Genomic DNA, 225863 nt, shown 5'->3' with positions numbered 1-225863 from the left:
CAGGGAGACGCTTGCAAAAAACAAAAAAAAATCTTGATCGAGATCCCCTTGCAGAAGGAAAATTGTACTTTGACTCATTTTCATTGTGCTGAAGGGTTGGATGTGTGTTATCAAATGAAAGGACTGAACCAATATGTTGAAATTAGGAAAGTTTAAGAATATAGTGACATCTTACACTTCTTTTTTTTATTATTATTATTTTAATATTTTGCCAATGAGAAAATTTTAAAATTTCTAAGTTTAGAGATTTCTGAAATTTTCTTTAGATTGTTTATTTGTGACGATATTGTCAATAAACTTGTTCTTTAAGCACCTGTGACCTTTCCAGATGTTTGTTTGAGCAGCTTTAGTGCCACTCCTGCAGAGACCTGCAGAGGGATTTTTGAGGTATGGATCCATTTCTGTCTCTGCAATTGATTTTAGAGGCTAATAAAAATTGAAATAATGCTTCAATCTTAATCCTAAATGTGTACCCTGCATTTAAAGACACCGGGCTTGGAGCAGCCTGGGACAGTGGGAGTGTCCCTGCCATGGCAGGGGTGGGATGGCTTTAGGATTGTCCCCAACCATCCTGTGACTGATCTGTTTGCATACAGGATAGAGCGTTCTACTTCTTGAAGGAAACATGAATTTAAACCCCACAAAGCCAGCAGCAGGTGCTGGTAGTGTTTGTGGGGGGTTTCCAATTAAAAACTTACATGGGACCTGAATATAAAGTGAAATGGAGTTTATTTTTTCAGAGTACAAGGTCAAAGTCAACATTTAATTCTGCCTTTGATATTTTAAAAATTAGTTTTAAAAGTATTTCCTTATGGTATCTAAGGTTCTCTGTCAGCTTGAATTTTTAAGCCTCAGGGAATACTTGAAAGCTTGCCCTAGGGAGAGCTGTCTAATACAGCATGGATTTGGGGTTTTAGAGACTGGATTTGGGCTTAGAAAACTCTAAGTTTGAGTTGAATGAATGGAACAGAAGCTGCTGGATTTTGGGGTTAATTCTGCTGAGAGACCAAGCAAGGGCATTGCTCCCAGAGGGAGAGGTTTGCTGTAGGACAAATAAATCTGGAATCCTTTATCCTGGAATCCTTGTGTGTCCCAAATGGAGCTCGGGACACAAAGCCATGGACTGTCCTTGCCTGCAGCTGCCTGAGGCAGCACAGAGCTTTGGGATTATTGCTGCTTTTTGCATTGCTGACCAACCCCAGGACTGATTGGGATTTCTTCTGAAAATCCTTTTAGATCTACTGTGGATGCCCACAAAGTGAATTTTTTTTAAATACAAAAATTGTGTTCTGGAGGTTTCCAAGGCTGGGGCACCTCTGCAACACCAAGTATTGTTTTTAAAGATTTCAGCAGGAAGTACTCCTAGCTGGAAGAGTCAATTGGAATTGTGTTCCAGCTGATGCCTGGCCTGGGGAATGCAGGAAATGGGCTAAAAAAATAATCTGCATCAGCCTGCGAGTTGTTTTGTGCTGTCCTTTGCTCGAGCTGCATCACAACTGTCTTGGGCCTGGTGCAAAAGAATCAAGCTTTTATTTTTAGCTTCTTTGTTAATTGTATGTGAGGGGAAAAAATAGAATCTTAGTTCTGTGAGTTTTCTGTTGCAATAGTTAAGTGGCACACAATAATTTATTAAAAATAAATAATTTTTTTTCTAGAATGGATGTCTTCTATTGACTGCAACTGTACAGAACACCCTCCTGCACTCCTTTGGCATTTTTCATGCGTGCAGAGCACTTCTAGGAAGAGTTTAAAGGTTATTTGTGTGTCTGGGATGGAGAGAGGGATTCCCTGGTGATGGAGAGAGGGATCCCGGGGATGGAGAGAGGGATTCCCTGGGATGGAGAGAGGGATTCCCTGGGGATGGAGAGAGGGATTCCCTGGGGATGGAGAGAGGGATTCCCGGTGATGGACGTGTCCCGGTGCTGCTGGAGCTCAGGGCTCTGTTGGGTACAACATTTCGTGTGCCAAGGGCAGGAAGGGCCGGGAACAGGGACAGGGACACGGACAGGAATCAGAACAGGGACAGGGGCAGAGACAGGGACAGGGACAGGGACAGGGACAAGGACAGGAATCAGGACAGGGACAGGGACAGGGACAGGAATCAGGACAGGGACAGGGACAGGGACAGGAATCAGGACAGGGACAGGAATCAGGACGGGGACAGGGACAGGAATCAGGACGGGGACAGGGGCAGGAATCAGGACAGGCACAGGGACAGGGACAGGGACAGGAATCAGGACGGGGACAGGGGCAGGAATCAGGACAGGCACAGGGACAGGGACAGGGACAGGAATCAGGGCAGGAATCAGGGCAGGAATCAGGACAGGGACAGGGACAGGGACAGGAATCAGGGCAGGGACAAGGACAGGAATCAGGACAGGGACAGGACAGGGACAGGGACAGGAATCAGGACAGGGACAGGGACAAGGACAGGAATCAGGACAGGACAGGGACAGGGACAGGACACGCTGCCGGCAGAGGCCGCCTCGGGAACGCGGGATGTGCTGAGACATCACAGGAGCTGCCACAGCAAAGCTGTCACAGATCCCTGCCCTTAAAACAAACCCCAGATCGGGAAACCTTCCACATGACAGAAACCAGGCATGCCTTTATAATTTTAAATCTAAGCCCTGTAAAGTTCACAAAGTTTCCTCTCCAACTTCCACCCTGATTTCAATGAGAACTGAGCCGTCCCTGCGTTAATTCCGCGGCTCCAGGAGATGGAGCTTTAGAACAGACAAACATTCACAGTGGGAAAACAGGCAGAGATGCTCCAGGAGCAGCAGCCTGACAGATGGGAGGTGCAAAAGTTTCTTTGCTTTTTTCCCTGTCCTGGTTTGGAAAGATGTTAAGGAGATGCTTTGTTCTCCATCAGCTGAATGAGGGTTTATGTGGGACAGACGCTCCTGCCTGTGCTTGGCGTCACTTATCTCGCTGCAATCTCAGCAAGGAGTGACAGTCCTGTCACAGGGGCCTCTCTCAGGCAGTTTCCACACCTGGGACCTTGCCTTTGGCTGTTCTGCTCCTGGGGAGTCCCCACAAATCAGCCCCTGGTCAGGGAATGCTGCACTCCTCAGTTTATTCCAGGAGTGATTTGTGGAAATTCCCTTACAATTTGGGGAGCAGGAGTTTGGCACATTGTTTTCCTTGACAAGGTGGCTGGGCTGGAGGGTGGTGCCCAAACCTGCTTTTTAATTTGTTTTCCTGGGCCAAAGAGACAACTTTGGCTCTTCTCTTAGACAAGGGATATACTGAAATAATAATTCAGTTATTATTAGGCTTTTCTCTCTCTGTAATTGCATAATTTAGAACAAAATTCACTTTAAACAGCAAAATAAATGCTTCATATTCCTGTTCTATTGGTTCTATTGGACTCTCAGAACAGATCTGTGTATCTCAGAGCTTTACCAGCTTCTTTCTACTCCTGGACTTTTGATTATTTATTCTTGACAGGAATACAGAATTAAGCCTGACATTAAAAGTGGCTTTTAAAACTTTCTCTTCCTTGCAAGTTGCTTTAAATGGAGTTCCAAATCTTGGCACATTTCAAGACTTGTGATTTCTTCCATAAGTCACAGAGAGAATGTTTTATACAACTGCATTTGTTGCAGTTGGTGGAATTTTATGTTGGAGTCTGATGCTTTGAGAGCATTTATGTGATGGGGAACTTGTCAGTTGTGGCTGCACAGCCTCCCTTTGACTGGCTGGTTGTTAAAGCACCACCCCAGAGCCAGTGGTTGCACTCTGGACAGACTTGTGCACATCTGGTGCTTTTTAAGCTTGTGGGAAGATTGGACAGCCTTTTTATTTCTTTTTTTTCCCTTTTTTTTCTTCTTTTTTCTTTGAATCAGCATTGTTTAAACTAAGACAATCTCTGTAGAAGTGTAACAAGAAAACTATAATGCAGGAGAAAGGTAAAAAAGAGTAAAGGATAAACTGGAGAAGGGTGAGAAAAGGTAGAGAAAACAGTCAGTGGCAGAGTGGGAATCCAGACCTTTTACTTGTGAGTATGGGAAGCAAAACCTCCTGGAGCTCAAAGCACGAAATTCTGTTTAACATTACCCTGTCCTTAGCCATCAGCTGGCTGTTCAAAGGATCTCAGTGTCTGTGTGGTGTTTGCTAATCTAAATCTACTGCAAATGGATGGAGGAGCTGGTTAACTTCTTGTGTGAAAGGTTATTCTGTAGCTGAAATTGCTTTAGGTGGCTCAGCTGCATTTTGTCAATAAAATGTGCCATCAATGGAGGAATTGGCAGTAAAGTTGCTCCTGTGAGCTTGTAAATGGGAAGCACATTTGAAGGGCAGCAACAGAGTGTTTGGGAGATGTAGCTGGCAATTGCATCATCACAAAGTCTGCCTTTTACTGGATTTTAGCATTTCAGTGTTTAATTGCAATGGGCTGATATGATTTATAGCCTGGACATGACCCTCTCATCCCTTTTGGTGGCTGTAAAGTGCACTGTGTGATGGGTAGCGTGGGACTCAGCCTGACCTGTATTTCAGATCATTCCTGAGGAATCCCTGACCCCCAGCCCTGGGCCTTGGCATCTGTGGAGTTGTGCCAACCCCAAAAGAAGTTCCCAGGAGTTATGGGATCACCCCTGCTAATACTAATACATATTCCCAACCCTCATTTCCCAGTCATCACCACCCCTCCCAGTCTCCAGAATGTTCTCATTTCCCCACTGGACCCCACCTTCCCTCACCCACCTCTGCACCATTTCCCCTATACCCACTGGACCCCAACCCAACTCCACCCCATTCCCTGCTCCCTTTTATACCCTGCACCTCCTTAAATCTTTGTCCTTGACCCCTGACCCCTGCAGAGACACAGTCAGTGTTTGGATTTTTGGGCCTCATCCCACATTTGTTTTCACTGTTATTAAAGTATTTTATGTTGCTAGTTGTGCTCATTGCACTGCTCTTCTTTTATTTTTTGCCACTGTTGCCCTAATATCAGAGGAACCCTAAAAAGTGTTGTCAGGGACCACCCTCCCCTGGCAGTAGGAGTTCAGTGAAGGGCAGAGAGAGAGCATTCCCAATGTATTTATGGATGTGCTGGGGCTACACATCTCTGTACAGCACAGTGCAGGTGAGTGGTGGTTGTGGTACATGCCATCAAGTCCTTTTTAATCTGAGGCACTGAGATGGGAGGAAAGGTCTTGCCAGGCAGTGAGCTCCTCATACATTCAGTAAGTTTAAGTGTTGGTTTTTGTCTCCAGCATGACCACATGGGCCAGGTTGTTCCTTAGTGCAGCTCCTCCTCCTGAAAAAACAATTAATCTTGATAATAATGCTGGAGGCTGATGCCTTCTGCTTTTTCCTTTATTTTAAGAGTGAGAAATGGTCTTGACAATTAGACACTGGGAATCGAGTGCCCTTCTTGGTTCTGGTGCAGACTTTCTGTGTGACCTGGGATGAATTAATTTATCTCATTTGTCCACTTCTGCTTGTTGTATTTATTTAGGCTGTATTGACTGGCACCCACAGGCTTTTGCTGCACACTGTGGTTAATGCAGTGAGACCTGAGCTTTGTTAGGGTCCTCAGATGTTGGGGCAGAACTTGTTTGTAACTTTACTTGTTTGTAAAGGACTTTGCCCAAAAGTCTTTAGAGAGCAACAAGCTCTGGTGTGTGTGGAGGGAAGTGGTAAAATGTGGAATCTTCCAGCTGATGTGATCAGCTCTATTGCAGTGTCTGCTGCAATCCATGAGGGCAGCAAAGGTGCCCTGCCTGTATTTGGAACCTTGAAATCACATCCCATACGAATTCTTCAGCAGTGTTTAGGAAATGATGTCATAAGCTGACAGGAACATGCAGTCTGCTGGAGCTGGGCTGTGTGAAACCCTGCAATGAGTCAGTGCAGCACTGAGTGTGTGCCTTGTGAAAAACAGCTCAGGGTCACCCCTGGACACTTCAGTTCTGCAGAAGGAGCTGTGGCCCCCATCCCACAGGGTCGGTCTGCACAAACACAAGGGGTTTTTTGACAAACACAAGTGGTTTTTTGGAGCTTGTTACCATTCCAAGGCAAGTTGAGAAATGAGCTGAGCTGCTGCCCAGGGCACAGGGCTGAGATGTGTTTTCTGTGGGAGCACAGATGTGCCCAGGCTTTGTTGTGACTGTGGTTCTGTGAATCACTTCTCCCTGCTGTCACACAGTGCTGGGAAGGGCTGGCTTTGATAAAAATGGAAATACTTGTCTGTGGGTGGAGAGGCACCTCTGGCTTTGTCTGTTCTGCTGTTCTCTGTCCTGAGCAGATACTCTGGGACAGAAGATTTGTTGATTTAGCCTTTTTTCAGCATTAGCTCTTCATTGAAGAGCCCTGACCACTGGAGATGCTCTGGGATGTGTCATCCCAGCAAGGTGGTTGTGCTCAGTTTGGCATTTTGGAGAGTGCTGTCCTGCCTGATGATAAAAGGACAGGATTGTGGAGCAGCTGTGTTACCTCACTGCAGGGAGGGGAGCAAGGCCTGGGTTTGTGAAAACTGCTGGGGGATCAAGTGTCTCATACCAAGCAACCTAAAATAAAAATGTGTATCCAGAGCAGGGAACTAATTCAAGAAATATGGAAATAACTAAAACAAATCCTAATTATAACTTTCCACAAACCTCAGGAAATAAACAGGTTTGTTCTTTGCAGCATATATATGTATATTTTTTGTTGTTGTTGTACAAGCATTCCATGATTTTTCTTGTTACAGCTGAGTGTAGGCTTAAGGAGCAATACAATTCATATATTCAGTTTATATTCATGAAGCACCTAGCAGCCTCAGCCAGAGATCAGGGCTCTTTCAAATGAGATATTGTGCAGGTTTCTAAAAGAACAGTGAAAAGCCCTTCTACCACACTCTGCAATTTATCAGTTTCCTACAGCTTAAGACCCAGGCGGCTTCTGAGGGTGCGTGTTCAGTGGAGGCTTAAATCAAATATGAGTGATGTTGTGGAGGAATATCAATTGAAAAACTACTTTGATGTCAGCAGTTTTGACCAATGTGGGATCGTTTTCGGCTCTTGCACAAAAGCAGCAGCTGGTTTGGGTCTGTGCTTGGGAAAGAGAATGGGCTCAGCTCAGTGAAGGTGGGAGGGGAACATTTACTCACTCACAGGGCAGGCTGCTTCGGAAGCATTGGGAGGGGTGGGCAGGCTCTCCCAAAATCCACAGGATACCAGGAGTGCTGATAAAATTGGTGTAGAAGAATTGGTGTGTTAGCTGCAGGTGAAGCACTAATTGTCTGCTGGGGGAGTGTCTTGGGGAGCCAAACACTGAACTAGGCTGACTCTGGTGGGCCCTTGGACTTTAACTTCTGGGCTGATGGTGTTTTGTCTCATTAGACAAAATAAAACTGGAATTTATAAAGAAGATCCAGAGTCCAGGGTGAAGATCCTTGCAGCTCACAGCCAGTGAAAAATAACTCTTGCAGCACCCACAGAAGTAGAATTCCTTGATATCAGGGCAATATATCTTGTTTTTGGTTAGTGAGCTATTCCAGGCTGGGCTGTGCACACCTCTGGCTGTGTGTCCAAGCCAATATTCCTGTGCCTGGCTCACCCTGGCCTGGCCAGGCAGAGCTGGGTGGGGACCAGGAGGCAGCACCTGGACACAGGAGGAGTGTCTGGAGTCTCACTGCCCCTAAGGGACAAGACAAGGAATTTGATCCAGGTCCCTCATGCCCTGTAACAGTGCCCTCCTGACCAGCACTTTGTATGTTCTTCGTGTTTTCCTCCCCCAGAAAATCACATCCAAGATTCTTCGTGGTCCTGAAAGAGCTTTATCAGCCAGCTATGCAGACAGGCTTGGTGGTTTTCTTCTGGCCTGGGGAGAGACTTAGAAATATGAAATTTGATACTGTGGTGCTCAGGAAATAGATTTTTTTTTTTCTTCTGTTGCTCTCTTAATTATAAAACCTAGAGAAATGTATATTTTGGTATAAATATTACTAACGTTGGCAGTAATAGAAGGTGAACCTGGCAAATGTATCTATCAAGCCATTGCACAAAGTAATCATTTATGAACATAGCTCTATTAATTTGTTTAGTCAGATGCAGAGAAGCAATAAAAGTGATTGACTAAAAACAATTAAAACAGTAAAAGTAAATTGTTGTGTGCATTAAAACCTGCTGAGCCTGTCAGATGAAAATTGTAGGTTTAAATGTGAAAATTAAAGCTATTGATTTTAGCTAGTGTGTATGTTGCTACAGAGTCCTAATTTGTTCTAGTTTCCTTAGCTAAAAGTTGCTGAGACAAGAATAAAGATAATCCTAAAACTCATTCCCAAAAAGGCATAAGCTTTCAAAAAGACATATATGATAAATATTTGTCTTGTCTTGGGAAGGTGGGGGTGTTTTTTTGGAAGACTTTATCCTAACTGTCAGTATCTTGACACTGCAGGAATAAATATAAATATTTACCAACAATGGTAACTTATTGTACTTCAAAGAAGGTGAGGAATGAGACAGACATGAGAGAAAATGCAGCAGTGGTACAGAGTAGATTAGAGGGCTTCTTGCTTAATTTATGTGTGTGGCTTTATTGTCATTTTATTTTTATGCCTATCAGTAAATCTTGTGTTCGCTGAACTATTATTTTTTAGCATGCAATTATAGATGGTAGCACCAAGAGAGGGCTGTATCTGGACAGGTATTAAGGGATAGTGGCTGGGATCCAGCCTGTGCCCAGGACTTCAAACAAGCATTAAAGGTGTTTAGCAATAGGTCACTGTATTATTTCCTCTTACTGTTTCTTTAGATCTCTTTATCTATCGTCCCTCTAGACTGTACAGTGTGTTATTTGATAGTTAACTTCCTGATCAATAGACAGAGGTTCTTTAAGTCTTGCTTTGAGAAGTGTAAAGAAGCTTTTCCAACAGCCCTGTTTTTCCCTCTTTAGGAAGCAGACTGAGAATTTCTGTGACCTACAAACACTGAATCTATCTAGACTAAAGCGAGAGATGGGGAAAGTTTGAATTTTTCTGCGTGCTTGAGCAGCCCAGAGTTCACAGGCTGTGTTTGTCTCAGTAGGGGATTTTTAAAATGAAAAATTCAGATACTGGGGCTGATTCATCTGAGCACTGTGGCTCACCATGAATTCCTGTGAGCCTGCTCCCCCAGATGAACCCTTCTCACCATGTCCTTGCAGCAGATAGCACAGTGCAGGGTACAAGGAACTTGCAGCTGAAATAAAGGGGCCAGGAGAGCAGCTCCTCTGTAAGGCCTTTATCAGAAAATCAGCGTGAGTGGGGAGCTGCCACTGCTCCCAATGGCCAAGCCAGAGCAGGAGGAGTGCAGGTTTGTCTTCTCAGGCAGAGATGGGGATCCCATCCTCAGCGAGAATCCTACAAAACTGAATTTTGGCTCTTAGTCCAGGGCCCGATGTTGGGAGGGTGCTCTGTGTCATGGCGACAGAATCAAAGCAGCTCAGGATGATAAATTCATGCTCTTCACTGTTTTCCCAACTTGGGGACACTATCCTCAGTTCCAGATGTCATTTGGGCTGGTTGTTTTAAGGGGTTTTTAACCCCGAATAGTGTCCCAGTGTCCTTTGCGCCCCTTTCATTTGCATACGGATCAATGACGTCACCCTCCTCACAGGCACCATCTCAGGGCAGCAGCAGCATTATCCCATGGAAGGGAAAGGGCACAGAGGTGACACAACTGGAGACTGAAACAGAATGGGGCCAATAATTTAACATTAACAATCAACATTAATTAGGAATCAGAACAGGGTAAAGCTTGGAAATTTAACATTTACAATTAATATGAAAACTGAACAGACTTGTTCCTAACAGCAGCCACCACACAGCTCACTGAAGTGTCTCTTTAAACTTGTCAGAATGCCCATTTCTGTCAGCACACAGTGGGGCAGCACCTCAGGGCTGGTGTCACTGAAATGCCGTGGAGGGAGAAGGGAAATCTCTGATTCTCAGGGAGTTTGGGGGTTTTTGAGCAGCAGCTCTGGGCTGGCTCACAATGGGTGTTTGCAAGGGTTTGTGCCAAGCACAGCTGCTGCCCTGTGCAGGGACAGAGTCACCGCAGGGACAACTGCAGCCAGATGTCCCCTGGCCAGGCTGGCAGGGTCCCCACATGGGGCAGCCACAGGGAAACTGCCCAAAGGTGTCACCTTGGGCTCTGCTTCAGCAAAGCTCAGGAGCATCTGCTGAGATGCTTTGCTGAATCAAGTTCCAGCAAAGAAACTTGTCAGGAGTGTTTTACCTCTACCCATGCACCTGTCAGGGTGATCTTAATCCTTCCAGAAACTTCTGTGGGAAGTGTGTTTCCTGGTTTCTCAGTTTGATAGGTTTGTTGTGCATTTCAGTTGTAGCTATACCATTTTTTTTTCTACTTCTGGCTTTTAGATTGATACTCTTTTCCTAGAAAATAACAAGAAACTTTTGTTAAAAACGACATTAAACTTTTGTGTCACATTGATGCAACAGCCATGATGTGTCATTGAATGTTTATAATGTTTTATGCATCTGTATCATCTCTATCATGACCTCTGCCTCTGAAGAATTTTCATCTGAAGCAGAGACTGTGAGGAAGAAGAGGAGCAATGAAAATTAAGCTAAAGCCATTTTCTGGTGTTATTTTAAATTCTTGGTAGTAGTTCAAGTGATGACTGGTAAATGTGTTCAAATGTAAAGGCGAAACAAACCATCCCCATGAGCTGAGTGGGTCTTCACTGCTCACCCAGCAACTCACAGCTTACTCCTAAAGTAGTTTTACCTGATTTTCCATTAAATAATGGAATGCACTGCTCAGGCAGTGAGCCTGGTAGACAGTGAGATAAATGTGTGGCCACAGATGGACAATAGCTTTCCCCAGTATGCTAAAACAACAAAGTGAGATACTTAAATTTTATGGCCTTACATATGTAGTTGTTGTCCTGACTGTGCATTTTCATATAAATAATAATTTATTCACACCAATTTTATTTTCAGCAGTCCTAAAATTCAATGTGTTTTATGTTTAGCATTATCACAGGAGGAAACTATTCCCTTGAGGGCAGGAAACTTAGTGAATTTTCACATAAGCACCACAGCAGCATTTCCATCCTTGTGCAGACTGCAGCATTCAGCAATTCCAACCCTCCTGGGAACTGTAGTGTGGCACCTTTATAGCAAATAATTGGAGTGGTTGTGCTCCTGTGTGTCTTACTGGCAATGTCCTGCTGAGCATTTGAGGCAAAGCAGGTGTGGTTTTGAGTCTGGTTTAAGAGTAAGAGTGTTCCTTTTCCTGTTTGTAAGGATGGGACTTGATCAGGATGAATCCCTTGAAGGGAAGGTTTGTTTAAAAAGCAGATGGAGCTCACCTGCCTGTTTGCACAGGGATGGGATGTGTGGAGCTCCTGCTCCAGCTTCTGTGAGTGCCCCAGCCCAGGGTGGGAAAAGGAACATGAATGTGAACTTCTGAAACTCTCCCAAAGGGGAATGGCCCCGTTATAACACTGATTTTTCCCTCGATGGCTTGCTGGAGGCTAAAGATGCACCTCCAGTGGGATGTTAGGATTATTTTGACTCTCTACATGAACCATGGACTGTTCTTTAGGAAGCACACAGCAATTAAGAATAAATACTCATTTCTGCACTGGCTGTATCTCCACAGCTTTGGTGACATCAATTCTGACATGAATCCAGCTTGGTACTGAACTTGTGGAGATGATGAGGTTTTGAGGGACCAAATTTTGTTTTTCTAAACATTGCAGAAATTCTTGTCTGGAATTGTGACTCCTAGTATTGAAGCTGAGATGCAGTTAGGGGTGCTTGCAGTCCTGAGTCACTTTTCTCTCCAGAAAATTACTTAATTGGAGGTTTAGCTCCCAGTGTGTAACCCCTGCCACATTCAGCCTTTATATTGTGGTGAGATGAGCACAAACTTCTTGTAGAATTTACTCTATTCTTAAGACTCTTAATGCATCACAATGCTTTAAAATGTCAAGTTGAAATACAGCTTAGTAATTATATTTTTAGTCAGGATTGAATAACCTGTTACTTTAGATATTGCAGAAACTCAGTTTAAGTTTTTTTCCCCCCATGTATTGATAATACAAAATTCAACTTTGTTGCAGAACATTAATACATAACTTTCCCTGCAGCTTTAAATGCAAACTGTATTTAATATATATGCAAATGACCTTTTTAATGGAAGTAAAATTTCACATAAATTGATAATTAGCAGTTCAGCTTCAGCTGTGTAATGTGCATTATGACATTAAAGTGCTAAACAGATCTGATTTTTAAAAAAACTCAATGTGAACTATGGCTTTTGGCAGCACATTATGAAGCAGTGCAATGAAGAAATAGTTCTGAATGTATAGGCCTAGTCATCCTAAAAAAGTTTTTTTTATGATCATTTGAGTGGGTTCTAAAAGCAAAGTTTTCTGAGGTCCTAAAACTCTGAAGTTTTCTGTTCAAGTCTTTTGGGATATATGGAAGGTTTTTACATGATTACTTCTAATTTGCCTGTTAAAATCTAACATGAAAGCAGAATGCCATTTTTACTTGTCAGGGTGCCCTGTAATACTTGAATTCATTGGGCTGCAGGTGGGGATAACAAAAGGTATTAGAGAGGTATTAAAAAGGTAAAATCTGCTCAGGGGATGTTGGTTCCTCCACCTCTCTTAGCCTGGAGGTCCCAAACTTGTTTGTGTTCCTCAGGTGGAAACTCTGGATTAACTGTGGCACAAACTGAGGGCTTGGGAGAGGTTTTAGGTAAAGCCCTGCCCAGCAATTCCTTCTGGCTCAGCCAGTGCTCCCTCCCCTGCTTCTTCCAAAAAAGATCTGATTTTCTAAGTGTTGCTCCCCTGGATATCAAAGGGGAGAATAAACCAGGAGTGTTGGTGTGGAACTGCCTTCCCCAGGACCAGAGCTCTTTGTCCCACTGTTCTGTGCTCAAATCCAGCAGCTGAAGTGTGAGCTGCTCCTCAGCTGGGGTGTGAATCATGAGAAACACAAAGCTGTTCTGCTGAGTGCTGTGCTCTACATCACTGCCCTTGGAACCTCTTGTTTGGTCATCTTGACACTCTGAGCAGAAGCTTTCTGCACATCTGCCTCCTTTTGGAGACAGAGTTCCTGTCCTCCAGGAAAAATGAGACCACTCCATCGGGCTGAATTGAGGGGCTTGGTGGAAACCTTACTTAATCATAGCTTTGGGCATCATTTCAAACAAAATATAAATCAGGCCAGATCTGTTTGAGCTAAAGCTCCAATCTGCCAAGAAGATTTGCAGACTTGAGGAAATGCAGTCCAATTTTTACATCTTACACTGAAACCCAAACTTGCTACGATTTGATCACCTTTACAGAAACTCTGTACAGCTCCAACGAGACACCTTTTTTCAAACACTTCATTTAAACTTTATGCCATAAGAAGATGTGAATTCCCACTTTATCCAGCTCTGTGAGCTAAAAAAATGACTGTGGCTGTTGTGTTTGGAAATGTATGTGCACTTCCAGGAGGGGTTTGCAGAGGAACAGAATTTGTTTCACTGTGTGGCTGGGGGAAGAAAACACTTGTGAAGTGTTCCAGTCCTAATTTAACATGTGCTGCAGTGGGTTACTGCAGCACTGCCAAGAGAGGAAATAGAACAAGATGTGATGTGGAGCAAGATAGCATTTCCAGAAATGAAGAGCTGCTGTGAAGAGGTTGCTGGTGGGTTGTGGTTCTCCAGTGGAGTAAGAAGTGAGGAAATGAAATTCATGTTTTACATGAAATGCTGCTACAGAGAATGGAGATGCAGAATAAATCCAGAGCCTCCTGTGGACTTCACAAACTCCAGGATTTCACCTGGCCTCCCTGAGGACCCTGTGATGAATCCCTGTAGTCCTCTGAAGGGCTGAGGCAGAGATGTGTGCCCTGCTTCTGGGGGTTTGAGGTCCTGGCTTGACAGTTCAGGCACAGCTATGCTGGCTTGCAGTGGCTCCTGGTTCCAGTTTAGCTCCCTGGCTGTGCTGGATTTAATAAAGTTTGTTTAATGCAGGCACTCAATTCCCATCCTGCTTTTCTGCCTTGCTCTAACTTGCTAAGGAGTTTGCTCAACCATTTTACAAGAAAAGCTCAAATATGGAAAGGCAGTCATTGTCAAACACCACCTCTCTGGTTTTGGCTAGCTGATTATTTTACTTCTTTCTGTACTCCTTAGAAAAGACTGGAAAAAGAATTATTTTACAGACCTCTTTAACTTTTTTCCCAGTTCTAAGAATGCTTGAGATTAGCCAATAGAGGTTTGTTCTTCAAACTACACTATGTGTTATAAATGAGCTTTTATTTTTAAATATTTTTGCAGCAATAAGCTGGGGGTGAAAAAAGTGCCTTTGTTTGCCTAATGATGTTGGCTTTATGGATCCATAGAACATCAGTGCCTTAATTACTACAAATGGATAATAAACACTTTCCTGGATATGAGAATGGGAGAGACACAGTGTGACTGTCATTAGGAACAATTGGATTTTCTCGTGATAAGTTGGTAAAAAATGTAAATACTACAAATAACTGCCTGAGGGCTTGTTCAGATAACAGTGCCAGAAACCAGGCAGCAAAACTGGGTTTCACAGAAATTGCTTCCTCTGTTGGAGCTGAATACAGAACAAGCTGGATGCACATTCTCACACAAGCTGTGATGTTTTTCAGTTTCTTTGTGACCATTTTGCAATAAGATACCTGGTACAGTTTCCCTGAATTACTGAAAAGACCTGAATATTGTCAAAGGAGTGGTTGGGATCCATTTTTTTTGGCAAAACCTTCTCAGGGCTGTTAAAATCACTGCCCTGCCCATGGATTCTCTATGAATATATGAGAAATTTCCACCTTGCTGGAGCCCCTGGGAGCTGCCAGAACACACAGGGCAGAGGGTTGGGTTTGGGTTTGGGTTTGGGACTGCTGGCTCTGACAGGTGCTGATGGGAGCACTGGACAGGCTGGTCCTGGTGTCCAAGGGACATTTTGGAGGGAGCTGCCATGAATTGAGGAGGGGGAAGCACAAGATAAATCAGCTGTGCCATCCTTCATGGGGAGGTTTTATGATGTATTCTTCCCTGCCTGGGACTCCCATCATACCTATCCCTTAAAATGAGGGCTGGTGAATAATGGCTTGGGCAGCAATAAATACATAATGCAATGCCACCTTTGAACCTTGTAGCTTGTGTGTAGGTCAAAGATTATTTGGGTTGGAGCCATGATTTATGCGCTCAGTCTCTTGATATTTTTTAGACCATCTTTGCTTGTCTGCTGGTATGACTTTAATTATTTAATTGCTCTATTTTAGGGGGCCTCTCTGATCCTTCTGATACTGCTGCAAAGTACACTTTTTATTTTCCTGAATATGAAATAACTTAAACTTTGTGTTCAGTGTACAAGAATTTGGTGTTTGTGAAGACAGGTGTATTCAAAAAAATGTCAGTAAGTGCATCCATGCAAGTGTCTATGTTCAAGTTTAACAATTTGTTAAAAAAAAAAACTTGATTTATTACTAGTGCCAGGCTTAGCAATTGTCTGTCTCTGAGCAAATAATGTAAACTTCCTAATTGTTGCAGAACAGTAATTACACCAAGACATCTCGACAGCTTCTGTATTAATTAATCTCTCAGTGGTAGATTTGAAATTTATCTGATGAATGATGACTTGATCTCAAAGATCCAAGATTAATGTTGATGTTAAAAGTGCATCAATCAACCCTTAAGCAGAACTTGACAAAATAATGTGATAGAGATGTTTCCCTGTCTCTCCTGGTCCTGTTTCTTTGCTGTACCTGAGGTCTGGGCTTACCTGGCTTTCTGATGACATGAAAGCAAATACTGACATTTAGCTCCACTCCACTGTTCTTGCTGTTCAACTTTGCTGCAGATGAGTGGAACTTGCTCTCAGTCCTGCAGAGAAAAGCAGAAATCTTTCTGTTTTCACACAAAGCTCTCTCTCATCCCCATCCTTTCAGGCTGAGCTGCTGCCCCTGGTGATGTGTGAGCACCTTGTGTTCCCACCTTCCATTCAGGATGGGCTGTGCTCCTTTCCTGGTCATTCCCTGGGCTCTGATGTTTGAAGTTTGCTGTTCTGGGGAGCAGTGGGTGCTCTTGACTCACCTGGGATCCTGTAGGATCCCTCAGTGTGCAGCTTTCCCTCCGTGCCTTGTGCTCTATTTGGCAAACTCGCTTTGTTCTCCCTGAGCATGTTGGAGGTAATTTTTCTCCTGGAAGAGGTTTATGGTGTCTGTGCTCAATCAGTGATGCAGCAGCCAAGGAATCACTGCATTCCTCAATACTGGCACCCCCTGGGTGCTTTGTCAGCTGGGGAATGACTGATGTGATCCTTTCCCTCCTTTCCAGGCTGAGCCCACCCGTGTGTGCCTTTCCACCCGTGTGGTTGTGGTGTTACAGGAATCTCAGGCTGTGTCTCAGGAGGCTTTTCCGTGGCTCTTGGCAGTCTGTGGGCTGGAGGAGGATGCTGGCTGTGGGAGGGATGGTGCAGTGTGTGCAGCCTGAGTGCTCCAAGGGCTGCAGCCACATCATATCCTCTGTGCCAACTCGTTTTTTAAATCTGCTGCCTCTAAAACACCAAAAGATTTCAAAACTACACTGTTCTCTGCTGTCACTGATATTCTAATCCACTATTAGCTATACTAATAAATTTTCACTTTGTGTTTCAGTTTTAATGATCTGGATAATCCCATTAACTGTCCAAGAGCTCGAGCACAGCCCATCACAAAAAAACCTCAGGACTGCAGCACTCAAATGTAAGTGGTCCTGAACATACACAGTTAACAATCAAGTGTAATTGCAAGGAATAGTGCTTGGAATAGATGACTGCACTCCAGCCCCAGGGCATTGTGGCAGATGCAACATAAGGTTTAATAAACTAGGTCCCTGTTGCCACTATTACTATATAAGAGTAATAATAGCAGTGAGAGTGAAAACATCCATCAAAAGCTGACAAATCTGACACAGATTATACATATGCACATGCACAGACTGAAGATGCCATTTAAATCTGATGGAACTGCTAATAAAAAATCGTTAATGGTCTTAATGAAACATCATTTTGTGCTTATTACTCCTTTCACGTGAGGTTATTTTTGTGGAAACAATAATTTCAGTGTTGGAAAAGGTGTTTGTAATTACAAAAGTAAAGAGCAATATGTTGCCTGATAAATCATAGACACAATAACTCTGTTCAGGGAGCACCTTGTAGTTAAAGCTTAAAGTCAAAACTAGAAGCATGGTGAATATACACACTTATTTTTAGCACAGAGGCTGTGTCTTTCTTGTTGTGTATTCCACCAGGAAACCCTGCTAGACAAATGACTCTTATTTCAGTTTGTGGGTGGCCTCACTGCAGATGTGCTTTTCTAAGAACCAGAAAAAGAACATGAGTGTGATTACAACGAATTTGTGTGTGGGTAGGTTTCTTTATTTTTAAACAAAGAATGTCCCAAAAGAAGTAGCAAGGAGAACATTCTTTGAGCTGATCCAGGTCTTGCTGTGGTGGTGCCATGAGTGCCCCACTCAGGGGGCTGGAGCTGGCAGTGGCTCCTCCAGGGTACAGCTCTGACAGGGTTGAGGCAGGTGACAGCTTTGGCAGTACCTGATGGGCCAGCTCATCCTTCCTCCCCCTCTGGAGTGAAGTTCTGAGATCCACTGGTAAAAACCAGTGTGAGTGGATTGGGGGGAAACTGTTCATATAACTCCATTTTTATGGCAAGACTCGTGTCCTATTGAAATAAGAGCAAGCTGCATGTCACACATGAACCTAAATAAAAGAAAGTGTAAATAAAATAAAGGTCTGGGGTTCAGCTGTGTGCATGCAGCCCTTTTCCATCTGTGTTTGCTCCTCACTTGCACTGCACACACATCTTTGGAGTTCAGCTTCCAGATCAATGCTTCTGCCTTGCATTTCAAAGTGTGAGGTGAATTTCAAAGTGCAAACCCTGAGAGCTGCTCAGGAGCTGTGTGCCCTCCCCAGGGCTGGAAGCAGCTGGAGCTCCTTGCAGGGAATGCTGTGCTGCCAGCTTGGGGTGTGCAGATAAATCACTGCCCAGGGAACAGCAGCTACCTTGGATGCTCTGGGGCTGTGCAGGAAGGGAGGGACTCTCTCCCAGCAGGCAGAGTCTCAGATCCACTAGAAATCCTGTTATCCCTGCTCTGTGGTTTGGTTAAGTCATTTCTCTCAGACTGTCAGACATGCTGGCAGTCACACACCTGCATGCTTAGGGACTTCCACTTGTGTGACCCACCAGTTCAGAGCAGTTCTGAACATCTCCTGTGATGGCACTGGGACATCCAGGGAATCTGGGTACCACTGTGCTTGTGCTCATCAAACTCAGGGGAAGCTGAGATCCTGATCTGTGCAGTTGGGCTTTCTTTGGAGCCTGTTGCTGAAAAAATGCTCTTATTTTCAAGCAAACATCCTGTTTGCATTCAAATGCAAGTGCTAACAATTGTGTGAACCTGTTGCAGGTGCTGAAATGTGGCACCTGCTGCAGGGGGTTAATAACACCAGTAAAAGAAAACATAGCCATGAGGCTTGCTTAATATGACCTCAGAGGCTGGGTTTGCTCCTCTGGAAATGTATGCTAATGAGAAAGCTTTTCAATAAATCCCCATTGTTCTACTGCATGAAACGTGTGACTATTGGAGCATTTAGTTTTTGGCTTTCCAAATTAATAACTTGCAGTGTGACAATGTTGTACATCCCTGTGGGGAGAGGTAAACAGGGATAGAGACACTCTCAAGTCTTGTTTTTGGGTACAACTCGTGTTCTAGGAGCTTTTGGAAGCCTGGGTTTGTCTTTGAGTCTGTTCTGTGCTCACCCAGCCCAAGGAACTATGTGGAAATGTTTATTAATTGTTATTGCTATTGAAAAAAAAATAATAATGGTAGCACCTGAATTATACAAAGGTGCTTCCCAATTCAGGAAGGTGATGTATAGGCCACAGCAGAGATCATGTGTGTTGAAGTTAATATTCCTTAAGTGTGTTCTTTGTGTATCTTATTAGACTTATTCGTGGCCAATGACCAATAAAAACACCACTGGATTTTGCTGGGCTTTTTTTTCCCCCAAATGTGTGATATATTCACATTTTCCAAAGAGGAGGGGTTTGTTTGCATTGCATGGTTGTGCTGCAAGAGCTAATATATTAAACATTTTCCCAAAGGATATCAGTGGTCTTTAATTAACTTTTTTCCCACAGGCCTATAATACAGCATTATACAATATTTGGTCAGTACCCTGCTCTCCCACTCCTGGGTAGGGCTTATTGGCTCTCATTTCCTGGGGGAGCATTATGAGTGCAGACAGGAAGAATGCATCAAATGAAAAGTTAATTGTGTTTAAGCTGTGGGTGAGAGGGAAACAGGCTTGAGACTTCTATGCTATTGTGCCCCTACAATGAGAAAAGCTAAATATGCAATTTCCTAGGCCACTAACCCAGGAAAACAGGGGAAAATTAGCTCAATCACAGAAAGGACAAACTATAAAACATGCAGGCAGCTCCAGTGTGAAAGCTGGTGGCAGGATGGTGGAGGTAAGGACAAGCCAGCATTCATGGGGATCACTTCCTGAGCAAGGATAAAATCCTTTCTGCTCCCCAAGGCTGCTCTGCTCCGTGCTCTTACCCAGACCCTGCAAAAGCAACAGCAAGGGCTGCAACAGAGGAGCTCATCCCATAAATCAAGACAGAGTATTTGATGCCAGGCTGTGGCAGGGTCATGCCCAAGCCCTGCTGGCAGAGGTTTTTTAGGGGGAAGCCAAATGGGGCACATCTGAGCTGGGGTTTTTGGCACTTGGAGCAGCTCCGAGCGCTCCATCCCCAGCTCTCGCCTTCCTCCTGCAAAATCTGTTTTGTGCAAGGACATCAGCTCCCAGGGGGGTGATAACATGAGAAATAGCAGCTGTTTCAGAGCAGGATTTCCAATATCCTCCTCACTGGAGATGTCCCTATTGCTTATAAGACATTTTCATTGGAAAAGCTCCAACTGTCAGCAGCAATTTACCCGGCGAGGGTCTGTTATTTTCTGCTCTAATCTGGTTAATGGGGCTTTGTGGAAGCAGGTCCTCAGATGTTTGCTTGATCACTGCTCCCAGGGAGACAGTTCTAGATTTTCATGATTTTGGGGGTTTAAGGTTTTTGTATGAACTGGAATTTGGTGAAAATTGCTGAATCAAAAAGGTGCTTCTGCCTTAGTTCTGTGCCAAAGCACCTGAGTCTTACCTAGCACTGGAATTTCAGCTTTAATCCAGATTTCTTTGGAACTACTTGACTGTAGTTTACTCAAAAATTCATGAAACAGAGGATTGTCTTGCTTGTGACTTCAGCAAAAATTGGTTGTGTTAGTTTAGAATTTATCACAAACTGTGCCTGGTCCTATTTCAGGTTTGAACAGCAGATGCCAACTCCAAAGTTTTGTTAACTTCTGGTGAATGGACATCGGAGGAGATGGGGGAAGGCAGACAAAAACACCACTGTGATGATTCTCTTGGAATTTGATTTGGATATTTTCAGTCTTTAGAGTGCACAGACCAACATTCATTGAGTGAGAGCAGCTCAGGACCCTTCCCAACAGCGAGCATGTGTGTTCTTGTAAATCAAAATTAACTGGTGTGCTGGGATCTAATGTGCCAACTGCACATGGCAAGTGACAACACCACTGTGGCTTTATTGCTTGGATGCCTGTACCCTCTAGGGATCTTAATTAAGGTTTCATTGTGCTGTTCATCCACTTAATTAAAAAAAATCAGTTCGGTCTAGCGTCCTGATTCTGCAAATACCTGCATGTTCTTACCTTTATAATGAGTGATTTTGCCGGAAATATTCATAAAATTCCTAACATTTCAATATAATGATGAACCAAGCAGGTTGAATACTTGCATGTGCCCCAAGGTGGGTGATATCAGGCCAACACTGATGATAATGTTTTAAGAAAGGTGAATTATTAGTAAATATGTGCTCAGCTGTCACAGCACAACCAGAGGAGCTGCACCCCCTGCTCCACGTTCATATCCAGGTGCAGCAATCACTTTGGATTTTCCTCCCAATGTGATGTGACAGACTGGGACTGACACTGAAAGTGATCATTGCCCAGGAATCTTGATTGGCAACCCAGGGAAAGAAAAGTAGTTTTCTGAAAGAAGCCTTTTTTTGGTGATTTTGGAAATTTTTTTGGGATTTTTGAGGTATTTTGGGAAATTGAGCACGGGTCTCTCTGAATTTTTAGAGGGATTTTAAGGAAGATTTTGGAGGAATTTGGGAGAGATTTTAAGGGGATTTATTTTAGAATTGAAGGAAGATTTCTTGGGGGAATTTTGGATTTTTTAGGGGATTTAAAGGAGGTTTAAGGGGGATTTCTTGTGGATTTTGTGGGATTTTTTGGGGTTTAAAGGAGATTTAAGTTTTTTTTGGGGGGGTTATGGGAAGTTTTTTGGGATTTAAAAGTGATTTACAGGGGATTTTGGGGATTTTCTGGGGGATTTAAAGGAGGTGTATGGGGGATTTTTGGGTGGATTTGTGGAATGGTTTGGGATTTAAGGGAGGAATCGAGGGATTTTGGGGGGATTTTGAAGGGATTGAAGTGAGGATTCAGGAGGGATTTTTAGGGAGTTTTGGGGGATTTAAAGGAGATTTAAGAGGGATTTGGGGGGATTTAAGGGAGGAATTGGGGACTTTTGGGAATTTTTGGGGTAGTTAAAGGAGGTTTCAGGAGGGATTTTTTTTGGGATTTTTTGGTGGTTTTTGGGGAATTTAAAGGGAGATTTTTTGTGGATTTGTGGGATTTTTCTAGATTTAAAAGAGATTTAAGGGGGATTTTTTTGGGGATGTTTTTGGATGGATTTTTGGATTTTTTGGGGGTCTCTCCTGCATCGGTGTGGGAGGAGTATTTAGCTTTTAATAGAAAGGAATTCCTACATACATCAGATTTTTTTTCAGAATATGGAAATTAGGTGCTAAAATGCATTAAATCCTGTTTTTATTCAGATTGCAGGCACACAGATGCTGCTCTGCCTGACTTTAGCTGTTATGTCCATAATACCAAAACAAGATGATTGGATTGAGGCTGTTTGTACAGAACCCATTTAAATTAATTTAGAAACGGTGGTTTGCATTGAGATGGACAAAGTTAATAGTTTTCTTGGATATTTGTTGTCTGATGGGCCTTTCTCTGCTGTTGGGCATTATGCAAACTCCCATTTTAAACAATTTCTTTGCATGTTGTTTTTCCCTGTAGCCTAAACAAGAACATAAAACTGCTGCTACTCTTCTAATCCTGGTGACAACACATTATGAAAAATATCTCCTGATCTCAGACATCATTAACTGTGATTAAAACAACTGGCAGTGTTTGATGAGCAGCTATAAAGGGGTGTGTTTAACTGCCTTCTCAACCTTTTGTTCTAACAGGACATTAGATCAAATTCAGTGTCAGTGCAACTTAAATAAGCAGCTTCAGGTAGGATGAAATGAGGATGATCACAGCTTGCATTTATTTATGGAGAGAGCTTGGAAGACATCATAGCAATCTTTATTTGAAGTTTGAACAGGATTTTTTTCTTCTGTGGACAAAGGAGCTGCCTTTGAGATGAGCTTGGTTCTGTGTGGATGATGGGAAAAATTCTCATCATTGATTTGTGACAATCTAACTCAGGGTGCTGAGGAGTCAAAGTTTGGCCTGATGGGGAAATGCAGGATGAATTCTGGATTTATGTGGTCAGGGCTGCATCTTTCTACCAGCTGGAGGCTGTGAGTGCTGCAGAAGCTCCTCCTGAAGGAGCTTTAGTTAAATCTAAGTTGAGTTAAATCTCACCTCACTGCCCAGGCTGTGCAGAAAACATTCAGCAGAGCCAGGTCACCATTTGGTTTCATGCATGTCAGATTATCTGTGAAGTAAAACTGACAGATGAAGTTGGTGTGAGTGCTTTAACGAGTCACCTGTTTCTTTCTTTGTTTTGGTGGCAGTGTCAGGGTAAAGGCACAGAGCAGGGTTTGGGCTGATGTCCCAGCCTGAAGCAGGTTCTTTGTCATGGAATCTTGGCCAAATTCCACAGCACCTTTGCTCCAGCTGTTCACTGGGGCAAATCCACCTGTAAGCAAGGCAGGTTTGCTGATCAGCCTTGAACATTTTGCAGAGGTCGACAGAAAACCCCCAATTAATTATTTAGGATGCTCTTTCTTTACTGGGAGCTGTGTGAGAGAGCACCCAGTCCTTGCAGAGTGCTTGATACCTGCTGCCAGCTCTGTTCAGACCCATCACAAGGTGAAGGTTCATCCTGTGGAACAAACCCTGGAGGTCTCTGCTGCTCCTGTGCCTGCCTGGAGCTAAATCTGCCTCTGGAGATTGCAGGGCAGTGCTACAGCCTGTCCCTTCTGCCACTGATGCTTCAACAGTGACAATTCTGAAACAACAGAGACCTGCACCCATTTTGTACCAGTTTGGAACTTGTCAGGACTAAGTTCTAAAGTTAAGACCAACCTGAAAATAATCATAGGTGAGGAGAGAGAATCTGTGCTCTGCTAGGAGCCTTTGAGCACTGAACTTGCTGAAATCGTGCAGGGCTGTTATCAGAGCATATAGGAGTTTGTATGTGAGTCTATATATGGATTTCCCCAAGATCTTGAATCTTGAGGAGAATTTAAAGCATCTGAATCTTTCATTATCTTAGCTCTGGTAAAATATGAAGGCTTTTTATGCTGTGGCACAATAGTATTTTATTATAATTTATTTTTCAGCAGGCCCCAAGAAGCAGAGGAATTGCTTTCAAGCAGTCTAATTTATGGTCTAATATTTGTATGGGACTGATTCACAACTAATTAGGTATCTGTGCTTGTATTGAATTTCCTTTTAAAGAGCAATAACTTAAGTCTACAGAAAATGCTGTGGTATTTCACCCATTCCAAAGTCTGAAAGTGTTTGTTGTTTCAAAGTAAACAATGGATGACACTTATCTCCCTGCATGTTAAACAATGAAAAAACCTCTTTTTGGATTCAGGACACAGGTTCACTATTTTAACTGTCAATGGGATTAACACCAACTGGATTATTTGTGTCTCTTTGAGAAGTCAAACACTCTAGAAAAAGTGAGTTTGGAATTTCCTAAATCTTGTCCTGGGAGTTGTTTTGTGCACAAGTGTGAATTTGCAGAAAATTATCAGAATTTCAGAACTGAGCCCCCTCACCACAGGGAGCTGTTTGGGGATGTTGGACAATTGCTGGTGTTCTTTGGTTTGTGTTAATATTTGTTTTTATGAATATCTGGATACTTACATATTGTTAACTTTTATAGGGAACCTTAAGGGTGTGTCTGTGTATAATTATGTAACCCTGTTTGGAATTCTCTTACCCAAACTGGATGTAGTTGCTATTCTGAACATTTCAGCTTCTCCTTGAGCACTGAAACTTCGGGTACAGTTACATAAATCAGCCAATAAACTCTTTGCCTTCAAGAATTAGTTGGAGAGGTTGTAGACTTGTGGAAACCTCTTATATATTGAAATCCCCTCAAAACAACAAAATTCCTTCTTTCTGGAAGCTGGAGGGAGCTGGTGCTCACTCAGTGGATAGCTGATTTTTTCCTCACACTTATTTTAAAATTACACAACTGCTACACTTGGGTCGTGAATTACCAGAGCAAATAATATTCTGCAACCAGCTGGAGTTACAATAATATAAAATGTCCCTCTGAACACCTGTTTGAATGATTGCAATGGTTTAGAAGCCCGTGGAGAATTTCCTAGGCCATTCTGTGCAGTCACTGGCTGGGGCAGTGCCTGAGATTCTGCAGCCACTGCTGCTGTGAGCGATGTGTGAGGAAGCTGGAATGTGAAATTCCCAGCTCTCTGTGGAGCTGTCTCAGGGGAAGCAAAGAGAACTTGGTGCTTTTTCTCCTGTAAAGACAGAAATGAATAGGAAAATGTTGCTTTGCATCTGTGAGATGTTTAAACCCCACACTGTGGTGTGATTTGGGCTCATGGAGTTGGAAGAGATTGGTCTTGATAGGCACTTGCCCAGCAATTATGACATTTGGTTATTAAGTGAAAGATCCCAATCAAATCCTTGCTCCAATTCCTATTTATCACGAGTTTTTTAGAAAGCAGAGCTGAGGAGGGAGAAATGCTTCAGCTTGGAGTGGGACATAAAGTCCCACTGGTGTTGAGGAGATTTGGGCTCAGTGGAGTCACACTGTACCTGTCTGCAGGAATGTCATTGGTGGGGTAAAGCAGAAAATTATCTTTTTGCAGCCATGGAGAGTGGGGCTGTGTCCTGAGAGGGGTATGCACCTTTCACTTGGTTTAATCTCCTTTTGGCAGAGTTCAGCTGTAGGAATGAAGCCAATGCCATTAAGCATCCCAGAATTGTATTTATTACATAATCATCTGACTCTGCAGTGACTTCAGAGCTCTTCTTACCTACAAACTTTATTTCATCACTGAGGATTCTCTGAGGTGAAGAACACTGTTGTGTTCTCTGCAAAAATCTGATCTGAAGGCTGGGGGAGTGTCTGAGTGCACCCCTCTGTTATTTTGGCTGGGATCACTGTGGGATTGCTGTCATGACTCCCCTGTGACAGTCCCTGATCAGCACAAAGGATGTGCCCCAGAATTTGGGCTGAGGTTACAGTGAGAATCCTCCTGGCTGTATCAGTCTTGGCAGCTGGAAGTGTTTAAATGTTTAATATCCTTTAATATCCTTTCACCTTAAATCAGAATTAGAGCCAGGGCTATTTCACTATTATTTTTATTATTTGTACCTTTATTCCCCTAGAAACTGATGGAAATGAATTCTGTGCAGAGCAAAGTTTAATTCAACAAAAATTTCTGTATCAGTCTTTGTGAAAGCCGCCTGAAAACATTTCTGTTGGACTAAGGCTTGGAGTTTGTGATTTGTTTTACTTTTACAGCCCCTTATGCCTAGCTGTGATCACATTTTCATCCAGTATTTTATGTAGTTTTGTTCTCCTAACTCAAAAAATAAACCCAAAAAAAAAAAAAAGTTATTCTTAGTATTCAAATTATTCCTCATTGCTAACCAGACTTCTTACATAATGTTTCCTTTCTTTGAGTGTGATGAAAAAATGATGATTTTTTTAAAAGTTCTAGCTTATTCTTGAGTAAATAATTTGATTTTGCAAAATTGCCATGATTCTAGAGAGATTCTTCTTGCTGAACATAGAGCAGCTCAGCAAGATTCAGCAGGACTGTTTAACGAGGGGTGAAGACAATACAAATGCAAATCCAGGGAACAGTTGCTTTTTCACAGTTGGTAGGCTGTGTTGCAGGTGCATTTTCTTAATGAAGGTTAATTTGTCTCATATTTTAACCTGACAATACTTGGCATTGTTAGTATATGGGCTTACTTAAAGAGGAAAAGGGGAGTTTTTCTTAGGTAAGATTGGGTATTTGATTTCAAGTGTGCTGAATATTAGCTGGAGTTATTCAGAAAAGTCCAGCTAGATTTTTTATGAGAGCAGGGGCCTTTTGATTGTTTTGACAGATTGGCACAAGGCCAAAATCAGCTCTTTTCCTTGGATATAAATCCTGAAAGGCTGAGATAAAATGGAATAGATTGGTGCTGATCAAGATTTACTGAGGGAGAACCAGAGGCAGGCTTGAGTACCACAGCAAGTAATAAAAAGGCCTTGGACACCTCCTGTCACATTAAACCCAGACTAAAAGCCACTGGCCTGCCTCAGGTTGGTCAAAATCACCTTATAAAGTTTACTGTGAAACTGTAAAAAAAAAAAAGAAAAATTACCCTGGGCATAGGCAGAAGAAAAAGCTTTTCTGCAGTTGCTTATTAAGCATCATGTGTAAATTATCCATTGTTATCCTACTGTACCTCAAAGCCTTTTAAATCTCTCATGCCTCTTGTATCGACTTGTTTTCGTCCAATATGAGCTCTCATGAATGCTGGATGCTGAAGGACTGCCTTGGAAATCAATTCCAGCTTCTGAAATATTACCTCTATGCCAGTGACTTCTGCTTCAGGGAATCTAGCTCAATATCCTATCTCACACCCATATAGATGACTCCTTCAGCTTTCTTATTTCTGGAACATGCAAAGGGATATTTCTGCTATTGTAAAGTAAATAACACCAGAAATCAATGTGTGGGAAGGGTCTGTGGTATCTCTGGCAATGGTCAAAGGAATTTGGAGTTTTTCCCCTCTCACTTGAGATGTGATCCCAGTGGATAATAACTGGCAGCACCATTTCCCTGATATTTACACAATAAACCAATGGCTTTAGTTTGGCCCTTGATAGATTCTCATGGAAGAAAAAGCAGCATAATCTGGTATCTGAGTTGAAAGTCTCAGTGAGATGTTGCATCCACTGGCATTTTCATCTTGCTGCTCTTTCACAGATACAGAATTGGTAAAAGGATTTCTGTATTGAAAAGATGCTTATCTTATTCAACTGCTGAGTTCACTTTAGCAGTAGGTTTTAATAATAAATTGCCTGACAGTAGAATAAAGTCAGATTAGAATCCTAGGGGATCCTGTGGAGGGGAAGTTTGCTGCATGTTCCTCTTGGTGAGGTGCAGTATTTTATCCTTTAGAGCAGGATAATATTGTGGAATATAGAAAAATTTGGATGTTTGCCAAGGGTTGTGCTTAATTCATGTGACAGGTTTCTATTTCTTTTTTATACTTCTCAGAAGCACTTTTGAAAGTGATCTCTTAGTTGTAGCAAGAGTTTGGTTTGAGCAGTAGCTTTGGCATTTATGGCTGCATCTGCACTGTGTGTGTGTTCCATCAGTGGGAACTACAGCCAGCCTTACTCGAGGAATTCTTTGGAGAAGATGATGTTTAAATGTTTAATTAACAACCCAAAGCCTCAGTTATGCAGGAAGAACCAAGACAGTTCCTTGGCAGAGTCAGAGCTTCTAGGAAAATTGAGGATAAAGGGAGTTCTGATCAGCTGCAGGGATTAAGGTAAAGGAAGCAATTTAACAAGGTGAGATTTCAAAAATGTAGGTATTTCAGAGCCTCTGTTTTAAAAAGAAATTCCTCCTTCCAGAGTTAGAGCTTCTCTCTCACATCACAGACTCAGCTCCTGCAGCATCCTCAGGGCCACACAAACTGAAGATTTAAAACATTTTAAGACAGTGGAGTGTGAAGCTGACTTGCTTTGCAGCAGCAATTACTGATCAATCCAAATTTAACTTAAAAAGCACAATAAAGCAGAGCAGCCAGAGAGCAGCAGTGTTTCCAGGGAGTTCAGAGCAGCGATGCAGCTCTGCTGTGCAGGCACCAGTGCAGAGCTGTGCTCAGGAGGGGACACAGGGGTGACCCAAGGGTGGCCTCAGAGGGCACAGCAGCCTGGCTGGACACACAGGAAGGATGTTCACACCAGGAATCTGCAGTTTCTGCACTCCCAGGTGCTGTGCTAGGTTAATTTATTTCTGTCTACTCAGGGCAGTGATAGACACAAATCTCACTTCTGACCAAAACCAAATAAAATCATTAGTCCCCTGCAGCTGGGGTGCTGACTGTACTTTAAAGAAGCATTTCCATCAAGAGTGGAGCTTTAAAATCAGCTCAGGATGAGCTCCTGAGCAGAATGGGGCTGGATTTCCAAATCAGCTACAAATGTTCCTAATTTTAAATAATTGTGTAACAAATGGGGTGGTCCTTTAGGTCCTGAGAAAAGAGGTTTGTTTCCTTTTCCCTTTACTTTGCAGGTGGAAAATTTCACTTTGATGCACCATATCTGTGCTTCTGAAAGGTGAGCTTTTATTGAATCATATTTTACAGGCATAAATAATTGTTGGTGCTGTTCACAATCATAATGATTCATGTAACACATTAAGCTACAAACTTGCCTTTTATTTTGATTAAATTTCTAATAAACTTACTGGTGAATAGTAATTACTATTTTAGTACTAAATTCCAGAGCATATCTGAGATGTGGATAATAGAATTTATTCCAGACTAGACTGCTCCACTGCTCATAAACTGTTTTATTTTGGTAAAATTCAGAGTCAATGTTCCTCATTAAGCAAAGTTGCTGCTTTTCAGAGTGTGATGCTCTGCATTTTCACACCTTGCAGAAGGACAGCTCTGACACTGCTTCACCTCCTTGAATTAAAGGCTGTAAATCTCCTGGATGACACAACATAAAATCTGCATGCATCACCTAATCCCTCCTGTTCTGACTGATAAAAGAGCAGGGTCGCTGGTGGGCAGTAAATTAGGATGCAGCACAAAAGTTTTACCTGGAGGTGCTAAATCATTTAACTCTATCAGGCTTGTAGGACTGTCTTTGTTAATAAATGCAGGGAGGATTATCTGCATTGGGGTGGGGAAGAACTCAGGGAAGGTCAGCACCTGCTGAGTGTAAATAATGACCTCTGCAACCCTCGTGGATTACTTTTGTTATTTTGGTGATTACAGAGTTTTTTATCAGGATGTTGGTGAAGAGCTGGGCAGCACTGCACACCTTGAACAACAATGTAGTGCAGCAAAGAAGGGCTGGCTTCACTGGGGGCAGGGAAGCAGGGTCTTCTTTAGATTTCCTAAATATACAACAGAAATCACTGAGCTGTTTCAATACTGCACCCATACATCTGAGCCTTTGTGATGAAGCTTATTCTGGACATGATGTCCCCTGGTTTATATATATTAAAAATTAATCTTCCCTAACTCTGGTTGCTGAAATATGCAGAAATATGCTGGTGCCTCTGTTATACGCAGTGTCCCAAGCCCAATCCCTGAGCTCTGTAGCTGCAAATTCACAGGTGGCTGTACATGCAACACAATGTTAAAGTAGATTTTGTGTAGAATTCTCTCTGCTTTAGAATGGAGCTGTGGGAGCTGCCCTTGCAGTTGCAGGGAAATGCTGCAGCAGCAGGCTGCTCCCTGCTGAGCCCAGGCTGCAGGAGGGGAAGGAAAGCAGGTGGTGAGCGTGCTGTGACTGCGAGGATTTAGGCAAAAGATGGATTATGTATTTCATTGAAATTTAAGCTCTTCCTGTCTTCTTTCATAAGCTGGAAAGATCAGATGGATCCTAAAACAAAAATCTTGAAGCGTACAGCTGAAAAGTCTCTGCTTCAGATCACCAGTGTGCTTTGGTGTTTTACAAAGGACTTTGTTAAAACCAGAAATTCAGCTTTAGGGGTGCTGAGGAGGAAATGTGTTCTTTGTAAAGCAAGTGAGTGTGCACAGAGGTTTGTTTGTTAAAGATGCAGTGTTTTGGGATGCAATTAGACCACAGCAATTGTGGAGGAGTAACCCAAGCATTTTCCAAAATCTGATAGAGATTGCCCTGTGCAGAATGAAAGAGCTGTTCTGCATGCTGGCACTCTGTGATTGGGAGAAACTGCACTCATTTTTGGTTTTCAAGCCTCTGAGTTTCCCTCTGCTGGCTGAGTTAATTTAGGCCTTGATTATCAAAGCAGCTCATGGTGCTGACCTAACTCTACTCCTGCTGAAGTTGGAGGGGTTGGGGTGAGAACAAAGCCAGGTGAGTTTTGGAAACACTGCTGGGCTCTGAGTGCCTCTACCCAGCCTGGGAAAGGGAAACTGCTCTGGGAGAGGCAGGAAACTTGGAAATTCTTTGGGTAAAGTGTTAGAGAGCAGCACTGCTGAGAAGTGATGCAGGCTCTCTTTAGCCAGCACAGCACAGAAAATATTCCTGCTTATTCCCTTGTTGGTGTGCATTGGAGTTCCCAAGTTCATTTTTGTGAGTTATTTTAATTGACTCTGGGAGCAGGGGAGTAAACATTACCACTCTGATTTGTTTACTTGCTGAAACAAAGGTGGACAGAAACTGGAAAATCTGGGCTTCATCCCAGGTGTTGCCTCTTCCAGGCCCCAGAAAGATGTGAATAACCAGCCTGGGAATGCAGAATGAAGCTCTGGACAGCAGCATTGCAGTGCAGTGCAGAGTCCCAGCTCTGTGGGGTTTGTGAGTGGTTTGGGGTGAGGAATCAGGCAGCCAGTGCCTTCTGAGATTTCTTTGTTGTGCAAAGGGACAGAAAAAGTGAATTAAGTGAATTTCTTCCCCTGCATCTCAGTGAGGGTGAGAGATGCTGGAACTCTGCCTGGGAGGTGTCAGGGATGGAGCAGAAGGGTCATCCCATGGGAGCTGCGGCTTGGGCCACGTCCAAACAGCCTCAGTGAGACAAACAGTGTCAGAAGCATGGCTGGGGTTCTTGTGCACAAATCTTAACTTAATTTGGGGTTGGCAACAGTGTCCCAGCAGGAGGGTTTCACTTGGGATCAGCAGGAAAGGCTCAGATTGCTTTGGGGGCATCTTGCTGCAGAGGAAGTTAAAAACTGTCTGTCAACAGAGCTGCTTGGGAAAATCAGAGAAAGTGGAATTTTATATATTCAAAGCAGTGTGTTTGTTTCAATTCTTTCAGGGATTTCTGCTACCCATTCTTAAAACAAGAAAGTAATACAATTTTGAAATTAGGAATAATCAATATTTCCTTGCAAGTGTACCAGTGTAGAAGGGGAATGTGAGAATTAGAAGGAAAGCAAAATTACTTCAGGATCCCACACCATACCTTTCCCTTCTGAGTCTCCTTTTTCTGTTTGTTTTGAGATGGGAGATGCCTCATATCTATTGTGGAACGAGGGGAAAGAAATGATCACCTCCAAAATAATCAGGCAGTGCCTGGTCAGGCTGATCCTGTCACTTTGAGTTGCTGTCACTGCTGAAAAACCGAAGCAGTGGAAGAGCTGAGGCTGTCCCTGGCAGATGGGTTTGGCTGTGGCACCCAGCTGGATCCTGGCCCTTCCTCCCCTCCCACTGCCCAGCCAAGACAGGGATTTTTCCAGCAGTTTTGTGGCCCCAGAGCTTTGCTTTGCTTTCTGGTTTGGGTAGGTTTGGTGCTGTAGCTGTGCTCTGTGCCTCGTGGCATCATTACAGTGAAAAACCTGTCAGCATTTCCAGGAGAAGCTGTTAATTCCAGGCACTTAAAACTCGGCAGTAAAAGTTGCTTCAAGCAGGAATACAAAATACAAGTGCTTAGTAGTGGTGTTAATATTTATGCCCAATCTTTCAGAACAGTAGTTTAACAAAAGGAGATTTCAGCTTAACTCTCTGACTGCACTTCAGAAGGTGGATTTCCCTGCTGGCCATATGGGCTCCAGGGATGTTTTACACTGGGGATGACAATTTGCCTGCAGGGGACAATCATTCCTGAGGCAGCCAAGAATCCAAAATTATGGGTGCCAGCAGCAGCAACCAAAAATTTGGTGTTAAAACTCCTTCCAGCACCAGACGATGTCCCCTTGTGGCTGAGTGAGGATCCTTTGGGAAAAAAACCCCAAACCACCAACACATGCTGCATAGAATAAATCCCTTGCTATTCCTTTTTTAACTCCAGTGAGAGTTTGGCTGAGACTTCCAACACATTTGCTTTATTTGGGAGTTTGCCAAAGGTTTCTGTACTTATTCTTTAGTTTGCATCACATTTTCTAAGTTGTAATGCTGATTGGGTGTCTTTTCATGTCAAAGCTGTAGTATTTTATACCTTAAAAAAAGAAAATCTGGGGTTTTTTTTAAATCTCTTGCCATTTTGAAGCAAATGGCAGCAGTCAATCTCTGAGACTGAGTTTGCTGGGCAGAATCTCAGCTGCTCTCCAGCACAGCCACTGAGGTTTAACCCAGCAAAGGAGCTCTGTGGGAGATGCCTTCTCCATCCAAGAGTCTTACAGGCATGAGGGATCTTTCCAGCTCAACCATTATTTCAAATTAATAGCAGCAGCAGCTCCTGAATTGCAAACACAGAAGGATTTGGGTGAGGATGTTCAGTTATTTCTCACAGGGGCTCTATGGTCAAAGCTGTGACTATGGTCCAGAGAAAGCTCATGAATGGTGTTCCTGACCCATTCCCAGCCAGAATTCCAGAACCAAGGATGCTCTGGGTTTCTCTTGGACTGCCTGGGCACTAACACTGTGACCTGCTTTGTCTGGACCCTCTGGGTGAGTCCTGGCTCTGATTTTCCATCCCAGCTTCCAGCTCTGCAGATAATATTTGGGATAACCTCAGAACCACGCAGGAATGTGGGTTTGCAGTCTCATCTCTTGTGTTAGAGAAACCCCAGGGGTGTGCTCTGGTGTTGGTGGCATCACCTGAACAAAGGCTTGTGGGGTGTTTGGGATTTTGGAGCTTGATCTTCCAGCTACATGGCCTCTACCAAAATTTGGGCTGGAAAAATATCCTGCAAGCCTTCAATGTTTTCCTGAATTGCTTGGCACACCCTTTTCTTTTCACCCTTTCCATGCAGAAAATCTTGCTCTTGCTGACAGGCCTGGTAACTGCCTTATGTAGAATGAAAGTTTTCAGTATTCTTTGTATTTATAGCGTGCAGCCTTCCCCAAGGAAGGTTAAGAGGACAGAAAAATTCATGGTGCTGGCAGTAAGAGCCCACCCCAGCAATGTGGCTGGGGGTTTGGGGCATGTTTTCTGCTGCCCTGATATGGAGGTGTCAGGGGTGCTGGCCTGTATCTAAGGCTGTGAATGTTAATTTTATTTTTTCCCTTTTTTCTGGTCGCTATTAATTTTAAACTTTTCTTGGCGCTTGCAGCAATAAAAAAGGATAAAATCATGAGGTTTTCTTCTGCTCCTGAACTGTGACTTAAAAGAGACTCAAATGGGACTTGGGCTTATTCTGCTGTCAGAGACAGCTGGAACTCTTACAAATACATGTGAGCATTGGAACATCTCTGCCTTGGGGCTGCAGGCATCATCTGTCCCTGATGAACTCCACACAGAACATGTGCATTGGGGATGAATGGAGACAAATATCTAGAAATCATCATATAAAAATGAAGCCCTTGTGACTGTGGCCAGCTTTGTGGGTTTTCCTGCACCCTCTGATGTGCAGCAGCTGGAGGATGAGCCCTCAGTGCTGAGTGTGACCTGAGTGTGCAGAGGGCTCTGCTGTGCCCTGGGCTGCCCACACCATTCCCTCCTCACCTCTCTGTGCTCCAGGACATGAGGGGCACGAGATTCAGCTCCTGTGCTGTGATGATTCATCTAAAACTTGTCCTGACTTTGGCAGATCAGCCCTGAGCACCCAGGGGGAGCAGGGACACGTTTGCTGCTCTTGTGCATCCCAGGGTTCCAAAGGCTAAGAAATATGTGTGTGCAGGGCTGGAAGATGAGCTCAGCAGTATGTAAGTGCCAGACAAATTTCCACAGCCTTTGATTTAATCACTGGAGCATTGACAGGAGGGTTTAGCTGTGTTATTTGGGTCCTAGGCTGGAACAGGTATTGTCATGTTAATGACAGCAAGCTCTGCCCTGGCTCACAGTCTGAACAGCCAAGAAATAACAGTTCCTTGCTTGACCCAGACTGCTCATGAAATTGGGCTTGCTGGAACAGGAAAAGCTGTGTTCAGCCTTTGGGAGAGCCCTGCAGTGCTCAGGGCTTGCCACATGAGCCCAGCCTGACCTGCAGAGGAGGCACAGTGATAAATGCTGATGCTGCCCTCACAAGCTACAGGTTCCACCACTGTTGTGCTGTTAATCCCACACCACTGTATTCAGTTCAGCCCTGTAAATAAATATTTGTTATATAATTGTGTAGTGTTGATGAATGGGAGCAGCTTGAGCTGGGCCAAGTTTCCCTGCCCATGATGAAATGATCCTCAAGGTTCCTTCCAGCCCAAGCCATTCTGTGATTTTGCTGCCAAAGTTTTCAGGAGACCTTTAGCCAAGATGCTGCTCCATTATGTCATGGGAAGGAAGATTCCTCCAGTCCATTCCTCTTTCTGAAGTGAGATTTCCATTCTGTTCTGTATAAATAAGTGTGGAAATGCTCATCCTTTTTTTCTGATATTAGGACAAAGGGGATTTATATGTGAAATAAATCTTTGTAAATCTTTGCAAGGGTGCCTAAATTATTTATGGGGGTTTTAGTTTGGTTTGCATGCCATATTGCTCTCTTGTGTTAAACACTTTATTCACCACCCAGCTTTTCACATTAATCACTGCAGGATGTGCTCAGTTATCCCTGCTCAAGAGCCATCTATTACATTCCAGTGGCCACAGCCAAATGGTCTAATTTTTCTGTTGGTTGTTCTATCCAATGCTTCATAAACTCATGGCTGTTATTACAGTAGCAGAGATGTTTTGTTAGATCACATTGATGCATTTGGTATTTTCATGACTTTGTCATTTTCTTCTCTCCTTTTGTGGAAGAAATCATGACTGAAATGGGGGCTTGTTCAGTGAGCTTTGTTCAGCAGGTCCTGTCCTGAGTTTCTTTGTCTCTTTATGTGTAAATAAACCCCTGGTATTTCAGCTTGGGCTGTTTCCCAAACCAGGTGATGACTGCTTTTTTTGGGAGCATGTCCAAAACCTACAGACATTGCAACCTTTTCTCATTTTGATTGGGAAAAAAAAAAATTAACCTTGACAGACTCATGTCTTTTATGGTGTTCTTGGCACAGGGTGGGAGACTGATGCAGGTGACCTCAGCTGGCTGGGACGAGCTGCATCAGAACTGGCCCCAGTCCCTAAATGTGCCCTCTGCCACTGTGCCATTGAAATGTTCAGTGTCTGTGCAGCAGTCTGGCTCAGAATCTGCAAATGCCTTGTCTGATATTTAGGGAAGTCCTTCTGTGGCTCTGTCAGTGCTGTGACATCTCCCTTTGCTTCATTGCAAACAATAAATGCTGCATTAATTTGTGTGTGCACACACAGCAGGGCTTTGTGCTGGTGGATCTGAATGTGAACTCCTGGAGGTGATTCCCAGGATGGAGGTGGGAAATGATCAGGTTTTGGAGTTGTACTTTCCTCTTGGAGGCTGTTTTGGTGTTTCCTTGGGAAGTTGAATTCCTTATCCCTGTGAATCTGAGCCATGGGAGCTTGGGGATGGCGCAGCCTTGTCCTGGTGCTTGTCCTCACTGCAGCTCAGAGCTGAGGTAGCAAAGCTCCTGTCACATCAGTGCAGGGCCAGTCTGACAGCCACAAACACAAACCAAACAACTTTGGTGGCAGTAGCCAAAATGATGCATTAAAAATACATGAGCACAGATGGCTGTAGAGTAAGAAAATCACAGCTGCTTGCTCTTAGGATTCTTAGGAACATGTTTTAAGCTAAGGTGCCTGAACCACCTAAAAACAAGGGAGGAGGAGGCCAGGAAACCTCCTGCCTTTAGGAGAAAAGCCCAACAGGAGCCTTGTTCTGCTGTAATTCATGGGGGTGTTGCTCTAATCTGTAAAGCACGGCCATGTGTTCACATCCCAAAGGGACATAATTATTTCATGGTAACAGCTCTCCCCAGAGTGGCCTTACTGGTATTTTAAAAAGCAATTATTGTGGAGAAAACCTATATTTTTAGTGCTGACAGTTTTAAGAATATCGAACAGTAGTTGCAGATGAGATAGTGATTCACAGAGATTAATGCAGCTCCTCAGAATTCCCTCCTCCCAAGCCAGAGGAGCCAGGGGGAAAGAAAGAATTCTTTACATAAACAACTGTAAAAGTGTAGAACTTTGAGCACATACAAACACCAGCAGTTGTCAGGTCCAAATGGAAATAATTCATATTTTTTGTTAAATAGGCCAGACTGTGGAGTTCTCTGTTCCAAATCTCTGCACTGGTGCCTGCTCAGGTTTTCCCAGGTGCTCTGGCAGGGCAGTGAGCAGAGTGTGAGTGACATTTGCTTTGGAGGGAGGGATGGTGCTCAAAGCCTGAATGTTGTGGGAGGTGAGCCTGCCACTTTCTAAACAGCCCACAAACCATTGCAGTGCTGGAGTTTGCTCTGTACAGCCACAAACCATTGCAGTGTTGGAGTTTGCTTTGTACAGCCCACAAACCATTGCAGTGTTGGAGTTTTTTGTACAGCCCACAAACCATTGCAGTGTTGGAGTTTTTTGTACAGCCCACAAACCATTGCAGTGTTGGAGTTTGCTCTGTACAGCCACAAACCATTGCAGTGTTGGAGTTTGTACAACCCACAAACCATTGCAGTGTTGGAGTTTTTGTACAGCCCACAAACCTTTGCATCATTGGAGTTTGCTTTGTTCATCCCCTTGTGCAGATCCCCATCCTCAGGTGATCACAATCCTCACATAGAACTGGTTCAGCTCCTGCTGTGATGTTGCAGGAGAGTTTTACTCTGACAGCCTTTCAAAAGCACATTTCAGAGCCCAGAATTCATCATTTTCTAAAGGTTCCAGTGCAAGGACGTGTTTGCACATTCCCTGAGGTTGTTCTGTGTTAATTCTTCAGTGATGCACCTTTCTGCAGTTCCCATAAGGACTGTGAGTGAGTGGGACTCTCTTTGCCTGGGCACTCTCCACATTTCCTCTCTCCCAAAGCAGCTGGGATATCAAAGCACACGGTGAGCTTGGCTGGCTGGAGTCTCTCTAAAGGAGTCCTGAGCCCTGGATATCTTTCACCACTGAATTTCCCTTCAGTTCTGGGGGAGGTGGAACACAGGGTGGTGCAGCAATTGTTTTTGTTTGTTTTTAATAACAAGCTTTAAGGCAATAACAGGCAGGCAGTGTCAGCCTGATGTATTCTGCTTTGATTCCAGGCATTACACAAGGGACCAGACTATTTTCACATCTCCCCCTAGAGCTCTTTAGCAACAACAGCAGCAATAATAACATCCAGGTTATTAAAAAAAGAAAAGAAAGGAGAAAGCATCAGCCAGTTCCCTTAAGGAGCAGCACAAAGCCATGGTGAAGGTGCACAGGACTGGGCAGCTTTGCTCCCAGGGTAAGAACAGTGCACATAAATAACAATTTCCAGCAGTGTTGCACTTTGAGCAATTCTGATGTTCAGAAGAAAATAACCTTCCTTTCAGTAAAGGAAATATGAGTCTTTTCACAAAAAAAATGTTGCCTTTTCAACCTTTGCCTGTGTAGGAAAATGAAATAATTTTTTCTAATCTGTTTAGAACAAGCATTGAGAGAAGCTGGGGGATTGCAGTGAGTCAGGCTAATGCCCAGGGAAAAGCAATGAGTTCTGTGCTGGGGGCACCTGAACTGAGGGGCTTGGGGCAAGGGAATGGCAACAGAGGGAAGGGCTGATGGCTTTTTAATGGCAGGAGGGTCAGGGCTGGCAGGGGGATTGATGAAGGGCTGTGTGATGTGCTGTGTGCAGCATGGGGCAGTGCCAGGTCTGTGCTTTAGGAGCACAGTGTCTGTCCCAGGAGGTGGCACAGACTCACCTCTGCCCTGGCTGAGTCTCAGACTTGCCATCTTCTACAGCTTCAGCGAAGTCTTTCCTTTCTCTGTCCTTTTTTAATCTAAAATGATTAAAAAGAGAAGCTCTAGGCTCTTCTGTGCCAGAACTCTCAAGAGGATGCAATTCTGGATTTCCTGTGTGGATTTCAGGTGTGTTTGATGCCAGAGAGAGGAGCTGTGAGAGGGGGAGCAGTGCTGGAGGGGAGAATTGTGCAAATGTTTGGTATGAACATTTCATCAGAGCAGGAACAGCAGAAATGAAACCTTTTTTATCTGCTTGGAGGAGGTTGGTAGCATTGCAGAAATGCTCAGAGCCTGTGACCTTATTTTTTCCATTCAGAACCATCTGTGGGGAAAAACAGAATCCCAGAGCCAGGTGGGAAAACAATGCCTTGGATGGAGCCAGGTGCAGAGCCATTGTCTTCCAGGCTGAGGCAGACATGGAAGAGTCTTCTAAAAGTTTTGAGCCATCATCTGCATCCCTGATGCCATTATGGGCAGAAGATTTCTTCTGCATCAGTAATCATCAGGATTAATTACATTAATTGCAGAGTTTTTGCATTGGTGTGGCTGGGCTGAGTGTCCTGAGGATCTTTGAGGCAATAGTTGTTGAGGAGTTAAAAGAAATCCTGTTTTGCAGTGCAGGGTGGTGATGGCCCTGTCAGCTGAGAGTTATGCTAATGGAGAGGGCCCAAGAACAAATGGGAGATGTGCACATTAGTGAGCACACTCCTTGTTAATTAGTGCTTTAACATGTGCATTGTGCTGTGATTCAAAGGCCCTGAAACATCTCTGACTGCATTTGCACTGCAAGGCATTCTGCCTTCTATGAAAATGTTTCAGGAATTCAGGTTCATCTAAAGGAGACAATTTTTCAGATTGAGAGGAGCAAAAAAAAAAAGAATTCTCTTTGTTTCTTTCTTGGTTTAACCTTCTCCTTGTTCTTCAAAACAAGTCATTAATCAATGACAATAGAAACTGCTACTCTTAGGGCTATCAATGTTTATAGCTTTGGGTTTAATAGCAAGGACATAAATATATACTTTTCATTACATTTTTGCTGTTATTTGCTCATCATCCACAGTGTCAGATATTATCATAACTCTTTGGTTGAAGCTATTAAAGTTATGGTTTGTAGCTCACACTGGCATGAAGCAGACAGAGAGCCATAAAAGCAAAAAAAAAAAAAAACAAACAAAAAACAACCTTCACAGACTGAGATCAGCTATTAGGAAGAACTGGTCATTTTGTCTCTGTTCACATAACAGCAGCTCCAGTCTTGGTAGATAATCCCTTCCCCGTGCAGATTTGGGATGGACCAACACTTCTGAGCAGAGAAAATCTGTTCATGTGCTGAGCAAAAGCAGCACCTGGAACAGGAATTGGAGCAGAATGCAGAAATGCAGCTGGCCATGGTGGTGCCCACCCAGCTCTGACAGTAAAGATCCCCTGGGTCACACAGTTAGGAGGGCAGTGGAATTGTTCTCCAATGGAAGATCTTCACAGAGAAGCTTTTTCCTTCTCTATTTTGAATTTGGCAAATTCCCCCTGTGGGGGGAGCTTCTCCTCTGCCCTGGGTGCCCTCTCTCCTGTCAATTCTTTGGCCTCTTCCCAGGTGAGTGGGTAGGAAGACAATGAGCTGATGGAACCAGCTCATCACTGAAAATGGCCAACAAACAAACAAAGCCTTGGTTGAGACTTGTCAGGGTAGCAGTGATTGAGATGGTGACCTCATGGGTATAAATCATTCATCTTCTGGTACAGGATGTCTGGCTTCCTTCAGTTTGAAATAACCAGCAAGACATTCCAGATGGAATTCTGGTCTGGTTTGAGCTGTGCTGGTTCTTGTAGTGCTGCCAGGTCCTGACAGATCCTCGTTCAGAGGGCTCACCAAAACCCCTCTGGTGAGTTTTGAGCTAACTTCTGAGGGCTCCCAAGCATTTCACACTCTGTATTAGTTTCAAATTCTGTTTACACACTGTATTTCAGAATATAAATTTACAAAGAGTATCAATGCTTTTTCATATCTCCCCCTTCAGAACCAGTCAGCTGTTGGCAGAGACTTGTGCTGGGTTTTCCCAGCTTTCTGCAAATAATCCAGGCTTATCCTTAAATAGCCTAATTCTATGTCAGAGAATTTTAGGATTTATTTCATCCTCTAATATTTCATGTGACTACAAATAAAACATCCTTAAAAAAAAGTCTTTATACAAATCTAATTGTATTTCTCTCCAAATCATCATCAGCAGCACATTTAGCAGCTTCAGAACAAGTTTGCTTTCTATTTCCAGTAAGGTGTTATTTTTGTAAGCTGCTAAATGCTTGCAGTAACTCACAGAGATGAACAAGGAGTGATGGCATTTCCCATCTCCCTTTCCTCACCTGAACCAGCAGCTTTGGACTGTCTGGCTGTGGGATCCTTTTGTGTTTGTCCCATTTGTCACCCTGGTGTGATGACTCAGCCCTGGGACAAACCCCAAATCCATGAAGCCCAGAGTTTTGTCTCTGACCAAGCCATTTAGGAGATGCTTCTGGAACCATCTACAAAAGTGCTGGGCTGGCCCTCATGAGCTCTGGCAAATAATAGTTTGACATAAGAGGAGATCTGTGTGAGTGAGGGCTTTGTGTCAGTGTCTAAGCAAGCATTTTTTGGTCATTGTGGATGCCTTGGGGAAATGATACTTTTCTAGTTTTCATATTCTCTGCTGCTTAGTGTGTAACTCTGAAACTTCATGTTAGGTGTCAGTAAGTTCTTTTCACAGGATAATTAGAGAAAACAATTCCTTTCTAGCTGGAGAATCAAGGACAACTGGTACCCAAAAAGCAGAAACAAGAGTGAGGGAAAGGGGGCAAAGCCAGGGGGGTGAGACTTCACAGCCTGGGGCTGTGGTTGGATAATTACCTGAAGATGTAGATGAACCAAAACTTATAAAAGTGTAAAACTCGTGCCCAGGATCATCTGGGATTTGAGTTGGATGCAGCCCTGGCCAGGCTCTTGCCCTGCCCAAGGTGCATCCTTTCAATAAATACCTATTGGATCCTTTCAATCAATACCTGTTTTATCCTTTCAATCAATACCTGTTTTATTCCCTTTGCAAACATGACCAGAGCTCTGCTGTCTTGCTGATGCCAGCTGCAGATCCTGTGCTCAATGCTGGTGCTCTCTCAGCTGCTCACCTCCTGTCCTGAATTCCTCTCCACAGCTCAGCCCTGAGGATTTGCCCTTCTGGGTGACACCTCCCACAGGACAAACTCCAGGCTGGCCCAAGGAAGGTTCACACCCCAAAATCCAGGGCCAGTGAAAGCCTTGCAGTCCCTGCTCCTTGCCAGGTTCTCTTCTCCCTGTGGGTGCTCATTTCTAATCCCCTTTAGCCCTACATTGTGGGCATGAATTGTTTGGAGCAGTCCTTCTGTCTCTGCAGAGAGGGACAGGGTGCCTCTCCCTGGCAATAGAACATTCCTTTTACTTGCCACAACCATTTATGTCTGAAGACCTCAGGGACATGAGCTCTGCCTGGTGTCTGTCTCCAAAGAGAACAGACTTAGCCTCCATGGAAAAGTGCAGCCTCTGTCTGTGAGTGCTGTTGGAATGAAAATTGATAATTTGATCCAAATAGATTAAAAAAGAAGTAAGTTGTACTTTTTCAGATGAGTGATGTGCTTGTTCTCTGAGCTTGTAATTCTGTGTTCCTCTTTTTTTTTAACTAATGGTTGTTTGGTTGTTGTTACCTGAACTGATCAGCCAGAAAAGTGGGAGAGGGGGAGAGATGTCTGAGGGATTGCTGGCAGAATTTCAGGGGAATATTCTGAGTTTTTGCTGGGGTCTATTGCTGCTCTTTGTGGGATGGCACAGTCAGAAGTAGGTCCCTCCTCCAGCTCTGGAGAAGATGGAAACCTGAACTGCATTGTTAAGGCACCCTTGCTGCCTCAGATGTTGGTGATGACTCGAGGTTTAGGGCTGTGCTGGGAATACACAATCCCTTTGGCAGACACTTGTTATTTAGCAGAATTGCTGCATTTTGGGCTTGTGTGCCCCTGCTGATGGCACTAATCTCCATGTTAGGAGACAAAGTACCAGCTGTGCCTGGCCCTGTTTGTGCTACTTTAGCCACATGGATGTTCACCCATTTAATCTGGAAATATTTCTCCACGCTCATCAACAGCCACATGCAGGCAAATGAAATTGCCACATTTATTCTGACTTAGTTTTGAAAACGACAGATGCTGCATTACTGTAAAACAGGGTGAGAGGGTTTGCTAGCTTTGGTTTTGTTCCTTTCTTGTGAGTGTTTGATATGTGAGCTATTAATGCTGGTGAGTGAAGCTGCTTTTCTTCAAGGTTGGCTCCTTCTCTCAGAGCATCTCCACTGCAGGACTGGTGTCGTTTATGCTCACATAAAGGACTTAGAAACTGCCCTGGGACTCAGGAAGGAGAAGAGTTGGCACATGTGGGACTTACAAGCACAGACAGATGTGTTATGTGGTAGTTATTACTTTTTCTTAATAATGTGACTTTTTCCCCAGCCTGAATAATTCAAAGGATGCTGTTGTGCACATGCCTGAAGGAGCAGAACCTTCTGCATCCTCTGGCTGTGTGGGGTGTGTGCTGCTCCCAGGGCAGGGACTTTAAGGGGGAAAATATAAAACCATCTCCCAGATCTGATGAACGAAGTGTGAGCCTGGCACAGCTGCTTCTCTTCTCACACCTGACCACTTTTAGGGCTGTGCTGAAACCATTTTGCAGGGTGAGGTTAGAGCCTTGATCCCATTGCTGAACCAGCTGTGCTTGGGTCAGCAGAGGGGACAGGGACTGGGGACAGGACCCCAAGGACTGTCCCACTTGCCAAGGGCCACTCAGGGCACCTGCCCAAAACCTGAGCCTCTGCCTGCATTTAGGGAAGCTCGCACTGGGGAACAGAAATGAAAAGCCAAGCCAGAGCAGGACCTGAAGGACATGCTGTAGTGGCTGGCAGAAACTGCTTGTGGAGGAGAGAGAGCCTGTGTTGAAAATCTTAAACCCCTTTCAGTGTCTGGTTCACTGCCCCTTTGGGATTTGCCTTGAAGCTGCATCCTGTAGCACCTTGTTTGTTTATTCTGTGTTTGGCAATCCTTCCTAATGCCATATTTGAGTGGTGAATGGGGCCAGGGCATCTCCAGAGGTCCCTCCCAGCCTCAATTGCTCTGTAATGCAGAGGTGCAGGGATGCCTGCAAAGACTCCTGGAAAGAAAAAATGAATTAGAACCTCTCAGCCTCATTGGAAAACACTGACACAGCTCTGTAGTTGTAGGTGTGGAATGGGTCAGTCTTTCCTCACTAGAGACAGTTTCTCATGACTTTGGAATGGAAATACTGAAAAAGGCTCATCAGTTTATTACCAAACAACCATGCAGTGCCTGAGTTCAGTTTGTGAGTTCAAATACAGCAGAGCAGAGAGCTGTTTCTGGAATAGCTTTGTAAGGTTGCTTTTGTGTTTTGTTACATTCTGCACCTGTGTTTGCCAGATCTTACGGTGTAAACTAGTTGTATTTTTGTGGAGATTATTTGGATGTGACCTTACTGCCTTTATTTTGGGCTGATCCCTCGAGCCCTGAGGGATAAAAATGTTGGGTGCTTACACTGAACTGGAGCAAAACAGCAAATTTGATAAACCTTGGGTGCCTTCAATTTGCAGCCTTTTGATTTACTTTTATTAAACAGTTATAGCTGGATTTGCCTTTTGGGGAGCCTTTGTTGATGGCATTCAAAGCTAACAAAGCCCAGCTAAGCTGGAGGATGGATTATGGAAAATCAAAGCTAGCTCTCCTAATGGGGACAATGGAGCCTTGCCATGACACCTGGGAGGCCCACACTCCAATATGATAAAGTATTTTCTTTGAGGGAAGGTCACCAAAAGTTCACTTTTACAGAGGCGTTCTTATTCCCACTAATGGGGCTCCCCATAGCAGGGTCCTGCCGTTGCTTCACATAAAAAGGATGGATTGTCAAAGAAATTACCTTGAAAGCTCCTCCCTGGCAAACTGATTTGAAAGGACAGCCCAAGTGTTGTGTCCTGGCCAGAGGAGCAGTCCGTGCCCCAGCCACACAAGCTGTGGTGCCTCTGCTCTTGTGCAGTTTGGGATTTGTCAGAGGCAAGTGCCATTCTTTAGGCTTGGGCTTTATAATAGAATCTCCTGCCTGGCTTCCAGAGCAAGCCATTTAATCTTTTCATGCTGTGGAAATGAAGACATTGTCAGTCCTTTGGGGATATTATGTGCTTCTCATATCGTGGGTGAGATGGACTGAGTCCTTTTTTGGTCCTGAAGAACCAAACACAAAATCAAAACACATAAGCAGAGCCAGACTTGGCGCCTGTTCCGTGTGTTCCGTGTGTAATTTCCTGCACGTGTAATCGATCCCCAGTCATAGCTGGGCCCACACCCAGCTCTGGGAGACTGTGGGGATTATTCTCTCTGATCCCTTTCTGGCTTAGCTGGCTCAGTTTTCCCAGAAGGGGGAGAGAGATGGGAGTAGGGTGCAAGAAGTGTGACCTCGAGCCAACATCATCTGCTGGGAGAATTAGGAATGGGCTGCTTGGGCTTGCTTTAACTTGATCATTCTTAGAGGTGATTGAAGAAGGCTTTGGGAAAATGTAGTTATCTTTTTAAAATTACTTCTGTTTTGCATAGAAGGGGGAAATGATATCAGCCCAGATGTTTATTTGGGCACTAGCTCCACTGATTTGGCTCCACTGATTTATTTTTTATACTATTGGCATTATACTTTTATAAATTAAAACCCTAATTGGAGCATTGTTGCCAAGTCATTATTAATTGATTTGATTAAATCTCCTCTAAGAAACATTCTGTGTCAGAAGATGACAGGTTTTCATAGCAAACTGCTAGAACCTAGTTCTCATTTTGATCACTAAAAAGCATTGCAATTATGCACTTAGATCCATGATGCTGATGTACAAATTTAGGTAAAAGAAATCAGGTAAAGTTTTAATTCCCAGCACTCAAAACCGGCAGATCAACTCCAGTAGAAGAGACATGTGGCTTTTAATTCAATTTTGGGTTTTGTTCTCTACCTAGTTCTCAGAGTAGGCAATTCCATTGGTTATGCTGTAGCAATGAGGAAGTTTCCAGTGTTTTGGGGTATTTTAGGATTCCAACAAGAAGCTTTAGACCCAAGAACACTGAGCAGTGCTTGCTGACTGTGAGCCCAGTTCAGGGTCAGTCCTGCAGGGAATAATTCATCCTGCAGCATGAGCTGGGCACAGATCCCCTGGAGCAGGACACAGGTTGGGGTGGCAGTGTTTCAGCAGGGCTGCAGGATGGTTTTTTACAGCAGTGACCATTAGAAGGCCTGTGGGAGGTGTGGTGGGCAGCAGGAAATGCAGTTGTGCTGTGATGGGCTGTCCCTTCAGATCCTTCAGGGTACAGTGCAGGGTAATTAACTGTGTGAGTTAATAGAGTGTTTTAAATCCTCGGGGGCTGCTTGGAGCCGTTCAGCTCACATCAGTGAGCTTTGTGACAGGCTGGGCAGCGAAGCCCTGATGCTTCAGCATGAAATCAGCCCAGCTATCCTTTACATGTCAGCCCTTGTATTTTATAATGTTAAATACATACCAGAGTCTCCACCACCCTCAGCTGCTCCAGTGGCCAGCCCTGTGTTTCTGCAGGGCTAATCTGTAGGTGAGATCTCCCCACAGAAACCCCTGAATCTGGTGCTGCTTTGCGCCATGGCAGACACCTGGAGAGAGCAGGGAGGTGAATTCTGCACGTTTGCGTTCAGAGAACACATCTCCACACAAACCCCTTATTGCTGAGGTGCTGCATTCGTGCAGAAACCACCACTCTCACACTGTGAGCTCACAGAGCTGCTCTCATGAAACCCCAAGCTGAATCTTTGCTGTTTTGTCACATCAAACAATTTAAATCCAATAAAACCAAGGGCCTTGGGATGGAGGTACAGCATCTGCTGTGTCAGTCACTGTCTCACTTCTGGTTTTTGAGTTTTCTAATTAGTTTATGTTCCAATAAATCCTTAATACAAAAACTGCTTTAAAACAATTGAAAATAAAACAAAGAGAGGAATTTAAATTGCTTATGGCTTGCTTTGTATGGCTTCCAGGCATTTGAGCAATTTTGCTAACAAGTATCCGGTAACCTATTTCCAAAGGCCACTAGCAGATAATTATATTTGGTTAATTTACATACTTTCAGTTTATAATCCTAATTAGTTCTCCAACCAGTAGTCCCTAGGCAATATGTAGTCTTACCTCATTTTATTTGCCATCCCTACTGTGCAAGTTCTCTTAATTTACAAAAAAATGCTGTTAGGTTTGGTTCAGGGCTTTCCCATTTCAGTGCACATCTAAACCGGGCGATTCCATGCCGCTTTAAACCCTGTTTGCAAATAAGTATTTTACATTTTTATAGATTTTTTACATCTGGGAGACACAGTGCAGCTCAGGGAGGCTGACCCCAGTTTGACACAGAGCCTGTTTGCATTGCAGAGAACCAGCCAAATTCTGCACCAACCTGTATCCAGGCTGTCCCCTTGTCCCCCTGGTGGGATGGAGCTGTCAGGGGATGGGGACTGAGGTGTTGCCATGGCAGGAGCAGGGACAGCCTGTGGAGCAGCAGGAATGTGCAAGGGCTGTGGGAGAATCTCCAGGAGCAGATTGTGGTTAAACCTCTCAGCTTGGCAATTCCTCCTTCCCTCTTTGTGTATTTAGGATCTCTCCCTGCATACTTATTATTCTGGGATCATTTTTGTACCCAAGCTTGAGATTATGCACAATCAAGTGGCTGAGGAAGAAGCTGATGTTTTATACTTCCAGGTTTAAAAGAACTTAAAAAAACACTTGGAATGAGCATCCCCAGTGGAAGGAGACATCTCAGTGCTGATCCCTGCAGGACTCTGAGTATCTGGGGCTGGAGTTGTGTCCAACAAGGACCATCCCTCCACGTTGTCCCACAGAAGTGTGGCTGATTGGATGTTGGGTTTGTTGGGTGTTGGGTTTTGGGTACAACCTGGAGTAACCCAGGGGACAAAACCTCTGCTGCTGCCTGGAGATTTCTCATATGAGGTGTCCTTTAGATAACAGCACAATTTCCAGCACTGGGGTATGCACTACAATGTCATTTTTAGAAAAACTGTTGGATGAAATATTTCCTCTTAGGTATCCAAAGCTGCTTTTAGTTGGATTCATTGCTCTGTGATGTCAGGTTTGGATTAACGTTATGGTAATTTCCAGTGTTTCCTTGCAAAGCAATAAAAAGACCCCAAATCTCCCTTTTCAACACCTCATTAAGTACTTTGATAGGGCAATGAGAAGTGGGATGACAACTGAAAAAGGATAAGGAAAATCTGCAGTTTGCAAAGCTTTTGTTCAGCTTTCCAGGATAACTGATGGATTCTGTGAACTGATGCTAATTAATAAATCCTAGTCTGAAAGGAGAGAGGTGATTTTTTACTGTCCAAGATAACAAGTGTTTAGTGAGGAAAAATTCAAAGGTGTGTGAGTAATTCTTGGCCAATAATTTTATTTCAGCATCTTAATGAATGTAAATTTTATACTGTGGATGCTTTGTTGTAATTCCTGCATATCACACTGAATTCCCAAACACATTCCTGCTGCTACCCAAGGCACAAAATGCTCAGCACTGATGTCACTGGTGCCCAAAGCAACCCTGTGAGGTTATTCCAAAGGAGTCTGTTTTTATGAGGTGCAGCTTGATAATAATTATTCCTCATGAGAACGTTTCAAATCTTGAACAATCTTGAAATCATAACATTTAATCTCTAATATTCCCAGGCAGACTAAAGGTGGCTTAGCTGTCTGTTCATGCCTGGTTTAAGGATTTTTATTCCACACTAATCCCAGCCCTACATCTGAGGGTGAGGAGAGGAAGTGTTTTGGTGGCTCTCACACCTGAACAGAACATGAACTCAGGGTGAAGCAGGTTTGAGCAGAGATGGCAAATGTCTCTCACTGAAAGCAGTGTGTGAAAATTGGTTTTTCCCACTGTACCACTGGTGATGGTAACACACCAGGTGAAATCCCAGCTGTGACAAAGTCAATAGAGAAACCTTTCACAGACTACAGGAGGAGCTGTTCTTTATCCTGAAGGAAAACACAATTTGAAGATAAATTTGCAGAGGCTTATTGACAAGAGTGCCAGATTACACAGGCTGAAGGGGCATTTCCAGGTACATAGAAGTTCACTGTGGAGTGTGGCAGACACATTCTGTGGAATTCAGTGCTAGTCCACAGAGGGAGCAGAAAAAACCTGGATAAATCTGTTGTTTACTTCTCCATGACAGAGAAAATAGGCACAAGAAGCTGTTAATCTCTCCCTTTCCAACTTTGCACTTCTATCACTAAGATTGCAAATTTTGCTCATTTGAGTTACGACAGAAAAGTCTAGAACAAAAACTTAGAAGGCTTGGGAGCAAGTTTTCAAGGCAAAAGGGAAAGGGGATGGAGAATCTGGGAAGTATTCATAATGAGTCTACATCAATTAATCCAGCAGAATATTCCAATTTATATCTGAATTCTTAATCAGAAATAGAAAACAAAAGAAGGAATGTGATACTCACTGACACCTCTGTTATTTTTTTCACCATCTCCTTTAATTTGTATATTTATTTGCTTTAGTTTTTAAATACTTTAGTTTATATATTGTCTGTCTACATATTTTAATGCAAACCCCCACTGAAGGCTGTAGGTCGAGTTTATACACCACAAAGCAAAGCAGGAGAGCAGAGGCTCTATTTCTTTCTCACAAGAGAGCAGAGGCTCTATTTCTTTCTCACAAGTCACCTCAAATACCATGTGAGTGAAGATAAGCATTGTTTGATTTTACTCTTGATATTCCTTGTGCTTTTCCCTGGCCTCTTCCCCCAAGAAAACCTCCATCCAAATTCCCCCCAAAGTCAGGATGCCAATTTTTCCCTCGGGTTTGGCTCCAGTGGCTGTTCAGGCATTTCTGCAGCACAGGAGCTACACTCCATAAAATTGTATTCTAAGTGGTGAAACCAGAAGGGAATAAAAAGAATTTAAAGTAGTTGAAATATAAAACAATAATTTATTTTACTTCATTTTACTTGTTAACGTTTGTAGCTAATGATGATTTCATGAAACTGCTTTTATAATTCAATACATTCAAATCTATAAAGCAAACAGTTACTACCATGGGCTTTCAAATTCCACAAACTGTCTTATATAAACAAATTAGCTGTACATGCACGTTTCTTCAATAGGTTGCAACATTTGCAAACATGCTTTAAAATCCTTTAAAGCTGCATAATAGTGTACTTTGCCTCAGGCTTTTCAGATGAAACCTCTATACTTTCTTCAGAAACCTTAAAGAGAAAAATGCTTAAATGTTGAGCATAACTCTAAAAACTGCTGTTTGATAAATGTTAAATATTACAAGAGAATGATTCTAATTCTGAGTTTAAACCTTGAGCTAAGTATTGATAAACAGCACTCTGTGCAGAAGTGAACAACAGCAAAATAATATCACAAAATATGGTTTCACCAAAAAAAAAAAATACATATGTGCAGTTGCTCTTGTGGGTTTCTTGCATTTTTTTTTATGTAAAGAAAAGCATGGGTACCTTTTAATATGAATATAGTTTAAGCAAATTACCTGTGTAAGTATGGTTAATACATTTCTGATATTTAAACACTTCATGTAAAAGGTAACAAGTAAAAAAGTACAATCAGTATTCCAAAAAGCACTGCTAATATTGCCTTTGAAGGAGATGGGCAAGCTTCCTCTCCACTGCAGAATGGAGATCCTGGCACCCACGGCTGTAGAGTTCAGTATTTGAACTATAAACTCGGTGACTGTATCTTATATACAAAAATCTTGCCACATTGAACGAGGCATTGATTCCTACCCCACTGGTAGTGTTTTATGTACATAATTTAGCACTGGGGATTGATTATACAGTAGTCACTGACAGGAAGGAATTGTACACCCGCGTGCCGTCCGGCGACTTTGTTCCATGGGTTAGCAGTTCCTGGATTGTCATCCAATTGTCAAATATTTTTTTATTTCTCTTCTTCATCATTTTTTTGTGGCTCAGTTCAATGATGTTCATCTCCTTCTTCTCCTCCGCGCCTTGCTGCTCCTTTAAGCACTCTAACCTGCTCTGCATCATGAACTCCCTCCGCCTCCTCTGCTCCTTGGCTTTCACCAAGTGCTGCTTCCTCTCCTCCTTGCTCCAGTACCGGCCCATCTTCATCTCACTGATGGCATCATCATCCGTGGTCATCCCGCTGCGCTCCTCCTTGATCTTGATGGCGCGTTCCCTCAGCAGCCTGTCCCTCACCGGCCTCTTGGTGATGTAGCGCGTCCCGTCGCTCCTCACCTTGACCTTCCACTCCATCCTGGGCTCGCTCTGGCCCGAGGCCAAGTCCTTGCACATGCTCACCAGGCTCATCTGGCTCTGCGCGTATTCCACGGCGGATTTCTGCTGGATCAGCTGCATGTAGCTCTGGTAGTGCTGGGCGTGGGCAGGGATGTGAGCGTGTTTGTACGGAGAGTGGTGGTAGGGGGACACGTAGGAGCCCGCGGCTTTCTGCCCATGAGTGGGGCTCTTGCTGCCATCGCTGCCTTTTCTCTCCTTGCTCTCCAGCTGCTTGCCAAGGTCAGAATCTTTAGTGGAGGCGTGGCATTTACCAGCGCTGGATTCATGGCTCTCTGAGCCGGCGAACAAATTCTTTTGGGAGACATTATACGCCACTGCCCCCTCGTTACCTTGGCAGTTAATGCCTTCTGCAGTTCTGCGCAGGGAATTGTCAGGGGACATCTCCAGCGTGAGCGGAGTGCTCCGGCAGCTCTCGCCCGTGTTGTAGGCGCTCGAGCTGTCCTTGTCGGACTTCTCGGGCAGCTCGGTGATGTCCGACAGCTCGTGCCTGCGGGCGTCAATGCTGGTGTTGTAGTTTCGGAAGCCGCTGTTGTGCAGCATCCAGGGCTCCCGGTACTGCTCCTTCAGCTGCTGCATTTTGTGCGCTCTCACGATGTTCAGGCACTCCAGCTCGATGTTGCGCAGCTCCTCGTTGAGCATCTCCAGCTCTCTGTCGACGCTCTCTTGGTCGCTTTTGCTCATCTCCAGGCTGCTGTTATGGTAATACAGACTGTAGGGGTTGGCAGACTTCACCTGGCACTTCAGCTCCAGCAGCTCCCGGAACCGCTCGCACTCGTCCACGGGGATGCCGAGGAAGTCGACGTCGGTGCAGTCAGCTGAGATGAAGGACTCGTTGCTGAACTGCATGTCCCCACTTCCCAGGGTGTCGTGGCTGTAGGTCAGCTGCTTCTGGCTCCCCAGAGTGTTGGAGGAGGTGGTGTGATCGTCCCCATTGTTCTCCTGCTCGGAGCTCTCGTCGTTGCGAGTGCTGTCGTCCGTGCGCCCCACGCCACTGTCCTTCTCGTGCTGGTTGGACAGAATCGTGGCTGTGTCCGTGGTGCCTCCATCCTCCTCGTGCTTCTTCTAACAACGGAAACAGGACACAAAGAAAAATTATTGCATGCACATGAAATATTTCAAGATGTTTATTTTTAAGTAGTTCTCCTAATCCGTCACTTTTTACACTTTCTGTGTGTTATATGGAAAGAATATTATTAAGAACTCAGAGAAAAGGTGACCAAGCCCACAGCATGCTGTGGATGTCCTTTTAAGAAGAACCTGAGGTCTGAGTTCCACCTATGCAGCAACAGTGGTAGAAGTCACATTTTCAAATGTTTCCTCTCCCACTCAGGTGCACAGTGATATCCAGTTCTCCTGCAGTGCCAAAGTGAGAGCTTGTCTCCTCACAACATGGGGATGCCACACAGGATGCAGAGCTTTAGAAAACTTTAGAAAAAAAATCTAGGCAAAAATTGAGAAACTGCTCTAGTCACAGCAGAATGATGGAGAATATCAGCCTGTATCTGTGGCCCTGCATAAAATTTGTAATGTAAAAAGTTTTTCTTTGCCTTTTTCCCCTTATATACATCTTACTGAGTTGTCCGTTTGGGTTCCCAGGTTTTGGGAGGCTGTGTGTGCACATCAAGTAGGAGATTCTGTAGATCAGCTCTCTGCCTGCTCTATCCACCTTATACCCAGTACTTCTCTCAGTGACCACAGTGACAGGGGATTTCCAAGAATTGTGCTGTAAGGGGCAAAGCACAAAAAGTACTATTTCAAAATATCTTGGTCACTGAGATGAAGTTGTGGACAGTCATGTAATACCTTGATTTTACAGAAAGTCCTTTTGCCTTGATCTCAGTGTCACTTGAGACACCAAGTGTATTCAGCCAAGCTCAATATTGAATATTGAGTGCAGTGGGAAGTTTGACAGCCCTGCACACCAGAAGGGCAGTACCTGCTGAAGCATGCTGGCAGTAAATTGCATTGCCTGGTGGTGCTGTTCCTCTAACATGTCCATGTGCAAGTCATCCAGAAAATCGTTTCTGTCATCATCCATCCATCCTTCATCCAGCTGTGTGAAAAGGGAGGGGAAAAAACAAACCAATCGTTGTCAAAAGAATGAAGACTGACATAAATTACGGCTTTCCTTTGTGGACAGTGGTTGGGAAATCTCAGGAGATTCTTTTCTGTGACAGTGCTGCGTGACTTGGGAAGGAGCCTGTCCCTGTGCTAAGTGTGGTATTGACTGTGCTACCTCCTCCCACAGCTGCCTCCATCTGCAACAGCAGGATTTTATCTTCAACAGCCCTCTACATATGAAAAAAATCAGTCTTTTGATCCATGGAAATACTAGAAAGAGTTGGGGCAGTTTTGGTTCGTGCACAACTTGATCAGGATGCATAAAAACACCCCAGAGCCCAAAGCTCAAACACCCCTCTTGTGAGACAGCATCAAACTCCAGAAGGAAAATCTGGCTGGGGTCTATAGGACATTTTTACTCCCATTCCCAATTATCCCCACGGGAAAGATCAGAAATATCCAGGCTAAGAGGACAGTGATGATGCTGACCCCGAGCCTCCAGGTGCACCAGGGCTGCTCTCCCAGCACCAGGAGCAGACAGATCAAACAATGCTGCTCCCGGCTGTTTGTTCAACACCTTTGTTGTGCTAATCCCTGCTCTACAAAGGGATCTGGTTCAACCTTTTATTACAGCTGAGGAGGCTTCTTGACAGTATTCAAGTACTTTAAGAGATGGTGTATGGAGGGCTAAATAATAGGTGTTTTAATGAATGAATAATCAATAGCTATAGGAATTAGACTTCAGCATGTTCTTCAAAACTGTGGCTCAAAACCATTCATAACACCTTGCACTGATGTTTGTAATAGCATTGCAGCACATATAAATCACCAGATGTCCTAGAAATTGAATTTTAATATAAAATATATATGTAAGTACCACGACTGCTGAATCCCATTATTTTAGACCATATATACATGCAGTCAAAGTGTGTAATACGGTTTTAGGTAGATCTGGTAGATTTAGGTTAAACCATTTGAAAGAACTGCTCTCTACAAAGCAGCAACTGTTTTAATTAAGGCTCAAGTGAGGGTTTTTTGTTGCTACCATACCTGAATTTCTGGTCTTGCCACAAGTAAGGAGATATTCTTGCTCTCCTCACTGGAGAGAAGTGCCACAGCTTCCTCTCGGTTCTGCACCTCGATGCCATTGATCTGTAGAGACACAAGAGCACCATGAAGGGTTTCCTCAGGGACACCTGGATGCTGCTGTGCATGGAAAAGCTTGGCTGGATGGATCCACACACACATCCCTTTGTGCAGAGAAGTGCAGCAAGTGTGCTGCTTTGGACATGATGCTGGTCCATCCCCTGCATGGCACATGCAGAGCCCTGTTACGAGGGCAGGGGTGGAATTGTGGGGTTTAGGACCCTTAAAACACTTCCCAAGTGTAAGAGACTGTAGGAGGTGATGGTGGACTGGATGGTTGGGACAGACAGAGAGATCTCTAAAGCCAGGTCTGGGAAACTGTGTTTATTGCAAAGGGTGTGGGTGAAAGGGCCCTGCCTGGAGCTGCAGCCACAGCTCAGAGCAGGGCAGGGAGAGAGTGGGGGGTAAGAGAAAGAGGTAAGAGGGTGGTAAAAGAGGGAAGTAAGAGGTAAGAGAACTAAGAGCTAAGAGCGCGAGTTTTCCATTACAATACAATAAATCTTCTTCTGTGTTGAATATTCTAATTTCCACTAACCAATCTAATACAAGATACAAATCCTATAGCATTTACATACAACCTATAAGAATCATTACATTACCATACTGTGTTACACTTTAAACCTTAAAACTTCTCTTTGGACCCCTTCTGCCAAGCTAGCAGGGTCTTCTCTGACCTTTGGACCTGCTCTCAGCAGAAGGAATTGTTCAGTCAAGGGGGGATTACTTTCCAATGGCCATCCTATTGTCTTCTAGTTATTTAGTAACTAAGGATTGGTATCTGAAAGATGGCTTTTATTTCAATCTCGCTTATGGTTTCCACATTCTCATATTCTATGGAAATCATATTTATAAGGTTTTCCTGATTCACCCTTCCCAACACCCAAGGTACCTGGATAATGCGATCCCCTTCTCGCAGCCGCCCGTCCTTGGCAGCGATGCTGTTGGGATCAATCTGCAAAACAAGACAGCTCTGGGTGCTCTGCAGGCTGGGGAGCTCAGATTTACTCCCCCTTATCTCCTGAGTGCTGCCTTTTAATGGAAGGTTTTAGATTTAATTATGAGTTTCTTTCCCCAAACTGGTGCAATTAATTTGAAATGGCTCTGCATAGTGAAAAAATGTTGCTGTGTAAAGTGCTGCTTTTTTTTTTCATGGAAAGGGACAAAGAGAGACAAATGTGCCTCAGATGTTTGCAAATAAAAGTGTGTGGGGTTTTCTTATGATTTATATTGTTTCAGGAATAATCAAGAATAAAAATTAAAGGGGGAATATATGAAAATACTCTGAAGGCATCATCTGAAATAGAACATTGTTAATATAATGAAATTTGACTTCAGTGGGAGCAGGACTGCACTCAGTTTGGAGAAAAGGAAAATAATTAGATTTCTTCCAATTACTGCATTTTGGCTGTTTATCCAACATGGTACAAACAGAGGATGAATGTCTTAACTGCCCAACAATGCAGCTGAAAAGACAAATGGTATCTTCTGGAAAGCAGCTCAATCTTACCTCACTCACATAAATACCCATGTCATCTTCATCATCCGTTCTGTAACAGACAGTGAGGCCAAGCTTGTCCTGGCTGTTCACTCTGTGTAAATCCACTTCCTGAGGTTTAAAAAAAAAAAAAAAAAAAGGGCAAATACATTGTCAGTGAGACACCAGTGACTGATGGAAGCAATTTTTCAAATGCAATGAAAATATTTTGCTTAAGTGATATAGTGGATGTCTTTTCATTTCACTTGTAGACGAGGTTAACTGACTGAGCAGAACGTGATTATATGCAGACAATCAATACCTGGGACATTTTTGACCCTTCAATCAATAGGAAGTCATTTTGAAAATAGACCTTTTATTGATCTTAAGGAAGAAAAATTACCTATATTTCATGTAGTGGTAAGACTTCAAAGGCTAAAATACTTATAAAGTATGATTTCAATATTTGTCACAGCTGATACATATTTCCTAATAAACAGGGTAATTCTCTGGCTTTTCAGAAAAAACTATAATACTCTATTACTTTAAATTGTGTAATTTTCATGAAGTCATCTAATAAATTTCTCAAAAGTGTGACTGAAGATCAATATATTGTCAGCAAAGCATTCAATATTGGTATTGGTAATAGAAACATAATAAGCATTTCAGTATTTTGCAAGTGCTTGGTTTCAGCAGGTCATGGTGGTCTTGTTAATCTCAGAGACATTTAACCCATCTTAAAAATGTATGTTCTTCCTCTGTGCTTTTTTTTTTTCCATGAGGAATTCCTGAGGTTTTTTTTTTTTTCTTGGTGGGAAGGGTTGTAAAATCCATGGAGATACCCCCAGGCTGTGGGATGTTCCTGGCTGGTGACCACCCCTGTGGCATCTTTCAGTCCTGCCCTTTTTGCTGCTGAGGGATGTCCCGGGGGTTTAAGGTGTTTAAACAACTTATTGTGACTGCTGTGCTGCTCCTGAGGATGCTGGATGGGCAGGAAGGATTTTGCTGCACAGACAGAGGTGTGAAAACACCTGGAGTTATTTTTTTACAGAGGTGTGGGCAAGGTCCTGCTCCTCCTCAGACCAGGCAGATCTGGGAAAGAGGAAAAGAGGGACCCAGTGGGGTCCAAGGGCTGTCCCTTGGATCTGTGCTTGGACCTGCCACTCCAGAGGAAAAGTCCTGATAACACAGCTCCTTCCTGCTGACATCTCTGCTGCTGTGCCATTTGGAAGGGGCAAGACAATAAAACAAGCTGATATGAATAATTTATTGGTGTGTCTAGCTGACAGCTGCCAAGATCAGCAATCTCATGTTATTTACTTGTCAACATGTGTAATTTCTTTTTTTTTCCCCCCTAAAGAAGCGTAGCTGTAAATGTCAGTGACATTTCAGCTGGTATTTAAGTGGTTTCAATCAATAGTATCCATGGTGAACTGCTGTGCTTTTCCCCCCCTCTTTTGTTACTTAAAGGTTTGAACACAATGTTTAATAGCAGGGTTTTCTTCAGATTTCTAAAGCTTTGGGGCTTTCTAGAGAGGAGATGGGGATTCTTCAGAAGAAAGATGAGACAAAGTGGATTCAGGTCTGATCTCAGCTGATCCTGCATTTACCCTTGGAGTGAACTGGGGGTGAGGTGGGGATTTGTGGATTGAGCCTAATTCCAGCCCAGAATGATATTCCCATATTCCCTTCATGCTTTAACAAAAAAAAGTTTCATTATCTTCAGGAATGCTTTTATATACTTTGTTGATTTGAAAACGTGCCAGGAAATTAGTGCTGTGGCTCATTCTACTGCTTGCCACACTGGTAGTGAAAAAAACTATATATAATATTTAAAAAAAGCCCACAAAACCAAACAGAACTATATGGTGGCTTTGGCCATTTTTTAAATAGATCTTGTGAAACTACAAACTCTTGGAAGTGGAAGGGAAGAAAGGGAGCAAGTTGTTATTTTCATTCTTATTTACCACATGTTTTGTCTAACAATAGGTGTTTTTTCCAACAGTGTATAACTATAAAGGGTCTAATAATTAAAAATAAAGTATGAGTTTATATTTAAATAAACCCATTTAATATAACATCTGAGACATCACCTGTGATATACTGGAAGGTAACAAATCATGTGATAAATTAAATAATATATGTTTTGAAAGGAAAAGAGCTATCTGTTGTTTAAAAACACACTCAGAAATAAGGCAGAAAAAATGCTAGAGTAGAAAAAAAATTTATAGAGCAGGTGTTTAGAACCTGAATTTTTATGAGTAATTAGTTGACAGACTTACTCTTGGGTACAATCCCTCTAGTCCTTGGTAGGAAGAGAGAAAGTGAGTTTGATGCTACCCAAATATGATAATTTTATGAACTTAAACATAGGAACAGCTGCTTTCTAAGGGTCTTTGTCTCAGTAAAGTTTTAATATAATCATAAAGGTTTGAAATATTTGAGAGATAAAAGTGTGCAATTCCAGTTGGAGTTGAAGAATCAACACCAGAGTCTTCAAAGTAAAGGTTATTTTTCATATTCAGAGGCAAGTCTGTGTAATGCAGAAATACATGAAAGAGGAAAATGAAAAACTGGCACCTGCAAGTACAGGTATTATGGCAGCTTGAGTAACTGGAATTAATTAAACAGAGGAAAATTAATATGGACCTGGAGAACTTTAAAGGTGTAAATCCCCGTGTTTGCAATGCCACAGGATTTGCCATATTTTCCAGTTCTGTCTCAGGGGCTGCATTCCTGGGCAGTGGAAGGGACACTCTGAGGTTGTTCCACACCTGCTCTGCATGCACAGAAAGCAGCAGGCAGGCAGAGGTGCTGCCACAAAGTGTGGGAGTGTTGGGGCTGGGTTAATACCAGAAATGTGAAAATCCCAGCTCTGAGAATTTTTACACTTGCAGATAATTCAAATCTGCTTCTTCAGATCAGGTAAAAGTGACATTTTGAGAGATGTTCAAAGGAGGATTTGGATGCTTTTTCAAAATAGTCTGTGCAAGAGAAGTGTCTGAAAGATTATTGGCTCCTCATCAAATGCAGAGCCAAGGAGGGCTCACAGAGCTGGTTGCTGAAATCCATCTGGCATTTGCAGCAAGACAAGAAGAAATGAACATGCCCTGTGACATTATACCTGCAACCACTCATCATAATGAATTAGGAGCAAGTGATAATAGTAAATTAACCTCTATAAGCTCAGAAGATCCTTCATTTGCAGAGGATTATTGAATTATTGTACTGCTGATTTAGAATTATGGCCTGCCTTCAAATTTATAAAAATCAGTCCTTTCTCTAACAAGACAGAAATGAGCAGTAGAGATCTGAAATGACAGCCACGAGTAAAAATAGTTCAGTCACTCAGAAAGGCTCATCACAGCTTGCATGGTGCTGCTCTGTCCTTCTCCCTCTCTCTGTAAGGTGTGGTGGGTTTTCTTCTCTGCTGACCTCTGCCAGACCTGACCAGCAGGGTCCCCTTTTTTTGCTCTTCTATTAAAAGGTTTCACACCAAAAAGAATGTCAGGGAAATAAATATAAAGGACTATTTCCTTTGATGCTGCATCAGGCCCTCTCACTGCTCTTTGGCAACTGACCCTGCTACAGCAGGAGGGAAAATCTTGTTCATGCTTTCTTGAACCTAAGAAAGTAATCTTTACATTTGTATTTTCATATCATAGTGCTTTTCAACACAGGTAAATGGAATAAAAAATCCCACCCCTTTCCTTTTCAAAGGAGAAAATGCTATCAACCAAATTTTCTTTCCAAAATTCTGTGCTCTAGAGAAGCAGAAATCTACCTGGAGGTTTCTGTGGCAGCCCAGCTCTGTGATGGGAACTCTGTCACACCACAGAGGCTGGAGCAGCTTCAGTCCCCAGTGGTGCTGGGGAAGGCTGAAGAAGTGTTTCTCACCCTGCTGAGAAGAGGTTTGGGATGCCTCAGTGAGATATCCTGGAGGATGCCCAGGCTGAGTGCCAGGCAGATGGGCAGAGCTCCATAATTCTCACACAGCACAAGGTGCTGAGGCCAGGCTGGAAAGCCCCAGAGAGCAGAGGGAGAACTTTCAGTGAGCCATGTGAAACATTTCACCACTCCTGTGTTTGCTCCAAACAAAGAACATACAAATATTTGTGTTAGAAAGTACAGCTGTGAAGCTTTTCAAACCTTTACATATTCAATCAGTGCCTGAAGCAGCCCAGCCTGGGCTGCAGCTCTTTGTATTCTGAGACACAGCAATGCCTTGAGAAGCTCCTGATCAGTGCAGCTCCCTGCAGAGCTGGAGTTTTCATAGGGAAGAAATATATTCACATAAAAGATGCTTTGAAATGCTTTGCAAACCAGGATGGAATAAAAATTGCAGAGTGGCTGTGATGGAGCCTTCCAATTCACATGTTCAGAGAGTTGCCTCTCGCCTCCCTTGCAAACATTGCAGAAGCAAAAGAAAAGTTTCAACCAAAGCAGCAAAGGGGAGAGCTCAAAACCCTGGTATTCAGCTTTTACTCATGGTTTCCTAAAAGCAGTGGAGTATTGATTTCAGATCTTGAAGCACATTTTTTGTGGTCAGTGTGTTCATCTCTGGCTGATCAGCTGTTGTGGTTTCATGCTGGGAGCACTGGGAGCTGTGCACTGGGTGGGCCAAAAGGTCTTTGAACGAATTTGGTGTCCTCCTCCAGGCTTTTGACAAGAATGCTTCATTTCTGTCCAAGACTGAGTGAGAGTATCAGAGGGAAATTTCTCAGCAGTAGCAAACATTTCATGTAATTTTCATTTCCAAGCTTCACTGACTCCCAACTAACCATTCAGCTGAGTTCAGTTCTTTTCTTAGGAAGAAAGACCTACATAAAAGTTGCATATTGGGAAGGGTGAAGACAGAAAGTCAAATGGGAGGGAACAGGCCCCTTTTTGATGTAGAATGTTCTCCTTTGTAATGTGAGAAAGTTCCACTGAGTGAGCCCTCGCTTGGGCTGTGTCTGACAGCTGGACAGACTTGTTTGAATAAACATATTAATGCATAACACTGCTGGGGAATCCTGGAGTGACATTATTCTTCCTTTATGAGCCTGAAATGACTTCTAGCTGGGCCTCCGTGAAGAATGAATGCACTTTTAATTTAGAATAAAATAGGAGTGCACAATTTAATTCCTCTTTTACTTGTGGCATGGAAACTTCAAAAGAAAAGGAATGGTATTTATTTATTTTTGTAGCAGAGAATATATGGCAGTTACCTCTGAGTCATCAATTTTAAGACAAATGTTGAGATAAAACCGAGAATACAATTTTGGCACCTCAGCATTACTGCCAGCATAAATTCCTTCCTATGGATATTTACATTGGAGGTTTGTTGCAAACTTGGCTGTTCCACCTTTTTTGTCTTGTTTGCTTGTTACAAATCACTAACCAGTCAGTTATAGACCATAAAAGTTTAGATCAGGAGCTTCTGATTTAAATTCAAAGCACATTTTATAGACATAGAAACCCAGAAGGCTGACTTGATGGCTTTCTTACTTTCAACATTCCTGCTGCAGTCAATGAAACAGTGCCTTTGTGGTCTTTTAAAACATATCTATCAAAAGGCAAACAAAAAAGCAACCAGCCAGTTGAGTCCCTGTTAGCACTTTGACCTTACCATTGATCATAGTCTTTACAATTGGAACAGGAATCTTTAGTGGTTTTTAAGAAATACTATTAGGCTACAGAGACTTTCCTAATGTTCATCTGCCTGTGTTACTGAGCTGATCACCTTTGGCCATCAAGTACTATATCAATGTCAAAATTATTAATGTTGTGGTTTAAGGCATATTAAGGTTTGGCTACTGGAGTGTGTGTGTTTAAACTGTGTTCAGCTCAACTGGTTGACCTTCTAATGGAAGCAGTGTAATTTATCCACAATATTAGATTTCCTAAAAAGTAGATTTTGGAAAGATACTGGTAGAAAACACTGATTTGTCCTACATTTTCCTTTGAGACTGAAATCTAGATTGTATTTGTTTTTATTAAAGAGAAAAGAAAAAAAGGTTCTTGTTTGAAAAGTAAGGCCTTGAAGGCTGCTAAGTAGCATTTGTTTTACTGGCACTTTGATTTTATCCTGCCTTTGATTTACGTTTGTATACAGAGATGAATTGCTACCAGATCTGCAGAATTTGAGAACAGCTTGCAAACTTTTTATGGGGTTTTAGTCCTTGATCCTGCAAACACTTTTATAGAAGGAAACAACCTGGTGCTCACAGAACGACTGAACTCTGCTCCCACTGAAGCTGTTGATAAATCTGCAGTGATTTCAGCAGAGCTGCAGGCAGGTCAGCACTGCTTGCTGTGACAAATAGGTGTTAGCAGGACCAGCATCTAAGAAACCAGAAGTGCAAGCCAGCTAAGGATATAAAATATTCTCTTACTGATCATCCTGGATGGATCTGCTGGGTAAGACATTGCTAGAACTATTGGGATACTTTGCTATTTATTCCAAATTATTAAAAACACTTCACTGTGTCAGTACTGCTTAAGTATCTTGAAGAACCCCACAATTTCTGTGCTGCACCTTGAATGGTTGGGAGCAGGTTATTGAAATTAGGAATGAGAAAACTCACAATGAACTTCTGGTGGGATATACAAGCACTAAAACCAAATGTGATTTTTAAAGATTTGGCAGGGAAAAGGGCTTGCATACCTTCATGACTGGTTGAACTTTTATTATCTGTAATTTCATATGTATACATATGTCACTTAAGTAATGAAAAAGGGAGGAACAGCTCAGTATAGTGGCAAATCTATCCTGGCCTTGTCTTGTAAACTTAACACACTTCAAAATTATATGATCAAGAACATCTGTTTCTCAGCCAGGATATATTTAAGGGAAACTCACACATTTTTACTGTGGTTATGTGGAACAGGCCCTGCCACTCAGCAGAGCCTTTCAGATTTTCAGAAAGCCTAAATCAGCACACTTACACAGAATTTAATTAAAGGAATCAATGACTTCATTATTTATGTTAATTTGTTAGCTGAAGATCAGCAGTTCCTAGCTCTCAGTTCAATGGAGTGAAAAAGTATCAACAACTAGTGAACAATGTTATCACAAATATCTACTTTGAAAAATCTTTTCTCTTTTTACAATTCAAAGACCTTGAGGTGCACATGGAAATGAAAGAGTTACTCAGATTAAATACCTCTAACTCCAACTCATCCCGGTCCATTTCTTGGTGAATTCCTCCCATGTAGTCATTTGGGTCATAGTATTCATGCACGGATGGATGGCTGGAAAAAAAAAAAAAAGTATTTTTTAGGACAGCACTCAGGACTTCAGTGGAACTTGTTAATGCATTCCAAGCTTGTAGGGAGATGATGGACTAACCCCCACATCGAGGAGCTGCATGTGGCTAATTCTATAAGCTACACCACTTAGCCCAGTAAGTGTTTTAAATGAAAATTCCATGTATTGTAGGAGGACAGCCTGCTGCTTTTTACTGCTTCAGCTCTCCCACACTTCCACTGCCTTTACTCTGGAAGTTGTAAGCAGTGTAATGCTCTTGTGAACACTGTTTTCTGTGCTGGATTGTTTTATCTGCAGTGAAAGTAAACTCCCTTTAATTCTCTCTTAACTAGATACATGTCTGAGGCTATTTCTGTAACAGCATCTGCTAATTGGCTTGGGTAGTCAAGTTGTGAGAGGCAGACGAGATAAATCTGAATGGAATTGGGAGAAGTGAGAGGAAAAACCAGGAAAAAACGACTCTGCTTTCAGGTGCTGGGTGACAGCACACCCAGAGAGCTGAGTATGAGAAGGGCTGTGAGGGAATCAACACCTCCAGCTCAGAGCAAGGGCACTGATGATCAGCAGCTGGGATCTGTCCAGTGGCTCAGGAATAATAGGAAGTTGATAGGGCTGGAATTATGCAGGAATAATGCAGTTGGAATAAGGCAGTTGGAATAATGCAGGCACATTGCAACCTAAATTATAGAATGATAAAATCATGGAACAGTTTGGGGTGGAAGGCAGCTCAAGGAGAATCGTCTTCCACTGGACCAGGCTGCTCCAACCTGGCCTTGGACACCTCCAGGGATGGAGCAGCCACAGCTTCTCTGGGCTACCTGTGCCAGAACCTCACCGCTCTCACAGGGAACAATTTTTTCCTAAATGATTAATCAAGAATTAATCTTTGCCATTTTCTAACGTAACAGGTTTTGCAGTTGGCAAGTCAGAGGCACTGCAAGCCCCCACTGCAGATGAGGCTGGGAGGTGCAGTGTTGAGCCCCTAGGAACAATCACATCCTCTGCACAGGCTCCAAGCCCTGCTGTTTGTTCACTGCAAACTCAAAGCTCCAGCCTTTTGTCCAGTATTTCCACTAAATCCTGCTGCTGTGCTTGAATTTTCAGTGGGCTGGGAATAGGTGGCTGTGCTGGAATACTTAAATATCAGCAGAGAGAGTCGTGAGAGGAGCAGGCACACACAGAGGGAAAGGTCCTGGCTCAATAAAGGTGCAGCCTGCAGCCAGACCCCATCTCCCAGCAGGGATGTCTGGAGAGCTGCACTGGGAGCCTGGGTGCACCCCCACCATGGGCAGGGTCACCTCAACACCAAGAATTGCTGTGGCTGGAGCAGATCAGCACACAGAGCAGCTGGGAGGGTCAGGATCCATCCCTGGCATCCTTGGCAGCCCCTGCTCCCCGTGGAGATGCGTGGCAGGATGGCAGGCAATCTGCAGGGGCTCCCTGGGGAGCTGTTCTGCTCTCCAGCAGCCTGTGAGGGCGAGTGTGTGCCCAGGAGATAATTGCCATTTGTATTTGTAAGTACAAAAGCATCAAATTACCATTAACAATAATTAAAATTTGATTCTAAAACATCCATGACAACACTGGTAAGTAATTTTAGTCCCAGAAAATAACTTATTTGAGCAACAGCGCTGCAGGGTTATAATAAAGTAATTAATACACTGGAACAGAATGGAGCAGCTCTTAGCATTACACAATTTATGGCAGCCATAAAAAATAAAGTTAAAACATAAGCAACCCAAAGAGGCAGTGAGAGGAATTACAAAATGCAATAACTTTATCCATCAAATGCCAGCAAAAAAAATGAGCTTTATGAGGCCATGTTGTGACTCAGTGGCATTAGTCATGTGAGTAATGTCTCGCTAATGTGTAGGAAAAATGAAAATGCTGTGAGTTATGGCTCAGTGGTGGACGGATCCTGGGAGCACAGGTTCACCAGCAAGTGAGGTGAGGTCGGGAACTCCTCCTAACACAGTGCTGGAACCCTGGAAACTGAGAATTTTGGACTTTGTGTGCTAACAGGCACTGACCCCCTAGAAAACACTGCTTTGGACCTGAGACCGTGGAAAAGGCTTCCAAAATTAAATAATAAAACTGGAATCACGAATGTGTAGTTTGAATAGAAGTGTGAAATATCACATAGTGGAAAAGTTAAACTTTAAGGATTTAGAATACAGTAATATATATAAAGCAAGATAAAAGTTTAAGGCAGAAATTTGTCTTTCTTCTTCACCTTCTTCATGGATTTGGGTAATTTTGTGTGATCAGATAAAAAGTCCACATTGCAACCCACAAATAATTGGTTAGTTGTTAACTTGAAAATAGAAATAATTTAAGTAGCTTTTCTTAATTAAACAGTTGACCCTTAAAAGACCTTGTAAAAAAATAAAAGTCAAAATTTTTTAGCTTGTTAGCTTGTAAAATTTACAGTTTACAGAATTAATAAACATCTAAGTCTGAACAAGAAATACCACCTTGCACATTTAATCCCAGCCCTAGCAAAAAGAAAATAAAACACAATAACATATACATAAATAAATAATAAATAAAATAAATAATTATATTATTAATTAAATAATTATGTATATAATTAAATATATTAAATTAAATATAATATATAAATATAGTATATCTATAATTATACATAATTATAGATATAATTATGTATAATCTAATAGATATATATCTATACTATATATAATAGATGCATAATATAGATATTATACATAATATATAATATCTACTATATATAATAGATAATAGATTTATATATGTTATATAATATATAGATATTATATAATTATATAAAATGTAATTATAATATATAAAAATATATATCTATTATGCATACTTATTTATACATATCTATTATTTGTACATAATTATAGATATAATTACATTATATATAATCGATGTATAATATAGATGCATAATATAGATATTATACATAATATGTAATATCTATTATATATAATAGATAATGTATGTATTATATATCTAATCTAATCTAATATATAGATATTATATAGTGATATAGAATATATAGATATCATATAATATATATTATATAAATATAATATATAATTCTAGATAATTAAATAATTGTAATTAATTATAATTATAATTAATTATAATTACAATATAATAATATTATTTATATTATTTTATATTAAATTATAAATACTAAAAAAAACACATGAAGGGGTGACTCTGCAGTGCACAGGTTTCTGGGGTGACAAAAGCATTGCTTACTCCTCGGGCAGCAGGTAGGGCTGGAGGCCGGGCACGGGCGGGGCGGGCGATCCCAGCTTGCTGAGGGCCATGATGTGCTCGAAGGTGATGTCGGTCTGGGTGCCCACATCCACCAGCTGGGGCTCCTGGGCGCTGGGGAAAGCCTTGGGCCGCGGGGCTCTCCTCAGCACCTGCACCACGATGGGCTCCTTGGCCGTCTTGAACGCTTCCACCGCCTGCTCGTGCGTGGCTTTGGATAAATCCTTCCCATTGACCTGTGGGGACAAAGCAGCAAACTATCAGGGACCCAGCCATCCCAGTGATGCCTTCAGGTTTAGCTTTCATATTTCCCAGATTCTGCACTGCATTGGTGACTCTGAACTCCACACAAAGTGTTCCAGGCTCTCTCCCAGCTCAGGCACACACAACAATCCTTTCCCAGCCCAGAACCAAGGACACTCTGCAGCTCCAACCCCAAAAAGTGCAAACAGGGAATGGAGGAGAGAATCTGGGAGGGTGGGACTGCAGAGCCTGGAGCTGGGAAGGGACAATGAACCCCAAAATGGGAATGGAACAGAACTGATAAAAGTGTGAAAACTCCTGACCCGTTATCCATCTTGGGTCGCTCTTGGGTGCAGCCACATCCAGGCTCTGGCACTGCCCAAGGTGAATCCTGTGAAGGCTTTTAATAAATCCCTGCTTTATTCCTTTAAGTCTGCCCAGCCCCTGTTCCAGGTCAGCCTCCTCAGACATCACCAAGACGTGAGCAGCCAGTGCCAGGAATGATCCCTGCCACCTTGTGCATCTCTCATTTTGCCTTTTCTCTCGAGCAACTTTACAAATCCTCTGCTCTGTTTTTATTTTGATAGATTTTGCTGGGCTTGCTCTTTGAGGTGAAGAACAAACCAGCACCCCATTTATTTCTTGTAGATTAGAAATCCCTCATCCTTTGTTCAAACACAAGTTATTGATTTTCCTGTAGTTTTTCTAGTTTTGGTTTGCTTTTTAGACTCTTCACCTTTTTGCTGAACAAAACCAAACCCACAAAACTATGTGTTTGTGTCTGATAAACAATTTTTGAGATGAAACATGATGGTAGCACTCAGTCACTGCAATAAAAAACTCAATTTTAGAGAAGTGGATAGAAATAACATGAGACATGGCAGGCCATGGAACTGGGGGGCTGAGAAGAGAATTCCCACACTGCACTAAGTGCACACTGTTTAGTCACATTAAAGTAATGGGGGCACCTAAACAAGAACATTACTCAGCACAATAACTGAATTTAGCCCATGCTTAACATATTGCCCAGGGCAAAAAGCTGGCTGATATAAAGAGGGTTAACCTGAGTGCAGAAAAGATTGAAAAGGCTAAATTTCTGCTGAATTACCTCGTACAACTAACATTTTTCCCTGCTGTCATCCTGGGTTTTCCTTAGAGAGGTGATGACACCTGGATTTTTGTGTAGCCAGCTGAGAGGGGAAGGTGTTAGAATGGCATTTACATCACACAAAACTTGCACTGCACACGAGTGCTCCCAGTAATGCACAGCATGTAAAGTTTGGCCTGGTCAAATTAAATATCATTAACTCACCCAATTGAGCAGATTACTTTAAAACAGTTTGTACAGCTGTAAAATTAGGTTCAGCATAATGTTTTCTCTGGAAAAAAGGAAGTGCTGATTATGGTTTGAGTTTTATTATTTGCTGCAAATTAAATGTTGCACATTTTACTGTGTGCATCTTAATTTTCTTTTTTTTTTTGGTACAACCAAACCCAACAAGCAATCACAATAAAAGAATCTAAATTGCAGTGTAGAATGTTTTTCAGAAATGTGCTTAGAATAACTTTTGAGCAGGAGACTATTTATGAAGATCCTTTCTCCATCTTTATAGTAAGACCTGGTAAAACCCTGCAAAGGCCAGATTTCCAGTTCTTTCCCTAATGCTGTAATGATGCTGGATTACAGACAGTTTAGCACAGCCCTGCATTTTAATTTAGGCTCCTTAGGACACTTTTATTTCTGAAAATCCATGGGCTGGCATCCTCTTTGTGCTGTCCTATGCAATTGTTACATAAATAATCATAACTTCAAGGACAGGTTGATGTCATGCAGGGAACAGGCAGTAGTAGCTGGACTGTGTCATAAATTGTTACTACAAATAATTCCAAGCAGTTTCCTGACTATGTTGTCTGCAAGCTGATAATGCCATGGAAAAAAAAAGGTGCTGCACAATCAGGAAGAAGAACATGGAACCAGATTTTAAAACTGGGGTGATGAGCCAGCTAAATTTGAATCTAAACCCTCTCCTGCTGCAGAGGGACCTGGGGTAGGAAAGGTTTGTGGCTTTCTGGTACTCATCTTTCAGTTGGTAAATTGATAACTCTACAGGCAGAACTGTATCTGATGTGTATGCAGTTTTAAATTAAGGGTTTGATAAGATGGCAATGATTACAGTGAAATGAAGGCATAAGTCACTGCACTGCTGTTGTTATGAGTTTCTTAACCCATCTCAAAGATGTGGTTGGGGATTATGTCTTTAAAAGTCCATATTTCTATGAACTGTGGCAGCACCAACATCATGTCAGGCAAACCATACTCTGGACAGTGATGTCCACATGATGAATGGTTTTGGGGTCAGTCTGGTTCCTGAACCCCAGCTGAGTGGAATCCTTTTAGCTCTGCAGGCTCCTGCTCTCATCAGCAGCCTTGGCCACTGGGGTGGATGCTGATCTGAGACATGGCCAGAACTGCCCTAACAAACACAAAAACATGCTTAAAAGAGCTTTACAGCAGGGAATTCCATTTCTGAATCTGGTTCCTAGAAAACCTGCAGTAAATGCCATGATGTGTGGTAAATACTGAGCAGTGAATAGTTGGTAATTACTTTTATTTTAAGCATTTCCCATCTCAGCACACCAATAATATCATTTTCCACTAAAGGGAAATGAGGAATGGCAGTGCTAAATATTTGGATAATAAAAAGCAGTAATTCCCAAGTCTGTTTATGCATAACAGAGATAAATTGCTTTTTAGTCTAGAAAGTAGCAGGTATTGGTATTTTATTTTTAGTAGCACAAAAATGATGCAGAAGAGAAATATACTGGGGTGATCTCAGTGGCCTGGTTTCTGGAGTCTGTGTAGTCTGTACTTGTGGCTAATCCTGAGTCTAGCAAATAGGTGAGACTAATATGCTTAGTTTCTATCTGGAAAATTTGCTACAATTCATGAATAATTTTTTCCAGTGCTTAAAAGCCAAGAAATACATAATATATAAATTAAATAAATACATCTGTACAGCTTTGCTGTTAAAAAAAAAAAAGGGGGCTTTATATTCCTAGACTTTATTCCTAATGCTGCTGAATTGTTCTCAGCAATTTTTTCCCTTATAAACAGTTACATCTGAAATAACACAGGAAAAAAAAAATAAAAATCCATGCACATGAATGCTTCAGAAGACTGCCAAAAACGACAAATATGCATAATTTCTGAGGAACACACCATGTGACAGAGACAATGGGATCCTTCATGGCACAAAAGATGGATAAATTAACTTGTCTGAAAGGGTGAAATGCTTAGCTTTTTTGGACCTTCTTAACATTGGAAATACACTGAATATGGAGAAAGCTGCAGATAAAGTGCAGAGACTGGAGTTAAACTGAGCTGAATGGACTTGGGTGAAATTTGTGGTGCAGCCAGATAGTGGATTTAGCCTCAGCACAAGGCAGGGACATAAATAATCTCTATTAGGACCAGACAGTAAATAAGGAAAGGATGCTTGATTTTTTTTTTTTTTTAATAGAACCCATGCAATAATTATGAAATAGAATAGCATTTCCAGTATTTTATTTTATAGTATGTACTGTATGTTCTTCTGCACTAAAAAGGCTGGAGAGACGAGCAAGAAATCTATAGAGGCAGCAAGAAATCTATAGATAAAGATGGCATAATCCTGTTTGGGAGGTCTGTGTCTCCTGGCAGTTTTAATACTTGGAATGAAAATAAAATAGTCTTGAGCTTGATTTGATGCTCACTGGAGTCAAGGGGTGTTTTGCTTTTGCAGTGCCTCAGCTCAGGCTCTGACTGAGAGAGGACATGAACAGCAAATCAAGAAGTTATGAAGCTGAGTGTGCCACCAGCACTCCATGGCCAAACTGAGAGAATGGAAAGGAAAATGCTGCCATGGTCAATTAAGGTAGAAGTGATGGATTTGTAATTGAGAAAAAGAGAGATGGTGCCTGAAGGCAGAAAAGGGGAAGCCATGGCACAAATCCAAACGGGTGATCCCATCAAACAAACAGAAGGAAATGATGTCTTCAACTCTCATTTTGATCATGGAGCTCATTAATTCCTATACCCAGCAAGTAAATGGTCAGAAAAATAAACAGGAATTAATGAAAAGAAGAATGGAAAAGAAATCTAAGATACTGTATCTAGCCCCAAATGGAAGCAGCAGAACTTTGCTTGAGGAATCCTAAACATCAGGTGGAATTGTTGAGGAACATCCCAGGACAGCTTAGGAGGAGTGAAGGCAGCAAATATGTGGGTGTAGTTTGAGATCTGACTCCTAAGAGCCCTGAAAAAGGCTAGAAACATTTGAGTGTTATCTTGGAGATAAAAGGGTAAAAACAGGCAGTAGGATTTGGGGGGTGTAGGGTTGGTAAGAACCAAGCATTTCCTGAGTCTGCTTTCAAATCTCTCTCAGTTGGTAGCTACATATTAAGCAGAAAAAACAAATAAATCAGTAATGATTTGTGATCAGTGATGTTCTCAACAAGGAGAAAAGGGAAAAAAACCCTAAACAACAGAAAAAACCCTCCTATCTCTTTGGGTTTGTGAAGAATTTGCTCTGCCTCAATGGAAATGACTTTCCATACAATTTTGCAGTGCTGTGAGTGTGTAAGGGATTGGATATACAGTATTTGGCATCCCTCCTGTTGAAATCTTCTGTTAGATCCAGATATGTCACAGTGAAACACCTTTTGCAAGGACAGATTTTCTCACGTTTTTATATTTATATATGTGCTTCTACTTTAACAATTATTCTACAGAGAGGTCTGGGATCCTCCAGCGATTCCTGAGCCAAGTGCCACTGTTTAGATGCTAATTTCCTGAGGTCAGAATTGGCACAGGATCCTTCCAGCCTCCCCACTGTGAGGACAAGGCTGCACCTCCTGTGCAAGGCAACAAGAATTTGGAGCCAAGGATGGGATGACAGAATTGTTCTCTGTTACTAGAAAACACATTCTTATTTTTGTTTGAGGTATGAGGTGGGATGGTACAGGGTTGTGCTGTTACATAAATGTCATTTTATCAATAGCTGCTGTTTAATTATTGAGCAAGGTAAGTGATTTACATGCTTTATTTCTCTGGGTGGGAAGAGAAGCCTAATTAATTGCCACTCCTTAATGGCAGACATCAATTAGAGGCTTTCAGGTGTATCAAAATATGTCACTTGTTTACAAGTGGACAAAATTTCCTCCTGGTTGCCACCAATTTTGATTTTCTTTTCCTTTTGCAATATACAGATGAAGTGACTTTAGGCACTGGTGGAAGGAGGTGCTGGAAGGTCGAGAAAGCCACAAAATCCCTGTGCAGAACAGTTTAATTATAATTATTTTGTGCTTTATTTTTGCAGCAACAGCGTGTAAAGTTGTTTTCTGGATGTTGGGAGCACACAGCAGAAACCAGACAGGTTTCAGTAAAAGAAAATTATTATTTTCCATTAATTTGGACTGATTTCTGTGGGTTTAATGCCATGAATGATAAACATTTGTATGCATTGTACAGCTTGTTGGCTCTTCTATGCCTCATAAATGTCACAGAGAAAAAAAAAACTTTTTTTGCCTAAGAATGAGTAAGCAGCTTTTCTTCGTAGAAATTCATGCAAATCCTTGGGAAGTGCACCATAAAAATGCTAGTTCTGTTAGACTACAGACGTCTGTGCTCCATTTAAAATGCTCTTTATGGTCTGATTCACTTCTTTAGCAAGTTCTTAAGGAGTCTGCATACTAAGAAAAAGCAGCACAACTGTAAAGATTTTTATAGAAGCAAGAGCAGCAAAAAGCCTATTTTATAACTCCCCTTTTCCTCAAGAATTGGAGAAAAAAGGTTCAAAATACAGGTTAATTCTTCTTGCAGCTCCATCTAATCCCTCTTTTATTTCCCTCACATGTACAGTCTCCCTCTTTTTGAAAACCCCAGAATTATATTGTTTAGTAATAGACTGTTTCCATATGTGTGCATTTCCCCTCTGCCTTGTGAGCCATCCATGACAAAACAGTTCAGACCAAGGAAAAATTCTTTTCCTTAAGAGCACAGAATACATTTGTTCTCCAAACCGTTAACTTGCAAATGGAAAACCTTGGGAGAAAGGCCCTGGAAATAAAGGAATTTTTATTTGGCCAGTAATTAGCACATTTAGGTATTTCCAAGGCAGGGCCAGGACTGTCTGCAGCATACTAAGATGCTCTTGGTTGGGTTCTCAGGCTCTGCTCCTGTGGATCACTACTCAAAATAAAACCACAGGGAATTTTATCATTTGCTTCAATGAAAACACAGAGCAGTGCTGGGGCTTCTGAGACTCTTGGACTTTCACTAGAAGCAAAGTTTACTTGGAGCTCTTTTATTCCTTAAATATGCATGAACCATATTAAATGACTTTATATCAGGGCAGAAATGATTTTCCTTATTTTTTAAGCAATCTTTTGTGTGTCTTTTAATGGTTTAATAACCCAGGTCCATCTAGAACACAGCCAGAAGTTTACAGGGCTCCCCTTTTAACGCCTCTCTGCCATTTCTGCAGCGTGACCCAGAGGGGGCCAATCAATGGGACCTCTGAGGGAGGTACAAACGAGCCATAAATAACCATGAATTACTAATGACTGGGATTCAGCAAGTGTAATTACCCGTTTTCTCACATCCTCTGCTTTGTCCACCTCTAGCACGTGGCACCTCCAGTGTGGCTCCTTGGGAAATGCTCCTGCCCTTCCCACATGTGCTTTTCCCAAGAGGCCAAACCTTGGGATGTCTATGTGTTCATCTAGTACAGTAAATGACAGATTTTTATGAATGATAACTTCCATAAAATAGAAAAAGTGTATTCTGTATTTATGTTCAAAATAACACACAGTGAGAGTGAACAGCATGAAAAAATTAAAGCCCTTTTAGTTGAGGGTGCAATGTTATGCGGATTCAAGCTGAATTTGAGTAGCATAAGAAACAATTCTTGTACTGAATCAGACCAAAGGTCCCTGAAGAGCAGCACCTCTCTCACAGAAAAAGGGAATGGTCAAAGACTTGGAGGGAGCTCTCCCCTGCCATGGCCTTCCAGCACTCACATTTTGTAAGGCAATATTTATCACCATACCTCAAAATCAGAGCAGTACAGGTTTCTGGTGCACAGACCAGCACTCCAAATAATACTGATATAATGTTAGCAGCATATCAGACTGTGCAAGCACAGAAAAAGGCAGTGCTGCCTCTGGAGAGCTGCTCCAGGCAAACAGACAAAAGGAATCTCGTACAGACGCGAAGATGAAACACAGAACGAGTGAGTGATCTGCCTGAGGTCACAGGAGGGCACAGCACAACTGATCCCAGCTCCCTGGCACTGCTTAAGATCATTCTAATTGCCAGCATCCTGATTGTTTGTAGCTTTTAAGTCCATCTTCCCACTCCCTCCCTGGTGATGCAGGACAGGGACAGCAATTGTGGACAGTCCTGAACAGCCAGTGCTGCTCTTGGGAGCCCCTGACAGACCCCAGTGGGATTCTCAGTGAGGGGCCTTGCTGCTTCAGGAGCTTTGTCACCTGTCACCTTTGTCACCTTTCCACAAGCAGAGCTAAATTGGATGAAGAAGATGAACCTCAGAATGGTTCACGTAGGCAGGAGTGCCACCACCAGCTCTCTCCATGCTGCCTTGTCCTCATAGTGAGCTCTCACAGTGAGACATGGATAAAAACATCTTCATTTTCCTTTGCTTTTGGCTAAACCCCATGGCAGTTACACAGGGTCAGACACAAGAGCTTCTGCTGAACACTGAAACACCCTGGCCAAATTTAAAATTCCTTATCAGTTGTGACCTTCCAACATACGAATGACTCCCTTCTCTAAAATGATGTTCAGTTTCCACTTTGCAGGAATGCACAGAGTATTGGTTTGAAGTTGCAAAAAACCCTCTTGTTGCACTTCTGATTGTAGTTTTTGTTACTGTTTGGGATAATTTTGATATATTAATGCCCAGCTCCTATGCCAGCATGTCCAATCACCTCTGTGTCCTACCCAGGATTATCCCTGTATGGACACAAGGAAGAAAACAGTGCCCTGATTCTGACCATTTGTGTTTTGGATGGTGACATCTGGCCTTTTGCCAAAAAATATTCCAGATTAGTAGAAACTTCTTCTTCAATTGTCACTGCTTAAATTAGTGAGTTTTGTAATATGTAATGTTTATGTATATTTGATATTATTTATTCTGCTCCTCTCCTGTCAAATCCCTGACTTGTGACCAAGTTCCAGGGGGTCACTTGGATCTGCTCCCCTCTGCCCACCAAATCTCTGCAAGGACCAACCCCAGTGCTCATGTAACTGCAGAGTTGTCCTGTCCCAATGAAAATGAAGCCTGACCTTTTGTTCCATTATTAATGAACACAGCAAAACACATTTACTGAACCTGCACTTTTTCATTACTCCATATGCTTCCTTTTTTCCCAGCCCATGTCTGACATGTGACAGTAAAGCACAGAGTGATTGTCCCTGGTGCCTTCTCCCTTGTGACTTCTTGCCACCTGCTTCATAGCATTAAACAGATGTGTAAGTGTAAAGCATCACAAAACTCATCCCTTCAATCATTCATCATTAAAAAAAAAAAATCCTAATAAATCCATGCTATGGCTGAGCATTTTATCTGCCCACTGTAAAGATGAAAGGCACTGTAGATTTTAGGCAGATTATGCAGCAGTGAGATATTTCTTGTGCAAAGTAGGTCAGATTATGCATTTATATCACAGGTGACCATTAGGCATTTGTTTATTTCATATCAGCTCTTGTTTATGTTCCTTTAATGGCCAAAATATTCCTGTAACTTTACAATAAAGAATATCTGCCAGAGAAATCCTAACAGAGGCATTGCATTATTCATCATCAAGTGAAGAGGAAAATTTCAATTGCCAGTTTCTGGTAAATGTCTAATTAGGAAAGGGGACTTGTGAGCCACAGACAGGCGCCACGATCATTAAAGGGCAGTTTTCTGAAGATTATGAGTCTCCAGTCTGTCAAGCAGAGTTTTTCTACAGCTGAACTAATTCTGCAGTAGAAAACCCTGTCTAGAACAAAGCTTTTGGAATTAACATCTTGTTTAAGCAAACACATGCCTACTTTGAAGTAAGTGTGATAGGTTCACAACTGTTATTGAGGTCAAGTTTAATGGTAGTGAAGTGACAGAATCGAACTTCAGCACTAGTTTTAATTTCAGCTGCAGCACGGGCTGCACATACAGAGCACTTGAAGCCATACACTGTATTTCAAATAGTGCAGTTCCCTATAATTGGCACCACCACTTTGGTCTTAACATGGAAAACTACTGAAATGTAGAGCAACTAATTCTCTGGCTGCCCAATTAAATTTGAGGGTGTGAAAAGCATATGTACAGAGGCAATTATTTCTGTTTTCCAAATCTTACAGTTTTGATTAGGTTTTTTTTTTTTTTTTTGAGCTGAATGTTTATTTTGGCAAGCTTCACTTTGGCCCTGCTTTAGGATAACATCACTGCTCAGTAGGTTTAAGTCTAGTTAGACTGTTTCCTTGAATTAGGCTTTCTTACTGATTGATTACTTTGGTCTCATTTTCTCAAGTCTGAGCATGCAAATGGAATTCTGATGGCAAAGGGACCTGCACTGGTGATTAGCTCAGTGCAGCAGGTTTGTGTGGGAGCTCTGCTGCAGAGCAGTGCCCTGCAAGCTGCCAATGGAAAACAGAGTTGGCTTGTTCCTCATCACTGCTGACCCCTCATTAGCACAGAATTTGTATCTGACCTCGGTGCTTACATAACCTTGGCCACAGAGCATCTCAGCCTGCTCTAAAACACAACTCCAGCTTGTTCACCATTGTTTTTCACCAACACTGCCATTTTTCCATGGCTCAGGGACGTGCCAGGCCAGGAGCATGTGAGGGATGCTTTCAAGTTTCCGACACGCTGAAAGATCATGGCAACAACTGTTTATTTATATATGAACTTTAGTATTTGTGAGGGGTGCCAGCTCAACAATCACGGAGCAGAATCTTCTGACCTCAGCTCAGCTGAGCCAAGGGCAGTGGCAACATGAGCTTGTATCCTGCCAGCCTGTCCTGACCCTGGAGGGACAGCCTGGAGGAAGGGGCTGGGCTCCCTGCTCCGTTTTCTCAGAGTTTCTCAGCTGCAAGTTCCAGTTTTGCTGGGCTGTTCTTATGGCATCTTCCCACTGTGGGCACCGAGTGAGCTCCATCACCTTAAATCCCAGGGAACAGTTCTGAGCATTGCCCATGCACGTTCAGAGTTCTGTCTGTGATTTAAAATTCTATATTGACATCCTCAGAAATTCTTCCAGTGGAAGGTGTCCCTGCCCATGGCAGTGGGATTGGAATTACAGGATCTTTAAGTTCCCTTCCATTCTTAAGTTCATAAGTTCACCATTCTGTGATGCTGTGAGGATTCTATAAAACACTGTGTCCATGTAGGAAATTATTTCACTGTGTGTTTATCTCCCATACTGTGGCAATGTGTGCTTAGTGTTAAACAGGTACTGAAAAAGTTCCTTAAGCTGCAGGCATAAACTTTTTTTAGTCTGTTTTGCATGCTCAAAAGCTCTATCTCAGACGACTCATTCTTCTGTAAGTTTCCTCCAATGGAGTTTACTTTTTGGTCCCTCAGGAGTTTTCATACAAAGAGAAAAGCCCTTATTTCTGTTATTGTTTATGTAGGAGTTGATATTGAGAAAAGCACACCAGAAACCAGGTGTTAAACACCCTCCCAATTTTCTAGTTTTCTTTCTTCCCCCTTCTCCTTCCATTTTCACGACTTTTAGTATCTTCTGAAGAAGATTTCCATTTAACCAGACACCCAAAAAATCTAACAGTGTGTATCACTTCATTTAAGATGCTGTATTCAGCACGGGGATCCATCTAAGGTGGGATGTGCACCCCATTGCTGCCACCACCAGTGGTGACACTGCTCTGCATCAAGGCTCCAAGCTGCCACAGTCCCCTTTGTATTTGCAGCACAAAGCATTGATATGCACAGCTACAAGGACTCTAATGAGGAGGTGTCTTAATTTGGTTTTTATTATGTGATTAAAGGTACAATAAGGTAAGTGCTCAACAAGAGGGAAGACCATTGTTCTGCATCATTAAGCTCACAGTGGCCCAAAAAGAAATTGTAGGCAATGTGCCAAAGCCCTTAATGAAGAGGATCTCTTTGAATTATCTATGGATGAGGAAGGGATAAAGCCTGAGCCCTGGTATATTTGATCCTCTTTGTGCTCACTGTTAGAGGACTTACAGAGCCAGCCGTACCGGACCTTCTGGAATTGTAATTCATGGAAGCATTAATTTCCCAGCCACACTAAAGCTCTTGGCCTAATAGAGAAAGTGCAGTTATGTACTATTATTAATTCCTTCAAGTGTTTTCTGAATTCCTACATCTTGGAGTCATGAACTTTTAGAAAATAAAGCTAAGGAGATTTATTTGTAACGATGCTCAATGTTCCCTAAAATCAAGTTATGCAAATTTTGCCCAACTCAGATTTCTTAAATAGCCATGTCTTCTTTTCACATAATATTAGGGTTATAAGGATGACACAAAAAACCACTGTAAGAGACATTTCCCTACTGTTGGCAGATTTTGAAACTTTTATCTTCTACATTCTGTAATTTTAAATGGCAGTGATCCTTCATCTTCCTCACCATTAAATTTTAAGTGATTGCTCTTGTGTGTAGGTTACATGAGGACGTATTTTTATAGTTGTAGTGACATATAATTATCTGGATGTGCTCCATAAGCTATAGAATTCCCTCCCTCCTATCTTGCGAAAGAGCGAAATCAAAGCAGACCCCTGTTGAAATAATTTTGCACAGTTATTTATATTCTAGAATAATCAGGGATTATAGTCTTAAATAATTCAGGTTTTACTGTTAGAAATCCCAGTTTTACAGGATTACATGCACCTTTCACTTCTGTGGGAACTCAGGGCATTCCAACAGTGCTTCCCAAAAGACTTTCATACCTAATGAGGAGCACTGGGCACTCACACGTTGCTGCAGCACTTTGCAGGTTGACAAAATTCTAGAACCAAACTCCTGCCAGGGATCTGCACCTGCAGCCAGCACTGGATAGTTCACTCATCTCAGATATCAGCAGGAACTGTTCCTGGGACTCATTTCAGGACATGTATTTAAAGAATGCTGTCCTGCATCTGTTGGGAGATGTCAGCAAGTTGCAAAGATTCTCTGCCACCTTCCCTTCACGACAAAAATTGAGCAAGCTTCCTGAGCAATCACAGCATTTGTGATCGGGTGCTGTCTCAGTCTGTCCTGGTTGTTGCACTCCTGAATGTGACTCACTGACAGTCCCCAAGCCCAGACTGCCCAAAAACTTGGCAGGATAAGGAATTATTCCCACAGCCACCGCTGTATCTGAGCAGAGCATTCACACAAAGCACACCTGGCCCCAGGTGCGCTGCTGCAGGCAGCATCTGCAGCCGCTCCTCAGTTCAGAGCACCGTCCGAAAATCTGATTACCTCCCTCTCAAATTCCTCCCCCCATCACATGCAAGCAGCTCAGCAAGTGGAAGTATGCTGGTATAAATAGAAATGACAGTCAACATGTCTTTCTATTTGCTCCCACAGGTTTTTTTTTTCATTCTGCAAAGCGTCAGCGTCCTTTGGGTGAGCGAGCGAGAATTAGATCACAACTACGTGGTTAAAATTTAATCACTTCCCTACCAGCATAACACACAGACCCCATCTTTTATTCACTTTGTTGTCAGTGACATCAGTGTCTGGGATCAGCTGCAGGTGGGAAGGCAGCAGGACACGGGATTGCTGAGCAATTCCCTCTGCCGGCAGCACGGAGCAGCGCTGGGAATGTCACCCAGCAATTGTCACCGATCCCAAACCACCTCAGGAATGGCAAGGGGAAAAGTACAGCTCGAAGGATTGGGGTAGTGTCTGTCCATCCAGAGCTTTGTACAGACAACCCAATCCATCTTTCCAGTACTGACTAGGAGTGTACATGCCTGTGAGTATTTCCAGAGAGAATACATCCTGAAACACTTGGCCATCACTTCCCACTGCCTCAGCCCAAACTGTACTGTAGATGTGACAGAGTAAGAATTTCAGAGGCACACAGAAGGAAAAGCAGAAGCAAGAAATAAAATCCTTGTAATAGAGGTTGATGTGTTAATACACTCACAGAAAACTTCTCGGAAGGTTCCTATGAGTAATTTGATCTGTAGGGCAGTAGTTTTAATTGCTGTCAGATCTGTTTGTTGGCCGGTATTTTTACACATCAAGGTGCAACACCTACAGCAACTAGGTACAAACTCTCAGTGACAGGCACAGACCAGACTGAGCACCAGTGAACACACTGCACACAAACAAGTACAAAACCTTCCTTGTGCATCTTTCCCCACTTGTGCAAGGAGTGTGTGACCAAGCCACGATCCTTGACAAGAAATTTAACCTAATATATGTGGGATAAATGAACACAGTCTTATTTTGTGATGAAAGTTTTGTGAAGTTTGATGTCTGATAGCTACATTTATATATCTGATGTTCTGCACATGCGAATGGGAAGATACAGGCTAAAATCACAATCATTATCACAGAGATTTCAAACAAGGCAAACCCACTTTTCATTTCCATTTCTTGCCATCCCATCTTCCCAGCCCTTAACAGCAGCCACAACCTAAAAGAAACGAAATCCAATTCTTTACCTGACAAACTTCATACAGCAACTTGTACTGCTCCTCTGGCTTCTGCAGCGTGCACAGACTGCATCCCATGTTCAGGCTCCAGCGGCAGAAGGGCTCTCTCTGATTGCCCCGAGCAGCCAGAGCTCTGCCTGTGGCCGGCACACATCCAGGTGTGGTGTGAGCCCAGGTGAGGTGCGAGCCCCGGAGCTGTGCTGTGCTGTGCTGTGCTGTGCCCGGCTCGGAGCGCTCCTGCTCTGCCTCTCCCGGAGCCCAGCCCGGCTATATACCGCCACTCATGCATATTAACCACCCTCATTGACTATTCATAACAGGCACTGATACACAGGCTGGAATTGCCAGCTATGACAGCTGAAATTTCTCTAATTAACAGGCAAGTGCTTCAGTAGCAGGCGTAATAAAGGACACTAACAATTTTGTAAAGCATTTTGTAGCAATTACAAATAAACACGACTGCGTTTTACTACGGTCCCTCAGGATAATTCTTCCCACATTTCAGCGGGCTGGGAGCAGGGTTTGAACGTAAGGCACAATGGGATGAATGTCATGGTACAGAACTCAGCCGTGGTGGAGTTGAATATGCTCAGCAGCGTTTATTTCCCTCCTGGACTGTGGGGCTATTTGAGAGCCTCAGTTTTACAGCAGCAGCTGACTGAACTGGGTGTTTAACAAGCATAACAGAGAAAGGCATCTCTGTCCCTGAAAGCATCCACAGCCTTAGGAGCTGGCTGCAAAGCAAAGATATAAGTGAATGTATGTGGGTTCAGGGGAAAAAACAACAACAAAAAAGAGCATCTTGTGTTAATATTGATTAGCTTTAGATTAATACATATTCCAAGTGAAAAATAGCCATTTATGTGACCGACTCCCATTGTGTATTTGAGTGGTGTAAATGACAGCTTCACATATTATCTGTGATATTAAAAATATAAACTTTATGAGATTATAAAAACACGTACAATAAAATCAGTGTGGCATTTACGAGTGCTCAGCATTCGAGTGCATAGATCTGCATTAAACCTGTGCCACAGATGTGAAGGGTAAGACAGCAGTGAACTGCCCAATGAGCTAGAAAAGTACTCGTAACTCACAGGCTTTATGGATATTTTCCAGTCTGTGAGAAGCACTACCCAGTGTTGGGAGGCTGGATTGACTGCAATTTCCCCAGTTGTTTAAGCATTCAGAAGGGGGTGCATTTTTATAACCTCACTGCAACTCATTCTGCCATAAAGAAGAGAAGGTGACAGAGCAGGCAGGAGGGAGACCAAGGGTGCCAATCCCACAGGCACTGCCTGGACAGATGGATGGATCCTGAGCCCTGCTTATCTAACAGGTTCTGTTTGTCAGTGAGTTTCTGTGCATCACAAGGGAAATGTTGTGCAAGGACCATCTTTTCTGTCCAAACTCTACACAGGTGCTTGCTGTAGGGATCTTGTAGAGTACTCAGCTCTCGCTGCAATGGCACTGACTCATGGTTTGCATTAAAATGTTCAGTTACTGCAATGCAGCTCATGCTTTAGTACAACTTTAGTAAACACAGACTGACAAGAAGGGGTCCCTTGACTCTGAGGCTTTATTTTGGTAATAAAATTTGCCTGCCTACAGAAAGAAACAAAGAACAGAAAGAAAGGAGACCTCGTTTCAGTGGTGTCCAGCAACAGGACAAGGGACAATGGGCACAAATTGAAACACAGGAAGTTCTGTCTGAATATGAGAAAAAAACTTCTTTATTGTGAGGATGGCAGAGTCCTGGAACAGCTGTCCAGAGAGTCTGTGAGTCTCCTTCTCTGGGGTTATTCAAACCCACCTGGACAGCATCCTGTGCCACCTGGGCTGGATGGCCCTGCTGTAGCAGAGGGGATGGACTGGATCATCTCCAGGGGTCCTTTCTAATCCCACCTGAGACTGAAACCCCTGCCAAACACCCAAAAGCAAGGAGGAGCTTTATCCCTGAGCTGTGGCTGTGCTGCTTCCCTGTTGAGAGAGCTGCTGCCATGGTGGCACAAGTTGCAAGGCTGGAGCAAGGCAGAGGCAGCCTGGATGTTTCTGCTGCCCTCAAAGAATGATTCAGGCTGTCCCTGGTCAGATATGCCACTCACATACTACAGCTTTTCCAAAGCTGTGGACTTTGAACAACTGGAAAATTCTTGCATGAGGGGACTAGTGTTCCCTAAAAGCAGAAAGAGATGATGACGATAAGTGAATTAAATAAAAAAACCTCAGACTCTATGGAAATCGTAAAAAAGTTTATGGCTTTGATTAGATAATTTTTTGGTTATGTAATTTGATTAAGCAACTTAAGGTAAAGCTTCCAAAAACGTTGTCTGTGATTTTGGTTTTCTTCTTAAATGCAATTAAGTTTCTTCTCAAATACTAGATGCCATTTAAATAAATGTTGGTGTTCTGTTCAGGTGGCTGAGGTCAGTCAGGAATTTTTTTTTTTTAGGAGTAGCACGCAGCTGGATCTGCTTAGAAATAAAGCAGAAACATGCGGGATATTTAATTTCCAGTTTCAACGGAAACACACCTATTTGTTATTTCCCTATAGCAACGTGATAGACTGCAGGAGATAATGTTTCATCTGATTCAGAGAGATAATCCCTAAGTCAGGCCAGAAGAATGAGCCCAGCAGAAGATTTGTTTTGATGTGTGAGCGGAGGGTCCCATAAATGTGATGTTTGGGATTCTCCAGCAGCAAAGAGCTCACCCTGGTAAATGAGCTGCTCCTGGAGCCAGGCCAGGGCCCATCTCACTGGAGATGTTTCCATTATTGAAATAGAACTTGTATCTCCCCTGTTCATCTCATAGGCAAAATTGGCAGCACTGCCTCGGGTCAATATAGACTGATTTATACAGCACTTTGCCAAACTTTAAACATTTGGGCTGTAAACTCGTCCTGGGCTTTGCCCAGTGCTGATTTCTGCCTTTAATGGTACACTCGAGCTGAAGCTTCAGTCATTTCCAAGAGTAAGATTACAGGGAGGAAAAAAAAAGTTTGCCCATGTTCTGAAATTCTGGATGCTTTCTTTGAGAGGGTTTTAGTATCAACATAACTCGAAACAAGAATTTGAAGTTTGGCACCAGGGTGGTTTGCGTTGTCCCTGTGAAATCTGCTAAATTTGGTCAGCTCCTCCTAAGCTGTTGCAATTTGTGTGTTCTATGCACAAAGTTGGTACAAGCTTCCAGTTTAGTTCCTGTGAGACTCTAAAGGAGTTCAGTGAGTGATGGCAGGTCTGAGGAGGCCAGCTCCATTTCCTAGGGGACACCAAGAACAAAGGGATGCTCTGTGCTGGACCCATCCAGGCAGGGAGAGCCACACGAGCTGCTGGGATGGGCTGGATGTTAATTCTGTGACTGGATGTTAATTATGTGACTTGTTTGACCATATTGACCAATACTGATATTGACCAATATCAACATATTGACCAAGGAAGCCTGGTACCTTCCAGGAACCCTCACCTGCTGTACCTGGGGCAGGTAAATCCAGGCTTCCCTGGGCTGTGTCCAGAGCAGGCAGCTCGTTGTGGGACCTGTCACCATGCTAACAACGTGCCATGTGTGGTCTCGCCAGGGCCACAGATAATGAGCTTAACCAAATGGGCGCAGTGGAGGGTTTACATCACGTGTAATGGGAATGTTAGAGTGGTCCCAGCTGAATCTGAGCAATCCAGGCTGAATGGGAAGTCAGCGAGCCAGCTGACTGGGAACAATAGGAAATAGCCTTTGAATACACAAGGTGCCAGCAAGAGCTTTCATTAGCATTTATCTAGATTACTCACTCCCTGACTGCCTGCGTGTGACCCGGCTGCAAAATCCCCTCCGCCACAATACCTGGCTCCGACTGTCAGACATTTGCTTTTGTGTCCAAAAGCTAATTCCCAGGGAACAGGAGAAGGTGGGAAGCAGCCAGACTGCCACCACAAAGGGGAGGGTGCTGCTCTTGTCCCTGGACAGACAAGGAGGCAATGATGGTTTTGCTTTTTGCAAAAAAAACCCCAACAGTGTCTTAGTTTCAATTTGCAATCTCTCAGCTTGCAAGTCCAAACCCAACATAAATTTTGCCGTTTAAATGTTTGATTTATTCCCTGGCTAAGCCTGCCAGGAGCTGGCAGGTAAGGGGAATCCACGGGAGACTGATGCACTTCAGGTGTCCTGCCTGTCTGCACAGGATGGTGAATCAGAATAAAGAGGGAAATGAAGCACTGATGAGGGACCTGCACCCTGGAGGGGATCATTATTAGGGAACTCAAAGGCTAAAAAGCACTCTCTGCCAGCTTTTCAAGGGTAGGGGCTGGCGCTGCCAAGGGTTGGCTCTTGGACAGCAGTTCCCACCAGCAAGAATAAACTCGTGTCCTTTGTGTGAGGAGCAGATGGCACACAGCTCCTGCACAGAGCTGGCCACACACCAAACCCAGCTCGGGCTGGGAGCTCCTAATGCTGCCTGTGATATCCGCGATGGCTTGGCATTGTTTATTTTGTTTCTTTAAATGCAAGTTGGCTTTCCTATTCTGCAGTAACTATTTAACATTGTATTTCTGTACATATACTTAGCGAGTTCTGTTTAAACAAGTGATTCCTTTTTAAGCAGTGTGGTTAGGGAAGCGTTTGCTTAATATATCAATACTTTAATTACTTTTCGTGTTTTTACAAATATTTAAGACTTGTGAGAAACAAAAGCTAGGAAAAAGAACAGCTGTGACTTTATAAATAATTCTTGCTTTGGTGTGTTAAATAAACAGAAGTCATGGACTGTACAGATTATGGTTACCCAGTGTGGTGTCAAAGAGAACTGTGTTACACAACCATACTTCAAAGTTAAGTATCTGGGATTTTTCAAAGTGTGAGAAGGTGTTTTTTAATTATAACCATTGGGTTAGCCTTAAAGCTCGAGTGCCTCTGTTGGGAATGTGCTCAGACTGAGCTCCATTTCCCTGTGTTTATTTGAAAATGTTCAATAATACAACCCACTGATAGCTGTGAAGCACTGGGTTCTTAATAATACATGTAATTAGTGTGGATCTAATTTTAAAATACCCTTCTGAAAAGTTCTTTGTTGAATATGTGAAAGCAAACCAGGATTTTCAATGGCATCGTGCAGGCACAATAATTAAATACATACTCTAAATATAACAGCAAAAAGATCTCAATTCTGGTGGGGTTTTTTTGCATGTGGGCATAGCAATCTGCCTATGCATTGGAAGCTTCAAGACTGAGCCAAAATATTTAAACTAAAACATACCACAAGAGAGGATGTGAAAGCAAATGTAAAACTTTGGCTTTATTCCCATCAGTTAATGCTGAAGTCTTGAGATCCTTATTTGCTCCACTTAGCATCTCTGAAAGAGTTCCAACCCTCAGAAGTAACTGAAATGAAATGATACTTATTGTTAAACTGCTGAAGGAACTGTTGTGCCCTTGAAGCTCTCTAAAAGTCCGATATCTCTGTAATTTATGCCCCTTGGGGAAGGCAGTGATGCCTCAGGGGCATCCCAGCACCATCCCTGTGAGCACTGCAGGGCCAGCAGACACAGCACTATTGGGTTAATTCACTCTTCCATGAAGCAGAACGATGAGGTCAGAATGGGGTAAATAACTGTTTAATATGCCACTGAGACCTTGGGAAGGGGAGAACCAGGAGAGCTGACCTGGGGACCAAGGAACTCCTCCTCCCCTGGGCTGCTGATTACGGCAGTGCCAAGAGGTCTTGGCCAAAGCTGAAGACAAAAGGTGATCCCTGAACCTGAGGATGTTGCAGCTGGATTTACAGTGATGACACTGGGATGGAAGCAGGGTTTGAGAATGAACTCATCAGAAAGGGAATGCTCTTTCACCTAAGCATAACCAGCTCCAAAATCACCATCTGCCAGTTGTGACACTCCCAGCCTAGCAAAGCCCAGCTGAGGGAAGGAGCTGGAGGCAGATCACACTCCTCATCCTTTAGCTCAAATCCCTCATCCCTTTTCCATTCAGGACACAATGGGAGCAGCCACCGCGAAGCACAAAACCAAAAGTACGGAAGGCTGGCAAGGAAATGAGAAAATCTGATTATAGGCTGGATTTGTGTTCTAAAAGCTTCTTCCCTGTTAGCTGAAACCTCAGCTTCCTCTCAAAAAAGCATCTTTGATTTCCTGGTTTTGATGCTGCAACAGCCAAACTAATCTCTGTAATTTTTTACGGGTTATTTAACCGGACAGCTTCTATTTAAGAAGAATGACAAATTTAAGCTTGCACAAATTGTCACTTTTTACATGGTGAAAGTGCTGTGGTTATTGTTAGCAGCTACGAGAATATACAATAGCAAATTAGGAAGATTTAAAGGAAGAAAGTGGATAATGAAAGCACAGGAGTGTGAGTCAAATGTTAGTTCTACACTTGTGTTTATAAGGTTCACATGCTCTCAAATATGAAATTACTTACAGTGCATCAATCCCCATTTTGATTTTGCTGTGAAATATCACTTTAGAGAGACAGTATTGGTAAGCACAGGCTGCTCTGAGTGATGGTTATTTCAAAATAAGAACATTTTCTGTAAAAGTGATAATACACTTTTAATAATCTCAGAGCACGCCAAATGATTGGGTGAGCTTGAATGCTGCATAAAAACTATTGACATAGTACTTCATCTTTAAAACTGATAGACACGTGCCCCAAAAGCTAATAAAGTTCATTCTAAAGTAGTATATCATAGCCTGTGATAGCTTTGGCTCCTGATCATATAACTGTAGCCCAGGGACAAAGAAAATTGAAGTGATTTAGAAAGGTACCCAGTAGGATATATCTGATATTAGGCAGTTTGCTGAAGCAAAACAGTAAAGTCAGAGAGATACAAAGGTGTAAAATCCATTTGGCTGTGTCCAAGTGCTTCTACTCTCTGACCTTAATGTCTCCAGATGAACTCCCCTTAGGGTCAGCTGAATAATGCTTAATAACCTATGGCCAGAAACTGCCAAGGCGTGCTAAGGATCACAGCCTTCCCTTCTGTGTTTTAGCTACTGTATTCATATCAAGAATTTTAAGCCATTTCTACTTGAAAAGATATTATCTTTCATTTCTCAGGTTTTACTGCTCCACACTTAATCTGAAACAGAGCAAAACAGGAATGCCATCTACGGTTCATTAGGTTTTATATTAACCACCCGATGAAAAGAATATGTGGGAATATGAAGCATTAATGGTAAATGGCAGAATGAAAGGACTTGCTTATGTGTTTGCCTTTGTTTTCATTTCCAGGTTCAGGTGGACAATGAGGGGTTTGATTGCTCATTCTCAGCTAGAGCTCCTGAGCAGGGAAGACCCAGGAGACGAGCAGACCTTCAATGAGACGGGATCCGAGTCTTTTAGGAACAAAGGAAATGGAAGTGTTCCTTTCTGTCTTTGAAGCTGGGAAAGATGTGTTTGCACTGAAGGAGATTGGCATTAGCTCCAGAGCTGGTGTGTGTGATTAATTCCACTGTGGGCTCTCCGAGGGGACAGCAGGGACTCTGCTGGGGACGTGAGGCAGCAGCAGGGTCTGTGCTGCTGCAAAAGTACAGCAAAAGCAGAGCAGGTGTGTGGGGTAGGAGGAGGGGACAGGGAAATGGGGATTCTGGCTGGGTGCAGTCCAGAGCCAGGCTGTGTCTGTGCTGGGAGCTCACCTGTACTCTCCCAGCACCACCAAAGCTGAAACTGTGGGAGGATACAAAGCTGGCTCAGGTCCTAGCCAGTGCAGATTTCCATTGTTTAGAGACACACCAACAGTGCATAACAATATTTGCTTCCCATTTATCCTCTTTGCAGTGTAATCTCACCATGGAATTGCAGTGATGCTGGTTCATGTCTCATTTCATTGTAAAATCAATCCTCTTGCAAAAACATTGATTGGATAAAAGACACTAAGTATTAATGCCTTCTCTGACACAAGAAGGACACTTCTCATGCTTAACTTGGCTCATCTTGAACAAGAAATTCTGGTTCAATGAGGAAAGTCATAGAAGCATTTAGGCTGGAAAAGATCCTTGAAGTCATCAAGTCAGCATTAATCCCTGTTGGAGGGCACATAATTCCCAATTTTGTTCCTTCTCCAGGTCACATCACCTGGCTTTATCTTCAGTGTCAATGGAAGAGATTTCCACCTGTTATTAGCACTGTATTTCTGGGCAGCCCTGTGAATCAATGTTTACCTTAATGAAAAACATAAATTACCCACATTGGCTCTTGTATTGGCCAACTGCATGGAGTTATCCCTCAGCTGTACCTCCTCTGCCATCTCTTCCTTTAAAATACACATTCTGATAAGCACTATTGATCAGGCAGTATTGAAATGAATGCACAGATATAAATATTTGATAAAAGGCAAAGCAGACAGGGAATCATAACCCAGAAGTGATCATTCCTATCAGAAGATGCATTCACCCACTGATCTTATCATTTCCAGTGAAGCCCAGAGCTGCTGATTTTCCCTGATCCACAATCTGCATTCCAGTTTTCCTGCAGACTGATTTCCCTGCATTTCTCTGCAGAAACAGACCAATGCCCTCAATAAGAATTTTACAGACAGAATGGAAGTTAGAATACAAATATTAATTAATGACATTGTCTACTAACAGAGTAAGGGGCTGTGTTTCTTTCAAAGTCGTATTATGTGTCTAGAATTTTCATCCTGCAGCATGAACCCATGATGCAGAACATGAAAATTTGTGTGATTAATGATGACAGAAAATTCAGACTGTTCTGGACACAAATGTACTGGACTGCACATACATATCCAGAGGCACAATCACACTGTGCTGGGGGGAAGATTTCTGGATTTCTGAGAAACACACCTACGAAAACATTAATGAACCCCAGATGATGGGGCTGCCTACTTAAAACACTACACTGGTTGCCAGTATGATGATCAACACGATTTTCTGTGCTATTTAATTTTTTTTCTGTTTCTTGGCTGTAGTTAGAAGGTCATAAACTGCCAGGCATGTATTCCCTAAGTCTTTGAAATTCAAGTTGCTCTCTGCTTTCTTTGAGTTTCATGTTCTTAGTGGAGGAGAGAAATCACAATAATTACAGCTTAAAATAGTCTCATTTCATGGTGTGGCTAACAAGTGAAACTACAAGTAATGATGTAATCTAACATGTCAAAAAAGAAAATGAAAAGAGGAGACAGAAGGCAGGACAGAGCCAAGGGATGCGATGTGCCATGTCATCTCCTAATTAACTAACTGATCCTTTAAACTGTCAAAATCAGCCAGCAACTCCATGGCCCAGTGTCTTATTAATATTCATACTGGGCCATGAGAAGCTCTGATTCCAGTCCCAGTGGTTATAGTTAAACAGTAAAAAAAAAAAAAAAAAAAAAAAAAAAAAACAAAAAACCCAGGGCTGCAGGAACATCACAGTGAGAGGGAAATGAAGGCACCACCCTGCTCCCCAGCCCTCTGCAGGGGAACCCTTTGCACATTGATTTCTGGATTACTAGTGAGGTCACATATTAAAAAAAATAATTATTTTTCCTCTTTCCACATTGTTAATCATATTAAGCTCCACGTTGTCAAAGGAAAGAAAGATGCATGGAATGTTTTGCAATGTAAGCCCATTTTTAATTTTGCCCACACCAAAGGAATATGCAGTTAATAAACCTCGGTTGTTTGGAGGAATGGGGACATTCATTTGGCCGTGTAGGATGCAATTCAGGATTGTTTTTGCAGAAATCTGGGGCCCACAAGAAAAATAATCTTCCATAATCTTCTTATAATGCAATTATTCTCTTACATTTCAGCCTGCCAGTCTCTTCCTACTCCCACTAAGCAGTTTCCTGAACCTTGAAGTCTAAGGGAGCAGCTGACATTTGGTTTCTCCATTCATTTTCTGTTTAATTCTTCATGGCAGGACAATGCTTTAAAAACAAAAAATAATAAAAATCCTCTCTGCTCTGAATTACATGGACTATTTTGGGGCCCATCCTGTCACAGACAGGGATGTGCCTGTGTGCAGTAGGAGATGGGGATGAGGAGGTAGTTCAGCACCTTCTGAAGTCAAAAGGAGTTTTGACATCAGCCTTTTACAATTAATTTCAAGCCCAGGCTATTTTGAGGGCAGTTAATCCCGTTTTATACTTGCCATTTCTGGCTGTGCATGGCATAGTAGAAAGCAATATATTATATAGCCCTTTATAGCAGCATGATCAGTAAAGGAGTAGCTGAGCCATAAATCACATGCTGTACCTCTCAATGAAAAATAATCCAATTCATGGAATCTCATTAATTGATATCCTTTATTTAATTGATACACTAAAGGAAAAATATCTTGGTTTACCCCCTGTCTCTTCTGTTCTTTTCCCTGCCCTTGCCAGTTTCCTCTGATATAATTTTTTGCAGTTTGACACAGCACTTAGAGGAAATAAAAGCCATATTTCCCACCTGCAGAGCCTGTGTGGGTCCCTGTTCCCAGGAGCCAGCTGGGTGAGGAGTGGCATTCCCTGGGAATTGCCCTCCTGATGCTGTGGGCTGGCCCAGCCCCTCCTGCATCCCACCAGGAGCATCCCAGCAGAGGGATTTTGGGTTCTCACCACAAAGCCCTCTCAGCCCTGGGTCACAGCAGGCAGTTTTTGGTGCTTTTCCCTGGTTTTCCACTGGTGGTGGAGCCTGGCTGTGCCCCTGGAGCAGTGTCAGAGTATTCTGGAATAGACACCAGAACCGGTGCTGTGCAGTTCTTGTCTTCTTCCCTGGACATAAACACACAAAGCCTGGGGCAAGATCTGCATCAAAACATCCACACTGTGCCTACAGAGAGCTGGGGTTTGTCTGGGAGCCACTCAGTGCTTTCTCACCCCCCAAAAAAATTTATCTTCAAGCAAAGCTATCAACCCAAATATTTAACATCACATATTTAACTCTGTTGTTTAAGCCCTATTATGGATGAAAGGCAGGCTCCATTAAAGAAAAAAAATAAAATTAAATACTCCAAAGTGTCTATCAGCTGGGTTAACATCAGGCACTGAACTGCCAGACCACAAATCTTGAATATGTTGACGCTAAATGTCTACGAGGAGCATATGTTATGGATCAAAGAACACACTGATTAATCCAGCAGAGACAAAAGTCTGTCACTTTGGTCATGGTGCCATGGTACCACAGAAGACAGGACTAAGGAAGCACATGAATAGAAAACAAATGCCAATGAAAGAAAGAAAGGAGAGAAAAGGAGGTTATGATATAAAATAACAGTCACACGCTTTCACCCATGGATGAGGCTTCTTAATGCATTTCCTGTTTTTTAAAAAATAAAGTTCTCAAGGTTTTGGGACAGATATGAATTTCTGTCTGTTGCCCTGCCATCATTTTATTAATGTAATTTATATTGATTCAAGCAGTCCCTAATTTTTCTTGTGGAAGTTGTCTGCATGAGGCTGTCTGTTTACATGGGTGCATCATGAGGGAACAGGAGCCTGGAATCCCAGCAGTGCATTCCGAGCTAGGCTGTTTTTCTCCAGCACTTTGTTGGTTTATTTTGCATTTCTGCCACGTTTAGCAGAGCAGTGTCTTGTCCACATGTAGTTTTACTGCAGCCCTTCAGCTGAGGTGCTAAAGTAGAACACACTCTTCTTAAAATCTACTTGAAAGCAGAGGAAGAGTTCTTCTTTTTCAGTATTTTAAAGTATTTCTCCATTCAGTATCACAGACATGAGCACATCCCTGTATCTGGTATGTATTCCTTAAAGAATGCTTCAGAAAACCTTTCCCGTAATTTACAAAGGGACACTTACTTCAAACATTTCCCCTTTAGTTCTGGTATTTGTTTGAAAGTGTTTCAAACATTTGCTTTCTCTGCATTAATTTCTTCCTCACTGTAGCATTTAGTTTTTAATTAGAAAGGGGGGGAAACCAACTTAGGAAAATGAGACTTTCCTAAATTCAAGTTTTAATACTGAAAATATTCCTCGTGTAGGAGCTAGCAAATCCCATGGTCTGTGAGTTTACAACTGCTTATAAACTGGGGGATCTGCACACAGATTACATTTGGGGCCACCTGATTTTGTGGCAAGAATGGGATTCCCAGCACCCTTTTAGCTCCCAGAAGAGTCTGTGCTTGAGCTCTGCTGCAGGGCTCCCAGTCCTGCTGTCACTCAGTGCTGTTTGAATCCCCTTCATTCTGACAAGGTGGCCACCTCCATCATCACAATATCCTGTCCACACACGTGCAGTTGGCTAAATTAATGTATAATGCATGGACCAGGTTTCTCAAAAGTAGTCTGTGAGGGGGTATATTAACTATACATGTTTTGTCAATTTTCCATCTCATTTGGGTGCAGATAAGTTATCAGTAATCTCAGACAAGAGATATTTGTGTGTGAGCAGCTGTGCATATTTTATGTTGGCAATAGCTGCTTACACCATGGTACCTAGGAAGCATGTCAGGAGCTTCAATTTTACCTGATTTTATTGCACACTGATGCCATGGGTTTTCTGAAGGAATAACCACAGCTGTGTCCAGGAGATTCCTTTAACAAGCCACTGCTTGTTCTATTTGTCCTCAGCTTGCTTTTCTGCATAATTTAAAAGGCAGCTGTCACAGCTACCTGCTGTCCTGCCTGAAACCTGGACAGTGTTAAATAAACCTGACATTTGTACAGTGCTGAAGAAACCCCACACTGAGCCCAGCCCTCTCCATGAGCCTCCCTGATCCCATTCCCAGCAGCCAGGCTGGGATACATGGAAAAACAACAGCAACAACTCATCACATCACATTGCACTGCCAGAATGAGCAGCCTTCCCTCAGAGAAAGAGTTAAAGTTAATTGCATGGTAAAGACCATGAGATCAGAATCCTGGGACTCAGGAACTGATTTATGCACTGCAAATGTGTATATCCTTTGCAGAAAAGGCCATTTCCTGTTTAAAAATGTAAAAATACTTGATTAAACTCTGCGGTTCCCAAACCAAACACATTACACTCTTCAGTCCATTAAAACTCTGCGAGCCCGTTACTTATCGTGCTGTGATGGATTGATTGTATTTAATCTCTCCTCCTTCTGAAGTTGTTTTCATTTCCTGCAGCCCTGTGCCCTCCCAGCACCAACACACCAGCAGTGCATTCACTGGCCGCCAACAGAGCTGATTATAAAATTCTATTGTCACTTGCACAATGTTTATATGAAAACAGCCACATTTTATGAGTCATTATTATTATTGTTATTATTGTCACAAATCCAGATGGAAGCTGGAGCAGGATGGCAATAAGGACACCTGAGCACTGGAAATTCTTATCTTCTACCATTAAATTAAGTCAGTGTCAGAAGGTCTGATACATTTGAACAATGCTGCACTATATTACTCTACAAAAAACACTTTTAGCTGAAGCTGAGCAGAGTAAACATGTTTTTTAAAAGAAAAAAAAAAAAAAAGGTGGATCTTGACCTTTCCTCTAACTGTCCAATAACAGTTTGCTATTTACCAAAAAACAAAGGTAAATACTATTAGCAGAGCAAGCTTCCCTGCTGTATTAGAAATACTCAGGGGCACCAGTGCAGTCAGACCTTTTCTTCCTCACACCTACTCAGGGACTTCTTGTACAGCTGAGACTCCCTTAGAAGTGTTAATCAGGCTGGTTCAAGCAATTTATGAAATAGAAACTCTCACCAAGTTGGAGCACAGTGCAAAGCCCTGGTGTGCAATATTGGTGTCATAGATAATTAATTTCCTTAAAGATCAAGTTCAGGAATCTTTTTCTGTGGAGTTTCTGAGTCATTGCTCATTTCATGGTTTAGGGCTCTGTTTATCCTGAGATTGGTGAACACATACAAGCTTCTTAAAGCTGTTTTCCAGGTCTGTGCTTCTAAATGATTTCCTTTCTCTCTCCTACTCACACATTTAAAAATATGAAGTGTAACAGCAAAAAAAAAGCTAAACTGCAGTATTCATAAGTTCATCTCATCTCAAAAGAATGGAATAATTTTTCAAAAATAGTGTGTGTTGTTGAAAGTGTGAAATACAGATAAATTATACTGTAGACAATTTTGTATTGAGAAGGGAAACTACCTGCTTGGTGTTTGTTTTCACTTAAAGAGTTCTCAGTAGTGTCTGTCCACTCTAATTTTCCTCAAACCCCCTTGTGTACGAATTCTATTGTGAACTTTTTCTAACAAACTTGGGCAAATGTGATGGAGAGTTACAGGCTGCATAATTCATGGAACACTAAGGTTGGTGGTGCTTTTTCATTTCTCTTAAGCACAGAGATCTAGCTGAAACTCAGGGTTTGCATTAGTGCCTTTTCAATTCAGTGTGGTGATGAGGAGGCAGAATTAATGGGATGGCTTCTGAATCATTGCATGCAATCTGAATGTGTGGCTCACACATCAAGAACAGTAGTAAAGAAGAAGGGAAGAATTACTGTTCTTCCAACAAACACATGGCTTCTGAGTGGTGGGAGGCAAGAATTGCTGTTACAAAATATAATGCAGCCAGAAAATTCCAAAAGGTGGCATGTTGGGATTTTTAAATGCCTAACATCAATTTAATTCAAAATGATGCCCCAATGGAAATGGGATTATTTTATCTGCTAACTTATCTCCAGGAATCTAAAAAGCTTTGGCTCATCAGTCAGGTACAGTTAACATTACACCTTTCAGTTCTTCAGTAAGTAATTTTTCAGATCAGTCTGACTATGTGGCTTTTAAAGCTGACCATTTGCTGGAGAAAGTGAAACAACAGGAAGAAATGGTGTGAATTTTTTCCTGCTGCTGTGGACATAGCCTTTTGGTTGCTCTGGTAATTACTTGGATCAGACCACAGGACTTGTGTGATTAGCCTGCAAACTTTGCTCTGAGCTGGAAGAGAAAAGATTAATCTTTTTAATCTTTCCAAGTGTCACAGCACACCCTGGCATTGTGCTCTTGGTCAGGGGGGTAATTTCTTAAGTTGCATGTTTGGGGTTAAAGTCTTGCTCTTGAGTTGCAATATGTGACTGGGGTTTAAGTAACTGTTATGTGTGATTAAGAGTAATTCTGAGCAATTAAAGAAAACAGTTCATTTGTGGCAGGTGGCAGAAAGCTAAAGAAGATAATTACTCTTTTTAGCCATCTGTGTTAAGTGCCATTAGCAGAATTAAACCGGGATTCGCCACTTTGAAATTTGAGGCAAAGTTCTTCTCCCTTAACTACATAATATAATATTGTCTGAAGTCTAATTACAAAAAAAGAGAGTAATTTCACCCTGCTTGCCATGAGGTGCCTATTTGTTAATTTTGTTAAAAATGTTGGCACTCCCAGCTATGATAAATTGGACAACTGCTTGTACTAAATGTCTTTGAATTACGTGTTGGTTCTGGAAAGCTGTTCAACTTTGAGTGAGTTTATCCTGAAAAGCCCTGATCTGCAGCAATAAACTTCTGCTGAAAAGAAGAATCATTTCTACCCTCCTGTCAGGTGTACTCTGAAATTCCCCAGTGCCCTTCCCAGGCCTGCTGAGGATCTGAGCACTCCCAGGCTCAGGCAGTGAGCAGTTCCAGGAGCATGTGCTGAGATGTGGAAAATCCACATCACCCAAGCAAAAAAGCAGGGGAGACCTTTCCTGGAGGAATGAACACACAGTGCAGGAATCCCTGCCTGCTGTCAGCTCTGGAAGCCTGCAGGGAGTGCAAACCAATCCCTTCTCTCTCCAGCTGTGTGATGATAGCACCAAGCCCTGCTGGAAATGGAAAGTACAATTCTGGAAAAGCAGTCATCTCTGAAAGTCTGGAATTTTTTCCAATTTCTCTGTTTTCTGGTGATTATAAGGAGGCTGAGTTTCATGACTATAGGACCTGGCTCATGTTTTACCTTCTGGTATTTACCAGTTGTGTCTGCTCTGTACTTTCGCTATGGATATCAGGATTCTGGTAAAATTCATGTCACGCTGTAACCACACACAGACACTGTCTCACTCACTGTATTAAGGCTACTCTGAAAAAACTGCAAATTTTTCCAAATACTAATGGAGCTTTTGATTATAGAAGTACTTGAGCTTGGGATTTTTTTACAGTAAACTTTAATCATCAGTAGGAGTTTTCATGTTCACAAGATGATCCCAGCTAATTAATGAATCTTTCTTACTGATTAATACCAGCTATATTTCATTTTAAAATGGGTGGATTAGGTTAAGGGAATTTTATCAGACTTTAATGACTGTAATGACCAATTATAAATTTAAGGGTGTATTAGGATTTCTCTCTTGTGTGAAACACTTTACAATAGCATTTTTTTCATAACCTGAAGCTGTGTTTATTGGCAGTACTTGTGTAATTAGACTTTAGCAAGGACAGGAGCAGGACACCTACAGGGACACTAAACAGGGCTGGGTTCAGAAGGTGCTGCTCTCTAAAGGCAGCACAGGACAAGGATCTGAGATGGTCATTAAATAAGGAAGAGGTTCACAGCCCAAACCTCAGTGATGTGACAGACATATAAGAAATGAAGGACTGAGGATGGGAGCCCCAAAATCTCATTTATCTCCTCAGAGCACTAAGAGAAAGCATCAGGGCTTTCTGATGCTTTTGGAGCAGCATCTCCAGCTCCACCACAGATTTTGATCTTTTCCATTTTCAGCATTTTCCATTTTTGTATCTTCTTGATACGAAGACAGTTCTGGGTGATTTGTGTTGGCAAACTTGGATCAACAAAGCTGCTTTTTGTTGTCGAGAAATACTACATTTGTCTTAGCATAACATTAAAATGGAAATGTAAATACAGACACTCAGAGTCATCCCAGATTCCTTCAGACATCCATGCACCTGCCAGGTGGGATGCAGGGCTCAGAGGACCTGCAGTATCCTGAGGTCAACCCTGACATTCCACAGTGCCTAAAATGCCCCTGAACTTGGATGTTGAGGCAGCAAAATCCCAGTTCTGGCACGGTGTGAATGCTCCTGCCAAGCTGATCAGGCTGTTGGAACAGGCTGAGTTGTAGCTACATCCAGAAGAATCAAATAGACATTTACACAGATTAGATGTTATTCTGTGTAAGGTTTCTCACTCTGTTTATTGTGCTTTGGTCTGTAAGTCATTGCACTGTTCCTTTAGCTGGTGAGATGTCTTTGAAATAAAAACAATGTTTGCTATGGAGGCAATATAAGCATGTTGAATTCTAATGAGTAGGTTTATGTTAAATATACAGGACAGTTATTCAAATCTCCTCTGTGAACCAGACATTCTGGGAGTGATGTTGCTAAGCCAGCTCTGCTGTGGAGCTGTGTCCTTCCCAGATACTTCTCCCTTCATTATTTCCTTCCTGAGCTGTGTTCTGGGACCCGTACAAAAGAAAGGAGTGGGAGGCAGAGATTGTGCAGGAGAACAAAAGCCCTTCAAATAACTCTTTTAGACACTTTTCACACTTTAATTGAATAAATTGTACAGAAAATCCTATGTCTGTGGTATACAACTCCCCAGGTGCTCTCAGCTACCATATCCACAGCTGCTTATATTCAAACTAGGTAATTTAATACACTTTTATCTGTATGTATTGTACAGTGTCTTTTAAAATCAAATGGCTGTGAATTTTGACTTGGAACAAAGCAAACACCCTGTGAAGGGACACTGCCTCCCTGCTTGGATGCTGCTGTTCATCTCTGGGTGTCTGAGCACAGTTAAAAAAAGCCCTTTATGCTGATGTATCAACTCTGTTTTCAACCACTGTGTAATGTCACTAACATGACATCCATGCACAAAAAATGTATGGCTCATGGCAGTTGGCAAATCAGCTCCTGCCTGGTGCTCCCCAAGGGGAGGGATTCATGCATGAGGCTGCCAAAAGAAGGGTCATGATTCAGTTTGGCAGGAGCATAGCCTGGACACATTTTCCTTTAATTGCTCCTTGTCATGTGAGATGTGGTCCTGGGTGACACCGTGGCTAGAGCAATACAGAAAATAAATGCTCACTATCTCATCCATGCCAGAATCTCTAAATGCTCTGCTTATTTTGCCAGTGATCGTTAAAGAAAAAATAATTAGTGTTTCATTTTCTCCCACCTTTTTCCCCCCCACATTTCTGAATGATGCAGGAGTCAACCTAAAGGAATGGCAGTGCATTAAACCATTTTTCTGGCTGATGTCTAATCTTAGAGTCAAACTGCTCCTGCCTCACTTTGTAACTTCATCAGCACAGGGAAAAGAGGCTAAAGCTACTTCTGAAGTGTCCCTGTAAATGCTGATGGCCAGGGATGTCCTACAGGTCCTTCACAGTGGGGAGAGCTGTAATTGTCAGCTCCACGTCCCTCCCCTGAAGAGCTGCTCTCTGGTGAAGGCAGGGAAAGAAATGTGAACAAGATTTTACAAATTTGGCATATGGCAGAGCAACTGCAGAGGCTGGAAGTGGCTCAGCAGCTACAAACTACAGGGAAGAACATAATTCTGAACATAATGAGACTCCTGTGCACCTGGGCACCCTGCACACCAGGCTGGGTTTATTGGAGGTGCACTTTGAGAACTGCCTCTGCTCCAGAGTGAATTTGCTGGAGATGAGGAGCATCCCAGGGAGGGATGGGAATGGTTTTTGTTGTATTAACACGACTGAGATCCATTCCCATTGTGCCTCCAGGAGGCAATCCTATGGTTTGTATATTATTGCAGTCTTAAGTCCCTTTACTGGGCTCAGGTCTCACAAGATGGCAAAAACTGAGCATGAAGGACTGCAGAGATTCCACTGTCATCACAGAACCCCTGGGTACAGAAGTGTCCTGGCCTGTTTGATGTGTCCCCTGACACAGGGCTGAGCTCTGCCAGGGAGCACTGGGGCAGCTGGAGAAGCTCCAGCCCAGGGCAGAACTTGTGCCAGCAGAGGGGACACATCAGACAGAGCACGAGCAGTGACCCAAAAAGTCATCCAGAAGAGCCAGACCACCCTGGCTGTCTGGCTGATCCTTTACAGGCACCAGGAGAAAGGTCTTTGTCTCACTTGTCCCCAGTAAGCTCCTTGTGCAATCATCATCAGGAGTGTCAAGTGTTTGAAGGAGTCTGCCATTTAATTGTATGAAAGCAAAGGTTTAACCACAAAAGCTGCCAGGCACTCCCAGAATTATCATTTATCAGCCAAACACAATGTCCTCGGGTTATGTATTCATCAAATGGTTATTGATTTAAGCTTTGGGCATTTTACAAGATTAGAAATTATTACTTGTGATTTAAATAGTGTTTAGAGGACAGAAATCAAATATAAACCAGTGTGTTTATAAAATGACAGGCTTTTATAAAATTGCACAACAGAAATATTGTACAACAGTAGCCTCTTTCCAGTGCTTTGAAACTAAAGAATGGTCTCCATACACAATTAGCCAAGTATTAAAAATACAGGGGGCTCATTTTTCATGTCAAGGGTGCTCTTCCCCGTGATTCTGTTCAGAGTATTAGAGAATATCAGGTACTCTGAAAATCTCTGGAATTAATGTGGGAACACAGAAACATGAAAGGCTTCTTCTGCTTCTTCCTCTTTTGTTCTAGCAGTCTAATTAGTGAGAAACACCTGAAAAATGACAAAACTCCTTTGGTTTTCATTTGAAATGCAGACAGCAGGGATGGGTTGGGCATTTGGACTATCCTGGAACTGGTGGCTGGTGTCCTGGAGAGGTGCTGCTCACCCCCACACAGCAGCCATGGTATCACAGAAATGCTCCTTGGCACTGGCAAGCTCTGTCCAGGATGCAGATCTAAATAAATATTTACCTACTGAGCTGTGTCTCTGAAACAGCTTCATCAAATGAGTCCTGGCCTGGACGTGGAGCTGAGCTTTGGGCAGGGCTCAGCCAGGACAGGTGCTGAGGATGGACCCAACCAGCCCAGAGGGCAGCCTGGGCACATTCCCCTCTGCAATCCCTGCCTCCCAGCCCTTCTGGAAGCTCACTGAAGGCCGTGTTTATATGCACAAAAATTACTATTATTTAATGTTTTCCCTTGGCTTTGTAGGCTTGGCCTGGCCAAGTGTGAGTTTGTTTACAGGTGAAAGGTGTTTTAAGTGGAGGGCATTCCTCACAGCAATTTCTCTGTGTCTAAGGGCCCAGGGCAGGGGGTAGACATTTAGTTAAAGAATCTTTAGACTGCCTTAACCAGGCCTTTGGGACCTCCCTAGTGACCAGCCTATAGCATGGCCTTCTGTAGCATTTCTCTGTGCTATTTCCTTTAATTGACTAACCTCAACTCTGGCTGTTCAAAATCACTTTAACCCAAACATGCCCCTGGTCTGAAGCGCCTAATGACCTTCCCCTGGCCCTAAACACATATGCTGAGACAATGCAAACATCATTTGGAAGATGAGTAAATTCAATAACCCAATTACCACTGCACCAAAATACCATTTATCAAAGCCTGGCCACAGCAGTTCAGATCTTTAGCTCTCCTTGTTTCAATAGCCCAGCATTTGGGTGAAAGTAACTAATCGATTTAGGAATGATTAAATAGAAATTTGTAACACTTGGCATTATTAAACCTTCAATCTTCATTACAACTGCTTAACAATTACATCATGGGCTGTGTAAAATACATTAACAGTAGCTGGAAACAATCTCCTCATAAATAAAGACAGCAAAGGTATTAGACTAGCATTCAATAGGAAGTCTAATAAAAATACATATATTGTGGCATTATTAGTAGGTTGTAAATTGTGAAGTTTGGAGGCACTTCAAGACAGAAAAATTTTAAAAGCCCAATGAGAATCCCCCAGCTGGTATCTAACATTGAACTCATTTATTTTAAAGGTCTAATTTAGTGGCAGAGCCAGCAGCCTGAGGGCTAGAGCTGAACAACAGGTCACCCTCCATCCTCTTCAAGTGGGAGAACACTTCTTTGAGACAGCCCAAATCCCAGACTCTCTCATGGGCTCCTCACTCTCATCCTTTGCCTGAAGTTCAGTGAGTTTCTACTTCCACCTGCTCCTTTATACACGCAGGAGAGAGTCCCCTTTTCCTCTTTCAGTACCAAAACATTCAATGTTTTATATAATTTCAAAGTTTTAAAAATAATTTCTAAAGTCCTTTAAAATTCTTTTACTGAATTTTCCTACCATCTTTGTCAAAGCCTGACCTTCCCACGAACATCCAAACTGAGCAAACCATTTACTCATGTTGGAAGCTTCACTTACTGCTAAAAGAAATCACCCCATTAAAAAAAAAAAAATCACCCAGGCTAGCTATTACACAGATGCATTTGGTCTGTGGATCACTAATCTAAAATATATGTTTATGCCCTAACACTTGGATGCTAATACAGCAGATCTCACAGTGAAATATCTGCCTCATTGAAATTCAGTATTTACATTAACGTTTGTGTGTACTGAATTAGCCCTAGACCAGCTCCTTCCATAATCTGACAGACACATTATTCCAGTAAAATGTTTGGATTTAGAATATGTCTAAAGATTATTTAGAAAAAAAATACAGCATATTTTGAACAGTTAAAGTGAAGTTTGGTATGAATTGTTACTAAATGCATCTCAGCCATCAATGTGAAATACATAAAGCACTTTTCCCAGGCAGAGCAACGTGTGTTCCACGGATGTTTAGTGCACAACAGGGCTGTTATTAAACTTCCACAAATCTGATTTTGGGAAGTTCTGCTCCTCTTACCAGCCAGTTCTGATAATCAGCAGTGAAGTCACACATGTTAACTGTAACAATATTAAACCATGGATTGATTGTGGGCTGGGAACTGGGAAAGGTGTTTTATCTCAAGGCTACTGGTCCGATTTATCCCAGGTCAGCTGGAATTTGCTCCAGCTGAGTGAGCATCACTGTCCCATGGGAAGCAGCTGGGTGGGCCTGCATCAGGGTCTGGGGAATCTCATTAAAATCCTACAGCAATCCTTAAAACACAGCCAGGATGCTAAAAAATAAAGTATTAGCCTATTGCTCCAAATCAACAGGCTTGTGAGTTTTATTGAAGTAATGGGGGAGGAAGTTTGTTTTGTTTCTGGCTCTCATATCCCACAGTGTTTCTCTAAAAACAGAGCTTGCCCTTAAAAGGCAAGGAAAGCTGATGACACTGCTCCAGAGGGATGAAGCACATTTCCACACCCACAGCTTTAAAAGCCAAGTCCCAAAGTGTGTGAAGTCAACAGAAGGATTTCTGCAGGCTTCAAACGCCTTCACATCGAGCTCTGGGGAGCACACGTGTCCCCTGGGAACCTGAAGAAAGTATCAGAGACTCGAAATTCAGATGCTTCCAGTTAAGTTTGTTTTATGACCACACCACACTGCATCAGAGATTATCTCTGTGACTGATGGAAATGTAATTTGTGTAGGGCAGGGCCAACATCAGCAGTGCCCCAGCCCAGGCAGATCATGTCCCATCTCAAACCCTGGTGTGACAGTCTGTTTTCATTATTTTTCAAAATAAGATCTTTACCAGAAAATGTAAAATATGCCTTAACTTTGGATAGCCTAATGAGGTGTATTTGCATTAACTCCTCAGGCTTGAATATAAATTTAGGATTCTGTTGGTGGTCTGAACTAATTCCCACATCACTGTCTGTAGTCCAGAGGTTTTGAATCCTGTTGATGCAAACAGGTATTTCCAGGCTAATTATCTAAGACTGATCCTGTATTCCACGTACAAATAAACTATTTAGGTCATACACCTGTGCTTTGCATCCACCTCTGTACATGAGGCTTGTGTCTGAAGTTCTGAATCTTTATTTTGACCAAAATATTTAGCAGATGTTATAAACCCGAGAATATCACAGCATCAGTAATTCAGGTATTGAAAACAGGCAATGAGGAGCAGACAGCTCCTTTTAAATGAAGACTGCAAAGGTGCTGCAGCCAGGAGTGAAGAATTAAAGCTGAGCCCAGTCCCAAAGCCTGTGACAATGTGTGTTATTTAACCTCTGACTGAAAATTCTCTAACAAGAACGTGTCCAAGTCTGTCTACTTGGACTTCTCCTTCAGTCCCAGGCTGTCTGAAGCTTGGACAGACAGCTGAGCTTGGTTAGGAGTGACAATGACTGGGCACCTTTTCAAATGTTTAACTTTGCTGAGCTTTGTTTAGCTTTTGCAGACAGCTTTAAGAGCCGCTACTGACGTACATCCCGCCAAGCCCTGCGCTCTGAGCCGTGGGGTAATGGGCAGCAGATGGGGGAAATCCTGCACCCAGCATGGCCAGGGGGTTATCAGCTCACAGGACACGCTCCTTCCTGCCTCCTTGCAAGAAGAACACTTTGAAATGGCTCCCAAAACAGCCACATGTCCCTGAGGTATGGCTGTAAGGAACAACTGCCCCAGGGTGAAGACCTCAGCCTTGGGGATACTGGGAACAGCAGAACTCAAACACAGCAAAGATGTTTGAGTTCAGTTCTCTACACTTCCCCCTGGTAGTTCTGTTTTTGTTTATTTGTGGAGAAATAAAGAGTATAATGGGGAACAGTAAAGCTAATCGAAAACATTTCAGCTGGGTGTGTTTGAGTTGGCAGCACAATAATAACTGTAATAATCTCACAGCAGCACTGGGTGTCTCAGAGAACGAATCCAGCCTTCACTCATAAATGTCCAAGTGTTTATGGAGGAGGATAAATCCATTCCCTGAGTTCACCAGCTGCTACTGAGCAAGCTATCACCGTTGTGTTTGAGATTTTCTGTAGGTGTTGCTGGGGAGCTGTGCCTCGTCAGACACCTCAATCATCCAGGCTGCAAACACCACCCAGGTGTCACCTGAATAGCTGACACTGCTTCTGTTTGGTGAAAAACTGCACAGCCTCTGGTGTCAGCCTGGTGTCTGGGAGATGCTGGCACAGATATGCTGATTGTGTTGTCACCAAGTGTCACCTCAGTGCTGAGCCTGCTCTGTACTGCTGGGATTCTCTGGACTGAGAGGGATGGGTGAGGATACAGCAGGTGGTGGAGGAACAGACCCATTGCCATGGGATACCCCAGTCAGTTCAACAGTCAAATCAACAAACTGATAAGAACAGGGGAGAATTAATGGCTTTTCCTTGAATTTCAGCCCCTCCTGTTTCTCCCTTCTGAATGTGTAAGGTTGGGTCTCTAAAGCAACCACAGAGAAAAGAGCATCAATCTCAGTGTCCATCTCATTTGTTACAGCCTAAATACCGATTGTTCTTACAGAACATACAGCTCAAATGCACTTTTTCATTCATGCTTAGAGTTCTGAGGACTTCATCTGAAGTTGCAACTAAATAAAGAAAATCCCAGAGTAATCAGGTGAATTTTTCAGAGAGCAATTTCAGTTCTCAAATGTAATTTTTCTGTTGGTATCTTTGGCATTCTCAAACAAACTCATATTTCTAAAGCTGAATTACAACCTATGAAAAATGCAGTTACTGATGAGGTAACTCCATACTTGTATTGATGCAAATGATACCATTCCAACACAATAATCAAATGAGTTTCTCATAAACTCTCCTGTAATCCAATAAAGTAACAGTCTTTGTTATAAAACCTTTATCAATCTCAATCTGTAATATTTGCATACATATCACAGGGCATGAAAGGGACCTGGAACAACTGACAAGCAAGCTGAGATAAATGACAAATAACCATCATTATGGCAAAAAAAAAGCAAAAGACAGCATTATGTAGAAACTTTATCAAGTAATTAATGATCTATCTGGGAATAATTATATGTGACTCACCACTCCCATTTTCTTAAGTGAATTTAAAAGCTATTAAATATCCCCTCAACAATAACCAGCATGTGAGACGCAGCTTTGCCTCTTTTGTCCACAAAATTTTATCTTAATCAGGGAATGTGGAGGGGCTTGAGGAAGAGCAGGGGGGTGGATACAGCTGTCAGGTGCTGAGGGATGTTGGAAGGACAAGGCTGAGAAGGGATGGAGATGCAGAACCTGGGGTGTTATCAGTGGGATGTGTGGGGTGAACTCGTGAGTGCATCTCGTTATGGCTGTGCAATGCAGTGAAGGCTGTCACAAACACTCTGGAGTTTTTATTTCTGGAGTGCAAAGCCAGGCTGGCAACAGGATGTTCCCTGGTCAGGGATCCCAGAGAGCACAAAGCTCTGAGAGGGATTTAAGTGCAGAAAATGTTTCATGCACAAGTACTGTGTGCTCCCCTGAAAGGCTCAGTGCCACACTGTGATGCTTCTTGTTAGGGGAATAAACACAAGTGATGATGAGTGTGACCATGAGGATCTCAGCTGGGCTGGATCAAACCCAGTGAGGGTCACTGGATCAGCAGGAGAAATACAAAATGCATTTTCAGCCCTTTTCCTGTGCCAAAGGTTAAGGTGTTACTCAAGGCTGGGGACAGTGTGGCTTTGAGGACAGCACTGCACAGAGGTTTCTTACTGAGTACCCTAAAGACTCTGAGATTATTGTGGAAGTTATTTGCTGCATTATTTTAAAAATAAAGCATTTAAACTACTTTTATTGCCATCATGGGGATTAGGGGTGGAAGGAGCCTCCCCACCAGACTGAACTGCTCAGGGTGGGTGACTCAAGCAAGGAGCATTTTGCTTTTGCAGCTTGGCTTAGGTAGAAGGGAGGTGCTGAAATGCTTGGAGTGGTGATGACTTTGTGAAAAAAAAAAAAAAAAAAAAAAGAAAATTAAAGGCTCTGGAGATTTTAAAATGACACGAAAAAATTGAAACATTTCTATTGGATCAAATTTTGTACCAAGTCCTGTATCAGTTCTACTTCTTCACCATGTTTTAGGATATTATTTAACCCTTATTTTAAGATTTTATCCCATTTATCTACCTAGACTGTAAACTTTCTGGGCAAAGTCTGTGTTGATAAAGGTATGCAGAAAAGAGTCTGTGCTTCTGCTGCATTCTCTCCTCATGCACAAAGAATGCAGCAGAACTCACATGCACAGACACCAAAGTTTTGTTCCTCATCAAACAAAACTCCCTCTTACAGTATGCAGCTGTTTCAGTTCATGATTACAGCTGGCTTTTCTTCTAAAGCTAAAATTTGCCTAAAAATTCTACAGAAATTTCACTTCTGAGTCTACTTTAATGCATTTCACATACAAGCTAAATATCCCAGAAAAAAAAAAAAAATCATCATAACATCAGCAACCTTTAAATCCCATTTCAAAAGACACAGCCTTTGCCATTAAATATTTTTCTTTTCACCAACAAAACGATATTATGCAAACTTGGTAAGGCTATGAGATAGTTTATTGTCATTATTGGTGTTCTGTATGAGTGCTAACGACCTTGCATAAAGCAGACATAAATTATTTTCACATATCATCCCTCGAGTAGCTTTATGGAAATGCACAGAGTGATTGTGTACCCAGCTCTTCAATTAAATGCCAGAGAAAAAGTGACTTTGGTATGGTTTTGCCATTTGATTTCATGGGATGATCCCATTCCCCAAAGTGACAGTAACCTACTTTTATGCTAAAGGGCAGTGGTTTGAAGGACCATATCAAAAATCTGTGCCTATTGTAACCAGCATTTAATTTCAAGTCAATTAAACTGCAATCGGACTGGGGAGACACATATTTTAAATATTCAAATGCAAGCATTCAAAGACAGTGTTTTCATCTGAAAGGAAGAAAAAGGAATATGTATTTCTTGTGTAAAATTTTAAATTCTGTATCAAACCACAGGCCGTGTTCATGTCGAACTTTTCAAAGCACACAGGATGTGTACGAGAGATGGGAAATAGATGTTTAAAAATGTGAGTTGGCTTGATGTGGACAAACTGCCAGGAATGTGGAACACACACACCTACTCAGTTCTGCAGTTATTCCCAAGCCAATGCACATAATGAGACAAAGACAGCTCTACACAGGCACTCTGCATGCTACAATTAAAACAGATATATCTGAAAATGTGTCTCTTTGTGGAGGGATCAGGTTTTGCTGCAAGTTTTTGATCCAGATGTGAAATTTGGAGCTGGAGCATTCCCAGCTGCCATCCTGGCTTTGACCATTTGCTGTCCTCTCACTTGAGTGCTTGATTTAAAACTGGCTTCAGCAGCACACCTGATGTTCCCAGAGAAGCCTTCTGGAACTAACCTGCTGTGCTTAAAGGATTCTCAAACAGCTCCATGAAATGCAGCACAATGGAGGAACATGTGTGTATCCTGTTTGTGTAACTTCAGCTTCCCCAGGTGCTCCTGGACTAAATTCTCCCATCCTCAGCAGTTTTTCTCAAAAAAAACCCAAAACCCCAAAAAAACCAAAAACCCAAACCCCCAGATATTCTACACTGAGTAATAAATATGTAACAACTTGATATATATTGCTTCAATTTTTTTATATCTCAGGATCAATATGAAACATGAGAAAATGAGTTGCATTTTTTGTTTGCAACAGATTTTTTTTTTTGTGCACTAGGCAACATATCCTGGCATCTGCTCACAGGAAAGTTGGTTTTCCTCAAAGAACTCTTTTGTCCTCTTAGTTTGAAGGAGAGCAGCCTGCTTCTGGGAAATAACACCTGAGCTGACAAAAAGGATTTTGCAAGCAGCTTGTGAGCTTCACTAGCTCAAGCCGCTGCTTGTGACAAGGTGGAATTAAAGCCAGTGCTCCTCCAGGCCTGGGACTTGGGGCATGGATGGACTCCAAGCAGGGCAGCACTTCCTTCCAACCCCATTTCCCTTTTCCAGAAGACAGACACACCATGTGTGGATTGGAGCAATTCCCCAATCCTGCCAACCTTGGCCAAGGTTTCCACTCCAGCCTGACACAATGGTCCCCTGTGTTCCCTGTGCCAGCCAAGAAATGCACGCTGAATTGCATCATAAGGAAAATAAAACCGGGATTATTTAATTTGACATCGATTTCTCCTGAATTCATGGCTTAGCAAAGGCACAGTGGCTGAGCACCTCCTCCAAGCCTGGGCTTTTTCTGTGTGTGAGGAATAAAATCACAAGCTTGGAAGAGTTTCCCCCTTTCTTGTTGCCCAGCACACAGGGAAAATGTGGGGAATTGTTATCTTTGGCCTCCGTATGACGCTGTGAAAGTGATGCATATAAAATACGTGTTGACAGGAAGCTGAAGTGCCCTGCTCTTTTCTTTTTGATCATCTCCACTTTAAATAGCTGGGACTCTATGTAATTCTTCCTTTCCATCTAATTTGCAGGTTGAAGAAGTGAAAACAACTGTTTCCAAAGATAAACTCGAGGAATTAAATTTAAATTGTTCTTTAGTTCCTTGCTCCTATGCTGGCAAATTAATTCATAAATGGAAATATTAATACTTATGATGAAAATACATCCTATAATTGCCCTGCTTAATAGATAAAGAACCATGAGAAAGCCAAAGCAAAAAAATGAATTAAAGAAAATTAGTGTTTTCATTTTGGGCACGAAGTTTTGAGTTGCAAATGAAGATAAGAAAATGAACCACATTTCCTGTTTATGTTACTGAGATTCTCATTAAGGTGTCTCCTCTTTGACCTATGTTGTTATGAGAAAGAAGCTAAGGCAAGCAAGCTTATCCTAATGAGAGGCAAGAATATCCCTGCTTTTTCACAATTAGAATAAATGTACTGGGGAGCCAGATGGGGCCTTTAAAATTTTCCACAATTATATGCCTGCAGCAGATAATGGCAAAGACCTCAGTGGCTGTGTTAAGGCAACACTTAAATGAACAGAATAGCAAATTTTTGGTTTTTAGCTTCGTTTTTTCCTCCTTTTGTTGTGTTTTGATGTTTGGTGAGTTCTGGGGAAGAGAGAAGAGGGGGGAAAGAGGTGATTTACTGGAATGTTTTCATTTCAAATGATAAATTTCGTACAGCATAACTAGAAACAGCTTTTAGCTTGATAAAAGGCGAGCTGAATGAATTGCCAAAAAAAGAGGCAAGCCTACGGTGGCTTTCATAAGCATCAAGTAATTCTGTCATTTTTATCTAACTAAAACACCAGTGTCCTTGGTACTTCCACCACCTTCAGTGTTGTTTCTCTGCTTAAAATCCCCCTGCTCTCCTCATGTGTCTGTCTGCCACAGCAGCCCCTCCAACCCCATCATTCCTGGGTTTCACATCTCTGTGCTGAGAGCCTTTTGCCTGCCTGTGGTTCTGTGCTTCTGCCTCTTGCTCATTTAATAATACCCTTTTTTCTTCAGAATGCATTTTCCTGGGTTGGTTTAGCTGTGATGTTTCTAAATATTGTAGGATAGAGTGACAACAGGAGTCAGAGATGTGCTCAAATAGATTGTTGTGGTTCAGTGGTTTCAGAGGGACCTGTGAGACACTGGTAATCTCCAAAAATCAGACCCCTCATGACACCAGAAATTGGATGTTACCCATGAAGTGAACAGAGAGACTGACTGAGCATTGTTTAATTGTGCTGTTTAATGTAGTTCAAACGTTTATTTCCAAACCCTCCACTTGCCCTTTTCTTGGCAAGAACAGCAGTGAATTTGAGTGAGTTTGGGTGACCATGAGGAGGAGAAAACTCCACACAGAGACTCTGTCTCAATACAAGTACAGTGCAAGGTAGTGAAAAGCTGCCTCAAAATTTAAACCCAATTGTGCTTCACTTGATTTAAATCTGAAGATAATCAGGAAGCAAGTAACCAATTCCCTCCAGTATCCAGACCATGGGTTTATTTAACTGCACTGACTGCTGAAAACAGTCATTCAGGAAAGAGTATTTTGGCACCATAAACAAAGTCCAATTATTTCATCTTTACCGTGGCACTCAACAAAATTACCAATAAATAAAACAACTGGCGAGGCTTTAAGATCCATGAGAGCATCCAGCAGTGCGACAAACAAAACAATCGAGTTACAACTGTTATAAAGTGGGTAATAGACACAGTGGGCCCAATTTTCCCAACTTTACAATAATTTGAAAAGCCCTGCAGAGCTCTTTTCACTTGTTCATCTTACTTCCTTCACTGAGGCTCATAATTAATTTAAACCGTGCAATTCACGAACAGTTGTTCCATTGTATTGTCAACTTTGTGGAGTTTTAAAATTGTAGGAGCACTTATTGGAAATAATGATGGAAAAACTGAAATTGTGGTTGCATCTACCTTGGCCTCTTGCATTGAATTAGCGTTGCTCAAGGTCTGTCTGCTCTGCACTTGGGGCATTGAACTGGGGCAGTTTTCCACTTTCCAGCTTTTTTTACTGCTGGGGCAGGAGCTGCTGGATGAGCACAGAGCCCAGCTGGAGCTCAGCCTGTGTGACACTCAGGATCAGCTCACAGAAATCCCCTTCTTGGCAACTTACCTGTGTGACTGCACCCCTGTACCAACCAAATTCTGGCCAAAAAAGAAATGAGAGCACACTGGCTTTCCATGAAGTTACTGCAAAGAAATGATCACAGAATGTCCCGAATTGAAGGGCTCCTAAAGATTGTCCAGTTTCAACTTCTCTGCCATGGACAGGGACACCTTTTACAAACTCAGGTTGCTCCAAACCCTGTCCAGCCTGGCCTTTGACACTTCCAGGGATGGGTCAGCCACAGCTTCTCCAGGCAACCTGTGTCAGCACCTCATCACCCTCACAATAAGGGATTTTTTCCTAAAATCTATTCTAACCCTGCCCTCTGGCAGTGTGAAACCATTCCCCTTGTCCTGTCACTCCAGGCTCTTGTCCACAGTGTCTCTCCATGTTTCTTACAGGCTCCCTTCAGGCATTGGAACAGACAATTGGGTCACCCCAAAGCTTCTCCAGGCTGAACAAACCTGACACAGCCACAGCCCCTCTTGCCTGCACCCTGTCCTGTGACACTGACTGTGCCAGCCTCACCTGCAATTGGCACAGAAATAGGATTTTTCCTTCTTCTACAAAGGGATGCACTCAAATACATCTCCCTGTGTTGGGCCTGAATGTGGAGAAGATCTGTTTGCACAAAGCCCAGAGCAATCACTCAATAAATATCTAAACTTCCAAAGGCTGGCTGTGATCCCAGGGCAGTGGAGATGCAAGGATTAGAGCAGACTGCCAGCCCCTCTCAGGGACAGGGAAACTGGGCTGGATGGCAGCTCACAGACAAGGAGTTATTGACAGTCAGCTGATGAATGGTCACTCATTAAGCTGTGGGAATATTATTGCTTGCAATGCTCTGTCCATACAGGTAATCAATTTTCTAAGTGAATGAAACTGCATTAGGGTCGCTTTAATTTCCAATGAGAATGTCGACACAAGCACTTAGTGAAGTTTGACTAATCTATTTAAAACAAACTTAGATTTGTTTCTCTCAGTAGCTGTAGGGAGGCAACCCTTGGACAGGATCAACACAGCTCCTTCAGGATTAACATGCCAAGGAATTCTGCCATTCCTCATTTCTCAAAGTGTTTCAGATACAGCTTCAAGCACCTTCCCTTCAAGTTGATGTTGAAGATTTATTTCAAATCCAAAGGGACAGCAGACTTACTCTGTCTTCATGGTAAATGTTTTATTTTTTTCATTAGAGGGTTAGATGGAAACAACAGGAAAGTGAAATTTAAAAAAAAAAAGAAAAAGAAGGTTTAATAAAAACCAATAGTTGTCATATCAGGTAATGCACAGGAAATGTGGGAAAAGCAAAGCATTAGCACAGCGTGCCACACAGAAGAAATCTCACACTGAGCCCAGAGAATTGAAAAGACATTCTCATCTCCTTGAAGCTGATGGGAATTTTGCCACTGAAGTGGAGACAGGCTCACACCCACACTGTCTAAGGGGATGCCTTGGTGCTGAGCACAGCGTGGCAGCCACCCCAGACAAACAGCAGCCTGCTGTACCACCACAGCTGCTGACTCAGTCCAAAACCTGTTCTTAGCCCAGTGACTGAGTTTTTGGCATGGCTTTGTACCTCTTGTTTTATTTGCTGCAGCCTCATGTGGGGATGGCACAAAGCTCAGAGAGAGAATCTGCTAGCAAACATGAAATGGAGATCACAGGATCCAAGAATAGCCAGGACACTGAACAGTGGCAGGATGAGGGGATTGGAAGTAAATACTAAAGGAAATAAAGATTTATTTCCTGTCCTGACATATTCAGAGCAAAATCAAATTATTAAACTTTACTTCATCCCATGAAAAGATTAAAATTTTTGAAATGCATCTCCTGTGTTCAAAACATTTTGTATATATATAAAAAATAATTTTTCTTTATTAGTTTCTTTCTATGGAAGTAATTTTGCCACTGCCCTGGATGTTCTGGTAGGCAGAAAACCTGGTCAGGGATAATAAAACCTTTATTGTACTGACTGTTAAGGGAGCCTCAAAACATGATGTGGCCACTGTCCTATTTCTGACTTCTGCCTCAAGTTACCTGTCCTGTTGGTTTAACATGGATTTATCTTACAAAAGTGTCAGATTATTTTAACTACTAACCAGCCTCCAAGGAGTAATTACAGCAACAAAAGAAGCAATCACCTGGACACAACTGGGTATCTCTTATCTCTTAGTGGTCACCCCAATGGCCCAAACAAACCACAGCAAAGTCTGATTAGTTCTGAGCACTGATGGCTCAGCTCACAATAAAGCCTTTAACCCTCAACAACAGACCTGGTGCACCACAGTGAAGAATTCTTCATACTTGTTCAAGAAATTCATGCACCTATGAATAGCTGAGTACAAAAGCTCAGAGTTTTGAAGTGATTCTCTGCCAGTTACAGATTTTCTGCAATCAGGAGGGCACTGTGCTGTATGCACTCAAGGAGTCGAGCCCTGGGCACAGGAAGGATTCCTGGGAGGAATCCCTTTGCAAAGGAGCTGCAGTGTGAAACTCTGTGAGTGCCTTCCCCTGGTTTTCTCCAGAGCTGTCTCCATGGAATCCATTTCAGCAACCTTGTCATGGCTCAGTGTGAGACAGGCCAAGAGGTGAAGGATGGTGAACCTCTTCTGTCCAGTGGGATTGTACAAAGAGTATTCAAATGATCTCATCAGCCAGCAATCCTACTTCCAAAGATCCTTTCAGATGCCCAGGAAAGACAATTCCTGTTAGCCTGGCATAATTTCTGATTTTTTTTTTTTCTTAAAAAGAACTGTGCACAGTTGGCTGCAAGTTTTTCCTGCTTATCTGGGAGTAAATACCATAAATTTGGGCCTCAGCAATGTTTTTATTTCTATTAATGTTTCTTTTGATTATTACTCACATGAGAAGAGATCTCTAATTCTAGAAAATAGCTTCAGTGGATTTCATACCGTGCAGGAAATCAGCTTGTACCCAACCCAGGGAGGGAGGGTGATACTATGGGGAGCCAGATATTATGGAAGGGGAAAAAAAATTGCTTTTTAAGTATTCCAGCTCCATTTCCTTCTTGCTGTTTTGGATGCTGAAGAGCCATCCATCTCTGCATGTCTGCAGCCAGAGCTCATCCCTTTCCCAGGGAAGCCAATGCCATTGATTAGAGGAGAAGTGCCTAGTTAGCCACCTATCCATTCTGGAGAAGGGAGACACTGCCCATGTGTTACATCCTGATCTGCAGGGTTACAAACAGGCCCTGCTTTGCCTGGAATTGATGGAATTAATGGTTACAGACACATCGATCCCATGGCAGACAGGTCCCACTCCCCACAGCCAGACACATAAAAGAGAAAAATGGAGATGAGAATCCTTCACTCTGCCAAGTGAGTGTTCTGTCTGTGAGCTGCTCAGCATCTCTCCAGAATTTCTGTCTGCATCCAGGCCTGGCATGGGGAGCTCAGATCTGCAATGTCCCAGCTCACAACAGCCCAGCCTCAACATCCCAGCCTTTACAAGGCTCACTGTGATTACAACAAAGCCGTGTTTTAATCACAAAGAATGTCACCTTCATGTTAAAACCATCCAGAGTTTTCAGTGGATGTGGTTCAGCAGGGTCCTCTGAGGCTGAAGTGTGCCCATGGTATTATCATTGTTTTATACTGAATGAAGAGAGAAACTAATTCACTGTCCTTTTGTACTGGGGATAGAATAATGCATGTGATTTTCCACTTTGAAAAGATATTTAATAATCCCATTTAATGTTGAGTTAAACATTTCATTGTTTGCCATGACTAATCCACAGATTTGAAGGGAAAATTCCACTTTAAAGTGTAATGGAGCTTCTCTGCTCCTTCACTTTTGAATTAGTACTAACACAATTTTAAAAATAAGTACCAATTTGTGGAGATATTTTGCAGCACGTGTCCTAACACACTTATCCTAAGTGCAGTTAAATAGAGGGTGCTTTGGATAACAAATGCAAATTCGGTCAGACTGGTAAAACCAGTGCAATCTTCACACAGAGAAACCTTCTAATTAAATGAATAAACTTATTCTGAAAGATGTTCAATGAAGGATGCAGAATAGGATTATTCTACTCCATCAAGCACCCTTTTGATGTTTAATGAAACTACAACACCAGGTAAATTATGGGTTTGTGTTCACTGCACACTTTTTAATGAGATTATAAAGAAAAATCCAATATATTACAAGTGGGTTAAATATATTTTTATATGTCTGTCTGGAGAGGCAACCTCCAGAATGATCATTTAGAAATATACAGCTGACTACTGGAATATATTGAAAGAAACACACTGTTATTAAAACACAGAAACCACAGAACTATTTTCAATCTGTCATGGCCAGTGGATACAGCATAAAAATATGTAAATATTTATGGGTGCACAGTAATGACCTATAATAACAAATTCCATTACAGTATTTTTAAAGAAATACAACTGCCGTAGCCATTTTTCATATTTCCATATTTATTTTTTTTTAAACACTGTAGGTGTTAGGATTAAGGGGAAGGAGGCACTGAAGCATCAGGGGCCATGTGCCACGCTGCACTGGGTTACAGCCCTGTTAACATTTCCAAGGAAATGAGCCTTATTATTCAAATACTTCAATTATACGAGCTCTCTGCCAATTTGAAGCAATTGAAAATGTCACACCTCAGCGCAGGAGGGTGAGACTGGCACAGAATGGTTTCTGTGTAACCAGCCCTGCTGCTTGGTGACAGCAGGGACCTGTGACTCCCTGTGACTGCCAGGGGCACAGCCAGGCTGTGGCTGCTCCCACCTGGGATGTCCCAAACCAGGGATGCTCTGCTGTGTCTCACCTGTCACCAGAGCAGCTCCCAAGGCCACCAAAACCCTCTGAGCTTCCTTTGAGAGGTTTCTATGATCTCCTGAGCACAAGTTACACTGGCCTGTTGTCCAGAGTGGGTCAGCACCCACCTTAGCTTTAAACCAAACATTTCATCAGCTGTCACTGTGCCCAGAGGAGGAGCCCAGCCCAGGCAGTGTGGGTGGGAGCAGGACCCATTTCTCTGGCAGCTCCTGCAAGCCAGGCACTCAGCCTGCAAGACAGAGCCTTTAAATCCTGGCCAAATGGCTAAATCACTCCTCCTCCGCTTGTCAGAGCTTGCTTTTGTGGAAAGGCAACTTGTCTGGATGCACATCTCAGCAGTCTGAATGGGACACAAACTAATTGGAAACTCCAGTGCAGATGAACTGCTGTCACCCCTGCTCTGCCAGCTGGGCAGCTCTGCACCAGCAATCAAAGGAGGGCAGCTGGAAAAGGAGGATTTGAACATCACAGAATTCATCTTGCACTTTCTCCTGCCATTATGGTGTTTGATGGCTCCAGATTGCTGGGAGCTGTGACTGGAGACAGACAAATGGACATTCTCAGGCACACACTTGTGAAATTTGGAGAAGAAAAACAGATAGCCAGGTGACATAAATTGAGTTCCTCTATTCAGCAGTTACAATTTTGATAAAGCTTTTTCTTTTACTCAGAGACTTTGAGTTGTTGATCACACCAGTTCCAATGCTAAAAGCATCTTCATACAATAAAACTTGTACCTCAGGGAAAAGAATGAGACTCTTTTTCACCAAATCAACAGGAAAATTGTGGTCACCAGGCTTGGAAATAATGGGAAAGAATATTCTTTTTTTCTAAAAATAACAAGGTTATGCTTCAGCCTCACTCACTGCTCACCCTATGGACTTGCTGCTGTCTCTGCACAAAACAGGTCTTGAGCCTCAGCTCATGCAAAGAACTATTGGACAAAGGAATGTGAAACACTGGAATAATATCAGAAAACACAAAACTGCCAGTAATTTTAATTTTAATAATGAAATGGAAGCCCCTCACTCTGACTCGTTGTTCAGAACTGATACAGAGTTGTGGCTGTTGTTCCACCCCAGGAACAGGGATTGTGTCCATCCCTCCCTCCTGTCCTTCCCAGTCCCCTCCAAGTGCTGCCACATGTCCCATTGTGTCCCCCTCTCCAGAGGGCAGGTGCTGGCAGGCACAGAGGCATTATGTGAACAGCTGGAGGTGCTCATGGCTTAGGCCACCACAGCTAAACCTGCCAAGCCTCATCACTCAGAGCTCTCAGTTCACACATTCAGCTCCAGTTTGGGAACCTGAGCATCACCAAATTGCTGCTTTAAATACAATGAACCAGCCTGGGTGAGATCGATTAAAGAAGAATGCAAGTAACAACCAGAACATCTGAGTGCTTCAATAAAAACCACTCTGTTAACACAATTTAGGGAAAATACAGGATGCCTAAACTTTGCACGTAATTTAATAATATCCTTCAGGATAAAGAAAAAGAAAAAAGATGTTATCTGCTCTCTTGATAAGTGCTTCAAACTCACAGAGATCTGATCTTCATCTGGTTTAACTCAGAGAGACTTCACTTAAAGTCAGAGGAGCCACAAAAGTCAACAGCAGATGAAGAGCTGGCCCTGGTTTGCTATTCACTAATCTTCAGGGAAATAGTAAGATTATGGACAGAATACTTTCTTTCTCCAAGATAAGGAAATATAATATACCTCTTATCTACCCTCCAATTCAATCTGGAAAGTCTTTCCTTTTTTCCAAGCTCTCTGTAGAATTTCTGTTCCACAAGCACAGCCCTTCCAAGTTTATTGGCATTTTTAATGTGTTAAAGCTGTGGCTCCACTTTTGGCCACAGCTCTTTCTGAGTCCTCTAAAAAAAAAATTCAAAACCTGTTCTTTTTCTGCTACTTCTACTTTTCAGAGAAATTTCTTCCATTTTTTGGGGACGGAAATATTTTCTCCAGTTACATCCCCTGAGCCTCTCATGCTCCAGGTTCACTCAGTGCAGTGCAGGGACAGGGCAAACCGTGTGTGTGAGCTGAGATTTTAGCATTGTTTGCTCCATGGCAATTCTCATCCCCATCTCACCTCATCTATGGCATAAAAACAAACTGGATTCCAGATAAATTCAGGAACCGAGCGCGTCCTTCCCGTGTTCCTGGGGCTGTGGTGCCACCTAGTGAGTTAGTTACAGTACTCTGTGCTCCATTTTTGCACAAAAACCAAATTTATTTTTAAATATAATACTAAATAAATATACTGCTGTCCTCTGGCAAAATTCCATAAACAGAGCAATCAAATCAAATAACATTTTTTCCCCAAACACTGCCCTGAAGCATTGCATTCCCAAGGCTCTGGGGCTGCACATGATTTAACATTCCACTGAAATTATAAAACTTGAATCTTTGATAAAGTCATTCCAAGCAGAAACAAAGGTGCTTTAGTTGTGGCACCCGGCTTGTAGACTAAACACATCACTTGTATAATCTGTCTTAAAAAGCTGTTTGCACTATTTGCCACACTCGCAAAGGGAAGTGTAAGGCCCTGTTACCTGCCCCAGTATTTTCTTGAAATCTGAAGTCCTGCAGAGCTTCTTTGCAGCACCAAAACCACCAGGAAAAGTGGCTCAGTTTGAAGCCAACAGCTTCAAATTGGAATTTTTCCATTTTACCCTTCCTCTACCTCCAGCTGAGACACAGGATTTCTTTCTTTAGGTCTTCACCTCCTTCAGGTGAGCTCACTCTGAGCCACAAGTGGGGCCATGGAGGGGACCCCAGGACACCCCCAAGAGAGCCCCAAAGAGTTTTTAGGGTCACAAGGGAGCCCCAAAGAGTTTTTAGGGTCACTCTGCAGCCCTGACCACCCCTCCCAGCCTGGCAGCTCCATGTCCAGCTCCTGGTCAGCCTGACCCCTCTCCACTGCACAGAAATGAAAAACCAGCATTCAACTTGTCCTGTTTGATCCTGGGTATCATCAGTGTCCAGCTCAAACAGTTCAGAAGAGTCAGTGAAATTACCCAGGTTTTGTTCAAAGCTCCATCACTGTGCCACCTTTGTCTTAAGACTCCCATAAAAAATACCAAGATTAAAAATGTTTTCTTTTGTCTTAGGTGTTTCACCTCACCTCTACTATTGCTGCTTTTTATGATACTGTAAAAATCAGCCCAGACCTGCAAACCAGCTCTCCTGTGTGGTGGTGTGACAGCTTCCACCCCAGAGATTGCAAATCCCAAATCTGATCCAAAATCAGTTAATGACATCTCCTCACCCATCTCAGAGGGGTCTGGAGCAGGCCTGACACCAAAGATGTTGTCTATTAAGTTAAATTCTGTTTTGGATGACATTTTGGAACTGTTGGCATAGTTCATATTTCAGTTTCCATTGTCTGCAAACAGATGAATTTAATATTTTACAACAGTTTTACGTAGGGATTGGAAATCTGATTTAAATTATTCCTACTGATGCTTTACTTCATTGAAGGAAATTGGTATTAAATTGTTGGATATATTTATGTGCCCACATTTGTTACTACTTTAGTCTGTCTGAAGTACCTGCAACCTCCAGTACTTCATTCTCACCATTAATTAAAACTTTTCCAAGCTTAACACACCCAGGAAGGAGGATTGGGGAGCAAGTGTTGTGTAACAGATGAACTCATATAAAATCTAAATGTGATTTAATTAGTTGATAATGGATCATTAATTACAAAACTAGTGAAATGAAACACATTGTTGTGGAAACACATAATGGAACTATTGAGAAAGAATAGATTTGTTTTTACTAAGTACTTGTCTGCTAAGAAAACCACCTGTGCAAATAACCAGCTCAAATCAGATGACAAGCAGATTTTTTATTGCTCAAGAAAGATTTGGGTTTCCACGACAACGCACCCAGGTCAAAACAGCAAATTATATATTCTTCTGCAATAAACATCTCATTTACTCTAAAAGGTTTAATGTCCAGCTTTATAATGTGTCTAAAATATATTTATTAGCTAGCAATTATTTAATACAGCAGCTTCTGCCCAGAAATGGCTGTCCAGTGACTGGGGATTCAGCTCCAAGTGTATGGGATCTATCCTAAGCCTTCTGGCATTTTAAACAAATGCTGTAATGCTGTTTGGCTCAGAGTAACCTACTGTGAGCTCTGGGGAAAGCTAAGCAAACAGTTTAAATGTTACACAAAAATTTTTATTTAATTGAATTCAAGCATTTATGAAATTATATTAAATTAGGTCATATTCATAGGTTATCCAGTATTTAACATTTTCACCAGTAATTGCCTATCCATCTAATTTAAAATTTAATGACATTATTTAAGAAAAAGGTTTTCTTGATCTGAGGGCAAATATGCTTTATTTATAGGCCCTTTCTCAGACGGAGAATGGAAAGTACAAATGCGTTACTCATTAAGGCCACGCTTTACGTGGCTGCAGGACTGAACCAAAAACTGCTGCAGTCAGCACAGGGGGAGAGAGGTGCTCTCACTGCCAGCCTTCTGAATCACAAAAACCATGAGTAAATCTCCCAGATAATGAGGGGTTCCATCCACCAGGGCTGCCTGGAAGGGGCTCTGAACTCAAACCCTGGGACCTGAATTGTACCTCAGCCAGGGAAACAAAAAGCAGGGGACAGGACACAGGTGGAGCCCACCTTGCTTCAGGTGTGACTCTGTGCCTTGGAAATGCTGTTCTAGAAAATGCTCTCCTTCTCAGAAAACTCCTCTGGGGGGAGGAGGAGGAGGAGGGGAAGGAGAAGGAGAAGGAGACGGAGAAGAGAAGAAGAAGAAGGAGAAAGAAGGAGAAGAGAAGGAGAAGGAGAAGGAGAAGAAGGAGAAGGAGAAGGAGAAGGAGAAGGAGAAGGAGAAGGAGAAGGAGAAGGAGAAGGAGAAGGAGACAGAAGGAGAAGGAGAAGGAGAAGGAGAAGGAGAAGGAGAAGGAGAAGGAGAAGGAGAAGGAGAAGGAGAAGGAGAAGGAGAAGGAGAAGGAGAAGGAGAAGGAGAAGGAGAAGGAGAAGCCTCTTCAGTTTCCAGTAAATGTTTCCAGGTCTGTTTTAGCCTGGCTTTGCAGGAAATGCAGCTTGTACAAATGTGCTCTCATCTCCCTGCAGTAACTCCTGAAGTTTTTGGCATGGGAAGCCTGGGAGCTGCCTCATCTGTCCTGAGAGCTCAGGGACTCTCAGAACATTTTTCTCTGGGAAATCCACAGCAAGTCTGAGTGCTGCCCAGTGGATGGGTCACAGAGATACGGGGCTGAGGCTCGTGTGGGAGAGGGAAACAAAGGAAAATCCTCGAGGAAAAATGGTTTAATTTATAGAGAAATGGCTCAATTAGCATTTCTGGGCACAGAACAACTTCTTTTCTCCCATGGGATCAGCCCAGGCTACATGGCTGATCACACCTCCTTCTACCTGGAGTGATCACAGTGACAATATTGAATCCTTAACCAGACACCACTTCTTGAGAGCATTTCTTCCATGAAGATTTTCTCCTTTTTTTGTTCTGGGCTGTGAGGGGCATCTGCAGGGCCAGCTGATCTCTGGTGGCACTTCCTTGTGCCAAGTGACACAGGGGCTTTTCCTGCATGGTCCAAGCTGGATCTGAGGATGGGGGAGCTGAAAGGAGAATTGCAGCAGCAGCAGCAGGAAAAGAAGGGACTGGACTCCAGCCACAGCCCTGAGAGCCTGGGCTGGGCTGGAGCAATGTGAAGGTGCTTAACAGGGTTTTATGGTCACTGTGGAAAATAAAGTGCAATAATCACCTTTGAGTCTGGGATTCAAAGGTAGATTGTTGTGTTGTGAGTGAAAATAGGCAGCTGGATCAAACACCTTTTAATGCATGAATTTTTTTGGAAAAGACTCTCTGAAGATAGCCTGGGTCAGCTCTGTTCCTTTGTCCTAAACTTTCAACTGAAAGAAAGACTTTTTCTTGTTTCAGTAAGAGTACATAAATACAAGTCACACCCCTCCAGAGGCGTCTTTAGAACAAAACCTGAATATAAAATTTGTGATAAAAGAAGAAGTTTGCTTTACATAATTCTACTCCCATTATCCAGAACTCCCAAGTGGATAAAGAATAACAAAGTAAAGCTTAAAAGGTGAGACTGAGAAAGAAGCAGTGAAAAACAAGGGCTGGTGGGACTTAGGAAAACCCCAGCATGTTCAAACACCAGACAGGCTGCTCCCCATCCTCAGAGCACATCCTTCAATCTGAGCAGCCCTTGCACCAGTGAATGGGAAGTGTGCAAGGAGTTTATGGGATTAGCCATGCCCTGCCCTACCTCTGCCCCCACCTATAGAAACATTGCACAAACCAGTGCAGGGAGCATTTCCTCACCCCCTGATATTTGATTAACATCTGTAGCCAATGTGTTAATTAACTACTCCAAATTGGATTCTATGAGCGCTGACATGCAAATCATCAGAAGAACCAAAACATTTCTATGCATGTCAGCTTCCAGGGCTGGACACAAACTCTGGGGACAGTGATGTGGCCCAAACATTTCTATGCATGTCAGCTTCCAGGGCTGGACACAAACTCTGGGGACAGTGATGTGGCTCTTTCCACGTGCCTGGGTTTGGTCTGGATGTAGCTGGGCAGTTTGTGTCACTCTCCCCATGCAGGGACCAGCCAGGCACTAGATGGCTCCCGAGTGACAGGCTTGGCTTGTTTAGAAATCAAACTTTCTAATGATACCTTCCCTTGCTGCTTAGAAATTTGTCCAAAATCTCTGTTCCCTTCTCTTTACAGGAGGTTTTTGCGATTCAGCTTTGCCTTTCCAGGCACTGTGGAGTTTGGGATGTATATGTATATATAAAAAAAAAAAACAGGGTTGCACTGGGCTTGTGGCAGTCTGGGACTGCCCTCCCATGTGGACACAGCAGGAAGGATTCCCTGATTCCACCCAAACACCCACGAGGACCTGCAGAACTGGGTTAGCTCAGCTTAGCTGGCACCACTGCCTTCCCTGGGCTGCTCATGCCCCTCCAGAAGTGATTTTCATGTTACTTTTCCTGGAAAAGCACTTCTGGTCCTTCTGAGGATGTGACAGCACTCTCACCCTTTCCCCAGGCAAACAGCTACCGTCAAAATCATCTTCCCAAAAGAAATGGGCTTTGTAAACAGCAGAATGCTCTTGGAATCTTCTCCCTGTTGTGATGTGGTGACCACACAGGAGAACAACTGCTCCCAGCAGCACAGCCCCGAGTCCCACAGAAAATCTGCACTCTGAGAGCTCCAGCAGCCTTTCTGCAGTAAACAGAACCAAACAGAAACCTAATTTCCTCCCTGAGAAGAGGCAGAGGAACACACTTTCTAAACATGGCACGCACTGACGGTCCCAAGGTAAAGCTTTCCACATGGGATTGTGTCATGGAAAAGCAGGTCAGCTTGCCTTCCCTGGATTTGTGTTCAGTGCCTTGCACACAGACACTGGCAATGTGGAAATGCTGGGGAGTCCAAGCTCAGCAAGTCAGTAAAGTTGTCTGAAATTCTAACACTGAAGTTTCTGGCCCATTTAAAGGTGGCTGAGTGACAAGGGCTGGCCCTGGGAGCTTTTCGTGGGTGTTACCCCAGTGCCCATTCTCCACTCCTGTTGGGTTTCTCCTGAAGGAAAGGTGCCAGGGTGGGCAGAGGGGTCCCAGGGCTGGCAGCAGGACTGCAGGACACTGCCAGGAGCTGTTCTGCTCACCTCTGCTCTCAGGAATTATCTTCTGTAATTCCACATTTGTCTGGGCAAGGAGAAATGTATCACTGCAGTCTCCTGCAAGAACAATCATCACTACAATTCTTTCTGGATGTGTGAAAAGTCTAATTAAGGTCACCTTAACAGCCTTGAAACCTTTGCTGAGATGGGACCTACTGGGCAGTGCAGTGAGCCCAGCTGGATGTTCAGAAAGAACAAACCCAAACTCAGAGTATTACCAGCCAACACTGGGGAACTGCCATCAACACACAGTGGAGGCACAATGTAGAAAATATCAATTCCTATTGAGTTCCTCACTTTCCCATTCCCTGTCAGTGAAACAGTTCACAGAACTCCAGCAGAGAATTGGAATAAAGAACTTAACCAGGCAGCTCCTTGTGCATATTAAATAGATTCCCTGAGTCCATCTTCCACATTAGATAAGGCAATGCCAACGTTTAAAAATTCTTAACCATTTGCATTTTGAGGCATGAGACAGAGTGAAATGTTGCTGTGCTGCACATTAAACTTATAAAAGCATGGCTCAGTATCCCATCACACACCAGCAGCCTTCCAAACTCAGACAGGAAACACCTGGACCTCTGTGGTCAAACATCACTGGGAGTGCACTGTACATTTTGGAACAGATCATTTCGATTTGTTAATAAATATTCATCTCATTGCAGTAAAACACTGTGTGTCCCCTGCTATAAACATTGGTGGAGCTAAATTAAATATGTGCAAGGTTAGTCATCTTGACTTTTTTTTCTTCATAAAAAAAAAAAGAACGCTTGACTTCCTCTCCAAGAACATCTAAAGTTTTAAAACCTTTAAACCCCTGAAGTTAATTCTATGGGATATATAATTTAAATATCTCCATTTCTGTTACATTTATTCTTTGTTAACACATTCTCCCTTCTTCTCTAAAAGGCTCATTATAAAGCTCCCTAAAATGAAGCCTTTGTTTCCTTTCCTGGGAAAAGCCTTGCACTTGGCAAACAGAGCCCTGTGGGCTCACACAGGAGTTCACTGTCATTCCCCTCATGGTCTCACTTTGAAAAAACAAATCTAGAGATGTCCCTAATTATGTGAGAGCCAAAGGGCAAAATTCAAATTGTGTACAAATCCTCAGACCTTTCCTCAAGAAACTGCACAAAATCCGTGTCTCTACTTTTGCTGCGTTACGTTTGAGGTAAAGGGCTCCAGCATCATACCTGAATTGAGATTTGCCCAATTTTAGGATTAATCATTTAATTGTTGCAAACCAGCCCTGCACTGAATGAAGCCCTGAACTTTCTGCTGCTGAAAGAGGCAGAACAGATGATCCAGGTTGGACTTGGCTCCAAATCATAACACAGATTTGTTAAAGGTCACGATAAACAAATCTTGCTTCCATATCCTTATACGTCAGGCTGATTCTTTATAGATCCTTTGCACAGATTTGGGGATTCTTTCTGTGTTTCTCTTGCCTAACTATCTTTTTTTTTAAAACTTTCTTGCTAATACTGAATTTCCATGTCTTAACAGCTTGCATTGTTTAGGTTTAACATAAGCATTCACCAATTTTCTACTAAAATATATTGCCTGTGGAAAATTAATATATTTTTCTGTCTTTTCTCAAAGCATTTTAATACTCAGGAAAACAAGATATCATAAATCTAAGGAAAGAAAAGCTGCTTTCAATTCAGCAGAAAAAAATAAAAGGCAAAGTCTGTTGTGCATGTGTGTCAACAGCTTTCAAAGCTTTGAGTGAAGCACAAAAAGCAATCAGAAAAATCCTACTGCTCATACAAAAAATATTTCCCTTGGTGAGAACTCCACCAGCACTGAGGCAGCCTTAAAACTTGGCTTATTGTGCCTGTCTGTAGCTCCACAAAGAAGACTACTTGTTTCTATTTTCTGAACGTGTTGAAAACCAGAACATGGCAGCTGTAATTCTGCTGCAGAGCTCCCCCAAACAAACAGCAAAACAACCCTGGCCACCTGTTTTGAGCAGACTTCAGCTGTGGAAAATGCCTCTCCAAAGGGAAAGTGGTGGGGAATATTTATGAGACCCTAAAAGCAAGTGGGTTCTTGCTGGGATTTTTCTATACACTGTGTTATTTATTAAATATCTGTTGCTCTGACCCCTGTGCCCTAGGGACGTTTATTTGTGCAGTCATCACTGCTGGGAAGAGCAGTATTTCTGTGCAGGGGGATGCAGGATGCAGGCAGAGCTGAGATTGCAGCCTCAGTTGTTATTGCTGTCCTTTGGGGACAGGAGGAGAAGGAGGATGGACCTTCTGCAGACCTTCTCTGGATCTTTTCTAGACCTTCTCTGGATCTTCTCTAGACCTTCTCCAGACCTTCTCCAGACCTTCTCCAGACCTGTCCCTGGCTGCTGGCTCCTCAGAGGGACCTGCCAGGCTGGGTGATGGTGAGAGGCACAGGATGCTGAGCCAGGAGCAGCTCCCATCCCTGAGCACCAGCTCTCAGGTGTGTGAGCCTGGCCCAGGCAGCCAGTGCAGCTTTGCCTCTAGAGGGAATGTAAAATCTGGATTTTGCATTTACAGGGGCACTGCTCACAGACTCCTGCTCCCTTTGAGCTGCCCTGTGGAGCATTCCCTGACCCTACAGCAGTCCCCATGTCCAGCAATGAGATAAGGAAATGCAAATAGCACATCTGCTCTGCAAATTGTCTCTGAAACCTCCTCTTTTCTCCTAGCAGTGATTTTTTTTTTTAAACTGTACCTTCACAGAGCTACGGATAAATAATGGCACAACCCCCTGCCCTCCATCCATTGCCTGAGGGTATCCATGGAGCTGCTCCTCCCAACTCCCTCCCAGCTATTGCCACACTCAATTTCCTGTCTTCTGTTGACACAAATAAGCTTGCAAAATTGCAGACATTCTGGAAGGCCATTGTGTTCCACAGATATTGGTATTTCCACAAGCATTCAGGCAGTCTGGGATTTACAGGGCACAGAAAACTGCGTGAGACGCCCAAAGTGTTCAAATAAATAAATAAATTCTGACCACGAGTGGTTCAAGAGCTTGGAAAGGCCCATGTACAGCATTCTCTGGAAGTTTGCAAAGTTCTGCTTAGCAGCATTGCCTACAAAGCAGGAGGGATGAGTAACAAACTCAGATACTCAGATACTCAGCTAAAGATGGACAGAGAAAGGTGGAAGAGCTTCCTCAGTGGCTGAGCTGCTCTTCCCTAAGCCATCTAAACAGAAGCAATTTTTATGTAATAAAGAGATCATGGATCATCTGACACAAAGACTGTTTCAGCTGAGTGGTAGCTAAGCAAGGCATCCAGTAGCTTGATTTGTTTTTTTGGCTGAGCACAGCCAGTGTGCTGGAAATGAAAAGGAGGGATGGGAGAAGATTAGCTCATCCACCTTGAACAGATTTCATAATCTCTCTTTTTTCTTTTTTTCTCCCTAACTAGCAAAGAAGGAGAAGCTCAGCCCAGCATCATTCCCTGGAATGTCCCCACTGCTGGATATTCTCATGTTTCTCATCTGCTGCTGGAGCTGCTGCCAGGCTCGGAGGTGACTTCACCACAGACATTCATGTGGAGACCAAACGCTTTCCCTGCAACCTTCAAAACATTCCTGGTCCTGCTGGGTATCTAGAGACCTTTCATTTCAGAATTTATTCCAGCTGGGCTGCAGAGCTGGGCTGGGATTTCCTTGCCCCATTCTCTGAGGCTGAGGGAGAGCTCAGCCTGTCTCCTGTCTCATGAATGCCTTGTTTGTACGGGTGGTTTTGCCACCAGCCTCGGCACCATGAACACTCTCACTGTTACTGTTTAACTACAGTAAATCAGTTAAAGACTAACTGTGGTGTTCCGGAGAAATATTTTATTTCATGCAACAAGACTGGCCTACAGTCATGGATCTGACTCCCAGACTGGAAAGACTATAAAGAACAATGATTCTGAATTTCTGTCCGTGACTTAAACACACAGAGTAAGGAAGAGAAGGACTTTGTGCCTCAGAGAGCTCACACGTGAATGCATCTGCCTTTGCAGGTAGAGAAAATAGTCTGCTAAAAAATCTAAATCTAGTCTAAAAAATCAGCAAATAGGAATTTTAAATGAAACATTTCATTGTGCATTTCTCTAGCAAAGTAAAGAGCTAAAAGCAGACATTATTGTGGTAACTCCTGAGTGAGCAGTGCAGACAGGGCACTGTTTGGATGTTAGGATAAATGCCTTTCCAAGAAACTCTCCACATTCTAAACTGCAGCATTTCATTTTTCCAGGAGATTCTCAAGTGTGACCGTGTGGATTTTCAGTGGCAGAAATACCCTGCTCACAGCTGATGTTTTGTTTTTCTCCCCAAGCCAAGTCAGGAGAAAACACATAAATATTCTTCCAAGCAGGTCACTTATTTCCCAGCTGACATGAATTTTGCCTTCCCCTATTTTCACTCTCTTTTCCCTACAAACAGTCCATATTGCAATAGGGAAAACAGTTTATATGAGAACACTGGCCTGACAGAGCTTAAACTCTCCTAGAAAATCTTGAATAAAAACCTGTGTGGGACTCCTCATTGGAGATTGGAGAATTTTTATTTAATGTGAAACTGTTAGGGAAGGATTTAACTAAACTGAAGTTTAGTTTGAAAACTGGAGTTTGGCACCAATTAACTCTGGGTTTTGTTTGTTTTCATGGAGACTTTTCCATGCAGAGAAACCCTTAAACTCTGCATCATTTTGGGATCCAAGGCTTCCTGCAATCAGACTGCCCAGCTTTAGGATGCAGAGAGGATGGTAAGTCTGTTTTGCATTATTCACCATCTGAATAGGAACTAATCCCACCAGAACATGCAGCCATAAAGCAGTGAGGGATGAAAATCAACCCAACTGATAGGTAGGATGTCAGAGAAAAAGGAAAAGCCTTGATGCAAAAATACTGGAGAAAATGAGTTTTAAATCCCTGTATGAACAGAACAAACTTCTGACATCTGGGGCATGATTTAATACTCCACCAGGTGCTGCTGCATTTTGTGTTTGCAGAAAAGCATATGACAATCTTGTATGGGATTTTTGCTTTAATTAGCAGTGTGTGAAAACAGCATTAAGGAGGTGATCACAGTAAGTCTGGAGCTTTGCTCTGATTAACAAATTAGCCAGTTCTAAACAGATCAAGTAACAGTCAGAAAAGCTGATGACCCTTGAAAGCAGGCTTAAACTTTCATTGGGCCACTTATTACAGACCACTTGCTTTGGATGCAAACCATATCAGGTGTGCCCCCTTGGACCAGAAAATCTCTTTATTAAAAAATGAAAGCACCCTCGGTTTTCACTGGATGCTTTGAAGTAACAGCAGTTATTCCAAATAAGAAGGATTTTCAGGAACCAAAGAGCCTGTATTTAAAAAGAGATTGCTTACACTGGCATACTCCAATTTAATTAACTCAGATTTATAAGAAGAAAGTCTGTGTTAGTTGCATTTGTAATAGGAAATTAAAAAAATTAAAAGGAGTTTGTAATGAAATGGAACTTGTAGAAAGGGAAACAGTATTTTAAAAGCTGGCATATCAGAAATATGATGTTGTTGAATGCTGAAGAATTCCTTTTTCTTGTTGGGGGAGACCCTTTGCAAATTTTTTGCCAAATGCTGGATGACTCTAAAGTGACATTCACAGGAGCATTTTCCTGGACTCCAACAGGTGCTGAGCTGGGCAGACACATTGAATAATGAAGCTTTTTACTTTTATCTCTGTGGTTTCTCAAATTTTAAAATACTAAATCCTTCAGCTTCTCCTCACTCTTTGGAGGTGCTATTAGTCAGGAAGAGAAATGATTTCTGTGCTGGAGTAACTCAGTGTAGCTGAGGACCTGTCTGCAGGATTTCCTTGCTCAAAGATAATGTTCCACACACATTTAAACAGGAACAAATTAGGAGGGCTCTCACAGACTGGGTCAATGCATTGCCTCACAGTTCAGCATTAATAAAGCATCTAACAAACCATTTCAATGGTTCTATTTGTGGAAAATTCTATTTGTGAATAATTCACTTTTGGCACAGAGTGAGACTAGGACAGCAAACGACAGCGTGTTCTGAGTTTACAGCAGTCACAGAGTAAATTATCTGTTCATTAATTATATCATTGATTACAGATTCCCTGTGGGAATGGCATTCCTCCTCTGAAGCTACACCATCATTTGCTGTAGCATTAAGTCATGAGTGGTTTCACCATTAACGTGCAGCTCATAATTGCTGCTGGGAGAAAATGTAGGTCCTGACCTTGCAGGTACTTCTGCATGAGTAACTTTATAAACAAATGTAGTGCACAAAGAGCTCCTCTGGACAAGCAGAATGCCTTTCTCCAGGAATTAGAGAGTGGTGTGTCAGTAAATATCTCTACTAGGGGAGGGTGACATGTGACAGAGGCCCCAGATTAAAGCTGGAAGCACATCCAGAGTTCATCTCTGTGGGACACCCATTGCAGAATGCACCCTGTGATGGGCAACCAGCTCGGGGCCATCTGACTTCATTCAGGGCTATATTTATTCAGAGCCCAGAACATATTTTCTCAATCTCCAGGTTTTAATCTGCTACAGGATTTCAGTTCCAAAGTATGATCTAGTCTAGCTTGGGAATTTTCATGTGGAGGCTGTTCGTGCATCTGGTTTGATTTGTTTCTAATCAACCACTGTGGACTTTTAAAATGTATTCCCTTGGAAAGTTTAGCTGATATTTTCAAGGAAAACAATAAAGCAAATTCAGCTTTGACATGCACATTTTTTTTGCTTACACAACAAAAACTTTTGCTTTCAAGTCTATGGTGTTCCAGAGACGCTGGGGAACAGAACTATTTTTTCATGCCAAAGTATGCATTTCTGTTGTAAGTAGATTATTTAAAGAAACCTGTCCTGTTAAATGAAAACCCTCAGCATTTCAGTTCATAAATGAACATTGCCAGTATAAAATAAAAATATCAGAATATTCAATAACAACAAAAAATTGCAGATCTTTGTATTTTTATCAGCTGCTGAAATTACCTGTGGGGAATCTTAATTTTCTGGGAGTCAGATCCATGCCCCTATATTCACTACATTCAAGACCCAAGCAGGCAGTGGGGAGCAGGTTTCCAAACCCAGCTCTTATACCTCATCCTAAATTTGTGTCCCTGTGGTGGGCTCTGATTTTCTGCTGCCTTCTCCTTGTGTTTTCACTTGGCTCCAGCATCAGCCCCTTGGTCTCCTGCTCTGTGTCATGTCCCAGTTCCCAGTTTGGCCTGGGTATTTATCTTTCTCCTGGTTGCCCTCCAGCCTCAGTTGACTGCTGTAATTAATGGCTTTGATAGCTGCCTTATTTCATCCCTACCACTTTTGGATCACTAAAATATGGAATATTTACCCACTTCCCTACCCCTGGTGGATGCCTGGCTCAGTGGAACTGCCACCCTTTCCACACAAAATATGGAATTACTAGGGAGCTTTCCAAAACAAGACTTTTTCACAGCACCCTTTTATTTATTCTATGTTTGAGATTTGTTATCCTGGGCACCTTTTCAGATCATTTTTAAGTTACTCACAGTTTACCAGCTTTATCCAGGAGGTTGAAATTATCCACACTGGATATCTGCTTCACATTTAGTTTTGTGGAAAAAACTTCAAGAAGGAAAAAAAAAATAAAAAAGAGGCTCATCTGTTTTTGAGAATGAATATAGGGGAAAATATGCTGGTTTGCACACAGGGAGTATTAGCACATCAGGCTGGCAGTGGCAAATTGTGCCTGCACAAGCAGGGAGTGGAGATTTAAATATGAGGTGCTGTGCCATGGGAAAGGAATGAAAGGGACACAGAGAATCATTAAGGTTGGAAAAGACCATGATGGGAGAGTTTTGGGGGGAATATGGCCTGCTTTTTAAAACACTCAAGTTTTGCTGCTGATGACTGAAAATGAGATTTTTGCAGGTGGCCACAAGCTGGACACTGCCCATTGTGTCCATGCCCAGCGTGAGGCCACCCCAGAGCCTCACAATACAGTCCTGCCCCTTCTCTGAGCATTCAGACTTGTGATGTAACTCTAAACACTCCAAGAAATCCCATCTAGGGCTCACAACACGCCAAATTCCCTGTCACCCACCACAGAATCATTTCTTTCCCCCTGCGTTTCAGGTTTGTACCTCTTAACATCTTGCTGTGCAGTTGGGGGGATTAATTAATGTTTGGGAAAGCACCACAAAGGGGGAGAACTGTGGCAAAATTAGCAATTCTGTCCTTGCAGCACTGTGTCAGGGAGTCAGTCATGTGAAACAGCCTCTGAACAATTTGGGGAACACAAAAGTCCTGCAAAGCTGCTCGGGGCTGGGAAGGGAGCTTGGGGGGACAGAGTGTGATCACAGGAATAAAGGAAAGGACACAGAGCTGCTCTGGCCCTTGGGCCTTTCCCATTTAACACTTTAACAATCTTTTAATGCAGTTTGGGCGTGTAAAGGAGCACATGGAGCAGCTTCTTGCTGTTTGCTTTAGGAATTCCAGGCTGCCCAGCTGCTGCAGCCCCGCACACACAATAACCCCTGACAAATTGCTCTGGCTGCTAATCAAGGTGGCAAGGGCCAAGGTCAGAGTTCAGCTCTTTCTGATGTCAAGGGCTTTCCCTGGAGCCCATGTGATGCAGGGCTGCTCTTTAATGCCAGCTCCATTAAGGGCTGCAGCGTTCACGCTCCGCTGGAAGCTGCTGGGACATTTGCTGACACCAGGGGCTGGGTTGAGGCTCCTGGTGGTTAATCCCTCCACCAGCCCATGGGCTGCTTTCATGAGCTGCACTGGCAAGATTAAAGCTGCCTGATTTTCTTTTCCCCCCTGAAGTTCACGAGAAACTGCCAGTGTAATTGTAAAAGCTTTCAAGAGTGCCCAAAAACGCATCTGAAAGAGAAAACAGGTCTGGGGAGGATGTGGAGAGTGAGTGTCCTGGTTTTCAGACCAGCTTTGAGTGGTTATTTAACACATGTTATTCAAAACACTAGGAAAATATAGATTATATCTCTATTATAGTTAGGGAGAAAAGGCAAGTCTGATACTCAAAGGTTTTCTTCTCCACAGCCAAGTTTTTATGTTCTGTAAAGAAAGCTGGCATGCCTAAACAGATTATAGGGAATATCTGACACTTTTATTATTGCCTTTTCAGGAACAAGCTAATATTCAGCATGAAACAACACTTTGTCCTTCAAACTTTAAAAAGCTGAGTGTTAAGTGTGACATTTATAATTCTCACCTCAGCAGTGAAAGTCCTGCTGACACGTGTGAAAAGGTGAAATCAGAGGAGCTGGAAGGCAGAGTGTCAGGCTGGGTCTGGCTCTTTGGAATGTTCAGGTGCTTATCTCTTTTTACTGGATTGAAAAGAAGTTGGGTGCCTAACGTGGGGATCTGGGTTTCATTAGGCAGTAGGATCTTCACTGGGGGCTGTGGAGCTCAGGTTTGCATCATCCCACGTTTATTTTTGGCTCTAAAATGGGATTTGGCTGTGGCTCTGAGATTATTCCTTCTCCTGTGAAAAGAACCCCAAGGTTTTCTGTGCTGTCTTCTCCTCTGTGGCTGCATTCCACATGAACTGAGGGTTTTCTGCTTTAAACATGTCATTTTGGATAATGGTTTGTCCGTGCAGATAAACATGTTCCTTGTGTCACCATTTCTTATGAACCAAGAACCAACACAAGTAATTCTCATACTTCAATTCTCTAGATAATCCAAACTCTTTTTCCTCCTAAACTTGAAGCTAAAAGCAAGCCCAGGAAAAACAAGTTGTTGTGCTTTTCATTCTCTGAAATCCTCTCTGTTTCTAATTTCTTCACTCTGTGGAAGAGGGTACAGAATAAGTGCAGCACAAATCAAGATTTGTGACTAATCTGTTTAAATTCAAAATAATGCTCTCTATACTTTCTAGCTGATGTTTCTTTGTCCTCACACAGTGCCTCTTGCTGTGGGGGGCACTGGGAATGCCTTTGGAATCTGCATCCCAGACTGCTGCTGCTGTTTTGGTGGGAGCTGGGAAATTTTACAACTTGCTTTTTCATCCTTATTTGTAAATGGTCCAGAGAAATCAGCCAACTTCTTACCCACACGTTGGCCATTCTTCTGAAAGTGTGAAAGCATGACAGCATTTTTTCCATCTTAGTAGAAAATGCCTTTGTCAATGTAAATATTTGTGGATGAAACTCCCTCCTCATTTTCTACACTAGCAGCTTTTTTCTTCTTCAAAGGGCAACTTGAAGTATTTATAACTTGAGCTGATTACAAATAGCTCATTATTTTAGTTCTTGGAAATTTTCTCACTACCAGTCAACTGCTTTTACCACTTTTTACTCCTCTACTACACTTATTAATGGTATAAACAACTAGGAATGAAGAATTCATAGATATGCAGAGCAGATTAATGCAATTAGAGGACAAATGCTACTTTTCATACATACATCCCTAATAGATTCTTCTAACACAATCATATGGGAAGGCAATCTGATCCACATCTTGCCTGTTCAAAACTGTTTATGGTACATGATTAGTCTTCAGTAAGACAAAAATGTGAATTTATATTTTCTTTTGCACCCAGTCAAGGCTACAAGTAAATATTATATCACTTCAGAAGAATTCAGTATATAATAAAGCCAATCAAAAATCCGGCCAATTGACTGGGAGAATAAATATCATCCACAACTCCACAGATCTTTAATTGGAATAGAACATGAATCATTGTGCTGGGTTGATCCTGGATGGATGCAGAGCTGCTGCACCACTGCTGGGCAGGAAGAGGAAAGAAAGGAAGGGTTTGTGGAGGGGATAAGGGCAGGGAGATCCACCAGTGACTGTCACAGGCAGAACAGACTCATTTATTACCAATCATATCAGAGAAGGACAGTGAGAATTCAAAACTAAACCTTAAGACACCTTCCCCTGCTCCAGCACATGTCTTTCCAGGGATGCAGCTTCTCCCCTTCTCAGATTTGTCATCCCAGAGGTGCCACCACTGTTGCTGATGGGCTGAGCCTGGCACTGGGTCTCTGGGCATGGGAGAAGCTTCTGGCAGCTTCTCAGAGCTACCAAAACCTGCCCAAAACCCCAATGCAGTGCTCAAGCAGCTTTAAACAACCAAGTCATGTGGGACATGAGAAATATCTCTAAGTTTAGTTATAACAAAAAGGCAAACATGAACAGCAAATGGAATTGTAGGGCACATCTCCTGGTGTTCTTTTTCCACTAAGCACAAAAAGCAGTGCTTTATATTAGCTAAAAACCCAACCTATCATTTTTTTAACTGACCATATTTTTTCCAGCGCACTCATGAGCTGATGACAGCTGCTCAAGGCTTTCCCATAAATGACATTCCTCAGCATTTTACTAACACAGGCCTGAGCTGCTCCAGTATTTCATCTGCATGAATTAATCTCTGTGAATTAATGTTATGGCTGTGCTGTACTCATTTACCATTACTTACATGCACATATATTCCATGACTACTTGTAAAGGAATAAGGCTCACATTTTCTACATAAATACATACTCTTTATGTCTCTCCTGACTTGCTCTCATTAGCTCTGCACTAAATGATGTTAGACATGAGTCTGAGTTAGTGTTGGCTCTGGAATGCAGCACTTACACGTGGCTGACTGGCTCCTTTGCTAAGGTTTATAGTGTAGTTTTGTAGTTCATAATGCAGCCAATCTTTACAATGTAACACCCTGCTAATAAAAGTAAAATTGTTATGTAAGGCCACTGCTAAATAATGAAACCACTACTATGTTTAATTTACCTATTAATTTCTGTGTGGCAGTAAATGCTGTTATAGAGTTTGTTATTAATGTGAGTAACCTCAGGATTGCTGCCAATGCTTCAAACATAAAATTTCTGTAAAGATGTTGAAAACAAATGATACAATGCTCTGCAACTTAGTCCTTATTCCAAAACCAGGGGCAGGCTCCCAGTGATTCAAGGAGAGTCCCAGTAACATTATGGAGTGCTCTGGAATGGAGAAAAGGGGAGAGGATGCTGAGCCCACCTGCTAAATCATCTCAGGTGTTTCTTCCAGGGATTCCAGCACAGTTTTAGTGCCAGCTGTTCCTGGATTGACTCAGTTAAGGGATTCATGTGCACCTTCTGAGCAGAATCAGGGAATGATGGAATAGTTGGGGTTGGGAGGGATGTTAAAGGTGCTGTTCATCATCAGGGCCTCATCCAACCTGGCCTTGAACACTTGCAGGGATGGGGCAGCCACAAACACCTGAGTGTGCAGGAAATACAAGGAATTCTCACGACTGGGATGGTTTATTTTCAAACTTCCACTTATTTCCATTAAGGACAGTGTAGAACCTCCAAAAGAGATGCCAAGAGCCAGCCCCACTGAACACAAGCTGCAGTGACAGGCTGGGGACAGCCCCCTCCAAATCCAGACCCACGGATCACACCAACAAACAGCTCTTTGTTATAGCTAAAACCTAGCTGTAAAACTTCACCTAACTGTAAAATACAATTATTATCTACCTTCATAATGAAGGAACTCTGAAATAAAACTCCATAAATAACTAAAAGAAAACACAGCAGCTTTAACAAAGTTCTGCCTCAACAAATCTTCACTGTGACCTCAGGATTCAATTTTAACAAGTTGGTTTTAATCCTGTTAGTTTAAGATCAAAGGAAAAGATTCATTGGCAGGGTTAAATGAAGCAACATTGAAGGATTTGGAAAAATAAGGCCAATACCCACACCAGTCCTTCTGTCCTAATTAAGTTTATATTTTTTCTAAGTATTGCTGGCAGGAATTAATACTCAGAGACCTAAGCCAAAGTAGCTCACTTTAACCCCAGGACATTTTTTCACTTACTCTGACTGCAGTTCAAGTTTTCCATTTTGAAGTATTTAGCTTAATTTCCTACTTGAGAAAGTGAAGCTCTTCTCAGCAACTCTTCAAGTAACAACTATTTTCCTTTTATATGACTGAGTCCACACTGCTGGGCCTGACATTAACCTGTTCTGGTTTTTCTGAACAGTTCCCTCTGGTAGAGGTGCTGACCAAACCATAGTGCAACTTCCTCCTCAAAAGAGAATATTTCTTTCTTTTCCTCTATCAGCTGCTTTACCAGTGTGAAAAAAGGTGAGAAAATTAATCCTAAATATTAATGATTTTTGTAGTTATGGGCAAGTAAATTCTGACATGCAACAATACACATTTACTGCTCAAAAATGAGCCCATGGTGGTCCAGTGGAACTTGTGCCCACTCTGAACATCTGGCACCACTCAGAACATCTGGCACCTGGAGGCAGGTGGGCTCTGACAGTTCAGATTGTCTCCAGCTGAAAACATTTGGGCTACTGGAGCTGGTAAAAGCTCAGAGCTTTGCACAGAGAAATTAATTCCTGAAAATACTCCCTGAGAATGGGTCACCTGTGACTTTGCCTTGTTCTAGAGACATTCTGAGGAGGAGGGGGAGGTTGGAGGGCAACCAGTCTGCACTCAACCTACATGGAGAGCAGAAACAGTCAGATTTAGAGACCTCTGAAAGAGAAGTGAACATATAAAACTCCCACCTCTAATAATTTTATTTATTCTCTAGTCTTTCCAGCTTCACACTGCCTGTCCCTAAAAAAACCATCATTTGGGGTCCCAAGACAAACACTTCAGTGCAAGTTAAGTACTTGTTACATCCCCATCCTGTTTCTCCTTTTGTCTGTACAAAAGCTTTCATTAACTTTCACTGATCTCATTCTATACTGTGGTCTGGATAAATACTGTAGGAGTTGCAATTTTGGCTGCCTCTTTGATCTCCGTAAGATGAAGGATAATTTCCATTTTGAAGTGGTTTTGCTTGGCTTTTCTACAGCCTAGCACATGGTGTAAGATTGTCCTGAGACAAAATGGAGAGGCTGAGAGGTGGTGGTAAAATCTCCAGAGTTGTAATGTCAGTTCTTTGTGCTCCTCCTGGAAACCAGGAGACCAACAGTTAACTCAGGCCATCCATTTCTGCATCTGAGTGTGTACATGTCATGCACAAACTTAATTAAAACCAATTGTAACTGCTGAAGTGTAACATTACTGAGCATAACATGTATTTTGTCATGACTTCAAAATGAAAATGTGCCTTTTGACTTGTTATGGAAATCCTGCTTGCCAGACATTTCTAAATAAAGCCCAGGAGACTGGATTTACATCTTCCCTCTCTTAACCCTTCTCTTAATCACTTCCCTCTAATTCCACTTTTTTTTTTTCTTTCTTCAATGTGTGTGGCTTGAGCAAAGCCTCTTCTCTGTAATTGTCTTCTAAATTGGCAAAAGGACAGTGCAGGGTGTGACCCTCCTCCAGTTTTTGTGCACAGTTGTGTCCTCCCAGGCCCCATTCTCCTAGGAGCTCTCCCACATCTCTGTTAAGTAGCCAAGATTAGACAAAGCAGTCAGATTCCTGTTACACATCTGTGCCTTCCTGCAGCAATTGGAGCCATAAAATGAGTTGTCATCGTGGTATTTGATAATCTCCTGAGCCAGAGGTACTGTGTGTTCACATCTGGGACGGAGTGGGTTCCCTCTTTTATGTGCAGAGGATGGTGCATCTCACTTGCACAAAAGTGGCAGGAGATGCAGCCAAGGGTTTCAGAGAAAACGAAGGGAAATGTTTCTTTTCGTCAGGGATTCATGTTGAGCTGTTTCCTTTACTGTGTATTTTCCAGCCAGTGCTCAGCTTTCCCTGAGTGAGGGTTCTCTCAGCTCCTAGTGAGCACTGAAAATGCTTTTCTTGCCTTGGGACTGCACAGGCACATCCCATTCCCTGCTCACTGCCCCTGAGCTCGGGATGAGCTGCCCAGGGTCTCACCCCAGGCAGTGCAGGCTTGCACAGCAGTCAATACTGTGTTCTGGAGGACCAATTTTAGAGAGAAAACATACATTGTGTGTTAGTCTAACATTATTGCTTTTGCCTTAATTCTCTTCTGTTTGCTAAACCCAATGTTTTCAGCACCTGATGCTCAGCAGTGAGCTGACAGCTTCTGGCGTGCTCTGGTTTTTTAATGACTCCCATCCCCTGGCACACACTGCTCCTTTAATAAGTACCAGCCACAGGCACACATACCAGGGATGTAAAACAGTTTTATTAAATTAAGCAGAGGCACAAACTATCACAATTATTTTCTTACTAATAATGGGAAATGTTAGCATTTATTTACACTCCACTGAGCTCAAACCGAATACGTGATTGGCTGTTTTGCAACACCTCCCGTATGAGTTTTGATGGGTTTGTAGGATTGGGTTTTCTTACCAGACACATATTTCCCAGCATTCTGACTGTTCCTGAGGCACTGTCCTAAGGAGATGCAGCAGCAGTTTCACAGCCCTGGCTCAGCCCCAGCCCTGCCCTGGGTGAGGTGTTGGTGTCACCTCCATGTCCCCAGCAGGGGTGGGTTCACCTCGGTACAAACCCAGCACTGCTGTGGCATCAAGCTGCTCCATCACCTGCACTGTGCCCAATTCCCTCTCCTGAGAATCCAATTTATCACCTCAGTGACTGAAATTGTGTGAGCAGAAGGGAGCCAGCACGAGCTGTGCCCTGTGGCTGATCCCAACTGCTTGGCACTGTTCTCTGACCCTCCAACAAAAACCCATCACTTATCCCCAGAGTTTCTCTGGAGAATCTTTTGTTCCTCTTCTGCAAGCATCAGCCAAGGGGCAGGAGATGGATTTCACTGCTGTTTAACTAGGTGAGGTTTACTGGAGTGGTTTAGTCCCACACTAACACAACCCCACTGATGGCTGCCTTAGGTGTGTGCAATGTGTAAATCTCTAGAGGTGACCTAAAAGTGAATCTAAATGATGATGAAAGATTTATCTTGGCTATTAAATTTTCTTCATGGCATCTCAAGTTATGCATCCTGTCTTCAGGATGCATAACTTGGTTTTATTTCTGTTCTTTGAAAGAAGTTTACAGGAAAAGGAAAAATGGATTTTTATCCACTATTCATTGCACACTGGAATAAAAACTCAATCTGCTTTACATGGAAATTTTTGCTACTGCATACTTTTTCCACCAGAAGAAGCTCTTCAAAAGAACTAGATAGGAAAATATTCTTTCTACCTAAATAGTTATTATATTATGCTAAATAACAATAGTGCGTTATGTGAAACACATCTTGTAATATTTAGAAACTGCTATTGTTAAAAAAAGAGCATTCACAAAAATTTGATCTTCCAAGTGGTGTATTTTGGTACTATGAGTAGGGGCTGGTAAAACTGAGGTTACTTGAAACCCGCAAATAAGGCACTTTTGAACAGTTTCTTCTATCTGCAAATATGAGTGTTTTGGAATTATCTCTGACCAATCATCCTACCAACAGCCATACCTAATTCCTCCCTTTATTCCTCCTTTTCTCCTTGTAAGACTTCTGAAGAACCAAGCAGAAATGGGGTAAGCACAGGAGCCAGCAGATCTCCCAGTGCCACTGACAAAACAATTTTCACGCTCAGGTATCACCGCAGTGAGGGTGTTATAAAATCTGCCCTGAGCTCTCAGTGGCACAGCCCCACACCTCCCTGCTGTGAACAGCACTTGGCTCTGAACCTCCTGCTGTCCCTGTGGATGCTGCTGCTCTGGGGAATGTGGGATACAAATCTGTGAAACACTTTGCTACCTCCTGCTGCATTTTTTTTTTCTATAGTTCAGTGTGTTTCTTTCGGGTAACGTGATATCAGGCTAGTATCACTATCATGCTATTATCTCCAACAAACTGCCCTCACTGAAGTCATAAAACACAAGATTTATCTGTAGGCACTTGCACAATCTCAGTATTGTATCAGCATTTTATAGGGTGTATCTGGAAGTTCCTCTGATTTCTCAGATGTCTTTAATTTTCTACAGTATGTAGGTAAGATTAAATGCAAATCTTGGCAAACAAACCTCTGGCATCGCAACAACAGAGAGATACGGATTTTTTTTTCCCTTTATTATAGAAAAACTTGGAAAATGCAGGTTTATTTTCTCCCTAAACTCTTGCAGACCTACTCTTACATATTTATGTACTGGAAATTGCAGTTCTGTGGTGAGAGCAGCCTGGTTCTCCCGAAGGATGGGGCATTGCCATGAGTGCACACACAGCCCCAGGTGTGCCCCAGCACCTCCTGCAGCTGATTTGCCCCCAGAGGGAATGGGAAAAGGAGCAGAAATGGGTTCCTGCGTTCACATGGCTGGTGTGAGCTCAGGGAAAGGCTGGGGTGAATTCCCAGCTGGAGTCAGTCCCACAGCCCTTGATGTCAGCGGATCTGCGCGCAAGAATTGCAAACTTGAGCATATTTGGATCACACGCTGCTTCTTTATGGCTCCATAGATGTGACAGATTTCCTGTTGAGTCCCAGCTGCTCTCACTTTCCCGTTCCACAGAGCAGATCCCCAGCGAGGGTAAAACCATGGAGGATGGGCCAAACCACGGGTTTGAGCAACAGCTGAACTGCCTGGAAGCTGTGCAAAAACCAGCAAAGATTCCAGCCTTGGAAATGTCTGGAATGAGCTGCAGTGCCTGGACGGCCGGAGGAGGCTGTGGACTGTGATTTATGTTTGCTTCCAGGTGCATGTACATTTTCCATCCCCCATATAGACTCGAGCTCTGTGCTACAGCCACAAGAGATTAAAATTCCTGCGTGTTTTCTGGAGCTCCCAGCCCCGCTGAGAAAGGAGCATGGGAAGCACTGATTGTTTGGTGCTTACAGGGATCCTTCACAGATACATTTATTTTCTTAGCATTTCGTATTAGCATGAATTAAAATATTCCATTTGGGCGAGATGTTATTTTAGCTAATTTCCTGCAGGCTCTGCTCAGCCATTCCTCGGTGAATGGTGAATAACTCTTCAGTGGAGCCCAGCACTTCCAGCCCCTGCTGCTTAGAATAGCTCCCTGCTCCTCAAGTATTAATTGTGTCTGGTTATGTTTAAATGTCATTAAAATATGCAGCAAGTGATCTACGGGGATTCATATTTCTCCCAAAAAATCCAGCCTGCACCTTAACTTCCCGCTGCAGGAATCTGGGATGGGTTTTTCCCGCTGTGCCTGTTGCAAACATCTGCCACTTCTGAACACTGAATAGAGCCCTTGCAATCCCCATTTTAACATTGTAACCCAATGCTTTTAAGAGAGAATATTGCTATTTTATTCATAAGCTGTTTCAAGAAAGGAAAGGGGGAGCAGAGGCGAGGAAGGAAGCCAAGAGAGCTTTGAGTTGCTTTCTGTTTTCAAGTGTCTTGGGGAGCGCTGTGCCAAGAAAAACAGAGTCCAGAGCAGTGAGCAGCGGGGAGATCCTGTTACAGCAGCCCAGCACCTCGGGAGACGGGGCTGCCTCCGGCCAGGAGAAGGAAAGAGGGGAGGAACAGGGACCTGGCTGCCTCTGCACCCCAAAATCTGCCTTTTTGGGGTGGGGGTGTCAATGACAGGGAGCCCGTTCTTCCCCTGATGGCAGCTCAGTTCATGTGGGCAACACAAGCAAAATGTGGAGCAGAGCTTTCAGATTGTAGGGAAAGGGCTCGTTATTATCAGAATAGTAAGCTAAAGGAGGAAAAGTGTAAGTGAACTTCCACATGGGACTGCAAACTGCTACACAGCTGGTGTGGCCAGCTCTGGGGTTTAGGGCTTCACCAGTGAGCTCACAAAAAGGGAAGGAAAAGAAAAACACCTTCCCCTCAGCACAGATGTGTATTTTCTCTGGGTATATTTGTTAGTCTTGTATGAGAAAATGAGTATTTTTGTCTAGTTTGGGTACAGATTGTGGAAAATTGCTTAGGACAAGCCAGCCACTCACTCACCCTATACATTTGTGCAGGGAGTTTGGACAAGCCTACAAAACTCCTATTTATCCCCCTTTTAAAAAGAAAGCAGGGCTGCAAGTCCTTCCAGGCAGGCAGAGAGGGAATGGGAAAAATGCAGAGCACATACCAGTGAGCCCAGAGATGGAGTCTGCTCAGGGCCAGACTGTCCCCCATTTACACAGTCTGAGTCTTTCAGAGGGATACAAAACACAAGTTAAATTAAAAAGCAAACTTGTGGAGCTGTTACAGGCAGTGGCAGCAGTGCCCTGTGCTGTCACTGAGAGGGGCAGAGCTGGTGAGCCCAAGGAGCCAGGCCAGACCCCGTGTGTTCCTGAAGGATCATTATTTTAGAGGGGTCAGGGCTGGAGCAGGTGGTGTGTGAACTTTCCCAGGGGGCAGTGACCTGCAGCAACCCTGCTATTCCTGTCCCTCGTGGCTCCAAGGGCAGCTGCCACTGCTGGTGACAAGGACTGCACAGGCTGGGATGGCACAGGACACCTGTGCTGTGTAAAACAGAGAGAACGTGGAAAGCAAAGCTGTGCTGCTTCTTGACAGCAAAGATGTGGCACTCCAGGGTCTTAAAGAACAACAAACTCCCTCCAGATTTAGACTGGGACAGCCTGGGCCTGGGACCCCAAATTCCCCTGCCTGATGAACAAAAGGTCTTTGTGCTACCCTGGGGAAACAGGGGCTGCTGAGAGCACTCAGAGGCTTTGATGGCCCTGGCCAACCTCACCACAGGAGCAGAATCCCCTTAACTAAGCTATGGGCTTTATTCCTTTCCTAAACCATGTTGGGGCTGTCCTGTTCCCTGTCCCTTCTCCTTGGTGTTTGAATTTCTTGGCCATGGTGCTGCCTCACTGGACATCACCAGCTTTTGGGAGGACATCTTCTTATTGCTGCCCTGCTTTATCAGCTGTGGCTTTCTTTTTAATGGGGTGTTTTACATTGATGTCAAAGCTGCATTTTAGTCGTAGCAGATCAAGATTTGCTCTCTGTTGCTGGGGTTTGGCACTTTGTTTGTTGGTTGTGTCCTAATGAGCCTCTTTGCTAAGGAAGACAAGGAATGGGCCCCAAAATTACCTGGGACAGGTTGTGTTCCATGGTGGGTGGATGGGCTCGTTGCAGTGGTGCAGTTCCAGGTCCACAGTTAAATCCTGATCCATTGCAATCTCTTAGAAATGAGGATTTCTCCTGCCAGGGGAGGCTACACCAGCCCTTTCACATCCTTTGCATGGGGGGACTCTGAGCTCTTGGCAAAACTTGGGGCAGTTCAGGCTTGCTCTGATTTGTGCCCACAGTCCCAAACTGCCAGAGATTACTGGGGAAGAATGAGGGATAATTTGCTTTAGGTATTTCCATGAGGTTTCAGTCTATGAACTGCCCCTCTGAAGCTGCTCAAGCCATCCTCTTCCTCCCTTCCACTTGAACAAGGGGAACCATTATGTGGCCCTGGCCACTGGTTTACAGATGAAGCACTTTGTGGATGATAAAATCACTGACAGCACTGCTGAATGCTCCCCAGAGCATTGAACCAGTGCTGTCTGAACTCACAAGGCTCTTTATTGTGGTTTCCCTGCCATGAAATTGTTGGATGTCATTGCTTATTTCTGAACACAGCCAAAATAGCCAGTGCAACTTGAACGTATTTTGTGAAAATGACTTAGCTTACAACTAATCCTTTAAATCTATATGGAGACAGGAGAATCCAGTGGTTGGAGCACTGAAATAAGATCCAATAAACTGGTTTCTAGCATTGCATTCTGCCCCTTGCATCACCCGCCCCACCAATAGATCTCCATCTGTAAAAACACAGCCAGCATCACTCAGCCACCTTTCTACATGGCTGGGATGTTCTGATGAAAAGAGATCTCAACATGTGAAAGACATTAATGAAACTGCAGAGAGAGCAAAAGGCATCAGCCAATATCCAGCCAGGAGCACATTAACTGTAGTTGCTCACTGCTGGCCCTCTCACAGAGTACTTTCCAAGACAAGTTACAAAACACTGCAAGCAAGCAGTCCAGAAACCTAAATCTGAACTCTGATTATCAAGGGAGAGTCAATTATTTGGGATTACAGAAGTTAATGCACTTCAGGATTGATTAAGTGAAAGACTGTTCTGAACAAAACCCCTGTAATTAAAAATATATGTATTTTAAAGGAGCTTTTCTTACTCTGAAAGCCTTGTATACAGTAGTGGGAGGAAAGCTTATGTTATATATATGTGTGTGTGTACATACACTACCCAGATTCTGCTATCAATTACAGATACAAATCTGGAACAACTCCAGTGCTATTTGCATGGACCTAAATTAGAACAGACTGTGGTTTGTTAACGAGGTGTGTTCAGTGCTGTTTGCTGCTCTGTGAAGGCAGAGCCTTGTGGAAATCAGCTTTTCATATTCACTGCTGCTATCAGTGCTGGAGGGATCTCTGCTCTATAGCACTGAGTGCAGTTGTAGCACATCCACTTCCCAGAATTTAAAATTATCACCTATGAAAACTCAGTGATTGCTTGAATATGATGTGATGGCAAATATTTTGTGTGTATGAACATCACTTGCTGGTCAGTCTCAATACTTTTATCAATTTTATTCTAATGGAACCAAGTGTATTGGATTATTCATCCTCTTCCTTAGCCAACATTTGAGGTATTGATTGTTTTCCAAGGTAAAACTTTGCATTATGCTGGGTTTGTCTCTGAATGACTGTGTAGGTTTTAGCTCAAATATGGCTCAATAAGGTAAATGGAGAGATATGCAATTGGAAACCTGTGTTTTCACAATCCTAATTACTGAACCAAGAAATACTAAGCACTGATAGATGTCTGCACAAGAGGGTGTGACACACATAAGATAATTAATTTCTTTAAAAAAAATAATATCAGTGCTGCTTCTACTTTAATTCCTTGCAGGCAGCCACTGCCAGCTGGGTTTGCTACATTCAGATGGCACTTCACAGACCACAAAAATACAGTTTGTGACCAAATTACAGTGTAGTAACGTTAAGATTATGCAGCCATTTAGGTCAGGAAACATAAAATAACATGTTATAAATAACTCATTATATCAGCTCCTAGAGGTGAGGAGAAAGGCAGTAATAAAGGATTTAAGCATTACTCATTTTTCATTTTATTTGTGCTGTAAAAATCTATCAAATTTTCAACTATTTTCTTGAAAACATGGAAAGACAGGGTGGGTTAAGCTCTTCCACTGGTGTGGAAAGGGAGCTGCATTTCACCCATCCCATGATGAAACAAATTTCTCCAGTTCTTAAAACTCAAGTTCAGAACAACCTTGATCAGTACCAAAATGAGAACAGGGAGTTGACAAAGCGTGTCCAGCTCAATAAACACAATTCCATTTTCCAACAGGCCAGCCTTGGGTGGCTTCAACAGTGCAAGGAAAATTTACTGACATGGCAAAGAAGGGTGAGTTGGGTTTGTCAGAGCACACACAACACAAATGCACTCCCAACACACTGAGGTGACTTCTAAAGTGTCTTTTCAGAGCATTTTTATTCAAGCCTTAAGCTGCAATCATTTTTAAATAACGAGTTCCCTGCAGATAAACGACAGCTGATTCACAAGTAACATCACAAACTCATCCTCCAGCATACTCAGCTCTTTGGCCCATTTCTGAAAGGAAACATTCTGCTGGTTTAAAGAAAGCAGCTGGTTTGTGTTTATAAAATTTGCATTATCTTTACTTGGAAGTGGATCATCAGCCTTGGGTTAGAAATGTGGAAATGTTTCACTGGCCCTGTGTCCCAATTTATCCTGGATTTCCACCAGCAGAGGTGAATGCTGAGAGCAGGACTTCAGAAAAGTTACAGGGTGTAGCTCTCAAACACCAACTATGGTAGAAGTGTTCAAATCATCCTAATGATTACAGGATGAAAGGATTAGCTTTAGCTATTCACTTTTCATTTTGCTGTTAATTTTTTTCCCTTCTTTTTTACATTTTTAACTTTACAAACTTCTGCTAATAGGGTGCCCTTCCTTTCTTTATTCCTACTATGAAGTAATGAATCAAGTCCTAATTGCCATTAAGTCAAAACTAAAACAAAGGCAACATAAAAACCTTTCATAAAATAAATAACCAAAAATCAGGAAATCAATAGTTAAAATCTGCAAAGATAGATTTGTATATCACTGTTGTATCAATATGAGTGTGGTCTGCTCTCCTGGACCAGGGACTGAGGGGTTTTTTTTGTACAAACACAGACAAGAGACACCAGAAACAAAAATCTGGATCTGTGTTTTTTTGCAATGACAAACATGTTTTAGTCACCATCAACACCAGGCAGCCAAAATATGGTTTATGACAGCTGAAGGTTTTGCTGATGCAAATTGTGTTTACATGCCTCAAAATCAGCAATAATAACAGCTGCAGGGGAGTTTGTTCAGCCACCAGGAGGGTGGAAGGGGTGGCAAGAGCCAGGATGAAGGCTCAGTACCTTGGGCAGTTAAGGACAGAGAAGCTGAAATGTCATTTCTTGCTGCTCTGGGATCTCTCCTGGCACACTGAAGCAGCTTCCCAGGATACTGAGCTGTACCCTGGCTGAAATTTGCTCTTAGAGCTGCTAACTCCTTTTGTTTAACACCACCACCAATTGCTCATGACCCACACAGAGCCCAGTCCAAGCCCAGCCAGACAGATGACAGCCTGGCCATTTACATCCACAGGAGCTGGACAAAAGCCATAACTTTAATTTCTGAAAGCATTCTGGCTGTGTGTCCTGACTGAGTCAAATGGAATGTTCTTACAGCAACAAATGCCCTTAAATATTTCAGCACAATTGGATTACAATTATTTTGGTGTGCTTAGCCCTGGAGACACTCATGTATCCATAACAGAGCTGAGTGCAATAAGATCCCACAATAGCAAGGAGTTTTTCTCAAAAATGTGGCATGATTATATGTATTTTTAAAAGCTCCTAAGGGTGAGATGTTTCAAGCCTGCAGATGTATGCATCTATTTTGGGAAAGCACTAAATCATAAAAGCTGTGTACAAGATGTGTGTACATGTGTTATATTTTGTGTGTGTTATTTAACAGTTAATGTGACACATCTGCTGGTCAAGAGCTGGTTTATCTGGGCACAGTTTGGAGTTTGATGGTGACCAGACTGATATTTCATAATGCAGCCATAAACTTGCCTTATGCTGCTTCCATGAGAGACAGGAGTGTGAACAATTTGGTTATTGCTGTGCAGTCACACTTCCATGGAGCATTTTGGATGCACAATGTTTTTATCTTGGGGATATTTGTCCAAAGAGTAAAATACTGAACAGCTCTACTTAAAGAGAATAAATTATCTCCATTTGACATTTGTTAGCAAAGGCTTGAGTCGTTTTGCCACACACCTGTCTGGATTAAATTTGTTTTTTGACATAGTTGCTATATTGGCTTAATCACTGAGTATTTTCAGGTGTTGATACTCATCAATATTACCATAATTTGCAGCATGTAACAATAGGAGGGAAAAGGGAAGGTTTTGTTGTGTTGAACTCCTCCTCCCAAAGTACTTGTCAGGTGTCCCTATGAGAGGTGCAGGAAGAGAAAAGTATGGATTCTTTGGTCAGAACTGTTCTAAAACCCTCTGTACCTGAGGATCCACAAAGCCCACACTGGACTGATTCATTTAAAACAGCACTGTCCTGAAATGCTCTGAAATCCTCCTGTGTGCTGAGCCTTACAGGTTGGTACCACCTGCCTGGGGCCTCAGCCAAACCCAGATTTCAGATGCAAGTGTGATTTTCATGAATCACTGAACTGTTGGCAACCAAATGATTTCTGGATTGTGCTGCTGAGAGCACAGAGCTGTTCTAATGCTTAAACTTTGTTCCTAACACTTTTTTTGGTGACTTCTGCTTATTTTAATAATTGAGATGTACAAGGGAGATGAAATAATTAAAACAGGCTGTGAATGTTCTGGATCATTAACAAAAAGTATTCATGGCATTAGTCTAAGATCTCTTCAAGAAACTGTGGTGTTGTTCATTCACTGTAATGCACTGCAGTCAGCAAAGGGATGAAGAGTGACTGCAGATCCCTGGGAATACCAGACTGGGCTGGCACACAAAGTCTCACTGACTTCAGCTGAGAATCATTTCACTCCCTGCTTGTTGGGGGTCTGCATTTTCCATCTCAGTGCATTTTCTGTAAGTAGGAAATATTACTGTTCACACAGGACTCAGAAGAACTCCCTGTACTTGTAGGCAGGACTTCCTCCATGGATTTGTTCAGGGATCCTCCCACTTTTCCCACTTTTCCCTCTGTGTATACACTTTTCTCAAGCTCTGCAAATATGAAATGGTGCAGATATCTGAGTCAGACCTCAAGGTAAAGATTCACAGCATCAGCTCTGGCTCTGATTCCTTATTTTTGGTGCCTGTAGGAAAACCCTGAGCTTTCTGCAGCCTGCATCCCTTGGTGGCTGGCAGCCAGAGGATGAGTGTGACAGCCTGCTGTCCCCTGTGACAGTGGCAGCTTTTCCTGTGAAGTTCCTGCAGCACTGTTAGAAATACTCCTGTGTCTAGGAAATCTTTGTATACTTGCTGGGTATCAGGACTTCTCAAAGGTTGGGCTTTTGCCTAGGAGATTTAACAAATGATCACTGATTGTATCAATGGATCCATTTTCTGTATTATAAATACTTTTATTTCATTCTGTAAGGGCACACTGTGTTTGTAACACATTTCCCTGCTGGAGCAGGTCCCTTCCATCCTGCCCTGTTCTGTGGTTTTGTGATTTAAATATGGACATCTTTTGTGCTGGGATTGTTTCTGTTCCATTGCAAGACTCACTGAGACACTTCTTTGCATAAAGCCCAAGCAGAATAATTACAGAGGCTCCAACAAGACATATGTGAATAACAAACAAAACATAATTCTTCTCCTTTTGCATTCTGTTGTCATAGATTTCTTGAAGTGTACTAGCATAAACTTGTGCAATTAATAGAAAATCATCACCAAATACTTGCAATTAAATAGTATCTAGTGTTGGGAACTATTGCACCAATCAAAGTCGTGTTCTGGAAGCCTTCCTGCAGTGATTTACACTAAATTTGCCTGGAAAGGGCTGTGGAGATGCCTCGGTGCCTTTTGAGGAGAGCAAAGAACAATAAATCAGGCTACTTTGGATTTGATTTTACAACTGGAAAAGATTACACTGATCTTGACAAAACAGAGAGGCCAGTGCTCTGATGCACAGAATTTGATGGTTACCACTCATTTTTGAAGAAAGAGCAAATTGTCCATATGCTTTTAAATAGTACTGTCAACATACTGTATTTCTAAATCAGCCTAATCCCCTTTGCTATAAATGGAAACCATGCTTTCAGTATTTCTGGTGGGAATTAGTTAACTAAGTGCTAAAACTTGCCAAACTGCATTTTATATAAAAAAAAGGAGCTTCATGAATCAAAAGCTGTGTTCAGCTGCACATAAATGGGCTCCCAGAAAAACGTATGCCTTGTAATCACATCTTGATAGTCTAATACCTTGTATAAAATCCAGAAACTATTTTTTGCATCTGACAGTGTTTACAGCATGGAGCCTGAAGTCTGCCCTCCTAGAGTTACTGCTGCATACAACTTTATTTCTGGCAAAAAAACTGAACAGGCTTCCTGTTTACAGGAAGGATATTTATCTGTCAGGTGAGCACCAAGTGTCCAGTTCCAGTTGCCCTTTCTGTGGGAAATAGGATGTGAGAACAAATGCAATCCAGAGCAGAATGTAAATTGTCAAATACCTGTGAACTTGCATGGGGCTTGGTTTCCAGTGAGGGTTGTCCCTCAGAGTTTGGACCTTCTGTGCAAGGACAAAACTTTGTTTATCCCAGTGTTGCCTTGTTTTATGGCTGTGGAGGCAGAGATTGCTTGAAACCAGAGAGAAAGCTCAGCTGCCCCAGAGCAGGTGCTGGTTCAGTATTTTACTGCATTACCTGGAGCAAGGAGGCAAAAGGAATGGCAAGGGGGGTTGGGTGGAATTTGTGGAATTAGAGCCTGGACAAACTGTTCCCATTTGAGGCAAGACAAGAGGGATGCTCCTGTGAACGGGGATTGGTTGGACTGGGCACCCTGGTGCTCAGCCTTTAGATTCCCTCTGGTTATTCCTGATGCACTGCAGGTATATTTATATCCCACAGGGTTTCCTGTGGATTATCAGGTGCTTGTTTTGCTTTCAGTTTGAGAGGCCCTTTAGGGGGGAGGTACCTTTTACCATCCACTTGACAGCAGTAGATTTGATGGATGTGATTTACAAAGGGGGAAAAAATGGAGTAGGAGCTTGGAGCTGATTGACAGCTGCAGTAAATCTAACCCAGGCTTTGAAGAGAAATAACGAGTGGTGGGGCAGATGCAGCCCCATCCTTTCCCTCTCTGTGGAGGCATTTCAGCTTGTGAACAGTGCCCTGACTTTTTTCATGTGCTGCTGAAAAGCAAACACATGGTTCTGCTCAATGAGAACAAGTTGGAATCGCTGTCAGATGAAGCCAGATTAAAAGCAGAGAAGTGTGACCCACTCGGGTGCTGTGGCACTGCTGCCCTCCCATCCAGCTGAGAGCATCAGGGCCTCCTTCCCTCTCCCTGGCAGCAGGATAGCAGGAAATGTTCCTGTTCAGGATGATGTATCACCTCCAAACTGTGCACAAGGAGAAGTTGGTAGTGATGTGATTATTTGCTGTGGAGAACACACTATCACTGCATGGCCCCAGAGATGCTCCTGGCACAGCCTCTGCTCTCAGAAATCAGGAGCTGAACTCCTCTGATAAACAAGGAGCCCTGATGTAATGCAGTTTGTCTCCTTTTTCACTGCTGGTTTTCCCAGGATTGCCATCCCTCCTTCTCCAGAGCTCCTCCTGACGAACACATTCCGTGGGAAAGCTGACCCTGCTGCAATATTCATACTCCAGTGCCTCTGCCAGTTCCTCTGCTTTACAGGACCAAATCCAGCAGAGAGTGAGCCCCTGGGAACCTGCAAAATTCCCCCTCAGCATGGATTATTTTAAGCAGAGAATAGAGGGATCTTATGTATAACATCAGGTGTTGTCCAGCCCAATGGGTGCAAAGCTTTGCAAGACACATCTTGAATTCACTGGAACAGCTGCAGCTCTTAAATCCCACAGCAAGCTGCTTTGGGTTTCAGGATGGGGTGAGACCAGCTTTGAACAGGCTGATGTGAGAACAGCCCCCCACAAAATTAAACTTTTTGCAATGAAACCACATAAGGAGATGACAGCATTACAATCATAAAGGGTGCAGCGCTTGAATTACTGTTTTAAACTCTTTAGAAATACATTGCTTTGTAATGTGCAGTTTATATGGATCCTAAAATAATTTATAATCCTGCATTTAGGTAATGACCAAGATGATCAGTGTGCCAGTGCAGTGCCAGTTTGGGGGCTGATGTCACATCTGAGACATTTCCTATCTGATTTCCATGAGTCTGTGATATGTAATATCCATCGTGCTTTGCTGTGTCAGATCACATCTTAAGAGATTGGTGCAACACTTGTCAGCTTCTTTACAGAGCAAAAAGAAACCCAAGGAAATGTCCTGGTGCACTGCTGATGTTTAGCCCAACATGCAAAACTGGTAATATTTAGCAAATGTTGCTCCAAACCCCAGTGGAGTTGGTAGCAAATCTGATGTGAGAACTTGCTCTTCCAGAGAAACTGCAATTCCCATTTACAACACCCAAATCTTAGTCTTCATCCATTTACCCACAGATTTAGAATTTGTTTTTTGAAAGAGCAATGATATCATCTAAAAAAAGTAATGGAATGGCATGTTTGAACAGAAAGGAAGGAACATTGCCGTTTTAAGAGAAAAATCCCAGGAAGAATTGCAGAGCTTTTTCCACACACACAAGTTCGCTCAGAAGGAGCTGAAATCCTTGGAGTACAAGTCTGTGGTGCTGCTCTGTGCAGCACTGCTAAAGGTTAAGTTGCTGGCTGTCAGAGCTCAGTTATCCATCACATTTCTGCTGGGGGAAGGGAGCACCAACTGCTCCTTCTCCAGCCAGACTCTAAACAATTTCCTGCGCTGGGCTCACGTTAGAGACTAAACTGTTTCTAACACAAGGAATGTACTTAACTACAACTGATAGACAAATACCTTTTCTTATCACTAATGGATTACAACACTTGACTGCAAAAGCAATTTAAACCTTACAAATGGCATATTCAAACCCCAACAGCAGCTACGCAGGGAGAATTGTTGTTACAGCAGCTTTTCATTACACCTTTGATTGTTTGCACTGAAAGTTGATTGTATTGTTGTTGAAAAATCAACAATATAGCTTTTAATCCCCTGTATCTCTGAAAATGATGGTTTCATGAGAATATTTCTGAGTATTTCATGTTTAGCAGTTCATATTGACACTCAGCAGCAAAGCAGTGATGGCTTAGTAACAGTTTAATAAAAAAAAAATCACTACAATTCTTAAACCATCTGAGCTTGATGGTAAATGTGGGTAAAAGCTGCAAATGGGGATGTACATAACAAATCCCTAAATACATGAAAGTATCCCAGGTAAAATGGGATTTGCCTGACATTGCTCAGCTCAGGGAGCTGGGGAATAGAAACAGGAGAGAAAACTTTCCTCTTTCATGGACTGCACACCTCATGGTCAGGCAGCAGAACTGCTCCTTCCTCCTCTTCCTCTGGAGCTGCCATTTGTATTCCTGAGAATACTCAGTGTGTGTGCAGGGAATGACCCTGCTGAGCACCAGGATGGTCTCTGTGTGTCCCTGCAGTGACAGGACCTACAGGGGGACCTGTTCATGCTCTGGGAATGTTCTGCTATTAATGAAGTCCTGCTTTTGTGTTGTTCTGTACTTACCCTACTCAAAATCCTAATTACTGACAGCTTATCTCAGCCACATCAGTTTTACAGTAAATATGTGTCTACACAAGTCAACACTTTCTAACATAAAGCACAAACATTTCTTTCCCACATATCTGAATTATGAATAATGGCTCCTAACCTATAAAGGTATATTTGACATAAATCATGTCTCTAAGTTGAAATGTGTTATTCCAATATATATTGAGCCAGAAACATCCTGGGAAGTCATGGGTTTCAGCACGGTGAGGAAGTAGAAACAGAGATAATCTCAATTTGGTACCTCAGCTGCCTACTCAATGACACCCTAATAATTCTGGGTGAAATGAGTTGGAAAGGTGCATCCCTTTTTTTGCTGGTGGCACAAGTCAAAACTCTGGTTTATCAACTCTTCCTAAGCTGCAAAACATCATGGATGGGAATCCTGGGGGTTTGGTGGGAAGGCAAAAACATGGAGTGAGCAGAGCATTCAGGGACAGAGAGCAGAAAATCAGTGAGCAGCTCCTTGTGCCCAGAATTCCACCTGCACTGGGTCTCCCTCCCTTCTACCCTGTGCCCTTCAAAATTCCAGTGAGTGTGAAACACCATCACTGAGAACAACAGTGCTGTACACCTTTTTCACATTAAATAAAGCAACCACCCAATGGAGAATATGGCCCATGGGAAATTTTATCTGTAATAATGATTTTTTCTGAGTGTCACAATCCCCCTGGCATTGTCTGAGAGTTCTACTTTGATGCAGTGACTCCTGGCTTTGTGGGGTGTGTCTGGTCTGCATCTTAATTTTCCTGCTCCCCAGAATTAGTGTCCCAGCATGTGGGGAGCAGTTCTGAGCTGCAGGTCTGAGCCTCCTCTGCATTTCAGGCAGCATTCCATCACTCCTCTGCAAGCCATCGTCCCCACTATAAATACCAGCAGCTCTGGGGCTCAGCTATCTTTGGTTAAACCAGCAGTGACGTGTCAGAGCTGCACATTATGAACATCAGCAGCCCCTTGCTGGCTCATGGGTCCCCCAAACACATTCCCTGAAAACACCTCCACTGTGTCACTGTGAAAACTCAGGTTTCAGCACCAATGCCAGGTGTGACACTGAGTCCCTCCCCAGCCAGCCTTTGGGGGGCAGGTCAGCAGGAGCCTGATTTTTGGGAGTGGGTGCCATTTGTTGGAGCCTGCCCTGAGCTGTCACATACCTTCCCCATCACAGAACAGCTGCCAGACTGATATAGTCCTGCCCCACTGCCCTGCACAGCTCATGTGCCCCCTCTTATCTCCCCAGGGGCTGGAGCTGCTGATACCAAATCACTAAAAATGGCAGCAGAAACAGCAATTTGGGGCTGATCTGACCGCCAGGGCTGAAGGGAAGCCACAGCCCACCCCACCCTGCATTCCTTGGACACCCAAATCTCCCTCTGGGACTCTTAGGTATACACAGAATAAATGCTTTCTCCATCTGACACTGGTGCACATTGTGCTTTTTATTTAAAGAAATAGTATTAATTGTTGTTAGAAACAATCAAACATAGCAAGCTATAGCTGAATACATAACTCATGGAAAAACCAAACTTTAATACAATTGGAATTTTAAGCAGCTGTTATCCATATCATGGATGCTTCCCATTCACCATGGAAATGCAGGTATAGCTTCTTTATATGGAGCTGCAGGTGCTCTAGCTATGGCTCAAGAAGTATTTTAACAATCTAAGTATTTGTTTTCAAGGCTTTTCTGAAAAGATTCCTGTTTTGTCTCAGACTTCTTAGTGTCCTCTTAGTCTCAAGGTAACTGATTTATATTTTAAAGATGAGTAAATTCTAAAAAGCATTTTGTTATTAATGAGGGGATATTTTCCCTAATTTTCTCTCTTTATATTTTTCTGTCACTTTATTCTGTGCCCTAATTCCACTGATTCCAATTGTGTTAGAACTGGTTAGCTAGTTGGAAAACCACCCAAAACCAGTGTAGTTGTGATCTACACTTTAATACAAGCTCAGCTGGTCACACTGAAAGTGATGCCTCCCTAATCCTCCCCCAGACTAGCTCAGCATGCAGTGATTTATGTTACATGTGTCACATTCTGAATTTTTAGAATTATCTATCTAAATCTTAGTCTAGACAAAGGCACTGTGAAACCACCACGAGCTTCCAGCTGTACCCAGGAGCAGCACCACAACAACCTGAGAGGATTACAGCTGTGGATTTATTCCCTCTCCAAGGGAAGCTGTTGCCTTTGTGGTTAAGTCACTCCTGGACTAAAAGCTTGGGGTCCCAGCCATGAAAATGGGAAAATTGAGCTTCTGTGAGTCAGTTCTGACAGCAATTGTGATATAACCCCTTTTGGCTTTGCCCTGCATTTTTGAACATTTATATTTCACTTTATTTGAGATAAGCTCTGGTGACAATGGGGATTTCATTTCTGTGAAGGTCCCCAGGCTACCACAGTGACAGTAAGAGATGATGATCCCAGCCTTGGGTTCTGTGAGTGTTCTGAGGTGGGTTAGAGGTTGAGGAGGACAGGGGTGCTCACCCTCCCCAGTGCAGTGTGTGTGAAACAACCCCACTGCAGCCCCCACCCTGATGGGCAGCCCAGTTTGTGTCTGGTGAGCTGCTTAAATAAACCTCAGAGTTCTACTGGGAGAGCTGAGTAAGTCAACAAGCCCTGAGCTGCCCTGTGGCACTGACACAGAGATGCTGCTCAGCACCTCCTGCAGGCATGAGCTGCTCTGAGGATGTGGAAAAGCCACAAGTGGAAAGAGCAAACACTCTCTATCCCAACCAACAGTTGTCAGGAATATCAAGCTGGTTGTAAAACTGTCAAATATTTGATGCCTGTGTAAAATACTGTTATTTACCTTCTGCTGCTCCAGTCTCTTCTGCTCCATTCACCCCACTCAGTTCATTTCTCCATTTAGCACTGGCAGTAGTAACACAATTAATTTTATTAAGTTATTATTACCAGTATTTGGTAATTTTCCTTTCTTACCTCCCCCACTGAACAAGCAGTGCCACTGTGACTGTGCTGACTGCAGCAGGGAAAATTTGTAAGAGCTGAAGTGTCCATGAGGGCACTGCTGTGTGAACTATGATATAAATGATATACAATGATATAAAACTCTTTTTTTGTAAGGATTTCAGGCTTGGACTGTGTGGGTTTTAGAGCTGACAGTGGGCATTGTGAGAAAGAACCATGAAACCTTCACATGTGACAATTTTTTATGTGTATTTGTTAAAGCACATCCTTACATTCCTGTAAGAAATAGGAATGGAGATTTTTCAGACCCCTCTGGTCCTGCAGGGCAGCCTTAGTTCAGTTTTTATGCAGCAGTTCTGCTCTTGCTGGGTGTTGGAGCCCAAATCTGGTCCAATCCAGAGGAACAACAGAGCAAACTTTGAAAGGAATTAATATTAATTCAGTGCAAGTATAAAAGTCCATGTAAGAAACACACTTTTCTCAAGGTCTGTCTTGCTGGCTCATCCAGCTCTGTCATCAGGAATCCTTCAACTGCCCAAGTTCAAGCTGAACATTTTTAAAGTGGAAAGAATTTCATCTATGGACTGGAACAAAAATATTTTAAAGCATAAACAAGACATCTGGTCATTGTGCTGCTGTTGCATATGAGATGAGATGTTTGTTTGTTCACACACATTTTGAGGGAGAAAGAACAGAAATCACTGACTGATTGTTAGAAAAAGCATATAGAAATTATGTGCACAACTTGCTGAAACTCCTGTCTCACTAAATGAGAAATAATTCATGTGGCTAAAATGAAAACCTTGGAAAGACTACAACTGCTGCAGTTTGACTCTGACCACCTGTTGCAAGGATTCAAAATAGTTTCCAGTGTCTCTGCACATCCCAGGGCTCAGTGAAAGGGCTCCAAAGGGGTGTTTGAAACAAGCCCAGTCCCCACCTGGAAAGGAAAGTGAGTGTGAGCCTTCCCAGCAGCCTGGCAGCTGCTCCTGTGGGATTCTTCCTGCACTGTACATGGGGAGAAATGGCATTTTCATTTATAACTGCATTCCTGCCTTGGTTTAAGCGTGTGAAGAGAGAAATGTGCCCTGGTGCCTCTTAAATGGATTGGCCATCACTCTGCTCCACTGAACCTGCTTTTACAGACTGACAGCTGATTGTGTCAGTACAAAAGAGCCACTGCAGCAACATCTGCTTAACCACAAAACCTTCAGCTCCATCCTGAAGAAAAATCAGTTTTTCCTTTTTTTTTCCTTCCTCCTGCAAGCTTCCCTGGTGTCCCCTGCAGCTGTTCTCCCACGAAACAATAGCTGGATTCAGGCTCACCCCAAAAAGAGAGACCACAACCCAAAACCACATCCCCCCAGGGTTCCCAAGGCAAGAACACTCTCCCTGCTTGCTGGCTTGCAGCACAGGGGAGCTGCCTGTTCCACCAGGCAGGATGTGTCCACTTGGCCTCTGCACTTGTGCTCTTGGATTCCCCAGTGACCCAGATGGAGATAAATGTCTTTGGGAAGAAAAGGTTTCAGCCCCCTCTAAATTCCTGCACCATGCTCTCATGGAAGCTGAGCAGCCAGACAAACAGCAGTGAGGTGTAGCTGTTGTCTCTGGAAAATATTCTCAGTGAACTTCAAACTTCAGTTGACAGCTTTTTTATTTCTTTGTGATTTTTTTTTTTTTTCATGCACTCAACTAAATGCCCTGAACTGATTGTAGTAATGCTCTGCCCTGAGTTCAGTGGTTCACAACAATCTGTGGTTTTGCAGTCAGATTCTCCTGTTTTGGGAAAATCTGTGATCTGTAGGTGAGCAGGAATCCCCAGGGACAGAGCTGCTCCTTAATCAGATGTGTAGAATGTACTGTACACAATGCACCAAAACAAAGCAGATCATTTAAGGGTGGATGTGAATAAAGTCAGGTACATTTTTCATCCAGAAGTGAATTTTAAGATACATTGATTTGTCACTAACTGAGACTTTATAAAAATAGTTTATAAATAGTTGCTAGATAAATTGCTTGTTGAGGTCCCAAAAGAATTTAAAGCATCTTGCCCTGTGCTTCCTTCCCTAAAAAAGCCTTTTCTGGAGAGATACAAGCTTTATTTTCTTTCCCTTCCTTATCTATTTATTTATTTTCCCTTCTTTTAACTATAAAGTCAAGGAATTATGTAAGACAACATCTGAATATACACAGATTTTATAACAAGTATGTAAAATTATATTAGGTGTGTCTAGAAACTCTCTAAATGTCTGTCTAATGGCTTTCCCTTAAGTGCTGCTCTTGCTTTGTATTTTCTCCCATGAAAAACTATTCCAAGTACCAAAGTGTTACAACATGGAATCATATTTTATTGTTCCACTAATTTTCCACTGAGCTTTCCCTTGTTTGTTTGTTGCTGGGCTATGGCTTTTTTCTCCTTTAGAATTTCAATTGCTGCCCTCTCAGGGTAGGTGGTCTGTAACCCTAAACCATCAGGCAATCACTTTTATGCTTTCCTTTCCAGCTCCAGCTTTCTTTTCCCAAACAACGGTAGGAAATCCTCTGTCTGACACAGAGCAGGATAAAGAAAAACAAAATTCAGCCCCATTTGTGATTCAGAGATATGCACAGTGCTCTTAATGCCTAAAATGCCCCGTGTTTTGATAAAACAAAATACTTTAATCCAAAGGCAATTTAAATGATGGACAAAGTAATGGTTGGGAGAGAACAACAACAATAAACTGGAGCTTTAGAAGTGACCTTGATCTAGAATTTGTTGAATTTGTACATCCAAGCAAAAGAAAACTTTTAACTGTGGAGCTGAACCATAAACTTGAATAGAATAAATCTAGTTAGATCATGACATGCACAAAAATTTGCATTCAGAGGAAAGTAATTTTAAATAACTTGGGTGCTTGACAATAGCACAAGTCTGATGTCTCTCTAAATCACAGAGAGTGGTAGAAGTCAGTGAGTTTCAGTTGCAAAATCATTGCTCCAAGTTCCAAGCCTGTATCTACTCTGCAGTTAATGACAGAAATTGAAATTTTAAATCAGGAGTAGAAAATGACTGCAATGTAACAAAATAACAGGAATATTCTGAAATGTTAAAAAAACCCAAAAAACACAATGTTTTTCAGACATTAAGATACTGTTGCATTTCATTTGTTTAGAAAGGAAATATGTAATATTTAGGCAGCAACATAATTCACTGTGGTTCACTTTCTCCTGTCAAAAATCTGCTTTATTGGGAGAATAAAAGCAGTTGCAAATGTGGATATCAGGAACTGAAGGAAGCAGAAATGGAGCTTCCATTGGAGCTTACAAAGTGGGAGGCTGCACTAAAAATCTCATTGTTCTCCATGAAATTCTTCTCAAGTGTCAAACACCACAATTTGGATTCTCCAATGATGAGTTTAGTTTGAGTATTCAAAGGAGATGGAAAATACATTTGTGCCTGTCATAGATCAGCAAATTTGTCATTTATTTGTAGATTATTTTCCCATGTTTAAGGACTCTGACACTGAGCAGTGCCTAAGACCCCAGTTTTTGTTTATCTAATGCATATCCTTTAATTTAGGCAAATAAGCAGCAACTTTGGCTGCAGTAAAACAAATCCCCCACTTAGCCTGAGAGTATAAAACACGTTAAAATTTCTCCACTGATGGGGCAGCTTTATCCCAGGGGTTTCTGCTCACCTGCAGATTCTAAAGGCTTCACAGAACCAGTAACAGTTCCAATAAATAGCTGTAAATTTACTTTTGGAACAGAATTTATGAATGTGAACTCCCTTAGTGAAATCTTCATTGCTGATTTCAGCTAGATAGAGATAAATTCAGTAAAACATTGTGCTTGTTAATTCAGGTCAGTTTTTGTTTTTCAATTTTTAGCAACTTTTCAAGGACCATCCTGCCATCCCTGGCCACCCAGTTCCATTCCCTTGGAGAAAAGCCTTGCATGGTTGAAATGTGGTTTGCAGTTAACAAGTGATTAACACATGAAGTACAGATACAAACAAAGGCATGGACTCTTTCAGCATGTTGCATTTCCACACTGAATTTCCAGTCCCTTTTCCCCCTGCAGAGGATGATGTCCATCCCCTGATTGCCTCAATATCAATGACTGGGGGTGATCGTGAGGCTGGTGGCAAAAAGTGGTCAGGACCTTTCCCAAGACCTCCATTTATAGCCTGAATTTGCATTTTCCTGCAAGGATAAGTGATTTTTTCCATGGTTTATCGCTTCAGTGACAACTCCCTTGAAGCAACCATGATAATTGCATTTTTTTGTGAAACAGCAGGAAAACACTTCCTAAGCAGTTAAAAGCTTTTGGGCTTAGTTTTTCTCCAAGGGTTTTCTAAAGGAATTTATTCCTTGCAATCAGACACAAACAAGAGCTAAGCACCAGGCTCTGCATGTTGTTCATACCGGAGAGTACCTCAGGCAAGGGGATAAACAAAGGCAAAACAAGTTATTTTTAGTTATTTTTAGTTATTTGGGGCAAAAGGGACAGAGTCAGTGGCAAGTGCATCAGCTCTGACTGCGGGGCTCTGCTCCCTTTGTTCTGTAAATCTATTATTCAAATTGCAACACAGCATTCAAACCAAGCAGAAAGTTTAAATGAGTGAGTGTCACCCCAGTCTGGAGGGCTTTTCTATTCATTTCATCCCCAAAGAAACTTCACAGCATCCTCTCAGCTCCTGTTTCTGCCTGGGATAGGTCACTGAGGAGTTTCTCATTGATCCAGTGGGTTTGGGTGTCTGACCAAGAACCACAGCAGGCTCTGGGGAGGGCAGGCTGGGAAAAGGAGCTGAGCTGCAGTGTCAGAGCAGGGAGAGTGGTTTTCAGTGGGCTGGAAAGGCTGGAGATGTGCTGGAGGCTGAAATATCAGGTACTGCTCTCTCTGCTTGGCTCCATCCTGGGTTTTTAACTTGCTTAACTGCTAATGCCTCCTCCAGTGAGGCAGCCAAAATGGGGCAAAACCCCCTTGCTTTTGGGTCAGCTTCGAAGCAAAGACAGCTTCTAATTAGCAGCAGGAATAAAAGTGAAGGAGAAGGATTTCATTTCTGGAGACAGGTTTGTAATAGAAACAGTGAACGATTCCCCTGCTGCAGAGGAAACTTTGCCTACAAAGGTTTTAAGGGGAAAGAAGGAGGCCAAAATGAAGGGAAAACAATGAAAAACTGTATTAAAAAGACATGGCTCAGTATGTACTGGCTCCTTCAGACACGGGGAGGAATCACAGGGCTGGCTGTGTGAAGACTGAAATTAAAACAGGAGTTGGTAGAGGACACTTCTGAGCTGGGAGTGCATCTGTCTGTCCCCAGCATCCAAGGGGCCAAACTTGCACTCCAAAATGAGAGTTAGGATTCTGGACAAGCTAGCAGGAAAAGGGAAATACCACTAGCAGAGAAAATACAAAAGTGAGAATTGAATAAATTCACATTTTATTCCAATTTTATTGTGGTTAAGAGGACTGGCTCAGCTGAAGTATGGGAATCTGACTGGGTGCAAGGCAGTGACAGTGGCTCCAAGAGGGGCAGTGCACATTCCAGAGCTCCCCTGGCTGCCAGCAGCCTTGGTTTTCCAGCAACATTTCATATTCCATGGTATCATCATCACCTGGCTTTGTTTGTATGGATCTAGGATGAAGCTTTAAAGAGTCAGACACACATGGGGTATTTTCATTCAATCATTTAAGAATTCTTTGGAACTACAGACAGGAGATTTCTTTAAAACTTACAAAATAGGAATGAATTCTGAATAAACTACAAGGAAGAGATAAATAAATATGCAGTCACTGGAGTATCCTGACAAAACAAATATTGTTTTTTTCTTTGCAAGAAATTTTCTTGGAAAAAAAGTGCTGTACAGTAAAGGGATTATTTGTTCTTAGGTTTTGATGAAGATGATAAACTTGGGGGTTTTTTGCTAAAAGGAAACACAATTAGGCAGAAAGCAATGGCTCATCTCCACATGTCACATATCTAGAAGAGGCTGCTAATTTCCGGCTTCCAATTCCAATTTCCAGTTCCAATTTCCATCCCCTATGCCTGCAGAGCAGGTGAGGTACTCAGGGATTTCCAGACAGGACCTGCTCTGAGCCAGCTCTGTGTCCACTTTACCCCTGGAATCCTTGTCCTTTCACCATGACCTGCTCCTTGGCAAACCACAGTGCTTCTCCATCCAAACCCAAGCTCCCAGAAACACAGGCCCTAAAATCCACACAATTTCAGCCACAAAATATTTTTTTTGTCCATGACATGTCTTCTTACTTACAAGCAGTAATAGAACTTGAAGTGGCAAAAATACAAATAATCACCTTATTCACTTAACTGATGAAAGCTCTCAATATTTGCTGTCAGATTTTGGGCTTGAGAAAAGAGGCTTGTTAAAAGAAAGGAGAAAAAGATTTCTGTTTAGAAATCAAGTTAGAGAAAACCACTTTGGAGAAGGCTGCAAGGGTGGAGATCAGATGATCTTTGTGTGTTTCTTTAGGAGGAAAAAGAAGTTATGCAATTCCAAGCAGTCATGTGGTATGGCAGCTGCTAAAGTTACTGCTAATTTTTATTAGAGCTGGCCAGAGCCAGAAAAAGGTCTGCTTTATAAGCAAGACCTTTTAAGAAGTAAACTAAATCTTCCTGAGCTAGGAGGCCTGCAGAACTGGGAGAGGGAAAAAAAATAGCACTAAAAAGTTGTTTTTTTTTTCCTCCCCCCACCTTCATATGATTCAGGAAACATTTTCACTCTCCCTTCCTGTTGCTGGTTTCTTTCTCATATTCATCCAATCAATCAAGCAGATGTACAATATTAGCCAGTTCTCAGCTCAGGTTCCTGCTCAGCCCAAAGCACCATTCCCATGTAGAACTGTGTGAGCTTTTATTCACCAGGGCAGGCACATGGCCCTGGGTCAGGCTCAGGCTGCCCCTGCAGGGAGCTGGGGCTGGATTAGCTGCTCCCCAAAAGTCCTCTCCAACCTCAGCCATGCCATGATCCTTGGGAACACCCAGGGATTTTATCTGTTTGGTAAAAGTGGAGATGGATTCCAGCACTCCCAACAATTGTGGTATTTTCCAGGACTCAGCACCTGTGGCTCCTTTGAAAATCTGGACCCTGAGCCAAGCTCCATCCCCAAACCTGCTCCTTGCTCTCAGCTTTGCACACTTCTGTGCCTTTCAGAGTCATGTGGGTGATGGCAAAAAATAATAAAGATTAAATACAAACCCTACAAGATAAAATTCACCACACCAAAGAGACCAGACACAGCTCTTCAGATGCCATCTAATCCCTGTCCAAACAGGATTAATTTTGTACTGCTGTTAAATGGAGCAGATAATTAAGCTGTGGATGCTCCTCTGGGGCTGTGGATGAGAGCTGTGCCAGAGGGGAAGGGCAGAGAGGAAAAGCTGCAGGGATGCTGCTCCTGAGACCCACAGGTCCAGTCCTATAGTAAGGGATCTATAAATATTTTATATTTTAAAGGGTATTTCAACACCAGGCTCAATTAGATTACAGAAAAGGAGCTTGCACCAACACAAAATAATGTTTTCCATACTCTTCCTCTTTTTCCACCTGCTCCACACAACATTTATTGCACAATTGAAGCTGGAGATCAGACACTTGCACCATTTGCAGTCTTTGGGGCTGGAATCCCCTGGTCCCTCCCAAAAGGGACATCCCTTGGCAGGCACACAGGGATGGGATGTGTCTCCCCATTTACTGCTCAGCCCTTGTGCACCACTCCTCCATCACCCCAAAGGCTCAGCTTCCCTTTCTGTTTGTGATATTGCCCCACTCAGCCCAAATGCCCCTTCCAGAGGTAAATTCTCTTTGCAGATGTAACACTCCACAGATAGAAGATTCTTTTAAGATGGCACACCTTCATATGAAAGCTAACACAACACAAATTCATTTTGGATAGAAAAAACACAAAAGTCTTAAAAGGAAAATCATGTTTTCATTTAAAAGCCTCAGTGGTGAAGCAAAATTTTTCAACTGCTGTTATTGTCAGCCCAGTCCCATTTGTATTTATGAAAGCCTAAAAAGTTCACAAGTCCTGTAATTGCACTTTGTAGTGGAACATAAAGAAGTCAGGTTCCATTGTTTTGGTATTTATCAAAACATGCAGAAAGTAAAGCAGCAGGAATGCAGGAACTAAATTCCCAGTGTTGATAAATTGTCACCTCTCAGTGTTTAGAGCCCAAAACTGCAGCTAATTGTGGACAATTTTTCACAGTGTAAAGAATTAATTCAGCAAAGGAAAAAGGCTCATGTATGAAGGGGAGTGTGAATCTAAAGCCATAATTGCCATACAATTTACAAGAATACCTTTGATAAACTTCTATTGAGCATCTCCTTTTCCAGGATTTCCTGTCTGGAGTGATTCTTGTCCTACCATACTCTCACATTTGGCACCTTTGATAAAACAAAACCCCCACATCCAGTACTGGAAAAGATTTTGTTTGCTATTAAATACTTTATTTGTCATTAAAACTACAAAGACCAGAGAGATTTGTCTTGTACTTCTCACTAGAACAGCACCACACTCTTGTTCTGCAGAAGACTCCCTCCAAAAATTAAAACTCCCTCCAAAATTAACCAGGGTTCAGCTGCAGGATCAGGATTTGGGATCCCCAGGAAGATTTGGTCATTTTAACACACTTGGCATTTTTCACATTTGCTGAACAAATTCAGTTTTTAATTCCAAATTTAATTATGCAAATGTGACTCAAGTGCCTTTTGATAGTGCTGGTCCAGCTTGTTCCTTTTGTCAGTTCATTTGCACTTAGTTCATGCATATCTTTAACCCAACTGGCATGGGAATGTGCCACATATGTACTAAATTAAGGATAATTGTGCCTGATTGCCCAATTATGATACCAAATGTGTGAAAATAGTTGATAGGACATTCTGTGTGTTTTCTCTAAAAAGACTCTGCGCATTCAAAAATCTAAAAATAAAACCTAACAGTTAATCATGATGGTTTGGCTTGAAATGTGGAAAACTGAGGAGATGATTTGAAATGCAAGGAATTGTACCACAAATGAAAAGATTAAATTGTCCCATTGTTACATGCTCCATGAGCACCCTTTAAAATGGCCCAGCATGTTGGAGTCTGACACATTTCTCTCTGATGAGCTACGGAGGATGAACCAGCTCTTTTTCACTTCCTTGAGAGAGTAATAATAATTCCTAACCCCAAATTCTAGATTTATCAGGTGGTTTGTATTTTGGATTCACGACAAACTGTCTGCAACCACCAGGTGCCACAGCAGCCTTGGGACAGCAAGGATGGGTTTAGCAGAAAATGGTAAACACAGCTGAGGGAGCATGGGTGAGGGAATTCATGAGCACAACAGGAGCCAGTGAGTGAGTCCCTGATTCATGTGAGATTTGACTGGAAATCATCACAGCAGTTTGCATTCCCTCTCCAATCTTGTTCCTCGTGGTCCCAAACAAGTTAATGGCACCAAACAGAAACAACATTTGCTAAATAATCTGTGACTTTCACTGTGTTTTAAAGCATTGTATCAGCAGGGATTTTCTTCCAATTTTTCCAACCTTACAGTAATGAAAAGTCTGAGGCAAGAGGATCCAACCTAGAAAGAAAATTCCTCATGATTGATTCTCCTTTTTCTCAAGAGCAATCTCCTGTTTAACTGCAATTCCAACACAAACATGAGCAACATGATTCAGCTTCTCTGCAAGGACTGAGGATGCTCCATCCCAGAGCAGGCATTCCTCCCAATTCTTCCCCTGATTTGTGCACTGTTCTCATGGCCCCCATCTCGAGAGCACTGAAGGTTTTATGGGAGAGATTTCACACTGGCTGAAGACTGAAATGGTTTTCAAGCAGGCTGTGTGAGCAAGGAAAGCAAGAGTGGAGGGAAGTGCAGGAGAGAAAGGACTCCAGACCATAATCCCATTAATTTGTGTTACACATAAGGGATCTATTCCTGAGTTTAAGAGAGCTTTTTCTTTATAATTTAATTACCTCTTATTCATTCAACACACCCTTGAGAACAATATTCTAAGCTTCCACAGATTCAAAATGCCCACATTATGCTTAGGGTCAGCATGATGTGGACTTCTATTAAAAAGAAGAAAGAATAAGATGGTGTGGAAATTTGAGAGGAATCCACACAGGACCTTTCCATGAAATGTGCTTACAACCCAAGCTCTGCAGCCTGCAGGTCAGAGAGTGTTGGTCCATAATATTTGAAACAACATAGCTTTTTTTATCTGCAACACTTATATTTTCATTCCATCCAATTTATTTTTCTGGTTTTGTTTGTGGGAAGAACACTATTATAGTGTTTAGTGTAGAAATCCTGTTGCACCTCTTTGGTTCATCCTCTGGCTCATCCCCCTGCCTTCCCCACCTCCCTGCCACAGCTCAGCCTGTAGTGCTGGTACAAAATCAGGGAAATAAATTTATGAGAGGAAAAAAATGCAGCGATAACCAAGGCCGCCTGTTTTCATTTACATTTTCCTCGTTGGGTTGTTATTATTACTCCCTTTCCACTGAGCTGTGGGATCTATGTTTTAGCTCAGGCACGATGCTGCTTTGTGAGACACTATTAACAGATATGGACAAAGGCCTTGGAAAGTTTTCTGGGAGCATAAACTCCAAAAAGAGCTGACTCTGCTGTAGCTGCACTCGCTCCCCACAAACGCTCTCGTGTGCTTGCGTGTCCTGGCAGGAACTGCACAGCCAATTTTAAGTCACTGTCTGAAAATGTTTTCTTCTAGAAAATTAATTCCTGAGTGTATGGGGCTGCACAGTAAATCTTGCTCACAGAGCTGAATTTTCCATTCATGACAATTCTGTTTAATCCATGTCCTTGTCAGAGCTCGGCTGGCACCGAGTGCTGCGAGGAGCTGCAGGATTGTCCTGCTGGAGCTGGCATCGCTTTAAAAAGTGCTCCCCAGCAAATCAGAAACTGGAGGCAGTGTTCAGAGAGCAATTTTATTGAGTGATGATTTGTGGGAGCTGCCTGTCAGGGGTGGTAGGTGAGCAGGGCACCCAGGGCAATAGCACAATAACACACTGAGCCCTTTCAGGCACAGCTCAGCCTGCTGGAAAAACGAGACCATCACGCACCCAGACCGCAAGGAATGCTGCTGCTTTTATTCATTCACTCAGTTTTAAAGCCATCCTTGCCTCACTTTGTGTGTCACTGGCAGGGAAAGGTTCCCCATGCTCCTGCCATTCCTCTGGATTTCTCTGTGCTGATGGGACTTTTCAGAGGCTGTGCTGCAAACACAGCTCCCAAATTAATCTCCCTGCAATCCACCTAACCCCCTCCCGCGAGCAGAAAGTGCCTCTGCCAAAACACCACACTTACTACAGGACAAACAGGGAAATTTTTGTTTGTACATCCACAAGATTTGCTAAAAAGTTTCATTGTTCTCGTGTGCAATCTGTGAAGAAATGCACGTCCTGGAAAAGCAGCCTGTAATTTGTAGCACATGAGTGTGCTTTGGGGAAAATCAATCAAATGAACTAAGACGTGTTCTCAACTCCTAAACTAATGATCCTTCCTGTGAGCAGCATGAAACGCCGGGCGAGTCCCAGATGGCATAAATCCTGCAGGTTCCAGCAAAGCTGGGACAGTTTATACTGCCTCAACAGTGCCCTAATTGTGCTGCAAACCCTTCAAGGTGCTGAGCAGTCAGCCTTCTCAAAAGCCTCCTTCTTCCCAAGCAGCCCCAGAGCTAAACAAACAAGTTTACCAGTTAGCGAGAAGAGAATGGCAGGTTTAATTTATAATCTTGCAGGGCTGATGTGCTTAAAAATAAAAACTCTGAAAATCTGATTTTGTCTTAAGAAATGCCAAGCAGCTGCACAGAGGCATTCAGGGCTGGGACCTGAACCAACTTCTGTTGAGAGAGGAAATTAGGACCATTTTGTTACCCTGACAAAAATGAAATCTATGAGAACAGTAATTCCTTTGCAGAAAAAATCAATAGTTTCAGCATGTTTTTAACGTGGCAATTTGCTATGGAGCAGCCTAACAATACCTCAGTAAATCACCAGCTGAAATCAGCTGCTGGCTTTGAATGTGCAAGTACAGAAGTGCATGAAAAATGTGTTGTCAAAGCAGAGGAAATCTCCCAAAATTGTGATTTCCTCACTCCTAAAGTCCTTGTGAAAAATCTGAGAACAGATACAGGTAAGAAGCTTTGGTTTACATAGAGAAGTCACAAAACCACCAAAATCCAAATCTTTAATCTGGCAAGAACTTCTAGAACTTCTTTCCCTCTGTGCCCCAGATTACCCATTTACAGAGTAAGGATCTTATTAAACAGTGAGGGCAAATTATTGAGCACAGCCACAACATGATCTTCACAGTCCTGTGTAAGCACTAAAGATCATTATTCAATTCTGTAAGACAAAATACAAGAAAAAGGCTATTTCTCTGTATTTGTTACCTGCTGCTCTGATGACTGAGTAGTACAGACCATGCAACATTCATCTTGATTTTTGTCATTTAGCAGTAGCAATGTAGACTTCACAGTGCCATTACTTATTTCAGTGATATGAAAAGGGCCAAAAAATTTGCTTTTAAAGAAAATTCAAGTCAATTCTTAAACCTGATTAACTTCACATTTAACCTCCTGAAAAATGTAGGATGGGAAACCCAAATTACATAAGGAAAATATGTTTAAAAATTATCTCTGACATAATTCCAAGGTTATCTCTGGATCAAATTGTCAGGGGAGAGCAAACAGCAATAAAAAAATGCTTCTGCTGTCAGCCCTGAACAGTATCCTGGATGTGTCTGTACTTCACTCTGCTAATCCCTGCTCAGTAATTAGAAATGTTGTGGCAGTTCTGAAAATGAGAAGTGACTCTCTTATTTCATATGTGCTCCAAAAAACATCCACCAGAAAATCTGCAGCAAAAAAACATTTTCCAAAAGGAAATCAAATGATTCATGTTTTACTTCATTGTAAATTCTCTGTGATGGATGCTGGAATTAATTAGGGAGATGTTATGCTCAGCATCTTATACTGGAATAAGAATTTTTTGTGGAAGAGTCTATTTAGAATCACGCTGATGATACATAAAACCTAAATATTGAATGAACAAGTTAAGTTCTAAATAGCTAAATTCGGTTCTAGAGAAGTAAGTTGCCATCTTTCCTCACCATTTTTTATGCTTTTGAAAGCAAATGTGACCTGCTAGGATGCTCTGCTCTGTGCCAAGTCCTCCAGCTGTGTCCTCCTACTTACAGCTACATCTGCAAATCATTTTTGAGTCAAACTCCCAAATCAAAACTTTGACAGTGTGAAGGTTATGAAAAAACTTTCCTCTACACAGACACCACCACTGGCCATTACTAATTCTCATCTAGACAGCTTACAGGTATTTCAGTTCTCTAAGATAATTAGGCATTAGGATGATAAAGCTCACTTAGATGGTTTGATGCAGGAGATGTCTCCTTTTTCCTTTTCCAGAGCAAGGTTAGATAAAATGTGCTAAATATAAACTGCAGAGAACACAGGATGAAACAGCTGCTCTCAGGAGCTGTGTCCACAGTATCTGCATTTTTAGGGATCTCTTTTAGTCTAGTGCTGTGAACTGGGTGCCTGGGCTGCATGAAACAAATAAATTTATCTAGAAAAGAATTCAATGAACACTCTTGGAGACTGTTCCACAATGGGAATCAACCCACGTTAGCTGGGCACCCCTCCCAGCTGTGCACACACAGGACACTGATCCAGATGCTGATCTGCAGGCACCCAAAGCCAACCCTGGGGAAACAATGTGCTCCATTTTCACCAGCATTCTGTGTGTATTTAGAGGTGAGAAGAGTGAATATGACAATGAGTTTGTGGTCAGCACAACAAGAGCTGTCAGCACGTCAGCCCCATGTCAGCACATGGGATCCTGCTACCCTTGGCGTGTTATTAATCCAACAAATCCCTCTAATGTCTTCGTTCTGGGCTTGTCTCTTCTCTGAAAATGCAGCTTGAACTGTGCAAAAGGCTCTGCACAAACTGTGCTGGCACAAGCAGGGCTGTGCCCAGGGAGGGGACAGGGCAGGAGGGCTCACCCAGCCTGTCCCCTCTGTCCCTGTCCCTGCTCTGGGCACACAGAGCAGGACTCCTTCCTCAGCCTGCACCCAACTCAGCCTGGGGAGCAGCAAGGAAGGAGCAAAATCAAAATCAGAAGGGAGGAGATGGTGCAGAGCCCATGGAGGTTGGCTGTCCTCGTCCCCTGCACTTCCACAACTGTGACAGGGCTTGTGCTCACAGAGCCTGAACCAGAGACCAGGACATTCCCTAACCCTGGGGTGTTTGATCTCCCAGAGTTTTGGTTTTCATGTGGTTGTTTGCTTTATGTGGCTGTGCACTTCTTCAGAAACGGATGTCAGCTTTCCAAGGGGGCTGTGGGGAAATTCAGGCTTATGGGAAACCTTTCAGCTCAAACAAAATCACAGAGTTCTCACAAAACCGTCCAGACCTTTTCGCAATTGTGTTACATCACACCAGAGTCTGAGCAACTCTGCATCATCTCACAGCTCAGCTTCTTATCTTTTTATAGTTCTGCTACTGTGGCTCCATTCTTTCCCATACGAAGAAACTTAATTAATATTTTATACCCTTACTAAATTGTGAATACAGTTTGCCATAACAGTACAGAAAAAGGCAAATACACTTTGTCCCCTGCCAACAGAAAATCCTTAACAGCTGTTTATTGCTCATTTGCAAAACATAAGAGCAATGGAATTCCATTACTTAGAGAAACTGGCTGTTCCATGATATCCTTGGCAACAAACATTGCACTTATCTTTTTGAACAATAGACTCTCAAAGTTTCTCCAGCCTACAAAAATAAGACAGTGAGGAAGACTTTTTCTTAACTGCAAAATGCCAAACAGTGGGAACTGACTCACCGTCAGCAGCATTTTGTTTCATCAAAATGAACTTTTTTCTTGCTCTGCCCCCCCTCAAAAAAGAAATTTGCTTGCTGCAAATGTAGAGAAAAGTTTCATGCAACCATCTCCTTCACAGGAAGAGCTTTTTATTTCTTATTTATGTAGAGGTCAAGACTTTGGCAAAATGAGGAGAAGTTCAGACTGCAATCTAAGTAATGTAAGAGCTCACAAACAACATTAAAGGAGTTACTTGGGTTTATGATAAACCATGGAGAAATCACAGAGCGGAATTTTCCCTGACCGTTCAAAACTTAAATACCAAGAAAAAGAACGTCGTGCTTTACACCACAGATATTTCACATATGGTTTTAACTAAATAACTTCCAAGTTTCCAACAGCTTAAAAAAAGAACTATCTATGGCATACCAGAGAGATGGGAGCTCCTCAGAAAGGCAGGACATGCACATACCACCCATAATCTGCTTTCTATATTTAGGGCAGGACTGTACCTAAAGCCCTGCAGGTCAGCACTGAATCAAGCCCAGCATATTTTCACAGACAGATCTTCTAGACAGTGTTTACCACAGTGCACTTCTCCCAAAGCCACAGCAAACATGCCCTGTGAAGAGCTGAGCTTGCACTATTAAAAGGCAGGGTATTGTCATACCTCCATGATCCTGTCGTGGATTTGCAGCCCTCCTTCCTTAGCAGCAGGCCCAGTGTCAACGATTTTGGACACAAAAATTCCTTCACTCGATGACCCATCCTGATTGTCCTTCAAGGGTGAAAAGGAAAACACATTATTGTCCCTCTTGTCTGCCGTGGAGTGAAGCTTGTCCATGTCACAACAGTGCAGTGATTTGAGAGAAATGTTCTTACTGATGTCTTAATATGGAATTATTTTGTGCTAATGAGAACACCTGATACTCTGAGTTTGAAAGATTAAGCAGCTAGGGATGGACTTTTATTAGGTAAATTAGTTGCTTGATAATCATTTTCCTCTGACTTAGGAGTAATTGTCACTACAATTATTCTCCCAGCAAAATCCAGTGAGACACAGCCTGCTTGCACATCAAACATAAGACAACAGTGCAATTTTCATTTTTAGTTGCACAGCTTTCCCTCTGGAGACCTGAAAATAAACCCATGAAAACACCTAACAAGGTATTTTCATATTCCTGTGTATTGTGCTTCTACCAGTGCAGAACAATGTCTCAGAAAGAATAGCTTTCACTAGGAATAAATCATGACTAATGTCAGATTTCTGAGTAGCCAAGAAGTAGTTCTGAATACTTTCTAAATTACTAGGACAAGGTATAATCCACTCCTTGATGTAATTAAAGTCATATGCAGCAGCTCCAGCCAACAAGCATCCTGAAAAAATCCATTAGTGAGTGTGTGGTGCAGGAAACATCTGCTGAAATCACAGAATTCTAAACCAGGCTCTTGAAGTTCCATCCCTTCACCTGCACAGAAGGCTGCTGCATCTCTGGCGGAAAGTAATTTTTTTTTTTTTTTATGAAAGGAGGTAAAGTTGTGGCTCTCAACCCATGAACTTTACAGCAGCATGGTGTGAGAAACACACACCATGGGTTTTATCATTTTGGGAGTGGCACTGCAGCAGGATTGGTGAGGATATGCAAGAATCAACAGGCAGCAAGAGAAAAGGCAGCACAGTTCACAGACATCCACACAATCTCAATGCAAGAACTGCTCTGAGACAATCCCAAGAGGACCAAATGCTTGTCAGCAACACTTTTTTCCTCTAAGTGTTGACCTACATGCTTTTCCCAACTGGAAAGGGCAAACATATTTTAACAATTAACATACCACGCATGGCCGGCCACCAATAATGTTAAATCCAAGAGATCCAGAGTCCCGATGAAGGACCAGAGTCAGTGCTTTAGTTTCTTCACCCTACAAAGAGCAGATAAACACATTCAAAACATTGTGTGTGGGGGGATAAAACAGGACAGGTAATACTTCTACACAGGTTTTTTCTTGGGTTGTTTTTTCTCTTTTTTTTTTTTTAATTTTTAATTTTTATTCTCCTCGTTGTTTGGAGACAAATGTTTGGAATAACTTTGCAGCTCCCAGTGGCTGCTCCAGCCACCCCACTGAGCTCCAGCAGCAGAACCTCCCCTAAGATTTATGTGTCTTTTTTATTGAGATCTACACTGAGACACTTAGCAGCAACAGAAAGGGTTTATATGCAATGCTGGTTCCTGCAACTACTTGACCCAGTCATATGTGATGTGTTATGTAAAATACTCCACGTTTCCAGTAGTCAAACTCTTTGACTTTTCCACTGCTTGGGGGTGACTGAATTTTAGGACTGGATCCTTTCATTGCCTCTCTCTCCTGCTGACTGTGTGACATTGTTTGAAGTGACATTGTTTGAAGTGACATTGTTTGAAGTGACATTGTTTCAAATAGTATCAAACACAAAAATCTCGGCAGAGTTTTAGAAAACAGCGTTAAACAAAACTGCTAGAAATTTTGCCACAGGCCCAGAATGGCAATTGCTATTCACAGCACCTGCCATGCATAATTTTTTTTTTTCTCAGGCATTTTAAGACGAGCAAAACAGAAATCTCCCATCACTGAAAATCATTATGTTAATCCCCCAAAATATGAAATTCTGCAGTGAATAGTTTTCTGGATAAACAGCAAACAGCAAAGATATACTGGGAGCACCTGGAATATCTGGGGGGCTGTGGGAACAGGCTCTGTTATCCTGGTCTCTCATCCCAGCTTGCTCCTATTTACAAACTCCTACAAAATGTCCTTTATGACACAGGGATGCTACTTAGCCCTATTAACTTTTACAGAGACAAAACTAAATGTATGAACTATTAAAGACACTGAAAATCCACAGTGCTCTCTCTTCAGTCTCAATTTGGTGCTGTTATTTCCAGCACAACAAACAACAGCAGAGCACTACCAAAATCTCTCTGAATAACAACACTTAGAGATCAGAATAGGTTCAGAATGTGCATCTAGAGATACAGATGAACTTTTCTACCTCCAAAACCATTTTCTTTGTTTTATGCAAAGGGTGAAAAAGTTATGAACACAAAAAAAAAAAAGTTTGAGGAAGTTATCTTACAAGTCTGGTTTTCATAACCAATTAATGACAAAAATTGCAACAGTTACATGTAATTCAATGCAGATGGTTTTAGTTTGTGCATTTTCCCTCTAACATGTCAATCTGAAGTTGTCAATCAAATATTAATGTCTATTAAAGTCATTAAAAATGTCAAAGTAATCCTGGATTACTGAATTACCCCCACAGATCTGGGGATGATGATAAGGAAGCCCAATTCCCTGCCAGTGTGAACTGCACTGACTGCACTCTCTGAGCTCCTCCATGGGGAACTGCACCTGAAAATGTGTTTTACAACTCCTGCATCAGCTCCTGGTCACTATCTGCCCTAATGATCGAGTAATAAATAGACTTGGACCTCATACAGAGGAACATGAACAAACTCTGGCTGATTTTATTTGAATCTGCCTGCACTTGGCAGGAGTGAGAACCAGGTACCCAGAACAGGACTGAAAAATGAAGTAAAATCTATTTCCCTGCAAGTCTGCAGACCCAGACCTCAGACAGGATTTCAAGGAACAAATTTCCAGTCCTGTGAGACCACTTTCAAGGACTGATGATTCTGGATTTGAAAGACAAGCACATGCTAGCACGACTATTTCCTTCTATTATCCCTATTTAAGAAGGTAAATCAATTAGAACAATCAAAAAACAATTACAGCACTGCTCTCAAGACACTTTCAATAATTAGAGTTGCCTGTTTTCATTAAAGCCTTCTTATGTGGCCTTGATTTGACACTTTTATACCTGGCTGAACAAGTGTTAAAGCAGGTGGGATTGGATCATTTGGGCTGTAAGGGAAAAGAAATAACTAATGCAGCTTTCTGTAGGTACTTCTGAAAAAGTGCTTCTGTCTGCAGGGGTTTTAAAGACGTTTCCAGGTTTTTCTGGTGGCTTTGTGCAGTGTCTCCATGCTCCCCATGGCAGCAGTCACGTTCCAGAGCTCCAACCCCAGCGTGGATGTGGAGCTGCCCAGCCCCAGGGAGGCAGCAGCGCCTCTGACACTTTTGTACATTCACATCTCAGCCTTAACGACCCCTTCAACAACCTCCTCCTTCTCTCCATGAGGAAGCCACGATGCAAATGATTTTTCCAGGGCTCTGCCTTTCTCTGCCTCTCCAAGCTCGGGTGTTCCAGCAGAGCAGTCATTAAACAGTGAGGTAACTGTGGAAATGTGGTGGCCAGGGGCCAGCCCTGCCCCAGCAGCTGCTCCAGCAGCAGACCTGATGGTTCCTGGCATGTTGTATTCCCACAGCTGAACAGAACTCTTAAACATAATTCTTGAAATTACTGTACTACCCAGCTGAGTAATGTGCAGCTAATAGAGTGGCTTTCCTTTAGATAGTGAAGACTGATTTCTTTGGTAGTGCTGGGGCTAAGGTCTGTCTGCACCAGAGGAGGACCTCAGCTCCTTTGAATCTGTGTCACCATCACCACAGAGGTCCTGAATGTCACATCAAAACTGGTTCTTGCCTGGTTGATCCATTTAAAGTCAGCCCCTGTCTCTGCTTCCAGGAAAGCAGAAGGGTTTCCGTCCTTCAACTGTTTCCAGTTCCCTCTCCCCTCGTTCCTTCCCAAAGGGCTTCACTGGCTGTGTAAATAAGGGATTGACCACATCAGCTTATCAAGAGGTGCACAGTGCTGTGTTTCACCAAGGATTAAGCCTTGTTTGAATTGTACAAGTTTCTTTTCTTGATTGTTTAGACTTTGATATTTCAGGACTGACATGTCTGATCGAAGGAAATACTGATTTTGAGTGAGACACACCACCTTCCCTCCCACTCCCTCCTCAAGCTCATCCTCTCTTCTTTCCACCAAGGAATAAACAGTCATTCTCTGAATAAATATTTGAACTGTACACGGAGAATTTAATGTTCCCTCAGTGATAATACACATGGATAACACACCTGGGGTCACTTAAGGCACATCTACCTGCTTAAGGGGCTTATAAAATTGTGAGGTGCATACAGATGAGTGTGTGTATAAAATATATATTTATTTATGTCTTCTCTCAATATGGTTATGGTGGTGTTAGAGAACTCACCTCAGAAATGGCAGATGAAAGCACAGTAAAGCTGTGATTCATCCAGCATCACAAAGTCTGTGCTAAGGTGAATCCCAGCCTGTGTCTCCAAAGTTGCCTAAAGACCACAAATTTGGATCTTTACAGAATGATCTAATGTTACTCAATATCGAATTTTCCCTTTGAGTAAGCATTTAAACCCAACTGTATGTGGACATTTCTTCTGTTGTGACTACAGGACACATCATCTGATTTATTCTGGATTGGTTCTACATCTGCAGCAACAAGCAGCCAGCAGGAGGAAAGTCAGAAAACCTTTTTCTCCATTTCCTGAGGAGCCAGAACATCCCACAGAAAGTTCTGCCATTACCACTTGTAAACTATGAACACAGAACTATGAACTCAGCCTGCTTGTGTTCAGCATAGACCAAACCATACATCTGAGAATGTATGAAATATGAATAATGGTCATAATTTAAATAATTACAGCAAATTGGTTATTTCACAGTACCATACCTCTAATCCCTGTGTTCAGGGACATAATCCTTAGGCAGATTTATGTGTCCTGCTGAGTGTTCCTGCACAGCCTGTGCTGCTGTCTCTGAGAAAATAACCCCAGACTTGGAAGCCTGCCCCAGCCCCGAAGTGGGAAAGCATCCCCTGCTCTAGGTGATGACCACAGGCATTTTACTGAACTCTCTGGGTCACAAAGATGCAAGTTTGCTCTTTGTGCTTGTCTTGGAGCTGGGCAGTGGAGAGCTGTGAGTATTGGCCAGCTGCCCAAAATGCTGTGCAAGGCACAGAACTGAGTGACCACTGGCCCACCTTCCACCTCCCAGCCTTGCTCACACTGCTGGCTGCTCCAGAGAGCTGCACAACAGCGCTTTGTAACCGGGCTGGACCCAGCACGGGGCTCCGGACCAGCTGTAGCCATAAATCTGATAGAAAGTATCGCTGAAAATCTGTGCGGTGAACATTTGCAGCTCTCTGGTTACAGCAGCTCCCTACTCTGTACAGAGCTAAATGGTGCAAACCCAACATGATCAGCCACGAAGAAGGGGTGGTGTGAGAATAAAGGAGATCAGAGGTGAGCAGGCAGGGATGGGTGGGGTGATTTCTGACAGCAGGACTGTGTGCAGGGCTCTCCTGTCACCAGCAGTGGACATGGAGTGTGGGAGCAGAAACTCTCCAGAATGCCATGGCAAAGTGCTGCAGGAAAAGGGGGAGACACAACTGTCCTGAATCTTGATATGACTGTGAATCCCCAACTTGTTTGAATGGTATAACTAAGATTTTGACCAGCACACACTCAGTATTGCCTGAAGTTAGAACACTTCATTTGAAATATTTTCTGGTTTGAGTTAAAAACAGGATGGGTTCTGCGCCGGATTCCTAAGGTTAAAAAACCCCCGATCCTCTAACATGAAGTTTTATTTCCTCTACACAGCTTTTAGAGCCTCAACATTACCAAAGGTGTGAATACAGAGGTCTGACAGTTTTGAACAGTTTAATACTGCTGTGTCTGTGGTAGCACATTCCAGGTCACCGGGAGGACTCTGGATGTCTTCATTTAAAAGATAATTGGCTTCCAGGGTTTCCCTTGCTGGGGAGCCTCGTTCCAATTAAAACTTGGGGATTGTTGTAGCTCTGGCTTTTGATTCTGGTCATTTTATAAATGGTCTAACTTTGAAGGGTTGAAATCAAGTTAATTTTTCCCTTCCTAATTAAAGAACCCTGCATGACTCTGGGACAGAAATCACAAGTACACAGCAGATGTCTTGTATCTGGATGTGGATGTTACAAAGATGCAGATCCTGAAACAGCTGGCGAGGTGTCCGAGTTGCATCCCAGTTAATCCCAGAGCCTGTTTTGTAGGAAGCCCTACTGAGGGATGCTAGGTGAGCTCAGGCTCTGCAAAGCAACGGGTCTCAGCGGCTTCTTCCAATTCCCTCCACTTTGTGCGACTCCTGGGAGTCAATCTCTGCTGGTTTAATACCAATTCCAGCCACTTTTAGAGTTTTCTTCGGGGAAGAGAGCCAAGATAAAACAGCGATACTGCGACTTTGTGACTTTTCTGTGCGAATTACCTTACGGGATCCAGCTAGCAATGATGGTCACACCTAAAAACACGCACCTACAGAAAGCACATTCTGTATGAATAAAGAAAGCGGGCATATCACCCCAAAACACAGGTATAGAAAGGATTTGCGGCCGGATGGGCTGCCCAGAAGCCCGGGCACGGGACACGGAGCATCCCGAGGGACGCGGGTCCGTCCTTACCTTGCCGGGGGAGGCAGCGCGGGCTCGGGCCAGCGCATCCAGCCGGGCGCTGTACTGCGTGAAGCGCTTCTGGTACCGCAGCGCCGTCACCTGCAGCTCCAGCTGCGCCGCCGCCAGCCGCGACAGCAGCGACTGCTCCCGCTTGCCGGCTCGCAGCGCCTCCTTCTTCAGCGCCTTCTCCAGCGCGGCCGCCCGCGCCTGCAGCGCGGCCCCGTGAGCGCGCAGAGCCCGCAGGCAGCCGTGGCCACCGGCCCGGCGCTCGCCGTGGGTCAGCACCAGCCCGCAGCCCTGCTCGCACAGCCCCGCGGGCCGAGCCTCGCAGCGCTCCCGCATGTGCGCTTCCACATCGCGCAGGTTGAGCACCTGGCGGCAGCCGCGGTTGCGGCACTTGGCCGGAGAGAAGTCGCAGGTCTCGGCGTGCTCGCCCAGGTGCTGCAGCGGCACCACGGCCTCGCAGCCCCGCGCGTGGTTGTCGCACTTGATGTCCAGCTTGAGGATGAGGCTCTTGAGGGGCAGGACGTGGTTGAGCTCCTTGGTGGAGATGCGCTGGCAGTTGACGGGGCAGCTGCCCTGCTGCACCACCCAGGGCAGCACGCAGCCCGCGCAGAAGACGTGTCCGCACGGGGTGGTCAGCGGGTCCTCCAGCACCTTGTTGCACAGGTTGCACTTGAAGTCGGGATCCACCTCCCCGCTGAAGCGGTCCAGCTCGAACCCCATCCTCCTTCCGCTCCGCCGCAAACAGCCGACGAAAAGAAAAAGCCCAGAAAAAGTAGTGCGGGGTCGGGCCGGGAGAGAGGCGGAGAACGGGAATCAATCAGAACGAGCCGCTCCCGCCGCCCGAGAGGCAGCTGAGCCCCCGGCTCGGCCCCGCGGCCGCGCCCCGTCCCCGCCGGTCCCGGAGCGAAGGAGCCGCGGCCGCGCCGCCAACTGCGCACAGCGCCCGGCACCGGGACGGACCGCCCCGCCCCGCACCGGCACCGCCCCGCCCGGCACCGGGACTGCCCCCAGCACCGGCACCGCCCCGCCCCGGCACCGCCCCCAGCACCGCACCGGCACCGCCCCGCCCGGCACCGCCCCGCCCGGCACCGGCACCGCCCCCAGCACCGCACCGGCACCGCCCCGCACCGGGACCGCCCGGCACCGGGACCGCCCCGCCCGGCACCGGGACTGCCCCCAGCACCGGCACCGCCCCGCCCGGCACCGGCACCGCCCCGCCCGGCACCGGGACTGCCCCCAGCACCGCACCGGGACCGCCTGTCCCGCACCAGCACCGCCCCCAGCACCGCCCACCGCCGGCCCCGGGGGTCCCGAGCCGGACAAGGGGGCTTTGTCTCGGCAGCGGAGCGCTGGTGCCGCTTCCTTCCCCCGGGAGGGGCAGGGACGGGCACGCGAGCGGCCGGAGGGGAAGGGGCCGCGCATGGGGGAGCGGTGGGAGGGAGGGAGGGATGGAGGGATGGAGGATGGATGGAGGGGGGGATGGAGGGGTGTGACAAGGTGAGACCCGGCGGTCTCGGCGGCCGGCAGCGCTGACAGACTGTTGGGAGCGATGTGGGACACATCAGCTCGGTACAGACACAAGGCAGGGGCAGCCAGGCCAGCCTGGAGCTACCCGGTGTAGGGCAAGGTGTGCCCCTGCCTGTGGCAAAAGAAACCAGATGGTGTTTAAGGTTCCTTCCAACCCAAGCCATCCGATGGCTCTGTGATGACTTTTGGAAAGGGCACTGATGGAGTTGCCCCGGGGGTCAGGTCCTGGACGAGCTGACCCGAAACCGGGCTGACTATTCAGTCCTCACGTGAGAATTCTGTCATTGCCGACGAGTAAAAGTGCAAACAGAACAATCTGGCGGTGTGAGAGGCACTGGAACGTTAAGGGTTAATGATTTGCAAAAGCAACAGGGTGCTTTGCTGAGATTTGCACCCCCAGCCGAAGGAGAGGAGGAGAGATTTTGGGTGTGAGGTAGCAAAAACTCTGATCTGCCTAGGAACAGCCCCGATTCAGGGGGGATGGACACACACCACCACAGGGTGGCCACGACAAACCAACTTTTGTGTAGCAACAATCCAGGGTTTGGGTCAGACAGGGGAGAAGGGCAGTGGGAAACAGACCCTGTGGAGGTGGGTGATGCTTTCTGCCATGCCATGTCCTCCCCTACACACCTGGCTCGGGTGATACCTGGGGCGGTATCAGGACATTCACACACAGACCTGAGCGTGTTCATCCCTTCTGAGAAGGCACAACGGGCTCAGCTGTGCAGTCACGTCTGAGAAGGGGCCATAAACCCCCAAAGATTCCCAAGATCCACAGTGTTGCAGCCCAGTGGAAAACTCCCCCTCCAGGGGAGGTCCCTGGGCACTAACACCTGAATCTCAACGTGTGTTATCCCATCAAACTTTTTGTTCCATGGATTTCCTCCACCCCTGAGGGATGAAGACTGAGACCACCACTTTGGCAAATGGGGATCAAAACTGCAGCAGTCAAGCCTTGTTTCTGGATCCACGGGTGTTGATATACTCTTACCCTTTCTTCCTCTTTCTTCTTATTTATTTTCTTAAGTGATCTCTTTATACTTTTATATTGCTCTGTTACTGTAGATAATACCCAGAACAGCTATGCACCTCCTTTCCATTGCAACCAGAGTGTTCCAAAATAAACTTGCTATGCATTTTATATAAGTAAAAATATTTCATTCAATGTCATTTCACTCTAATCCCCACAAGGGATCTATGAACAAGAACCTCAGCTCCCCTGCCACCAGGAGCAGAGCACAGTGCTGTCCATACCCTCGTGGAAAGGGGATAAGATTTTTCTGTGTTTGCACAGGCTGCTAATGCCCTGCTGCTGCCACTTGGATGTAGGGGATGCAGCTCATTAAAAGTCACCACTTTTGATACCCGTTTGTGCCGAGGGATGATTTAAAAGCACTCCTGAATATGCTGTAAAAAGCCAGCCAGACCACACCTGAAGCACCAGACACAGCATTAGGCAAAAGCAATTTCTCCTACAAGGCAGATATTCAAGTGCTGAAAAAAAAGCAATAAAAGAGACCAGCGTTGTTCATTGTGGATAGTGATGCAGAATTCTCACGTGCACCAGAGCCACAGAGCAGCTCAATTGTTCCTTTAATGTGTTTTGCTTTATGGCAAAGCAGAAGCCAGCAAGAAACTTCAGCTTCAAGTGACCTTTAGTGTACGTCTGTTATGTCCCAGTAAAACGATTTTCTGAATGCCTGGGATGATTTTTTTGTGTGTTGGTGACCTCTAGAAAGTGGCAAGACTCGTGGTTACACAACTGTGTTCCCATTTCTGTCTCAGACAAGTTATTTTTTAGCGCTAAGGCTTTTCCCTTTTCAAATCTGAATTCCATCTGTAGTGCTCATTCTAATTATTAATGTTCCATATAGCTTGAGGTTGCTTTTGGCTGCATACATTGCCCTGCTGAAGGGAGTATGCATCAATATTTAGGGTGATATACCTAACTTAGGAATTTTTAACAGATTTGCTCTCTTTTTTTAAAGAAAAAAAATAAGCAGATGATGTAATAGAGAACTGTGCATGTAGTTTCTGTTAACTCCATCTGAAGGTTGTGTGCAGGGCAGGGTGATAAAGTTTAATTAATACACATATATTGCTGACTTTTGGGTTATCCTTTTTAAACAGTAGTAGTGATTCTCCTTCTTGTGCTTCACTGCCTTTTGCATCTTCCTTCCCTTTGCCATCTGCTTCTCCTCAGGATATCTCTGCTCACATATCCCTCCTGCTCCTTCAGTGCCACTTCTCCTCCCTCCAGCAGCCCTGCCCTGCTGAGCCCCCACACTTCAGCTGCAGTGCCAGTTCACACTCCCCTGGCAGGACTCTTGTTTTGCAGTTTGCCCCAAAATTGGGATTGCTGTTGTTAATCTCAGGATCTGGTTTTCCCAAGGGTATTTTATATGAAATAAACCTTCACACTCCCTGGTCAGGGGATGCACACAGCCCAGCTGAGGGGTTGAGTGCTCATTGCTGAAGCTGCTGTATCCTCTGATGGGGAAATCCATCAGTTCTGAGCAGGCTGTTTTGTGAGAGCTGCTCCAAATCAGCCACCAGCACCTTGCAACCTTCTTTACCTGAGTTCATAAACTGCCCCATGTGCTCAGGATGGTTGTAAATAGAAAGAAATTAATTCCTTCAACGATTCCTATGGAGGTTTGGGTTTAGGATTTTAAAGTTGTCGCTACAGGATGCTCGAGGCCACTGCCTGAAGGCAGAGGCAGAGCTTTTATTGATTTCCACCAGGGTGATGTCAGGACCAGGTTCCTTGGGCTATTTGAAACTACACAAATATTTGGATGGAAAATACAGGCAAGAACTGGAATAACATTTTCATTTGAAGCCATGACTGGGTAGATGCTGTGCTGAATTCTGTGATACACTTTAATAGGACATTTTTGTAGGAATAGATACTTTATTTATAAATTAAAGCTTTTGAAGGCCACTTCAGCCTTGTACTGAGACTGCAGCTTGGAACTGCTGACAGGGAATTGAAGTTCCCCTCTCCCTGCTGCCTCTGTCCATGGGAGAAGGCACAAATGGAGCTTTCCCTACTGGAGGCACATTTCTGTTCTCCCTTGAAAAAAAAAAAAAAAAGAAAAAAACCCTAAAAAGCAGCCTCTCAACATGAGCCTTTAATGTTCTTTTCAAAGCCTGAGGTTTGTGACTGAGGAGAGGTTTGGGTTCCAAATTACACTGCCCCAGCTAAGGAAGGTGGTTTTTATTTAGTAAGTTCTCTCATCCTTAGAGGTAGTGCTGGGCTGGCACCACTGCTGAGCCATTAAGGGTCTCCCCTTTAGCTCTGCTCCCCTCTCAAAGGAAGGGTGAGGGCATGGCACTTTGGGATGCAGCACAGGCAAAAATGCCAGCCCTCAAAGGGCTGCAAAAATGAGGGGTTTGCTGCAGGTTTCACTCAGATTGTCGATTTTATTCCTGCTGCTGTGAAGTTTCCAGTCTCCCACAGAAAATCAAATGCAATTCTTCTTCACCTGCCTTTTGTCCATATAGGTTGGCACCATTTTACACTGGATTATGAAGTCTTTTTTGAGTTTTTTTTTTTTTTTTTTTTTTTTTATTATTTTGCTTTTAAAAAGCAAAGGGGGAAATGATGAGGCAATCTAAAGAGTTGAGTCCCTCCCCATGTCAATCATCTGGGTCATTCTGACAAATCCCCTGTGGTTAATGGACATATTCAATGGTATTCCTCATCCACTTAATTAATGAGTTGGACCACTCCCAGCGGTCCTGAACATATTTAAAATATATTTAATATATCTAGAATATGTGCAATATCTTAAAATGTACCTAAAATGTTAAGATCTTCCCAACATTCTTCCATTGCCAAGCACTGGAGGGAGTTATAAAGTTGAAAGATTCTGTCTTCTTTGACATTTTACGACCTTTCTTGTGCTATGTTTGTCTTACATGGATCTCTTTATCTATCTGTGTAGCTCCTATCATTAAATTTCAAGTGAACTTGCCTCAATCCTTTATTTTTACTGCTGGCAGAAATAAAAGTTTGCATTAATAGAAGGTGCAGAGAAGAGCTGGGGAATATGGGCCAGATAAAATGTCAGTCGTGTGATGGTGGAGCCATCAAGCCCAGCAGAGATGGTTCATCATGATCATGGTTTATATGACATTTATAGGCAGTATTTTGTGAAAGGTCAGGCTCTGACTTGGCAGCTGAGCGACATTTCAGGGTTTTACATGTGCAAGGAGAAGGTGGATATGAAATAAAAATGAGTTCTTAGAGATAAATGGTGCCTGAACAACCTGAGCTGTGTGAAAAATCCACACCAAGCCCCTCTGTTTCAGAAGCATCTAGGCAAGAAGTGAAAGACAGCACTTGAGCATCCCTTCCTGCCATTCCATTGGTATTTTTGTGTAGTTGCTTAAGAGCCTCTCCAGTGCCTCAGAAATGTTGCTGGCTTCAGACAAACTGGAAGGGCTGGCAGCATCTGAGCCTGTTTCGTAACTGGCTTCCTTCTCCTCTCTGCACACAGCTAATGAAATAGAAGAGTTTATATTTTATTTAGGAATAGCTGAGAGGAAAGAGCCACAAGAATTTTGGCTCTAAGTATGCATTCCTATATTAATATGGATAGAGAAAAGTATAAAATAATGCTCTTCTTTCTGGGGCTTTTTAGGAAATTTGATCAGCCAGCCACGTTGACTTTTGCTGCTCTTTGGATAGTTACATTATTAACACAACAATATCTGAGTCCTTAAGTTGTTTACTGTACATTTTATTATCAACAGTCAACTTTGTGATATGGGAGAGTTAGCCATGTTTAAAGACTGGGCTTAATGTAATATAAATGCTTGGTGTAATTCAGCAAATCTTTATCTGAAGTGCTAGAAATTGAATTCTGCTTTTCCTGAGCTCTTCTTTGGATACTGGAGCCAGTTTTGGTGAGCAGTTGCTTACTCTGAGCAAGTCTGGGATTTGAGAACAAGATTTGAGGATTTGAAGCCCAGACCTGACCACTGCTGGAAACTTCACAGGGATTCCAAATTTCAGTGGAGCCTACATCCCAGAAAGTTTTTGGTACCCAGTTTACAGGGCCACAAACGCTGCATCTTTGACTTGCCCCAGCACACAGTGGGTATCAATTTCTGATGCAGACACCACATTTTGCACTGTATAATTTCTTGTCCTTCCCTCCCTTATTTAAACAATTTAGAGCAAAAAAACTGACATCATATATGCCTCCTCCCCTTTAACACATCTTGCACGTTGTCAGTAATGATAATGTTTAAATCCAGGCTGTAATTAACTCACTGCTGATGGGTGGGACATAAAACACAAGCCATAATTTAGAGGCACATTCTGGAGGGGTTTGGAGGATCAGTTCAGCTGTGGTGGGGCCAGCCCACGTCTCAGAGAGTGGAGAGTGCTGAGTGAACACAAATTGCTGAGCATCCTCTCCTGTTTTCCAGTTCTCCATGCACTGGGTGCTGCAGAGCTGTCAGGTGGCACTTGCACAGGTTTGGGATTGCATTGAGCTGACAAATCTGATTGCCCTTAATTGACAGTCTGGCCCCATGAAAAAGAGGTGAAGCTCTATTTATCCCTGGCTGTCTGCTCACTCATAAGCATTTCCTCAAGTCTTTTTAAGTCCAACCTTCCTCTGTTGAAACATGAATAAAAATACTCCTGTTTTCAAGAACAGGAATGGAAAGTGATGCACTTTTCATAGTGGCAGGATGACTGTGAATGATGTGGAATGTTCTGGTTTTTCCACATCAGCAACGCTGCTTTATCTCCGGATGCTTTTGTTCCGTTTCCAAAATAAACAGCTCTTAATACTTGCACGAGGTGTATTTGACAAGCAGGCTTTGGGGATCATCCACCATTCCTTAGGTAAGCACTCACCCTGCTTGTGTATTTACAGCTCTGCTTACATTTGTATAAACTAAGGAAAAAATCCCTTTTTAAAACATGTCCGTTCACAAGCAGAAGCCTCAGGGAAAGCCCAGGCTGTTTAGTACCAATGCTGAATTTTTGGGTCAGGTGAGCCCAAAGATGGAAGAGAATAAAAGGTTGAGGGGGTGCTGGTTTTTCCTGATGCAGAGCCCAGAGCTACCTGTGGGTTCAGGCAGGGCATGGAGCATCTTGGGGCAATAAATCCAGCTCTTGGTGCTGAACTCTGTCTCCAGAAGTTTCTAAATCACTGCTTGCCAGGAGCTGGGAGAGAATCCCTGCCATGATCTGTGTAAGATGAGGATCCTCAGCTAATTGCTTTTAGGCTGGATTCTGGGCTCAAGCACCTCTAATTTGATCCTAATGGAACTTTTGGCTGCATTTTTTTTTCTTTTTTTAATCAAATTGTTTTGGAAAATGGTGGTGGCTTAAGGCAGCCTTTCAATTCTTGGATCTTCTGTGCAGTTTGCATTGCTTTAAAACAAAAGTCTTTAAAAAGGGAGCTCCAATACTTGGTGAGCACAGATTTCAAAGGGTTGTTTCTTTATTTCTTGCAGTTAAGAGGTTTGGGATAGACTGAAGCTGTGGGTTGTGAAGTTGTGAGGTTACACCAGGTCAGGCCATTTTTCCCTCTTTAATATGCACCAAATTACTCTGAATTCAATTCAATTCCTCTGAATCCAATTCAATTACTCTGAATTCAAACCCAGACACTCAAAGAAAGAAGGTACATCCCAGCTGTTAACTATCCACAGGTTTGCCCTTCAGACACAAAAGGTACTTTTTTTAAACATGAGGAAGTTTTGGGTTTTTTTCTCTTGAAAACAAAACCCAACCACACCCTAAGGTACGAAGACTCTTCCTCTTTGCACTGCTCCACATCCACCCCACTGACATCTTACATCTGCATCTCCAGAGCCATCTCCCTCTAATGAAAAACCTTTTGTGTAGCTCTCAGAAATATTTCACTTTTAGCCTTTTTTTTGTGTTTCAAATCTCTTGATCTAGGCAGCTTCCAGCTCCTTTATTATTCTTTTTTTTATTCTTATTTTTTCTCCCTTTGTGGTTTTGCAATATTAAGTATGGTCTGAAATCTCATTAACATTTTAGACATTTGCTTTAAAAGTCTACTTGGTGTTTCTAAGATCTCTTCTGCCCTTTGACAAAAGTTCCAAAAGGAAGAAAAGTTGAATCTTTCTCTTTTGGCAGGCTCTGCTCCATTTGTCAGTGACAGAATGTGAGCCTCTTAGCAAAACAGTTTTTAATATAAATACTAGATCTGACTGAAAAAATAAAAGCTGAATTTTCTGAGAACTCCCTGAAATGTCAAGTTTGTTGTCACTGTAACAAATTAGAAACAGATCATTATGAGGAAATAGTCTCCATTTTTTTTTTTTTTTAAGAATTTCTAAGTGCAAAATGTAAATTTTCTGTACATACTTTTATTTAAAGTTTTGTTGAACTATATTTTGGGGTTTTCTTTTAATGAAATAAGGAGTTTTGAAGAAGAAATTAATTTGATGACCAGGATACCACCTAAAAATACAAGTAAAATATAATCTGAAAAATTAGCAAAGTGATGATAATAATTCAGTTAATGCTTTATGTTGGAAGGAGGACAGGAATTTTTTTTTTTTTTTTAAAGATTGTGTTGTCATGGCTGGGTCTAGAATGAACCAGAACTGTTCTAGTTTTATACCTCCCTGTGAAACTTTCCATTGCAATGGGAATAAAACCTTGAAAATGGCCTGAACAGCAATTCCATGGGTATGACTTCTTCACTGCAGCTCGTGTTCTTCACAGGGGGATGAAAGTTTAGCCATTAACTTGGGCTGGGGGCTGGCACCCAAAGTGCAGAGCATCCTGCAGGGCATCAGGAGATCAGAGCAGTACCAGCTCATTCTGGGAGCAGATCCTTGATCCTTGCCCAGCTCCTGCTGCTCCAGGCTGTTTTGGGATTGTTTTGGGATAAAGTTTGTGGGACACAGATGTGTTTGTAGGACACCCTGCCTGCTGTGCCTCTAGGGTTTGCAGTCACAGTGGAGCTGAGCTGCTTGTCCCTTTGACCCAGCCTCTGAAGACTAAATTATTTGGTTCTGAAGGCAGGTTTTACCTAAATAAATATATTTTTTTATTCTGCAATGACTTCATGCCTTCCAACGCTTTTTTTAAAAAATCCATGGTGGACTTTTTTTCCCTTAATGTAAAGAGAAATTCAATAATGTTTGTAAAAAAAACTGGGCTGACTGGTGAAAAATCCTCAAAAAACCGTGATGAAATAGTTGTTTTATAGATTATTGAAGCTTGATGAAGTAGGCTCTAGTGACTGATTTAAGTCATTGAATAACAAGATAGAAAGTAATGGAAAAAGCCAAAGGTAACAACCTTGATGGTGGAGTTAAATGATTTATCTGACTACAGCTATTCTAAAGGCAAAGGTTAGTGTACTGAGCTGGTGTTGGGAATTATGGCAGGAGGCATGCAAGGCTCTTTCAAGTTGCTGAGATTTGTTTTTGTTGTACATTTGCCATTCCCTTAGCATTAGCCTCAGTTATTTTATAAAAGCACTGCATTGACCTCTGCTGTGTGAAGTTTGCACACGTGCAAGTACCAAGAGTTTATTGAAGACAAAGAGATTGAGAAAGGAGGGCAATGGCACAAGGAAGGGTAAAACTGGAAATTGGAATGGTAAAAGTGCAAATAGTAATGGTAGAAGTGTAAATAGTAATGGTAAAACTGGAAATAGTAATGGTAAAAGTTTAATAGTAATGGTAAAACTGGAAATAGTAATGGTAAAACTGGAAATAGTAAAGGTAAAAGTGCAAATAGTAATGGTGAAACTGGAAATAGTAATGGTAAAAGTTTAGTAGTAATGGCAAAACTGGAAATAGTAATGGTGAAAGTGCAAATAGTAATGGTAAAAGTGCAAATAATAATGGGAAAACTGGAAATAGTAATGGTAAAAGGGCAAATAGTAATGGTAAAAGTGTAAATTGTAATGGTAAAAATGGAAATAGTAATGGTAAAAGGGCAAATAGTAATGGTAAAAGTGTAAATAATAATGGTAAAACTGGAAATAGCAATGATAAAAGTGTAAATAGTAATGACAAAAGTGCAAATAGCAATGATAAAAGTACAAATAGCAATGGTAAAAGTACAAATAGTAATGGTAAAACTGGAAATAGTAATGATAAAAGTGCAAGTAGTAATGGTAAAAGTGCAAGTAGTAATGGTAAAGGTTTTTTTTCATACACAGTAAAATACCATGATGCATAATTCCATGTTTTGCCAAACACACTGCCCATGTCAGCTCTCCCAGCTGCTCTTCTTTTGTTTCTCCTTTCATTCCTCCTCTCCTTTCCCTGTCGCCTCCCTTTGTGCTCATCTCACGCTGCCAACCAGAGCAGTTCCCACTCTGTGCCTTTCCAAGCCACTGCATCTGGTTTTACTTGGCTGTCCTTGGCAGGCCTGTGCTATTGCTCAAGGGGTTGGCTCCTTCCTGGAATATCCATCCACCCTTCTGGGGCCTTGGCTGCTGGATGTTAATGCTCAATCTGTGTCTGCACACTGCTGGTGGCATTTTGCAGTGCTCTGGCAAATCTGTCACAAGGGCAGGGGCTCTGTCTGTCCCCAAACCCTGAGGGTTCTGCACAGCAGGGCACCAGCAAAGTGACCTGGATAAAAAGGAGAGCAGAACAGGCTGTGAGGTGTGCTGTGCATACCTGTCAAAGCCATGAAAATACAGAGAAAACTTTGAAATAGAACAGGAGGAAGGTGGAGGCAGGTGCTGGGATGGGAAAACTACTTCTCTTTGGTTGGAAAGTGTTCCACAGGAGCCAGGACAAAGGGAGAGGGGTACAATATTGAAATAATAATTGAATAATATTAAAATAATGGTGAAGAAGAAATATCTGTAAGGAGGGAGCTACAACTGGAGTGAATATAAATCACTGAAGTGGCACTCAGTTCTGCACAATCCAGAGCAGGCTGTTTCTGCTAAAATGTCTTAAAAATTCACAAAAGCTGGATGAAATTAATGATAAGCCAAGAAGGAGGAAGGTGTGAGACTGTCAGATTTCTTGAAATGTGTGGAGACTTTGGAGTGTCTCTCATCTTGGTGGGAGTAGCAAGGAAGAGAGCTGAATATAGAAACAACACAACTTAGCCTGGTGCTTCCCTAGCAAGAAATGCTGCTGCACACAATGTATTCCTGCCCTAGCTCTGATTTATCTGAGGGATAAATCAGCTTCTTTCATTATTATTTGTTGTTGATTTTTTTCATATGGCTCTCCTGCTTGGCTGTTATTTTCCCATGGCATTTTCCCAGCGTGCCTTCAGAAATATCAGAAAATGCTCACAGAACGCTCCAGAAAAGTGCCAGCTGAATATTCCACAAAGTGCTTGCAGAGCTTGTGCAATGTTTCCCCTGGTCCTTCCCAGCTGTTTTTGAGCATTGATCTAATATTTCCCCCGTGAGCAGTTAGCATTTTTGTGACATTAAACATAGTGGGGAGGTTGGGTTTCCATGTGTGAATAAAGTGACTGCTCTGATTTTTCAGATGAAAACAAATGTTCAGTGTTCCTCCTCACCAAAAATTGCTGTTCCAGATTGCTGCCTCAGGGTTTGGTTTCTTCTGCTCTTTTGGGGTTGTCTGTGGCTTCTCCAGAGGAAATAAGGTACTTTTAGGGTTACGATTCAGACTACTCCAAATACATAGCATGTGACACTTTGTTTTTCTACTGGCATTGGATCAGCTCTTAATAGTCTCCATAATATTTAAGCAGATTACCTGAGGTATTTTTCAATACACCTAAAGAGGAGGTGGCTATGCCAGCTGTCTGCAGCAGGAGGAATTTAGCAGGGTGTAAATACGAGTGCTATCCACCTCATGAAAAACTTTAGATTAATTTTACCAACAGATCCATTTCTCTGTGATTGTAATTGGCCTAAATCAACTTGTGCCATTTTTATAGAGTTAATGGATGTTTGAAAATGTTCCAGGTAGATCTCGAGATGGTCTTAATGCAACAAATTCACTGTTTAGTAGAATCCATTGGTGAAGCCTCAAATAGCTTGTCTGGTTTTTCACTTTAGCCATTTATAAATTTATCACTAATTCCACTAAGAAAATGTTGACCCAGAAGATGCTAAAGGCAGAAATTGTAGTGTAGGCAGCACTTTTCTGGGTGTCTTCTGCAGCCAACCCCCAGAAACACCCAGAGCCAGCACTAAGAACTGTCATGAATGTTTTCAACACCTGTAGCACAGGAGTGAACACAGAGGTTGGGTTCCTCTCTCAGACCTTTTGTGCATCCTGGAACAGGACCTGGATGGTCATTGTGGGAAGCAGCAACACATGGAAGAGTTTCTGTGTTAGCAAGAAGAGATGTTAGAAGAAAAGTTCATACTATAAAAAGTATGTGCTTGTAAAGCAGAACAGTAAGAGAAAGGAGAACAGTTGATGAGCAGGGACTGAATGATTACACACTGTTGTAGCTGCAATGCATTTACACCAAGTGGGAGTGGGGGTGCAGTCCCTGGCTCTAAGTGCTGTCTGGAGACTCACAAAATCTGTATGAAGGAGAATTTCTGTTGGCTTTAAAAATGACTGTTAGCAATTTCTTTTTCCTGGTGATTTGCTTATTTGTTCTCAATACTGATTAATTAGGGAGGAACCAAACCAAGACATGCTCCAAGGCTTTCTGAGCTCTTTAAATCAATCTAGAGAGACCACTGCTCCAAATAAAACTGGCTGTATAAACACACCACTGTATAAATGTTTGAGAGATGCTATTGGACTGGAACAATATCCCAGACATCACTTCTAAGATTTATTGTCTGGGAATCTGAATAATATTCTGTAGAACCTCCATTATCAGTCAGGCCATAATCCACTCCACTTGACTGGCAGCACGCAGTGCAGCTTGTTATTTTTCTGTCTCCTTAATCCTAGCAAGAATAAACCAGTCTCTGGAACCAGCAGTCCGAGGGAAGAAACCATCAGAGTTTATATAAACCAGACTAGGGGTTCAGAGCCAGGGGGGCTGTGTTTTCTCTGGGCTCAGGGCTTGTTGCACGAACAGCCCAAGGGGAACCTTTGTGTCTTTGCTCTGCCATGAGCTGAAGTGACCCATCAAAGCTCATTTGTCTCCTGCTGAGCCCAAGCCCAGGCAAGAAGCACCTTTTGTGCTGTGACAGCCTTTGAACATCCCTGGGCTTTAGCAAAGAACTTTCTGCAGCAGTCACTGAGCATTTCTGCTCCAGGGTTGATTTAGTCCAGTTTAGTTGGATGTTTGCACGTTCGACTTTTCATTTAGTCCTTGCAAACAGAGAGCTGAGAGACAGAGCCAGGTTGCAGATGACATTGGGATGCCTAAATAAGAAGACAAAGTGTTCTGAGCTGGGCAGGGAGAGTGAGTTCACAGTTAGTGTGCACATTTCACAGAAAGGAGTTTACATTTCTGCCCTTCCTTAGGCAGCTGTTTGGCATCCCCGTGTAAACAGGGAGCTCCTCCTTGCCCAGAACAGGCTCCTGTCCCAGGCTCAGCAGGAATCCAACACAATCCACAGAGCTGGGAGTGCAGCACCTCCAGCCCCAGGTAGCCCTGCTTGCCTTCCCTGCCAGGACTCCTCCAGAAGGGCTCCCTGCTGCTCCCAGGCACAATCCCACCTGGAAACTCATCCCAGATCCTGCTGAGATCTTCAGCAGCAGGCTCAGGACCATCCCCTGGGGAAGGAGCTGTGCCTGCATCTCCTCACTGCTCCTTAGAAAACCAAACCATGACTGGGCATGGCTCAGCCTTCCCCTAACTAGTCAAGCAATTGAGTTACTTAATAATTAACTGGCTAGACTTGCCCTAAAGGAAAAAAAGAAAAAAAAAAAAAACCCTTATGACTTTTTTTTTTTTTAATGGAGAAAAGCAGAGTTTCCAGGGAACAATAGCAGCAGCTGGATGGGGGTGGCCCTTAGCTGGGGTATTTTAGGTGGGTTGAAAAGCAGGAGGCAGAAAGGACTGAGTTGTGGTTATCTGTGGCTGTATCTGGTTATCAGCGGTGATGTAGGACTTGTATAAATACTCACAGGCTCCTTCCTGAGCTCTCTGCAGTGGGGAGTTACTTGGGATCGGCTTGACTGTTGTATCATTGTCCAAATAAGCCATTTGTTTGGAGTGGAAAATCTTGTAAGGCAGAGCAGTTTTCCATCTATTATTAGATCAATTGATTTCATTAAAAAGAACACAAAGTTTTCTGGCACTCAGGCCATTTTTTAAAAGATCTTGTGGGATTCTTTAGGGCTTTTCAGTGACATGAAGACTGAATTATCTGTTCCAAATCTGAGTATTTTTTTCACTCTATCATTTAATCTACTAAACATTATTACATTGCAGGCCTTGCCTCCCTTCTCCTCTTGGAAACATTGCAATTTGAACTCATAAACCTTCACTTGGGAATTGCAAAACCTCACATTACGTGTCTTGTTCATTGAGGAATTTTAAAGGAACCCCTGGAGTCCTACTTGCCACGTTTCCATAATGCTTAAATCTGATTTGTTGTAACATTCTCCAGAGCTTAATCAGAATAGTTTTCAATTGGGTGGAGGGAAGATCCAGGGATTTATCTTTAAAATATAATGCAAGTTACTTAATCTACTTAAAAGAAAGACAAAAGTGTGGTTGGACATGAGCCTGATCTTGCAAATGTGGTGCCCCCAGCTGTGTCTGGTGACAAGCTCCAGAGCTGGTGTTCAGTGATGGTTAGAGGTAGCATAAAACATCAATTTGATTTTTTTCCAGTGATTTTTTAAATTCCCTGTCTGATGCTTAAAAATATCTCACTTTTTTTTTTTTTTTTTTAAATTTTAAATCCTTTCTAGCATTTCTCTGAAACTTTTTTTGACTCGTAGTTACTCTGATGACACAAGTTCATCCCAATGCTTAAACCCTAATTTGAACCTCAATGAAAATGTTCTTGTGGCTTTTTCTTTTCTTTTCTTTTTTAATCTGAGACAAATATCTGCCATACTGCTGTGACCACTCCAGTCACAGAAAGCTGCCAGCATTTCCCAAGCCAATAACGTTAGAGAAGAGCTGGAATTACAGGGATATTTAAGGACATTATTTTTAAAAATAGAAAGATGCTGAATGGAATTGATCTGCAGAAGGAACTTGCTAAATTCTGAGTGAACTTTCCTCACAGCAGAAAATTAAATGTGTGGACATAGATGTGTGCTCAACTCTTTAGTCAGGATGGTTTGTGTCCTTATCAGTACATTAAATATGGTTCTATATTACATTAAATGTGTTCTGCTGATTTCCTCTTAAGCTCTGTCTAATACCAGAAGCTTGACTGAGATCTGAAAAATATAAGAGTGATTTCTAAAAACTTCCCATTTTACCCTTCTTTGTTGCTTGGTAGCAAAACTTTCAGCCCAAATAAAACTTGAAAACAGAAAGTGTGGTTTTTATTTTAAATTAGAAAATAAAAATGGTCAGACTAGAAACCATCCAAACCTCTTTGCAGAACTGTTTTCAGAATCAGTTTTCCCCAAATGCTGCAGGGGAATAAGTCAGTCCTTGGCTCCTTCCAGTGGAAAATGCTCGTGGAGTTTGCAGGGGACGTAAATTAAAGCGGGAGAAAGTCGTGGGGAAGCTGACAGCAACTGGGCCTGCAAGAAGGAAAACAAAGTGAAAGTCAGAGGGAGCCTGGCTGCCCTGGAATGCCTGCCCCAGTTGTGAACTGTGCAATCCAGATGGTTTTCCTCCTGGAACAGGGAGTGCAGAGCAGCCAGGACAGCCTGGGGCTGCTTCTACCTGTGCAGGGAGAGTCTCCCCAAAATCCCTGGGGATGGCTCCAGGCTGTGGGAACCCCCAGGGATTGCCCCAAATCCCTGCTCCAGATGGGTCCAGGCTGTGGTATACCCCAGGGTTTCCCCCAAATCCCTGCTCTGGGTGGCTCCAGGCTGTGGGAATCCCCGAGGGATTGCCCCAAATCCCTGGTTTGGGTGGCTCAGGCTGTAGGGAACCCTCAGGGATTGCCCTAAATCCTTGGGGATGGCTCCAGGCTTTGGGGAGCCCCCAGGATTTCCCCCAAATCCCTGGGGATGCCTCCAGGCTTTGGGGAGCCCCCAGGATTTGCCCCAATCCCTGCTCCAGGTGGCTCCAGGCTGTGAGGAAGGTTTTGCCCCCATTCCCTGGGGATGGTTCCAGGCTTTGGGGAGCCCCCAGGACTTCCCCCAAATCCCTGGGGATGGTTCCAGGCTTTGGGGAGCCCCCAGGGTTTGCCCCAAATCCCTGGGGATGGCTCCAGGCTTTGGGGAGCCCCCAGGGTTTGCCCCAGTCCCTGCTCTTGGCTGTTCAGACTCTGGGGAGCCCCCAGGGTTCTGGCAGCAGGAGGAGAAGCAGAGGTGTCCCAGCTCTCTGGCCAGGGAGGAAGAGGAGGAATGTGGCAGGGACAGCAGGATGCAGTGTGTGCCCCAGACAGGGGCAGTTTAAATGTAAAAGGAGCTGCACTGAAATATTCCAGATATTTACTGAATGAAAATGCCCTGTGTTCTGCAGAAGACTGTTTCTATTCAGAGGCAACATAAATTTTCCAGGTTTGCCAGGATGATGAAGCTTATGTGGAATGAACAGCCCAAAGGAGATGATTCAGGCTGCTCCAGGATCAGGAACTGGGTGATAACCACCTTGTTTGCTCAGGGCCACCTAAGCCAGCATCACCCTGAGTGCCAAATGTCCTGGTGAGACTCATGGAAGGATGGGGGCAGGTCCTGCCTGGGGTGTGGGCAGGGATCTCTGACCCTTGGAGGAAGGCATGGGAAGGAAATATTTCATTGTTTTCAGGCACATGTCAAATCCAAGTGTGGGTCCCTCCACTGACAGGGTGGGAGAGAGAGAAGAAAGCTTCCTAATTTTGGACCCTCTAAAATGTAATGGTGCTCATGTGGTAACTGGAGATTAAGGAACACTCTTAGAGCACTCTCTGCCTTCTGCAGTTGCCACAGTGCTGCAAGGTCACGCCTGATGCTGGAGATTCTCCATTATTTTTTCTGAGGAGCTGGTGTTAATCAGCTTTCAAGGGCAGGCTGGCATGTTTAATGCTAATGGAAGTGTCTAATGCTCCTGCTTTTCCTGGCTATCTCTTCCCTGCCTTCCTTCCCACTCATCCATCAAGATTAACAAGAATTTATTATGTTCAGCTTCCTTTCAAGAGATGCCATTAGAGGCACATAACCATTTGTAAGATTTATTTATTCACCCCAAGGATGCTTGAAAGGTGTGCAAGCTCGGGGAACACGCTCATAACTCGATATGGGATGAGGGGAAGGCTTCATCTTATCAGAATTGTTCCTTAATGAGGAATAAATACCAGCCCAGGGCACCATTCTGCCCAATATCATCTGATCCTGGTGTAGCTGTGTTTATGCAACTTTTAAAGCAAGTTTGATTGCCACCAGGAGGCTCAGAATGCCCCCACTGCTGCCTGTGGCACATCTTTGACTTCTCCTTGATGGATCTCATCTCAAAACTTGATCCCCCACCTCCCTGACCTGACTAATTCCCACCCTGGGAGCGGATGCAGAACCCCAGAAACTTCTCAGCTTCATTTCAGGAGTGAGCACAGAGCAGAAGGGATGTTTCTGTAAATGTTGGAGCTGTGATATACAGTGTGCTACGGAGATGATCTGCACGAGCTCCATAAATCCATCAGGATCCCTTTACCTGCACATCCATCACAGCCTGGCAGTCCCAGGGGCACTGCTCTCCTCGCAGGTGCATGGCAGAGTTGATCCAGATGTGGTCAGGCAGGGCTGCTCAACATCTGGAAGTGCCAGACAAACGCACAGATTCCATTTTTTTTTTCCTCAGCAATGTTTGTGGGTGGGAAGGATGGATTTGCCTCATTCATTCATTCATTCATATGATCCTACATGGAGGGAATTGCATGAAAATAACACAGATTTTAGCTTTAACTTCTGGAAATTCCTTTGAAGGGAATTAAGGAAATGGAATATTAGTAGCTGCTTCCTTGTTTCCAAAACTTTATAGAGGACTGAAATGAACACAAGATATTGAGTTCCTTTGTTAAGGAGCTCTGCAAATAAAGTGTGGGAAGTCATGGAGTGTTTCCTATCTCCATGAGTGATTGGAACATTCTCCTGTAATCCTGATGTTCTTCAAAGCAGGCCCTGCCAGTGGAAAACTAATTCTGGCCCTTGGTGATGCCATTGATGCTGCTGAACTTGAAAATCCGTGTACCTGAACTAAAATCTGGAAAACTTAAACAGTGTCTACATCAAGACGTCAAGAAGGTCGCCTGGAGCCCATATGTAAATTATTAAATACTTCATGTAATGGAACTCAATATTCTTGGAACATGAAGCAGCAGCTAAATGGAAACTTTGGCTATTACCATATTCATGTTTCATGCAAAAATATTTTCAAGATCAAAGTTCTGTTATTAAAACAATGGGCATGAAAATAACAAAATTGCTTTTCATAAAACAAACATATTTTTTGTATCTGAGAGGCTTTTCACAGAAATCTGTATTTTGAAACAGTAATACATTACAGATTTCTTTGCTGCACTACTTTGATTCATTCATTAAAATAGTTTTGATTTTGGCATGTTGCAAAGGTCTAAATAAAAGCATTTTAGTTACATAAATACAGACTCTGTGGATTCAACAGTAATATAGTACGTTTGGAAAAGTGTCATTTATTCTGAAAATACACAAAGACCAAACCACAGACAGAATTTTCTGTACATTGTAAACATTCTCACAGTATGGGTATAAATATCCCTTTTTTGATTCATTGCACGCCAGGTCGTCAAGCAAAGAGATAGAAAAAGAAGCTAAAGAAAAGGGATTATAAATTTACCAAGGCGCTCCAAGGCAGCAAAAGCCAAACAATAGAAGAGCTTACAAAGTTTTAAGTCCCTGTATAGAGACAGAGCCATAAAATTACAATAACAATACCAGATAATATAATCTCATATTTACATCACTTTCATCCACGAGATCCCCACAAGCTGTGCTGTGTTTAGGGATTTGTGGTGGGTGTTTGGTGTCTGGTGGGTCCTGGGCAGAGCTGGGCTCTTGTCCCCTCTCAGAGGGACAGAAAGGTTTAAGGAACCTTTTCCTAAATGTGTTTAGGGAAGGTTCAAAGAGGTGAGTGAAGATCCTTCTCCAGTTTGCTGCATTTTCAGTCTGAAGTATTCTGAGCCCAGGTTGCGAATTCTTCTCCTTCCTTCCGTAGAAAAGGTTTTCCCCTCCTTCCTTGAGAACTCTTCACTGCACAAACCTTTCCTTAAATGTGTTTAAGAAAGGTTTAAGGAGGTCAGTGAAGATCCTTCTCCAGTTTGCTGCATTTTCAGTCTGAAGTGTTTCGAGCCCAGGTTACAAATTCTTCTACTTCCTTCTTTAGGAAAGTTTTCCCCTCCTTCCTTGCACACTCTTCACTGCACCAATTTCCTTCTTTGCTTTATGGACCATTTTGTCCAATATCCTTCCTCTGGCAACTCAATGTGTTGCTTCTTTTCCAGGAATGGGAATCCAATCAGATCATGTGCTTCCCTGTCCCTCACCCTGGTCCTGCAGGACCCAGCAGAAGGCAGGAGCATGGATGATGTGACAGGATTGAGCATGGATGATGTGACAGGATGGGAGCATGGATGATGTGACAGGATTGGAGCATGGATGATGTGACAGGATGGGAGCATGGATGATGTGACAGGATTGGAGCATGGATGATGTGACAGGATTGAGCATGGATGATGTGACAGGATGGGAGCATGGATGATGTGACAGGATTGCCTCAAACCTGTCCAGGCAGCAGCAGCAGATGTCTCTGTGTCCTCACCCACACCCAGCTGTGGATTTTCAGTCACATTCATGTCTCTCATCCTGCTCCATCTTGTGCACATCTGTGTTTGGTGTCCAGCACCTCATTGTCTTGGCCAAGGGATAACCAGAATAGGCAGATTCCTTCTCTTATGAAATAAACACTTTTTAAGGAGAGGGCAGAGGTTTGGGCTGTTCCCCTGACCCAGCAGAAATTATCCCAGCTGGACCAGCCCATGGCTTCCCCATCCCACTGGGAATGAAGGGGGGGAAGGTCCCTGGATCTCCTGAGGGTCCCTGGATCTGCTGAGGGTCCCTGGATCTGCTGAGGGTCCCTGCTGGGCTGCCAGGCAGAGGAGCTGAATAAAGCCTTATATACATGTAAATGGATGGAAATTTTGGTGGGTCTGAAGAAAATTTAGACTTCAGAAACTAATGATTTTGGTGCCTTTTATTTATTCCTTTTATCTATTCATTGTCTTTTAAACATGCACTTAAAAATGCGCCAGTTTGTGCCCAGCAGACCAAATCCTGAAGCCTTTCTCCAGCCAAATTCCTCTTAGGAGCCTTGCTTGCTCTTTTCCTGGCAGAGCTCCCAATGCCTTGATAACAGTTTTATCTGAGTGAAGCCTTGTGTATTTGCATGACACTGAAGAGCTAAAATTATCTCTAAATGGAGCAAAAAGGAAAAAAAATATTGCCAATATATATTGTTCTGAGAAAGATTGCTCTTTGGTGGGCCCAGAGGGGACATACTGTAAATATGATTTAAAAATGTCTCTGCTACTACTGTCTGATCTTATCATCAGATGTTGCTGTGGAATTTGTCTACACAGACCCCAGAAAGGAAAAAACAGATTGAGAACATTAACTTGTGCTGTGAGAAAATATCTCCAACTTACTTTGTCTGGCACAAAATAAAAAAAAAAAACCAAACAAACAGCCCACCAACCCAACAACTCTGCATTAGAAATGTGCTCTAAAAATGGAAACAAACATTAGGATGCTGTCTGCCTGCTTTGATCGCTCTGGACTGAAAATGTAAGTGCTGCTCATGGATCCTTTGATGTCGGGGAAGTGACATTTCCCCCCAGCTCTGTCTGACTGTTGTGATGAACTTCAGGTTTTCATCTGTCTTCCTGCACCAAGGGCACAGCACAGCTCTGAGCAGGATCCCTGTCTGGAATCTGATTGCAGCTAGCTCCTCTCAGGCTTCTTTATGCAAAAAATCTTGTATTTGGCCAATAAATCATTAGTTGTCTCACAGACTGGCCTAGGGAGAGGCTGGTTTTTTGTTAGTAGAGCTTTTTCAGCTTAAGTCAGCATATCACACTATAAGAAACATGATTTTTTTGGGTTTTTTTTGAGGAGATGCTCAATAATGCAGCAGTGGGCAGTGAGGATGACAAGGTATATAAATATCTGAAGTTAAATGCAGTTTAAGAGCTAGAATATGTTATCAGGCAGACATCACAATTACCTTTGTAGAGCCAAAAGTTTTTACATTTTACATTCATTGAAACACAAAGTAGTCCTGGAAATAATAGAGAGGCTGTTATTGAGGATAATATTTGCATTTTAAAGTTATTTTAAATGAACCTAGGGAAGAGAGATAAATTCTTAGGTGTGAAAGAACGTGTGCAATAATCTGGCAGGATTTCTAGCATGCCTTCTGTGTAATTCTTACCTTAGGGTCTGTCTTTAGGCTACCAAAAATAGGATTTCACAGGTAAAACTCAATGTCATTTCTGTGGGTGGCAGCAGTGTCGAAGGCAGGATGGAGAAAATTCCAGTGCACAGGAGCTGAGGGTGTGTGGCAGGCTCAGAGAGCTGAAACCCATCCAAGGCCACTCATCAATTCTGTTCTCATGGCCCAGCTGGGTCTCTGCACCAACATGAATTTGCCTGCTCTCAAACCTTCAGCTGGAGTGGAGCTGTCCTGTGGTGGGAGCAAACTGAGAGCAGTTATAATTAAACAGTTAATGAAGATAAATGGAGGGAAAAAAAAAAAAAGGCCATTTTTCAGCATTTTTCTGGTTCTTTTTGCACTGTAGGGCACTTGGTGCATGGCCATCCACAGCCCATGTGCTGTGCAGAAATCTCTAGTGAAAAGCATTTTACCTCTTCAGGCAAATATTCTGCTTAGGCTGGGGACTAGTGGCCTTAGGAAAATCAGTCTTGGCCCCAGGACTTGGATATATTTTCCACTTCAGGTTGCTGATCAAGTGGGATTAACTAGGCTGGGTCTATGTATTCAAACTCCTTTCCAGGCTCAAGCACACACAGAGCTCAGAAGAAACAAAAAGAGGTAACCTGGCCTTGTCTCCTGGTTTTGTGGCAAGTATTTCAGCTTAGTGAAGAGTGTTCTCCATGGAATGCCCTTGTGGTTGCATGGATTTACCCAAACAAACCTGATCAGTCACCAGTGAACAATAAATTATTTGGGAGCTGGGGGAGATCTGCACTCCCAGCTGGGGCAGCCAGAATGGGGCTGGGGGCAGATGTGGGCATGAACAAACTCAGAATAAACATAGTTCAGAGTTCAGAGCTCAAACTGTGCTCCAGCAGAGCTTACAAGGAGCTTGTGCCCAGAACTGTGGGATTCAACTCAGCAGAAGTTGGCATGGTTAGAGAAAAAAATAAATATTTCCTGCAGGAGCTCAGGGTGAGAGTGCCATCAGAAATAGATCTGAAGGCACAGGACTGTGTGAAGAGCAATAAATAAAGGGATGATGAGTCCTACAGGTTCTGTGCAGCCCTTATATTTATATAGAAAAGTATTTATGGTCAAAAGAGTTGTGTGCACTTGTGTAAATAGAAGCTTCCACATGGTAAGAATGCTTGAAAAGGAGTGAGGTTTGTCTATTTTTTATTATCTCAGCTGCTTTTTTGGCTTCTGTAGCTGCTGCTAATGCATTCTGTAGTTTGTCTTCTTTTCTGACTGTATTTGGAGACAACTGGGGCATCATGAGCAGGAAAATGTTTCTGGAGTGCTTCCCAAGAGTGCAATTATTTTGAGCAAAAATTGTATACAATCAAATATTTGGAAACAGCCTAAAATATTTCACCTTTTGGTAATGTGTATACTCTGCTCTTTTCTCATTTTCATTGTTTTGTTTCAGGAAAATGGCAGAAATCAGGGAAGTTGTTACTATTTCCTCCCACAGAATAAATAATCAGACAAATGGCAATGGCAAGAAAATTTCATATACAGCAGCAGTCACTGTAAGGGCATCTAAAATAATCTGTGTTCCCTAAATTCTGATTTGGAGTTACTTGTTTCTATTAAGGTTGTTTAAGGGAAAATAGAAATAAACTTGTTTAAGTTTTTCCCCAGTGCAAGTAGTTTTGAAGGCATAGTCAGTGTCTGGTCTGATTGTTTTGAATATTTTAAAATTCTGAGATTATATAGAAATATCCCAATAAATACCACTGAAAATTTCCTTCCTTTCCCCCTTGTGCCTGTTTTGGAGCAGGCTGGAGAATCCCAGTGATGGCAATGTGTCATTTTGCCTTTTGTTTTTCTGACCATTTGAATTCCAAATGGAACATGACAAGGGCAAACTACACTTTTGAACTCTGACCTCTGCTTTAAATTGAATGTGAAGTCTAAATATCTCCCTCTTTGACTGTATCCAAAGAGAGGCTTGTCAGAGACATCTTATAACCTTGTGGCTGCAAGGGTATCCTCTATTAATTAAAAAAAGTTTTCTGAAGAAGTTCTGACTCAGTAGAATAGACAGGGGGCAAATGTGGGGAAGAAAGGCACATTGTTCCCTTGGACAAAGACAGGGGATCAATTTTCATAAATCTGCATTCCCAAGACAACTGTTCAAATCTGGTAAAAGGTCCATTTCTTTGAACTTACATACCAGAAAGCTTTTATTCCCCTTCTCCAGCAGACAGGAGTGCAGGTTAACTGTGTCTCATCAATGTCATGCTTTAGATGTTCCAGTGAGAAATTCTTTAGCTTAATGATGGAAGGTACCACCTACCTCAAGGAGAAAAAAAAAAGGGGAGAATGAAAGGGTTACCTGTGGTGCAACACTGTGTTGTACAAGATTCAGTTTCTCAAAGCCCAGATTTTAAGCTTCATGGTTTAAAATTGCTAGATGTTTTAATTAAGGATTTAACGTCACTAAAAAATTGCTTTTTTATTTCTGGAATTGCAGGTATCAAAATTCTAACCATGAGTGTCTTGCCTAACCTAAAATCTTTTGGTTTGGAGTTCTTATTGCTATTTATTCAGTCTTTTGAGACTAAATGATAGTAAAAAATGAACTTTATTTAACCACAGTTCACTGCTAACATAAAATCCACACCACTTTGCAAGCTCTCAGCAGCACTGCACTGGAATGATGTGCTTGGCCACTCATGCAGAAGAAGAGTATTTTTATTTCCAGAGCTTGTGCAGCACAAATATTTGCCTTAGTAATTTCTCCAATAATATTAATATGCATTGAATATTTTTGTTAGAGCTGCTTGTGGACATCCTGAGTGCTAAGAGACCACAGGTACCTGCACTGATATGGGACAGGCAGAGCATAATCTGAAAGTAATCCCAATCTCAAAAAAATTAAAATAACAAAGGCAGGGAGAAAAAGATTTATTTGAGTTATTTCCTGGACTGAAATTCTTTCTGTCCTCTTGCCCTTTTTTCTTCTCTTCACTTTCTTGTTTTCAGTCCATTTTTTTTAATGTTTTCCAGCTTTTTCCCACCACAAGGAAGGCCAGGAATGAGTTTTCCTAAAAATGGTGAATCCTGGCATCATCACAGCACTCCCACAACTGGGGCTAGAAGGAAATCCAGGAAGATTGGGGCCATTTCTGGGGTCTCTGGATAAGTTTGTCTGTGCCAGAACAGAAAATGCCAGGAGTTGCTCTCAGGGTGAAGAGGCAGAAAGAGCTCAGCTGGAACTTAAACACCCAGAACTTCAATTTAGTTTTAATGACAGTGGCTGTTTGTTAGTGTATATGTATGTATATATATATATATATATATATTTATTTTTTTTGATAATGAAAGTAGGTGATCAGCATCTTTACTCTTTTAAATAAAGAAGCTTCTTTGAATAGGTGAAATTTGGGTCAATTATGGAATCAACTAATTAAACCCAGTGTCCATAAAATAAGTTGTTATAAGGAATAGTTACACTCTGAATGTGAATTCCTGTGCACCTCTGTGTTGATAATTGCAGATGCTCTTTATTTTTCCCAGAAATAAAGGCACAGGAGTGTGGTATAAGCAAAATTTCACTTCTCACCACTTTGGCCATGTGTGCTTTGATCCTTGGATTGTCACAGACAATTCTCAGAAATTATTCTTGGGCACTTTCTCTGTGGCTTTTTCATGCACATTTTAAACCTTCTTTCATCATGCCCTCTCAGTGTCTTGCAGCCTCTGCTTCTTTGAATATTTTGCAGAGATTTTGAGGAATAAATTCTGCTCTCTGGTGCAATCTGCACCCTGCCTGGTGCCCTTGTTCTTCTTGGCTTTGGTGAGAGCTGAGCTATTGCAACTCCTGCACAGCATCCTCAGCAAAAACCTAAACAGACTGTCACTTCAAAAGGATCAGCACTTCCTAGGCAAGAATTTAACTTAGAAAAACATCAGGAAGGCCCAGGATGACAGGAAAGATTTGGAATATTCCACAGGAAAGGAGAAACTCCAAAGCAGAGGATTTATATCATCTAACTCCACTGCTTGTCTGTGGAATTATTATAAATGTTCTTCATCAGTGGGAAGAGCTGAAATATGGAATTAACTCCTAATGAATTGGGGATGGGCATGCACTCCCAACTGCAGAATGTAACCCAAGATACCTTTAATCTTCAGGTTCACAGAATAAGTGATGTATTCCAAGATGTTCCATGCTGGGTCATCTGGAAGGCAGTGACCATTATGGTTTTCATTAGGAGAGGCTGAGGGAGATAAAGACTGAGTGAGATAAAGGAGATTCACTGGCCTTGTAGGCTTTAAACAAACACAGAACTCATTTGTCAAGGGAATTTCTTTTTGCTTTTTGGACAAAACTGCAGCTAGGGCAGAGGAAGTGTGGGATGTGTGAAATGGGAAGGTTTTCACTGCTGGAAGGTGAAACATTAGGGTGCACATGGCTGCCAGTAATTTCAGTGTGCTGCTGGATTTCAGGATGTGTTGTGCCATGTATAATGGGCACTGATGGGTCATTTCCAGAGCTCTGAGCTGGATTTATGGTGTGCCTCTCATGGAGAAGGCACTGGAGAAGGTGCAGTAAATAACACATAAATTAGATTGCAAAGCAAGGAAGGTCATTCCTGGACTGTGGCCCAAGGGCTTTGTCTGAAGGGAAGGGCAGGGCTCACCCAGCTGGGTGGGAGCTCACAGGCTGCCCCAGCAGTGTGGGATAACCAGTGGGACACATAAAGGAGCTGCAAGTACCCCAGCAATTGTCATTTGTTCTCTCTCTGTGTGCTGAGGATGGGCAGAGCTGTCACAGGTGGTTCCTTCACCTCTACACAAAGCAGAAACCCCAAAAATTTGTGTTGGTTTTTGTCCTTTTCCCAGTCTTAGCTGAGGCTGTGGGGATGTGAGTGGCTGTTGTTTGAAATCAGAAGTCCATGGTGAAGGCAGAGAGCTCTGACCCCTGAATGCTCAGCAGCATGGTTGGTAGAAAGCACAAAAATAACAGTGGTTTAAAGAGATTTCCCAGAGAAGGGTTAGTGTGGGGGTGAGGAACAGAGAAACTGTGAGGTGATATAGAAGTGACTATTTAAATATTGATAGGAAATTAAATCTTGATATTAGTGCCCACTCCCAGTTTGGTGGTGTGTGAGTCCAAAACTGATGGTCTGGCCAGAGCAGGGGAATTCTCCTTGTTCCAGCAGAGTGAACCACAGCTAAGTCTGCTGTGACCAATGTGAAAGGATTCTTTCAAATCCCATCATCTTAACCTGTTTATTTACCACTTACATTTACGGAGTTGATTTATGCAAAATATTTGTGACAGAAGATTGAGGTGGTCAAACTCTCCTTAAAAAAAAAATCTGACTTGTTTGACCTGCCACATTATTAGTATTTGCAGACTGAAAGAGTTATGAAAATCCCAGTATTTTCAAGTGAGGTTTCCTTAGCTTGAAGATACACTCTCTGTGTTTACAGAAAACTGAAGTTTTAGAAAGTGATTTCATAATTCCCAAGGAGAACAACAACATCGCGCTTCTGTCCAAGGGGAAATGGATCAAAAGGGCTTTGTTTAGAGAGCAGTCACATTTCTCCACATCACTTCCAGTTGTTGCAGGGCTGCTGTTGCCACATCATCACTCCTAGAAGTGCATCAGCCTTGGAATGCCATTAAACTTTCTGTTGTGGCTTGCAGAAATGTGTTCTGCTTTCTGCCCAGTGCTGGGGAGGGGCATTGTGCTGAACCCATGGACAATAATGCCCAGAATGATTGAGGAGGTTTTGGGGCTGGGCTGTTTGTGCACAGGTGAGAAGCAGGCTGAGTGTCCCCTCTGTGTCTGAGGTGTCAGACAGAGCCAGCCTTGCTGCAGGGTGAGTCCATCCCTCAGCCTTGTGCAAATGCTTTCCTTGCAGAGGTGGTAGAGGGTCCTGCAGGGATCACTCAGGTGTGTCCCTGCTCCTGCTCTGCCCCCTCCAGCAGCTCCCAAGGGCTTGGAGGAGCTGCATCTGCACAGTCACAGCTCTGTGGCTTTTCCCTGTCCATCAGTTTGTGCCACCCTGTTCTGGTGCCCCTCTGGAGTCCCAGCTTTTATATTTTCATGTATTTATAATCCTGCAGTTCTTTAGTGTGTCACTCCAAACTCCACATTCAGTGCTGGTGCTGCTCTCCCATTTTGGGCAGACACAACAATTCCTCTCCAGGCTGGGAATCAAGCACACCTCACTGCCTCAAAACAAAAGTGAGTTGGGGGAGCAAACTTGGGGTAGATGACTTCATTACCTGAAGCTGTAATTGGAAGAGGAACCCCCAATATGGAACTGAACCAAACCCATAAAAATGTGAAAACCTGTGACCCATGATCCTTTTTTGGGTGTAGCCCCTGGGGGGTTTTACCTGCCCTGAATGTACCTGAAGGCTTTCAATAAATAGAACAGCTTTTTATTCCCTTGATTCTGCCTGGTCTCTGTTTTCAGGTGGTCCCAAAGGCACTACAGCTGTGGGATGTGGGTCCCTCCTTCCCTCAGCTCTGCTGGGCTCCAGGAGGGCTTTGGCTCAGGCTGCCCTGGGCACTTTGAAGGCCAGGTTGGACCTGGTGCCTCTTCTGTCCAAACTTCCAGCAGCAGCACTGCTGCATTCTGCTTGTTTTCCCCAAAAAAACACTTTGCAAAGCTGTTTCTGCAGTTACAAGGGAGTCTAGGTGAGCTGAGCTGTGGGGAGAGAGCTGATGTTCCACTGGATGCACCCAAACAGCCCAACTGTTTTCTATTTAAACATCTATTTAAAATCTAAACAGATTTTTATTTACCCTGCAAGGCTGTGAGTAGAGTTAGTGACAACTACAAGCAACATTCGAATTACATGAACCAGGATAACCCTGGCCTGAGTTTTGCTATAAGAAGCACATTCAAAAAAAATGAATTAATGAGGATTTCTACTTTTATCATCAGTGGAAAAAAACCTTTTAAAAATTGGAAAACAGTATGTTTTGTTTGCTGCTTGTTTCACAAAAGTTTAGACTATTTTGAGAGGCCAATAAAGATTCACTGACGTCAAAATGGAATATTAAAGGCAGATGTTCCTGTTTAGCTTATTTATCCCTAACCACTTCTCCTGATTTTTTTTTGAGAGAGATAAGTCTAGACCAAGCACATTTCTAAAGTACACTTTTTAACTGGTTAGTTGGTTATTCAGTGATTTTCAGAATGACACTCATTTTGATTTCCTCTGCCTACTTTCATTATTAATTAGTGGGTGACATTTTGATAAGCCAACAATATTACTGAGCTTTATCCAGGAAAAAAAAAAAGTCCCAGCAGTGTTATTAGAGACAGATGAAATGTGCCACTGGTTTGAAAAATCAAACATCTGGAGAAGATGGATGTTTAGGTGAATGGTATAAAAGAGCTTTAAGATTTAGATAAAGCGACAAGATTAATATATATGAAAAATGTTGCCTCAGTGAATTATTTTCAGTTCATTCCCTGCCATAACCTCAAATATATTGTACCCAGATTAGTTTCTCAGAGGAGGCAAACTCAGGGGTGGAAGTTGCTTCAGATGGGGGTGAGGAAAGCTGTGCAGCAGCACCCAGACCCACAGCACCCCGTGCTGATCAGAAATGAAATATTGCTCCATTAGCTCTCGTGCTAAATGTGCTCTGGATCAGGACTGCAATAAATATAAATATAGAGAGGGCTGCTGGAACCAGTCTGGCCCATTTGCAGAAGTAAAAGCACTCAAGGCTGCTTCCAGTTATGCCACCACATTTCAGGCAGCTGGTATGGTCCTGCCTACATTCCTCTTCCTGCAGAAAATGGATTTTGTCTGACAGAGGTTACAAGGGATTAAGGCAGCACAGGAGGGATGACAGGCTGCAGGCTTTGCTTGGGGAGGTTGTTACAGACTGAAATCTGTGTCCCTGCCCTGTGTGGGTGCTCCTGGGCACTGCAAGGGCTGCTGTTGGCCAGGAGGGTGTGGGACTGAGGAGCAGCTGGAAAGGGGGAGCAGACAGGGCAGGGACTGCCCTGTGCTCACACCCCAGTGCCCTCCTGCCTTCAATTCCCTGCTACATCCCCAGTGCCTCCACCTTCTTCATCTCACTGCCTCTCCCAGTCTTTCACCAGGAAATCACAGTGCCAGCCAGACTGGCCCCCCCACCCTCTGTACCCACCCCCAATCCCCAAATCTGGGCTGAATTCTGCCTGTGATGCTGAGCAGCCCCACCTTCCCAGTTCCTGCCCATCCTCACTCCCCACTCCTCCTCTGCACTGCCCCCACATCTGATCTGGGACCAGCACTGAATTAAACTCAGCCAGTGTTCCTGGGCAGCCTTTAATTAGCTCTGGAAGAGAAGCTCTGGTGTCAGTCTTGGAGCAGCCAAGGATCCTCGTGCTCCTCTTGCCAGGGTGCTGCAGCAGCACCCCAGATTTGGCTGAGGCTGTGCCTTGGTCACAAGGCTTTTGACCTTTTTTCCTGCCTGACTTAATGCTATTTTTAAAACTCAGCCAGGATTTCTTTTCCCCCTTGACAGCTGGATTTGGCTCAGTGTTTCTGTATGATTCCATAACATCTTTTTACAGTATTATCGTATTACTTATTTTCTTTTTTAGCCCAGGGCTTCATTTGAGGGCGCTGAAGGAGTTATTGTAATAACTAACATTCCACCAGATGTGTAGAACAACAGCCAATGGCTTCAGACAAATCTTTTCATGGTTTTTCTATAATAATAAAACAATAAACTTTGAGTTTATGTGAAGACACATTAATGTAACTTTCCACATGTAATTCAGCTTATAGGAATCTTAAACCTTCCAGAAAATAATGCTTAAGTAGATTACCATGAGCCTTACTGGACATTTAAGGGAATATATTTATTAAAATGTACTTTGGACATGAGAATGTGCTTGACTTTAAACATGCAATTGAAACCATTTCAGACTGGACCCTGCCAGCTTGTGCTGTTGGGTTGTGACTTATTCCAGCTGAAATCAAGAGGTGACTGCTGGAAGGATCCAGGATTTATTTTACCTGAATGGAAATGCCAAAGCTGGGTCTCTTATTTACACAACTTCTTATTTCCAGTTAGCTGACTGTGTGGAATATAAGGAGGTGTGTGCAGATGTGACCTGCACAGTCCAGGTGATGTGATGTTCTCACAGGACTCACTCAGTGCTTTGCCACGAGCTCATTGCACGGGGACTCTGCTCCCCAACAGCAAACTGGGGTGGGCTGTGGCTCCCAGTCACAAATTTTGTCCAGTTTTCCCTTGTTCAAGGGTGCATTTGCAGTTCTGGGAGTGAGTAGCACACCTTCTTCCCTTTCCCATCCCCTGGTGCACTTTGCTTCTTAAATACCAGGACATTTCCCCTCCAAACCTGCTGCTTCACAGCCCTGCACATCCTCAGCTCCTCAGTTCACTGCTCACTCCACTCACAGCTCTCACACCTCTATCACTTTTCCTTCTCCAAATCCTCTAAAGAGACTCTCTCTCCTCAAGCAGCACCTTCCTTCCCAGGGTTACACTCCAATTCTCTTGCTCTTAGGAGTGCCAAAATCTGGAAACAGTCTACTGCTAACTGGAGCAACAAAGAAGCTTTGATTGCAGTAAAGCCTGAGCAAAATATATAGCATGAAATTATGGGATGATCCAAATAAGTGGGAACGTTGCCATTGGCTCCAACAGAGCAAAGATTTCATGCTTGCTTAAATTCAAAAGCTGAAAAGCTGAAGGAAGTGAAAATGTCATAAAAGATGCTGGAAGAAAAAAAGCCCCAAACCACTTAAAAAGGGCTGATTTTCTTTGAAGCTCATTTCTTGATATCTAAACTGAGCCTGGATGAGCATCAGGATCTCCAAATAAGTAGAAGTTGGGTTTGGTGGGGGGAAGAATCATCCAACAAACATAAAAGAGCTTGGACAGCAGAACATGGCCATTTCTGCTCCTTCCTTTGTTGATTATTTATGATTTCAGTTGATTCCCCCACCTCATTTTCCTACCTTGATCTCTTTTAAAAGAAACAAATGTGGAAGGTTGGTGCCTGTGAAACAATAATGTCAGTGCACAGTTGCTCCATTGAAATCCAATACACTCCCTCACATTTTGGGTTATTTCCTTGAGAGCAGGGTTTTTACTTTCTAATCTGTCATGTCAAATTCTTTGGCACTCACACATAAATAATCACTCCCAGGCAGTTGTTAAAAGTGGCACTGCACGAAATCCTGGCTTATCCAATACTTCCACAGAGCCCTCTGTTCAGCTGTGAATTATTAGGGAAGAAGAACGGATGTGATTAGCTCTGATAGCCAGTTCAGCTCAGTTGCTGCTGTTATTTCATACAAGTCTTGCTCACCCTCCAAAATCCAAAGGCCCTTCAGCAGCCTGGCAGCTTTGCAGCTTGCCCTTGATTTTCCATCCATCTCTGTTAGTGCTGGGAGCTCACATTAGGAACCCACACGTTTCTTTTCCTGTTACCTGCAGAGAGTTTCATCAGCCCTGAAACACCTTAGAAAAGGTCTTGCAGCTTGCATGCAGTTGTTCAACCTGGAGTTCCCAGGTTCTTGCCAGGTGTGGAAGCTGAGGCTGAATGCAGGGAAAGTTCACTGCTCAGGAACTGCTTCATTAAAACAATTCTGGTCCAGCCTGGGGCTTTGCTCAGGCTCAGATTTTCAGGCAGAGCTGCTCAACAGGAGCTGCAGACTGGGGGAATTTCCTGTATTTCTCTTTCTGACCATCTCATTCCAGGGAGGGACTGGGGATAACCAGCTATGCTGCTGTCTCTGACTCAGATAGGTTTGGCCATCTTGAAAATGGGAGAGATTTTACATTTCCCATTTCCACCTTTAATTATCCAAGTTTAAAGTTCAGGGTCTGTTTTCTGGATAACTTTAAAAACTCTGCTTCCCTATGTTCCTTCCCTTTGCAGTGTGGGTATCTCTCAGATTTATCCAGAAAAATTATTTGGTCTGTGTAGGTGGGTTCCTTTATGCCAGGCTGTTCTGTTTGAGTGCTGCTTGTTAAAATCAGTTGGGTTCTCTCTGCTTTCTCCACTCCCCTCAGATCCCCATATTCCCATGGAATTTCAGGGAAAAAGGCTTTTGTTTGTTGGGATGGCTGCTGCTCACCAGTTCTCTCAGGTCAGAGCCAGCAGAGCACAAGGAGCAGAAATAAGGTGGAAATGTCTCAAGACCATTCCAGACCTCCAGGATCTGAATGCAGCATTAGAATATTTCCTACAATTAACTCTCTAGCACTGTCATGTAGCTATCACAGCCACAAACTACACTTTTATAAGGATTTCAGAGCAGCTGGACTCTTCCCCTGTACATTTTGCTCCAGTTGTGAATTTAAGCAAAGCCACACAGCCCTGTTGGAACATTTCACAGCAGTTCACTGTGCTTGCAGATCACTTTCTGCTCCAAAATGAGAGTGCAACACAGTTTTGGATTTTTGTGGCATGAGATTGTGGGGGTAGGTACTACTTTAATACAGCAGCAACTTTTTGGTTTAATATAATTTTGGTCTGAAATGGATTTTTCTGTTTTATATTGTGTAACATGAGATTAAAAGGATTGAAAAAGTGCATTTCAAAGCAGAAAAGTTCCACACAAAGGAAGTCTAAGTGTTCAATCTCAACCTAAGCCCTATTCCAGCATTTTTCAAAACACGGTGTCACTGAACCTGACACATTTCTGCAAACATTTTGGATTCAAGGAAACCAAATTTCCTCCTGGAAGAATGTCCTGCTGGAAAACTTCTCACCATCTCCATCTCATATTACTTGGCAGATTTCACATTAGGCACTGCTTGTTTCCTTTGCCTTATTTAATACTTTTCTTGGAAGTATTGCCAATTTTTCAACCCAAATGTGGGGAACCTTAATATGTGAGGAAATTCACATCAATAAAACCCTCCTGACTGCAGTCAGTGGCAAGGCACAGCTGGAAGGTTGGAGCTGGAGGCAGCAGAAGGCAGAAGAGCCTTTGCATCCACCCAAGGTGTGAGCTCCTGGCACAGCAGTGTGTGCCCCAGTTTATTTGGAGCAGGCAGTTCTTTCCAATTTCTGTGTGCAGGGAATTTTACAGGACATTTAGAGTGGCATTAAACTCTGGAAAGCACTTAGAGAACCTTTTATTAGTATGGCTACTTCAGCTCAGGGTAAAGCAGGGGCTGAAATGTGGATCTGGTCACCCTGCAATAGCAGCAGGGTTTTGTTTTTTCCCTTAATCTGTTTTTTTTTCACATTTCCCTTCTGTCACACACAGCAATTCCCTTTCTGCCTTCCCAGCCAGGCACCAGCACAGGCTGATCCCATCCCCTGCAGAGAGACATTCTCTGCACAGTGCTGAATGCAGAAATCCAGAAATCCTCTCCCCATGCCTGGCAAGCTGGAGGTGTGGGATGAGCAGGGCTGGGCAGGACAGCCTCTCCCTGCTCTGGGACAAACCCAGCTTGTTCAAGCCAGCCTGCAGAAGGGATCATCCCACCCATGGGATGGTGCCAGGACCTTCTACATCCCCCTGGTCACCTCTGGCCAGCTCCTGTGGCCGCTCTCTCCACACAAGGACACTTCTTTGACTTTGGTGGTCCCTACTGCAAAAATCCAATCAGCTGGCAACACTTCAAGCTTGCTGTTAACACACACAGGCCATGAGAGATTAAAGGGCACTCAGTTCCTCCTCTCCACATGAAAAGGGTTTGTAAACTCTTTCAGTGGCTGTGTTTTTTAATATACTTTTGATGAGGAAATAAAGCTGAGTCAAATAGTTTTGCAAGATCTAAGACAGAGGGCTCAGGGTTATTTTGCACCCTGCCTTGGGTAGCATAGCCAATAACTCTGATTTCACAATGCATGGGGCTGGGAGAGGGGCACAGAGCTGTTGTCAGGGAAGTGCAAAGAAATGCAGGAGACTTCAAGAGACACCTCAGAGCAGAGCTGTGAGCTTCTCAGCTGCTTCTTAGTCGGGCTGGAAGTGAAATTCCGCTGTGAGTGTTAATGTCATCACCTCCACAGACTTTGGGATTGTAAAGTGACACTTCCTGCAGCACTGGAGGAAGTTTTCTGCCTCCATTTGGGCTTTCAGATGTTTGCTTACTCTTTTTTCCTCAGCTTTGAAGTCGTGGTTTTGATAGCTGGTACATTTTGGGGGGCTTTGGGTGGGGGGAACGAGCAAGAAGAGCAGACCTTGTGAAGCCTCTGTGAAGCCCTGGGTGTAAAGGAGACTCTGCAGTGAGTCTGTGATGGGTTTGGGTGAGCATCTCTGGGGCAGACAGGCAGCACATCCTCTGTGCTGGGTGCTGGGTGCTCCACAGCCCTGCCCAGTGAGCTCTCCCCTCCAAATCAATGTTCTGTTTGTGAGCCACGAGCAGCAAACGCCACCCTGGGAGTCTGCAGGCACCCAGAGCAGCTTTGGGGAGTGCCAACAACTTGTGCTGGATTTTCCTCATGGGCTGTGGAACACACAGGGATTTGTGGCTGAAGGGTCTCTGCTGTAAATCCTCCTCCCCAGGCAAAGCTCAGGTGGGGATGTGCTCCCCAAAACTCTCTTTGGATTCCAGCTGGAGCAAACATCTGACTCCAAAGCTAAACGTGCTGGGTTTTGTCTAAAGGAAACTTTTCAAGCTGATCATGAAGCAAAATTAATCCCCCCACTATGTCTTTCTGTGAGTTGAAACCAAATGCTCTCGCAGCAAAATGGCTGCAGGTTTTAATCCCTTCTTAGAAAAGTAACTTTTTCAGGCCAAATAAACAAACAAAGAAAGAGGAAACGTAAGATGATTAAACAGAATTCCTCTCTGTTCCCCTGCATTCAGCATTTGCTGTTTCTCTTAGGTCATCAGCCACCATGAAACCAACATTTCAGTCACAGACTGATTACAGCAGCTGCTCATAACCTCAAAAACCAAACTCCAAAAAATATCCAGATGAACTTCGTTTAATTTGCTCAATATATTTGTAAGGGAATGCAGTATTGCAGATTGGCATTGAAGTTCAAAATTTCATCTGCATTAGATAAGGGAGGAAAGTGCTACTTTATAGAACAGAAACTACTCTGGGTTTAATTCAATAAATTGTAATCATGTGCAGTGTACTCGTGTTCACAACAAATGTCCCAGATATCCTGGAGAGAAAAACATGAAAGGCTCCGTGTCTTTTAGCTTTGGAGCTGTTAATCTTTTTGAATCCATTTGTTTGGTTTCCCTTGGTGGAACACTTAGTGTATGTAGAGCATGGCAGTGGTTCAGTGAGCATGACTGGGGGGTCAGAGCAAACTGTGCTTTTCTAGTTTTAAGAACATTCCCATCTGTCTGGGGAATACAGGTTCTGCCTGGTGGACAAGGAAAAAATCCTTTTCTTCTTGTGCTGCAAGTCTCCTACATCAGTGTGTGTGTGTGTCTGCAGTTGAGTCATTTTTTATTGCAGTTTCTGAGCACCTCTGTGTTTATTTTAATAGAAGAAATGAAAACACTGGCTGAAGCAGGCAGTGGAGGGGGCTGAGGTGAGGGGATGGTGCAGGAGATGTGTGAGGGTTTAAATCAGCCTGAACTGCTGCTCAGACTGCTGCACCTTTCTGTCTCTTGTGGCTGGGCAAGATCAGGTAGTGATGGGCTGTTACTCATCTTGGAAGGGGAACAGAGCTGGAGCAGACAGGAAATTTTCTCTGTATTATTCCAGAAGAGTGAAAATACACAGGCTGTGTGTGCTAGCTGTTGGGCAGGGGCCACCAAAAAAGTCCTTAAAGTGTGCCCCCATTTTTTCAGGGTGCCCATCTAGTGAAATCAACATTTGCAACTCATCTTGCAAATCACAGAACCCTTAAGACTGGAAAAGACCTCAAAGATCATCAGCAACAACCTAGCACCACCCCTAGTGCCACATCCACACGTTTTGTGAACACTCCCAGAGATGGGGACTCCTCCACTTCCCTGGGCAGCCTTTTCCATTCCTTTACAACCCTGTTTGTGGTTTTCTGGTTTTTTTTTTGTCCTGATATCCAGTCTGGTACAACCATTTCCTCTCATCCTGTCACAGCATGCAGTGGGTGATGCTGCAGTCAGTCTGATGATGCTGCAGTCGGGTTTTGGGAGCTGGGCAGGGGTTTGGAGGCTTGCTAAATCCTGGAATGTCCCTCTGGCATCCTGAGCTCCCCCAGAGCTGATACCTGCTCCAAGCAGGAGCTGCTGAGGTGCTGGGCAGGGGGAGCAGCATGGATCAGAGAGTTTGGGGAGAGTTCCCCAAGCTGTGCTGCCAGGGCTCAGCCTGCAGCTCTGACAGAGCTGCTCTCTGTGAGCACCCAGCCTCTGGCACAGCTCTAAGGGATAAGCTGCTTTGGAAATCTCCTCCTAAGATTTCCTGCCCTGGCTCTGCTACAGGCTGAGGTCATTGCTGGGCTGCTGGACTCTCCAGCTCTTTCCATTCAGGGAAGATTTCTGTAATTAGGATGATTCCAAATATTTCTATTTGCCTCATGTGCTTTTCATTATTTGTTGTTTATTTTCCCGCATGAAATCGTTAAGCTGTTCATGGCAGGAAACATTTGCATGAACAAATATTTTGCTAGTTGTGCTCAGATCAGGCCATCCCCCAGCAGGGATACTGCCTTTAGTTGCTCTCACTCTCTCCTTTAAAAAAACTAATTCAGAGCCCCATTACCCAGCATGGGGCGCCAGTCATTGGCATTTCAGTGAGAAATTTCTAATGATAACCGAGGAGCAGTTGGCTCTCCATTGAAAGTCATTGAAACGCCCCACCTGTCACAGCAAATTTACACATTCATATGCTAAAAAGGCCTGGATCAGCTGGCGTTGTGTGGATTGTTTTCCTGTCACCCAGGAGCAGCAGATATTTCCTGCAGGATTTCCACTGGGCTGGAGAGCAGTGCTGCTGCTGGGGCCTTTGGTTTGTGGCACAAATTCCCCACCTGGACGTGGTGTCCTGGGGTGGAAGGGAAAATTCTCAGGGTTCTGTGCAAACCCTGGGTGGATTTTGGGGCTGGTTGTGGTGAGATCTCTGTGCTGGGGGTTTTGGGGATACCCAACCATGGCTCAGTTTGCAGTGACAAGGCTGAATTCACTCAGGAACATGTATCTGCTTTTCTAAAGATATTCCTGAATCTGCTGCACCCTTCCCCTGGTGTGAAGGTGTCTGAAGTGCTTGGGGCAGGTAGATTTTAGGTTGTGGCCAACATAATGCATTTTCCCCCCTCTGCAGGGCTAATTCCCCACTTTTCAGTGTGGTCCCAACCTTGCCAGGCTGGAGCTGGTGCCTGGGCAGAGCACACACACACTGTCTGCACTCTGTGGTGAAATCAGGACTTACCTGAGCCCTCGAGAGGCTGCAGCACTTTTGGTGTGACTGAAATTCTTCATCACATCATCCCCCCAACAGGGTCAGTGCCAGTCCTACACAGCATCTCCCATTTCCCACGACATATCCAAGGGCTGGAAATGTCCCACTGGACATGGGCTGGGGCTGCTGCCCTGTAATTCATCAGATTTATGCTGGAAAATCTCCCCTAGAGCAGCAGAGAGCCCAGGACCTTGCCCAGGGCATGTGCTTTGTGTGTCCCTGTGTCCCCAGCACTGCATCCCTGCTTTAGGTGTTTCTAACAAAGCAGCAGTTTCAGTGAGAAGGGTTTTGGCTGCAGCCACCTGAAGGGGGACGAATGAATGGTGACTAATTGAGCGGCGGATGTGTAATTTGTCATTATCCAGGCTGCATTTGTGCTGGCAGCTGCTGTGCAGGGAGGCTGGGCTGGGGCTGGAGGCGATGCTGGATCCAACACTGCCACCTCCTGCTAAACCAGAGCAAGGTGGGGATGGTGGGGATGGGTCTGGATCCTCCTGCCACCTCCTGATTAAACCAGAGCAAGGTGGGGATGGTGGGGATGGATCTGGATCATCCTGTCACCTCCTGCTAAACCAGAGCAAGGTGGGGATGGGGAGGATGGGTCTGGAACCTCCTGCTAAACCAGAGCAAGGTGAGGATGGGGAGGATGGGTCTGGATCCTGCTATCACCTCCTTATAAACCAGCAGAAGCTGAGGATGGGTCTGGAACCTCCTGCTAAACCAGAGCAATGTGAGGATGGGTCTGGATCATGCTGTCACCTCCTTATAAAGCAGAGCAAGGTGAGCAAGGTGAGGATGGGTCTGGATCCTGCAATCACCTCCTGATAAACCAGCAGAAAGTGAGGATGGTGAGGATGGGTCTGGATCCTCCTGCCACCTCCTACTAAACCACAGCAAGGTGAGGATGGTGAGGATGGCTCCAGCTCCTCCTGCTAAACCAGAGCAAGGTGAGGATGGTGAGGATGGGTCTGGATCCTGCAATCACCTCCTGATAAACCAGCAGAAGCTGAGGATGGGTCTGGATCCTCCTGTCACCTCCTGCTAAACCAGAGCAATATGAGGATGGGTCTGGATCCTCCTGTCACCTCCTGTTAAATCTGCAGAACGTGAGGATGGCTCCATCTCCTCCTACTAAACCAGCACAAGGTGAGGATGGTGAGGATGGCTCCAGATCCTCCTGTTAAATCAGCACAAGGTGAGGATGGATCCAGCTCCTCCTGCTAAACCAGCACAAGGTGAGGATGGATCCAGACCCTCCTGCTAAACCAGCACAAGGTGAGGATGGATCCAGACCCTCCTGCTAAACCAGCACAAGGTGAGGATGGTGAGGATGGCTCCATCCCCTCCTGCCGTGCCACACCCTGCAGATCCATCCCACACCAGGATGTGCAAGCTCCCCCTCCAATGCTGCACTCACTGTGGGAGAATTCATCCTGAATTCATCCTCCTGCAGCTCCCCAGCTCAGACACTGACTTCCCAAAGTCCTGTAGGATGTCAGGATGTGCAGGAATTTGGTGTTAATTCATGAGGAAAAATGTTAGATTTAAGCTCTAATGTGATAGGATTAGGCATAACTTGTCATGTTGCTGCTGGTGAATGGTATCAGGAGGTATTGCTGATGAACAAAAGTTAGTTCCATACAAATCAGTTTGTTTTACATGGGGAAGTCACTGAAGCAAGTAAAAAGAGCTCTAATGAAAATGTAAAATAGCCTGAAGGGGGAAATTTTCTTTGGCTAAAACCACTGTTGAGATAAACTGCTCTGTTGTTCTAGGACAGACTGGCAATGGCTGATGCTTCTTAGGGGTAGATTTTAGCATTGAGTGAAAAAAAACAGCTGAGAAATATTTGTGCTCTAATAGATAATAGAGCCTGGAAAGTGTTCTTGTTGCATCCAAGGTGATTAACCTGATAAAGTGAAGAATTTTGTACTCACTGCTGAGGAGATGTGGGGTGGAGTAGGGAGCTTCAGATTTGAGCCTGGGTTTGATTTGGGTAACCCTGGCTTAGAAGTGTCAGCCTGCACTGCTGCTAAGAGCTGTTTGCACAAATGTGCTTTTGCACATGGATCCACTGCCCTAAAGATCCCAGGGCAAGCATTAGCACTCGAGAGTGTGTGTAAATTCATGACATTCCTCAAAGGATTTGGCTTCTATAAATTTAAGATACAGGCAGGCTGGGACAAATGTAATTTAACTTCCATATGTTTCCTGCTACATACAAAAGAAAATAAGCATATTTACTTCATGCTCACACAGTGGAAACTCAAGCCATTAAAACATTTCTTTTCCATTTGAAGACCAGCAGTTTGTTTGATACCTTCTGTTACCACCAGGCTTCTGGGAGGAGCAGAGCCAGTGCAGCATTAATTAATCCTTAAGATTACAAGCAAGATGAGAGCAGTGTGTGGCACAGGGGAGAAGGGGGAGGTTATCTCTGTGTAGCACTGATATCTTTGCAGATTTCTCCTTGCCACAATCAAAGGATGATGCTTCCTTTCTTCCTGAGGAGAGTCCTGTCCCATGGAGTCCTCTCTTTGATTCCTCCCCTCCCTTCCTGCTCTGTGCCAGCTCCAGCCCTGCTCTCACTGCACAAGGAATTGCTCCAGTGTTTCCCACTGCTGTTGTTGAGTCTGATATCCAGAGATTACAGTGGGGCACAGCTTGGCTGCATGATCAGCTTTCCTGTGTCCCAGGATCATCTCTCATCTTGGTTTAATTGCAGCCTGCCTCAGGCTGGGTTGTGTCTTCGTGTCTTTGCACAGTAGATCAAAGCACTTGACCAGAGCTCACAGGTCCTGCAGTAGCAGGATTAATGAGAACATTCTGCAGGTCTGACAGCATTCAAAAGGGTCTCTTTGGACACAAAACACCTCTGAAATTGTCTTCAGAACAGCAGGATTTTGTCTGTCATGTTTGCTTTTGTATCATTCAGTCCTTTGGAAATATTTACTGTGTTTGGGAGTGATTAACAGAACAGGATTTTGTTGAAGTCTGTGCTATTAAGGGCAGGCTTTGCCACAGAGGAAGGCAGTGCCCAGCCCAGCAGAGCCCTCACACATCACACCTCCTCCCTGAGCTGCTCTGCAGGTGAACTTGAAGAGCTGCTCTTGTCTTTGAGTTTTAAAACACAACCAAGGGTTCACCCTGGTAGTTCCCAAAGGGCTGAGCTCCATTTCCCCACCCTGCAGAGCCTGGCTGCTGTGCCTCCCCATAAATACAGCCTGCAAAGTTTGCACAATATTAGCAAAGCCAATGTGATGCCAACACTGTAATCCTGTCAGGGTTGGATTTCTCATATTGTCTGGTGTCCTGATGCTCAGAAATAGGCACTTAATGGCTCTGTGGGTGTGTTGGGAGGACTGTGGGAGCAGGAGGATGAAATGTTTATTCTAAGCTGGCTATTTGGTGGTTTCTCTGCCATGAATTGCCCAAGCACAGGGGAGTGCTCTGGTCTGTGCCAGTGGGCAGTGACCTCAGAAATGCTGCTGGAGGGGTCTGTCGAGGTTCAGCCACAGCACAGGGGAGCTGGCTGCTGGGAGAGCATCACTGCTACAGCCTGTGTCCCCTTCTCCTGGCATCAGTGCTCTGAAAAGCTCCCAGGAAGTTCCAGGTCTCAGGGGATGTTTATGAGACTCAGATACACATAATCCTTATGTATGGAATACTTATTCTGTATTTACCCAACACTTAATTTTATTTTTTTTTTCCTAAGCCAAACATTTGTTCTCTTCCTGTGGGATTTTTTAGGACTCATGAAGGTGCAGACTGCTGTAATCTGCTTTGCTGAGCAAGACTCCTGTGCTGCCCAGTAAATGCAGTTAGCAGGGAGCACACACAATATTTGCAGCACAGGCAGTTCTGCCCAACCACCCACCAAGGGCTGCCCTCCAGCTCCTCCACGGATTTGAAATTCAAATCTCCTGGCAGGCCTTTACTGCTGTTATTCATCCCCAAACCTCAAAACCAGCCCCAGTCTGCTTCTGTCCATCTTTGAAATGATGAAGGGTCTCTGGGTGAGGGAAGGGACAGGAACACCCTGGGACAGGACTGGAGGGAACTGCTACGTGCAGCGGGCAGAGCCAGGATTTTTGCTGCTCCCTGTCCTCAGCTCACCTCCCATCCATCACTCACAGCATATTTTGGAAATTATTGGGTTTTGCTGCATTGCATTTCCTAGGCCTAGTTCCTGTTGCTCATCGGATGAGCTGCTGTGGAGAGGCACAGATCTTCTATAAAAAATTTAAGAAGTTTTTGTAGCTGCAGCCCAATGAACTTGCTGGCCTAAGCCAAATGCAAAAAGATATTTAAAAGCATGAGACTTTAGCGCTGAAATAGGGCCTAAATGCTGCTTTGGGACTTTGAAAATTTGACTTAATTTCTAAGGCACTTGGGAATTGTTGAAGACATTCCCTTGGAGCTGTATGAATACTGTTTCTGGCCAGCTTTGTATTTAATTTTCTGATGGTGGTTGGAACATGTATTCTTGTGACCTGGAAAAGGAGAATTGCATTAAATAAATAATGATGGGGGCACTGGGGCTATTTTTCTTGCTGTATGCCAGAAGGTGTTTGAATAAATTGACAGTGTATTTTCTTTTTGTTCTTCATCTTGATTTATTTCCATTCTTGAACTTTCCCCCTTTGGAGAATCCAGTTATAAGTTTTCCTCCTGAGCTGTACACAGAGCCAGCCTTCCATGAGCAGTCTCTAAACATATGTCAAGAGATTGAATCACTGTTTTTTCCATTTGTGTGGAACAGATAAGACAAATAGGGGTTACTCTGAAACACTAGATTTTGGAAAGAGAAGGGGGGAGAATTCTGAACAAAGACCACCCAAAATATTTTCAAGCTCAAGACTCCAGTGAAAATAAACACAACAAAAATAATGTGCTTCTGATTAGCTACATAAATTAGCTGGTATTGTTCTTCTTCCCAGGGCAAATGATTTACTGGTTTATCCCACCCAACGTTCAATGTAAATTGGCAATGTGTAAAATTACATTTGACTGTGGAGCACACAGTGAGCACACACAGTTGGTGAGCAAAGCCAGCCCCATGTGTTCTATACATTGCAGGGACAGAGTTACAGAGTGAGGCAAGAGCTTCCAGCTGCTGGGCCATGGCAGGAATGCTCTGCCATGAGCCATCAAATGCATCAGTCTGGGACGTCTGAATAATGAATATATTGAGCACATGGTGACCTCACTGGACCAGCTGTGGGCTGCCCAACTGCTCAGTTTTCCCATTTGCTGCATCACAAAAGGAAGTTTTATTTTTGATTCAGAAAGAGCAGGGCAAGATGGACCAAGGAAAGAAAACTTCTGGGGTTTAGAGACCAAAATCCAGAGTGGGACCCACGAGTGCCCATGGGCAGACCCTCCTGCTCACCTGCAGAGCCCCAGCTCTGGGCTGGTGGTTAAAGGATGATCAGTGCCAGCTCCTCCCCACTCTGGTGTGAGAACAGCTCTGAGAACTGCTTGGCCAAGATCAGCTTTTTGCTGCTGGTTTTGTGAATCCAGACTCAGGGAGCTTTGCCTTCAGGAGTTAGGATGCAGCCCAGCTCACAAGTTTGTCCCTTCCCATGTGGAACTAGGTGGTGTCTAAGGTCCCTTCCTACCCAAGCCATCCTGTGATTTCATGAGAGGCTTCAGCCACTTCCCACTGGAGTGAAACAAGCTCTGGTGTACAAAGGAGACTTTCACACACTACTTGAAATTGTTTGAAGAGGTAGAAAACTGATATTCATTGCTCAGCATGAGGCCATCCTGTCCCACCCTTCTGGTTTAAGCTCATGTCCCTTTCATATTTTAACACAAAACACTGCCACCATGCTGGAGGAAGTCTTGGTATTCTTTTTTTTTAGCTCTGACCCCAAGAGCTTGTGGTGTGGTGTTCCTGTGTGTGTGCACGTGTATGCTCACACCTACACCTGTCCATGGGGTACTGAACAAGCCCTGCTTTTTTACACACCTGCCTTTGTTCAGAGTGTTTATTGATTGATGGACGTTTTCAAACCATCCCTCTTTGCCATGCATTGAATTTGTGCTGTATTTATTTATTTATTGTGGGATTTGTGCCTCTTCCCATCCGCTCTGCCTCGTGTTTCCCTTATCGCTGTCAGTTGTAGTCAATTACTCTGCGTGAAAAGATTGAGGACCTAATTTATGGCATGATGACACACAGTAGATACACTGTTCCCATTAGAACCTGATGAAACCTCTCTATTAATTTTCTCAGTGTGCCAAGTTGAGTCACAGAGGGTAGACTTTTGATGAATAAAGCATATTTTCTTACTTAGCTCCATTCCTAACTAGCTCGACTTCTAGAAATAACATGGGTTGGCCAATGAAAACACTTCTTTGATAGTGGCAGGAATTTAAGATAAAAAACAGCTGGGTGAGTTTTTTTAGACGAAAGGAAACAACTTTGAACTCTGCAGACAATGTAGTTTAAACCCAAACAGATGTGGTTTAATCTTGTTTTTGATCCTCTTGTAGATTTTCTTTTAAAATGCATGCATGTGCACAGAAATGATGACTTTCAGATGGCTGGACATAATTTGTTTGAGTATCACCTTGGTGCATAAATCTTCTCTGCCAAAGGCTCCACGTCTTTGAACATGGCCTGAAAGGTACCAGAGGGAATTGATGTTGTTCTTCTGGTGCTATCCTGCAACTGTGTAATGGGAAGGTAAAGTCTGTAAAATGAGAAACTCAGATGTGCTTTTGTGGTTCCCAATAAATCTTTAAACCGTGCGGGCCTAAAGTAACTCCAAGAGAGAAGAGACAGTGTGAGACCGACTCCAAATCAGCAGAGCCCTTTGATCTGAGCCCAGCCCTATCTCACTTTAGAGCTCTTAGTCACATCTGGCATTTTCATATGCTAATGTCCCTCTCCTTCCCCTGTGTATTAACACAAGTGGAAGTAAACATATAAACAGACTTCCCTTCAATAGATAATCAGCTTTTCATATAAACCTGGTAGTGGCACTGTCTTTCAGCACATGTTCCAATCACCACCAAACTTCAAAGCTCTGTGCAATCAAGACCTGCTTCTTCCCCTCAGCCAAATCAGAGGATTGAATACAGGAGGGCTGGCTACAGATGTGCCTCTGCACAGATGTGAGCATTTCTTTCTCCCCATCTCTTATCCTCACTAAAATCAGGGAGGTGGGATGAAAACCAGCGTAAAGAACAACCTCTTTTCTTCTTGGCAGTGGTAAAGAGCATTCTGAAAAAAAAAAAAAAATTATACATTACTACCTTAAACTGAGGTTTGGGAGCTGCAGCAAGTACCAAGGAGAGCTGGGAAGAAGAGCAACTCACAGGCAGTTTTGAAACTTTAGTTCAAACTAAAAAACTTTAGTGAATCTCATATTTGGCCCTCAGCTCTCAAACGTATTTAGGCCTTTCATACACTTTGAAACCAAGGGGAATTAGTGATTCTAATAACTTTTGGATGTTTGAGTCTTGCCACAGTTTTGTTAAAGTCTCTGTTTCTCAGATGAAGATATTGTGAGGCTCTGAAAGGGAAAAATTTGTTTTTGTAAACTTTGGAGTGGAAGGAAAAGTATTGAAGATGTCCTGAAAAAAACAAAACAAAGAAAACCCACCCAAGTTCATTATCTTAAACAAACAAACAAACAAACAAACAAACAAATTTTCTGATTTCTGGTCATTTTTTTTGGGTGGTAGATTTGTGATTTCAGAACAGAATAGAAATGCTGCTGGCTGGGATGTGTCACTTGTGCCAGCCCAGCTCTGAAATGAGCCAGGCTTTTCCTGCCTCACCTCTGGCACAGCCACTCCAAGGTAGGGACCTGGAACTAGATCTTTCTAAAGCCAAAGGTAAAACTATCACATGATTTCTCACAAGATTAAAAGCAGAGCTTCCAGCAGAATAAACAGAGCAGATATCCTGGCTTTTTACCATGACCTAAGCAGTTGTTATTTTAGCAGATAGCAGGAAATTATTAGGAACCCATTCTCAGAGCCTGGTGGAAACAGGGGTAAAGCTTCTGTAGATCTGACTCTTAAAAGCTCATCTAGACCTTGCCAGAGGAGACACCTGCAACTTCTCCATTTACTTCCAAATCTTCAGGGTGGCACTGTAATTTATCAGTATTTTCTTTTTCTTTTTTATTTTTTCCTCCATCAGCAATAAAGGTTAGGGGGTTTTTTTGTTTTTTTAATACAAACAGATTTATTATACATGACTTTTTAAAGATGATGTAGTTCCAAACCCCTTGTCATGGGCAGAGGGACCTCCCACTGTCCCAGGCTGCTCCAGCCCCAAAGTCCAAACTGGCCTTGGACAATTCCAGGGATCCAGGGGCAGCCCCAGCTGCTCTGGGCACCTGTGCCAGCCCTGCCCACCCTGCCAGGGAACAATTCCTGCCCCAAATCCCATCCAAACCCACTCTCTGTCAGTCTGAAGCCATTCCCTGTGTCCCTCCAACCCTTCTCAATTCTCTCTCTCCATCTTTCCTGTGTCCCTTTCCAGGCCACCCTGAGCTCAGCCCAAAGCTTCTCCTGTGCAGGTGAACAATGCCAGCTGTGCCAGCCTTTCCTCCCAGCAGAGCTGCTCCATCCTCTGCTCACCCTGGAGCCTCCTCTGGGCTCTCTGCAGCAGCTCCAGCTCCTCCTGTGCTGGGATTCATTCTTTGTCCTGCAGCTTCAGGTTGTGCTACACTTTTCTCACAGCATTTCCCAAAAGTGCCCCAGCCCAGGGATGATCACACATCCCAAATTTCAGCATCTCCCACCTGGGCAGCCCCAGGCCCTTGGAGCTCCATCCCTCCCCAGACAGCACAACTGAAATGTGAGTTTGGCATCTCCCAGCAGAGCTGACAGGCAGCTGGGGAAGGAGGCAGCAGGGAATGGCAGGAGCTCTCATCTGCACAGATGACTGCATAAAACCTGTAATCAATTAATGATTTGCATGTTCAGAACGGAGACGAGTTGAGCAGTAAATTATTAACTGCAGCCTAATAGCTCCAGCTCGATGATAGAGGATAATTTGCTGTGCTTACATTAGCAAATAACTGAGGCAGTCAGGATATCCAAAATCCAAAGCTGTAGAGTGGAATCAAAAATACAGCTTGGATGAAATTGCTCTATTGGCATGGCTTTTGAAGAAAAAAGGTTTTTTTCCATAAAAGAAAGTTTTAATCGATTATTTATCTTTTACAAAAAGTTTTTTTTTTTCTTTTTAGAAAAGGAAAAAAGGTCAGAAACCTTCAGGCTTCCTCTCACATCTCCACTCCCACCAAAGTTAAAATTAAAAAAAAAAAAAAAAAATCTGAATTTTGATATGCCCCCTGAAATTTTATGGATAAGTTCTTTAAATCTGCATTTATGTGCTTCATCCACATGGATATGGACATGTAAAGTACATTTACATGTACAGTAAAGTGTCCCTACACTCACAGCTGCATCTGTGGAACATCCTGCCATGCCACCTGAAAGTCTGGAATAAATCTGCTGTGGACACCAGTGAGGCTATGCCCAGACCTCTCATTTCCTTAGAGGTGGCCAAGTTTTCAGTGATCTGCACCAAATGTTCTCTAGTAACACAAACACAGCCTATGTTTGTTTGGTTTGTTCATTTACAGCCATGTAGAAATTGCAGGACATCTAATTTCATGGCAAGTATGAAAATCAATTTGAATATTTCAATTAAGTAAGGAATAGGATTTCAAGTCATGGTTTTTCTCCTTTTATTTTATATTTTCAGGACCATTTCCCTTATTCTGCTGGTTTGGGGGTAATTCAGGTTTTTTTTTTAAAGCATACTGTAAAAGCATAAAACTGATTTATGAAATAATGTGAAATATTTAACTGTTAAACAGCTGACTCCATGTAGCAGCATTAAGCACAGGAAGGGACTCTCTTGATCAGTATTATGATTAAAAGATTTGCTCATGGCTTGTATTTCATGTATCACTTCCACTTAAAATTGGTGCTTTAAAGCTTGGCCCCTCAGCACTCACCTTGTGCTGAAGGTTTTTAATGGTCACACAAAGTTATTTCAGTGATACCAAGAGATTCTGGAATATCTGAGCAGCCAAATGGTGAATAAAATGCTGGGACTGGGATACAATGAACTTCTCTGATAACATGGATTTATCCTGATTGTTTTTCTTTTGATTCAGCTCTCCCCTCCCAGCTAATCAGAGCCAGCAGAACGTGATTTCTCAGGTATAAAGGGCATCAGGAATTGCATTTCATGGGTGAAAATTTCCCTAGAGGAATTCTCCAGTCCCTGCCATGCCCTCAGGAGTTTGGCTGCTGCAGCATGTCCATACATCCTGCATAGTCACCTCAGGATAATTCTTGGCTTCCAGGGGAGCTGAGCAGATCCTGCTGGTTCAGAAGTGTGTGTGCATAAAGGCATAGCAGCATCCTCATTCTCACAGGGC

The 225863-nt window shown here is 43.1% G+C and overlaps 1 protein-coding gene across 2 annotated transcripts; it reads right to left on the bottom strand.

Annotated features, from left to right (window-relative positions):
• Positions 1 to 49184: 49184 nt before the first annotated feature.
• Positions 49185 to 177999, bottom strand: PDZRN3 (PDZ domain containing ring finger 3). Of its 2 annotated transcripts, XM_033071926.1 has the most exons (10): positions 177132 to 177999; positions 171553 to 171639; positions 170390 to 170497; positions 65744 to 65997; positions 62388 to 62475; positions 55273 to 55371; positions 54655 to 54717; positions 53670 to 53771; positions 52495 to 52611; positions 49185 to 51620 (listed from the first exon to the last, which is right to left on the bottom strand). In XM_033071926.1, the coding sequence occupies exons 1-10, from the start codon at positions 177846 to 177848 to the stop codon at positions 50070 to 50072; spliced, it is 3186 nt and encodes a 1061-aa protein (XP_032927817.1). In that variant the 5' UTR covers positions 177849 to 177999; the 3' UTR covers positions 49185 to 50069. The 2 variants fall into 2 exon arrangements, with proteins under 2 accessions (XP_032927817.1, XP_032927818.1); XM_033071927.1 differs by lacking the exons at positions 170390 to 170497; positions 171553 to 171639; positions 177132 to 177999 and adding an exon at positions 79694 to 79894.
• Between the last annotated feature and the right edge of the window lie 47864 nt (positions 178000 to 225863).

Source organism: Catharus ustulatus, chromosome 13 (assembly GCF_009819885.2).
Source record: "Catharus ustulatus isolate bCatUst1 chromosome 13, bCatUst1.pri.v2, whole genome shotgun sequence".
Classification (NCBI taxonomy): domain Eukaryota; kingdom Metazoa; phylum Chordata; class Aves; order Passeriformes; family Turdidae; genus Catharus; species Catharus ustulatus.
This window is presented reverse-complemented; position numbering and strand designations above follow the sequence as displayed.

Excerpts from the sequence above, each read along its gene's own strand:
- PDZRN3 (XM_033071926.1), bottom strand. The coding sequence starts at position 177,848 with ATGGGGTTCGAGCTGGACCGCTTCAGCGGGGAGGTGGATCCCGACTTC. Across the intron at positions 62,476-65,743 it reads CCCTACCTGCTGCCCGAGGA|CCATCCATCCGTGCATGAAT; the intron begins GTAAGCAATGCT and ends TTTTTTTTCCAG. Across the intron at positions 53,772-54,654 it reads AAGGGGATCGCATTATCCAG|ATCAATGGCATCGAGGTGCA; the intron begins GTACCTTGGGTG and ends GTGTCTCTACAG.